Source organism: Phyllopteryx taeniolatus, chromosome 8 (genome assembly GCF_024500385.1).
Source record: "Phyllopteryx taeniolatus isolate TA_2022b chromosome 8, UOR_Ptae_1.2, whole genome shotgun sequence".
Classification (NCBI taxonomy): domain Eukaryota; kingdom Metazoa; phylum Chordata; class Actinopteri; order Syngnathiformes; family Syngnathidae; genus Phyllopteryx; species Phyllopteryx taeniolatus.
Window position 1 is genome coordinate 10655494 of NC_084509.1, and position 243793 is coordinate 10899286.

The 243793-nt window shown below is 41.5% G+C and overlaps 7 protein-coding genes and 1 long non-coding RNA gene across 27 annotated transcripts; 4 read left to right on the forward strand and 4 right to left on the reverse strand.

The window, feature by feature from the left end:
* Window positions 1–16609: 16609 nt before the first annotated feature.
* p2ry1 (purinergic receptor P2Y1) lies at window positions 16610–24651 on the reverse strand. The gene is made up of 2 exons (XM_061782862.1): window positions 24349–24651; window positions 16610–20767 (listed from the first exon to the last, which is right to left on the reverse strand). Exon 2 carries the CDS (start codon window positions 20738–20740, stop codon window positions 19682–19684), a length of 1059 nt encoding a protein of 352 aa, XP_061638846.1. The 5' UTR covers window positions 20741–20767; window positions 24349–24651; the 3' UTR covers window positions 16610–19681.
* A 21604-nt stretch (window positions 24652–46255) lies between these two features.
* LOC133482189 (muscleblind-like protein 1) lies at window positions 46256–156224 on the reverse strand. Of its 11 annotated transcripts, none has more exons than XM_061782018.1 (11): window positions 155926–156064; window positions 107860–108379; window positions 107596–107770; window positions 75228–75398; window positions 65675–65881; window positions 60624–60863; window positions 56305–56455; window positions 53779–53814; window positions 51540–51631; window positions 50676–50749; window positions 46256–48576 (listed from the first exon to the last, which is right to left on the reverse strand). In XM_061782018.1, the coding sequence occupies exons 2-10, from the start codon at window positions 107895–107897 to the stop codon at window positions 50693–50695; spliced, it is 1167 nt and encodes a 388-aa protein (XP_061638002.1). In that variant the 5' UTR covers window positions 107898–108379; window positions 155926–156064; the 3' UTR covers window positions 46256–48576; window positions 50676–50692. The 11 variants fall into 11 exon arrangements, with proteins under 11 accessions (XP_061638002.1, XP_061638004.1, XP_061638005.1 ...); XM_061782020.1 differs by lacking the exon at window positions 155926–156064 and adding an exon at window positions 144174–144314 and having other exon boundaries at window positions 108034–108379; XM_061782021.1 differs by lacking the exon at window positions 155926–156064 and adding an exon at window positions 144174–144314 and having other exon boundaries at window positions 107596–107823; window positions 108034–108379.
* Window positions 156225–162428: 6204 nt separating this feature from the next.
* Window positions 162429–172972, reverse strand: LOC133482741 (uncharacterized). Its single transcript, XR_009789917.1, has 3 exons — window positions 172878–172972; window positions 165624–165847; window positions 162429–163539 (listed from the first exon to the last, which is right to left on the reverse strand). It is a non-coding gene; the product is annotated as an uncharacterized LOC133482741 (long non-coding RNA).
* Window positions 172973–180906: 7934 nt separating this feature from the next.
* Window positions 180907–185616, forward strand: LOC133482269 (succinate receptor 1-like). The gene is made up of 2 exons (XM_061782233.1): window positions 180907–180993; window positions 184036–185616. Exons 1-2 carry the CDS (start codon window positions 180991–180993, stop codon window positions 184984–184986), a joined length of 954 nt encoding a protein of 317 aa, XP_061638217.1. The 5' UTR covers window positions 180907–180990; the 3' UTR covers window positions 184987–185616.
* Window positions 185617–189793: 4177 nt separating this feature from the next.
* On the reverse strand, window positions 189794–216570 carry aadac (arylacetamide deacetylase). 2 transcript variants are annotated; one of them, XM_061782038.1, is made up of 6 exons: window positions 216432–216570; window positions 199313–199962; window positions 197462–197690; window positions 193631–193700; window positions 192702–192873; window positions 189794–191441 (listed from the first exon to the last, which is right to left on the reverse strand). In XM_061782038.1, exons 2-6 carry the CDS (start codon window positions 199451–199453, stop codon window positions 190815–190817), a joined length of 1239 nt encoding a protein of 412 aa, XP_061638022.1. In that variant the 5' UTR covers window positions 199454–199962; window positions 216432–216570; the 3' UTR covers window positions 189794–190814. The 2 variants fall into 2 exon arrangements, with proteins under 2 accessions (XP_061638022.1, XP_061638023.1); XM_061782039.1 differs by lacking the exon at window positions 199313–199962 and having other exon boundaries at window positions 216432–216565.
* LOC133482197 (acidic proline-rich protein PRP33-like) lies at window positions 204286–207265 on the forward strand. Of its 3 annotated transcripts, none has more exons than XR_009789713.1 (2): window positions 204286–204427; window positions 206696–207265. XR_009789713.1 is itself a non-coding variant. In XM_061782040.1 (2 exons), the coding sequence occupies exons 1-2, from the start codon at window positions 205999–206001 to the stop codon at window positions 207023–207025; spliced, it is 348 nt and encodes a 115-aa protein (XP_061638024.1). In that variant the 5' UTR covers window positions 205593–205998; the 3' UTR covers window positions 207026–207265. The 3 variants fall into 3 exon arrangements, 1 of the variants encoding a protein (XP_061638024.1); XM_061782040.1 differs by lacking the exon at window positions 204286–204427 and adding an exon at window positions 205593–206016; XR_009789714.1 differs by lacking the exon at window positions 204286–204427 and adding an exon at window positions 206365–206525.
* On the forward strand, window positions 215526–227849 carry igsf10 (immunoglobulin superfamily, member 10). 5 transcript variants are annotated; one of them, XM_061782033.1, is made up of 10 exons: window positions 215526–215692; window positions 216342–216613; window positions 217780–217909; window positions 218043–218433; window positions 219300–220061; window positions 220188–221903; window positions 222014–223123; window positions 223377–224280; window positions 225122–225488; window positions 225576–227849. In XM_061782033.1, exons 2-10 carry the CDS (start codon window positions 216390–216392, stop codon window positions 227118–227120), a joined length of 7149 nt encoding a protein of 2382 aa, XP_061638017.1. In that variant the 5' UTR covers window positions 215526–215692; window positions 216342–216389; the 3' UTR covers window positions 227121–227849. The 5 variants fall into 5 exon arrangements, with proteins under 5 accessions (XP_061638017.1, XP_061638016.1, XP_061638018.1 ...); XM_061782032.1 differs by having other exon boundaries at window positions 216361–216613; XM_061782034.1 differs by lacking the exons at window positions 215526–215692; window positions 216342–216613 and adding an exon at window positions 216996–217088.
* An 8744-nt stretch (window positions 227850–236593) lies between these two features.
* p2ry12 (purinergic receptor P2Y12) lies at window positions 236594–242050 on the forward strand. Of its 3 annotated transcripts, none has more exons than XM_061783108.1 (4): window positions 236594–239154; window positions 239302–239553; window positions 240281–240530; window positions 240681–242050. In XM_061783108.1, exons 2-4 carry the CDS (start codon window positions 239314–239316, stop codon window positions 241127–241129), a joined length of 939 nt encoding a protein of 312 aa, XP_061639092.1. In that variant the 5' UTR covers window positions 236594–239154; window positions 239302–239313; the 3' UTR covers window positions 241130–242050. The 3 variants fall into 3 exon arrangements, with proteins under 3 accessions (XP_061639092.1, XP_061639091.1, XP_061639090.1); XM_061783107.1 differs by having other exon boundaries at window positions 236594–238933; window positions 239020–239154; window positions 240281–242050; XM_061783106.1 differs by having other exon boundaries at window positions 240281–242050.
* The last annotated feature ends 1743 nt before the right edge of the window (window positions 242051–243793 follow it).

Sequence of the window (243793 nt, forward strand, 5' to 3'; positions counted from 1 at the left end):
ACAGTAGCTTCTAGCTAACTAGCTAATACAGAACCAATTTTCCCCATTAGCATCTCGTGATGTGGCTTTGCAATTTTAAATCTGCAACCGTGGTCAGAATGTGAGTGTTACAAGGGATGCAAGATATTTTACCATGCCAATATTATTTAAAACCTTTCTCCGTCCACTCCAGGTATGGCTTCCTCCCAGATTCTAAAAACATGCCTAATGGTGAAAAGTATGAAGTTGGAATGCACTGACTGACCCTTGTGACCTTGTTGATAGAAGCGAGCTGGGATGCTAGAACTCCCCTCCAAAATGGTTTCAGTCTTTAGCAGTATCTTCGAGGCATGAGGAGGTTTATGTCCAGCAGGAGGCGGCAGATTGCCATTCAACCAGGCACATGCACTCAGATATTGGAATGTGTGTGATAATTCAGTGTAGGAGAGCACATTAGCTGGATAAGAAGAAGACACAGCATCATTCATTCGGTCCACAATAGCAGCTTTCAAACTGTATATGGAATGTGGCCCACATTAATAATGCATACAGTCCACTGCAGTGAGGGGGGTCATTGTTAAAGGGTGAAAAGTCACTGGAAACACTATTCCTTCATTTCTGAGGAAGTTCTGTCTTTCTGTCTGTCTCGCTCTCTCTCCCTCTCTCTCTCCCTCTCTCTGCTAGCATACTCAAAAGCCATGTTGCTACCGACTAAAGGACAGGTAGCTAGTTTGCAAGAATGGTCAAATGCTAACTAACTAACTAACTGCTAGAATGGTCAAATTCTAGCTTATAACCAAAGGCAAGGTAGCCAACCACATAACCAATTAATTAACCGTAAGACCCCCAACCATTGGAATACCAAACTAATTTCTTTGAATTAAAACAGCATGTGCATGAGGCGTCTGTTCATCATACTGGTTGAAAAATGTTAATCTAAAACAAATGAATTCCTGCAACCATCTGAAAGAAGATAACAAACAAATGCAGATTGATTAACAAAGAAAATACACAACACTATATCAAAAGCATGTCGGTATGTCATTTATAAGCTTCACGTCCGTGCTAAAGAGGAATCAAGAAGGCAAAAATAGACTTATTGGCTCTGCCAAATGAGTATCTTAACGTTGTTTGTGTTGGCGTGATTATTATTCAAAAGCTGACTTACCAAATAGAATAAAAGGACAGGTGAACTAACTAACTAACTAACTAACTGACTGACCTCTTGCAAGTTCAAAATGTAGCTACTAACTAAAGGCTAACTGAATCACTCACTATCTATCTGCTAGATGGCTAAATATCTGTTAAAAACTTAGCTTCTAACGAACCTACTTACTAACCAACTTGCTCACTTGCTTGCTTAGCTACACCATCTACATGTATTTGCTTACATGAACGGACAGATATATAGACAGACTGACTCACTGACTGACTGCCTTTAAATTAGAATAGCATGTTCTGAGGGATCTAAGAATGGGGGTACCACTCGACCAGGAATGCTGGGACAGGTGTGAAAAGTTAAACACACGACATTGACTACTCTGTTGTGTTGAAAGCAGTTATCGCTGTTACAGACAACCCACCAGACACTGACGCTGATGTCATCTAATTACTTGTTTACAGAATGCAGTGTCGCTGTTGTTGTAGTAGTTCAAACATTGGTGTTGATTTGACCTTGAAAGCAGCATCGGAGAAGGCGTAAGGTCACGGCTAGCAGCTTCCCCGCCCCCGCAGACCCGCGCTGGATCGATACCGTCTTGATTGGTGACTTGATGCGCAAGACGAGACAACAGGCTGGCAGGCTGAGAAAAATGTGCTTGGTCACCGTCGAGGAGCAGCAGCTAAGTTTAGCTGCGAATCCAGGACGACTGGATCAGCTTACTCACACCACAGCACTCAAGTAAAAGTCCACAGCGGACATACATAAACACATAAAAATTAGGAAATAACAGACAGTTAAAGTCACAGGGAAAATGTCCTGGGGTTGGGGCCATTGAATCCTCTAAAGTTCAAACCGCAATTGTCTGGAGAAATACGCCTCAAAAGTCCAACAAAACTTTTATCAGGTGTGATCTCAACCAGTTCGCCCCTGGTTTGCAATTAAATCCAACTTTAGTGGCCAAGGGTGAAATATGCATTCCCCACCAGTACTAAAAATCTTCACTATTTTTCCTATCCAATATGTCTTTTATATTTAATACAGAGTACTGAGTCAGTACTGAAATTAATCTGTATAATTGTGCAGAAGCCTAAAGTGCTTTTTTTTTTTATAAGTCCCCTGCCCTGTGGGCATAGCCGCATAGGCCAATATGTTGGGGCAGTTATGGTTGAATTCTGCCTAGCAATCCGTCGGATTACCATAAAAAAAGCTGTTCATCCATTTTCTTTACAGCGCTTGTCCTCATACGAGTTGCGGGTGAGCTGAGCCTATCCCAGTTAATTTCGGGTGAGAGGTGGGGTACACGCTGAACTGGTCGCCAGCCAATCACAGGGCACATAAAGACAGACAAAGAAGCATTCACACTAACATTCAGACCAAGGACAATTTAGAGTCTTCAATGAACCTTACCTAATAGGCTTGTTTTTTGCATGTGGAGGAAGCGTTTGCACCCTGAGGAAAGCCACACAAGCATGGGGAGAACATGCGAACTCCAAATGGGAAGGCCAATGCTGAGATTCAAACCGTAAACCTCCACGCTGTGACGTAGGTGTGCTAACCTTTAGGTCACGTTGGAGTTAATGGGACAAGGCGAGGATAATAGAAGGTAAACAAGCAGGCTGTAGTGGGAAACGAAAGGTGAAAAGGCAGACGGGTCGGTGGGAGGAGAAATGATGGTCAAGGTGGTGATATTGCTCGCATCATGGCAGGAGATGCACTCCACTGCTCAACAGCTTGTTCCTTTTCATGCATCATGGAATTAAGGGTGTTCTTAAGCAATGGAAATTTGCAAATACATTTTGTATAAAAATATCATCCATCCATCAAATATGAAATGTTCAGTTATCTGCCTATTTCTGAAAATGAATCTCTGAGCGAGCTGTTCTAAATTTGTAAATATTAATTTCCTTATTAACCGGTTCGGCTAAGTTGTCGATGTGGGGGTGGGGGGTATTTTTGTTGTGCAACGAGTCTGTTGCATGCGCCACATGCATGGATCCACCACATATATTGATACAATGTTATTCAAAGTTTACAGTGTTAGCAACATTAGCATTTGATTACTGGATTAAATGTTCGGCTAAATTGTCGATGTGGCGGCGGACGGTATTTTTGTTGTGCGACATGTCTGTTGGATGTGCCACATGCGTGGAACCGTTACATTAATTGACACAATTTAATTTGGCGGTTTGGTGATAGTCAGGATTCAGTGAGTCTGCGACCAGTGTGCCTAGGCATGAGTTGTAGCTCTCACAGTATATGAATGTGCGTTCTGTTACTGCTCATGGTAATAAAGCGACTGAAGTGCATCAGCGACTGCGTCATCCTTGACTACATACGAGAGCATTACAATACAATAATGTAGTGACAGTTTAATTTACAGAATGATGCAGTCAGGTTTAGTGATATTTTAAGTGAGTTACTTGAGTAGGCTGCGATTGGCTGGCAACCAGTTCAGGGTGTACCCCGCCTCCTGCCCGATGATAGCTGGGATAGGCTCCAGCACCCCCGCGACTCTAGTGAGGAGAAGCGGCTCAGAAAATGGATGGATAGATACTTGAGTAGGTTTTCAAATCAACAAAAACATGATGCCCCAATGAAATTATAATGTGGTTTCTCACATGGATAATTTTAATGTAACATACTAATTAATTTCAGTTTTTTGTTTTTTTTGTGTATTATTTTTTCGTCTAGTAACGTATTAACCTGCCTAATATACTATTCACAGTTGGTTACTCTCCGCTATAACGTGGCTCTAGCCAGACTTCCGTGAAAAGTGTGCTGTATCAACCAAGCACATATTCTGTTGTTGCGACTACATTTCACGATATCTTAGCGGTTAGCAAGGTTTCTCTGTCTTCTCCTGTTAATTATGCCTCGTCCTCCTTTCGTGATAACGATACTAGTCAACAGTTTAGTTTATTTTCTGCCATGGAGCCGATGATGAGTGACTTAGGGAAATGACTTTGCACCGTTTTTAGACACGCTAACTAGCCAGCAACAGTTAATAGATAGCTGGAGTGGTGCAAAACCACGTAGTGCGGCGCATTTCCTGATAGTACCCGATCATCAGGGAAAACGGAGAGATGGCTGACTGTTCGACATGGACACACCGTTTTTTTAACCACACATATGGTAACACATATAATTTGAGATACAAGGGCTTTGAGATATGAGCGTGCTCACAGAAAGAATTAATCCCGTATCTCAAAGCACCACTGCATAGATATAAAATAACAAAAATATGCAATATGTGCAAATATAAAAGCAATAGTTTTGAGTGCATCAAGTTGAAATGACTGTTGTATGCTGATGTGAATGGTAGTGCAACTATGAAAATATACTGTAAAAACAGTACTATTGTCACATGAATGAGTGCTGACTCCACAAGTGAAATACAACCAAATCTTTATGGGCACTTGCTTTATAGGGAAGAATATGGTTAAATTAGCCAGTGGTGGCTTGGTGCAAAGGCCATTCATTTGCAGCCTGGATACGGTAGGTGAACATCTCCTAATATGCATTTGTGTACAGATATTATTTTTGAATATGTACGAGAGAGAATGTTCCATTAAAATGAGTGCAAGCAGACAGGAAAATCTTCATTTTTCTGCTCCACTAATGTCTTCCATGGAACATTTCCAACTTAAACACACCAAAATAAACAGCAACGGTAGGAGATAAGAAAACAACAATGGAGAGTCAGCTTCTAAGCATGCGAGGTGTCATGAATAGATAGTTTGGATAGATAGTTTGGGTAGATCATTCAGCTAGCAGGTCACAGCGGGAGAGTGGAGGCAGTAACATTATAGAGACACACAGCACCGCATTTAACTGAACTTTAGACTCTGCAGAAGTGCATGATTTCAACCACATAATTCAGATTTGTGCTCAGCAAAATGTGTTTACATATTTTATTGTACTATAAGTGTACTATAGAATAATTCTTCATTTAGTGGCCAGAAGAGGTGGAAAGGGCACTAAAATACAGTATGTATCGTACCTACTTTGATGACAATAATTTATGGACAATAACAACATTTATCTAGAAAATTACTCAAACGTAAACCAACGTAACCAAATGCAAAAGTACCTAAGTATGCATTACCCACATTTTTCTCTTCATGCCTATATTATTTTGATATTTTGTTAATTTTTCGTTAATGCTACTATTTCTACTGTGTTCTGCAAAAGAAAAACAATTAGAAAATACAAAGATCGATTTTATTTGTGATATTATTTTATTCCTTGCATTTTTAATTTTAAATATTTATTTACTTGATTTTTCAACTCAGTGATGAATACAATGCTCCTGACTAGTCACGTTCACATGCAATATGGATACAGTATCTTCTTTTCTTCATATCTGCTTATACATTATGTAGATTATTTAATTTCTGTATAGTTTTTTGCTACTGACAACACTACTGATTATTCTTGCTGCTGTTTACATTGACTTCTGTGGACAAAATATCTACATTATATGACATTCACATCAGCATACAGTGTAGTGATCAGTCTTATTGTGTGGTGTTTTTCATATATACACTGATAATATATACACTACCACGCATATTTTTGGGGTGTGGGAGGAAACCGGAGTACCCAGAAAAAAAAAAAACATGCAGGCACGGGGAGAACATGCAAACTCCACACAAGTGAGGCTGGATTTGGACTGTGAGGCAGATGTTGTAACCAGTTGTCCACCTTGCCGCCACTCTATTTTTATTTTATTGTTGCCCTTTTCCTCTCTTTGTGCCAATCTGCTTCTTCCTTGACAACCGCGCCATGTTTTTCCGGTTCAATTAAAAAGTCGCCGACTGTAATTTCTTTCTTAGTGGTCCACTTAGGTTGCATTCCTTCGGTGGGCGTCGGGCTTAGCGTAATGGAATTTGCGTTTCTTGGTTCGCAATGCGACGGCAAGGTGGGCGACTGGTTAGAGCGTCTGCCTCACAATTCTGAGGACCGGGGTTCAATCCCCGGCCCCCCCTGTGTGGAGTTTGCATGTTCTCCCCGTGCTTGTGTGGGTTTTCTTCGGGCACTCCGGTTTTCTTCCACATCCCAAAAACCTGCAGGTTGATTGACAACTCTAAATTGCCCGTAGGTGTGACTGTGAGTGTGAATGGTTGTTTGTTTGTATGTGCCCTGCGATTGGCTGGCAACCAGTTCAGGGTGTACCCCACCTCCTGCCCGATGATAGCTGGGATAGGCTCCAGCACGCCCGCGACCCTAGTGAGAAGAAGCGGCTCAGAAAATGGATGGATGGATGCATGGTTCGCAATGGAGTTAAGCTGGGCTCAACAGTTAACTCATTGATATCCATGCAGGCACAAAAGTGTCTGTAAACTAAGGTAATGACAGTCACCCCTCGTTGTTTGTTTCTGTATTAAGTGGACAGCAATGAATTGAGATGCGGTGAGACATGACAATGATTTGATGGTTAACCGCACAGTATTTAAAAATGTATTGTTACCCTTCAAGCTAATGATACACCGGCTTGTAACAATAGAATCTAGTTCAGGATACCCTACTTTAGTGGTCTTTTATAATATTAGTGGACGAGCCAGGACACCTCTCATGTAAGTTCACATGCATTCATTGACCTGTTTAGCTTGCTGGGAAATGCAATGTCCATATGCGTGCTACAACCCCAATTCCAATGAAGTTGGGACGTTGTGTTAAACATAAATAAAAACAGAATACAATGATTTCCAAATCATGTTCAACCTATATTTAATTGAATACACTACAAATACAAGATATTTAATGTTCAAACTGATAAACTTTATTGTTTTTAGCAAATAATCATGAACTATGGCTGTAACACGTTCCAAAAAAGCTGGGACAGGTGGCAAAAAAGACTGAGAAAGTTGAGGAATGCTCATCAAACAACTGTTTGGAACATCCCACAGGTGAACAGGCTAATTGAGAACAGGTGGGTGCCATGATTGGGTATAAAAGGAGCTTCCCTGAATTGCTCAGTCATTCACAAGTAAAGATGGGGCGAGGTTCACCTCTTCGTGAACAAGTGCATGAGAAAATAGTCGAACAGTTTAAGGACAATGTTCCTCAACGTACAATTGCAAGGAATTTAGGGATTTCACCATCTACGGTCCATCTGGAGAAATCACTGCATGTAAGCGGCAAGGCGGAAAACCAACATTGAATGCCCGTGACCTTCGATCCCTCAGGCGGCACTACATCAAAAACCGACATCAATCTGTAAAGGATATCACCACATGGGCTCAGGAACACTTCAGAAAACCAATCTCAATAAATACAGTTCGGCGCTACATCCGTAAGTGCAACTTGAAACTCGACTATGCAAAGCAAAAGCCATTTATCAACAACACCCAGAAACGCCGCCGGCTTCTCTGGGCCCGAGCTCATCTAAGATGGACTGATGCAAAGTGGTAAAGTGTTCTGTGATCCGACGAGTCCACATTTCAAATTGTTTTTGGAAATTGTGGATGTCGTGTCCTCTGGGCCAAAGAGGAAAAGAACCATCCGGACTGTTATGGACGGAAAGTTCAAAAGCCAGCATCTGTGATGATATGGGGCTGTATTAGTGCCAATGGCATGGGCAACTTACACAACTGTGAAGGCACCATTAATGCTGAAAACTACATACAGGTTTTGGAGAAACATATGCTGCCATCCAAGCAACATCTTTTTCATGACGCCCCTGCTTATTTCAGCAAGACAATGCCAAACCACATTCTGCACGTGTTACAACAGCGTGGCTTCGTAGTAAAAGAGTGCGGGTACTAGACTGGCCTGTCTGCATTCCAGACCTGTCTCCCATTGAAAATGCGTGGCGCATTATGAAGCGTAAAATACGACAACGGAGATCCCGGACTGTTGAACAGCTGAAGCTGTACATCAAGCAAGAATGGGAAAGAATTCCACCTACAAAGCTTCAACAATTAGTGTCCTCAGTTCCCAAATGTTTATTGAATGTTGTTAAAAGAAAAGGTGATGTAACACAGTGGTAAACATGACCCTGTCCCAGCTTTTTTGGAACGTGTTGCACCCATAAAATTCTAAGTTAATGATTATTTGCTAAAAACAATAAAGTTGATCAGTTTGAACATTAAATATATTGTCTTTGTAGTGTATTCAATTAAATATAGGTCGAACATGATTTGCAAACGTTAACACGTCCCAACTTCATTGGAATTGCATTTACCATTTAATAACCATAGGATGATAATCAATGTTGTTTCGTACTGTTGCTTTAATGAATGAAAAAAGGTATTCCATCCATCCATGGGGGCTTACAAGAATCAGGTGACATACTCTATTGTTTGTGAGGCAATTACCAGATAATACAAGCTTGTGGTTGTTTGTCAGAGATGCAAGAAATGATTTAAACGGACCACATGGTTAACATCAGCAATGGCCTCCATCAGGAATGTTTTTAGCACGCTCTTTAAATATTCACCAAACACCCTGTGTGCTGTGGAGAGTAGGTTAACACACACATAAAGTTTTGATGAGCGCAATGAAAGTTAAATGAGATTATACACAGAAAGTGATTACGGTCGATGAATGGATGACTCATTAAAGAACACAGTGGAACAAAATAATCATGGTGCTTCAAGGACAAGTAGATGCTTAATGCACAGAAGTTTGTGTTTCTCCCTACACACACAGATCATGACCTCTAAGGCGGTCACTAAAAGTGGTGAAAACGAGTGAAGCAGTGAGGGTTAAAATATGAGCCCGAACTAAACTAAAATTATCAAGTTAACCAGTCTCATATTAATGCATTAAAAACAATAAGACAATGGTTCTCGAATGGTTTTTACACCAATTACCACCTAAAAAATACTTTGCTCTCCAAGTATCACCCTCATGACCAACATTAAAATACAATAGCATTGTTGGCCTTATTGTTGGGACAGAGGTTTTATTCTTAAAAAGTATATTAAATATTGTGCATGGTTTGAACATTAACATTGCACTGAAATGTAGGGGAAAAAACTGTACTTAAATAATGATTCAGGTAAAAATTAATCAACTAATAATTTTCAATGGTCAGTTGAAGCTCGCACTGTTGACAAACACAAATAGAGGAGCAACTGGTTGTGTTGAGTGTTTGTATAATGTGTCACAAGTCATTTGCTATAATTAACATAAGTGAGAAACTGCAATGTAGTTACCAGATAAAATAACAGTACTCCAACCACTACTCTTTCTTCCTCTTCTTTGTATTTTCTACTGATCTGGCACCGTGCTGCCTCTCACAGGGCAGTCTTGGTACTACGACATACGTCTCCTTTGACGGAGGAAACTCGCGATAGTCAACGGCCAAATGGTTCAGTTGTTTGCTTTGCTGTGTTAGTCATCTTGAGGACACCACACACTCCAAGAGCAATTTCTTTTCATTTATCATGAGGTCTCCCACATTAAAAAAATGTGTTAAGTTGCTAAAAAGCATTATGTGTGTTACCCGCCAGAGAGAATTTTTTTTGTATCCATCTCTTGTATTGGAATGTTGTTAGATTAGTACCGAATGTTGTATGAGTGCATCCAATTGCTCCAACCTTTGTGTATGCACAACACACAGTTGGCCACACAGCTTGTAGTGCACTCAAGCTTCTACCCGTACTGTAGTACACTCAATGGCACGCTGCACCATTGGTTTCAGTCTGCCGGTGTTCAACGCGGGTATTAAGAGATTTATCATCTCAGCAGCAGCACAGTCTGAAGAATGACAGCCTGACTACTCAGATAGAAACTATCAGCGGAGGGAAGACCATCAGGCGTCACACGCTCAATGCTCAAGAGGCAGTTGAGCTGCAGACACTACATAGTGCTTGGACTTTGAACAAAATATTCCTTTTTTGTCTTATGCACGCTTGTGGTCTCATAATAATTGTGTATGAATCAACAGAGTCCAGAGTGCGGAAATACCAAATGACATACGATTTGCACTGACAAGGAACTTCATTAAATCCACTATCGACACTGTCTATTGTTTTTAGGTGGTGCAGGTGTACCTAATGAAGTGTCCAGTGTGTGTAGATATTCTGGGATCATCCTATGTTCTCTCTCCCCTCTATCAGCTCTCGCTAAGCCAAGAGCATATTTGCTATCACTGTAGCTCTCGGCTTCTATAGTCACACCTAACTTATCGCATAGCCTCCCACCCAAACCCCCTTCTCCTCCCTCCTCCACAACGGTTTATTTAACCTCAGCTGATCTCAAAGGGACAAATCCTACCTTGCAACTCTTATCAGGCACGGGCGCCGGCCGGCACGTGGCTTCAACATCCCCTCAACCATCACGTGGGTCTGTTTGCCAAAGGCCGTCATCTGTTCACACGATCGTAAAAACATCCTTTAACGGAGACTCCAGGGGAACATTTAAGTTACATACTTTTTTTTTTGTTTTTTTGCATTATTTATGCAAATACGCAATGAATCCAAAAAGGAAATATGTCAATGCCACACCCTGCGATGGTGGGGATCCGGTTGATGTTGCTTAAGGCAGCACTCGGAAGCAAACAAGCCACACCCCCATAAAAAGAATTTTCGTCTAAAACCTGGAACTTCTTTGGTCCTTACAGACTGAGCAACTGGCAGCCTACCAGTGTGGCTAGAGACCGTTGTAATGTGTGGCCGTTGTAATGTCCGACAACGAGCTGACCTTTAAAGCTGATGCATAGCGGCGCCATTATGCGGCAGAACATCAGCAAGAAGTCAAGATGTACCGTGCACAATCCACTACCGTTGCTATACGGAAGAATGCGGTTAGGTCCGCTGCATAATGGCAATGTTAAAAATTTTATTTCGTTTGACGCTTGCTGCCAGGCAGAGTTCACAAGGCCATGCAGGACTGGGTTTCCCCCCTTTCATACTCAAACTGGTGTGTGTCTGTCAACATGATGGAAGTGTAAAGTCAAATGCGAGCTGTCAGCATATGGTCCCAAACACATTCAGTTCGCTGGGCTGACGCTGTGGAAAGAAGCGACACCAGCGGCCGTCTGGTGGAGTCCTGATAGAATCGCTCAGGGGGTGCTGTTCATGATCCTGGCACCCTTATTGTGGACAGTGTGACAATGTGGGTGTTCACACTGGATAACAATATAATGGATGGACTGCTTTTTCAAATACTTGTTGACAAATGTGTTTTATTTATTCATTTATTTTTTACTGGGATTACTTCTCTGTTTTGATATTTATTTTGTAACCCTCTCTAATGTTGCGCAAAACATTATAAACCTGCAAAATCATGTAAAAACTAAAAAAATAATTTAAAAAAATGCATGATGAACCTGCAACATGTTGCAACCTACTGCATTGTACTTTGCCACAGTGTGGCAGACTCCACTATACTGTATCAGTGTCTGATATGGTATTTTAATGCATCATATCACATTATACTGCACCACATCGCACCGGACCGCATATTAACCGAATTGTCTTATATGATATGGTATACCGCTTTTGCATCGTGCTGTACTGTATAGTACCCTACTGCAGCATTTTGGATATTACTGTAATTGCATTGACTCATACTATATCATATCAAATTTCATTATATCTTATCAAAACATTATTTGATTTTATTTATCCAAAAAACAAGGGAAAGCAAGGAAAAATTGTGTGTTAAATTGTGTCTTAAAGTGTTAAAAGTGAAGGAAGGGGTACCATTATTGACCCATTTTGAGAAAAACTGGTATGAACACACAACACTGTACATGACTCACCCAGTCTGAGTCATTGACTGTTTGGTTCATTGACTGTCAGTGAGGTGTGAGATATGCCCACCTGGCAAACCTCTTCTACAGTAAGTCCTTCCCAAAAAACTAATACTTAAAAAAATCCACAATTGTAATTCACAAGGGAACTCATTGTTAGCGTATTGTGTGGTGGAGTGCATAAATACCATCGTGAGGCAGTGGTACAATGCCGTTGTGACCGAGAGTTGTGGCTTCCACCACAGGAAATGTTTTGTGACGTTCCCACAGTTGCGTTTCCCCGCTATGGCTCTCCCACAAAAAGCATCTGTCGAGGCAAACGCTGCGGCCCTGTTGTCCCGGTTACAACAATAACAACAGGACCCCGCCGTGCGCATCCGCATGCAGTTTTATCACAAAACTGCCATGAACTTGTACTGACCAGTGGACTAAACCATACTAAAAAACAACTCCCAAAATGTTCCCATTGGAAATCATAGAAATCAGTTCCAGGCAAACTGTTGCCATATTTTAAGTAACTTTTTAACATTCCTTAACTGTCATACAAGTGTAAAAATACGTTAACCACTGTAAAAAGAGCAAAACAATATTAGCATAATCGTACCTATCAACCTTGTCTTTGATTACATAATAACAATAATGGGTTACTTTACATGAATAACGCCTGGTGTGTATGTTTTTGGAATACATGTCTCAAAAAAGCCAAAGTAAAAGCAAAAGACACACCTAGAGTTCATCAACTGAACTCTCATGAGATCAGATCTACTTTTTGTGCGACTTTAGAGGCATATTTTAGTAGAATTACGACTAGTACAACTTCAAGTTAACAAAAAGCAACACAGTAGCTGCAAATCGGAGAGTCTTTCGCTCTAAAACCAATCATCCATCCATTTTATTATCTTTTTATCCTGTTCAAAGTCATAGAGAGCTGGAGCCTTTCTCAGCTAGCTTTGGGCAAAAAGCAGAGTATACCCTGGTCAATAACAGGTTACATATTGTCGCTGTCGGGTGGAAACCCCTTATGTCCAAACATGGACAAGTTAATATTTTTTCCCAAATCAATACTTGTGGTCTGTCCCCACATTGTCTGCTATTATTACAAATGATTTACCAATTTAAAGTCATGAATATAGCTTGAGAACATATATTAAGTCTTTTAGACACTCTGCCTCTTCCTCACTCATGTCATTTCAAGAGTTAAAGTCTGGGTTTTTTTTTTTTTAGACAGTAATGAGTGAAAATAGCTTGGTTAGATATATTTGAGTAAGCATGTTTTGTTAAAAATAGATTGCTGTAATCGTTTGTGCAGAAGGAACTGGTTAGCCACAAAAGTCAGCTCATCGTTTTATCGATTTATTGCATCACTCTTGGCTCTGTGACCTTTCGAAAAATAGTTTGGAAACATTATGCAAGCACAGTCGTTTGCTTTTGAGAAGTATTAAAGGCTTTTTGTCTGGTTGGGGTGTCCGCGTGAGCGCCAACATTGATGTGGATGGCTGGCAGCGGTGACATGTCTGCACTATTTTAAGCAATGACGGCGCAATAATAATTGTTTTTTTTTTTGCACATTAAATTAGCGATTGAACATGATTTTGGGGTGCTGTTGTGCTGATGTTGGTGCAGAACACTATTAGATATAATACACAGTATAAGGTATAACACCAGGTTGAACAATGCGGTGTTTGGTAACTCAAGCAATATGGTGTTTTTTGATTTCCTGAAAAGTAGTGATTTTGGAGACGATATAGACAGAACCATTCACATGCACTGCAAAACCATTGTAACCAACCAGTCGTCACCTGTGCAGAAGCATCCATAGCTCCTTTAAGGATTGGTCTTTACACACAACTGTTTTCATTCAACTACTGTTCCTTGTCTAAGGATTTACAATTGAAGCTGTGCAATTAATATGCTAATAAAAGCACCACATTGTCACAAAGTCCCTCGTTTGTGGTTTTGCTGCAGACAGGTGGCTCCCCTGTGATGGATGTGTTTGGATTCCCCTCCGACCTAAACACAAACACATTGTGAGTGTCCTCACTGTACACCTCCTTAATAGTTGTCCTCAATGTCTTACTAAACTCTATTTTTCAAGAGTTTAATTCCACATTTGGTACCTTGCTATCATTAATCAAAGGACACACACAAGAGGAGACATAAATCTTGAAGATTTAAGGGCAGCTGTCGACGCTGAACTCTTGTTTTGACAAAAGAAGCAACAAAACAGCAAGGAAAAAGGTCTTCATCACCTTCAGGCGTCCAAGCAAGGAGGAGATCGAAAACGTTTTATTTACACGCTAAACAGCGAGATTGGTGCCCACAGTGATGTGTGGCCCCCGGGGTTTCTGGCCCACACTACCCCTCCCTCATTGCAACAGACACAAAAACGGTCTTAGGATAAGCTCCAAGAAGGAAGGGCTACTCTTTTATTCCTCCCCTCACTCCTTTGCGTCCTCCTGGCAATGTTGAAAGAAAAAGTCAACAACCCTGCAGAATGAGAAGGAAGAAGTGGAGGAGGAGGAGCAGGAGGAGGAAGAGGAGGCTTATTAAGAGCAGTTGACATACAGGAGATGATTTATTTAAAATATTGATAAAGACATTGTTTAAGTGGCACACAATCTAGCGGACAAAAAATTCAGGGACTCACAATTTAATCAATAGTTTAATCAATTAGGCCATATCCATAGTTCCCCCTAAATCTCAATTCTTCATCTTTCCAACTTGGTTTGATTTTCAACTACTGCGGAAAACTGCAAAAAAACAAAACAAAAAAACACCGCACTGAATGCATTAGTAAGCAACACAAAATGCTAACAGACACCAACAACAGTGGTATCCAGCATTTACTTCTTGGTATGGTGTAAAGGAGAAAAATGTAATCTGAGAGGAGACTGAGGTCAACAAGGTCTTGTGTTCATGGTATGCTAACATGTTGACAGCATCAGTTGGCCTTGGGACACGCAGTTACAAATAACTGCAATGGAACAGAATGAAATTATCCTGTATTCTTTTATTGATATGTAGTGAAGAGGAAACATTTTTTAAATGAGACGAGACTGAGGCAACAGTAAAAAGGACACAATACTGCGGTATCCAGGGTACGCTAACATCACCATATGTCTATTTTTATTTCTAGCCATATAAATTAATATGGAAAAAAAGCGTATTGAAAGGAAACTAAGGGCAGCAAGGAATCGGAGTGCTGCAGCCAACTTGAGACTGGGACTACGCTAACACGATGAACGCAACAGTTGGCCATGGGTTCCGTTAACAAACTGCAACAATGAAAGGGACTGAAGGCTTTTTGTATTTACTTCTTGGTATGGGGCAGAGGAGAAAAGTGTGATTGAAAAGGAGACTGTGGGCAACAAGAAATCCATGCATTGTAGCCAAGTTGACACTGTGGAGTACAATAAAACAATGTCCGTGGTATGCAAACATGTTGAACGCATCAGTCAGTAAAGAGACACGCTATGAAATAATCAAGAAGAACAGGGGTCTCCTGGATTATCTTCTTGGTGTGTAGTAAAGTGAAAAAAAATTATCCAAGAGGAGACTGAGGGCACAATGAAAACAAAGGGCTCCAGCCATATAGAGACTGTGGAGTACAATACAATGCAGACCATATGTTGATTTTTGCATTTCTAGCTGTGTATATTAAGATGAAAAAGCTATATAAAAAACACTGAACACATTGAAACACATTAAAGGCATCAGCCAGCGACGAGACACGCGAACATAGGAATGAAGAAGAATGGGGTTCTGGTGTATTTACTCAAAGAGGCTCGAAGCAGATATCCATGTTTTGTTTCTAAATACAATAAATATGTTTAAAGTGCTGAAAACATTTGCAAAGACTTATAACCATATAGTGCTGAATTGTTGAGATATAGCTTAAGGATCTTTTTCACCGTTTGAATTTTCCTGATTTTGTGGGCAGGGCTAAAACACAACACAACGATGGATTGACTTTTTAAAGACAGAGGCAGATGGCGAGCTGAACATCAACACCACCATCCGACTCTGCAGTGCGCATTTTACGACAGATAGTTTTGCAAACATTCACCAAGGACACCATGGCTTTGTGGGTAACTTGTTCCTAGTGAATGGGGCAGTGCCGACTGTCTAACTAGCTGGGCTTCCTCCTACCGTGCCACTGTCGTCAGGTGCCGTGTTCGGCTGTGACATTATGTCACTGACAACGAGGGTAAGTTGACTTGTGTGCTTATTTTTACGATTATAGTCCACAAGAATCATTCAGTTTTGAAGTTGAGCCTCCTAATGTGATTTTACATTGTATAAGCTATCACCCACTCAGTATGTTTGATTTCTTTTGGCGCATCCATTCGACACGCCCACAGCTCCTGGGAGCTGGGAGGTGGCCTTTATCATTCAGGTTTTGAAACCTGTTTTTATATACTTAGTGATTTTATTTATTTATTCAAATTTGGTAGGATTGTTAACATTACTCTTCTCTGTCGTGTGTCAAATTTACATGCCATTTTTGGACCTGTTTAGTGCCTCTTTAAATGTGGTAAAAGGAGAGAAAATATTATCTGAGAGGGGACTGAGGGCATCAAAGTGGAGAATGTGGAGTACAATATACATCACTCAGAACGAGGAGAAAATAATGGAGGAGAATGAGAGCCCTCAGTATTTACTTCTTGGTATGAGGTAAAGAAGAAAATGTTTACCCAAGAAGAAACTGAGGGCGGCAAGAAAAAGGAGTGCTGCAACCAAGTGGAGACTGTGGAGTACAATAATCCAGTGTCCCCATGTTTATTTTTGTCATTTATAGCTGTGTATATATACTAGGGGGGAAAAACAGACTGAGCAGCCAATTGGAGACTGTTGGGTACAAAATAGCAGTATCCATAGTACACTTACTGTCAGCAACAAGACAAACAACAACAGCAGAGGAGAACGAGAGTCTTGGGTATTAACTTTTTAAAGACACGTTTTTTTCCAAGAGCAGACTGAGGGCAACGTTCTAATACTGCAGTGTCCAGAGCTAAGACCCAGTTGTCCTTTCTAGCCAAGTATCCACAAACGTGTGGATGATAAATATGTTCAACAATGGGCGACCAGCAGTGTTTTACATCACCAAGGTACTAGAGCCAATGGAAAAGCGTCACGCAAAGTGAGCACCTTTTGAACTACAACCAAGATAGTGAGCTAACTTCCAACTTTTCCTGTAGGACTTGATGTCTTTATACCTGTCTCACTCTCCTGTGTACGTGCAGTGTCAGTGTATCTCCAAGTGGCTCACTTTTAAAACATGTTTATGCTCCACATAGTCAAGTTTTAGAAACAGGATTTGCTACTGGACTCCACACACACACACACACTAACAACATCCTGTACACTGCAAATAACATTCATTATGGTGTTGTATACACACAATACTGTTGATATTCTCTTCTTGTTTTGTTGTTGTAGCCTATGCAGGTTAACAAGATGGTGGCCACACAGCTGTTACAAGCTCGGAGCTGTCAAGCTGCCAAAGCACTCCACCGCAGGGAGGGGGAAGAGGAGGAGGAGGAGGAGGAGGAGGAGGAGGGAGACAATCCCCTCCCACCACCCCCACGTTCAGTGTAGTGCATTAGAAACTCCATGTCAGTGCGTGTATTCACTGGACAATTCATTAGGAACACAATCAAATGCAATCCAAAACAAGAGCTGCATCATGAACGCACTAATTTCTCTCTGTATAATGAAGTGCAGTTGCAGCTCTTGTATTGACAGTCATTAGGTGTACCTAATGTTGTGTCCAGTAAGTAGATAGTCATTCCAAGTCTATTACGCCCACCCTCTTCCCCCCAGCTGCTTAACAGCTATCGACAGAGTGTATGCTCGCTGACTGCAGAGGACAGGTTCCAATCTTTTTAATCTCTTCTTCTCCTCAGGAAATTGAAGAGCGAAACCTTTTAGTTCAGAGTGTAAGAGCATCGACTGTCTGAAGTCCTCACGGGGATGATGTCAAGGCCACAATATTAGGCACAACTGGACAATCTCATGAGATGTAGCATCCCACTGAGGCGCTCCACCTAGCCATCCATCCATTTTCTATACCGCTTATCCTGTTCTTTTTGCGACTTATTGCGGAAATGGTTCTGACTTCTCAGTACAACTTAAGCAATTATATGCACAGATGATGTATCAATACACTTATTATAGATGACACTTATTAATACCAGCATTACCTAGAAAACACCATTAGGTGACGCCATCTCTCATCAAACACCTTCCTGTTCCCTCCATTAGGTTTCAGGCTTGTGACTTGTTTTACTGCATTTCAGTTTCATGACAAGGGGTTCAGTTACTTTTACACTTGTATGTCAGTTGGGAAAATTAAAATGTGGTTTTAAAAATTGCCATTACAGAAAATACAAGTCTTCATAATTTCCAGGGTTTGACCTCACAAAAGATTACATTATTTCCTACGGTAAAAAAAATAAAAGAATTTTGAATTTAGAAGTGTGACATTGACTAGTCGCTAATCGGTTGTTTTTGACTTGAGGCGAAGGCAGAGGCACTTCCAGCAACAGATGAGTGCGCTGAATACAATTTCTTTGTCACCTTAAATCATTTAAATAGTTTTCTCTTTCTGAATGTGTAGCTTTGGTAATTGAGGAAAAACCTGGCTCAAGCAAGATTTTGAAAAACATTTCAGCCCACACTATCAAAGTGGAAGGACAGTGTGGAATTATTCCACTAAGAGGTCCGTGATTGCAAACTATTCAAATTCCCACCATGAAGAACCAGCTCATGTGATGGGCCCAGAACGAGGACAGGTTTCCCCATTTAGCCAAGTTGTGAAAATGTCCCTTGGCTGTCCCAGTGACAAACACACTGAGTGAGAGGATTTTCTATCTGGCTGGAAATACAGGGTACATCACGCAGCCCACATTCTTACATGTATGTTCTGCGGTGTATGAGCTGCCCATTGTCGGTGAACATCGACCATTGCAAATAATCATATTAATTACAGTACTGTTCTGAAAAAATATCAATGATTCATCAGTGACTAGATGACTGAAGTCACAGTTTAATCACATTAGTGTCAACTTGAAAAAAATCTGAAGTGGTGCTACCGTGCAACCCGTGAATCGTTGTCTATATGTGCCCTGTGATTGGTTAGCAACCAGGTCAGGTTGTACCTCGCCTCACGCCCAAAGACAGCTGGGATAGGCTCCAGCTGACCCTCCACCCAAATGACAACAAATGCCATAGAAAATGGATGCCTGGAATTTCTGTGTGAAATCCTCCTATAATCTTCTGAGATGATGTTAAATGGAGATATGTGCTGTGCTTAGCAAAGAAGACCACGATCCAATGTGTGCCCCCATGCCCTAAGTTAACAGCATTGTTACTTCCCAACAGTGACGTAGCGTTTAGCATGTCTGCCTCACAGGCAATGGGTTCTGAGTTTGAATCCTCCTACGTTGCAAAAACATACGTGGGGTTCATTGAAACTCTAAATTGTCTATATGTGACCTGCGATTGGCTGGTGACCAGTCCAGCGTGTGCCTCACCTCTCGCTCAAAGTCAGCTGTGATGGGCTCCAGACAAGCACTATAGAAAATGGATGGATGGATGTTAACCAGCATCACAGAACATTTCAACACTCAACATTATTATTTTATGAATTGGGTCTCATTCGATTTTGTAGGTGTACCTAATGTTGTGGCCGGTTCACTGTATGTCACGTAAGACAAGACGTGCACAACAACACAGCACGAGAGCGTATCCACGTTGACATTTTAGACAGATTTAAAATGGCCTCCGGGTCCGCACAGTGCTTCCATTATCCAACAGTGCAGATAACGGCGGCTTCACATCCGCCCCTCCCCGTTCTCCACGTACTCCGCCAGGCTGTTGAGCGCCGTCTCCTCACTCTTAGACTGCAGCGCGTTGTCCTTCCTAGACGGCTTCTTGGTGGCCCGCGACAGCTTCCTCCGGAACGTGTCTCCGGCCAGGAAGTAGAGGATGGGGTCCACGCAGCTGTTGAGGCTGGCCAGACCCCGGGTCACCTGGTAGGTGGCGTAGACGCGGTTGTTAAAGTCGCACATGGCGGGGCTCTGGAAGTACAGCCGGGCCCGCATGTTCAGGTTCTTCATGACGTGGAAAGGCAAGTAGGAGACAGCGAAGACGGCCAGTACTATGATAACCAGGTGGATGGATTTCTGCCGCAGCGGCGCGTTGTTCATGTCGTTGCAGATTAAAGCTTTGACGATCATGCCGTAGCAACAGAAGATAATGATGAACGGGATGCAGAAGCCAAAGACAGTTAAAGTCATGCTGTAGATAAAGTAACCGGGCAGCTCATCCTCCGTGGTGGTGTCGTAGCAGGTGGTGGTGTTGCGCTTGGAGCCCGTCCGCGAGTAGTAGAGGATAGGAGAGATGGCGAGGACCACCACGGCCCACACCAGCGCGCTCGTGATGACGGCGTTCTTCTTTTTGAGTCGGCCCAGGGACTTGAGCGGGTGCACCACGCCCGTGTAGCGGTGCACGCTGATGCAGGTGAGGAACAAGATGCTCCCGTACAGGTTGACATGGAAGATGAAGCGCTGTAGCCGGCACAGCACGTCGCCGAAGATCCAGTCGGTCTTGTTGAAGTAGTAGAAGATGAGGAAGGGCAGCGAGAATACGTAGCAGAAGTCGGCCAGCGCCAGGTTGAACATGTACACGGAGATGCTGCTCCACGGCCGCATGTGGCACACGAACATCCAGATGGCCAGGCTGTTGCCCACCAGGCCCGTGATAAACACCATAATGTAGACGATGGGCAGGTAGTAGAACTGGAAGCCCGTCTTGGTGAGTGAGCATCCTCGTGAGTGGTTGTGCAGCTCGCTCACGTTCAGCAGGGAACTCAGATTGAGGTCAGAGGTCATGGTGTCTGTCAGGGGCAGGGACTTGACCTTTGATTAGAGAAGATCAAACAAAGCATTAAAGACAGTGTAAAGTGAATTGAGAGATTTGTTTCTGATTACATTATACATGTTTGAAGATCATTGCTGAAAATGTGCAAACACTGAGAAATGCATAGTACTCAATTGTGGAGATATAGCGGTCTTTTTCACCATTTCAGTATTCCGGATTTTTGGTGCCGTGGCTAAAACAGTGCCCAGTGTCGCACTTTGGTGCTCCTTCCCCACTATAGAAGAACTTCAATGCCTTACTTCGCACCAGTGAATTGCAATCTGCACAATTGCAATATGCATTTAGCTAGCTAACTATGCCTATTCCCAGAAAATGCATCTTCCCTTTGGATGGTCCTCTGGCATGGCCACTTTAGAGCGCCTTGTTGTCAGCTGTGAGTGTGCACACGTCATGCAGAGAAAGGCGAATAACAAGAAGGAGGGATTTTTGTTTTAAAGTCTGACTTGACAGCCAGCTTGTTGACCGACCGGTGCTTCCGGCTGGCATGGACGCTTTAGAGTGCCTTGTTGTTGGCATTGAGTACACGCACCTCACAGAAAGAAGCCAGGAGAACAAAATAAAAAACAATTTCTAGTCTAGCATGACAGCCAGCGTGTGGACAGGGGTTTCATGCTAGCTACTTTAAAGTGCCTCGTTGTTGCATCATGGAAAAGCCCTGTGAAGACCTGGTGGGATATATTAAAGCCACTGGAGGCTTTCACTGGATTTATCTATTTTTGCAGCTCAAACATGTAGTTATGTGTAGGCATTAGAAAGATACTCAATGAAGTACTCGTAGCATCCGTTTTTCCAGGTTGTAGGAGTGGTATTTGATTGACAGCTGGGGGAGGGGGGCGTGGTTTCAGTCCATTCAGTGATTCAGTGGACACGCCCACAGTGTTTGTGAGTGGAGAGAATGGGACTTTAAGGAAACTGACATTTTATACACACATTGGACTACATTTCCTTAATGGGGGGTGAACTCAATTACTTGATTAATGTAGCGTACTATGTCGCTTATCCTGTTCCCGGTTGCAGGGAGCTGGAGTCTATCGCAGCTGACCGGGTAAAAAGTAGATGACATCCTGGACTGGTCGCCACTTAATCACAAGGCTTGTATAGAGACAGACAACCTTTCACACTCTCACAACCCTCACTGCCTGCACCAAAGTCAGGCCAGTAAATGGATTTTTATCCATCCATCCATCCATTTTCTGAGCCGCTTCTCCTCACTAGGGTCGCGGGCGTGCTGGAGCCTATCCCAGCTGTCATCGGGCAGGAGGCGGGGTACACCCTGAACTGGTTGCCAGCCAATCGCAGGGCACATAGAAACAAACAACCATTCGCACTCACAGTCATGCCTACGGGCAATTTAGAGTCTGGATTTTCATTGTTATTTAAATATCATTTCAAATGGGGCCCCATTTTGGTGAATTGGTAAGCGCGTCTGGTCTGCCTCACAGTTGAGAATCTCTTGGTTTGAATCATGGCTCAGACCCTCCTTTGCGAAGTTTGTATGTTCTCCCCGTGCTTGTGGGGGTTTTCTCTGGGTGATCCAGCGTCGTCTCACATTCCAAAAACATGCTTGTTTGCTTCATGTAAGACACTAAAATTGTCCATAGGACTGAAGGTGAACATACATTTTTTTTTTTGTCTATGTGTGCCCTGCAGTTGAGTGGTAACCACTCCAAGGTGTACTCCTCCTCTTGCCTATAGTCAGCTGGGATATGCACAAGCTGACCCAGGACACTAATGAAGACAAGTGCTATTGAGAATGGATGAATGGATTGATTTTAAATGGGATGGGGAAAGCTCTTTTGGAATGTTCTGAACTCCTGTTTTCATGCCAGTGTCCTATTGAGCAGATTAAATATGACGACCTCATATATCCGTGCCAGTTTGTGTGGATATAGCCAAACGTCCCACACAGTTTACTTCTTTATACTGCAACCTTGTGAGAGTGGATCAACACTACCTCTGCTGGTTGCAATCGTGTGCTGGACTCCATTTTGCCTCCATTGCTTCCAGACTCGATTAATTCACAATTGACCCATATTGATGCAATTCTTTCCTGACTCAATGAAATTTGGTATAGAATTTTTTGTTTTGTTTGTTTTTTGGGGGGAGGGTGGGGGGGTGTTATGAACTCCTTATGGGTTATGAACCCATGTCAGTTTCCTCGCAGATGTTGCCAAAACTTCTGCCATGTTGTGCTTCTTTAGATTGCAAAGTTTTTGAGACTGAATCAACAGCTCCTCTGCTGGTTGCATCCAAGTACTGCATTACATTTTTTGTCCTCAATCGATTCTACACAATTAGTCACAATCTTAATAATCAATTAATTGATGAATCTGTTCATCCCCTGCCAGAGGGGAAGGTGTAGCCCCAGCTCAGCTCGGTTTGCAGCCAGTTTTCCACTTCTCAATAATACCGTGGGGAACTGTAAAAACCACATTGAACGCGTCACTCAATCAAGGAGACATGCGACAAAACAAAAACAATGGAGGAGTACAATGGTCTCTTCTATTAATTGTCTGTCTCATTAAGGAGACACACTTTATCCGAAAAAGCAGACCGCTGCAGCAAAGTCAAAAATGCGATAGATATATAACACTGCAGCGCTAGAAGTCAACGGGGTAAAATCAATAGCATCACATTTATTCTTGTCATTTCTCAGTATATCCTCAATTGTTAATCTGAGGATCTTCTTAACCAATGAGTGAACAGCAGTGGTTTATGTTGTCAAAACAGCTTGCTTGCATCCCCAGCTGACTGCAAACAGTACCTAGTAAAACGAGTGTTGGGCCGGTTTGATACTGTACACCCCGGACTGATCACATATCACATTTACACCTGAATGTACTGTTTTTGTAAATCTTCCATTTAGATTATTCCTCACATACTAACAATTTATCGCGATAATCACTTAAGCCACTGTGTTTCCCCTAGATTAGTTTTTTTGGTGGGGTGGGGATGATGGGTGTTAAGAATTCCCATTTTCATGAATTTTTATTCCCCAAGATTCAATTGAACACACACACACGCACACGCACACACAACCCAATTACTTCTTCACTGACCCTCAGCTGTTAGTGCTGTGGAATCAAACCTGTGTCCTTACTTTATTCGAACCAGGAACCTTTTTGCTTATAGTGCAAACCACAAGATCACTATGTTGCTCAAACATATACACTGCACACACACACACACACACACACACACACACACACACACACACACATATATATATATATATATATAGGGTCATGAATTTCCTCTAGATTCAACTGAACACATCACATACATATATTGACACAGTGGGCAGTCTTCCAGCACAATCGCTGGTGTTCGTTCAAGGGCATTTCATTCCTTCTTGTTTGCAGTGCAAACCACTTGATCACGTTTATGCTTTTGCCTGTTACTGCACCATAAACACCATATATGCATTTGACACTATTGCATTGCAACAGTTAGCTGCACGCCTTTATTGCATTCGCATGCCTAAGTAGTTGCGCACAAACTTCACATTTTCAGAACACACGCACCCGATCAGACACACAGGCGCGCGTAGTGTACTCACCACTCAGCTCCACTTGTAGCCCACATTCCTATTCCCACTTGGGAGATGGTAAAAACACCAAGCTGAGTCAGGTGTCTCCGTTCGGTCCGCTTGGAAAAGTTGCGCACTTTCGACCTTACAAGCGCTGACGCACCGAGGCAGCGTGTGCGAGTATGTGCGCGCGTGTGAAAGTCAGTTACGTGTGTGGGCGCTTGTGCGTGGAAGTGCAAGGTGGCCAGCAGCAAGACGGCGTTGGTGGTGGAAGGACAGAGCAAAGAAAGAAACAGACAGCTGCAGACGTTGGCATGAATGAACTGCGCGGGGAGAGCGAGAGAGAGAGAGAGAGAGAGAGAGAGAGAGAAAGCAAAAACCACTCAGAAGCTTCCCTGACGCACCTCCTCCTCTGTTCCCGAACTCTAGACTGTGAAATCAGCCAGAGATTATTGAATGAGCCCTCATAATAATAATATCCCATATCTCACATGCCAATGCATCATTTTTAGGGCCCTACAGTGTGTGTTGCAGCCTTTTGGGGGGTTAGAAAAGAGACATTTGAAAAGCCTTATTAGCTGCAGGATATTGAATGTATTGTGGTTCATTGAGTCACAACATTGGGTACACTTGCATTTCAAATTGTGACTTTTTACAAAGGTAATAATGCTCACTGTCGATTGACACGTCCACTGAGCTAATTGTTTTGAGTTGTTGTCCATTTATGTTCAATATAATACATAGTAAAACAATTGATGTATATAGATTTTAATCTAAATTCATTTTTAAATGCATAATTCATTTAACTAAGCAGAGAAAAATTATTTTTTGAAATATTAATCATGATAACAATAATAATTTAGTAATATAACAATATATAACAGTACTCATGCATTTACAACATTTGTTTTAGTTTTTTAAATTTTGAAGACATTTACATTTAGAATTATTTGAAATGTAATACATTTGAATACATCCAATTAATTACATTTTTAATTAATTCAATTTAATTGATTTGTGTTTTTTACAATCAAATAAAAACATATTTAAAAGTAATATACAATAATTTTTTAATATTAATTAATTTATATTTAAACATAATCCATTGTAATTTAATTTGAATAACTTGAATTTGAAACACTGTTATGCAGCAAATAAAACATTTATTTAAATAGTCAGAGAAAATATAATGTAACAATGAAGATAATTATGAGCTCTGATTGAGAAAGTAATATATATTTGGAATTTTAAACTATTGTATAATAATCAAGGACTGAGTTAAAAAAAGCACAGGAAAGAATGACAATAATAATGCTAAATTTGGCTTTTTATATTGAATAAGACAACTAGTACTGCATCTAATTTACAATAGTTATTACAAATTAATTTTAGTAATCATAGAAAAAAAACGCTCAGTTATGATTGACATTGTCATTAAAAAGATATTTGTAGTTTGAGTCAATTTAAAGGGAAGAACTCTTTTAAATTAACCATTTCAATTACATCATTAACTGTTTATTTCTAAATAACATCTATTTTAAATGAGCACTTAAAACTGAGCATTATTATCCTTATAGTCAGTATTTTTTTTTAGATCTTCACGTGATTATTACCCAATGTTTTGTATGCACATGGTGATAGGGGTCATGGCTTTATAATTGCTCTCTTTGCCCAAAATAATCCTCTGCAGTCATTAAGGGCAGCGGACTATAAATAAGAGGAACAAGCTCATCATGACTGTCACTTGTGTGTCTCCTGCAGGACTAGACAGCACAATGTGAGGGAGAACAAATGACAGCAGGTGAGGGTGCGGGCCAAAAGGTAAAGTTAATAACATTGTGATGCCAAACATCTCAAAGGAGAGCCAAGACCGTAGCAATAATCTAATGCATCTTATTCATGAAACGCCTATCTAGAAACATGTAAAGATTACTTACAGCCCATCTAGGATGAAATCAGACGAGATACGAGGCTTTTGTCTCCATATTTGTCTTGAAGAAGATACAAAGTGTGAAGTCATATTGCTTTGTGGCTCATGCGCTGTTAAGATTGATTTAAATGTATTGAGTTGGCAAGGTGGTTAGCAGACCTCTCGTCTCTGCTGATGTGCATTCAAAGTCTCGCTACATTTGCAGAAAAGCCACTTGAAGCTTTCCGTATGAAAAAACAAGGGCACGCTCATCTCGTTAGGTGGCCTCTCTCAGTTTGATGCCGTCCTATCAGTCTCAATGATGTCGACTAAATTAAACTAAGCCATGTGTCGGTTTGAGCCATTTGGGTTATAGTTGCTCGTTAACGTCAATAGATTAAATTAAACAAACATTAAACTATATCATGTCTCATCGTTGGGAGATTCCATTACACGAAGGTCACCAAGGTTGTATAAACGTGGAATTTTGGGGGAAAATATGCGTTGCAATTTACACATCAACTTTTTCTTTGTCTCTTTGATGTAATACTATTAGGTAACACTGTGAGCGATAGTGGAAATCATGTCTGCCTCACTGTGGAGAGGTTCCAGGTACGAATCTTGGCTTTGGCCTATGGGTGGAGTTAGCAAATGTTCTCCCTATGCTTGCATGGGTTTTCTCCGGGTACGCCGATATCTGCTGTACTGTGCAATAAAAATCTCAATGATCGATTCATCAACTTCGACGCGACTTTCATCAAATTATAGTTGACTACAAATGATCTTTAGTTTTTCAATCCGTAGTTTTTAGTTGTCCAGGGTGTACCCACCATTTCGGCCAAAGTTGATGTGATAAGGACAAGCGCTATAGAAATTAGATGGATATTTAGAAGAAGAAAAAAAAAAGATTGAAAGGTGTTTAGTTGTCAATTTGTAGACCATACGACTGTGAATTTTGTATTTGGTGTATGTATTTGGTATTATTTTAAATTGAAGAGTGAATTGTAATAGATGCTATACATTATGAAATGTTCCTGAACTGGACCCCTTTAGGATCCTTGGTGTCACATGACTGTGCTAGGAAAAGGAATTGAATCACTGCTCTGTAGTCAATATAAAATATTTATTAGAACGAAAGGAAAAAGAGGAAGAAAATAAAAATACATCTAGTATTTATACTAAATAATACCAATGAGCATGTTCACCAGTACATTCAGCACCTTTGAAGAAGAAGGCACCGGTGTAGGCACAGTGACAAGTGCAAAGTTGCACATGTTCCATTTGCTGCGGGTTCTGACCTGTATTTCTTTACATGCCGCTCCGCTGGCTCCTCTGACACACCAATCAGCATCAGCAAGAACACTTTCCCGCTTGTGTCATTTTCATTAGGTGGGATCGAAAGCCACGGTCCGATGCTGCTGACCTTAGGCGGCTGGAGCATCCTCTTGTTTCATTGGGGAAATCAACATGAATGTGTTGGATTACTTCAATTTGTGGCAATGTTATTCATAGCTTGTGAATTGGTCTCCCCTCCCTTGCTTCCATTATGTATTTGTCTATTGGAATTTCCATGTACAGTCATTCCATAAATTCTTATTTGTTCATTTATTTCCTGCTTCAACAACCACCACACCACTGGCTGGATTTTATTGATCTCTTTCCCCTTTAAAATCCTATCTTCTTCCAGGTTGTCCTCGCATGCTCACATTTCCCACGAGAATCCACATTCCGGACGCTCGCTGAGCTCAGCTGGCTTGAATTTTGGCGTGTAAGCTTCACGCACTGTGGAAGCAGTCAGTTAAGGCCTGTTCTTCTCTGTGTGCTTTTGTTTTATTCATTTATGTTTTTGTTTTTGTTTTGCTACACTCTTGCATCACGTTCACAATGCCATTATTTTCTCACTTGTACTGTAGGTACAGTATTTCACATGAAATGGATAGAGAGTTTGATGGATGATCAATCCACAGGCTCAACCTGCAATGCATCAGCTATCATTTAGCCAGGCTCTTGGTTCAAAATCTATTGACAATTTAATTTTATTTTTAAGAAAAATGTGAATCGCAGAAAGGAGTAGACTAAAGATATATGGTGATAGCAGGGAAATAACTTATTTTATCTATGTTAAATGAATTTTCAGAAATTTCAATTATTTGAAATCATCGTTTTATAATGTTTTATTTTTTTAATGTTCTAATTTAATTTTATTTCATTAGTTTTATCTGTGTAAAGAAATACAATTACATACTACACTATTCCAATTATATTTTTTCATTATATATATATAGTGACTTTGAAAGTGCAAATTTTTAAATCATATTTTTGTAACGATTTATTGTTGTTTATTTTTGTGCTTTGAAACATGTCTCCTTGATAAAGTTGGTAAAAGTAATGTACAAAGTAACGTACAAAAACTGTTTAAAAATGTGTACATAAAAAAAATGTTTCGAAAAATAACTGGAACATGTATAGTACATTCTATGGTAAATACATTTTAATAGTATTGTCATTAAAAATTGTATGACAAAATGAATAATAACCGTAGTATAGTATGTACAAATACATGAAGTAATATAAGGTCATTCATCCATCCAACCATCCACTTTCTTCTGCTTATCCGAGGTCAGGTCGTGGGGGCAGTAGCTTTAGCAGGGAAGCCCAGACTTCCCTCTCCACAGCCACTTCATCCAGCTCTTCCGGGGGGGATCCCGAGGCGTTCCCAGGCCAGCTGGGAGACGTAGTCTCTCCAGCGCCTCCTGGGTCGTCCCTGGGGTCGTCCCGGAACACCTTACCAGGGAGGCTCCCAGCAGACATCCTAATCAGATGCCCGAGCCACCTCATCTGGCTCCTCTCAATTACAGTGGACAACTGGTTAGAGCATCTGCCTCACACTTCTGAGGACCGTGGTTCAATCCCCGGCCCCGCCTGTATGTAGTTTGCTTGTTCTCCCCGTGCCAGCGTGGGTTTTCTCCGGGCACTCCGGTTTCCTCCCTCATCCCAAAAACATGCATGGTAGGTTAATTGACAACTCTAAATTGCCCCTAGGTGTGAATGTCAGTGCGAGTGTTTGTTTGTTTGCATGTGCCCTGCGATTGGCTGGCAACCGGTTCTGGGTGTACACCGCATCCTGCCCGATGATGGGTTAGGCTCCAGCACGCCCGCGACCCTAGTGAGGAGAAGCGGCACAGAAAATGAATGGATGGATGGATAGTCAGTATTCAAGTATTGCCTGAAAAAAACTCTCACAACCTTTTTGGAGGAGCGACACCATTTTTTAATAGAAAAGCACATGCTTGGGACAAGGAATAAGTACTTAGCTGATGACATTTCCGTCAGACAAACAGTCAAACCCCACAGACCTTAAAAGAAAGGTCAGTTAAATTAGGTGCCCGGAACCACTCACACACAAAGGTCAGCTGCTCTTCGGGGCCTCAACTGGGATCAAGAGGCTAAACTTCACGACCACTTTTTTAACCTCGTTTTGAACCTCTCGCACAAATTTTAACCAAGCCACAAGATGTGATTATGCTAAGTGCGGCGGCAGACTCTTGCAGCAGTGCAATCGATGGACGTGTGAATGTCAGCGAGGTTTTGTTGAGGAGCCACGAGAAGGTCAATGTGTCCACCCAGTGCAAATGTCACTGTGATGGAGTTGTCACATCGGCGTGGCTTACGTACGCCGATGTGTTATTACAGGAGCATCATCTCATACAGTGTGAGCCGCTATTGACTGCAGCCTCATACATCTTTCATCCCATGGTGATATTTCATTATTCTGTGATTAAAAAAAAAAAAAAAATCCATTAATATGACTCAAATGTGTTGAAATGAAACACCAGCTTCTCCGCCTGTGAAACATGTTTCTTTTTCCACTTGTTTATTTTCCAGTGTAAATGCTCTTTCTCTCTAACCCTTTAAATCCCAATGGACATTTTTGTTGTCGTGTTCGTCAGACCACACAGTTTACTGTATGTTTATCGCAGCAGTAAACAGACAGTTATCACAGAGACTCACGAGAGGACCTGCATACTTGCTTGCAACATTTGCTCAGTAATTCCCAATGCAAAACAGAGAAGAGTCAAGAATATTAGCTTGAATGATGATAAATTAATATGAGCTGTCATCTAAAACAGTGGTTCTCAAACTTTTTTACAGCACCACTGCAAACAATATTCGGCACCCCACGTACTACCATCATGACAAGTATTAAAATGAAGTAACATAGTCTGTGTGTAGCCAAAGTTTTCATCAAAAATGAAGCAGAGGTTTTATTCCAAAAAAGTATACTGTACCTGCATTTATTATTGTAAGCCACTGTAACATTATCCACAGTTTGCATATTAACACTGCGCATAAACAGGGGGGCGGGGACTGTATTTGAATAAGGATACAGTTAAAATGTATTGCACATAAATGTGAAAGTTGAAACTACTCCGATTTCTGTCTCATGCAAATGCAGAGTTTGGCTTTTGTTACTATGACGAGTCAGGGTATTTAACAAGTGAAGGCTACCCAGTGTTGTCAACTTATGTTTAACGACTTTTGCGACTACTTTTCAATCAAAGTGACTAGCAACAAATCTAGTGACTTTTTGTGCTTTTATTGCAGATTCTGAGACACACTCCTGAGCAGGAAATGTTCACACCTCCACGTTCAAACTGCCCCTTGATCCCCATAAAGTGAGTGCTCATAGAATTTGATTGTATTTTCATTTGTGGAGGCAGCACTTCATGACCAAGCAGCCAAATAATAAGATTTTGTCAATTAGTGTGAATGTGACACATACCTTTCGCCCCAACATTGACGACATAGCTGAACATTCGAGTATATGTCGGTTATCCGAAGCTGGTAACACTGTTAGCTGATACTGCCGCTATGCTTACCTTGTTGTGTTTGACTTCCATGTAGATGTCAGACTCCGACCTTTGCTTGACAATAGCGAGATATCGGCCAACCTAGCTTGTGAGGACGCAATTTGACAAAATTCACAAGACACATTTTCAGACACAGGAAGCTAACTAAAGGTTTGCTTAAAGTAGTTGTTGAAATACACATACACCGGACTGGCCGGCATTCCAGAGCCCCAACTATTGATATACAGACAACAGTCAAGTTTTCATAATACGTTCCCGATAAGAACCCTCCCGCCTTTATTTTTTCCTGTTTGTTCTAATAGCAGAGCTTTTCATGTAAATTATTCATGCAATCATCTTCCGGTCCGCCTCTCCTCACGCGGGTGTGCTGGAGCCTATCCCAGCTACCTCCGGGCGAGAGGCGGGGTACACCCTGAACTGGTCGCCAGCCAATCGCAGATTATTATTATTCATATTCTAATTAACATTATTCTACTACTACCACTAGTATTAGCAGAAACAAGGAGAGGATAAAGTTTTGATGCTTTTGAACGCTCTGACTGTTGTTGTCTGTAAAGATGGGAATTATATGAGAAGTTTAGGCTCTTAAATTTCAGAAGGTTTAAATTGCAAAGACTGTTTGAAACTCTTGCTAAACAGGAAGCAAACACTTGCACTGATAAGTCTGCCAGGTTTTCTTCGCAGCTTTGTAAACACAAAGAGATTTTCAGAGATGTTCAACACTCTTTGTTGTTATACCATCTTTCAGCCTCATAAACCTCTTCTACTGTATGTATCTAGCTACAGTTTTTCAACACATTAGCATACAAAATAAGCTACAGTACCGCAGAAGTGACACTGGACTAGCTTTAATGTCCCCCCAAAGTAATTTTAGTGTTTTGTTTCTAAATACATTAAATATGTTTGAAGGTAAGTGCTGAAATCATGTGCAAAGACTGAGAACAATAAAGTACGGAATTGTTAAGATATAGCTTAAAACTCTTTTTCAGCATCTTAGCTGGCCGGATTTTTTGGGGGACGGAGCTAAAAACTAGCCCCATGACGAAAATAGGCTGGGGTGTATAATTTCTGGCATGAGTTCCCTACTTCACTATTTAAACACCAAGTGCCCTTACGCCATGCCTTGGCCATTCGGTGGAATGGTCACTTCCTCATTCTTAATAACTTGGCCCAGTTCTACCAGTATAGCGTGCATTGAGCTATCAAACTATGCAACTATACAACTCGAAAAAGTACATCTTAACTGAAGTGTCCTAAACGCTGCATAGCGAGGCAGCGGCGAATGATGAATGGATAGATCCTCGGGCTCGGCTATCGGTCGCCTCCTTATGTGGAGATCTTGGTGGAAGGCTGTAGCTATTTGCATCTGTGATCCATGACTGCAAGAACGAAATACAACTGCACACATGATCAGAAACTACATGCAGTTATTCAAAATACACACATTATGCTGCTTGATATATACTCCATCCAATGTAGGAAGGCCTACCTGCACCTGTGAAAGAGATAATGTGACCAAAATTCTATTAGCATTCTTAATGCTTCTCCTTAATGCATCCTTTTTGTAATGCACGAATAACGTCGTTGTTAAAAACACCGCAGGTCCATACGTTGGAATCACTGTAGAAAGCCAAGCAGTCTCCCATCGCTGTAATTGTTCCTGGTGCATATTTATGCCACGCTACAGATGGCCAGACGAAAGTCACTCGAGTGCCAATTAAGGGAGTGAACGCTCTAATGAAGCGTGGTTCTGGAGTAAATTTAATGAAGTGGGTTAATAGAGGAATTGCACTGAGACACATATAGTTATGGAGGCACTGAAGGCTTAACCAATAAAAAAATGAACAAAACATTACACTGTACAGTGACTAATGATGTCATTAGATATCTATTGCTGTAAAAGCTGGATTGAATGTGATTACGGTCAGTGCATCGCGACTGAAGCTGCAAGAGTAATAGAAAATGGTGAATTAATGGTAATACTGTTGCCAAACATTTGTATGAATGTGTAAAATCAAAGTGAGTCTTTGCATTGGTGCATGAACGGGCCGGTCAAACGGTGGCGACCCTTTCAAAGTGGATGTTTTCAAGCGTCAAATGTGGGAAAGTGTGTGGCCAAGCAGATGCAGAGGATTGCACGAGCCAGCCTAATGGAGCATTCTACTCCATCATTTGTTGGCCATAAGGATGTGTTTAGAGGAGACACTGAGTGCAAAAGTGGTGGGGAAAGAGTCGCTGAGCTAATGGCACGCATTAGGGCTTTTGTTGGTGCCTTTTGCTGAACATAGTGCTGACTCATGAGTGCAAACAGCAAGCAGGATGTACGGGATCCTTTCCCAGCAGAGCAACATTCATTTTAGACACAATTCATTTTAATACAATATATGCTACATTTCTTCCATAATATTCCGCTAGAAGTATTCATTTAGAAATGTTTGTTATTGTTGTTGGAGTTGTGTCGAAGGGCAAGGCATCAAACTGAAATCTGTTTCTAATACAAAGTCTATTTTGTTCCGCTCATGTAGCTAAATAAAGATATGCAATTTCTTAGGGTCTTTGTATATTGTACACATCTACACTGTAAAATGTGTTTGAATGCTGAATTGCTGTCGCAAAGCACAATTATAACAATCCTCATTACTGGGCATGAGAATTGATTGCTAAAAAAATTATTTATTATGTGGAATTGATTATTGGTAAGGGCAGTTTTGCTACAACAATGCAGAGCTCCACTGTGGCATGGAAACAGAAGTTCAGAACATTCCCAAGGATATTCTCCTAAAAATTGTTACTGTTTACATATTAAAAATATGTAAACAGTAACAATTTATGTAATTAAAAAGTACCATGCTGCTTCTCTTGGGTTGGAAGCAGCATAGTGATGACATCAGCTTAAATACTGAATACTGCGCTCCACAACAATGGAAAATTGTCATTCTTTGCAAGGAAATTGGATCACAATGCCACACCATGTACCTACTCGCAAACTCATGTACAGCTCGATGTGAACCAAATTTTCTGCAGTTTTGGTGGCCATAAGTTAAAAGATTGTATAATACATATTTATTGGTTTGTTTATTTGTTTATTCATTTGTTTATTGTCGGCATAACTACTGGTTTCTAATCAACGATAAAGCTAAAGCTAATGCTAAACGACATGCTTCTTAAGGCTGTCAGCATTAAACTGAAATTCTTTGAGGAGAGCCCTGGTAAACTCCAAATTTCCCATTTCCTCGCCAGTCTGGAAAGCAGCATTAGCATACAGTAAGTACTTTAAGGCACGATGTCATGACATCATTTCCATCTCATTGATTTTCAGTCTTATAATTGGGCTGAGAATAGTACTGTAATAGCGAATTCATAATAAATTAGCTTCATGTTTTGTTCACTGACATTTTTTTTTCTTTCATCCACTTTCCTCCACTGCAGCATTAGTGTTGTCTCTAAGCCGCAACACAAGTAATACCACTGTGTCAGTGTCAATCCAAATTTTGCATGAAGTCAGAATTGTTTTTATTTTGTTCATTAGCTTGTACCAAATGTGTTCTGTGAGTGTATTTCTGAGCTTTGGGTCCGCTTTGCACGGAACCAGTTGTGCAGTGGGGTTCATCGCTGGTGAGGCACTGACATTAGAGTGATGTATTTGCTGTTAAAATAGAAGCTCGAATGGCATTAAAAACTGATAAAATGGGATTTTTCTGACCTGATTTTTTCATCCGATCTTTAATCTCTGGCCTGTGGATATTCTCATTCATCCAGGTGATTTTATTCTCAGGGCATTTAATCGATCCCAAGTGGACTCTTCTTGTTGTCTTAGAAGACGTTCGCCCTCTCATCCAAGCAGGCTCAAGTTAATCTTTGGCATTTGTATTCCTTTATTAATTATAATTTTGATTGGTACTATAGTTTTAAAGCATTTCAAGGTCTGATATATCTTCCATGTTTGGAGCAAAATTTTAAAATGCATCGATTGCAGCTACTGCTTCATTTTCCTCACAACCGCGCCAACAACCACATTTGTTTGCTCTTCCTGAAGTCTGCACATGCGCAGTAAATAGATGGAGTAGTCCATTGAGAAGGAGGGGGGAATTCAAAGCATTTGAAAACAATGGAGATGTAAAGAGGCACTTGCCAATAGCCTCCTCTATCGTAGTATCGTAATTATACCAATAGATGCTGCTGTTGCTCTGTGCTATTTCTGCTTTTTAGTGAAGGATTGCGCAATCTAAGGTGAGGCTGGCTGCTTGATGCCACACTTTGCGTATTATCTACGTAGTTGAACAGGAAAAAAGAAAATTCAGCAAATTTTACTATGAAATTATTATTGGATTCACAGACCAGCGAACTAAAATTTAAAATAATGTTATTTAATCATTCTGTTTATTTCTTACTCCTAATGGTGCAGGAGAGACTCTGCCTCCTCTTCCTCCCCTGACCGCACATTGCTGCGTGATTGGACAACATTAACATGAGTGTCCCGTCCGTGAAAGGTAATCAAAATGGCTCTGATCCATTCCCACCTAATGGATGAAAAACATGCAGGAACAAAGGCACAGAAGAAGCTTTAAACTGTTTTTTTTTTGTGTCTAACTTTTCCCATCAGGGGATGAAGCCGTTGTAAAATGAGAGAAATTCCGGAGTGGAAACCTGAAGACGCGCATTCATTTATATGAGACATTTATCCACTATAAATGAATGAAGGGATTCAATTCACACGCCGACTATGTGACGATGTGTCTGAACATGCTAAGGAGCGCACAGCAGTGATACACGACCCTGCGAACAAGAGAAAATCTATAAAAAAAGAAATATGAAAGAGTGACAGGTGGAACTAGAAACTGCACGTTGCAACAGGTTTATTTTACTTGCTTACTCACAGTATTTCTCACACACACACACACAGGCACACGAAAGCTGGGCCATTTATAGTTTTGTATTTTTTCCACACAGGCGCAATGGTCAATTGAGATTATTGCGATTATTTCTCTTGATTTAAGATACAACTGTACTCTATTAAGTTTGGAGGTACAAGAATTCATTCTTTGAAGTACTGAACAATCCAGGATTATAATGGTACCACTCTTCTATTTAGTAGCCTGCTAACTAACAAACAAATACAATTTGTTCCATTGGTGTTAACAGTTCAGCTTTGTTGGAGGTCTGCACGCTACTGTTTGACATTGAGGTTATATATGGTAATTATAACATTGCTAACACTGTTGCCGTTTTGAGGGTTTTCCGATATGCAAAATCTAATCAGCCTATTTCCAGCCAAAATGGGTGTGAAAATGTAATAAGTAGACCCACAAAAAAGTCTCATGAACACATACTGGCCGGGTTCGTTTGACCCAGTCATTTTAAGGTTGTTTTGTCACAGTCTGCCAGGACAGAGAGCCAATTGTCAGTCAATCATGTTCGACTAGCCACAGTCAGCTACACTCCTCTATTTAAGGCTTTCTTGATGATACAATCATTGTCAGAGTGTCTGACAGGCATCCATGCAAGACATTACAGCGCTACACTCGGAATCCTGGCCGCTTTCTGTCTATGACCAGGACTTCTGCCAGGTCCAGTTTGTGTGAGTTTGCCTGTTTCTGCTCTCTGTGAATCGTGGATTAGGACAACAGTGAAATATGAACATTTCCTAACCTGCTATCTGTGGTTTACGGAACATTGCATCACTTTGGCCCAAGACAAATTCCCTTCAAAAAGCCTCACCCTCTCCAATGGAAAGTGAACTGCTCTGTATCCTGGCTTTGAATTGACCTGTGAACTCTGACCTCGTCTTTGGTCATTTACCCCTCAATTTACTTCAATTTTAAACTTGAGTAGATCCACAAGAAGTCTTAAAAACCCAGAAAAAATAAGCCGCCATTTTAGGGTAATTTTCAAAAACTTATTTCAAAAACAAAGTCCTTGAGATTTTGCCCGATTGCTACCAAATTTAAACCACGTGCAGTGGATATAACAAAAAATAATCTACACACCCCTGTTTAAATGCCAGGCTTTTGTGATATAAAAAAAATGAGACCAAGATAAATCATTTTAAAACTTCCCAACATTAATTTGACCTGTACCCTGTACAACACAATTAAGATAAAACATTGTTTCAAGAGGGGAACACAAAAATGAACAACTGAAAAAAATTTGGTTGCTCAAGTGGACACACCCTCTCATAACTGGGGATGTGGCTGTGTTCAGAATTAACCAATCACATTCAACTCGTTAAATAGGAGTCAACACACATCTGCCACCCTTTAAAGTGCCTCTAATTAATCCCAGTTGAGTCTCAAAGGTCAGCAAGTCAGTGCCGCAAGGTCAGACCTTGAAAAAATATTTGCGTGTGATTATCAAGCCGTAAGAATCTCATAGGCACCGCCCTACTGATGAAAATCAACAAAGTCTGCCATTTTGGTTCTAAAGAGGCCATTTTAGGGTCTTTTTGGTGGGCATTTCCACGGGTCCTTTAAGAACAGCCGTGTCCTAGATGTTTTGACCTATTGCGTCCTAATTTCAAGCACATCGACTAGACAGATGGGCGGCACTAGATTCCAATTAATTTTAGTTTTTATCGTAGCATGTTGGTGGCGCATGGCAGCGAAGTTTGAAACACACAAACATAAAACACGAAACACTTAATAAGGCAGCTCCACAAGGTCGGAGCTTGACAAAAGCTCTTGTGTGGGGCGGTCTGTCCTCTGATAACAATAGCAATAACCTTGTTTCTGGTGCTAGGATTTCCTTCAAACTATAACTCTTGAGCTCTCTGCAGGCTATGCAGCTTTAATTTTTGCACCTGAGACCAAGAGACAGGTGAAAGCCACAGTTGCACTTATAGGTAGTCAGACTTTGTCAGTGTTTAACCAGTTTCACCGAATTAAAAGTTGTTCAATTGTTCAATGTCAGTGTTGAACTAATCAACGCTACCGTTTAATCAAAGCTAGTCCCGGATGGATGCCTGTGAAAATTAAACATCCGACGTGTCGTATAGAGAACCTCTCAGATACCCACCCTGCACCACCACCCACCGTTACATGTCCGCTTATCAATTTGGTGCAGCGTGACAGGCCGGACTGAGATGGGTATAAAGGCTCAGGTGGGAGGAGGACTTGAAAGTGGGGGGACGCACACAGAGAGAAAAGACAGGGGCCTTTTGAGGGGAAAGCAAAGGTTGAATAACTAAAAGAGGAGCAGAAACAAGGATGAGAAGAAAGGCCGGCAGAGAGGAAGCAGTGACGCGTTACATCTGGCGAGAGAAAAGGGAGCGTCGAGAAGCAAACAATCTCCTCTTTCTTGTTGTTGGAACAGAGCAGACGAAGACAGCAGTGCACCATGGGAGCTCACAAGCACTCACAGATGAAGACGTCTTGCTGAATTGCAGCAGAAACAATACATGCGCGTTTAGCAGTTTGGGGAGCTTTTTACTCCACAAGAAATCCCTTTAGAAAAGTACACTGGGGAGTAAAATAAATGACAAAAGAGCTTTTGATGATAAACTGTACAGAGAATTTTCTCTACTGAGGTGGAGGAGGAACTAGTGCAATATTAAAAGAACATTAGGTTCATCAGCACTAAATCCCTCAAATCCAATACAAACTCAGTTGCACAAAATCTCCTTTTTGTAAAGCTAATAATGATTACTTTTGATTGACACTGTCTGAGAGGTATTTATCAATATGTACAGTGTTATGGCTGATTCATTCTTTTCACTTTCATCATTTTGCAAAAGAGCTATTAAAGGTTTTTAAACCCTAGCATTGTACACACTACATTATATTATTCTTATATTACCTAATTTATCCACATAAGATTATTACATTATTAACTGTACATTTTATTTAGTAACCTAATCTAAAACAAAACAAGTCAGCCTTGCATGAGCCATAGCGTTTAAGGAAGTGGAGAGAGAGTGTTGGGTTTCAACAAGTGTGAAACAACCATTAAGTGTTCTGTATGTTCAATGTCTGATCCTGTAAAATGAATTCAGATTTGTTTGTAAATAGGTTATATATGTTTGAAGACAGTTGCCGAAAACATGTACGAAGACTACAAACCATGTAGTAATCAATTGTAGATATATTGTGTTAAACTGTTTTTCACCATTTCAGTTTTGCTGATTTTTGAGGCGTGGCTTAAACGGCGCCACCTGATGCACTTGGGCCCTGGCTTTAGACAAGCCCCTGCAACTATATAAGGCCTTTGTTCGCTTTACTGAAAACGTTGGTTGAATTTGGAATTGGACGTTATGAGCAATGTAAGAAATAAATCGTCTGACCTTCTGTGCAAATACAAAAAAGATGACTCACCAACTTAAGGTCTGAAAGCTAATAATGAGTCATCAGAAAGTGAGTGATTCACCAGCTACTGTTTAGGTGATGCGTCGTACCGTACAATAATGAACAATTGTACGGAAGTAAAATAAATCCATGCGCTGCGTTAAGTACGTCTTAATTATTATTTTATAGTCATCTCACGAACCATGTTAACTTTTTGCTGGGTTTCTGTCCACACCCAGTAATGCATACTGAGTATTCATTAAGTTGCTGATTTTAATCCTCACAATTAAGCAAGCACCTACTGGGATGTTAATTTGAAACTAAAGAATCAAGACACTAACTTCCTAAAGCAAAATCTGTTTCCTCTTTCACAAAGATGAAATTTGGAGCATTGAGTCGTAATAGAAGATAGATGGACATGTCTATTGTGAGTTTACCAAAAGAAAGTATCACCACCCCATGCCCGAAAAGACACAAGAGATCTTCTTGTTTGGTGTGAAGTGGCCATTTTAGAGAATTAGAGAATTTTGGCCATTTTTCAAAAAGTGATTTGTCCTAGAGATTGTGTCTGTTTGCTACCAAATTTGGACCATATGTACAACTAGGGATGTAATGATATCACTTTTTACATACCATAAAGTGAGTAAAAGAAATACAAGATTGTTTCTTGAGAATACCATCCATCCATCCATTTTCTTCCACTTATCCGAGGTCGGGTCGCGGGGGCAGTAGCTTTAGCAGGGGCGCCCAGACTTCCCTCTCCCCAGCCACTTCATCCAGCTCTTCCGGGGCGTTCCAAGGCCAGCTGGGAGAAATAGACTCTCCAGCGTGTCCTGGGTCATCCCTGGGGTCTCCTCCTGGTGGGACGTGCCCGGAACACCTCACCAGGAAGGCGTCCGGGAGGCATCCAAATCAGATGCCCCAGCCACCTCATCTGGGTCCTCTCAATGTGGAGGAGCAGCGGCTTTACTCTGAGATCCTCCCGGATGACCGAGCTTCTCACCCTATGTCTAAGGGAGAGCCTGGACACCCTGCGGAGGAAACTCATTTCGGCTGCTTGTATCCGGGATCTTGTTCTTTCGGTCACGACCCACAGCTCGTGACCACAGGTGAGGGCCGGAACGTAGATCGACCGGTAAACTGAGAGCTTCCCCTTTCGGCTTAGCTCCTTCTTTACCACAAAGGACCGATACAAAGTCTGCATCACTGCAGACGCTGCACCTATCCGCTTGTCGATCTCGCGTTCCATTCTTCCCTCACTTGTGAACAAGACCCCAAGATACTTGAACTCCTCCACTTGAGGCAGGATCTCATCCCCAACCTGGAGAGGGTACGCTACCCTTTTCCGACTGAGGACCATGGTCTCAGATTTGGAGGTGCTGATTTTAATCCCAGCCGCTTCACACTCGGCTGCGAACTGCTCCAGTGATAGTTGGAGATCACGGCTTGATGAAGCCAACAGAATCACATCATCTGGAAAAAAAGTAGAGATGCAATACTGAGGCCACCAACCCGCACCCACTCTACGCCTCGGCTGCACCTAGAAATTCTGTCCATAAAAGTTATGAACAGAATTGGTGACAAAGGGCAGCCTTGGCGGAGTCCAGCCCTCACCGCAAACGAGTCCGACTATCTGCCGGCAATGCGGACCAAACTCTGACGCTGGCCGTACAGGGACCAAACAACCCATATCAGGATACAGGGATACAGATCCTCCATTCTGCTTGACCTAACAGCCGAACAGGACAAAAAAAAAAAAAAAAGGCGGGGGGGGGGGGGGTACCCCATACTCCCGAAGCACCCCCACAGGACTCCCTGAGGAACACGGTGGAACGCCTTCTCCAAGTCTACAAAACACATGTAGACTGGTTGGGCGAACTCCCATGCACCCTCGAGGACCCTGCCGAGGGTGTAGAGCTGGTCCACTGTTCCACTACTGAAAATACCACAAGCTATAATATAAAGCTGGGACAAGACAATTTAAGTGATACTTTTATCATACCATCCGCTTGCGTCTCTTTACTTTACATGCTGCAATGTGGCAGCTTCGTGACGGGAGCGCAGCGGTTTTTTCGACCGGAGCCAAGCTGTGAGGAGCTGGCAATGGGGTTTGATAAACTTGAAACTCGAGGCCTCCGTTGCCAACCGAGCGGAGTTCATCATCCATTTTGCAGAGCATAATTTGCAGTCAGCTAACACCAAAGTATTTATCTGCAATATCTTCAAACGGCTGACATGGTTCCTACTTCACCCGACCGAAGGTTATATGTGAGGTTTGTTAAGTAGTATCAGTGTGGTAGTATCAGAGCATTTTTTTCTGAGTCTGAGTATAAGTACAGATGTATAGGATCGTATCAGTATCAGCGCATCCCTATCTATAATTGGACACGCTGGAGAGATTATGTCTCCTGGCTGGCCTGGGAACACCTCGGGATCCCTCTGGAAGAGCTGAGTGAAGTGGCTGGGTAGAGGGAAGTCTGGGCTTCTCTGCTAAAGCGATTGCCCCCGCAACCCAACCTCGGATAAGTGGAAGAAAATGGATGGATGGATGGATGTTGGCATGGGCCAGTGATTTCTCTTAGTCTTCAGTTGACCCTCTATGGTTCTTTTTAACCTCATTGAGCATTCTGTACTGTGCTCTTACAGTTATCTTTTCAGGACAGCCACTCCTTGGAAGAGAAACAACAGTGCTGAACTTTTCTAGATTTATAGACAGTTTGTCTAACCGTGGACAGATGAACATCAAGACTTTTACAGATACTTTTATAACCTTTTCCAGTTTTATACAAGTCAACAAGTCTTAATTTGAGGTCTTCTGAGTGCTCTTTTGAGCACGGCATTGTACTCACCTGGCAATGCTCCTTGACAAGAAGCAATTCTAAATCGGTGTGTGTTTTCTACACGTCCAATCTTGTCTCATTGTTTGGACTCCAGGTTGGCTTACACCTGACAATGATTCGCTCTTGGAGAATCTGTCGCCTTTTTGGTCTCCCCCATAAGTCACTACAAAAACTACGGCTTCTCCAGAACTCTGCCGCCCGTATTATTGCAAGGACCCCCTCCACTCACCACATCACTCCAGCCCTGGAACAACTCCTCAGGCTCCCTGTACGTTTCCGCATCCGTTTCCGCATACAATACTGATCTGCACCTTCAAGGCCATCAATAACCTTGCCCCACCATATCTTGCTGACCTCCTTCACATTGACATACCCTCCCACTCTCTCAGATCTTTGTCCTCCATTCATCGCACTGTCCCTTCTGCTCTGTCCACCGTGGGGGACAGAGCCTTCAGCCGCCCCGCCCCGCCCCCCATCTTTGGAATGCACTGCCGACTGACCCCCGAAACACAGACTCTCTTCAAATCCAAACTCAAGACAAATGTATTCCGGACTGCCTATTCACTTTAATATTTCCCATCATTTGCCATTTTAATTGGTTTTATGTTGTTATTTGGCGGCACGGTAGCCGACTGGTTAGAGCGTCAGCCTCACAGTTCTGAGGACCCGGGTTCAATCCCCGGCCCCGCCTGTGTGGAGTTTGCATGTTCTCCCCGTGCCTGCGTGGGTTTTCTCCGGGCACTCCGGTTTCCTCCCACATCCCAAAAACATGCATTAATTGGAGACTCTAAATTGCCTGCAGGTGTGACTGTGAGTGCAAAGGGTTGTTTGTTTGTATGTGCCCTGCGATTGGCTGGCAACCAGTTCAGGGTGTACCCCGCCTCCTGCCCGATGACAGCTGGGATAGGCTCCAGCATGCCCGCGACCCTAGTGAGGAGAAGCGGCTCAGAAAATGGATGGATGGATGTTATTATTTGTATTGTATTGCTTGATTTCTTTTAACTATTTTTGTACGGTGACCTTGGGTGGCTTGAAAGGTGCCTGTAGATAAAATTAATTATTATTTATGATTATTATTGTAAAAATGGTCCGCCCTAGTTCATCGCTTATCTGTTAGCTCGTATTGTTTGCCTCCTCATTTTGCATGGAGGCTCTGTGGGATCTTTGACCCTTCCCTACATCCTCAAACTGCACCTCAACAATCCCACAAAGACAAGCTAACCAACCCACAATGGAGGCTGTAGCTCACAAGCATTATATATTTCCGGACTTCCTGCCAGTGTGTGAATGGCGTCCGTTCATTCGCTGGGGTACAGCTGCGCCCTCGCAGCCCTCATAATGTGACCCTTATTTTGTCAGTGCCGGATTTTAGGCACCCTCTGATTCCTTCTTCTTGTACTTTTTAAGCGTTCAAACGTTTAACTCGTGAACATTTGCTCACTTTATAAGGCTGGTAATTGTTTGGAGTGAATTATTGCCATAGGTTTACTTGTGTGAACTGCGTAGTTCGTTATTAGGGTAGGCCAAATAAATACTTTTGAAGGCTTTCCCATGCTCAAAACCATACCACAATTTGCAGGCGTGTTCATCGTGGTCGACGTGTATTTGGTTTAGAAGCTGCCCCTGCAATTATTTTTTTTGTTTGAAGTTCAGACCCTTAAGCCTATGTCATGCGACATGAAATGCAAAGTACGTCTACTATGAGTAGATTCACAAAAAAAAGTATTTGGAATCCATGTCTTTGGGCAAAGCATGGAAAACTGGCATGGAAGCACCCCCCTTTTTAGTTATGCAATGAAACCAAAGTTTTGTGTATTTGTTTCCCCGAGGGCGGCACGGTAACCGACTGGTTAGAGCGTCAGCCTCACAGTTCTGAGGTGCGGGGTTCAATCCCGGCCCCCGCCTGTGTGGAGTTTGCATGTTCTCCCCGTGCCTGCGTGGGTTTTCTCCGGGCACTCCGGTTTCCTCCCACATCCCAAAAACATGCATCAATTGGAGACTCTCAATTGCCCGTAGGCATGACTGTGAGTGCGAATGGTTGTTTGTTTGTATGTGCCCTGCGATTGGCTGGCAACCAGTTCAGGGTGTACCCCGCCTCCTGCCCGATGACAGCTGGGATAGGCTCCAGCACGCCCGCGACCCTAGTGAGGAGAAGCGGCTCAGAAAATGGATGGATGGATGTTTCCCCGAGATTTTGGTTAAATTCTTAATTGTTCATCTTCTCTTAGCCTAGTATTAGATGGTATTGGCTATTTCTATGATTAACAGTGTGTATTATAGTAGTTTTGGTTGGTAGTGGAGTTGCATTGCAGTGCATGACAGTTAGCTTTTTAGCGGTTTGCATACCTTATTCGGGTAAGGAGAAGGGTCAACATATTAGAAGGGGTTCTCAGTTTGATGCGTTGCACTTTTATAACCACAGTAATGCCTCAAACATGAACATTATCTTTCTAAAGGTAGACCTTTTGATACAGCTTTTGTATCGGATCATGTCCATCTCACAGCAGTAAGGCAGGCCACTTGTCTCTGTTTGTTTATTAGAGGGTTAGTGTTAAATTCTGGGTCAATAGCGCTTGACTCAAGAGATGAGAATTTTAAATGCCGCTGCTCTCTCTTCACTCTCTCATCTGCCTCTGCTGCAAATGCACACTTACTGTAATCAGACACTCACACCACAGAAAATTGGCCAATTGATGACTCAGCAAGTACCTCAGGATGGTGCATCTGAAATGAATAGTTGAATAAGTTAAATAGTGTGGAGGGCAATAAACAATCCATTAGACAGCACACAGCCAGTCAAGAGTCAAAGTGGTAATTTTAGGCATCATTTTACAAGGAATGAAAGCAGTCGTTAACCAAAACATTATTTTGTTTATATTTTCCCCTCTCGTATAAACAATTAGAAACAGCTTTCTGTATGAGGGAGTGTACTTCTACTCCACTGCAAAACTACAACTACAATAACAAAAAATAATACACATACATTAATACCGCTTTCATTTTTTATCATTTAATACAGTACAAACGAATTGGATGACATCCAATGTTGGGTATTTGTAGGGACTGGCTCATGTGCACTAAGCCTAACCTGACAAAGTGGCAGCTCCATCTTGTGGTTGGACGGTGCGTCACAGTCATTCCACTCGTGATGGATCCTTCGGACTGCTTTTGACACTGGAGGTCCAATCAGCGTCACCAACACATTATTCATTACATCACCCATAATTCTTGTACAAATAATTAAAGTCAATTATGCTGTTGCTTTGTATTTTTTATTACATTTTTTAAAATCCATAACAGCAAGAATCAAATATAGCAATACAGGCCCCCTGGGAAAACAAACAAATGTGTGAACTTCATCCCACCTCCAGTCATATTTAACATTTTATGGCTTTAGACTAGTTTTTCATCTCTTGACTGACACACAGAGACAGCGCACGGGCCGCAGTTAAACAAGCAGAAACAAACGGCAGCAGAGGACAGAATACATCATATTAGCACTACGAGCAGAGAAAATGAAACAAACAAACAAACAAAAAAAACCAAGAAACATGTTTTTCTTTTATCTAAGCATGCGCACTGGCAGGTGAGAGATAAGCCGGTCTGGTGACCAAACCCCCAAAATGCTTCTAGAGAAGCACAGCTTACATGAACAGAAGAGCATATTGAGAACGATTTGCTGCATTGTCTCTCCAAGTGGTGACAATACTGTATTCTCAGGATTTTTTTTTCCTTTTTTTTTAAATAAACCACTATTCTATATCTTATTTCATTACATATGGATAGCGTATGAATATTGTAAATACATATTTCTCTGTAACATGTGTTCTTTAGTCTTAGTACTGTGTTTTAAAAAAAATGTATTTATATGTTTAACATGCGTTTGTCTCCCAGTTAAAGAGACAGTACGTGTAATGTTGTTTGGGCCTCCACACACAGGCCTGACAGTGCGGGTGGTGGGATAGTGGACCCCCCCCCCGCCCCCCCCCCCCCCCCTCCTCCTCCGGACAGCTACCGGGCAAACTACAAGCTGCTGACAAATTTAAAAACAACAACAACAAAAAAGAGCGACATCAGCCGTTCCTGAAAGGGGGCGGGGTTAGAGAATGACAACTCAGCGCCTTTTGGATGCAAGCGATTTTTTTGTTCAGCCTTTTTTTGTGGTTATCCTAACAAAACGCTCTGTCATTATAGACATTTTTTTTTATTCAAAATAAGATCTCAATATACATGTTTTCTCTCTTTTTTGGACTATGTACAGAAGTGCAAAAAGTCAACCTTTTTCTGTTCGGGAGCTCCCCCCACCCACTATTTTGTTTGCAATTGGTGGAGTGAGCGCGGACTTCCTGTCATGGGACCCCGACTGAAAAAAAAAATGAAAAAAACCCCAGCTTCTTTTTCCAACATGGCCCAATTTCCAACTCGGTTAAAAATTCCCAAACAATAGATATTATTATTTGAAATGGATACAGTAGAAAATAACATCTAAAACATCCAAGAACAATAATTATTATTATATATATTTGTTTAAATTAGATGAGTAGTTACAAACCTTACAATCGTTAAAATGCTTAGCTGTTGTCGCCGACAACTCTGCCTCTCTGTTCTATTGGGACTGTTAAGTATTCATAGAAAATATCTTTGCTCAGAGAACACAAAGAGACTACAGGGGTGAATGCTAATATGCATATGGTTCATATGCATAACATAGAAAATACTAATGTTACCATCTAAAATCAAAATGTACATACACAGAATTCTAGATAAAGATGAGGGAACACACAAAGAGACACTCGAACATGCCTTACGCCTTAATAGAACTAAAGAGAATTAAAAAAGTGTATTGGCATGGCACGGATCAGGCTTCTGAATGGCATGTTGCATTGTGATGACCTGATGGTACATTCTAAGGCTTTAGATGAGGGATACAATCGTAACCTGTTTTTGTTTGTTTTGTTTTTTGTCACTGTCGATGCGCTATCTGTCCAGTCAATACTTACTAAGGAACTGCGACCTACGAGAGAGCTACACTGAATCCTTAAGGCGGGGTAGACACATCGAGTTTTAACAAACTTTTCAAATGTGAGAAACCTTACAAACGACCAGATACAAAATGTTCTTACTGCTCTTTTGGAGTACGGTGTAGTCAAGATGCCCAACACAGCACACCACACACATAATATCTCTACCGTCACGTTCCTCAAAGATATCGGTGGTACTACCGAGACTGACCTGTGAGAGGCAGCATGGTGTCACAGCGCATTCAGACTGTAGGGAAATTCAATGAAGAAAGAGGAGGAGTCGAAGAGGAAATAGAAAATCCCGGCGAGGCTAACTGGTTTATCTGGTAACTACATTCCCGTTTCAAACTCTCCTTGTCATTTTTGCTGTGGTGAATGACTTGTGAGACACGTGACACAAAACTCAACACAATCAGTGGCTCCTCTATTTAACATTTCCAATTGTCAGTCTAGACCATTTTCCAAGCAGGGAAAATCACTTTTAACACACCGCACACCATGGGATAATCATTTACGCCCAGTAACCTTTCAGAGACATCCGACAATTGGGCTTTTGCTGACTTTGATTGCAAGTGAGGGAAAAGACTCAAAGTCCATTGTCTGTATGTATGTACCTGCTTAAGTTGAACTACAAAAACAGCAACGCAAAAATACTTTGACTAAAAATCTGAAAAGTCGGACAAACAAATATTCTTCAACACGTCCGAGCTCAAGACCACACCTACATTGACGACCTGTCGGAAACCCAATAAACTTCAACAAATCACACGTCAGCCAGCGGTTTGGCAACTGAACACTAATTTTATGTCTTTGTTGACCTTGTCGCGAAAGATTTGAGGGTTTCGTTTCAGCAGTGATGGGTCGTGACGATGGAACAAAGACGAATCGTGAAACCTTAAAGGGAAAGCCGATTGCTTTGCGTGATTGCAGTACCATTGGCATATTAGCACAAATATGGCCTTTTTTGTTGGTTTACAGTAACATAAAAACCCTCGTCTGATTCTTCTTCGTCTCTTTCAACTGAAATATAAGGTGCACCTTTTGTGTAAACATATGAGAGACAACCAATGAGCAAACGTACAAAAGAGACCACGATTCCTCCTCCGCCTCGATGGACACAGCACTTCGTCTTATTCTCTTCACATTCAAAGTGTGCCCGGTGAATAAAGGTAAACGCGCCTTCCCTTCACAGAGAGGAGGAAGAAGACGCTCTTTAAGTGTATGCAGTGTGCGTGAAGTGACTGGAGCAAATTCCGCAAACTCTCTGTTGTTGACGTATGGATTCATCAGATTGTTGCTCGTTTGTCTGTTGAATCGCTGGTCTTTGCTCTCCAGTTCCACCTGGTAAGAAGTCAGAAACAAAATAAAGACAAGTTGTAAAAAAAAATATGGAATATAAGTGCTTTCTAGTTGTTTGTCCGAACATATTTGTTTAGGATGCAGAAAAAGGGTCACACTTTAATTTGGATCATGTTGAAATTTGGAAACTTGTAACAGTAGCTGAAAGCTCAAGATTGGTATCTTCAATAGTGCTGAAGTTATGACATTTTTTTCCTCAAAGGCTTGAAGAGGTTTTGGTATTGAAACTCATTTGTGGGGACTGCAGAGAAAAATAAAAATTGAAGTCACGTTAAGCCAGTCATCAGATTTCCCCTTCTTGTCCGTCTTTTCCTGTCTCGTTTTTTTCCATTTCCGGCATCCTGGTTTTCACGTTCAATTTTGATTTTTTGACTTTCAACTGAATGGCTGTTTTTTTGGCGAAATGTATTCTCAATGCTAAAACTTAAGGCCATGTAAAGTGAAAATGAATGTCATATAAAATTAACCCACAACGGAGAAGAGTGTGCTAACAACCCTGCCAAATTGAAATGATAAAAAAAAATTGCCAAGTACACACAGTAAAATAAGGCTTCAAAATCGTTAAAAAAATAAAGTTCTCGTCCGTCCCCACACTTAGGGTAAGTTCACACCAGATGCGAATTGAACTATTTTAATTGAATGTATTGAACTAATGTTATTACACAAAGTCAATGCAAATGCACGAATAGGCGCAAATTCGTGCCAGGCGACGCAAATCGGAAGAACATTCGAAAATTCGCTTCTTCGCCGATTCGCTAGAGTTTGAAAATATTAACTTGGGCCACAAATTCGTGCCAGGCGACGCAAATCGGAAGAACATTCGAAAATTCGCTTCTTCGCCGATTCGCTAGAGTTTGAAAATATTAACTTGGGCCACAAATTCGTGCCAGGCGACGCAAATCGGAAGAACATTCGAAAATTCGCTTCTTCGCCGATTCGCTAGAGTTTGAAAATATTAACTTGGGCCACAAATTCGTGCCAGGCGACGCAAATCGGAAGAACATTCGAAAATTCGCTTCTTCGCCGATTCGCTAGAGTTTGAAAATATTAACTTGGGCCACAAATTCGTGTGACGCTGCATCACGACAGCCAATCGGCATTGAGAATATACTGCATCACACACAACGTCCTGGAGTTGTTGAGAAGAACAATGGAGAATAAAATTATCATTGCTGTTTGTGGGCACCTGGAACTTTTTGATAACTCCTGCTACCAATTCAGTGTCTGAACAGAAAAAAGAGCACACCTGTAGAATGGTGAGGGAGGAAGTTGTACTTTACTGTGACCAAAGCTGGTAATAGCATTAGCCAAAATTTTAGCACAACCACCGTCCACCTGTGATACCAAAACAGTGATTGTCTGTCGTGATTGTCTGATTGACAGACGATGTTCAAAGAAATAAATTGTTCTGGTATCTACCAGGGGAAGCCCGTCAACTTCTCTGGTTGCGTGTGGCGCGAATGAAGCGAAGACGATGCCACAGTGGGAAATGTGCCGGAGTGCAGGTTAAGCTCAGACAGCGAGGCTTTTGAATGCCACTCGCATCAATTCACCTTGCAAATATATGCTCTCACCCCGACAAAATGGACAAGCTTCATCTCCTCACAAATACCAGTAAAGACTTTGCACGTTCTGTCGCCCTTTGGTTCAAAGAGACTTGGCTTTGTGACCACATCCCAGACGGCGGCGTACTGCTGCCCGACTTCCAACTACACCGCGCGGACCGCGTCACGGAGTTATCGGGGAAAACAAAAGGTGGCGGAATATGCTTCTATAGCAACGGAAAATGGAAAAGATTTTTTTGAATTCCTGATTTCGTGGGTTTTATGAGCTGGAAGCCCAAATTATGTAAAAAATAAACAAATAAATAATTGAAATTGTTTAAATTGTGGACCCTGAATCTATAATCTATGAAAGTTGAACTTTTTGATTGGACTTATGGAAATAAATAAACTTGTTTCTATCTATCTATCTATCTATCTATCTATCTATCTATCTATCTATCTATCTATTATCTGTCTGTCTGTCTGTCTGTCGTTTTGAATATGATAGGAGACAGTTTTGATGAGTTGAGTACATACTGTTGTGATTGAGGCTCCTACATCTGTGTCACGTATTTGTGACTAGTCAGATGCTCCGCAGATATTATTGGAATCTAAAAGAAAAGAATGAAAATAACACAAGAATCTTTTTGTAAAAACAGAGAAACAGATTTTGTAACGCTCACAAATTCAACGTGGAGCATACCAATGATCTGACCAATCATACTAGCTGACAAAGGTTTAACCTCATGCTTTCATTCACACTGGGGAACAAAAAAATCCGTTGAGTTAGATTTTTATGCTGATTAAAACTAAAATTGGCATGCTGATTCCAAAATTGCAGTCATTTTTTTTCTCCACAGCTTACCCTCCAGATAAGCAAAATTCCACTGATTAGCTGTAGTAAGACTTGATAGCTGATTACGATTGGACTCATCTACAACTTGTTTCTGCAATCACAATTGAGACAGTGCGGTGAGAGGTGTGTGCAGCTCCTAATAGGTCAGTACTATTAATACCTGCAAACAGAAAGCTAGCATAGTAGGAATTAAGAGGATTTGTGCTGGCTTTTCTCATAACCTTGTAACCATGGGCATAACGTTGTAAGTTCAATTTCATTTTATGCAGTTTTTTTAGTTTTCAAAGCTTGTAACTATTCAATCTTAGTGTTTTATTTACAAAGGTATATATTTCCTTTGTTCCACTTTGTTCTCACTTTGTTCAAAAACTTGACGTGATAGAGAAAGATTTAGATCAGTTTTGCATTCCGCACCCAAAAATGTGTTTAAAAAAGCTGTCAGACCTAACTTAACTAAAATTGTGTTCCCCAGTGATCAGGAGGCACACGCACACGTGGGAGACAGACAACCAGCGGAGGGTGCAAGAAAAAAGAGAGGAGCAAACCTGATTGGCTGAGGCGGTTGCAAAGGGAACACTTGTGGCAGATGTGTTGGCTGCGGACACATTGGCCGGAGTAGCACCGTGCATCATGGGTACTTGGGGTGGGAAAGATCACACAGACACACACACACACACACACACACAGGCGTTTGAACCACAGCTCATCAGCAGCATCTTTTGTATGCTGGCCTATAGCATGGCCCGTAAACATGAGCGATCGGGTGTTTTCCGCACAGTTATCATATTATTTATCATGGATGCTATTCAGTATAGGTCATACGCTCCCATATGCATGAGAAAAAAGCCAACGCATATTCTCACATCGACTTGAGTTTGTCATTTACGCGCCTTCGGATGCCAGATACACGCTCTGGTTGGAGCAACTCTAAAATGCGGGTGTTCCCTGTCAGTATACCAACACTGGCATAAACCTATTGACATGAAGGCTCAGCTTTCCAGCCAGACCAATCGCCCCCATGCCTGACTGGTGCTTATAAAAGTAACACACTAATTGATTTCCATATTCTAGAGCAGAGGTCCCCAACCACCGTGGCTGCACAGAGAGACTGAACCAAAATATTTTATTGAGTTCACCGAAGAGACACTGTGAGTCGACGATTACAGCGTTGTAGCTGTGATACTCATTGGCGGATTAGTGCTAGTAGACTTTTTTTTCACCGTTTGTTTACAATGCTCTTCTACAACTATGATGAGTGACTCCGCTTCGAACATCTTCCCTGCCGGCCGGCATTACAAGACAAGCCTTTAAGAGTTTTTTTTTTTTTATTTTATCAAAGAAAAAATGATTACCCCAAAATGGGACCGGCTCACTCAAGATAATCAAGCGCAGGGATGCTACTTATTACAACAGCTTCATTTATTGTAATGGCGAAATGGTGATTCGTTTAATCATTTGGCAGCCTCAGTTGTCAGTAAATCACGCCTCTTTGGTGTTTCTGTGTTTATTCCTAGTTTACCCACGGTGGATGGGTCAGAAGTCTGGACGCGAGTTACACGTAGATTCAAAGTGAAATTGAAAGGGCAGCATGCTTTGGATAAAACCATTTCAAGGATTTATTATTATTTATTTTTTTTAACCAATACGAATAATTGTAGTGGCCCATAATGAAAAAATTAAAAGATCACTATATTATTATTTCTTACATTTACAGTATGTCATTATTATTTATAACACGTTTTAAACAAATTTCCCCCCTAAAAATTTACACTGTGTGCAAAATAACAAAATGAAAAAAATCCTATTTTATCCAAAAAGAAAATTCTGAAATATAGCATTGACACATAATTACCACTTACTACTAAAATTATATTTTATTTGTGGTACTGAGGGTAGATGTTTAGAGAATTATTATTTTTTAATTCTAGCAGAAGTCTGACAACCCCCCATTTTTAAGTTCTTGCCCTATTATAAAATATTAAATATGTTAATATTTATAATATATATTACAAATGTATTTTATTCATAGATTTTTAAAGGTATTGAAATATTGTAAATATCTCAATCAATATTCTTTCCTTAAAAATAAATGTGCCCCATAGTTAAAGATTTGACTTTAAAATATGAATTCCCACAACAACTAAATTGATACAGAAGAAAAAGCTGAAATATAAGGTGTATTGAAGTGACACTCAATATATAACAAGAAGTAAAATTATACAGTATATATTATTCTACTTGATTGTTCGTCGGTTTATCAACAAAAATATTTTTTTCTTATTTAAACTATTTTTACAGTATTAAATATATATTATTTATTAAATGTATTTATTGAAAAAAAAACATTGCCTAAAAAAATGTATGAATTTAAAAAGAAAACTGAAAGATAGACATAAATTTTTGCTGTGATAGTAAAAATTTAAATTGAAAAAAGTTTTGATGTGGTTTAAATATTGATGTGGTTTAATGCAACATTTAGAAGGGAGCTTCAGAATAGTTTCTAAACACACTGTATATTAATTGTATAATATTCCAAGTAAGACAGTTAGTAAAGTAAAATCCCTCATGTTTATAGCCAGGCAGCATAATGAGTTGTTAGCGAGCTTGGAGCACATAAAAACTGCAACAAGCATTAGGTGACAGGCAAACCTGCAGCAGAGCACAACAAGTGATCCATAATACTATGATTAAAAGTAAATTATTGTGCGTGCCTTGTCTCACACGGTTTGTTGGTTTTACATGAAACGTACAACAGTAGAATCAATAAGGAAAGCTGGCACCTACCAACACTTGTTGCAGGCGTCATGCACAATATTGAGCCTGCCCATCATGCATTGCAACAGGAAGTGGAGTGGAAAGGGAGAGGAACAAAAAAAAAAATGAAGAAAGGTCATTTACAAAATCTGACATGATTGGCTTTCACCTGATGGACAGACACATCGCCACACAAAATGAACTTAGTAGAATTTAGTACAAAATCATACAAAACATATTACATACACTTCATGTACGTTCAAAACAGGCTTGCTTTTCTCATATGTTCTATTGTTTTTATCGGTTAACGTTGATTGAGTGGAAATGTCGACATGGAAGTGCGATGGTGATTGAAAAACAAAGGCTTGCACAATGTGGATGAAAAGTGTATGATTACGGCAACATCGAGGCTAGTTGAAGCAAGCACTCCCCATTTAGAAAATAATTGTTCACTTTCTGCCAAACTGCTGCTTGCTGTGAAGTTCGCTGCCACCATAGGTAGCGCTCGTAGCTCTTCTCTAGACAAAAAGATTGGCTGAGCGACAGCCCCTATCTCAAAAAGTCAAATAAGTCAGACCGAGGTACTGCTGCAATACTACATTTCCAAACATTTATTAACAAATAAACGATCCAACAAAAAAATTCATAGAATAGAATATTAACTGTATTTAGTGTTGTAATTATCCCTCCATCCATCCATTTTCCGAGCCGCTTCTCCTCACTAGGGTCGCGGGCGTGCTGGAGCCTATCCCAGCCTATCATCGGGCAGGAGGCGGTGGGGTACACCCTGGACTGGTTGCCAGCCAATCGCAGGGCACATACAAACAAACAACCATTCGCACTCACATTCACACCTACGGGCAATTTAGAGTCTCCAATTCATGCATGTTTTTGGGATGTGGGAGGAAACCGGAGTGCCCGGAGAAAACCCACACAGGCACGGGGAGAACATGCAAACTCCACACAGGGGGGGAACCCGGTCCTCAGAACTGTGAGGCTGACGCTCTAACCAGTCGTCCACCGTGCCACCTTGTTGTAATTATATTATATTCAATAATTATTGGCTTTTTTCCCAAAATAAGTTGCAAGTCTATTGTTTTTCTGGTTGTGCGGTTTTTATTTTGTCAACTGAAAGGTAAGGAATTCTTTAAGGGGAGGCCTTTACTTGTACAAAATGTTTTCACCACTCTTCATGTCTTTTTGGGCGCTGGCATTTTTTTTTAACTGTACCAGTTTGTAAAAAAAATTTAAATAATACTTTATTTGTTAAAACATTTTTTCACAAACAAATAATAGAATAATGAAACAATAATTATGCATTTTTTTTTATTTTTATTTGCTGGTCTCTCTCGACTGTTCTCATAGTGAAAATGCCATTGGGGGCATTTGCTCCAACGCAGAGAGTACCACAAATCTATTGTGCGTTTGGCATTTATGCGCTGTGATTGACTGGCGAACGGTCCAGGGTGTAGTCCGCCTTTTCAACTAAAGTCAGGTTCCAGTTTCTCATGACCCTGAACAGGATGAGTCGCACAGAGGATGGATGGAGGGGAAAGGCATTTATTAGTGGGATGCTTTTATTTGTACAAATTAATCTAAAACATCCATCCATCCATCCATTTTCTGAGCGGCTTCTAGGGTCGCGGGCGTGCTGGAGCCTATCCCAGCTGTCATCGGGCAGGAGGCAGGGTACACCCTGAACTGGTTGCCAGCCAATCGCAGGGCACATACAAACAAACAACCATTCGCACTCACAGTCACACCTACGGGAAAGTTAGAGTCTTCATTCACCCACCAGCCAGCACGGTGGACGACCGGTTAGCACATCTGTCTCACAGTTCTGAGGACCGGGTTTCAAATCCCGGTCTAGCGTGTGTGGAGTTTGCATGTTCTTCCCGAGCCTGCGTGGGTTTTCTCCTGGCACTCCGGTTTCCTCCCACATCCCCAAAACATGCATGGTAGGTTGATTGAAGACTCAAAAGTGTCCGTTGGTGTGAATGTGTGTGCGAATGGTTGTTTGTTTATATGTGCCCTGTGATTGGCTGGCAACCAGTTCAGGGTGTACCCCGCCTCTCGCCCGAAGACAGCTGGGATAGGCTCCAGCACGCCCGCGAAGCTTGTGAGGATAAAGCGGTACAGAAAATGGATGGATTTTGGTAAAATGACTCGTAAAGACTCGAAACTCAAAGTGTAGGACTTGCAGCTTTACTCCGGACTTACGTGTCTCGACTTGAGACTTGACTTGGGATTTGAGTGCAAAGACTTGAGACTTGTGACTTGCAAAGCAATGACTCGGTCCCACCTCTGCTTAAAATGTTGTAAATACCTTACTACTAACTTGATATTATTTGGTACCTTGCTCTTTGGGTGGTACAGAGCCTAAAGGTTGGCTCTACGCATACTGCAGTCTTTTCTTGAATTACTATGGTGTCTCATTATTCTCATAGCCAATGGTAATGTTTATGAATCCTTTTTCGATTAGTGGAAAGGCAGCCTTCCATATGATTTGGCAGGCAATGAGCATGCAGAGGGCAACGCTTGTGTGCCAGGACTCACCCGAAGGGATGAAGGCAGCCTGCTGCTGGAACTGCATGTTGGCCAGGGCCTGTTGGTACTGAAATACACCGGCGTTGAACATGGTGGCGGCACCGTTGGCTTTTTCAAGTGCGGGTCTCTTTGGTAAAGGGGGCAGGACGGGAGGGAGCCCCTGATGAGGGGAACGAGAGCGATCATAATGTATCACACATTCAGGGCAAAGAGGGGGAAAAACACAGTTAGAGGATGAAGTCAACACGACAGAAACATTGGCAACACTTCACACATATATAAGTATGTGAATGTTATGATGCATATAAAAGTGACAATTCTACTAGCTTAATGCATACATAGCAGGACTGCTAAATCGCATATGAGGAAAGCTGCGTTGAATCTCTATGATAAGAGAAGAAAAAATAATAGGGGTTACTGGGGGAGGCCTTTATTTGTACAGTTTGAAATTAAAAAAATTAACAACCATTACAATATTTCCAATATTTATTAGTACATTTTTTTACGCAAAAAATATGTAATTATAGTAATGCAGGTATATATTCCAATCCATGTAAATATTAAGTAATATAGCTATCTTCCCCTATGTACCCCCATTTCATCATTCGATTTTACAGATGCCTAGCCTATTCTGCGCTGCAGGTCACGTGTGTGGCGTCAATGACGGCCACCACCACACATGTTGTCAAAAGGTAATCACAGCTACCAGCCAATTTATTCAAGAGGTACGTGAGGCCTAGCGTCTATTAGCGCTGAGGCCACAATTCGAGGAGGAATGATAATTTCATCGGGGTCACTTCATCAGGCCAAGTAAATAAAGTAAACATCAAGGAGACAACAGCAACATGCCAGGCTAAGGGGTGAAAGGTCATAGGTAACCGGTGGATCGAGCGGCCGCTTTGGTGATTTGACAGCCGACTGAGTCTTAATTAGCAGGGAGTGAGCACATGATGGCAATGGGCCAATGGGGTTCAAGTGCATTAACATAAACCACCAAGCGGCGGGTGCGTCATAGGGAGGTGGGCAGCAGTGCATTGTGGGTCGGACAAAGTAAGACAAAACAAACAAACAAAAAAACAATCATTGTAATGCGGTTTACAACCAGACCAAGACCAGAAGATGCACATTGCTACTATGAGTAAAGACATTCGTAACATGAATTTTGTTTTCACAATAAATGTAATTGACTGAATGGTTGTTTTTAACATGCTTCTTAAATTTATTGTGGACTCTAAATTATTGATAGGTGTGAATGTGTGCGTGAATGCTTGTTTGTCTATATGTGCCCTGCGATTGACTGGCAACCAGTCCAGGGTATGAAGTTTGTTCTGCATACTGTATTGTATATGAGAACAGGCCAGTAAACCAGCATTGTTGAAATTCGTGAGAAAATAATCAGTATTTGGAAAAAAGCCGTAAATGGAAAAATAATTTTCTTTTTTATAAAACTGGGACATCTTTCTTTCTTTCTTTCTTTCTTTCTTTTTACTAAGCAGATGCTAATGTAAATTAGAGCTGCCAATGAATACATTTTTAACCAGATTAATCACACTTGAATTTTGATTAATTGCGATTAATCACAGGCACCAACTATACCACACATAGTACCACATTTTGCCTTCAGATAGTATTTCAAACTTTTTGTACTTCAATGAAAAGAGAGTTCAGTGCTGCACTATATGCAAATTACATTTGTTTTATCGAAAGTCCCATCGGCGTGACTTTTGAAGCAAAATCTTCCCCTGAAATCTTCCCAGTCGGTTCCTCCTCACTTCACACTGGTGTAAGCATGGACTTAATCACTTACCTATTTTATTTTTTATTTTTTTGCCTGTTCGGCTGTTAGGTCAAGGAGAAATGAAGATCTGTTTGTCTTTTATGCTGTGTCATAGTGGACGTTTTAAGCTGCCACTGTGGTTTCTTTGTATTCTGGTGGTTATTTATTGAGAATTACAGACGTTCAGTTGAACAGAACAAAGTTTTTAAAGGGGAGTGACATAAAAAACAAAGGAGAGAGAGTGAAAAGGTAACTAAATAATATAGGAAAAGAAGACAACAAAAGACAAAGCATTAGCTGTAAACAAGATGAGGAAAGTAAAGCATTATATAACTAGTAGAATGAAACATTGGATTCGAGTGTTGTATATGTCAGTAGTGCTACCCACTGTGAGGGACAGGAAAGTATAGGACAGGACTGGACAGGAGAGGGACAGGAGGGGAAGCATGCAGGACAGGGGTCGTGTACCCGGTTGTACAACTGAAGTGTGGTGGGAGTGGCAATGTAAATTGTAAAAATCTGTAGGACGAGAGTGTAAATGAGGGGATACCCAAGAAATTCACATAATTCTAAGTGATTTGTCGCAATGAGTGAGTGGCCCCACACCCAGCAAATAAGTCCCATAGGGGTGTGTGTCTGCAGACACATGCAAGTGAATTGACACCATCGCATATGCACAACAACCGTCAGTAGTCTCCCGTAATTGCTGTGCCTGCACCGTGAAGGCTGAGGACCCCGGCCCACCCAATCAAGAGGCAGGGTCGGGGCCAGGAGTCCACCCGAGAGTGGCCTGGTGAACGGGACACCACCCACGCCGAAGGACCCAGGGTGGTCCCCACAAGGCACCCCAAAACCGGCCACCCGGAGGTGGCTGCGGGGGCCCAACGCCACCCCCCAACAAACACCTATCCCCCCGCACCACCCCCACGCGCCCCGCCACTAACGCCAACCAGGAGAGCGAGATGCCCCCCACCAACCCACAAAGCCCACAATGTAGCCAGTCCCCACCCAGCCCGAAGGTGAGACAGTGTCCCTTGTTTGGTGGAAAGGAGGGCGGATAAGGGAGCGATAAGGGGGGCAACCAGGAGAGCAGCCACGGGGCATGAGAGGGGAGCCCCCACACCGAGCAGCCGTCCAGCCAGAGGGGCCCGGCCCCAGGAGCACCGCCATGAGCCTAGTGAGAACCCACCCCCTCCTCCCCTCGTTGCTATGACTGCCAGGTCCTCGGCTGGTTCCCTGAGTGGTGTGGTGCATTCAAATCTGGAGTGGCCCATGACAATAGGGGGCAGGGCTGCCAGGGACTGCTGCCCCACAGCCAACCCCCCACCAAAACCCCGCTGCCCTCCAGAGGTAGGTGTATTTAGTGCATTAAAAGAAAGGGGATGAGTGTGTGTGATGCATTAAAATCTTAGGGGGCAGATCACTTACCTAAACATAACCTGCACCGCATTTCAGATATCCATCCGCGGTTAAGGTAAAGGAGCGTGTGTGGTCAAAATAAATGCTGTGATTAATCTGAGTTAATACATGATAATTTTGTGATTCATCATGACTTGATGCTATAACTTTGACAGCCCTAATGTAAATACACATTGCTTAAACAATTTCCTGTTCCTCCTGTCAAGGTACCTGTAAAGGTAGTTTACGTTATTTTAGTTTTATAACAGTGGTAAATTCTATTTTTTCACTTGGCAGTTAAGAATGTTAAATTGTGACATAAAACTTGAAACTGAAGAGAGATAAAAGGTTGGAGTCTGGAAGGAATGATTCCCTTTACATAACTTCCTAGGGGGAATTAGAATGGAGTTGAATGAACTTATAAGTCAACCAGCATTAGATAAGAGATTGTTTTATCCATCCATCCATTTTCTGTACTGCTTTATCCTCACAAGGGTCGCGGGCGTGCTGTAACCTATCTCAGCTATCTTCGGGCAAGAGGCGGGGTACACCCTGAACTGGTCGCCAGCCAATCGCAGGGCACATATAAACAAACAACCATTTGCACACACATTCACACCTAAGGGCAATTTAGAGTTTTCAATCAACCTACCACGCATGTTTTTGAGATGTGGGAGGAAACCGGAGTACCCGGAAAAAACCCACGCAGGCACGCGGAGACTGCAAACTCCACACGGGCGGGGCCGGGATTTGAACCCCGGTCTACAGAACTGTGAGGCAGATGTGCTAACCAGTCGCTCACCGTGCCGCCTATAGATTGTTTTATATATATATATTTTAAATTACAAAATACAACTAAATGAATTGCGAATGCTTGACTTCTGTTTAATACTGCCTTTATGTGAACTGTAGGCATTTAAAAGGATAATTTCCATGTTCATGCTCAGACGATAAACTACGCTAATTTAAAAAGTTAAATGCCACGGTATACAATGTAATATTGATGCCGTCTGCAGTCGAGCCCTGATAAGATCTCATGGAGAGGTAAAGTGAAAGATAGATGAGTCTTCTAATTAGAAACTCACAAGTAGTGGCCAGTCTATCTGTTCTACGTGCCATGTATATATTTAAAGTCATCTGCGAGGATGCCTACCATGGCTGCGGCAGCCGCCGCCTGGTTGACTTGATGCTGGGCCGCTTTGATTTTGGCCTGTAGGTGAGTGGGTGGGTGGAAGTACTTGCACTTCTCCCGGGAGCAACGGCCCTTAATGTAGTCCATGCACACCGTCACCGTGTTGTCGTTGGTGTCGATCATGGTGCTGTCGGACGGGTGCGCGAAGCGGCAGTCGTTCTCGCCACGGGTGCAGTTGCCCCTCTGGTACTCCCGACATACCTGTAGCACAAATGTGTGGTATAATGTACTATTTAATATTAGTGGACACTCTAGTCTTATGCCCCAAAATATGCCCATTTCTTATGCCCATTGGGCAGCCGTGGCCCAATGGTTAAGATCATCGCCTGCCACCGTTGGGGACCTAGGTTCAAGATCTCGACTGGACCATCCGCCAACATCCCCCAGACTCACGGCTGTGGTGTCCTTGAGCAAGACACTGATAACCCAAAATGCTCCCCGGGCGCTTCAGCTGTCCCCTGCTCCAGTGTGTTCCACTAACATGTGTATGTGTTCACTGTGATGGGTTAAATGCAGAGAACAAATTTCATGTGCATGCATGCATGTTCATGACAAGAAAAGATGATTCTTCTTCTTCTTCTACTTTTTCTTCTTCTCCCTGCGCATGCGTGGGTTTTCTCCAGGTACTCCAGTTTCCTCCCACATTCCAAGAAACATGCATGGTAGGTTAATTGAAGACTAAATTAAGATTTAAGATTTAACTGCCCATAGGTGTGAATGTGAGTGCGAATGATTTTTTTGTCTGTATTTGCCCTGCGATTGGCTGGCAACCAGTTCAGGGTTGACCCCACACCTCGGCTGCAGTCAGGTGGGATAGGCTCAAGCATACCTGCGACTCGAGTAAGGATAAGCGGTGTAGAAAATCGATGGATGGAGGGATGGTTGGATGGATGGAAAACTATCTATAGCGTGATTAAGTCCTGGAGTTTTTTAGGGGTTCGCAGAAGACCATAAAAGACGCATGACGCATTTTGGCTAGCACATTTTCAGCAACCGCTTTCCCTCCGGAAAAAAGCTGTTGCCAAAACATGTCTTTTTAGTTTAAAATGGGTTACTTTACCCAGGATCCCTCACTGCATCATGACCGTGGTCTGTTTTAAGCTGGTGTAAATCCACGCTGGCTGTCCACGCATGCTTCTACTAAGCCAGCTCCTGATCCAAGATGTAGATTCTTTCACAAACACGACTGAAATTCGCTCATACGCACAACTGACATATCCGCTCGTGTGGACATGCTGCCTACAATGCTGCCAGGGGGAACATAGTGTGAAGGTTGCATAACGTAACATGTTTTTGGAATGTGAGAGGAAAAAACCCAGAGAAAACCCATGCAAGCACAACAAAAACTTCCTAAATCAGTCCAGGAAAAGCCACAGTTGAGATTTGAACCCCAAACTAGTGAGGCAGATGTACTAACCACTAGGTCACTGTGCTGCCCTATACTTACCTACTTTGAGAATGTAAAAAAAACAAAAAACACACACACACACTAAAAAGGCAAAGTCACAGCCGTCAGTAATCCACTGCTTCATTTACTTCATAATTTGATGAATTAATTAATCCGCTTCGCCTGTTCACAAGATGATGATCACTTCAGGCACACAGTGACAATCAATCTAATTGACGGGTGGAGGCATTACTCTGGATTGATAGGCAGAACAGAGCGTGAGCGACGCTCATTTTTACGGGCTCCTCAATCACGCCGCGTTGAACATTTATTCAAATCAGCCGCGTTGCTGTTCTTTAGAGAGACGACAGGGAGCAGCAAATGGTTGGGAAAGCGGGAGACTCGCTGCTCAGTGAGGCCCGTGGGAAATATGAACACTGAAGGAGAGGGGACCTGACTTTGACATATTAACCAACACACACACATATACACAAGGTTAGCACATGTATAAAATGTTTTTTTTCCATTTAGAATTACATTTTGACACTTTAAAGAGGCGTGCAATAACTTATCGTTTCTGCTTGAGCTCAGTTTGCTTCTGCTGAGTCTCAATCGCACTAAAACAGATTTAATATCATAACACCCTGTGTGTATATCTCCTAGCCTTTTTCCCCATTCCTTGTTTATCAGCCCTGCTGTCTGCATGCATAAAGCAATTTGTGCACAAACTATCTGTCGCCATGACGGCTAATCATCTACAAACACCAATCAGAGCGAGCAGTTGGGTTCAGGCCTCCACGTAGCTCTCTAAATATACACACATAATACACATTCATCCTCTCCCAACGCCACCATCGCCACAACTGGCCTTATTGAGAAAAAAAGAGGCCGTCTTGTTGTCAGGCAGATGTTGGTGAGGTGGGTGATGGAGGGAGGGAGGGAGGGAGGGAGAGGAAATGTGGGAGTAGATGATGAATTCAGAGTAAAGGACAGAGAGATCGAGATCAAGGAGACAAGAGCAAGAGAGAGAGTGGTAGACAGTGTATGGTGGTTAAAAAAAAAAGAGTAGTCGGAAAAGAGAGTGAGGCCAAATTGGAGCGATTTGATGTTCCCTGCAGCCGGCGTGGACCGGCATGTCTCCCTTAACGGTGCTTAATCATGCATTAGAGTGAGCTGTAACCCGCCCAGAGTGCTTAGGTGGGGAAGCAAATGAAGGGCCCGTTAATCATATTTCCATCCCCATGGTAACCGTCGTTCTCTCCCATTTGCATCAGGCGCGCTTGCAGGTAAAAAAGCAACATGTGAGTTTATGGGAGTTGCGAAACGCTGCACTATGGCAACACTTAAGGGGAGACACGCAGACCGAATAAGACTGAGTGTTCTGGAAAATATTTTCACAGAGCCGCTTGTCTTCTAAAATAGGAGATTTCTCCACGACTGAGGGAAATTGTGTGTAACATATCTCCCGACTCCAGTGCGTGATAATCCACATGATTCCAGCTCTGTTTATTTTGAATGGCACAGCAGCAACTCAAATATGTCTGGCTCCAAGGATATTTTTAGCAAAGTGAGTTTCTAATGAATTTGAGCTGCAAATGATGACCGAGGGGGCAAATCACCAGCACATTTGGGCTTTGTCCACATGTGCACGGTTATACATGAAAAACTATCAGAACTGTGAGGCTGACGCTCTAACCAGTCGGCCACCGTGCCGCCTCTTCTCATACCAATGATGTTAAAGTAACAGTTGATGCTATAATCCCTAACCAGACCGCCATTTTAGCCAATCAGAAACTGAAAGAAAGTCATGACTGGAAAAGGCACAGCAACAATGATGATGACTCAAATGAAAAGAGGAATATTTTGTGGAAAGAGGCTAAGTAGAGTTACTGCGAAAATGCATGAAACAAATATTCTCACAGCGGGGCCGCCTGCTGCGCCGATTTATGGCGGTCACAAAAATAGGGCCTAATTAATAAAAAAATGACTTGGCAATAATTATTATTTGATATTTTTTGTTGCAGTTGTTTACAAGAACTTATAATAACATCTGTTAAAATAATAATTTTGTAATTTCAATGATTATTAATCATTTATGTTTTGTATTATTAGATATATCTATTATTATTAACAAATAGACAATAATAAATAGTAACAAAATAAAGCAATTACTGTAAAGCGGACCCCCACTAATCTGCAGGGCATAGGGGCCAAGCCTGACAGAGAATAGCGAAAATCTGCAAATAGTTGATGCTCCTTGTAATTGCATGAAAAAAAAAGTCTTTTAAAAAAGCAAATAAGTGGGGTCTCTGGTCAAAATAAAATCTAAAGAGGTGAATATGTGGGGGTCCACTTATTATTTATTACTATTATTATTACTATTTATTATTATTATTATTGTTATTGTTATTATTATTATTATTATTATGCCCTGTGATTGGCTGGCAACCAGTCCAGGTTGTACCCACCTATCACCCAAAATCAACTAGAATAGGCTCATGGATAGATGGATTATTATTGTTATTATTAAGTTAGTAACAAAATAAACACCAATGTTTGTGTGCGTGATGCCAAACATTGTGACACAATACAAATAAAAATATAATTTAAAAAAAGATATTTCCAATGTAAAAATAAAAAGTCATCATTCATGCCAAAACTTCTGATGGGCATGGTCTGGGCCTCAAATGTTTTATAATCTGTTTGTCTGCGTTTGAATGAAAATGCTAACAATAGCGGAATGAGATAGTTTAAATGATCATTTGGATGAAAAGGCTGCAGGCTGCCGACTTGCTCTCGTCTCCAGTGTGACACTTGACTCTGCAATGAAATCTAATCCCTGCTCTGTCTTCTGCATCTGATAGCGTTGCTGAGCCTTCTCCCTTGATGACGGCAACAGGTCTCCAAATTGATTTTCCTTTTAGCCCCACCCCATCTGCTCCCACAATCTATTTTGTCCTGTCACTGATCCAATCCCCCTCGCTCTGCATGTCGTATGCCCGGCGACTTCCTCATCACCCCCTACCGCCATTAATTACCTGACCGCCTACTGTTACGTGTTAAATGTAACCATCCTAACTTTGTCGCCCACCTCCCGCCTGCGTGCCAACAATTAGCTCGTTATTCTGCTGGCGTTGTTTCCCGGGTGGGGCTGCATAATGGATGAGATTGAGCTACAGTCCAATTAATGATTAGATGCACACAGCTAGACGAGCGGTGCTCATCATGTGACTGATTGATTTCATGGAAGAAGGAAAGATTCTGTACAGGTTTGGCTGTGATTCTGGGAAACTTGGGCATGGCTAATGTGTGCACAGAGCTACTCTTATTTATGTTTCCTCCTCTTTGCTTAAGTCTGGGTAATGACCATATTATGGTAATGGTTGTAGTGTAGAGTACACAAACTGTGTACTAGATACATAATTAAAGTCTACACACAGATGCTGTTTGAGGGAAGGGTCTTTAATATTCAGACAAATCACACATTTCAAAGGCTAATCGCTTTGCAGGGCTGTGAAATAATATTCAATGGCTGCTGTATTTACTAGAGTTTTGCATAAAAACGGATGGATGTGATAGAATTATGATTCAAAATCTCCATAATACATGTCTTTGTGCGTCTCACCTCCAGTCTATCCGTCCTCATCAGTTTCTGAGCCACGGTGGCGACCGGGACGGGAACGCTGGCGCTGTTGGTGAGCAGTATCGGGCAGCTGGGCAGGATCTCGGCGGGCATCAGGCCAGGCGACACGGGGCCAAGGTACGGGTTGAACGCTGCGGCCGCGCCTCCATTGGCATTGGTCGCCATGCCGGGTGTGACTGAAAACATGGGCTAGAAGGAAAGAGTGGGTCAAAGGTAAAGATTTGATTTGTTTCGATCACCTCCGAAGTCTATATAATCAGGTTATAGCAATGAACACATAATAACTTTATCTTGAATGGGAAAATTATTGTGATAATACAATCGCTTTAATGGGGAATATATCTTGAGTGTGGCGGTACGGTGCCCGACTGGTTAGAGCGTCTGCCTCACAGTTCTGAGGACCGTGGTTCAAATCCCGGTCCCGCCTGTGTGGAGTTTGCATGTTCTCCCCGTGCCTGCGTTGGTTTTTTCCGGGCACTCCGGTTTCCTCCCACATGCCAAAAAAATGCATTAATTGGAGACTCTAAATTGCCCGTAGGTGTGACTGTGAGTGCGAATGGTTGTTTGTTTGTATGTGCCCTGCGATTGGCTGGCAACCAGTTCAGGGTGTACCCCGCCTCCTGCCCGATGACAGCTGGGATAGGCTCCAGCACGCCTGCGACCCAAGTGAGGAGAAGCGGCTCAGAAAATGGATGGATGGATGGATATCTTCAGTGTCAAAAGCTGATCACCACACCATACAATATCATACCTAAGATAATACTACATTCATATTACAGTATATCATACACCATACAATACCACATCATACCATACCATACAATAACATATCAAACCATACAAACCATATACAATATCATATTATATCATACAGTACCATACCAAATCAAGCGATATCATACCACCTATCATAGCCTGTTTCACAAAACCATACCATACAATACCATACCATACCCATACCCTTCCATTGCATTCCATACCCAATCATCATAAAATACCGTCCCTTATCATCATACAATACATGGTACCAGACTGCCCCTAAATGGTGGTATTTTGCCACTAAAATTTCAGCTATGGGGGTACAAATTTGCGTGCGAACAGTACATTTTCTGATGTTTTTTTTCATTATTATTAAATACTAATACTAAATACTACAGCTGATGGGTACCAGCTGGCCAAGCGGAATGTAGCTTTGATGGTCACTGAGGCAAAAACTCGGGCGTGGGAGGTGTTCGGTGAGGCCATGTAGAACGACTTTCTGGTCCACCGTCCGGCGTCTCAGGAGGCGGAAGCAGTGCACCATCAACACTGTGAGGAGAATACTTCGAAGACCTCCTCAATTCCACCGACACGCCTTCCGATGAGAAAGCAGAGTCAGTGGCCAGTGGACCAGCTCTTCACCCTCGCCAGGGTCCTCGAGGGTGCATGGGAGTTTGTCCAACCAGTCCACATGTGTTTTGTGGACTTGGAGAAGGCGTTCTACCGTGTCCCTCGTGGAGTCCTATGGGGGTGCTTGGGACTATGGGGTACCGAACCACCAGATACGGGCTGTTCAGTCCCTATATGACCGGTGTCAGAGTTTGGTACGCATTGCTGGCAATAAGTCGGACTCGTTTCCAGTGAGGGTTGGACTCCGCCAAGGCTGCCCTTTGTCACCGATTCTGTTCATAACCTTTTTGGACAGAATTTCTAGGCGCAGCCGAGGCATAGAGGGGGTCTGGTTTGGTGGCCTCAGTATTGTATCTTTGCTTTTTGCAGATGATGTGGTTCTGTTGGCTTCATCAGGCCGTGATCTCCAACTCTCACTGGAGCGGTTCACAGCCGAGTGTGAAGCGGCTGGGATGAGAATCAGCACCTCTAAATCTGAGACCATGGTCCTGAGTAGGAAAAGGGTGGAGTGCCCTCTCCAGGTTGGGGATGAGATCCTTCCCCAAGTGGAGGAGCTCAAATATCTTAGGGTCTTGTTCACAAGTGAGGGAAGAATGGAACGCAAGATCGACAGGTGCAGCGTCTGCAGTGATGCAGACTTTGTATCGGTCTGTTGTGCTGAATAAGGAGCTAAGCCGAAAGGCGAAGCTCTCTATTTACCAGTCGATCTACGTTCCTACCCTCACCTATGGTCACGAGCTGTGGGTCGTGACCGAAAGAACAAGATCCCGGATACAAGCGACCGAAATTAGTTTCCTCTGCAGGGTGTCCGGGCTCTCCCTTAGACATAGGTTGAGAAGCTCGGTCATCCGGGAAGAGCTCAGAGTAGAGCCGCTGCTCCTCCGCATTGAGAGGGGCCAGATGAGGTGGCTCGGGCATCTGTTTAGGATGCCTCCCAGACACCTCACCAGAGGTTCAGATAAGCGGAAGACAATGGATGGATGGACCTTTTGTTGCTGACAAACCTCTGCTACACACTTCAGCCTCGTTCCTGGTGATGATGTACAACTGAACTAGTTTGCCAGCTAACATTAACTCCAAAGGAAGAAGACAGGAATTGAACACCAAAGGAGAAGAAGGCAGGGCAGTGTGTGAGACTGGGGGGGAGCAAATGACCACTGCGATTGGCAAATGTGTGAAAAAAGTGGGCTCTTGGGATCATCATGCAAATCAACAGGTTTCACATCCAGTAACTCTTGTAAAGAGTGAACAATGGTGACAAGGACCATCGGTGCTTACTATCTACCAGTAAACCTAATGGGCTAAAGGCAAAAAAATCCTGATAATGAGTCTGACTCGTTTTCAGGATGAGTGGCTGTGTATTACCAGTAATACAGTGAAAATGAGAGAAAATGTGAATATTTACGATGCAAGTCGATTTACAGTGTGTGTTCTTAAATTTCCTGCTTGTGCTCCTTAAATTTTAAGTTAGGGATCACTGTGCTCCTAGTAAAACAAATGTTGGTTTGGAGCCCTGCATTAGCAAACCATACCTTATCATCATATACCAATATCATATATCACATCTAATCATGATTCCAATCGATACTGTATCACACCATATAGTCACCATACAAATACATATCAGAATCATACCATACAAGACCATCATTTTTCTATGGTTTTCAAATGCCATTAACAGTGTGTTTTGTCAGCAGGAGTAACACTGTGAAACACAGTGAGAAATGTGCTTGAATAGGAAAGCCATTGTTAGAGGCAGCCATAACACGCTGCAAGTTTTCCCTGCACGTTCTTGACCTGCACCTCAGTATAAGAGTTGCCCCTTGACATCCTGCCAACGGGACACAATGAGTTATAGAGCATCGGCAGCAACCAGGGTCTGGGCAGATACAAAAACCTCTTGCTGCTCTCATTAAATCAAGAGAAATGGCATGAAATCTGTAGTATTTCCAGCACTGCCTTCAGGAGCATCTGGAGAATTAAATCTTATCACAAGGTGCACTTGAAAAGCGGATTTGAGCCCCTCAAGGTGCTCTGATGTCAAGACATAGCTCAAGGTTTGGCCAGAGCAGACATGATGTCATTGAAATGAATCTCAGTCATGTGGCTTCATCAGTGCAATGATGTCATCTTCTAAATATTTTGAAAGCTCTGCTCACGGCCATTTTTGGTGTATCCTTTTACTGTGATGTTTTATGAAAATTTTGAACATGCTTTCATGCAGTTACGTGAGATACATTCACACCGCGTACCTTTTCACACCCCTTGACGTCACTGCATTGATGTTTGACTCAACAACTCACTCAATTTAAAATCAAAGATATTTATGTTAACATTCCATTTTACATGCAAACACTTCGAGGGGATCATCAAAGTGACGCTGCCATTAAAAAATTTTTTTTTTTACAAATGATGAAACATCAAAAGGATCTAAAGTCATACTGTACACCCAATTAAACAAATCATAACGATCGATTTAACCTGTAGTGTATGGACAATTAGTTTGAATACAATTAGGATTGATAACATGAGGCTGTTGAGAGCGAGGGAATAAGTCAGAGACTGAATTAGTGAACGAGTGACAATTGGCATCTGAGTAAATGAGAGAGTTAATTAATAAGCAATTGAGTGAGTCAAGTGAATATACTGTATGTGCCAGTGAGTTAGACAGTAAGTGAGTTTGTGAATAAACTAGTGAATAAGTGGATGATGGAGTGAAAATTCAGTGAGTGAGTGTGTGAGACTGTAAATAACTGAATGAACTAATGAGTGCTTGAGCCAGGGAGCAAGTAGGTAAATGAATAAGTTACTCTGTGAGTAAATGAGTGAGTTGGCAGTTCAGTAAATGAAATGATAAGGGAGCGAGTGAGCAAATGAATGAATCAGTGAGAGAGTGAGTGGGTAAACAGAGCAATTGAGTGAAAGAATGAGAAAATTAATGTGTCATTGAACAAGTGAGTGAATGAACTATTGTGTGAATGAGGGCATGACAGGGATTCCAGATTCCAGAATAAATTAGAGAGTTGCTGATTGAAATAGTGCGTGAGTGAATCTGTGAGTGAGCGGGTGAATGAATAGATGTGAGTGAGCGAATGAGCAAATACACAAGTCGAGTGAGTGACAGGGTAAGTAGACACCACAGTTAATGAGCGAATTTTCAAATTTCTCAATGAAGCGGTGAGGAAGTGAGTGAATTAGTTTGTGTCAGTGGGCAAGCAAATGAAAACACAAGTTAGCGAGTGAATAAATGAATCTGTGAGTGAGTGGGTGAGCAAATGAGTGAGTCATCGAGGGTGTAAGTGAACCAGTGAGTGAATGAGTAACAGGGTAAGTAGGTTTCACAGTAAATGAGTGTTACTGAATGAAGCAGTGAGTGAGAAGTAAAGTCAGTGAATAAGTGTGTTACTCAAAGAGTAAATATCTGAGCGAATCAGTGAGTGGCTGGGTGAGTCGGTGAATGAGTGAAAAGGTAAGTGAGAAAACGAGTGATAAAATGAACCAGAGAGTAACTGGGTGAATAGATGGGCGAGAGAAAGAGCAAATGACTGAGTCATCAAGTGAGTGAATGAATTAGTGAGTGACAAAGAAGATGCTAAAGCAAATGACTGAGTGAATGGACCAGTCAGCAAGTTAGTGAATGAATGAGTCAATAGATGAGGGAATGATTAATTTCTAAATAAAGCTAAGATGTGAGGAGTTCAGTAGAGCAGGAATTCTCAAACTTTCTGGGTCGAGGGACCCCTTATAGCGTGAATTTTTTCCAAGGACCCCCCCCATATTCCGAACGCAAATTAAACTATCACATGGACCCCTAAATTCTATAGGAATTAAAAGTGGTAATGTTACAATAACAAATGTGGTATGTCATAATCATACCATTTCCATCATATTTTGACTGCACTTCATCCTAGAACACCTCTGCGAGGATCCTGTTCGTGGACTTCAGCTCTGCGTTCAACACCATCATGCCCAAACTCTTCTCCTCCAAGCTTCTCCAGCTCAGCGTCTTGCCTGCCATCTGCCAGTGGATTTACAGCTTCCTGACGGGCAGGACACAGCACGTGAGGCTGGGGGACACCACCTCATCCACACGCATCATAAGCACCGGGGCGCCCTCTCTCCGCTGCTCTTCTCTCTCTACACGAACGACTGCACCTCAACACACCTGGCTGTCAAACTCCTGAAGTTTGCAGACGACACCACAGTGATCAAAGACGGTGACGATTCTACGTATCGACAGGAAGTGGAGCAGCCGGAGCTTTGGTGCAGCCGACACAACCTGGAGCTCAACATGCTCAAAACGGTAGAGATGACCATGGACTTCAGGAAGCATCCTTCGCCACAGCTGTCCCTCATGTTGTCCAACTGCCCTGTGTCAACTGTCAAGACCTTCAAGTTCCTGGGAATTACAGTCTCTCAGGACCTGAAGTGGAAGACCAACATCAACTCCATCCTCAAAAAGGCCCTGAAGAGGATGTACTTCCTGCGGCTTCTGAGGAAGCACAGTCTGCCACAGGAGCTGTTGAGGCAGTTCTACACAGCAGTCATCGAGTAAGTCCTGTGTTCATCCATCAGAGTCTGGTTTAGTGCTGCCACAAAAAACTCCGACTGCAACAGACAATCAAAACTGCAGAAAAAAATTGTCGGTACATCCCGACCCGCCCTTGAGGACTCGCATGCTGCCAGAACTATGACAAGAGCATGCAAAATCCTCTTGGACCTTCCAATTCCTGGTCAACACCACTCCTTCCCTCAGGTAGGCACTATCGATCAATGCAAACTAAAACCAGCAGACATTCCAACAGTTTCTTCCCTCTTACCATTAAATTGCTAGAGGCTAAGTGACTCTCCGTAGTGAAGTTTTTATGTCTCAAAAGTATTTATCGTCAAAATGGCTATCTATTGTCGTACTACAGCAGCTCCTAAAACTGGAGATAAATTCCTTGTGTGTTTTTGACATACTTGGCAAATAAAGAGGATTCCGATTCTGATTAGTTATCTTTTTATCTATTTTATAGCTTTTTTTTTTTTTTTAAATATCTCACATTATGTTTGTATCAATGGGAGGGCGAAGTAAGAATTTTATTGCACAGGGGAAACATGTTTCCCTACTACTTAACACTTTGAATCTTGAATCATATCCGAGCTTTTAACTGGTCCGAACCTAAGGTAGTTTGTTTTAATTGGTTTCCCATCCCCATATGTAGGTATGCACTTTTTTTAAATTATACAACACAATTTATCGCCAAATATTTTGCACACCCTCAAGCTATGGTTCAAAGATCCTCAGAATTCCCCAGACCACAGTTTGAGAACCCCTGCAGTAGAGGAAGACGCTGGGGAAGGGTAAGCCTTAAAAACCACAACAGACAAACTAAAAGCAGACAATTCCTTGAAAGAACAGTGTTGTCCCACCTTTTGTCCACAACAAAGGTGTGTTGGCTTGACTTTGTAGTGCTGCCTCTCTTCACTCTGCCATCCTATCGCCTCCACTTGAATCGCCTGTTGTCTTTCTCTCTCTAGCCATTTATCTCTCGTCGCCTCGCTCGCGTGTGCTCTGTCCTTCTCTGTCTACGCCATCCTCCCTTTTCTCTCACCGTGACACAAACAGAAAGCGAAGGCTCGGTGGCCCCACAGAGATCTATCGCCTCTTTAAACCCTTTCAGGGTTAGCTCTGTTCCGCACTAAAGGGGCTTTACACTCGATGCCAGTGATAAGCTATTGGATAAGTGTGCACGTTTGTTTATCTAAGTGTGTGCATGCCTGATTGCGTAAGTGTGTGCGTGTGTGTGTGTCAAAAGCAGCGCTTTTGAATTATGGTGAGCCTTAATTGAAGGCTCACCATAATAACATGTACAACAGCTTGCAGCAACAACACATAACAATAACATGTCTTAATAACATGTCTGTGACATGCGTTCATCAAAATACCCCAAGGATCCAGAATTATAACCAATTTTACACGCATTATTTCCTGTCTTGCTCAAATTAGCCCATGTTTTGGGGTCTGGCATTGTATCAAATGAGCTACTGTATTCCATGCCCTGTACTTTGTTGGCCTACGGCAAGTCTGCCCTTAGGTGCCTTGCAACAAGAGGGGCTTCTAGTTGCGGCAGTAGAGTCTAGTGTGTTTATATTTAAAAAAAAGGTAAGTGTCCGTAAAGACAATAAAAGCATTTTAACTCACAGAGGCAGCAGTTGATAGACTACGCTGTATATATGTGGCGCATGGACACATTAACAATCACCTCATGTCGACAACTTGACTGAGCAATCAAATAGTGTCGCTTATAAGAAGCTAACAGCTACGGCTATCTGTGCATCCAACAAAACTCAACACAGCTCTGCTTACCTTACCTTTTGGCTTTGGCATGATAAGGAAGGGTGTGGCGCCCGTGGGGGTTATGCGTGTTTCTACATGGGAGTGCTTATGCATTGGGGGGTTGAACAGAGTACTTTACTAGTTGACTAGTTGGTTTAGTTGACTAGTCTATACGTCAAATTCACCACTTGACAATGAAGGTTAGCGCTTGAGTCGATTAATGGCCAATCACTTGAGTTGACTAGTTGATGCAATGACTTGACCTCTTCACAATGAAGGTTAGAAATTGACTTGATTAATCGCCAATCACGACATGGCTGCCATTCGGAAAGCAACAGGTACTGGGGTCCGTGCAGCAAACAAGTAGTGGTGCCTCACGTGTGTGGAAATATTTTCTTAAAAAATGATACCGGTAGTCTGTCCTCAAATATAACAAATGCACAAGTGCTATGCAGGCCCATCTGAAAAGACAACTGCTAACGCTAGCTGAAGAACAGCCTAAATCCTCAATTAGCAAATTCACCAAACCTCCTCCTGTAACCAAGAAAAGACAGACAATATAATGTCACGTCTGCTTTGACGATAAAACAAGGACGAGGGGAGGTCGATCCACAACCTTTTTATTGTGGAAAAAAAATAACTGGCTGATGCTCAATCACAAATCATCCTCAGACGCCTTCACTGCCTCACACAGTCAGAACATAGAGAACTCAGCTATTTATCCACATCATGCAACTGCAGCTCAGTGCAATACATTATTGCAAAAGCATTCCCTTCTTAGATTTTTCGTTTTAATTATAGCATTGTGAGTACCAACCCTGCATTTGTGGTACATGAATTGGTGTTAGACTTCTACAATTTTCGACTTTCTGTGCGGGCCTGGAGGTGTCTGAATGTGATTGGATGAGTGAGTTGCGGGGGAGGGCGACTGGTCCGTGGACAGCGGGGACCATATGTCTGCAGTATGATGGGGAGCGTGAGCTTGTATTTGGAGGCTGAAGGCAAACAGTTGCACGCACAGCGAGTTGACAACTGAATAATTATCAATTAATGGATGTCAACTATCATCACGTGAGCTTTGACTACAAAAAATCTGAAGTCGTCAACCCCTACTCTGCATAATAATGTTTAAGACTGTGTGGTCCAGCCGTTACTTGAAAGCGGCTCTGGATCTTCACCCAGCCTATCTGATCATGTAATGGGGGGAGAAACTTGGTGCGGGGGTGATTATTATTTAAATTAACGCTCAAAGACACATTGTCAGAAATAGGCAGACAACAAAGATTTACTTTGTTGTTTAATTTGACACTTGATTGGTGGGCAGGCACTCCAGAGATCCAACTAATTCGTATACAACTATAATATATGTCCTCTTTTAATTTAAGAGTGCAAACAGTGTGACAGTTCTCCTGGTCTCTTTGGCTATTCATCACCTTGAAGTGATAAAAGCGAATTCGTGGGTGCAAGAATCGATTTGTGGGCGCGTCCATGGTGGGGTAAGGCTGTCTAATGCCAAATATTAAAGGGCAAGTGCTCCTGGCTTTTAATGAGGGCATTCAGTCCCAAAAGAGTCAGGACACCTGGATATGAAATTATTGCACTATAACAGATTTTACTATTCTGGAACAAGCTTTTGGAACATGTCTGTGGCTCCGAATCTCTGCTCTGGGTCATTCCAAAGGTGTTTGATAAAGGTTCTTTCCCACCAAATTTATCCAAGCATGCCTTATAAACTGAAAATGGCTACAATTGTCAAAAATGCATTCGTCTCAAGATTTGTGTCCATATAATAGCGGGTATGTAGATGTGTGCCTCCCCCCTCACCACGGGCTGCAGCTGGGTGCCAGGCATCATGGCGTTTGCGATCTGCATCTGCTGGGCCAGCATGGCCATGTTTTTCTGCTGGATGAGGTTGTTCCTTCCATTTATCTCCAGTTGCGTCTTCAGGTGGGGAGGGGGATGTAGATACTTGCAGTTCTCCCGGGAACAGCGGCCCTGTTGGCGAAAAGAATCGGTAGAAGGTGGATGAGAGACCTAATAGCGGGATTGACCTGACATCAGGGCATACAACAGAGTTTATTTTCAAGACACTTTTTTTAAAACCCTCTTTGTCACTTAAGCTCAGCACTTTGTATTTTTCTTCTAATCTTTTTAAGCCCTCATGATGAAAAGTAGCTCCCAAAGCAGAGCATTACCTTGTCTTGACTGTAACACAAAATACCAAAGCATTACAGTGGAATCTGTGGAGTCAAATCCCCTGAACATAGTACAATGCAGAATTAGTAAAAAATAAGACCTTATTCTTGAAAAATACAACTTTTATTCTTGAAAAAATAAAACTTTAATTCTTGAAAAATCCCGGCTACTTTTTGGGAAAAAATATCTATTTTATTCATAAAAATAAATAAATAAATACTGCATTTCAGAACAATATTACTTAAAAGTATTACTTAATTCTCATAAAATCCTCTGTTTCTTTAAAAAAAAAAATGTACATATAATTCATTCCTGTAAAATCATGTCCCCCCCCCCAAAAAAAAAAAAAATCTTTTTTTGGAGAATTTTTTTTGACTTACAGTAATCCTAGTAAAAATATAACTCAATTCTCAAAATTTTACTTTCTTTCTTAAATTTTTTTTAGAAATGAAAACTAATATAAATTTTTCCATCCATCTGTTCTGCATGCCGCTTATCCTTGTGAGGGTCGTGGGCGTGCTGGTGGCTGTCACAGCTGACTCTGGGCGAGAGGCGGGATACACCCTGAACTGGTCGCTAGCCAATCGCAGGGCACACATAGACAAACAACAATTCGCACTCACATTCACACCTACGGGCAATTTAGAGTAGCCAATTAACCTATCATGCATGTTTTTGGAATGTGGGAGGAAACCGGAGTACCCGGAGAAAACCCACGCAGGCACGGGGAGAACATGCAAACTCACACAGGTGAGGCCGGATTTGAACCCGGGTCCTCAGAACTGTTCCACCGTTCTGCCCATCTTCACACGTCTAATGTATTTAGAAACACATTTCTGAATTCACTATAGGGTCTTTAATCATCAAGTTTTAATAAAATAAAATGGTTGTGCCATTTTTTTTAAACACCTGGATAAATCTTGAAGAATCTTAAAATGTTCCTTGAAACTTATCTGCAAGGTGTTATGGTCGCAACAGTTGACAGTGACCCTGGAATACATTACATAAATACAATACATGGTTTCATTATTTCTAATGGTATTTTAGAAATACACATTGTCTTTAAGTGACAATGTGTGTTTCTTGCAACCCTTTCTCTGGGGGCAAAAATTAACTAAAAACTAAAGCTGAAATGCACCAACTGTTGTGAGAAATTGATTTTTTAATGAACAAAACATACAAAAAACACACAGTCCCCACTATCTCTCAGATGTTGCTGTTTCAATGGCAAACAAAACACCTGAGAGGAAGCATGAGTCCATGATAGATGCTTAACAAGGCTTGCTGAATCATCATCGATCCCCCTCCAATTGAGACGAGTGTCAATATTTGCCATCATCTCTCAGCATAAGAGGCTGACGCAGGATGTGTTACTGCTTGGCAGGAATAAACACACACACACACCTCATCCCGTCATCGTGCTCCTCTAGCGTTATAGAGACGGGAGCAATTTGTGACTGGCTTTTCCACGCTGAGGGTCATTACATCCACCCAACCGCCCTGAGGGGAGAGGCAGGGAGGTGGCGAATGCAATTTGCGCTCTCATAATGCCTGCTCAACTCCCCCAAAGAGATGTAATATCTTACTGCCGCCCTTCATTCCCTTTCCCGTTCACATTCATGCTGATATGCGTGGTGTTGAATGCAGACGAGAACGGCTGTGGTGTTGTGATCCAACATGTTCATGAATTCATCCGGCGCCTCATTACTCTTGTATAGAAGGGACGCACAGAGCAGAGTTCCAGCTCCCATAGGGAATTAAAGGTTGCCTGTCACGCTACTGCTTATCTCTCTCAGGTTATGTCCACCGCGCCTCAGTGTGACACCCGCGAGCGAACACATTGCCTCCCACTTGTCTTTTGTATTTCCTCGCTCCCAGCCCGACTAGTCTGCCTAGCGACACCGCGAGGAGACATTTTGCTCTGAAGAATGTCAAGAGTTCTCCCGGTGTCGTCATTAGCTCAGAGCGGCGTGGCGTTCCCAGCCGACCGACGTACGCGGGCCGCAGGCGCACACTGACAACGCCTGAAACGTATTTAACGGGTTATAACACCTCAACACAGATGGTATTCGTTAGCCCGTTTATGGCGTTTTGCATTGTTTAATAGAATTTAAGCTAAAATGATTTTGTCAAGGCAAACCTAAGTGGTTGTTTTAAATTCACAACATGAAATTGTCTTAGTTTTGTTTAGTTTGAAAGTAAATTTGAACTGGCGATGGCATTTAAACACTTTTGCTCGCAAGTCAAAGCAACAATCAGCAGAACACTGTCCTAGTTCTTGAAAAATTGTAAGTCAGGTCACTCGTGTCTTAAGGCACCATTGGTATTTCAAAATCCAAACTACAACTTGTAAGTGGAGTGCATTTTATCTACACCATCACGGTGCCCAAAGCGCTTCAGGGAGTCTCATATCCACCCATTCACGCACACTTTCACACACACAAATGGGCACTGCCAGGCCCACTGGGAGAAATTTAGGGTTGTTCAGGACAATTTGACAGCGGACAGTTGGACCTGGAATTCGAACCGCCGACGCTTTGGTCACTGGACGACCCGCTCTACCAACTGTTGAACAGCCGCCCCAAGTTGTCCCCCTCAAAGTAATCCCCCTGGAGTATATCATTCCCAGCCTTGTCTGCCAAATCTTCATGCACTCCTCTCAGGATTCTTTATGTCATCCACGTCTTCAACATGGGTTTCCTTGATCACCCCCATAAGCTTTTGAAAGAGACAAAAAAAAAAACATCTCCTTGGCCAGGAACTGTCGGATGCTCAGGGCATTGTTAGCAGGTGCGTTGTCACGGTGAAGCAGCCACGAGCTGTCCTGCGACAATTCTCGCCTCTTCTTGCGCTCTGAATGAAGCAAATCTCTTTGTAGACAAGCTGGTTGATTATCTGGCCCACACTGAAGGGGAAAACTAGTAGCTTGTAGTTTGGGTTTGAAATACAACCCCAATTCCAATGAACTTGGGACGTTGTGTTAAACACAAATAAAAACAGAATACAATGATTTATTTGCAAATCATGTTCATCCTATATTTAATTGAATACACGACAAAGATATTTAATATATTGAATAATATATACACTACAAAGACAAGATATTTAATGTTCAAACTGATAAACTTTATTGTTTTAGCAAATAATCATTAACTTAGAATTTTATGGCTGCAACACGTTCCAAAAAAGCTGGGACAGGTGGCAAAAAAGACTGAGAAAGTTGAGCAATGCTCATCAAACACCTGTTTGGAACATCCCACAGGTGAACAGGCTAATTGGGAACAGCTGGGTGCCATGATTGGGTGTAAAAGAAGCTTCCCTGAATTGCTCAGTCATTCACAAGCAAAGATGCCCCTAAACTTCTCGCCTTACTGCCTTTCCACCTGGTCTCCTGGACACACAATATATCAACCTTTCTCCTAATCATTATGTCCACCAATTCCTGAGATTTTCCTGTCATAGTCCCCACATTCAATTCTAGGCTCTGTGGCTTCTTCTCTTTCTGCCTAAGAACCCGCTTTCCACGTCTCTGTCTTCGACCCACAGTAGCTGAATTTCCACCGGCGCGCTGCAAGTTAACGGTGGGGGGGACGGGGGACGTTGTTAACCCGGGCCACCACCAATCCAATATGGAATTCTTTACATGAACGCTCATATTTGTTTGGCAAAGTTTTAAGCCGGATGTCCTTCCTGAAGCAACCCTCTGCATTTATCTGGGTTTGGGACCGGCCTACAGTTTGCAGTGGCTTGTGCCCACCATAGGGCTGCATTGAGAGCCATTACATGTTATACTATTGAGAGCCATTACATGTTATACTGTAAATATTGTACAACAATCCATTCATCCATTTTCTATATTGCTTATCCTCACGAAGGCTCACGGATGAGCTGGAGCCGAGCCCAGCTAACTTTGGGCGACAGGCGAGCTATACCATGAACTAGTCGTCAGCCAATATATTTTTTTTTATTATCGCGGTTGAAGTTTGTTGTGGTGTATAACTGTACTGCATTATGCAGAGAGCTGCTCAGTATGACGCAGTGCAGTTGTTCACTGCAAACTACAAAAACTGATGTCGTCTCTCAAAAGTGAGTATGACCGAAGGAAGTTTCGCAGATGACCAAATCTCCCTGAAGAGAGATAGCGCTGTCAAGACATTATCTGGGTGACGTATTCCCATGAGAGTCGAGGTGAAATCCATATTAGCATGGTTGTTAGTTCAGTGCATTTTATCAGTTACATTCGAAAAAGGCCAGTCACTCAGACGTGTCACAAGCAGTTTCACTTTTTTATCTGCTCCTGTTTCTGATTGCTGTGTTAACTGCTGCTTAAAAAGAGTGTCAGTGTCGGTCAATGGTTTTTGTGTTTGTTCTGCCCTCGGAGAGTCTACTTGGCTTCCACACTAATGTCTGGAATGCATATTGCCTCGGACTCCTACTCAGCACTGTCACCACCTCCTCCCTATCACATTTGCTTTGGTAGCCACCTAAATCCTAAAATGTGTCAACATTTCAAGGCCAATATGGGCAGGAGTTGTGTCCACAAATATATACAGTATTTAATAATGTTAACCAATCAGCTGGCTGTACGATCATAGCACCTAATAATCGTCTCATCATGTTGCTCTGATGTCATCACCTATGAAGCTCACAGCCATTGTGGACCCATATTTACATGGTAACAGGAGACCACTATGGTAATGTCGCAATCCAATTTAGTCTAGAGTAGCCGAAACAGAAAATGGCAAGTGCTTCTAAACCACAGTGAGGACGACACCACTGGACATACAAGTAGCGTGAGTACAGTTGTGCACAAACCCCTAGTTTTGATTTACAGCACATTACTTGCATTACCGCTGCTGCCTTATCACCATATCACATTGGGCTGGTTATGAACTTTGGTTTAATATAAATCCAATAATCTTTTGAATGGGATTTCAGTACCATCAAGAAGAGTCTCAAGAAAGTACTGTGGGGACTGCACAATAGGCAACTCCTCTTCTCTTACTGCTTTGTCACTGCTGATTTTTGTGTCTCTGGAATCCCCCATTGAAAGAATTCCACTCAGACTTGCAGGAGAGATGAGAAGAAAGAAGGTAGCCAGACAGACAGACAGATAGAAAGCAAGGGAAACACAGAGAGAGACAGATGCAGAAAGCTCCTCTCATTAATATTAATCAAAGGCGTCTGTGCATACATCCTCCAAGGGAGGACTTGTGCATTGCAGGCACTTCTGCACCCGCGCTCCCGCAATCACGCATTGATTCCTATTAATCTTTTCATCAACAATGACTCATTTCAACTAATGCGCAAGTAATCCAACAGTCTTTATCCTGTTTTTCTTTTGTGTTTTTGGTTTGTGAGCAGTGTGACAAAAGCTCAACCGGGCTGAGAGACAGCTCCCCCCCCCCCCCCCCTCCCAAAAATAATGCTTATTAATTCCCTCCCGAGGACACCTCCCCTTCCTCTGGCTCTCGACTTGGAGCATCAATCCGGGAGGTGCCGTCTGCCTGGGCAAGAGGGAGCCGTGATGAGAAAAGGCGAGAGAAAATTTTCCATTGCCTCAGAGACATCCCCCAAAAACATCCGCACAACAATCCACCCCTAAACTTATCTTCACATTGCAATCAGTCATGTCAACTGGCCCCCGAAGAGTTGGCGAGCAAACCCCATGGCCTAAAAATATCGATACATCCATCAATTTTCTATCGCGCTTGTCCTCATTAGGGTCACGGCCACGAACGGGTGATCTGGAGCCTAACCCAGCTGACTTTGGGCGAGAGGCGAGGTTCACCCTGGTCTAGTGCTCAGCCAATCGCACGGCATCTTTAGAAAAACAACCAACAATACAACCAATAAATACCATGATAAATAAATCCTTCACCTAGCTATCTCCAACCATCCATCCATTTTCCGTACCGATTCTCCTCACTAGGGTCGCGGACATGCTGGAGCCTATCCCAGCTATCTTCGGGCAAGAGGCGGGTACACCCTGAAATGGTCGTTAGCGAATCGCAGGGTACATATAAACAAACAAACATTCGCACTCACATCCACACCTACGGACAGTTTAGAGTATTCAGTCACCCTACCACGCATGTTTTTGGGATGTGGGAGGAAACCGGAGTGCCCGGAGAAAACCCTAGATATCGCCATTAAATTTAATTAAGCACTTCTTTCCATCAATTGGGGAAAATTATAATAGCCCAGTCATTTTAAATGTGTAAATCATTTCATACAGAAGTAACACTATGGGAAAACATAGCCACAACTACATTTAAAAAAAAAAAAATGTTTTTAAACGGCACAATTTTAGGAAAAAGGAAAGTCAGATACTTCATATTTTATTGAGAATTCATTTAAAAAGTAAAAGGTGTTTTACTTTGGTCTATTAGTGACAAATTGATTGAATTAAGTCCCTTAATGATACCTAATAGAATATAAATTCTGTATTCCCAAAGGTACCTCAATTGCACCATATTTTGTTTAGCTGGGAAATTCTGGAACTATAAAAGACTGACTCTTTCCATTTTAATGAGAATATATATTAAACAATTTGTGGCTACCGCTTTCATGAGGTTATTTCCGTGAACAGCAAAAATGTTTGAATGCTACAAAAAAAATAAAAGCTTTTCCTTTGGCCTCACTGGTGCAAAACTTTCTGGAAACTGATGAAACTTTTTTTAATGAAAGTTTTAATTGTGGAATTTGGGAAACATTAAAGGTCTGATACATTAAATTTTAATGAAAATAGCATCACTGTCCAACAACAACAACAACAACAAAAATGTCTCGCCTCCAAATCATGTGTGTGTGTGTGTGACTATGTTTGTGTTTCTTTTTCAGATATAGTGCCCAACATAAACGAGTACACCGATTTGTTAAAAGAACCTTAGAGTAATCTTTGCTTCCTTTCAAAATCTATATTTTCAATGGCATATAATAGAATAGTAAATTACATACAATAAAATAGTGCCACATATGTGACATAATGATTGGAAATTACATTTGTCAACGTGCATGCACAAAAATTTACTTTTCTGCATTGCCCAGGATAGAAATTTAACCGAAATTACATAAAGTGCGGATTTTAACCTAAATTGGTTAAGACGATTAAATCTCTGTCATAAACCAAATAACCATTTTGCAAACGATACGGCGGCACGGTGGCTGACTGGTTAGAGCGTCAGCCTCACAGTTCTGAGGACCCGGGTTCAATCCCCGGCCCCGCCTGTGTGGAGTTTGCATGTTCTCCCCGTGCCTGCGTGGGTTTTCTCCGGGTACTCCGGTTTCCTCCCACATCCCAAAAACATGCATGAATTGGAGACTCTAAATTGCCATGGATTCTATAAAAAAAAACCTAAAAAAAACTGTAGACTGTATCCTAGCCGTAACTGCGATGAAACTTTTTTTGCAAATTCTTTCAGTTAACCTTCATACTCAAGTTATTCATCCATCTTTCAGCCTTCGTCTTACTTTGAGACTCAACCTAATGCGTTCTCTATTCAGCATATATAAGGTTTAGCCTTAGTGAATTATATCTCATTCAGTGAGCCAAGGAAGGATCGGAAAAAGCATTACAACCACTTGAATGCAAGAGTGGTGGCCCGTCCTAGTACTTGAAATACATCAGGTGCTGGCAAGTGGAGCACCGCAATCAACAGTTCAAGAAAGGTATTGTGTTTCAACAATAGAGACAGATGAAACCTTGAGAAATTTAAGAAAAGTCAATAACAAACTCACTTCTGAGTGAACTGACATGATTGGAACGCTGAACAACGCTGGAAAATAAGAGTATGTTTACATGACAACAGTCTAGTAAAAATTGTTATTCATTTGTGTTTTATAAATTTCTAAGTCTCACATAACGTATACCTACAAAAACCACTACAAATGCAGCACTGTGACTTCTGGGCCAGTAGTTGGGTATTTTAAAACCGATCTGTCGGCATACGTTTCATTTTACAGTTTAACTTTGGTAATGTGACTTGCTGGAGAATCTTTATAATCAGAAAGATAGCACTGCGGTCTGTCGTTTTTCTTTTTGATTGTGACGTCCTCGGTTTTGACAGATTGGACCTTTTCAGAGTTTTGTGCTGAGTGTTGCAACGTTTGGGTTTTTAACTCAACTCTCAACTCAACTCAGTTTTATTCATAGAGCACGTTAAAAGCAAACCACAGCTGAAATAAACAAGCATAAAAGATAAGATACAGAAAAAAGATAAAGCCATATCCCCTCTGAGCTAGAAATATGGCAGCTTCAAAACAAATGGTAGAATCTTAAAATTAATTCTTAAGTGCACAGGAAGCCACTGGAGGGAGGCCAGAATAGGAGTTATGTTCTCCCTCTGTCTTTTAAACTAAAATTTAGGATTTTGTTTCAGGACATTTTAGCTGGTAAAAATATGAGCATACTGTATGCAATCCAGCAATTTGCAGAGAGTTGTGCAAATGGGCCCCCAAACAGAGAGGGTTCACTGGATCAAGGTAGACTTCTTTTAAACAGTGCACCTGCGCTTTTATTAGAGAAGTAAAAAGTAAAATTGTAGAGTGTTTAGAAGGGGACAAAGGAAAAAAATCAGTCCATCTTCGAAATAAAAAGAATGTTTTTAAGAAAAATGTAGCATTGACAACCAAATCCATCGACCGCTACAATATTGTATGCATGAAGACCACGCAAATGTTGTCAAATAAGTCGAGGATGAAATGGAATAAACATGGCTGTTGAGATGACATAGACTGTGCATGAAAGGGCCGGAATGTTCCATTGTGTTCGGCTTGTGAGGATGAGTCATGGCAAGGAAGGGGCCTAACCCTGCCTTGAACCTCCGTGGAAACACAATGAGAAAAGGTGTCATCCACTTGTCAACTGTGAAAATGGACAAGCAAGCTCAGAGTGACCAAACACACACAGACAGTGACACACATCCGCACACTATAGCCTACTAACGTCGCGTGTCAGTGTAGCAACTTGTGTCATTGCCTTGAGGTTAAAGTAGATAAGAGAGGATTAGCATTCATTACTGCAGAATGCGTTGATATCCGACACACACACACACACACACGCGCACACACATTACTGTACCACAATGCTCAGCGCTCAAGTACAAGGGCTGTAACAGTGATAGAGCCGGTAATCCTTTTGTAACAACCGCCATAGAGCTGCTAAATCCTCACACTGAAGCCTCAAAGTAGAAAGTAGAGGAAGTACTAATAATAAAAAAGCAGAAAATCATCTCATATTCAGAAATATATCAATGGAATTAGCTCACTATGCAATTTAATCGACACCAACTGGCCACAACATTAGGTACACTTTCACATTTTACAGGTGGACCTCAGTTTACGACAGAGAATAAATGGTAACACATCACAAGAAGGCACAGAGGAGTGTTTTATTATTTTAATGTATGAATAACGACAGTTTAAAAGGTTAAAATGTAATTTTACACATTGCCCTTACAATCAATAAAGATTTAATAAAAGCGCCAGTTTGACACTCGAACAAATTACTTTTTTTTTATTACGATTCCGTCCATTTCCTAAAGCGCTTGTCCTCATTCAGGTCGCAGGTGAGCTGGAGCGTATCCCAGCTGACTTTGGGTGAGAGAAGCAGAGTTCACCCCAGACTGGTCACCAGCCAATCACAGAGCACATAGACAAACAACTGTTCACAAACACATTCCCACCTATGGACTATTTGAAGTCTTCAATGAGCTGATCATGCATGTGTTTGGAATGTGGGCGAAAGATCGAGTAACCTACTTCTGCATTTGGCAAAACGGGTCTAAGCATTTCCTCCCGGTTTTGTGAATGGCGAAGTAGACTGTGACATTGCACCCGTAAGAACTTTAAACATCTACAGTGTCTTTTTGTCACCGCAGAGCCACCAAATATTACAACAGCCGATGTTTAAGCTTCGTTTACTTACTGTATGTCATATAGTAGTGTAATTAAATGATATACTGTACATGTACTTAACTTTTTTCCGACTACACCAGCCATAAAGAAAACAACATTTTAGCAAGTTTGGCTTCAAACAATCATGTAATCACACTGTAGTCCTGCCCGTTAGTGTAGCATACACAGGAAGTCAGCTAATCTGTTTTCGGTGTTTGGTCATGTGACGTTCCGCATATAGCGGATTCAATTTCCATTATTTCGTATGGGAAAAAGTGCTGATCGCGTGTAAGGTTTCACAGGCTGTTACTGTGGTTGTAGTTTGAGATGATGTAGAACTAAAGGGCATCATTGTGACACCTCTCTGTAGACAAATTCGACAACCGCCTCCGTGACAGAGCTCGTGACACGTGCTGCTCTGCTCTACCCACGGGGACTGCGCCTCCAACCACTCCGCCGCTCACTGAACCCCCTTCTGCCTCTTCTTCACCCCCTACTGGAGTAGAGGAGCCTATGCAACTAAGCAAGACACGGTTAGACCCCCTGGAACATCAGCGCAGCTTCACTCAGCGATTATGTATTTACTGTGGACAGTCAGGTCACTTCATAGCCAATTGCTCCCTCCGACCAAAATACTCGGCTCACCACGGCCAAACCAACACCTCCCCAAGCTCTACCTCCCGTATAACTGTTCCCGCATGTATTCTCAGTCCCGTTCGCAACACACCAGTCACAGCCCTCATCAACTCCGCCGCTGATGACAATTTTATTCATGATGGCTTGGCGTGTCAGGTCCAGCTTCCACTCAAGCCCCTCCCGTTCTCTAAGAAGGTTACGGCCGACTGATGGGCGACTCATCTCCCCTGTCACCCACCAAACTGCACCATACAACCTGCTTTTTTCTGTTAATCATCATGAAACCCTCCAGCTATTTGTGATTCTTTCCCTGGAAACTCACTTAGTCCTTGGCATACCTTGGCTCAAAAAGCACAACCCCGCCATAGATTGGACCCGCCTGTCTATCACCAGGTGGAGTCACTTCTGCCATTCCCACTGCCTTCTTACAGCCGTCCCGACCTCCACCATACCTCCGTCACCAGCTACTCCAACCAACCTCTCCCGGGTACCTGAAGAATATCAGGACCTCTCCCCTGTTTTCAGTAAGGACCTCGCCATCTCTATTCCCCCCCCATCGCCCCTATGACTGCGCCATTGACCTCTTGCCAGAAGCCCCTCTTCCTTCCAGCCGTCTCTTTAATCTTTCCCGTCCCAAAAAAGAGACGATGGAAAATGCGAGTCCCTTGCCTCCAGACTCATTCGGCCTTCTTCTTCGCCCCTGGGAGCTGGCTTCTTTTTCGTTGAAAAGAAAGATACCACTCTCCGCCCCTGCATTGACTTCCATGGTCTTAATGACATTACAGTAAATAATAAAGCCCCACTGCCCCTCATCGATCCCTCCTTCGAGCCCCTCTGTGACACCCAAGTATTCACAAAGTTTGACCTGCGCAATGCATATCATCTTTGCCGCATTAGAGCGGATGAATGGAAAACTGCCTTCAACACTCCTCTCGAACACTTCGAATACTTGGTCATGCCGTTTGGATTAACCAAGGCCCCTTCCATTTTCCAAACCTACATAAATGACGTCCGCTGAGACATGCTCAACCGGTTCGTCTTCATATATTTAGATGACATGCGCATCTTCTACGTCTGTCAAGTCCTTCAACGCCTACTCAAAAACCGTCTTTTTGTGAAACCTGAAAAGTGCAAATTCCACCTCTCCTCCATTCATTTCTTGGGATATAACCAGCCCCGGCAAAGATCCAAGCAATTTTCAACTTGCCCATTCCCTCCACCCGCAAAGAGCTACAACATTTCCTAGGGTTCGGCAATTTCTATCGCCGCTTCATCCGTGACTACAGCAAGGTTGACGTACCTCTCAACAGTCTCACCTCAACCAGCTCCCCATTGAACCCCTGCCGCATTGCAAACATTCAAACGCCTCAAAGAACTGTTCACCAGTGCCTCCATCCTACGACACCCCGACCGCTCCCTCTAGTTCGTGGTGGAGGTTGACGCTTCTGACACGGGGGCGAGAGCCGTCCTCTCCCAGCGGGACCCAGTTTCCCAAAAACTACATCCTTGTGTGACGTCGGGAACCGTGAGCTGCTAGCCATTGCTTGGGCCCTGGAGGAGTGGAGGCACTGGTTGAGGTCATGCAATGGCAAGCCTGATTCCCTCTCCCGTATGTTTGCACCCTCCTCCAGTCCAACTGTACCAGGATCCATCCTCCCTTCCTTGTGCTTCGTGGGAGCAGCCACTTGGAAGATCGAACAGCTGGTTAAAGGAGACTCACCCAGATCCCAAGACTGGACCTCCTAACCGACTGTGCATACCCGATCCCGCATGCTCTCATGTCCTTCAGTGGGCCCACAACTCCAAGCTCACCGGTCATCCCGGCATCACCCGCACCATCCATTTCATCCAGCAATCTAGTCAAAGACACCCGAGAGTTTGTCCTAGCCTGCTCCGTCTCTGCCCGAGGTAAGGCTTCACGTCAACCCCCAGCTGATCTGCTGCGTCCCTTACCCATTCCGAGCTGCCCTTGGTCCCACATCTCCCTGGACTTCATCACCGGCTTACCTCCATCTGAAGGTAACACTGTCATCCTCACCATTATTGACCGGTTCTCCAAGTGTGTTCAATATGTACCTCTTCCCAAATTGCCCTCTGTTGTGTCACGTCACCGCATAAACTGAAATAATATCAAACAAGTTTGACTTTGTTGTAAGGCCAAGTCTAGGAAAAGGCTGATCTAAAACAGTTGAGATGGATCGAGATGACGGGAGCGTGCTGGGACTCCTAAAATTTCCTTCTTTCCTAACAATGGTGCTAAAAATAAAATATTGATGGATAAAAAATTGTCAACATACTGTAAATATTTATTACTGTTAAAATTTTTTTTATCTTACTAGATCACTAAAATCCTGTAAAATACTGTACATTTCTCCAGTATGTTGCTGTAATCAGTAATCTTAAAAAATACAGTATTTTACTGGATATTAATATATAGTATTATGCTGGATTCATTTACAGTATTTTACAGGCTCATTGTTGCCACTAAAATACCGCAATTTTTACAGTAAGACGTTTTACAGTGTACCTGTATTTGATTTGTGGATGGTTGCTCATCTAGCTTGTGGCAATGGGAAGTGATGTCATACACGTCATTTATGGCTCTATAAACACTGCATACAACATAGATGTTATGGCTTTATGTTTTATGGTTAGTATTTCTGTTTTTATATTGCATCTTTTTTGTGACAGTGGCCTCTTGAAAAAGTAATTTCAACCCTCTGTATGTTTTACATATATTGAGGACTGACAATAAATACTACCATACCATACCATACATTGAAAAATGAAGCGTTAAAAAAACAACAAACCCACTCTAAAATGTGATTAAAACTGAATTTGAAAAACAAAAGTCAACACAAAATAAAAACTCTAATTAGAAATCCCAAACCATTTATAACCCTGACACACACACGTGCACACACACAGATTGACAGAGTGAGATGGTCTGCGCCTTCCGGCTGCACACTCATCCTCATCAATGCGCACTGATCAAAGATGGCTTGTACAACTTGAACAAAGGGCGAGGGCTGGGGGCCAGTCTAAGCAGGGTGATCACCTTCCTATAATGGATTTGTCTGTGATGTTGTCAGCGTGCAAAAAAAAAAAAAAAAAGGAGCAGGCAGCAAAAAAAATGCCTTTGTGTGTTAACACGGCGAGGCAGCAATGATGAGGGTCGTCACGGTAACACAACACAACCCAGCTGCTGTATCTGTCACGATGGCGGCACCCAACACCGCCGTAATCCCCTTAAAGCCTGTTGACGAATCACAGCGTCCAACCACGACATGAGCTCTAACAATAAAGGGATATTACACACATTCTTCAATTTCGCACACGCTCTCAACAGGCAAGTCACACCGGGTTATTACTTTCCCGCCGTCCATCTCCCGCTTTTTGCCCCTCTCCCGTCTGTCCATCACCGTTCGTGTTACACCATTAAATGTGTGTAGCCGTCCATCACTCCTTCACTTCCACTCTTTCCGCTCTGTCTATAATCTGTTCATTGACACCAGCCGCCCTCTGTCAGACTTCATGTCGTCATGATTCAATCACACGGGCAATCAGCAAATTGGCTTCACGAGGGCAACTACTGTACTTCTTCAACAAGAGGCCTCCGCTCTAATAGACGTGTCAGTAGACCACATCGCAATTATGGGCTGGGTGCATTGTATACTTGAACAAATAAATTTTTTTTTTTTTTTGCCTTGAGGAAAAAGGTGAGGCTACCTGGTAGCTGTAGCCACATTTTCCACTAAGGAGTACAGTTTGGTTTTGTTGTGTTTCCATGATGGATGTGCAGCTGATGGCTGATCAAAATCACAACAGTATGACATCACAGCAGCACTTCAAGTGAACTCTATGTAGGCCTCTCACGAGAATTATTTTTTTTTAAAGACAATATATTTTCCCAAAAACTATCACAAGAAACGATACTGTTGTTTTTTTAATGCCTCTGAAATCATGAAAAATAAGGCCCACCCTTAATATGTTTTATTATTTATTGTGGTGTTGTTATTATAATTTCCTCTCTTGCTCTGTCTGCGCATGCTTCGTCTCGACGTAAATGTGCGGTGACGTCATCGTTTACGCACAGAGTAAGTATGGGGGCTTCACCTGTCAATCAAAAATACTGTACGTTGACGTTCACTGTAGTTTACTGGCTGAATGTGTGCCATTGAGGTTATGCTTAATAAACACTTAACATTCCAATGTTTGTGTTAATTGGAGACCAACTCACACAACAAGTCTGAGTGAAGCGCTGATATTTTGAACGACATTGCCGCGGTCCTTCACTTGCTAGCTTGTTAGCTCGCGAGCTATTTTGTTAGCTCACGAATAAACAGTTAACTTTCTCTTAAGTGTCTCTACTGTGTGAATCTACGTGATGCACATGGAGCAAGGTTGTGGAGTATTGGATGGAGCAAACACCGGCAAGAGTGTACCAGTCTTCTGGCGTTTCATGAGCCAACTAGCGGCTAATGACACAGCCGTCCATCTCTATTGGCTCACTGTGTGAGCATGCCGGCTCACCACAGCAATGACCATTTTTCGAGTTTGGAAAAACTATTGTGTCCTTTTCATTTATCAATCGATCATTCGATATGGTAATTATCGTGACAGGCCTAACTGTATAACTGAAAAATGTTGAAACCCTCTCTTACTTTTACTTTTTTATATACAGACACAGAAAAAAAAAAAAAAAAAGAATCACAGGTTTATGCTTTACACAAAGCATTAAACTGGATTGAAAAAGGACCAACTCACTTAAAGGAGACACCATTAATCCATTTTCAATAATTTGCTTTACAAATGAAAGCAGTTCCCAGATGTCTCAGGCTGGATTTAAACCGCAGGTTAAAATTCCCAATTCTGATAAGATTTTTTGGGGGGTTGTCTATTTCCACGTTCATTTCAAGTGGCACATTCGATATGGCTGTGTTATCACTGACTGAAAACAAAAAACAACCCGCATGTGTAGATGCCAAAGTTGCACATAAATGACCCCATTAGCATTAACACTGGTCAGTCACAATGGAAGTAAACAATAACAAAATAAAAAATATAAATATTAAACATTAGATAGCATTTAATTGGCCTGGGCTGACTCTTTCCCCATTGACTTAAATGAATGTAACCTCCACATTACTCCATTGGCTTCAGTCGGTTATTATTTTACTTATTGGATGGACTCACCTAACGTTTCATATTTATATAATATTGAATGGTCTTAGATCTACAGAAGGTGTATCGGTTTTCTATCCACATTTGGAAGATGGGCGGCACGGTGGACGACTGGTTAGAGCGTCAGCCTCACAGTTTTGAGGACCCGGGTTCAATCCCCGGCCCCGCCTGTGTGGAGTTTGCATGTTCTCCCCGTGCCTGCGTGGGTTTTCTCCGGGTACTCCGGTTTCCTCCCACATCCCAAAAACATGCATGAATTGGAGACTCTAAATTGCCCGTAGGCATGACTGTGAGTGCGAATGGTTGTTTGTTCCTATGTGCCCTGCGATTGGCTGGCAACCAGTTCAGGGTGTACCCCGCCTCCTGCCCGATGACAGCTGGGATAGGCTCCAGCACGCCCGCGACCCTAGTGAGGAGAAGCGGCTCAGAAAATGGATGGATGGATTTGGAAGATGGATGATTCCGACCTGAAGATATCTAATTCCATGCGTTTAATTCAATTTACACAGCTATAATGCCGATTCTAATTGTGCTACTTGACAGCAAAAAAAAATCTGAATTGTGTCACTTGAACAACACATTGTAAATGCAGCCTTAATATGCTGTATCTGAAATGCTTTCATCAAAATAGTCCACGGATCAAAAATTAACGCACGGTTTTAACCCACTTTTTTTAGCGTAACTGAAAAGAGCTTGTTTTGAGGGGGCGATCCTGTTTCATGTAAATGAGCCACTGCTCACCGTGCCTCACTATACTGTAGGGCCAAATGCTTTTGTATGACTTTTGTTACCAGATGATGAGGGCTGGAGCTAGTGGGTTGCTAGTTGTCGAGCCTCGAGTCTACAAAAGCAAATGTGAACTGCAAAAGCACATGTAAGACCCAATAAAGACCATATCAGTTTTATTTTCACTCATGGAGGCAGCACTTCATCACCAAGCCGCCTACACATTACATGGACACATCACCCCATAATATAATGATAATAACTTCACACTTAATGGGTGGGCAGGCACTCCAGAGACCCAGCTATTTGTATATGAGCAAGTCAATTTCCCATCGTCCATCCATCCATCTTCTGTGTCGCTTGTTCGGCTGAGCTGGAACCTTTCCCAGCTGACTTGAGAGGCGGGGAACATCCCAGACTGGCTGCCAGCCAGTCGTGAGCACATACTGTGTAAACAAACAACTATTCACATTCACACCTATGGACAGTTTAGAGTCATCAATTAACCCAACATGGATGTTTTTAGAATGTGGGAGGACACACGGGTATCTGGAGAAAGCCCACGCGAGCACGGTAAGATTAGGGCCCGAGGGGAGATCAGACGACAGGACCTTTCCATTGTGAGAAAAATGTGCTATCCACTACTTCGCCGCATTGCCATATTCCGGGAACAAGATCAGTATATCAGTATACAACAAACACATCAGGATAGTCGAGCGAGTGCAAGCTTCAAAAGACGTATCAGTGTACAGCGGTTTAGACCTTATTAAAAGAGACCCACACTTGGGTACGGCTCATCTTACTTTCTTGGGGCATTGAATCAATCGCAACTCAACTGTTCTGATTGTCTTGGAAGACATTTCGCCTCTCATCCGAGCAGGCCTCATCAGTCCATCCACCAAGGCTAGATAGGACAGCTGTAGGCTTATCATACTGTTGTAACTTCGCAAAGGAAAACACTGTTCAGGCAGCCACATCCATCATATCTGATGGATAAAAAACTTATGGTGGGAACAATTAGTTTTTCCTCTCACTGTACTGCATTATTGATAGGAACCAAGAATGAAAGAACATATAGAAGCTGCTAATGTGGGGCACTTACACATTCCATTCTCGTTGTAACACCAAGTAACAGTTTTACAATGACGAAGCAATGGACAGGAGTTCTGGCCCCACCCAGATGCAGGCATTTGAAGAAAGAAAGGCCTCCTCTCAAAATAAATGTCTGGTACTCTGCAGTTAAGTACGTTAATGACCCAATTTGAGGAAAAACAGGTTTGCACTTTGGTGCTGATCCTAATCAAATTTTATTTTTTTGCCTTGCTCCAGTGTCATTGTGTCTTTTTTGGCTTTTGTTTCAATTTGTCATAGTAAATGCCAGAATAGCTCAACCTGAAGATGTAGGTCTACTTCTGACATATACTGCAATCTGAAGGATTTAATACATAATGAGGCTGTGGATCCAGGTACCAATGTTCACTTTTATATAAATAAATACATTTTCTCAACAAACATAATAAAATGAAAAATTCTGGTGTGTCTGAGTGAATGACAACACCATGTAAGCTTTAATGCAGTTGAGAGAAAGAGGTGAGACAATAAAAGGCGCCCTGAAAGCAGAAAAAAACAAAACAAAGAAAGCACTCCACTTTGGGTTAATACGGAGAGGATCAATACTGCACAGAGACAAAGTGCTGATAAACAGTGAAGTTTCTGTTAATTAGCACTAATAATCTCTTTTTTCCCCCTTACTGCTCACTTCCTTCCATTTAGTTTCCTTGTTTGGCCTTTCTTATTCATACGTTGATCCCAACCTGATGTTAGGCGAGACAACAAAGCAAAACGGAGGTATGCATGTTCTTTTCATAAGGGTAATAAATATCCCACTCCTGTGTTGTTTGTGGCTGATGGCTCCACAGATGAGATTTAATGAACCTCTCATCCAACTCTGATTATTTTCTAATTAAAATAGCATGAGTGATGGCGACACGAGCGCATTGAGGATTGCTGGTTTATAACAGCGTGTTAAATACAACAAGTGACAGGCACGCAAACACAAGTCTAATTCGTTTGAGCAATCGGCTAAGGTTGTTTGTCGGGAAAGAAAGATTGAGCAAACTTAAATAAACAAATATGCCAAGTGTACATTTTAACTGCAGCAACAGTGCCAGTCACATCCCCCAATCTTGTTGGATCATGGAACGCCGGAACGGTACGCTCTTGCTGGTATTGGCTCCGTCCAATACTCCACAGACTTGCTTCATGTGCAGCCCATAGATTCACACAGGAGAGACACATAAGGGAAAGTTAACTGTTTGTCGTGTTCGCTAGCCTGGCCATGAGCTAATGAGCTAGCCTGCAAGCTAACTAGATAGCCTACAAGCTAACGAGCTAGCAAGTTAACGGCGAAATCGTTTAAAATGTCAGTAGCTCTCCAAGTTGTTGTGTGTGTTAGTCCCCAATTAACACAAACACTAGAACGTTAACTGTTTATTAAGCATAAGGTAACATCAGTGGCACACGTTATTCAGCCACTAGTTGACTACAGCGAATATATATTATATATTTGATTGACAGGTGAAGGGCTCGTCTTCAGCGGATCAACCACACATGAGCCGGGTTTACATGGAGACTTATTTGTCATTCCGATTGAAGATCTCTAGTCAACTGATTACGTGTGACGTGATCTATTCCAAGCGTGCGTGCGTGTGTGTGTGTATGAAATAATCGAACGACACAACAAGTATGAAATGCCTCTGTGTGTAGCCTTCATCGACTATGAAAAAGCGTTTGACTCAGTCACCACCACTTCAATACCGCAGGCGCTAGTAAATCAAGGGATAGCACATTCTGCTGGACAGTAAATAAAATATCTCAACAGTACATTCATAACACTTCTGACCTAACTGAATTTACCAAGCCATTATCCAGCCGTCCATCCATCTATTTTCTGTACCGCTTATCCTCACTAGGGTCGCGGGCGTGCTGGAGCCTATCCCAGTTAGCTTCAGGCGAGAGGCGGGGTGCAACCTGAACTGGTCGCCAGCCAATTGCAGGGCACATATAAAGAAACAGCCATTCGCACTCGCATTCACACCTATGGGCAATTTAGAGTCTTCAGGAAATGTGTGCAGTTTAAAGTGACAAGTAGTGCGATAATCAATGTCGATCGTGCAAATGTTGCAGATGCTACTACTTGGGCATCAAGGGCAAAAGGACAGGTGCACCTAAAGCCCCTCCTCCCCGCTCGAAAAGCGCTTTATAAGTGGAATGCATTATTATTAATATTATTATTATTAGTTATCTGGCTACTTCCTCTTTCGAAGAGGCAGAAGAATAGAAGAGCAGTGCCAATATTATTCAGGGGTTGGACTGTTCCACTGGTTGCCAAATTGACTCAACTATCACCTTTGTCCAAATTCTTAACAACATGTAATGGCTTCTAGCCCCTCTAGAAAGTATGTTTTGTATTTTTTGATGTGACCTGTACTGTATGTGTTCTACTACTTACTGTGTTTATGCTGAACACCTAAGTAATCTTTTTCCAAGCTCGCTGTCTTGTCTTGCAGGTACTTATGCAGGATACGGGTGTGTATTTTCTGCGTTCCAATGTAGTATAAGAGTCATAACACTGCCTTTGTGTGAGGGGCCACAATCAGAATCTGAAGTTTAACACCTGGCCACACCCCTTTGTGTTGAAGGTAATTGTCGCTGTCCCAGACTGTAGCGCGTATGTTGCCATGCATCTATCTCAATATGCAAAGTCTGTGACACACTAATGTCCTCGTTCAGTAAATTAAAAATGACAAATAAATGGGTAGGTAGTGTAAAAGGGGCTCATCTCAAAATGAGTGCTGTAAAAATGTTGACCTAAATCTTTTTCTACAGTACACACTGTACTGTATATTTAACCTCCTCCATATCATTCAGCTACAGTAGCTCTAGGTGTTTTTAACAAGACTGTCACCGGCCAGACTGCTGTAACCATGACAACCAATACATACATAAATTTTTTTTATTGATTGATCGATTTATTTTTGTGGCTTAAACCACCCAAAAACACATACAGTATGTTGTGTATTAGATTTTGGACCAATTAATTGCTTGGCTGGACAAGAATATATGGTGCCAAGAATGACTTGTCATTTCCCTCCTGAGGTCTTGTTTGTTATTTGGCAGGAGTACACTCCGACAGTGGGATCAGTGTACACTTCTATCGATAAAGGTTTTCGGACACAGCTCTTTTTTCAATCAATGAATTCATTAGCGCTTGGACTAGACTTCTTAATCTTCATTTCAAGACATTTTGGACAATAATAGGCTTCCAACTTTGTTACAACACTTTGGAGAAGGGCCCTGTGATTGACTGGCCACCAGTCTAGAGTGTAGTCTGTCTTTTGTCCCAGTTCAAACAGTGCAATCCTAAACAGGATAAGCGGTATAAAAAATTTTATGATTCGATGAACTTTGGGGAAGGCCCTTTTTTGTTGCTCAAGCGGTTTACACATAACAACAAACAGGTCTAATTTGAGCATTTTCCCTTCGCCTTATGACAAAATTCAGCAAAGGCCTGATTATCGAATGTCTCTAAAAGATTATCCTGAGCCATTTTCCTGTGGTGTGGGGTGTGTTAAGAGTTATTTTCCCAACCGGAGTTCTTCAGAAAACATTTAGGGATGACAATCGTAAAATGTTAAACTTCTTCAATATACTGTAGAGTATATGATGGCCAATTTTTACATCTTAGGTCAACACTGAGTTCATGAAAGATGATAAGGAGAAGCGTTAGCAACTGCAATGTAGTTATTTGATAAGCTAAAGGTTAGCCTAGCGTGTATTTCTTTTTCTACTACTACTCTTTTTCCATTTTTGTATTTTTTGGCATTCGGAACACCCCTTGGCACAGTGCTTTTTGGGCTCGCTGACATTTCAAAACAAAGTTAAGATTTTAAAAATCAGTATCTGTGTACCCTACTTTAGATGACTTTGGTGTGGGAAAAGTCCATCAAACAGCTTCGGGATGAACTAGAACAGCAACTGCAAATTGGAAGTTGTTAGAGCTGCAAACATGGGCAATATTTTCTTGCATGTTCACCTACTGTATGCCAAGTGAACGTCAATGCATGTGTGAACCTGCAATAGTTTGTGTGTTTATGTGCTGTGGGACTGAAAGCAAACGATAACGCTCCCAAAGTGCACCACGGCAGGATTCCGCGGCATCAAAAAAGACCAGAGGGTCAGTGACATTTAAAGGGAACACAAGCCGACGTGAAGGCAAGCGTACAGACGTACAAAGCTGCTCCGCGACAAAAAAAGGAAGACGAGTTAGCAGACAGATGGGCGTCCTCCGGCATGTTCATGTTCTGTTAGTCGCTCTCCATCTGCCTCACTTCGTCCCCCCATTACGCCTTATTTGTCTGCAGTCTCATTTAAACGTTTGTTTAACTCCGCGTCACTCCCACAGAATTACAAAAAGTTAGACGGTGAGGTAAAGGACGTCGAGGATTTAGACTAACGAGAACTGATCGGATATTCTGTTCACAACTGCAGTAGTGGCGGCGGCGGGACATCACGACTCAGCGCTCAGACACGCTGATGTCACCGCTCCAACGCCTTGATACAACTCTTGAGTGATACATTTGAGTAGTAGTCACAATAAACATGTCCGCACGAAAAGGTGACCCAGGACAATCAGAATGTTCTTTCTGAATGCCCTTGTGTGTATTTTGGCTCTGATGTTGTTATGCCATGTCTCCATGCTGATGTGGCGTCTTTTAAGATGGATGTGTGCGCGTGCTGAGGCAGCGTATCCGCAGATGGACGGAAAGACGGTGGCCAAGCCTCTCTGAGGACATGGAGACATTTAGAGAACGTTCAAGGGAGGTTGGGAGGGGGCGCTCGGCCATGAATCGAGCGAGACAACGTTGATAGCGAATGTCTGCTCTCTGCTTGTTTCATAGCCGTGTGCTGATACAAGCCTCCTTTCATAATGTCTTGTGTGGGCTGAGGACTGAGGGATCAAATAGGATGAATCCTGTTCAGCTAGGCCCCGAATATAGGCCGAGAGTCGAAAAATGGATATGGACAGCACTAGACGTTGTTTTGACAATCACTCATACATACAGTAGATCATGCATTTAAACAGCAGTTATGTACCACAACTCATTGATACTTTCAAGCCAAGCTCAACCATCTTGAATGAGATAATAGCTGGGTTCCAATTCAAGGGCTGCATCAGTCCAAAATTGCATTTGGAGGCTAATGATGTCACCACATTACTTAAGATGTGCTAGTTCAAAGGTGCTTTCAAATATAAATTTGGTGGCACAAATGCAAGAATTGGGTTTCGAACATCAAATGCCAAATATGTTAAACATTGTGGGACCTTAAAGACCTTGTAAAGTGAGTTCAGAGATTTGTTCTTAAATACACTATACATGTCTCAAGATAATTGCTGAAAAAGTACAAAGACAAAGAACTATGTCGTACTAAATTGCTAACCGTTTAGCAAAGGCTGATTTTGTTGTCTCAAATTCTGTACATAGTTTATACCATACACTCAGTTCCAGTTCCATTTACCGGTACCTTGCAAATTCAATAGAGATTATAAGGAACCGTGGCATAACAAAAGTATAACTGAATAAAGGGACAACAATGCCATACAAAATGGTGGATTTACCAAGTCTACTGTGTAATTGCATGTATATCCAAAACCAATGACTATGGACGAACGACTTTGGTAAAAAGTCCATCTCGGTCTCATTAAAACATAATAGGGTTCTTCTCTCCTTGACACAAATAGGCCTTGAAAGGTTGTTAGCTGGTTAAAGTAGAAAAATGTGCAGTGCACCCATTTGACCTGAGCCACCTCGGCCATCCTGCAAAACCCAATAAGGTTCTTGGACTGACAAGGAAATACCCTTCGACACCAAATTACCCATTGCTTATACTTCATCATTCCCCGATGGTTGGCTACAGTACAAAAATACATATATAATAATAATAATATGCTGTTAAGTAATGTTGAGGATGCAGCTGAGTGACAAAAGATTAACAGAAGCAGATGAGATGAGAGGAACGGGCGAATGAAGAAGGGGAGTGGATTAAAGGACCTGGAGTACATCTCCCTTTCAAAGAGGTCTTATCGCATGTCCAGCGTCCTCTCAAGCTCTCTCTCTCACACACACACACATACACACAAGAGCGTGATTGAGAGTTTTGAATGTGTTGATGAAGGCTGCTATCCTCACAGTATTTCAAAGCATCCAAGTGTTACACAACATACTGCTAGGGTGAAGTCCCCCTACCACCACCACCCCACAACCCATGAACACCTGACGCCGATACTGTACATTGTTACTTGAAGTTGGAATGCTCTGCAAAAGTTGGATGGTTTGTGGAATTTGAAAATGTTAACAAATTTAGAGTTAAAACCATCATCATGTGACATCGGCAAATCATGTAAACTTCAGCCAGCAACAAAGGAATCTGCCTGTGTGGTTTACCTTTTATCTAGAAAGACAGTGGAAAGAGAAAAAGAAAATGCCCTGGACATTACCATAAAGTAATACTCACATTCTAAGGGTGCTATTTTCGTATATGTGCCCTGCGATTGGCAGGTGGCCATTCCAGGGTGTACCCCACCTCTCGCCCAAAGTAAGCTGGGATAGGTTCCAGCTCACCCGTGACCGTAATGATCATAAGAAGTGTACAGTATATGCTTATGCAAGGCAATTAATAATATTAAAATGTTACATAAAACATTGCCTGTAAAGTTAATAAAGGGTTTATGATAATAAAGTTTGGATTCTGGAACAAATTAGTCCAAACATAATTGGTTGTTTTTCTCTATACCTGCACTACGATTGACTGGCGACCAGTCCAGGGTGGAGTCTGCTTTTCTCCCAAAGTCAGGTGGCATATGCTGTAAATGGCTTATCTCCCTCGGGGAGACATCGCCGAGACTGCCAAGGTTGATCAGTTGCGATGATACAGGGACCTGGGAGACCAAAATATTGTTTGTGCTCTCACCAGAAAGATGTCTGGGAGACTTATCCAGACAATGTGAAAACCAATTCACCTGGAAGTCGCTGATATAAGCCTGTTTGTGTGTGGGAGCACGGACACCGGGACAGTCCTCCAATGAGGAAAACACTATAACGTCCATAAAATCCAAAATATTGGGGCGATCGTTCTGATATTTTCAGAAGTTGAAGTGGGCATACGTAGAGATGGCCACATGCATTTTGGTGACAATTAATTGCAGTTTTGTGACATTAAGCTACTTTAAGATTTGTCTCTATAGTGGGCCTATAGAAGCGTCGCCAAAAGGTCTCCGATCGTGCTCCTTGGCAACCTGGCTAGTCTCCAGGAGATTCCACGAGACGTCACAGAGACGTCTCTGCAACTAGCGAAGACTAGTTTCTAGGCCAGTGAGATAGGCGTCTAACTCACCCATGAACCCTGAACATTATAGGTTGTGTAGAAAATGAATGGACGGATTGTTCAACCAGCATCACTAGGCACGATCCCAATTTTTTTAAGATGATATTTTTTCAGAAAAACTATTACAATAAATAATGTTGTTTTTTAATGCCTTTGAAATCATGAAAAATAAGGCTCGTCCTTATTATTTTTTATTATTTATTTATTTTGTTTGCTTTGAAATCAGCATTGTTGTTGTTATTATTTTTGCTATTACTATAATTTCCTTTCTTGTTTCTCTCAAAATGTTTTTCTTTACTCTGAAATGGATCCGCCAGGGTCTGAAATAAAGAGCTGCAAAACTAGCCTGGTTTACGTGACGGCTTCTATTCCGATTATAACCGGGTTAGAAGCCCAAACAGGATGAAAATGCTTCATATAGACACCTCAAGAGGAATAAATAGGCCGAATCCAAATGGAATGTCATATGGTTTCATGGGGATGCAGTGGCGGTTTCTGATATGGGTGATATGGGCAGCCGCCCAGGGCCCGCCTAACCCCCCTTTGATGATCAGCCACAGGTACGCTACTGAGGGTTGGCGCACATGGCACATACACTTCGAAGATGTTTTATGAAACTAAACCAACACAAAATCTTCGCTCCCAAACCCACCAAGTCAAAGACCATAGAGGTTGGTGCACTTGACGGGCGTTGGATATGGCGCATTGACTTTCGACATAATTTCTTTTGGAGGCAAATCTCCGTCAGCCCTAAACCTCCCGAGTTGACAATCGGCAAAGGGGCGCAATTGATGGCCGTCGCACAGGGCGACATTTGGTCCAGGACCGCCATTGCAGGGGTGGAATATTCCTTTTGTATCCAGAATAGAGCCAGAAAAAGCTCTGTCTGTGCATGCTTCGTCTCGACATAAATACGCGGTGAGGTCCTCTTTTACGCACTGTGTAAATATGGCAGCTCCCGACAGAGCTCATATGCAACAGAGATCTTGTTTTTAACTACTTATAAGTTCTTTTTATGAAGCGTTTTTTTTAAATAAACGTATGAAACAATCACAAGTACTGTGCTGAATCGACAATGGACTTCCATCTTGATAAATGACCTGAGGTTCTTGATGAAGTGCGGCTGTTCTAATTAAATAGTGCACATGATAGTATGCACCCGATTGGAATAGATCACGTAACATGTAAACACTTGACCAGAGATCTTTAATTGAAATGATTTCAATCGGAATGAATAACAAAAGTCTCCATGTAAACCCGGCTACTGTGTGGTTGGTCCGCTGAAGGTGAGCCCTTCACCTGTCAATCAAGTATACGGTACGTTGACGTTTGCTGTCGTCAAGTACTGGCTGAATAACGTGTGCTGCTGAGGTTATGCTTAATATACAGTTAACCGTCCCGTGTTTGTTTTCATTGGGGACTAACACACACGACAACTTGGTGAGGCGCTGACGTTTTAAACAAATTCACCGTGGTGCAGCTAGCTGTTTAGCTCCTTAACTCGCTAGCTCGTTAGCTTGTGAGCTAGCTTGTTAGCTTGTGGCCGGGGTAAAGACTATAATAAACAGTTAACTTTCCCTTAAGTGTCTGTGTTGTGTCAATCTATGCGCTGCACATGGAGCAAGGTTGTGGAGTATTGGACGGAGCCAACAACAGCAAGAGTGTACCAGTACGCCGGCGTTCAATGAGCATACTAGCAGTTAATGACAAAGCCGTCCAAGTCTGTGTGATCCGCACACCGGCTCACCACAACAATGAAAATTTATCGAGTATGGAAAAACTACCCTGTCCATTTTATTTATCGAATGATAAGTCGATATAGTAATTATCGTGACGGGCCTAAGCATCACTCACTGTATTGTGTTCAAACCACTGTAGCTTTAAAATTTGTGGCTGGGTGCATAGATGCACATTTCTTTTTATCTGTGTTAGCAGACCTTCTTTGTAAGTTGAAGGACGTGCTCTAAAACTGTACATCTTTCTTGCAGCCCCCCCTCCACGCCTGGATGTGTGTTATGAGTCCATGTGCAGACAAAGCAGATATATCAAACTGTCAGGGAGGCACACTGTGGAATGCCCTGGCATGGAGAGCATGGTCTGTTTTCATGATCCAAGCAGGCCCCGGCAGCCTCCATTTGTCAAGTCCTGTCTTACCTGTACCTACCGAACCCTGCACAGGCATCCTAGCAACCGGGCAAGCCCCATTTATAATAATAATGATAGTAATACAGAGGCCAGCTGAAGCAGAAACAGGCTCAGCTTTAAGTCAAGGTAAGCTACGGTCGGCTTGACGGACTTCTAGCTCGGCTCTCCGGTTACGTGGTTTGCCAATCAGATAGGGGCCAAATTACACGCCGCTCACTGCTAAATAGAACATTGGAATTCCGATGCACTGCTCCCACTTGACCCACAGAGCATTGAAGCACTTGCGTGTACGCCGGGATAAAGCAATGATGTCACCGGGGATGCACCATCTCTTCACTTAACCCTTTACATTGTCTCGAACATTTTCAGTTGTAATGTCGAAGTGATTTAGATATTTACAATATGTTTATGTTTTGGATATGCTTTTGCTCCTTTAAAAGGTAAAAAACACGCGTTTGGGATGTGCCATGTGAATCTCCTCAGGAATGGACCTGCTTTCATACACACAGCTTTTGATCAAGATTAGAGCTTGTGGAGCCATTTTATGAGAGTTTTGGGTTTTGTGGCGAGTCATCAAAAGGTGATTGTGTCATAAGAAATAACACAATTTCAATGAGGTCTTCGCACCATAGAGGAGCAGGAGGCTATGCAACCTCCACACAGGAGTCAAGATTGGAACCCCAAATCTCAGAGCTGTGGGGCAAACATTCTAAACTCAGCTTTACACGATCAGGATTTTTGGGGCCGATCACCGAGTTAAAAAAAAACGATAACTGAGCCCATCCGAAGATGGAGCAATGTGTCTATTTAAATGACTTGTTCATTTACTGTATATGCTTGTGTACTGTATACTGAGTATCTTCAAAAGTATTCTCTAGTCAGGTCATGTATTCTAATCAGTCAGCTCAAACCAACATTACAACATGACAGAAATAATGGGTGCTAACTTACTGTAATTAAATTACTTTATCCATCCATCCATCCATTTTCTGAGCCGCTTCTCCTCACTAGGGTCGCGGGCGTGCTGGAGCCTATCCCAGCTATCATCGGGCAGGAGGCGGGGTACACCCTGAACTGGTTGCCAGCCAATCGCAGGGCACATAGAAACAAACAACCATTCGCACTCACAGTCATGCCTACGGGCAATATAGAGTCTCCAATTAATGCATGTTTTTGGGATGTGGGAGGAAACCGGAGTGCCCGGAGAAAACCCACGCAGGCACGGGGAGAACATGCAAACTCCACACAGGCGGGGCCGGAGATTGAACCCGGGTCCTCAGAACTGTGAGGCTGATGCTCTAACCAGTGATCAAGCTGATCAGATCGGTGTAAAGTCTATTCTAAACACTAGCATACTGTACTGCCCATCCCAATACAAATCACCCACAAATACTCATAATATATATTAACATTAAAATTAACCGTTAACAGTCATATTCTCTTTCATAAATTTAGTATGGCCCTCTGAGGTCTTCATTTAAACTACAATGGCTCCCAATTGGAATAAGGTCCTCCTGCCCCCTGCCTTACATTAAAGCACTTTTACACAACCTGTCCACCTCATACATTGAGTTTTCATATCTATCCCTCCTGCTATATTTTCCTTTCCCTCATCTTAGGCCGAGCGAGAAAGTGGAGCTGCACAGTGGGAGTGTGTTGTCTCAGTGCCAGGGCAAAAAATAGAGTCAATTGCGAAGCTTTCCGAGAACACCCCACTATGCTGTGTGACCTCAAAATGAAACACACACTCTTGCATATACAGTAGTCCTGAACATAAACGACACAGTGTGTGCTTCCCTCATTCTCCTCCTCCTCCTCCCACAGTCTCCCAGCTACTGTGACAGAAACCTCCAGCAAAGTCCCGCCCAGAGACCCCGCTGTTAAACTTGTCGGCCAAGGAAGGAATCTCTCAATCGCATTCACAGATGTTGAAGCGATGACTGCTTACATCTCCACTTGCATAGGAACACACAAGCAAGCACTCTATTTACTAATGGACTTATTTGCACTTACTGACCACAACATTAGGTAGTTTTTTTTATGTACTCACAGCATCGTATTTACACCGGGCCTTAAACGATTGAATTAAATAATATTCATCCATACATTTTCGATATCGCCTTTCCTGTTGCCGGTTGTGGGTGAGCTGGATTCGATCTACAGTAGTTGACTTTGGTCGGGAGGCAGGGTACACCTTGGATTGGTCGCTGGTCAATCGCAGTGGGCATATGGGCATATAGTCTTTCTAATCTGTGAAAAACGAGTTCAAGTTTTATTGTGACTTTCGTCTTCTGCTCTTTTTTAGTTTACTGTATGTAACGTGCAGTTCTATGCATGCATCACACCACACTGGCCCCAAGAGGCCAAGGCGCATACAGCAGGAACAGCAGATGCAGTCGTGGCTTTGTAAAAAAGACGCAAATGCTTTTCCCCCCTGAATGTCTGACATGAAATCTGACTTAAAAAGTGTTTCCTGTTATAGGTCAATTAGGATTACCAACATTATTTCTGTTTGCAGAATATTGAGAGAAGGATTTTTTCTTTTTTTCATCAAATATATATGATAGACAATACAGTCACCCCAGACGTGCCAATGTTTTTAGCCATGGCTGTAATTATTTTTATTTATTGTTTTTTTTTGTTTTTATTTATTTTGTTACTAATTAATTTTCTGGTTGTTCTATTAAGTTATATTTAAAGTTGAGTTTTGGTAGTAAATAAGTTTCGAAATCAGTGAATAATCGTGTTTATTAATCATGATTTCAATATCAATCAAAATAATGGTGATCATTACTTTTGCCACAATGGCCGAGCCCCAGTGTACAGTATATTATAGCAGTGCACAGAATGAACCCATGCATCAGTTACACACAAAATGACTGTGTTCAAAGGACAAAACCAATAAATCATGAATTACACTCAAAAATCAAAAACCTAACTCAATGAATATTTACTGTAAATCAGTGTCAATGGCAAATCAACTTTTGCTGTTGCCTTAAAGAGAGAAGTTCAGGAAGGCTTGGCTTCACGTTGGCAAGTGCCACTCTCATATCATTTTCGCAACAAAATCGTTTTTTTTTCTAGTTTTTGTCTACCATCCTCGAAAAGGAGTGCTCTCAAAGAAATGTGTTGTTACAAACAGTAAGAGTATATTTAAGGTTTTCTATGATTTGGTGATACCAAGAGTTGTTACAAGTCATGTGAATGGAATGGCAAAACACAGTGACCTCCGCTGAACCCCTGAGACTGACTCACCAAACCCCTGTCGGGTTCCATCAAACCCATCTTAAGCACCAGTGAGTCAGTCTTCAGTCAACCCAAGAAACATGTTTTGGGATGTTGGAACATGGGTGAAACACAGGCAACCACAGGGAGACCATGCAAACTCCACATTTCATTCAAACCTGGATCTCCTGACTGTGAGACAGATGTGCTAATTACAATTCAACCGTCCTGCCCCACTGTCTCCGTACAACACAAATTATCTCATTCCATTCAAGAATTTTTTACAACATTGGTAAGACTCCACAATTTAATTCATGGAAGGCACTATTAATGTGCCTTGTTTGGTGCTGCTACTTTGGTCAGCAGCAAAGTTGTTCTGTGCTCAGCAGTTTAACTTTTGTCCGTGTGTGTGGGTATGAGGTGGACCTTTGGGGGGGAGGCTCTTATTTCTTTCAAGTGGATGAAGCACACGGGGGTTAATTGAGACACAGCGGCTACACGCCTGTCTACAATGATAAAATACACATCCAACAAGGAGCTGAATAAAATGTCTAATGTTCTCAGAAACCAGAGCTGAACTTTGCAACCTGACATGCTAACATCACAATCGACAGCTAACAATCTTTAGATTCCATCTTCAGTCGTCTGCAGCCATAGATAATAACACTTAATCCTATTGTAGGAAGGAAACGTCATGTCCGTATCGGTGAGAGTTACACCGGAAATCATCATCATCGTCATTTAAACGTCGATAGCTATAGCATGGTACACACATACACATTTTTAAAATGTGAGAGACCCCACACCTGATGAGGAACAAATTGGTATTTGTGTTCTGACTGCTCTTATAGTGTGCGGTGTATTCAAGATGGCAACACAGCACACCATACACATCATGATATCGCCACCGAAAATCATGAGTCTCTTCGCTCAAACCAGATGTTTGTCATAGTACCAAGACTGACCTGTGAGAAGCAGCATAATGCCACAGGGCATCCAAAGAAGAGTGAAGACTATTGAAGAAATACAATATGGTCAAATGATAGCTTATTTGGTAGCTTCCACATTCTTCTTGGAATTTTTATTGTGGGGAATGACATGGAAGACACATTACACAAACACCAAACAAAACCAGTTGCTCCTGTGTTTGTTAAGGCAACAGCTCAAGCTTCAACGAAATTCCTAATTGGCTATTGCTACGTTTTAGGTCACAATCACGGAGTCTTGTGTGTGCGGCTTGGCCGAAGACACAAGAACTTGTGATTGTAATCATTGAACAGGTTTAACAGTTACAATTGTCGGCCCCACCCATTTTCCAAGCAGATCTGGGAGGGAAAAAAAATATCATTCTTAGCACACGTCCCCACTGGATAATTGCTAAGATTATGTTTTCAAAACATCTGATGCTGATTTTGATCAGACTTTGTGAATGTCCGTCTTTGTATTTATAAAGGCAAAGTTGTGGCTACAGCTCTTGTGTTGGATTACTTTAGATTGTGGGTATTGATTTGTCAAGTAGCCAACACATCACTTCCTCCTTAGACAAACCCCGAAAGTCCCAAAGTATCACAGCGTTATAAATGACCAAAGCGTCGGTGTGACTATGATTCTAACACTATTAATACAACCACAGACAATTGTTGTCTCTATTGGGAGCTGTAAAAAAATAAAACAAAACAAAAAACAGCAAAGAGGGCAGTGATGAATGGCGTAGTGATGAGTTGTTTGTCACACTCACCTTGAGTGAGTCAAAACAGGCGATGACTCGGCCGTTTTCCACTTGGCAGCTCTTGGCGGGGTGGGCGAACTTGCACTCGTTGTCCGGCCGTGAGCACGTCCCTCTTTGGAACTCCCGACACACCTCCAAAGTCAGCCACTTTGTGTCCCGGATCGGTGTCACGTTCACCGCCATTCTGGAGCAGGAGCCACAGCAGTAGCAGAAGCAGACGAGGGCGGCTGATGAAGACTAATGTATATCCAGCAAATGCAATTATGAGCGCACCTGTGTGTTGCTAATGAGGATATATAAGTCAATGACATGGGAGAAGGTGGGCTCGAAAGGTCTTTGTCGGGATTTGAGCCAAGGGAGGCCTCTAGAGGCTCTGCCACCTGTAGCCCATCCTCAGGGCCCGCTTGCCTCAAATAGGAAGCCTTTAGCGGTCAGCTCACTCCTCACCTCAACTGTCAGACGAGAGGATGGTAAAGCATTATTGATCGCGTCGGCCCATGATGGGAAGAAGCAGGACTCTGGGGAAAGGAGGAGGAGTAGAAGGGTGTGGTGGAGAAGACAACGAGAGCGACAAGCTCCTTCCCGCTCACAGCAGCTGATTGGATCTGTTCATTCTCAACATCAGGCTTTATCTGTACAGGAGGGAGGCAGGCTGGGAGGGAGGGAGGGGCCCAACTTTAGCGAATCAGTAGCGCAGTGAATGGCGTCGGCGGCCCTGCGAGGCAACGCTGACGACTGTGGCAGGGTTCAGCTGAGTCCAAGAGCCACAAGCGGAAGAGTAAGAAGGCACTCTCTGTGGAGAAGGGAGGAATAGTGTCAGTAGAAGCTACAATCATAGGCCACACTCATTCACACCCATTTATAGTCAGTCACTCCAAACCATTTTATTTTGTCATGTGCCATACACATTCTCAAAGGCACAGACAGGGGGAATTTGATTTTAAGTCTAAACTTGCAGTAGACAATCACTAACCTTCCCTAATGCAGTACTAAAGTCATCCATCCATCCATCCATCCATGCATTTTCCATACCGCTTATCCTCACTAGGGTCGCAGGCGCGCTGGAGCCTATTCCAGGTGACTTTTGGCAAGAGGCGGGGTACACCCTGAACTGGTCGCCATCCAATCACAGTACTAAAGTCATAATTAAAGTAAATATCTGTATGAAAATGAAAAACCCTTCCAGGAGATACATATGAAACAACCTAATAAATAACCTTCTGTCTTCCTTCTGTCTTCCTCAAAACCTTGCATGTCGGTACTGTTGTAAATCAAGAGTCCCCTGTAATATGGAAAATTGACCTATTCCTTTCTCTGGGTTGCATGCCCACCCATCAAGTAAGAAATTACAAAAAGTATTTTTGGGGTAAGCTTCCTATGTCAGACAATGTGTCTTACAGCAAGCCGTTCAGATAAGGTCTTGAAGCAATCCATTGAGAACCACTATCGTCTCAAAGTCAAAGCCAAGCTGATTAAGTTTCTGGTAAGGAGCACATAAAAACACGATATCACGTTAGATAGTAGTAATCACTAACGTAGCCACCACCGCCAGAAAAAAACAATATGAACTTAACTGTACGAACACAAACCGCAAAGTGTTTAAGTTCCTAAACTTCAATTGAAACATACAGGGGGTGCTCGGTTTATGACAGTCACGACATAGAAGGAGGCACGGTGGACGACTGGTTAGAGCGTCAGCCTCACAGTTCTGAGGAGCGGGGTTCAATCCCCGGCCCCGCCTGTGTGGAGTTTGCATGTTCTCCCCGTGCCTGCGTGGGTTTTCTCCGGGCACTCCGGTTTCTTCCCACATCCCAAAAACATGCATGGTAGGTTGATTGAAGACTCTAAATTGCCCGTAGGTGTGAATGTGAGTGCAAATGGTTGTTTGTTTGTATGTGCCCTGCGATTGGCTGGCAACCAGTTCAGGGTTTACCCCGCCTCCTGCCCGATGTTAGCTGGGATAGGCTCCAGCACACCCGCGACCCTAGTGAGGAGAAGCGGCTCAGAAAAAGGATGAGGATGGACATAGAAGGACCTCCTGGATTCAGTGGTTATGATATTAATGCAAAGCTGTACTCGCATAGGCACACCCCGCAGTAGAGGTAGGCCGGGTGAGCAGTGGCTCATTTGCTTGAGAGAGGACACCCCCACCCCCTGAAAAGAAACAAAAAAGCTCATTTGAACAGGGGTGTTTCGAGAGGGCAAAGCAAAGTCAATTGTTCTTTAATTCTGGATCCTTGGGGTATTTTTATCAAAGCACATTCTATCAAGACATTTCCCAACCGTTTTAGTTTGTGGATTTAAAAAAAAAAAAAATAATGTCTCATTTAAATTTTCCCAAAAATACACTTTACAAGCACATTCCACTAAGCTCGAACTAAGTTACAATGTATGGGAGGAAACTCAATTCAGGACATTTGTTTCTGCTACCATTGGTGGCGCTAGAGTCGCCCTTTAGTCTCTTCCAGACTTCTGGGAAGTAGATGGATGTAGGAACATCCAAGTTCTGACCTCAAAATGTTCCTGTAATAATAAACAAAAAACAGGGCGGACAACCTCCATAAGCGTGTCCTTTCACATTAGAGATGCATCATGGCCGATTATACTGAAAACTAGTAGACATGCTGGCAACAAATGTAATCTTTTTTTTTTCAATTAAATTACTTCATGCAGAATGGATATGACAACATATCTACAAAGCAATTTCCATGCAGAACAGGTCGTGCTAAATTTGGTGTAACTAATGAATCAAGTTTATCTTTTAATTGATGCCAGCATTGTTGTTAGACACTGCTGGAGCATGGTTCCAATGCACTTTTGCGAGTCGGAGGTCAGAAATTTCTGGAAGGCAGTGTAAATATTGGACTTTTTTCTAATTGATTACATCATAAAAACCCAACCAAAAAATTAGGCAGACAGCAGAAATTTGATAGATTACTCTGTTATTTCAAAATTGACTCGGATTGCTTTTGAAGAAAAGTATTGTATCTTAAAAGTCCAATTTAAGGTGGACTAATCAGATGATTTGATTTTCTCAGATGCCATCCAAATGGCGTCTGAGAAAAATGGCTGCCATGCTTATGCTGTACCAGCTACAGTAAAGCGTATCAATGATTCAAATGTGAAAAGGCCAAGTTGAGGTTGAAATACAGAAAGACAAAGGGAACTGGGAATGAGAGTATGTCTGGATGGATGCATGAAAAAATATGTATTGTGCAGCCTCTTCTCAGGAAAAAAAATGCAAGATTACATACTAATAGTCAAGGCTTAGAATATGAATACAAATTTAGCATTTTCATGGCAATATATAGATAGTTTTCCTGTGACGTCACACACCTCAAGACATGCCCACGACCACCATGTTGGAGGTCGACACATTGTTTTGTTCTGATGCTTATTGATTGTTTGAATACATAAATTTGTCCAAAATGGTGAATTACTGTGCTATTTGGCTGTAACAATACATGTAAAAGGGAGTAAGTCTCCTTCCACCATTTACCGGCGCTAATTTTGAATCAGGGTATTAAGACTGACATTTGTCAGGGAAGAGACGGAGGTTGTGGTTTTCAGGATTGTAGCTTTCACGTATCAGCAGAGCTGTTTTCACGCCGGCCAGATGCCCATGTTTGTTCTGAACACTTCATTAAAGGCAAGTTTTACCACTTTGCAACGTTAAAAAACACGTTACATACTTTACATACAGTACATACCTCTATTTTCAAAATTTATATTTTAGTTCAGTTCTCTTAAGTAACAGATTTCTTACGTTCGGTCGATTGTTGCCGCGGTATTATATTAAAAGTACATACACATCAGAAATGTAGGATTCTTTGATGACTAGGATGGCAGCTGATGCCTACGATGCTAACCACTATCTAGCCTTGAGGCTAAGTAAGGGAAAGTCAATGCCGTTTTATCCAAATTAAGCCAGGCTGTAGACGATTCCGAGTCATTGGGTGAAACAGTATCCGTTTTATTTCTGCTTTTTTTTGCACACCGTTAGGGGTGAGAGATTCTATAGGGATCTTTTATGATGGCCACTCTGTCACTGTATCGTGTCTTTGCTATTCCATCCAAAGCTTCTTTATACCTTGTCAACTTTTAGCCCTCATCTGGGCACATACAGAAAGAAAACGAACAAACCAAGACAAGTCAGTATACTAGTCTTTCCGTTTCTAGCCTACTGTAGCTTGTCCTCCCGATCTTGTCCATCCAACATGGCGGGCAAACAAATATCGGTCACGTGATTGAAAACTACCTAAAGAATTGAAGGTTATTTGGGCAAAATTGTCATCACTGAGGGGCTTTGTGTAACGTGCTCATCCTGATTCGTATGATATGCTATGAAATTGCATTGTTCATGTCATTTTAAATGACGCCTCAGTCATTTGTATGATCCCTTGAATCCCCCCTGAATCCATCCATCCTTCCATTTTCTAGTTTTCCTCATTAGGATCGCAGGTGAGATGGAGCCTATGCCATCTGCCCCGGAGGGGTTGGAGGTGTGGGTTGGGCGGGGGAGCACACCCTGGACTAGTTGCCAGCCAATCACAACATCAATTACGGATAAACAAGCACTCACACGCTCATTCACACCTATTGGCAATTCAAAGTCTTCACTGAACCTAACATGCATGTTGTTCAAACGTGGGAGGAAGCTGGAGTACCTGGAGAAAACCCACACAAGCCAAGGCTGGAATGTCGGAGCAGAGATTCAAACCCAGAACGTTACAACTGTGATGCAGACATGCGAACCGAAAAAAACCCACTTCTGAATTATGCCCCAAAAAAGGTTTAACTCTGTCAACTGACTTTTTTTGTCCCCTGAGCTGTCAAATTTCTACATCTCCTAATGAGATCGATGTAATATCAATGTTGGCAGTCAGCCACTGAGAGGTCGACGTGAGCCTTCTCATCACAGGGAGATAGAATAGTGTGAAGTGATGATATTCTCTTCCCCGTCCTCATTAGATCGACCCTTACAAAACACATTTTGACCGCCTCGCTCGCACAAAAAAATAGTCTTTGCACAGTAAGCACCCTCATGCCCACAGCCCACATCTTGTTACATCACTTTTTCATCCCCCGCTCACTACAGCAGATGTGCTTGTGAATACGCTATTGTTAGGTGTGCTGTATTTAATTGTCCCATTTTTTGACTATTTAGACCTCCATAGAGTGACTCTCTAACATGGACTTAGTATGGAAGTGTGAATTTAATTTAAAAAAATAAAAAAATAAAAACAAAGTTTTAGTTTTGTCATACGAGTGTCCAGAAAAGGCCCCTCTGACAGCTACTTTTCTTTGACTCAGTTTTGTATCCCCTTTGTCCATATATGGCAAAAAACCATCTGGAACTCAGGAATGGTTGAATGATTTTAATTTATATTTCACATTTACTGAGGCACCATAGAGCCAAAATTACATCCCAAACATGAGAAAGTTGGTTTGGTAAAATATGGCACCTTTAAAGCAAGCCCTCTCCCCCTCTCTCAATTTGATAATGCTAGCTATGACTTCAGAACAGAATAATGACATTTGGATTTATGTATTTTGTATTCTCATAATTTGTTTGGTGCTGTTGGAAAAATAGAATTTTAAGGGAATCATGACAATGAGCTACAATGTGGAATGGTAGGAAAACAGTATAGTTCAGCATGTTTCCTCGCTGGCAGCTGTGGAAGTCAGTGTTTTCCCACTAGTATGGAACGCATCACACTAACATTGTTTTAGGCCGAGAAATTACAATAAAATTTGAGAAAGAAAATCTACCTTAAAAGTCACATAAGAAGTTTGAGGTCAAGACATTTAATATTATTTTGGGAATTTTGTCTGATACTCTTAAAAAAAAAGACCCAGATGAAAAAGTGTTATTATCTATGGCTGATAGTAAGCTAGCCACTGACTGGCTAGCTGCGTTCACTTTTCATCAAAGGTATTGGTCGTTTTTACTTCAACAGCTGTTGTAATGTGTCTATGGTATGTTTATGCACATATACACTGGTTAATTTCTTTTTAGACTTGTTAAAAATGTTCAAATGGTCTGTACAGTTTTATACTCAAACAGATTCATTCCATCCATCCATCCATTTTCTATAGTGCTTGTCCTCATTGGGGTTGCATCCCAGCTAACATTGATAAGCGATAAGCGGCGTACACCCTAGACTGGTTGCCAGCCGATCGTGGCAGATTAACTCGAGTCACATTTTTTCCGTATGGGGGACAAACAAATGTTTTGGCAACCACTCAAGACACCAACTTAGGCTACTAACAAAATTCAGTGACTCTATAACAACAATTGTGTCACTTTCTAGGGAATGTGAACCAAGGATAGCCATGAAATAAATGCTGTAAAAAATAATAAATAAAGAAATAGAAAGAGCAATAATAATGTCGTTGTATCTGGATTGGGCCAGTCACCTTTGTGGTATTCTACTTTTCAGGCCAAAGATGATATTTTTGAGCTGTGTGTGTGTGTGTGTTTTGTGTGTGTGTGTGTGCGCGCATGCATGTATGAGGTTACAGTAACCCACTACATCTGGCAGGAACTGTAGTAAGGAGGGAGCGCTGCAAAGACAGCTGCCATTACCAGATTATTAAATATAGAGAAGCACAATGAGTCCTGCGCATGTCTATTCTCACTGATTTACACGACCATCGCTACAACTCTGCTCTTCTCAATGTACAGTACCTCAGGGGCCAGATGATTGAAGGAGTCATTATCTTTGCGCAGAAATAAAAGAACCAAGTGAAATACGCCTCCAGGCTATAAAGATGGCATTCAGTGATGAACATGTTACATGAACGAGTGTTTTTTAAATGTTTATTTGTGTAGTTTAGGCTGATGCAGGCGTGTATACCTCACTGATGGGTGTATCTGGATGATGTCAGGCTGGCATTGATGGGGTATGCATGACAGCAGGAACAGAGGAGCCAAATCGAAGTACAGTAATCCACATTCGCAAATGCACATCTCGTTAGCCTAATAATTGCTTACGTCATTTTTAACTTATTGTCACAATATCAATTAAAAAACAACATCAATTTGCTTGCAAAAATGTTTTTTTCTTGATGTCTGTGTAGATTCTTAGTCATCCAAGTCATGGTAATCTGCAAAGGTTGAATCGAGGCAACTGGACTTTTACTGTTTGTTGAGTTTGTTGTATTTTTTTCGTTTTCAGAAAATGTTCAAAAATACATATACAAAATCCACCCATCCATCCATTCTCTTATCCTCACTAGGGTGTGCTGTAGCTGATCCCAGCTGACTGGGCGAGAGGCGGGGTACACCCTCAACTGGTCGCCAGCCTGGACACCACCTTCTCCTGTTCTTCTCTTAACCACCACTGTCAAATGATAAATGTGCACTGCTCAAACGCTACAAAAAGTTGCACAAAATGAAGCAATGAGTGCAGAACAATGGGACTGGCGTTCCACTATCGGGGCTGAATGTCAATGAAGGACAACGGACTCTCTCTTATCCAGATTGCTCCCCCGGTAACACTCTCAACACTTTACTTTTAATGAGCCACTGTTGCAAAGGCCTAGTGATGCTGATGGTGTTGTACAAACATCTAAAGGTAATAACGATAATGCTCAGTTTTGATTGACATTTTGAGAGAGGTATTTTCGTGGAATGGGATTGAAGCATAGTGCAATACCACAGTTCGGCAGAGCTTCAAAGCACATTTTGCTTCTTTCCTTGCATTTGTGTGACATTTTATTTGGATGGATATTAAGGAGACACGGTAAGGTCCATCCATCCATTTTCTACACCGCTTACCCTCAGTAGGGTCGCGGGTACGCTGTGGCCTATCCCAGCTAACTGTGGGCAGGAAGCAGGGTACCCTCTGAACTGGTTGCCAGCCAATCGCAGGGTACATATAAACAAACAAGCATTCGCACTCACATTCATACCTATGGACAATTTAGGGTCTTCAATTAACCTACCATGGATGTTTTTGGGATGTGGGAGGAAATCGGAGTACCCAGAGAAAACCCATGCAGGTCTTTTCTGAAAATTAAAACCAGCTCCCACATGTCTTATTGATGTGATTCCGTCAAAGTACACCAAGGGTCAAGAATTCCGAAGAATTGTAAATGTCTTAGCTTAGTGGAATGACAGTGTAACGTTCTTATAAAATAGTGAATGTCTTTTTTGGGCTTTGGGGCAACTTTAAATTAAAATCTTTCCACAAATTAAAAGACTTCCGAGGCCTCTTAAAAATGTGCTTCGGTCAAAATACTGCAAGGAAAACACGCTTAACTTACTGTATTTTTCTTCACCCTCTTAATTGTCCTGTTGAAATCAGGTCATTTATGGCGGGGTTGTCCCGTTTCCAGCTTATGAGCCACCGCTCACCCAACCGTCCTCTACAGTGGGGTGTGCCCCTACAAACAAGTTATTTTTCCGTCATCCATCATCCACTATCCATATTGTATCCCAGCTGACTTTGGATGAGAGATGGGACCCTGCACAGGTCGCGAGTCACTTGCAGGGTATGTGGAGACAAATAACCAATCACCCTCACATTCACATCTATAGAAAATCTGAGCCTTCAATTTACTTAACATGCATGCATGTTTGCGGAATGTGGGAGGAAGTCAGGTTACCTGTACCAACCCCGTGGAATCACACGGAGAACATGCAAACTCCACACAGGCGTGATTAGAACCGAGAAACTCGACTGTGAGGCCAATGTACTAACCGTTACCATGCTGCCAATTATTTCCCATGGGAGAAATTATATTTCCAAAACAAACAAAAAAGAACGGACGCTTCATTGTAATGTAAAGTATGCCTCATAATAAAATGTGTTTAGTCACCTTATTTAGAGACATCAAAGTGGCAGGGTATTACAAACAGCAATCAGTGTGGTGCTGTGCAGTTATTTTTCAATACCACTCAGCAGTGGGACATATGAAAGAGTACAGAGAGTCATTGTGGCTTAACACCAAACTTTTGAACAAAGTCTTCCAAGCCTTGTTTTTTATTGCACAAAAGAAAACAGTCCACTTTAGCTATTGACCTGATGTTTCTGCATGGGGATAAAACCGAATTCCATCCCCCTGCATTAACGTCCAATGACCACGTGAATAGAAGGCGAGCGTGAAGCGTCCAAATTGCAATGAGACAAAGAGGTGATCCCGCCAAGGCCGCCGCTCAACTCCAGTCAACAGACGTGACAAAACGGGCCACGGCTATGGTCCGTTGCATGAATAAATGAGACTGTGACAGAACAAAGCTAAAACTGTGAGGAACGGCATCGAGGAGGAAATATTTAAATAAATAAGGGCGTCATCAATAAGCATCTCAGCGCGTGTGAATAATGCATGCGGCCATTTCCCATAGCCAGAGGCAACAGATATGATTATACCATTAGATCAACTCCAGACTATATTGACGAAGGGTTAGTGGAAGTAATGCACCCCACCCACCCAACACCCTTTGACCCCACATTCACAGCTAGGGATCGGAAATATTGTGTCTACACATTGGGGGTGGACCTAATTATCGTTGTACATTGCATCAGAATGTCTCACGGTATAGTATCATTCAGAGGTGGGACACAATATCAGTATCATGATATATCACATCCTAATCTCTCACGATACAATGTTGATGAGGGGTTGGACAAACTATCGACGTCACAAAGTATAGATGTCACAATGTATCGATATCACAATGTATAGTATCGACTACATTACATTATCAATTAGGGGTGGGACAACATCAATATTGTGATATATTGCATCATAAACTCACGAAATACTATCAACTAGGAGTGGGACTAAATATCTCTCACAATGTATCATATTTCACAAGTTACATTTCAAATAGGTACGGGAAAACATATCGTCATTGTGACATATTGTTTCATAAGTTCTCGTTGTACAATATTAATTAGGGGTGGGACAAAACATCGAAAGATATATATTGCGTCATAATCAGTCATGTTACCCTATCAGCGAGAGGTGAGAGAAAATATTGATAGTATGATGTATCACATCAATAATTGGTTATGGTACAGTATCGTTTCACAAACATCAGATGTCGATAAACTTGACATATCAGCGTTTCAATGAATTTTGAGTTTTCCTTCTTCACTTACACAGATATCATGATGTTTCCCCACAACATCATTTGTGGCATTATCGCAGTATCTTGATATTACCATCAAAATTATCAATACAATAGTACTGACACACTTGCATCAATTACTGATGTGCTCACTGTCCAAATGTGTGAAGTTCCGGACTTTATGATAATTTTAACTTCAATAAAGGGATTTTATTTTGCCTATTGTACAAAAACAATTCACTCTACGTTTTATTTTTGATTTACAAATGATGTATCATAGATGTAGTCCTCGAAATATATTATCACGTAATCGCTGTATCATTGCCTATGATACAAGTAAAGATAGTGACCCTCAAAACCACCCACCGATGTCTTAAAAATAGGGAAGAATAACCCTAAGTAACCAATACCAGTATCGGTATTGTTGCGACCCTGGTATCGGTATTGGTGCATCCCCAGTGCTGATACTGTGCATCTGTACTCGTACTGGGGGGGGGGGGGGAATGCTGTGATGCTCCTAGGGCTGTCACGATCTAATCTTCTTAGAATCGATTCTCCTATTGATTATTGATCAAAATATCAAATAATAATCGCCCCCTCCCACTATTAGAATTTTTTTCTACTAACATGCATTTTACTCTCATTTATGAAGGATGGACTTCAAACCTTAAAGTTGGTACTGAGTGTATGGTATAAATTTGGTGTACAGAATTTGAGACAGAAAAATGGTAAATGCTGAACGGTTAGCAATCACGATTAGCATTAGCGCACTAGGGATTACCATTTTAGGTTAAAAAAAAAATGCTAACTACCATTCAGCTCACTCAGCTACAGTGTCTTTTTGGCAAAGTTCATCATTGTCCCAACACTGCATCCATCTACAATAAATGTCCGTGTGAAACATGGGTTCCAGTGGCACAAACATGGTTCCGGGCGGAGCTGTTTTTTTTGTTTGTTTCAGGCGGAGCATTGTGGCAGAAATTTTGTGTCGACCATTTTTGGAAGTCGACTTAGCGGAATTTTTCGATTTTGTATTTTTTTTCCCCCAGCCCTAGATGCTACAACACCGATACCACTTTATCAGCCTTCCGGGCAGGTGGAAAAGGAGCTATGTCACCATGTGAAGACAATTTAAGATAAACACAGATGACATATCTAACTGCAAATTATGCTCTGTAAAATGGATGATGATCTTTGGTCAACAGAGGCAGACGGTTGTTGTTCTCGAGCCCTGTCGCCCGCTCCAAAAACACTGCTTGGCTACGGATGGGCTAACCTCCCTCCTGTCATGACCTACGGAAATGTGGTATTTCTTATTTTAGGCTAAACGTACCCGTCCTCTGTAATAATATCTTAAAAACAAGTTCTAATACCTTAAGATTTTTAAGGAAAAAATGCTTGAAGCAATTGAAATGCTCTTGTGCAGAAATGACCTGGTAAGAAGAAATAATATAGCTAACAAGAAACAAAACATTATTTTGCCTTGATTTTAGATATTCAATCTTGGTTAGATTTTTGTTTTTGCAGTAAAGAAGACTTTTCCTTCCTTCAATTGTAGATGGTTTTCTTTCAATATATAAATCTCTTTTATCATTGGCAAAATATTGTGATAATATCATATCATGAGTTACACTGACTGTGAGTGTCACAGCTATCAACAACCGCAATAATGTAGATCCTTGTTTATAGAAAGCCATCGGATCCGGCGCTAATATAGTTGCTATAACGGTGCTGCACATTTGGCTCCACGGGATTATTTGGAGGCTTGCGGCAATAAGCCTCGATATAGACAAGGGTGATTACTTTTGATTCATGATAATAAACTTTCGCTTCGTGATGATGATTAAAAACCAAGTGAAGGGGAAATAAAGTGCGCTATTTACGTGGTGTTGGCCAAGGGCAACAAAAAGAGGCCTTTGCGGCATTTTTTTGTATTATTTTCAAAAGCAATATTCTCTCTGGATGTGCAGATGTGAAGAGAAAAAGAATGATGAGTTGAACAGAATGGACAGGAGGGAAAAGAAAGTAAATAGAAAACAAAACAAGGCAATTGCGTCAACTTGACAAAAAAACAAATCTGTTAAGTACGAAAATTCAGTGCAACATCAGCTAAGCAAAGCAGAAAAACAGCACGGTCATTCGGTAACATAAGCAGTTAAAGGGCTGCTGACTGACTGACGCTGCAAAAAGCAGACGTCGGACGCGTCGTATTACAAACGGCGACGCTATGGATGTTGGACCGGAGCTGACCTTTACACTGATAGGAGGACCAGAGGAAAGGCAGGGAGGCGGGCGAGAAAGGAGCGCAGCAGTGGTGTCAGGGGAGGGGAGGAGGCCAAAGGAGGAGTGATGAAGGGCTAAAAGGGGTTATTACTACAAGTTGGTGAAAGAGGTTATAAACAAGAAGGTGAGAGGTGTGTGGCACAAATAGTGGGAGTCCAAGGTACCATTTAGGCCACACAAACATGACATTTTTATGCAAGACACAAGGGTGTGTTCTTGGCGATGCGCCAGGTGGAGTGACAATTTGGTTTCAGAAAGTTGGTCGGGGGTAGTGCCAATGGCTGCCAGTCGGGGACCTGGCAGTCATAGTAACAGGGGGGGGAGGTGGATCTCACTTACTTGCACTGCGATGCTCCTGGGGCCAGGCCCAACCGGGCTGGATGAATGCTCTGTGTTTGAGCTGATCTCTCATGGACCGCTGCTGCTCCTGGGATCCCCCCCCCCCCCCCTTATCGTTCCCTTTACGGGTGCCCCTATCTGCCCTCCTTTCCAACAAACCCTCGGGCTGGGTGGTGACTGGCTGCATGGCAGGCCCTGTGGGTTGGGGGGGGGGGGCTTCTGGCTCTCCTGGCGGTGGCGGGTTGTGTGTAGCGGTGGGTGGGTTGGGGGCGTTTGCTGTGGGGGTGGCATTGGGTCCCTGGCGGACCACCCTGGGCCCGTGTCCCGGGCTGCTCTCGGGTGTACCCCTGGGCCTGATCCCGCCCCTCGATTGATTGGGTGGGGTCCTCAACCCCGCGGTGCGGCCAAAGCAATTACAGGACACTTCTGTCAATTTTTGTGCATGTAAAACGGTATCAATTCACTTGCATGTATCCGCAGGCACACACCCCTAGGACTCTTTCACTGCGTTTGGGGTCACGCACTTACTGCGACAAATAACACATGAATATGCAAATCGCTTGTGTATCCCCTCACTTATACTCTCGTCCTGTAGACTTTTATAATTTACATAAATAATAATCCCACCACACTTCAGTTGTACAGCCGGGTTCACGACCCTTGTCCTGCATGCTTCTTCTCCTGTCCTTGTCCTGTTCTAGCTTGTCCTGTCCTTCCCTCACAGGGTGTAGCACGACAGCCCCATGCAACACTCATATTTAATGTTTCATTGTTGTAGATAATGTAATGATTTACTTCTCTCATCCTGTTTACAATTAGTGCTTTGTCTTTTGTCTTTGTTTTTCTCGCCCTTCTTAAACTTAAACTTTGTTCTGCTCGACTGATCAAGTCTGATTCTCAATAAACCTCAATTATAATACTAAGAAACCACAGCGGAAGCTTAAAAACTCCACTGTGACACAGTAAAACTGTTCCGGCATAAAAGGGATACAGATTTTCCATTCTGCTTGACCTAAGAGCCGAACAGGACAAAAAAAAAGTAAGTCGGTCTTAACTTACGCCTGCTCAGACCACGTTTAAGTCCTGGCGGTCAATGTATGGGGCGATCATTGCCAATAGCCTCCCGAATACAGTATCCACAGTCTCTCCTTTAGTTCTTTGTCATAGAGCTATAGCAGCCAGGGCAATCAGATTCTTCTTTGATAATTGCAAAATGTTGCGCTTTGGTTCAATAACAAACAGTCCAGTACAGCATACCATGCCTCAAAACATTGTTTCCCCATTAACAACACCAGGGGTTGCCTTTTATCTGTTGCAGCAAGTTGATTATGTGTGCGAGGGTTAATCGATAAGTGTGTGGGTGGGTGTGAGTTGCCGACTGTATTTTTTTCACAACCGTCCAGTTCAGTCGCATTTGGCCCCGTTGCTCGGTGTGGGCGTCAGCACTAAGAATTTACCATTGTAAATATTTCACTGGTTTAACAATTGTCTGCCGTGACTGTTTTCTGAGCAGACTGAGGAAGAAAAAAATAATCACTCAATATACCCCACACCGCAGGTTAATTGTTTTGGATAATCTTTTAGAGATATCCGATAATTGGGCTTTGCTGACTTTGATCAGACGTAGGGGGTAAAAAAAAATGCTCAAATTTGGACCGTTTATTGGTATGTGTTCACCCTGCCAAAAGACATCTTTTTATGGCATTTCTTTTTGCTTTTCACTGCCATTCCAATGTGATACATTTTGGTTTATTTAAAGGTTAATGCAACAGTATGTTGAAGCTAATGTCCATCCATCCATCCATTTTCTGAGCCGCTTCTCCTCACTAGGGTCGCGGGCGTTCTGGAGCCTATCCCAGCTATCATCGGGCAGGAGGCGGGGTACACCCCGAACTGGTTGCCAGCCAATCGCAGGGCACATACAAACAAACAACCATTCGCACTCACATGCACACCTACGGGCAATTTAGAGTCTCCAATTCATGCATGTTTTTGGGATGTGGGAAGAAACCGGAGTGGCCGGAGAAAACCCACGCAGGCAGAACATGCAAACTCCACACAGGGGATTGAACCAGGGTCCTCAGAACTGTGAGGGTGACGCTCTAACCAGTCGTCCACCGTGCCGACTGAAGCTAATGTATTTAACTAAAATCATATTAATTACAGCCAAAATTAATTATTGTTATCCATTAATATTAAAATTTACAGTTTTACAAAAACCTTTTTTTTGTCCACATTAAAGCACCTCATGATCCTGGAGGGTCTCATCTGTCTTCTTTTATGACAGGAAGTCTTACCTAAAGTGAATTATCTCCTTTGTTCAAGGTGCAAGAACAGAAATGTTTCCTTGAGGTGTAAGGCATACAAAAGGTAAGGGAATCCCTTGCATAGCTAAACAACCAATGAATGCATGTTTTATATAACGTTGCATTTGTTTCAGAAGTCGCCATCAAAAAGACTCATAATACAATCAGGAGCAGCGTGGTGGTGTTGCTAACCCTAACCCTTTTTGGCGTCAACAACTTTGGATAATGAACATTATGTTTACAGCAGATGAATGACAATTAAGGCAATTTGTTTTCTGAACGTAGTGTGAGTGGTTATTAGTCCATTAAATTATCCATTAAACTTTGAACTATACAGACGAACACAGACATGAGGCTTGCGGCTGGATGGTAAGCACTCGTTCGTCATTGGAAGCCATTAGCGCAGACAGAGTTTGTAAGTTTACTTAAAAACAATCGTCCAAATATTTGCGACGCTCTGCGTATTTTGGTCTTTGTCCACACAGTAATTGCATTGTAGGGCCCCATAAACAGACTTGTATGTAAGAACAATTTTGCATTTCAGATTTCACAGTCAAGTCACTTGCCTAACTTTGGTGCAGGCAGCGGGGGTTCAGTTCCCACTCAGTGACGGTGTAAATGTGGGTGCGAATGGTTGTCCGCGTCTATATGTGCCCTGCGACTGACTGGCGCCCAGTTCACGGTGTAGTCTGCCTTTTGCCTGAAGTCAGCTGGGAGAGGATCCAGCACCCCGCGACCAGGATAAGCGGTGTTGAAAATATATGGATGGATTTTGCAGTCTGTTTTTCTGTAGTGTTTGTTCAAGTAGTTCAGGTGTTATTAGTCCAATACAGAATGTGAATCAGTTTTTGGTAATTCTTCCCCTTATTATTATGCATTTTCTGGAAATGTCTTTGTTCAGGAGAAGTATGGTGGAACAGTGGTTAGCAGGTCTGCATCATAGTTCTGAGGTTTGAATCATGTGTGGAATTAACATTTCTCCCCGTGCTTGCGTGGGTTTGCTTCCTTCCACATTTCCAAAACATGCATGTTATGTTCACTGAAGATTCTAAATTGTCCATTGCTGTGAATGAGAGCATGAATGCTTGTTCGTCTACAGTATATGTGAACGTGTCCAGTGGTTGATTGGCGACCAGTTTAGTGTGTACCCTGCCTCTCGCCTTAACTCATCTCAATTTTATTTAGAGCACTTTAAAGACAACGGCAGCTGAAACTAAGGTCTGTGCATAAATAAAAACCTCCAGGAGCAGCTGAACAGCTGAGTGGCAGGAGTGTAGGGATGGACCAGCTCAAACAAGACAGACAGGGCGAGACCATTTCTAGATTTGAAAACAGACATTAGGATCTTAAAATGAACTCTAAAGTGCACACGCAGATAGTAGAAGTAGGCCAGAATAGGTGTTATGTGCTCCATATCCAGTTAAGAGGTGAGGGGCAGCATTTTGAACCAACTGGAGAGTTTTGAACTGAGTTTGAACTAGGATGTTTACCCTAATGAGGACAAGCACTCTAGAAAATGGATGGATGGACTGATTGAATGACAGCTAGGGATTATAGCACGACTTCTAGCTGAGGCTTGCACTCAACCAACACCATGCACAAATTGATACGGCAGTACACTAGAAGGACTAATGAATGGATACCACCAAACTGACAACACAACCACAAAAACAACAAAAAATGTACATATTAGAGTATGTCGGCTCTCTGATAGCACCTTCACATTACGAATATGTCTTTTGCATCGCCACCTGTTCTCATTTTTTCATTTCTTGTCATGCAGATGTCTCTTTTCTTCCCACAAATCTGCTCACCCTTCTGCTTGGCTGCACCCTAAGCATTATGTCTCGACTTTTAATCGTCACCACCCAGAACAACATCCCCCTCCTTCCCAAGCCAGGTTCCTTCGCACAACACCCCTGGCGCCGCAGCTGCACGGAAATGTGCTGCAAGGTCATCGACGGCGCTGCAACAAGAGAAAGGGCATCGGAGGCAAGGACAAAGTAGCTAATGGTGTCAGGTCCTCTGTGGTATCAATGCACTCGGCTCGATATGATGTAACAGCTATTAGAACTTCATTACAGCTACAGCGATAGCAATCATTTTGTAGATGAGAAACAAGAGTAACCAAAGAGCATCTATCTATCTATCTATCAGCAGTTTTATCTTCTATAGTTGGATTCTTATTTTCAAAATACAGTGGTGCCTTGAGATACAAGTTCAATCCATTCTGCAGAGCTGCCAACCTATAGAAATTCACTTTCACTCTAGATTTCAGTGAATTTCCTTTTTTTTTTTTTATTTTGTCAAGAACATTACCACGGAACAGTTATTACAGTAAATTATGTATCCATCCATCAATTTTTTGTACCACTAGGGTCGCGGGCGTGCTGGACACTAACCCAGCTATCTTCGGGCGAGAGGTGGGGTACACCGTGAACTAGTCGCCACCCAATCGCAGGGCACATATAAACAAACAACCAGTCACCCTCACATTCACACACCTACGGGAAATTTAGAGTGTTCAATTAACCTACCACGCATGTTTTTGGGATGTGGGAGGAAACCAGAGTGCCCGGAGAAAACCCATATTATGTAATAGGATAAAAATAATTCTGCATACTGTTCAATTGCACAACACAATCATTACTTTGTAATTGTAATCGTTAATAAGTTATAGCTCCAATCTTTGTTATTTTGTTTTTATTTGGGATTTCCCAAACCAATTTTTTCACCTCCAGTCTGATGCCGATATTTTAGCCTTGGGTTTTGGCCAATATCGATATCAGTCTGATCCGATTTCAGCAATAATCATACATAATTTACTATTTTGTGGCATGGAATGTCAGAAAACGCTTGAACAAGTGATATTACTCAAACAGACAACAATAATAACAATAAATGATTAACCAGTGGGTTTCATAAAGTAACTGCTGTGCACGTCTTGACCTCTGAAGGGCAGTGTGGTAACACGCAATGAGCTACACACTTGCAGTAACAAGGAACGTAGAAGAAGTCACGAGTATTGTTTTCAGCTGCATGGCCTTGCAGAATGGTGGATCTGTATGCCTTTGTGCTGGAACAGTTTTGCTGTGCAACAGGGGAGTTTGAAATACTCCCTCTGCTTAATTTATTAAAAAAAAAATATTAATCTGATGTTTATTGAAAATGCACTTGGGCAGAAAAGGGTTTTAGGGGACAGACAGAGGGACAGAGTGGACAAGGGGACTAGGGGTGAGAACCACAGTAGAACAATAGTGAGACAGTCTAGATATATAAACACAAGGAACCTTACAACAGTTATTTGTAGATTGGGGGGGGGGGGGGGGGGGGGGTCCAACATTTGGACAAGCCAGTTAAATACTGGTAGAATATAGTCTGGTCTGATGAGAGCAAAATTGAACTGTTTAAATGCCATAATGCACACCACGTTTGGAGGAGAAATGGCACTGCACATCACATGTGGGACTAATTAAGGTCATTTTATTTTATATTAAAAATCTTTCTTATTAATAATAATATACTTTTAACCTGACCCTGTTCTCAGATGACGTCTCCAGTGACGTATTAATTCATTCCCGGTACAAAAGGCGTCTTGTGGGGCCGTGAAATATTTTACATTTGAATTACAAGTATTAATTGGTTTATTTTGTTGTTCAAACTTGGTTACTCTCTGCTATAACGCAGTTCCAACCAGACCTGTCTGACAAGTGTACTGTATCACTCAACCACTTATTTTGGTGTTTTGGGACTTCATGACATGATAGCTCAGCAATTAGCATCATGCTTTTCCATCTTTTACTACCCACTTCTCGCCCTCCCTTCATGATAAGAAGCATTTGTCAGAAGTGTAGCTTATTTCCTACCATGGAGGCGATGATGAGTGACTTATAATGCGTTGACACCAAACACAAAAAAGAACTTTCGCCTCCGTGGCAGTGATGCCCCTTTTTTTTAAACACTATAGTGTTTATTTCACAGAATTCATTTGTGAAATTTTCGTCACAGCGACCAGACACAGTGCCGTACTGGTCGGTAATGTCAGACGCTGGATTTTTTTTTAACCCCCAATATCTGGAACAATTAGCGTTACAGCCGTAACAACTCAACGTTCAGTGGTTAGTAACAAAATACACCATTCTGTAACATTTGACAGCTCTGATGCTGTGACCATGTTTGTAACTCAAATCATCGATCCCCACTGAAATCAATGGAAATGCCATTAATCCGTTCCAGCCTCCACAAAAAAAATTATGTGTTTTTGCATTGAAAATATAGCTGTTTATGATGTTGTACTGATGTTGTAAACAAACATACAGTAATTATATAATTGAATTGAATGTAAGGAATTAAACAGTTTTTGCTACATTTTTGAAAAATCTTCAATGGCCATTATGGCCACTGGGGGCAGTATAATACCAACATACGGATATACATGGAGCCTGTCAAAACTCTTCAGTAAGCCACAATAATATTTGTCATCCTTCACACAGGATAACAAATACAATTTTGTGAGTATTGTTATTTTATCTGTCTACATGTGATGCTCTACCGTTTGTGTTCAAATATCCGTTGTGTAAAGGGTTATAACACAGCAACACCAATACTATTCACTAGCCCGTTTATGGCATTTTGCATTGTTTGTTAGCATGATGCTAAACACATTTATGCAAATGAGAATCTGTTCTCAATTGCCATATTTGGATAAATAAAGGTTAAATGAAATAAACATATCTAATGCTAAGCAATGTGGTTGTTTAAATACACAACGGACTGTATACTTATCTTTGTTTTATGTTGACTGTAGTTTGATAGTAAACTTCAACTGGGAGTGTCAATAAATAACTTCAAGCCTCTTTTTCTAATCATTTTCACTATTTGTCAAACTGCTGCTTGTTGTGTAGCAATTGAGTTGAGTTCACTGCCACCATACAGTGCTCGTACCTAAAATTTTTGCTCCCAAGTCAAAGCAAAAAAATCAGTTGAACTATAGCTTGTCACTCGTTGGGTCACGTGTCTCTCACGACACCACTCTATAACATTTTTGAAAACGTTTTTACTGCACATTTTACATATGTTCCCCTCCAAAATTATTGGAACGTTGAGGGCAATTCCTTTATTTTGCTGTACATTGAAGGATTTTATATTAATTTAAAAGATGAATATTAGACAATAGGTCAACATTTCAGTTTTTATTTCTAGGTTCAGTATGTATACATTTTCCACCCGTAAACAGCTCTCTGGTTTTCATGTTAGTTACACCACAAGCTCGTATAAAGTCTTCCCATGCAAAAATCCCAAACCAAGCGTTGACATTTTATTGTTTGAATAATTAATGTAGTAGGACACACAAGGCAACAGTCATTCACGGGCCAAAAAATGGGTGAGTTCAAACAAAATGTGCTATCTTCTAAGTTGATAATTACTGTAGCTTCAGATGTAAATACATAGAAATAAAATGTGAAATGTTGATCTTTTGTCAAAGGTGAATGTTTTCATGAAATTGGCCTCACTGTTTCACTACAAGTTCAGGTGCCACTGAAGTTCATGGAACATAATATAGTCCTTCAGTGTTCATACAATTTGTAGCAACATTTTTGCAAAACAACAATAACAAAACAAAAAAACATTGCTTCCAACTTTAACAACTCTTGTGCTCAATTCTGTAGATTTTAACTTAAAAAATCTCCGCCCTGCTTGCTCCGCATTCAGGCCCATGTTTTGAATTGTCAATAATGGCTTCAGGCCAAATATTTAGCCCAAACGTTGTGTTGACCACTGATTGCTTGTTTCCACGGAAAAGATCAATTAACAGTTCAGCGTCCTTCAACGGAGGTATGACTACGCTTTCAGCATTTCTGAGAGCTTATCGCCCTTCCAGCTGTCCCCCCATTTTATTTTTTTATACACATGTCGTTACTAACATTGTATATGACCTACTGTGCATTTTCCATCTGCGTAGCCATGCAGTTTTGTAAACAGCTGTATCAATGGGGGTTAACAATACTGAAAAACTGAAATGTCAAACCACAAAAACAATTCAAATAAATAAAAAAATCAGCCTGCTCCCATGGTGAGCAGTTCACACACTTTAATACAAGTGACATCATTAATAACGTAGAAATACTTTCATTAGGAATATATTAAATCAGACAACAGAAAATTATAATGTTTGCTGCATACATTTCCCACTTCACTAAGAGCAGCAAATAAGAGATTGCTCCTGGAGTCAATAAGTCGACTGCATTTTTAAAAGAACAATAAAGGAAAAATGCTTGAGGTTAAAAAAAGAAAAGAAAAAAAAGAAAGTGGTTGACATCCCTGCAACATTAATGAGCTCCTACACCTCGCCAAGGGGACGACCGTATTAATGAATTAATGAGGCCGGCTGCGAGAATCCATGTCAAGCAACAGCTCGGCCACGCCCCTGCGAGCTTTTGATTCGACTCGCCCGTGTTGCCTTTGAGCGCTCATCATTCTCACGTCGGATGAAGTCATTTCCACTCATCGCCCCATCAGGACAATCTTGGACTTGATTTCAATTCAGCACACGCATGCACACGCACACACAAGTGCAGACTGCTAAGCATGAGGCAGCAGATCTGCCTCGTCAAGAGAGGACACAAGTACAGAGAGGAATGGAAGGTCATTCGGAGCATTGATATTCAAGACTCAGGTGCATGAGTAATATGTGTGCATATTATTAACATTGGCTCTCTCTCTTTTTAGATAGCAAAGACTCACTCCTTCACTTGAAAGAACAAACAGAGTGCATGTGTGTATGTTTTTTTCCAGTCAAGCATCACTGTCCAGTGGCATTAACATTGCAAAAAAATATGACTGCAAGTAGGCTACATAACAGGAAAACTACTCACAAGCTTCCCCGACCACTTGTTGCTAGGCAGAATTTGTGATTGTACCCCATAGGCCAATGGAAGAAAAAATTGCCATGTGCCAGCCTCACCCACTAAGCTGTTCGAATGAGTGCCAGCAGCGCCAGGAAGTCAGAGACACACATACAGCGGAAATGTATCCGCCAAAAGAGTACTTGGAAAAAAAATCCCTGATGTGTATTGAAGTTAAAATAAAGCGAAAGAAGAACATGAAGAAGAAACCAGGGCCATCTGTTGTTAGGATGTGGAAGACATTTCTCCCCCAAAAAACACTATAATCACTTGAACCAAGGTGAATCCCGGCTCTGTATTGAATATGAAATACATAACAGAAAGAAAGGAAAACGGGGCCATCTGTTGTTTGAATATCAGGGAGTGCACATACCAGTAAAAAGTTTAGATTTTTGTCTGACCACTTGTTGCTAGGCAGAATTTGTGATTGTGCCCAAAACCAAATAAAAAATGTCATGGGCCAGCCATGCCTGCTAATCTGCAGCAGGAGTCAGACAAACAGTCACTGAAGCCGTTAATCCCCAAAAGGTATTGTACTCACTCTGCATTGAATATCTAATACATATCAGAAAGAATTGAAAGCAGGGCCATCTGTTGATGGGAGGTGGGTTGGAATGTCAGGTAGGCCACACAGCAGCAAATCCTTCGGATTTACGGCAGCCAGCTTGTTACTAGGCCATGTCCAATTGGCTGTGTGAAAGAACAGAAAGCCAGGAAGACACAGAAGGATTTTTCTCCCAAAACAGAGCCATAATCCAGGGGCACAGATGGGATTTTGGAACATAATACATATACATACATATACAGAGATCATTTTACACTTGAGAATTTGTGAAACCCAGGTTGCACATGTCTGGAAACGATGAGTACCAGCCCTGGAACAATGAGTCCCTGCAATTTATCATCACGGAGTACATATACAGTAAGCTTCCGCTATATGATGGTTGTTGCTTCGCGGTCCCGCTATGTTGCAGATTTTTATTTGTACATTTGTACAGTATTTTTGTGTTATCATCGCTCTTGCTCTCTCTCAATATATTGCTTCAGCCTGCCATGGTCTCAGTTTTTTTAGGATGATATATTTTCCCAAAGGCTCTCACGATAAACAATAGTATCATTGATGTTTTTTTATGCCACTGATATAATGATATTATAGTGAAAGAACATTGAACATTGCCATTGTAATGTAGAACTATAAATAAAATATATTCGATGAATAAACAACATAAATAAATCAGTCAGGCACTCTTCACAAAAACTGCACTTAAAGAAATTTTTTTTTTATGTGGGGAACATACATACACACACACACACACACACACACACACATCCCTACATATACACACACATACTTTACATATACACGTACACACACACACACACACACATATATATATATATATATATATATATACATATGTATATATGTATATATGTATATATATAACAAGTACAGTATATAAATATATAAATATTTACTTTGCAAGTCGATTTACAGTGTGCGGTCCTAAACGTTCTGCTTGCGCCCCTAAAATTTTAAGTTAGTAAAAAAAGTTAGTCTGGAGCTCTGTGTTCCGCATTCAGAATCAGAATCATCTCTAAATGGCCAAGTATGTTAAAAATCACAAGCAAATTGTCTCCAGTACCTGGAGGCACTCTTAGTACTCCTACCAAAAAAAAGATCATAATAATTATAAAAAAGCCACTATAATATGAAACACTAACAAACAACAACAGACAGGAACCAGGGTCTCGTATTTACTGCATATTCAGGAGGAGTGGCTGCAGCAAAGTGGAGACTGTGGGGCAAAGTGGAGACCCAAGAATCATACGGTAACATCCATGGCCGAGGCACAGCCATTGCTGACGCTAGCGTGCATGTTTATTGTTGTCATTTCTAGCCTCGCAGTCTCGAAAAGTTGCAATGTTGCGTCGATGACGAGTCTGATCAACAGGGGCAAATAGCTCTCTGATTGACAGGTGATCATTTCTGACTCTACCCCGCCTCTTGCCACCAGCTGGATAGACCCGAGCTTCCCCCATTACTCTGAACAGCAAAAGCGGTAAAAGAAAATAGATGGATGGATGTAAGTTTTGCTGCGCACATTGTCCAGAAAAGCATACATTTCATGCCTTTTACTACCTGCATGTGGTAACGCTAGTGCGGCGTAATGCTGCAGAAGCAGTAGCAGTGAGGGTGTCACTGAGTTCATGTACATAAACCAAGCCACTGCCAGACTGGTCAGCTCCTCGCAGAAATAGCATTGGAGAAGGGTATACATCTCTGTGTAAAGCGTGCAGGAGAAAGAGAGAAGGATAGGAAGAAGAGAGCGGTGATGAGAGCAAGCGTCCGAGACAAAGACATAAAGGGTATAAAAAGTGCAGGAGATGCAGTCATAATAGGTGGCAGCTTGGTCAAGGGAAAAAGTCAGAAAAAGCTTCCTTGGGTGATTTTACAGGCTTCTTCACCCACAGAGCCTCTATCATTATAAAGAGACATACAGTACACTGTGTCTTTTTTTCCTCCATTGAGCAGACGTATAGTGTTGAAATTCAGACAGACATGCAGTGAGACAGGTATGTGAGACACATGCAAGGGTACAGGTAGGATTTGCTGTAGGGAGACGGGGTGAGGATGAACTGCAGATGAGATGCAGGAAGGTAAAGACTTGAGGAACAACAACATCAGCTTACAAAATAAATAAATAAAAATGAGATACAAGGAAATCGTCCAAAAGGAGCATTGTAATTGTTCACATAGCAGACTTTCTTGGGGTCAAATCAGCTCCAGGATCACCTGAACTGGATAAGCACTATAGATGGCAAGTTACACACCACAACCACCGAAAGGCAGAATTTTATCATACTTCAGAGCAAAATCCATCCATCAATTGTCTGTAGCATTTTTCCTCATTACGCTCATGGGAGAGCTGGAGCCTATCCCAGCTGACTTTGGGCGAGAGGCAGGATAAACCCTGGACCGGTCGCCAGCAAATGGCAGGGCACGCGTAGACAAACAAGCAGTACCATCTGGACAATTTAGAGTCTTTAAATGAACCTAACATGCATGTTTCGGAGACTTGAGAAAACCAACACAAACTCCACACAGCAGGGCCTGAGCTGAGATTCAAATCCAGAATCTCTCAAATGTGAGGCAGACATGCTAACCACTACCGTACATTATACGATTTATTGTTGCCATTACACATTAATTTCGAGGAATTATTATTATTATTAAGTCTAGTCATCTATGGGTGCAACATGACTGGTTTTCCCTAGGTGTATTCCCGCACAATTTAGTAGGATTTAATACAAAAAGCTATTCATTGAAAAAAATAGAAAGCGAAAATATTACCAGGATTGGTTTGAATACATTTGTTTTATGACTTTTAACCCTCTAATGCTACAGTTTTCCAAGTGAGACGTAGCTTAACAAAAACAATGAAGAATTTAATTTATGTTAGTTATTTTAATTGAGCCCCACTTTTAGAGTGGATTATTGCACAGTTTTTCAATTATAGATACTTGTATTTATCTGTATGCATCAAAAAGGAAGCTAATTCCAGTACCGTATTTCACGACCATAAGGCGCACTTAAAAGCCTTAAATTTTCTCCAAAATGGACGGTGCGCCTTATAATGCGGCGCGCCTTATGTGTGCACAAAATTCTAAAATCTGTAAATGTTGTTGTGTGACTTTAATGAGCGCTGCGCTTGACTGACTGGGAGCATTTCCTGCCGACACGCTGCTTACATAGAGGAAGGCGGACGTGACTGAGGACAGCATGCGGACATAAAGGAGGAAGGGTGCGCGTGACAGAGGCCGCTAAAGACACGCCCCCAGTATGTATATAGTTCCGGTATGTGCATCGGTTTGGCTAAGGATCCCCGAAAATGGCACCTACGAAGAGACGCGCTTATGAAGCACTGTTTAAACTGCAAGGTATTAGTTACGCGGAGGAACATGGGAATCGAGCAGCCGCGAGAGAATTCAAGATCAACGAATCCGTGGTTCGCAAGTGGAGCAAGCAGGAGAACGAGCTTCGCCAAGTCAAGAAGACGAAGCTGAGTTTTCGTGGAAACAAGGTGAGGTGGCCCGAGTTGGAAGACCAACTTGAGCAATGGATTAATGTGCAAAGAACAGCCGGGAGAAGCGTCTCTACAGTCACCATTCGACTGAGGGCAATAACGCTTGCAGAAGAAATGAAAATCAAACATTTTCAAAGAGGTCTGTCTCGGTGCTTTCGTTTTATGAAACGTCGCCATCTATCCATCTGGGCAAGGACTACCGTGGCGCAGCAACTTCCGGCGGATTACAAGGAAAAACTGGCCATCTTCCGCTCCTACTGCAGGAAAAAGATTGCCAACAAACACCTCCAGCCCAATCACGTCACCAAAAATGGACGAAGTGCCGCTCACTTTCGACATCCCAATGAACCACACTGGAGAGAAGAAGGGGACCACCACGGTAGCGATACGCACAACGGGGCACGAGAAGTCGGCTTTTACTGTTGTGCTTGGTTGCCATGCTAATGGACAGAAACTGCCACCTACGGTGATTTTTAAGAGAAAGACGCTGCCTAAAGAAAAGTTTCCAGCCGAAGTCATCGTAAAGGCCAATCAAAAGGGCTGGATGGACGAGGAGAAAATGAGAGAGTGGCTGAGTGAGGTGTACGTAAAGAGACTGGATGCTTTTTTCCACGCGTCCCTGTTGATCTGTGACTCCATGCGCGCCCATCTCACAGTCGCTGTGAAAAACCAAGTGCAACTAAGACTGGGAGGCAACGCCGGGCGAGTTACGCCACCATATGTGGATGCTTGGGCTAAGGTATCTGCTATGACTGCTTTCGCGAAAGCCGGCATCATTGCTGAACAGCCCCCCGCCAACGAGACTGCCTCTGACAATGACGAGAGGGAACCTGCCGTGTTTGTTGGAGAACTTGCCCAGCTGTTCATTTCGGATACAGAAGATGAGGACTTTGTTGGATTTGTGGATGAGGATTGATCAAAAAATAACGTGAGTAGATTGTTAAATACTTCAATAAAGTACCACCGAACTCAGTTTTGCTCCCGCTGCCTTTTTAAAAACATTGTTTTAGCGTGCATGCATGCTACCGTATGTTTTAAGCTAGTGTATGTTTTACCATGCTTGGGCCCAATAATACGGTGCGTCTTATGTATGTGTTAAATACAGAAATAGACCCCGTAACTGAGACTGCGCCTTTTAATACGGTCTGCCCTATGGTCGTGAAAATACGGTAACCCCTAACACATGCCAGCTTTCTAGTCATTTCCGTTGATCACTTTTTGTACAAAATCCGACTAAAGTGAAAATAAAAGGAGACAAAAGAACCAATGGAGCAGCATCATGAAGCTGATTACCAAACACCATGTGATCTGTGAATTTTGATGTCGTGACCAATACAGGAAATGCCAAGCAGGGTAGAGGTTACCCAAAAGTGCAACATTTCCAATGTGTGACTAAGGACAAAAATACTTCCAATCAAAACAACCCTGATGACATAAACCCATTTCCAAAAATGGCCATTTAGTGAAGAAACAGCTGTCTCTGCTTCAAACCCTCAAAATGCCTTGTCATAGTTGTTGGCATTTGATACCCACATGCAAGAAAGCATCATAAATCTCACAGAAATGCATGCTCACTCTCCTCAATGAGAAGTCTCTGCTTACCATGCGAGTGGCGAATGGAAGACAACCAACCAAGATCAGTTTTATGACTCAGGACACTGTAACAAACCTGAACTCCAACACTGGTGTATCATAAAATATACAATATAAAATGTTTTTCAACATGATCCAATCAGGGTTTCAGAGCGACGACAAATGGACAAACGGGCTTGCCATTGCTAAATTAGGATGTCATGTTTTATACAGGAACAAAGTTTTTTGGGGTTTTTTTTCCTCGCAAAGCCTCATTTGCAACCCAAAACCTAATGAAAAAGTTATATATACACATGTTAAAAAAGTTAGATCACGCAATGAAACCTGGTACACACGTAACTGATTTTTAACATCTTAAAGGTGAAGTTTGCAGTTTTAAAAAAAATTTAACAGTTTTCGTCATGTTTAAACTTTCAGTATGACCTGACAGTAGAATATAATCAATATAATCTTTTAAAAAATTATCCCTCTGGCCCCATGGTAAGCCTCTAATTTTTTATTTTAATTATTATTTTAAAACTTGTCCCCCCGTGACAGGAACAGTCTATCAGAGACTGTAGAGACAGAAGGCATGATCGAATAGCGTTTCAATCATTTTTTTGTGTGTGCAGACACACGCAGGCACATGCTGCAGCCTCACTGTCACTATACCCAGCAGCCTCATGCAGACTTTTTTATTTGGCCAGATTATCAGAATCAGAATCATCTTTATTTGGCAAGTATGTCCAAAAAACACACAAGGAATTTGTCTCCGGTAGTTGGAGCCGCTCTAGTACGACAACAGACAGTCAATTTACAGAACACTTTGGAGACAGAAAGACATTGACAAAAAAAAAACAGTCACTGAGCAGTAAAGGGTTGCTAGTTATCTAGTAATGCCGGTACTTTTTTTTTTTTTTTTTTTGACAATTGTGCAAAAAGATGCAGAGTCCTCTAGCACTTAGAGCAGTTCGAATGACTAATATTGCAATAGTCCGGTGCAATGATCATTGTGCAAAGGGCGCCGAGACGGTTTAAAGTGACGAGTAGTGCGATAATCTGGGACAATGTTGGTTGTGCAAATGTTACAGATACTTTTCAATCAGTGTGCAAATGGAGCAGATGCTACTCTGGCATGAGTGGCCAGTATATGCAAATAGTGCAGCATGGCGAGACAACTACAGTGAGTGCACGAGTAATACATAATTGGTCCCTCAGAAATGTGACAACGAACTCAAGTCAAAAAATTGCCAGCATGTTGTAATGGAATTGTAGGTCATTTACCTTGGGTCAGCAACAAAAGTTAAAAAGAAGTAATCGGAAAGCTCTCAAGACAAAACAAGGGTAAACATGTTCAAATTAGTGAGGGGCGTGGCTTTTGTCAGAGGCGCGAGGGGAGGAGGGAGGAGAGAAGTGAGGCTACATTCAAATCTTGCTCGCAGTTTGAAAACTGCAAACTCGCCTTTAACCGATTTTCAAATTGCAAACATTGAGAAATCAAAAACATCAAGTCAAGTGCGTGATTCCTGCTCTTATATTATGTGTTGTATCCGAGTATATCTCCGCTGATAATTGTGAGTCTACTCCCCCAAAACAAAAGTCTGTCAATATACCAAGACTGATCTGTGAGAAGCCGCATGATTCCACAGGGCATACTGATCAGGTTCAATATTTACGATTATCGGTCCGGACCGTTTTCAGAGTGGTATGGGGAGGGGAAAAAAATAAATCATTCTCAATGCACCCCTTGCCACAGGATAGTCGCTCAAAATAATCTGTCAGAGACATCTGATAATCGGGCCTTTGCTGACTTGGATTGGAGTGGAGAAATCGATCGCTTATCAGTATGTGTGTATCCCACTGAAGGAAATGACAAACACACACACAATCAGGATTCGTTGCCGTAGCGTGGGTTCAAAGTGCCCAGCAATGTACGCCACCAAAAAACCCATACCGTTTTAAGGCATCCACAGACCTATGGTATACTGTATATAATGTTTGTAAAGAATATGCGCCAGGAAGGCAGAAAAGTGAATAACTACCTGAACTAAAACAATGATAAAAACTTCTTGTGTATTGGGTTGGGCCGCCAGAAGCACCCCAAAAGGTTTTTCTCTTATCCATCCACCCATCCATCCATTTTCTGTAGCGCTTATCCTCACGAGGGTCGTGGGCGTGCTGGAGCCTATCCCAGCTATCTTCGGGTGGGAGGCGGGGTACACCCTGAACTGATCGCCAGCCAATTGTAGGGCTTTTTTCTCTTAAATGTCCTTAAAAAGGAAGAAAAAAAAAACACTAAATCCAGCAGAACCTGTGAGTGAGGAGGATAAATCGAGTGGCTGTCATAATTAGTTGTCGATCACATTTTCTCACAGGTAAGTATAAAATGTTTGGTTAGGTTGTCGTTGAGCCATTTAGTAAAACATAATGGCTAGCCTGCTAGCTAACGTCAACTGTACAGCACACCACATTTTTTTATTCAACTGACCTGTTGAACGCAGAATCTTCTTTTCGACTGACACGTCACAAAATCAAACTACAGTAGTGGAGAAGATGGCTAAAATCTTCATTCTAGGCATTTATCTAGTTTTCTCAAATATGTGTGATGTCATCATGTAATGGTCAACTGCAACTACAAATTTCAGTTTTTTGTATTTGTTAAGGCGGCACGGTGGCCGACTGGTTAGAGCGTCAGCCTCACAGTTCTGAGGACCCGGGTTCAATCCCCGGCCCCGCCTGTGTGGAGTTTGCATGTTCTCCCCGTGCCTGCGTGGGTTTTCTCCGGGCACTCCGGTTTCCTCCCACATCCCAAAAACATGCATGAATTGGAGACTCTAAATTGCCCGTAGGCATGACTGTGAGTGCGAATGGTTGTTTGTTCCTATGTGCCCTGTGATTGGCTGGCAACCAGTTCAGGGTGTACCCCGCCTCCTGCCCGATGACAGCTGGGATAGGCTCCAGCACGCCCGCGACCCTAGTGAGGAGAAGCGGCTCAGAAAATGGATGGATGGATGTATTTGTTAATTCATGATCCCACTACTTCCGCTTTAGAAATGTTGTGCCAGGCCAAAAACTGGTGCCCGCTGGACGTTATTTCCCAACTGAATGACTTCTCAGTATTAACTATAAAATGGATGTTGAAAAGAAAACAAAGGCCGCTGTGCAGCTCTTGTATTAGCTCTCATTAGACCGTGCAGGTGTATTTCTCTCTCCTTGATTGCTTTATAACTACGGCAGCCCTAGTAGATGTGTCACTGTGACATAAACACGTTTGCTTGTTGTTGTTGTTTTTTTTAAACGTTTCTACGAGTGATGCGGTCATTTTTCTCATCTCGGCGAGAGCGGCATGAGGCCAAACAGGCTGTAATCCGTCCACTTCTCCCGTCTATGACTAATGGCTCACGTTGACACCGTAATCAGCGGAAATCACAGGGGGCAAACTCCAAAGGGGCTAGCTGTATTTACCAAAGATTACATCTTCAGCGAGTGTGTGTTAGGGGTGCGACAGCTTTACGGACTGCTGAGAAAATAGCAATCACACGCCATTGACTGACTCGCCTGTGATATTGCCACTCGCCAAACGCTCTCAAAGGACTCTCCCCAGCCATTTTTTTGTATCTAAATGCCAGTGGTATGCTCTGTGTTGTAGTCCTGTCACCTTCCTCTGCCTTCACCTTGATCACAGCTAGCAGTTTTTGCTCTTGTTTTGGATGCATGCTGACTTTTTACTCTTTGTTCAAACACATTTGCATTCAACAGAGGACCTTTCAGCACCAGAGTGAGGGGGAGGGAGAAAAAAGACGACAGATTTATTGTCATTTTTTTTCTTATAATTCCACAGATTCCAATCCGGGTGTTCTCCCCACATGGGCACGTCACCGTTTAGTCGTAGATCTGAGATGCTGTTCTTCCCTCGGATGACCTTGTCGATCTGTCTGCTCTGATCTGCAGTGACGCCTTTTTTTCCGAGCAAACATTCAAAGAGGAACACAGACGAGCCACGTTCGAGATGAAGGGCAAGGAAGTGGAGGTGGTGAGATCAGAGGGAGGACGTTTGCCGGCGGTGAAGTATTAGCACTCATCGTGACAATCGGGTGAGGGAGCTCGGGCCACAAAATTGGGAAAGTTGATGAAAGTTTAAGCCCGCTGGCCAGCAATATTATGGCAACTGCACAATCTAATGTGATACAAACCTTGCGTATATAAAGCAAAGGGAGGACTACATGGAACTTTTTTCATCACAATACCCTTCTATTTTCTTGACAGATGATCCTGTTCAATGTTGCAGGGAGCTGGACTCTAAAGCTAACTTTAGGCAAAAGACGGACTACACCCTGGACTGGTCGCTAGTAATGATTCACATCACACCATCACTGAGAGGGAACTGAACCCTCACTTTCTGCATGGAATTCAGGCAAGTGAACCACTACACCATCAGTAACTTCATTCCACACTCCATTTTATAGCTAATACAGAGCAATGATTCAGTTGTTAATGATTCATATACTGCTGTTTTATGTATTTCTTTTCACAAACCCTTTTTTTCCCCATTGGCCCAAGGGCCACAAATGATGACTGTGCATGAAAATAAGTCTGCCTAGCAACAAGTGGCCGAGCAAAAATGTGTTTCAGGTCATGTATGTAACTGTTTTTTGGTTTTTTTAAATAATTAATTACACTAAAGCCAGGCAACATAATACAAAAAGCCATGCACTGAAAATAATAGAAAGTGGAATTATTAAAGGTGCCAAGGTATGATTATTATGTTCGCACTGTTAATGACATTTTTTTTCCTTTTCTCTCTAACGGGAGGCTCGTTGTCAACCTCATAGTCCTCATAGTTGAGAGGTGTGTGGAGTTTGTATGTTCTCCCCGCACTCGTGTGGATTTTTGCCAGGTACTCGGGCTTCCGCCTTCATTGCATGTTCACTGCATGTTAGGTTAATTGAAAACTCAAACTTGTCCATAGGTGTCAATAGTTATTTTTTGTCCATTTGTCCTGTGATTGGCTGATGACCAGTCCAGCGTGTACCCCAACTCTTGCCCAAAGTTAGCTGGGAGAGACTCCAGCTCACCCATCACTCTGAAAGTGATAAGTGCTATAGAAAACGCATGGTTTGATGGATACACTAGAGGTGTCCAAAATCTGGCCTGGCAGCCAATTGCTGTCCATAGATTTTTTTTTTTCTTTTGGCCTGACACATTTTCCCCCAAAATAAAATCAAACACAGCCAGAATCATAACATTAAGGCTGTCAGCATTGCACTTCCTACTTTTCAAAGCCTGGGTCTGAATGTGGAGATGAGTGTCTGCTGCTTCCACTCACCACTTCTTTCTTATCAACAGGAAAACAGTGCGACTGGCCAACAAATTTACTTTACTTGCGGCAGCACTGCGGTCAAGTGGTTAGCACCCCTCCCTCACAGTTCAGAGTTTCGGTGTTCAAATCTCAGTTTAGGTCCTCCTGTGTGGAGTTTGCATGTTGCCCCTGTGCTTGTGTGGGTTTTCGACAGGTACTCCGCCTTCTTCCCACATTCCAAAAGCATGCATGTTAAATTGATGTTTGTCTATATTTTACCTAAAATTGCCTGGTGACCAGTTCAGGGTGTACCCCACCTCTCGCACAAAGTCAGCCGGGATAGGCTCCAGCTTACACACAACCCTAATGAGGATAAGTACTATAGAAAATCGATGGAATGACACCAGAATATTTTTCCTTAAAATGTTGAACTGCTTATCATACCCTGGCCTACAATTAATTAGTTTTAACTTGTTTGATTACCTACTGGTGAAGAATATGTACAGTTGTACTCATAAATGTATACACCCTGGCAGAATTTGTAAGATTTGCATCATTCATTAAAGAAAACATTATTGATCAGGCAAAACACGTTTTTTTTTTTTTTTTTTTTTTTAATGGGATTCATATTAAACTATACGGCATTTCAGAATAGCACAATCATAAAAAAAAATAATAATCTAATATTTCACAAATTAGTATGTAAACTTAAGACTTCAGCACAACTGGGAACTGTGATCTTTTGGAGAAACTTTTGGAAATTAAGGTCTGGAGTAATTTATTTACAGCCAAAGGGTCACTGCACAGAGGGTTAGTACTTTCTAGAGGTTCATGACAATTCTGCTTTTTCAAACAACATAATGATTACTTTCGATTGACATAAACGTCAGAATTTAAATGACACGTAATGGGTAAGAAAATAGAAAAAGTACGACACACTGCATTTCTACACCACAGCAAACTCCACTGGTGCCTCATTTTCTCTTCAAATGATGGTGTCTTATTGTGTCATGAAAGGAACGTTTACAGCTCATCCATAAACTGAAAGTGATGTAGCATTGGTAGGGATCAAGTAAGGTTGTGTATAAAAGAGCCTACATTGAACCTGTTGAAAGACGACTACACCCCCATGAGCCAGTTTGCTCTATATATTTCTATCCAGTAAATAGCTCATTATAATCTTTCTAAATGCAGCACAATGCCGATGTTATAACAGAAAAGAAGTGTGAAAATATGAAGTGAGTCCAAAGCACACATTCAAGGCCACGATCCGTTTTCTTTAGTGAATGTTGTTTTCCCGACAAACACAAAAAGGTTTGGGTGGCACTCTCCTCCACTGTGCCGCCTCTGCATCAAAGCATCGCCTTCAATGAACCTTTGCTGGGAGCCGCCTACATGAACAACTAAACTAGTGGATACACTTGACTAGCGTACAAAACACTGATAACATAAATAAAGCGTTCTCAAATCAAACAATTTGGATTAGAACCAAATGCAAAATTCAACAATGATTGGTTGTGTGCCTTTATGTGTTTTTTTTTTTATGTTTTCCTGAGCATGGCTGTAATAATACAGATTATGTATGTCAGGAAATGTCTGTGTGGTGTGTGTGTGTTTTATTTATTTATTTATTTTTGGTCACTCATCCACAAATATGAGTGCATAGCATTAACAGTAGGAGTCACACCATGGTGCTATCCAACTGGAAAGGTGTGAGAAATTGTCTGCCAGAACAGAAGATGTGTATCAGTGTGTGTGTGTGTGTGTGTGTGCGCGCGCGCCAACCTCTCCGTATAAGGGGCCGTTAGGGACATTATTCAGGATTAGCTCTCACATTTACTATTCAGATGCATTAACACACACACAAACTACTGAAAGGCTCTCATAAGGACTACTCAAACACTCTCATATGCACGAGTCTTGCTCTCATTAACACCACTCAAATGCTCTCATTGACGACTCAAATGCTCTCATTGACACCAGTCAAATGCTCTCATTGACACCAGTCAAATGCTCTCATTTCCACTAGTCAAATGCTTTCATTTACACTACTCAAATGCTCTCATTGGCACTACTCAAATGCTCTCATTTACACTAGTCAAATGCTCTCATTTACACTACTCAAATGCTCTCATATGCACGCGTCTTGCTCTCATCAATACTACTCAAATGGCTCTCATACGCACGCGTCTTGCGCTCATCAATACTACTCAAATGCTCTCGCACACACGCGTCTTGCTCTCATCAACACTCCTCAAATGCGTTCACGTCAATCACATTCTCGCAAACATCACTGGCATTGACGAGTTCATGTCAATCATGCTCACACGTGAATAGTGTAAATCTTTTATTAGGTAGTTCAATTCAAAAAGTGAAATTATAGAGATGAACTGCACACTCTCAGAGTGAAGTATTTCATATTTAAAATGTATTATTTTGATGATTGTAGCACATAGCAAATAAAAACAAATTCCCCTTATTGAGAAACTAAAATATAATGTCAAACAAAATAGTCAATTAATTCAAGAAATAAAGTGATTTTTTAATGTAGAAATTAGGTTGGAATTTGCCCTCTGAAAAGTACTTAACTAAATGTTTAATCACTCTATGAGTACTGAAGAAAAGCTTTTCAACTATATTCAAATTTATTGAGATGTACCTATATTTAAAAAAGTCAATAAAATAAAAATAAAATATTTGACTCTGACTGTGTGTAGTCTGGAGTGCATATCTATGACACGAGCTTCACAACGACAATTAAATTCCTTCATTCCCTTTGGACACCTCATTAGGTACACCGGCGCAGGGGAGCTTAAACGCGACTATCCGGCCATCCTGCCTGCAGCGAACTGTATACGTTTCAGAATCTAACACAGTGGTGTTGAAACTCTGCCTTGAGCCCAGGAGTAAACACACGTCCACTGCTCTTTAGCCCGAGAGGCACATTTATTCGGCAGCATCCGCGACCGAATAATGGCGTCTCGCTCTTGATAGACGAGCCAGCCTAGCCTTACGTCATACACGACACGGCTTCTGATTGACCGACCATTACGTCATATCCTACAGCACTGAATTGACATGAACTCGTGAATGCCAGTGATGTGTGCGAGAATGTGATTGACGTGCTAGCGTGAACGCATTTGAGTAGTGTTGATCAGAGCAAGACGCGTGCATATGAGAGCATTTGAGTAGTGTCAATGAGAGCAAGACTCGTGCGTATGAGAGTGTTTGAGTAGTCCTTATGAGAGCCTTTCAGTAGTTTGTGTGTGTGTGAAAGCATTTGAATAATAGTAAGTGTGAGAGCTAATCCGGAATAATGTCCCTAACGGCCCCTCATATCTCCGTGCAACATTTAACACTGATGCTCGCCCATTTGTTTGTCCGCTCAGCTCTTTTCCACATTAAAAGTGTCCCGCCTCACACTACTGCACATTAGCAGAGAAGCACGGTGACCATCTGCATGTTATGTATAATTATATGAGCGCGAGAGCACACGTACACGCACACACAGACACACACAAATATATGCAGTGATCCGTCCCACTGATCATCCAGATGGTTGGTCAAATATTCCAAAAGTGATACGGCAGAAGAGAGCACGACCAAGTAATCAGAGACAACTCGTGCTCGTGTTTAAACGCACACACTCTCTCTCTCTCGCTCTCGGACACACACGCGCACACGCACACACACACACAGAGTAAACAGACTTACTGTGCGCAAGGACTCATCTGACTGCTGCTGAGAGGGGAATGGAAAGTGAACACCTCATGCCTGCTCGGCGGCACTCCCCTCTCCTCCGTCATTGCCCCCTCCTCCTTTCCCTCCCCCTCCCTCCCTCCCTCCCTCCCTCGTCCTTCACTCCCTCTTCCGCCTTCCCTCTTGGCGGAGGCTCGCCACATTCAGCGCCACGCACCCAGTCTCCATCTAAGGCAGCGCGGCTAAACGTGTCACACACAATTTATCCGCAGCAGTAATCTCACGGCCGGGGTTGCATGTGGGAAGGGGGGGGGGGGTGGTATTGGATGTGTGGGGGCGGGGGCGACGGGCTCTTGGACAAACTTCTACTTTCAACAATCCCACAATTTCTCATATTGCGAAAATGCTAGCGAGGAAGGAGATTCAAGTGGTCTCCGCTGTTCCAGCTCCTCCCTCTTACCATCTGCAGGCACCAACTCTCATACAGATGCAGTTACTTTACACAGCACCACCTGCACCCGCACACCTTCCTTTTCTCCGTGCATTTACACGAGCGGAGTAAGGACAAAAAAAGACAAAAAGAAAAAGAAAACCGGCATGGTAAACACAACCAAGGTCGAACACAACAGGTGATGGGACCCGGGTTGACTTTGGAATCAATGGTTTCCCATAGGAAATACTGCAAAGAGAAATAATCGATTCCAGGGTCAAAATGTCACCATCATAAAACCTTTAGCAAATTGAGTTTTAACATTATTAAAACACTCTTACATGCGTAAAAATAAGGCAATCAATGTTCATTAAGTTATGAGTTTTTGTGTTTCATAGCAAAACATCCAACTTTTCCACTAACTTCCGCACACATCCTCCCACGGAAACCCACATTGTTTGCAATTTTGTGTCTCGTATAATATTGTTGACCGTCCTCTGAATTCTTTAGAAGGAGTTTGTTCAGGTACAACCCCTGGAAATGGCCAAAAGTTATATACAATAAACATCAATTGATCAATTGGACAACATGTTCAAACTCTATGTGGAGCGCTGCTAAATGGTTTTGCGGAGGTCACATGTGGTACCCCGGAAATATGTACATTTTCTAGATGCATTGCTATAAAATAAACAATTAAAAAACACCAACAAAGTGAAGAATTTTTCTTCACTTTGTTGGTGTTTTTGCCACCAGGAGGCAGTGGATTTCAAATGTACCACAGTAAACTAACGCTTGAGGGATAATTAGCTTGCGGTAGGATAGAGGCTGTTCATCAGCGATGTTCTTGGGAGACTTTCCAATTGGCTTGACGGCTGTCATTACCATTTGGCAACCGTCGAGAACAAGAAAGACTTGAGAGGCGCTGGCCTGCGTTCAAGTATTCAAATTGCACGTTTTCATATTCAAACAGAGCAAGTCGTGCATGACAAATACAAGAGCTGTACCAAATCTTTGACCTTTATGAAGTTAACAATGGTCGTGCGCAAATGGCTGCATCCTTCTGAGAGCTTTTTCGAATATTATGCCTCTCTCATTTAACTAAGTTAACTGAAATATAGGGTGTCCCCAAATATTGACATCATTTCATAATCTTATACCATAGCCAAGTTTAAAGGAGACTTATGGTTTTTTTTCATATCATAAACCCATTCCGAGGAGTCTTAACATTTTCTTTTACGTTTTCAAAAAAAAAAATACCCCAAAAATGTGGAATTATTGTACATTTTAGACACCCTATTTCCTTTCTTGCTAAAATCAAGCCGCAATAGGGGTTGGTCCCCCAATTGGTTTTAAAATCAATGTTTGAATATTTTGTAATTCTAATACATACATCTATTCATTTTCAACATGGGGAAGCACAGTGGGGATGAGTGGTTAGCACATCTGCCTCACAGTTCTAAGTTCGAATCTCGGCTACGGCTTTCCTGTGAGTTTTCATGTTCTCCTGTGCTTGCCAGGGTTTTCTGCGGGTAGTCCAGCTTCCTCCCCTATCTGCCCTCCTTCCCACCAAACGGGGGACACCGTCTCGCACTCTGGCTTTGAGGGGACTGACTACATTCGCGGGCCCTGCGGGTTTTTTGGGGGGTGTCTTGCTCTCCTGGAGTTGGGTGGGAGGGCATGGCGAGGCGGGGCATTGTGTGTGTGTGGGTCGGGGAGGGGGGGAATGGGCGTCGGTTTTGGGGTGCCTCGGTGGGGCCGAGGGACCACCCTGGGTCTCTCGCCCTGGGTGGTGTCCCGTCCACCGGGCCGCTCTCGGGTGGACTCCTGGGCCCGACCCCGCCTCTCGGGTGGGTGGGGTGTTGTCCTCAGTCCCCACGGTGCAGGCGTAGCAATTACAGGACACTTCTGGTGGCCATTGTGCATGCGAAATGGTGTCAATTCACTTGCATCTGTCTGCAGACACACATTATTCGCTTGGTGTGGGGCCACTCACTCATTGCGATAAATAACTCTTAACTATACGAAATTCCTGAATGTCCCCCCACTTGCACACTTGTTCCTATAGATGTTTAAAATTGACATTGCCACTCCCACCAAACTTCAGCTGCACAGTCGGGTCCACTAGCTCTGTCCTGCATGCTTGCCCTCCTGTCCTTGTCCTATCTTGTCCTGTCCTTCCTTCACATGTTGTAGCACTACTGCCCCATACAACGCATATCTAATGTGTCACGGTACTAGGCATATAATGGTTTACTTTCCGTATCTTTCTTACAGCTAATGTCCTGTCCTGGTTGTATTCTCTTCCTATATTAGTTATCTTTCCACTGTCTCTACTTTGTGTTTTTTCCATCACTTCCCTTTAAAACTTTGTTTCTGTCCAACTGAAATTTTCAATAAATATTCATCAGAAACCGAAGAACCACTGTGGCAGGTTAAAAATTCCACTGTGGCACTGTAAAACTGTTCTGGCATAAAAGGGACACAGATCCCCCTTTCTGCTTGACCTAACAGCCAAACAGGACAAAAAAGAAATGTTTGAAAGCAAACTTCTAAAAGATTAAATGCATTTGTATTGTACTTCAAAGTTAAATACAACTTAACTGTATTCAACAAATGTACTGCACTGGATTAAAAAAAGTAAGCCATTGTAAAATTATGAACTGCTCGAGCATTTAATTCTATCGCACACCGCACTTTGTGAATCACTGGCCTCAGAGATGTACTGTAGTTACCCATTCATATTTCAAATGACATCAATTTTTTTGGAGCCCCTGTATTAGAATCGCCTCTCAGTGCAATGGAGTAATAAATGCATTGCCACAGAGACCGTGTGGTGCAGTCTCTCTCCTCCACAGAATCCGTCCAAGAGTCCCAAGTGTTGCCATGACGCCCAACTCCATCAACATTACATCGGGTGCGCGCATGTGACTTTGTCAGGTGGATTTTACAAAGTGACTCACACTCACTGACTTGTGACTGCAACAAATCATGTGTTCAGAATTTATCACTATATTGGCTTGTGTATGTGTGATTGAGCAGGAGCCTCATCTCCAGAGCGCATATGAGGGATCCGAACATCGCATGCATAAATATTTATCAACATTTCCTAAGAGTCCAGGAGAAGCACCGCAGTCATCGGCAATGCGAAATGACAATAAGTCACCCCCCCCCCCCCCCCCCCCCCACCCCGCCCCTCGTGTGACTCACAAAAAGGCCCTGCACTGCCTTCAAGGCATTGCGGAGAAATCACAAGATTATGATTGTTTACAGATGGACTCTAAAAATACAAAGCATGATGTCACTCTGAATGGAAAAAAACACTTTTCGGCAAAGGGAAGGTTTGTTTTTACTTCTGTCCAGCAGACACACGGTTTAAAAAATTATGGAAAAAATCTGGTAGCTGAGTTCCCAGAATTTTTCCATTCAAAACTACCGTTTAAAAAAAAAATAATCCATACATTTTACAGAAAAAAATATGACAGCTTGGTTGCCAGAATTTTTCTGTAAAAAAATACAATAAAATGTAAACATTTACAGAATATGCGGTACATTTTACAACATAAAACTACAGTTTGAAGTGGTAAATTAGTGGTAATAGCTGTTTTCAGCTAAATTAACATGAGCTTGCTGTCAATTAAACCAATTAATAGAGTAGGATTTTCATATATTTGTCACTTATTGTACACTAAATTCCATTAAATTTTATTTAAAAATACCAGCAAAAAAACATTGATTAATTGTTAAAGCCCCAAAATATGGCTGTCATTTTGGCAGAAAAATTCAACAATTTTTTCTGAAAAGTTGTCTATAATAACATTGCCTTTTGCAGTATTTCACATATTGAACTGTTAGATGTTCTCATTACGAGAAATGTAGAAAATGTAAATTAAAAAATCAAATAAAAGACAAAAGATAATCAAAACTAGATACCAAAAGAGTGACTACAATGAAAAATAAAAAACAACTCCAAAATAACATTTAAATAATTTATTAGAAGTGATTTGACCAGATTTGAAAGTGGAAAAACAAGTTACACAAGGTTGCATAGTTCTTTAAGATATAGCACTGAATTTGTTCTTTTCAAAATTAAATAACATGGATTATGTGTATTTATCTCCTTTTAATATGAGCATTTAAAAAAATTATTAAAACAGATCTGATCAAACTTGGTAGTGAAAAACTATTAAAGCAGTTACACAAAGTTGCGTTGCATAGCGCTTTAAGATACAGTACTCATTTCATGTTCTTTTGAAAATGTAATAACATGGATTTCTGGTATTTATCTCCTATTAACTTGAATCTTTCTGTAAGCTCTGAACTTTAATTATTTTTATTTTTAACAATTCAATAAATGGAAAATGAAAGATCACGAATACCACAGCAGAAAGTCTAGCTATTCAGCAATCATGTCTCTTGTGATCGGAAAGTTCCTGCATCAAGGTGAGGACTCTCTGATTGTGTATATCAATCCAAGAAGAAAAAAAAGCAATAAGACCTTGTGAAGATCCTGACTGAAGCTGGTAAGAGTGTGTCACTATCCACAGTGAAACTATTACTGTACTGATATGCAGTACTCTGCAGGCCACTCTGTCATTACTCCAAAAGAAACCCCCAAAAGCCAGAATACAATTTTCACATGTAAACAGGGACATAGAGAGACATGTCCTGTGGTTTGATGAAACTAAAATTGGACTGTTTGGCCATAATGAGCATCGTTATGTTTGGAGAAAAAAAAGTGGATGTTTGCAAGCCTGAGAATACTATCCCAACTTTGAAATATGGGGGTGGTAGCCTCAGATTGTGGGGTTGTTTTGCTTCAGAAGTACACTTCATAAATAGATGGCATCATGCGGAAAGAAAATAATGTGTAAATACTGAAGCAACATCTGAGGACATCAGCCAGGAAGTTAAAGCGTGGGTGTCTTCCAAATGGGCCATGACCTGAAGCATACTGCCAAACTGTTAACAAAGTCAATGTTTTGGAGTGGTTCTGATCTCAACCCTATTGAAAATTTATGGACAGACCTGAAATGGCATGTGCGAGCTAATTGGCTAAACTTGGCTCAGTTACACCAGTTCTGTTCAGTTTAAAGGCAATAGTACCAAATGCTAATGAAATGCATGTAAACTTACAACAAAGAAGAAATTAATGAAGAAAAAAAATCATTTAGATTATCCTAACAATTAGTAAATATAAATAATTTTGGTAATCCTAATTGAACCAAAACGTGAAAAGTTCAGTCTAATTTCATGTCTGACAGTGAGAAAAAAAGTCTATGTGACTTTTCATATAGTTTATGTAAACATCTGATTTTAAATTGTATATTTAAGCTATTTGTGTACAACAGTGTAGTCAATATGGATTTATACAGCATTTTCTGTTTTGAAATGTAAAACAACTAACATTCAGTTGAGTAGATGTTAAGTAGAATAGTCAAGTTACTGTAGATGTAGAGTGCAATGGATTGAAGTAAAAAGAGTACAATAGACTAAAGTGAATGTAAAGTAGATGCAGAGTAAATTTGTTTGTTTAGTATTTATGACTACCCGACCCCCAAAAAATGTTATTTTAACAACATTGTATTGTTTGTTTTCTTTTTGTATTACAGTTTTTTCTACTGTTATATGTAAATTTTACAGAGAAATGTGGTTATTTTAACATATCTTTACTTTAAAATGTACATTTGGGAATGGTTGAGTAATTTACAAAATATTATTGTAAATTCTACACGTTTTCAGTGTTTGACACCCCTGTGCTATGCTATGTTCAAGAAAAGTTTGTGTTTTTGAACAATATTTGTTTAAAATAAAAGACATAAAAGACGTAATGGCATTATCAAGTATCAGTACTTACTATCAACGGGTACCGATAAGTATTTGTACTCGTTTTGAATTGTGATGAAAAATGCACGTTTACTTTAAAGCCATAAAGAAAAGCTCACTTTATATGTTCATCATGATGAGCTGGGGTCTGTAAAGGTAAATATGTCATTAACATGCTGGTGTAAAAAAACGAACAAGAGCTGAATTTTTTTTTTAAATAAAATCACTCTGAAGTAAATGTACTTCCCACTAATGATGAGGTCCTTCTGGTTTAAAAGGCACACACTGATGAGAAAATACGACATGTTGAAACGTTTTGGACTAATTGCTGCAATTGCAGATAATTTAGTGAGAACATGGTTTTTTTTTTTTTTTTTTTTGCATGCTGCTATGCAGAGTGTGTGAGTAGGTGAAAACGCATGCTTGCTGTAACATTTCTGTGATCCCTTTAAAAGGAGATGAGCATGGATTCCAAGAAGAAAAAGGACAAGGGAGGGGAAATAACATACAGAACGAGAGAGTGGGGATTTAATAGTAACATCTGGATCCATCTATCATCTTTGATGCTAAGCGAGGCTAAAAGCTGTACTGACAGCAAGAGAAGCTTTTTTTTTTTTTGTCCTTTACAAGTATGGAAACTTCCAGCAAGGTGATCTGTTTTCAGTGATCTCTTCTCGCTTGTTATGGATTTCAATGTCACTTTGTCAACGTTTTTCATCATGCTGAATATTCATGACTTTTGCTAATCGTTGCTGCCCTGGCACATTTATGTCTAACCGAAGGAAATGAGTAAGCTAAAATTAAATTGCTAAATAGCAAAATACAACCAGCCAAATATAGAAAAACTAATGTTTCCGTATAGTATATTGTAGTTACTGATGACACTTATGAATTGTGTATTTTCATCATGAATTATATGTATTTTATTGTAGTATATTTAAGAGTTTTCTATTTTTTTATTTGGTAACTTAATAATTTAACTTACCTATCTATAGCCTTCTAAATGTATATATAAAACAGGAATGATTTTGATAATTTTTTAAAACAGTTTTTACAATGACACTAATTATGGACACAACCAGTTCAGGGTGTACCCCGCCTCCTGCCCGATGATAGCTGGGATAGGCTCCAGCACGCCCGCGACCCGAGTGAGGATAAGCGGCTCAGAAAATGGATGGATGGATGGATATTTATGGTAAATTATCCATTGTTTTAGTACATTACAATATTTTTAAATCCGTTATTTTTTAATGTATCATCCATTTTATCAGTCAATTTTCCAGTAAAAAATACATACAATATTAACTAATTATTATTTGATTATAAATCAACTACAATTTTAGTAAGTACCAGCAAAACAAAGTACCCAAAAAAAAAAACATTTTAAAAAGTACATTACAAGACTCTTACTTGGGTAACTGTTGGACAAATAATCATTATCCATCCATCCATCCATTTTCTGAGCCGCTTCTCCTCACTCAGGTCGCGGGCGTGCTGGAGCCTATCCCAGCTGTCCTCGGGCAGGAGGCGGGGTACACCCTGAAATGGTTGCCAGCCAATCGCAGGGCACATAGGAATAAACAACCATTCGCACTCACAGTCATGCCTACGGGCAATTTAGAGTCTCCAATTCATGCATGTTTTTGGGATGTGGGAGGAAACCGGAGTACCCGGAGAAAACCCACGCAGGCACGGGGAGAACATCCAAACTCCACACAGGCGGGGCCGGGGATTGAACCCGGGTCCTCAGAACTATGAGGCTGACGCTCTAACCAGTCGGCCACCGTGCCATCATTATATCCAAGATATTTATAATAATGACAAAATAGTTTATTATGCTATTCTTTTGTTACCTTTATTTGTAATTTTTAAATGTATTATAATCACTACCTTCACTGATTGGTCAGGTGAAATGGTATGATTCTAATAAATCAGTTACATTATTTTATATTTATGTTTTATGATGAATTATAAATCATTTTAGTACATAAGACTTTTACTCCCTTATTTAAAAAAAAAACACGTAACATTACATTGTACTAACATAATAACAGTATAATTACCTTAATAATAATAACCTTTTTCATCATTATCATGAGCATTCTTCACAGATTGGCCTGGAAAGGTCACATGGTTCTCCTGCATCTAATAAGAAATGCAGCATCCATTTGAGACAAAGTTACCAAATATGGTTTCTTACTGGTTAAAAAGGTCATTTAACAATATGATTATCATTGTGGGTGATGTCTGCAATAGTGTAAAACTGCAGTACAGTTTATAATACTGTATTTTGCCACATTTCAAAAGGGTGACTTATGGAAATAACATTTTGACACACTTCTATTCATTGTCTGTTAGCTGATTTGAGTCGCAAGGGAACTATTTGTAAATTAATCAAGAGTCGAGGCTGAACTATAGTGGCTTCTGTCTGCTGGATGTGAGGTCATGATGAAATTAACCTTTATAAAAAATAAAAAATAAAACAGGGGGGTGGGGGCTGGTAGTCTCTTGCTTTGGCGTTTTGACAGGTGGATTTGCAGCAGGAGAGAAGCGGCGCTTTGAACTAAATGGAGCAAACTGAAAAGTGATAAAGACTTAACATCTGATCTGGATGGTATTTTCATATTTTATTGCTGTGCCACACGTGTACACACATAATGCTGTGAAGTTAGCCCAATAAAATCTAACAACTGCGCCAAGGCTCGGACGTGCGATAAAGGCCAATTTAAGTAAAATGAGTCGCGATGTAGCCGGTGTTCTTCGGGGATCACAGTGTAACCAGCATTGGCTACGGATTCATTTAGCTTCTATTTGGAAGCTATTTTTTCACTCTAGCCCTATTTGGACTGTGTGGAATGTCTGCAGATGAAACTGAAACATGATTTCTCTGTGGAACCACATGATCCAGAAACAAAATCTCCCATTTGAGTCCCTTAATATAGTTATTACATTTCAAGAGCCATTGAAGCCCTGCAGCCAGCCTCTGTCTCCTATGCGAGGCCGTGCGCGCATCGCTGGCCTTTGCACCACAAAATGAACTTTAAAGACAACGGCGCCACATAGATGTGGACAAGAGCGGACTATACAAATCTTTGGATACCCATCAATGATTGTCCACATTAGCGCAGAACTGGATAGACACCCTAAATGTGACCTATTAGACATAAGATAGGGTTTATTTTATTGCGTGACAATTCCTGTTTAAAGATTCCGATGAATCAAACAGGATTTACTGTGCGGTGTTAAAAATGAATACATACAGTATTGTAATTTAAGTTCCAGTTCGATCAAGTGCTGGTTGAAATTGCACATTTTGCAACATTTCAAACTGAACATGGAACGTATTATTACTTACGAGCTTACACTCCCCTTCAAAAGTATTGGGAGAGTGAGGACAATTTTTTTTTGCGGTACTGTACACTGAAAAAAATTGGTATTTGGTATCAAAATATTAATATGGGCCATGAATTCAAAATTTCAGCTTTATTTCCCATTTTATTACACCTGGATTGCATAAACAACTCATTTAAAAAAAATAGGTTTTTGCTGCGCAAATGCATTTGAACATTAGTTTGGGGAGTTACGAGTCTCCTATTTAGCAGGTAAAATGCATGCTCAGTGTGTCAACATTGTCCACAACAAGTAATTTGATAAAACAAGTCATTTTGATCATGTATATTCTATTTTCATAATCATATTGAACATTTTGCACGTGTCCTTGAAATTGCTCTCCATCCTGTCATTATGGGTAACTGCCCCTTTAAAAACCCATCTGACGTTTTTATAGTAATATTATGACCAGCGTTTTGTCTTTCTTTAACAGAGACAGAAACAGTAGTTAGTAAATATTTAGACTTATGTCTTGTCATTTTCATATTGTATGTAGTTGGATGTTATCAAGTTTAACATGTCCACTTTTCCAAAGTCAAACATCAATTGATAAAAAGAAATTGAAAACAGTATTTGTTAAACAGTACACAAACAGCTTGCTAACTGAATCATTATGCTGAATTGGTACACCATGTATTTATTAAATGCTAACAACAGCCAACAAATGTCCACAATGTCAGCAAGTTTACCTCTTTTGCGGTTTGCATGTAATGTACATTGTCTGCTTGCAGTAAATATATTATTATTATTATACATAACAAAATTTCTAACAAAATAACATCTACTTAATACAAGAAATATGAAGTTCAATGGAAAATCTCAACTATATTTTGTTTATTATTTAACCACGTAAAAGACCTGTTGTGGCAGAACATCTCTTTTACAATGGTGACCTGGCCAAGAAGGCAGCAAGTTAGACATCAAGTCCAAGTCACTCACATATGAAATGTGAAATGTGAAATATAAACTGAAATGTTGATTTCTTGTCTCTCATATTCGTCCTTTCAATTCAAGTCAAAATATTTTCATTCTTCAACAACAACAACAACAAGAAAAAAATAATCAGGAAATGACATCAGTGTTCCAATGTTTTTAGAGGGGAGTGTACAGTAGAGTACAGTGCAACTTGTAAAGTCAAATGTTTTACCAGTTGTACACTTCAAAGTTAAACAATAAACCCCAAAAGTCACATTTCGTTGTAAATTCCAAAAGTGCTCTTTTTGGGTTTTTGGGGGGAGGGGTTTTGGTCTGATGCCCAGCCTAACAGATTACTGTGTACCTTGGAAAAAAGTTAGCTTCCTCCCATACAAGCAGTAAGCTCACTTCACTATGTATTTTTTATTTTATTATTTTTTTTTTTTTATTAACCAGCTGGTAGCTTAATTTCACACTTGTACAACCATAATGAATTTTGCCTATTGACTTATATGCATGTATATGATGGCAGGAAACACAATCCATTATCGCTCTTACCCTCATAAGGGTCACCAATCATAGGGCACATCTAGACAGACACTTTCACGCACACGTTCATACCTATAGATGATAAAGTCTTCAAAGAACCTAACACACATTTTGGAATGTTGGCGAAAACCCACACAAGCACAGGGGGAAAATGCCCACAGGAAGCCCGGAACCGAGATTTGTATCCAGAATCTCAGAACTGTGAGGCAGATGTGCTAACCAGTCGACCACTCTTATGCCCATTGACTCCAAACTGATTAATTCAAGTTCCCCGAGTTCAAATGGGGGGAAAAATTATTCTGAGATTTACCACTGTATGTTAAGTCTTTAGTTTGATAGATTTCTAGTTGTATTCTTTTTTTTCTTTTTTCAACTAATGGAACCCAGGGACTTCAGCAACATTTTCCTGAGAGCTAGACATTTTCTACCACTCGAATGCCAATACGCAAAACAGTGTAATGCGGTACATTCAAAAAAGCTGTGATTAAACAAAGAGTGAGGAGGAGGAACGACCTTACAAACAGAAACTAAGATGGTTAAAAAAAACATTCTGAAGCAGCAACACAAGTTGGGCTCATCCGAAGAGAATGAGCCGATAGCACTGTGGTGCCGATAGAACAAGAGGCGGAAACAGACGGGATGGTTTATTTGGGGTCTTACCTGCTGGCTTGTCGCAGTCACGTGTGTGTGAGAGCCAGAGTACGCAATCCCCCCTGCGAGAGGAACTGATGAATGTGCGGGACAGCGACGTGCGCTGCGTGATCGCGTCGCTCTCTCTCGCTCTCTCAGCTGATACGAGGGGGGATTTCCTCGCCTCCTGTTTGGAGAGAGGAGGCTGTACTCGCACACTCTGCATACACTTACACACAATATAGGAGAAGAAGAGGAAGAAGCCTCACGATGATGACCATCGCAGCTACGGTTGCTGTGGCAACAGCCTAAAACCTGTACTCCTCCCCACTTTGTCCCACCCTCTACTTTGTTTACATAGTGAAAATAGAGGATGAAAACAAAAATAACACCGCTTTGTTTGCAGACTGAAATACCCTCGCAGTTGGTGATCACCAACTGTTGCTTCTGCCTCCTGCGATAAACACAGGGCTGCGTGTAGTGTGAGGGACACGAGTAGATACAATGTGTGTGTGTGTGGGTGTGTGTTCGTGGAAGGAGGCTACAGTTCCTGTTGATAGTCGCTTCCCCCCCTTTGCTCACGCCACTGGGGCCTGCTGCACTTTGATAAGACACGCTGCAGGCTGACATCAGAAACTGGACACTGATCAAATGAGGGGCTCGTGAACACACACAGCAGCTAGACACAGGCGCACATATATAAGATATATAAAGACAGGCTGGTCCCTTAATGGAATTACTGTCATAATTATCCACCCTCGAGTTTGATTTAAATCAGAAGATGAATAAAAAAAAAAAAACAGAGACAGAAGGAATGAAATTGAAAACAAGTAGAGCCTTCCTCGCCACCGTCTCCCATGGAGACAGAGTGGGTGGAAGGCCGCCGCTGTCCTTCAGGTCCTCTAAATCTTACAGCATAATCATCGCACTCTCAACCTCCCCCACCTTCCTGGTCCGCTTAGTTTCTCGACATGGACACTTCTTGTTTTATGCTCATAGCTGTCATGTTGCCTACAAATCCACAGTAACCCTGCAAGAAGACCCTCCATGACGAAGTGGCTTGGCATAGTATTTTGTACAAACCCCAATACCATTGACGTTAGGATGTTGTGTAAAACACCAATAAAAACAGAATACAATGATTTGCAATTCCTTTTCAACCTATATTCAATTGAATACACACAAGACATTTAATGTTAAATCCATTTAATGTTAAATCTGATAAACTATTGTTATGTATTGTTTTTTTTGCAAATATTCATTCATTGAATTGAATTTTGAATTTGATGACCGCAACACGTTCCAAAAAAGCTTGAACAGGGGCATGCTTACCACTATGTTACATCACCTTTTCTTTTAACACTCAATAAGCATTTGGGAACTGAGGACACTAATTGTTGAAGCTTTGTGGGTGGAATTCTTTCCCACTCTTGCTTGATGTACAACTGCCATATTTTACACTTCATATTGCGCCACACAATTTCAATGGGAGACAGGTCTCGACTGCTGCCAGGCCAGAATAGTACTGGCATTCTTTTACTTCGAAGCCACGCTGCTGTAACACGTGCAGAATGTGTCTTGGCATTGTCTTGCTGAAAAAAGAAGGGACATTCCTGAAAAAGATATTGCTTGGATGGCAGCATATGTTCCTCCAAAACCTGTATCTACCTTTGAGCATTAATGGTGCCTTCACAGACGTGCAAGTTACCCATGCCATGGGCACTAACACACCAACATACCATCACAGATGATGGCTTTTGAAGCTTGCACTGATAACAATCAGGATGGTCCTTTTCCTCTCGGGCCCGCAGGACATGACGTTCATTTTATTATTAATCAGTTTATTTGAAAGGGGAGAATGCAATTTCATAAAACACATGAAGTACACATGGTTAAAAAAGCCAGAATTAGCCAGAAGAGTAGTTTTCATCTGTAGTCCCCTGATAGTTCATGATTTTCAAAACCAATCTTTAATGTGCACTCGTTAGACCACAGCATACTTTCTCACTTTCTGTCAGTCCATCTCAGGTGAGCTCGGGCCCAGAGAAGCTGGCGCCGTTTCTGGGTGTTGTTGATATATGGCTTTTGCTTTGCATGGTCGACTTTTAAATTGCATTTCTAGATGTAGCGACAAACTGCTAACTGACAATCGTTTTCTGAAGTGTTACTTAGCCCACATGGTAATATCTTTTACACAATGATACGTTTTGTTTTAATGCAGTGCGGCCTGAAGCATCAAAGGCCATTCAATGTTTGTTTTCGGCCTTGCCGCTTACGTGCAGACATTTCTCCAGATTCTCTGAATCTTTTGATTATATTATGGACCGTAGATGATGAAATCCCTAAATTTCTTGCAACTGTGCATTGACGAACATTGTTCTTCAACTGTTGGACTATTTGCTGACGCAGTTGCTCACATAGTGGTGAACCTCACCCCATCCTTGCTTGTGAACGACTGAGCCTTTCAGGGATACTCCTTTTACGCCCAATCATGACACTCACCTGTTTCCAATTAACCTGTTCACTTGTGAATTGTTCCAAACAGGTCTTTTTTGAGCATGGAGTTTTTGTTGCCCCTATCCCGGATTTTTGGGAATCTGCTGCAGACATCAAATTCAAAATAAGTGTATATTTGCAAAAAATAAATAAATAAAACAAAGAAAATAAAATATATGATTAAGTGTTTTCATCTGAATATAAGTTGAAAAACATTTGGAAATCATTGTATTCTGTTTTTACTTACATTTTACACAATTCATTGGAATTGAGGTTTGTAGATCAGTGATTCCCAACCACTGTGCCATGAGAGATCATCATTTCACTAAATTGGTCTGAAAATTATTATTTCCTATCTTTGTCCATTGATTTATGCCAGCGACATATAGAGACAGACAGAACAATTACCTAATTTACTGCCGTGGATGTTTATATTTGTCAACTGGAATCAAACCGTTTACTGCACCCGACGTATTTATTTGTCATGTATGTTTTTCAATGGGTAGGCGGTAGGGCTGAACGATTAATCAAATTCAAACCAACATCGTGATGAGTAGAATACAATTTTCAAATCGCAAAGGCTGCAATTTGGGGGACAAAAAAATGTCCGCAACCACACCAAAAGAACAAGCTTCTCGTGTGACCATCTCACTTTCGCCTCTCACCCACACAGACACTCTTGCAGACGTATAATTCCCCCTCCCCCACCCCCGTCTCCTCATCCAATCACATCCCCCCTGACAGCTCATCCAATCACAAACACTTTCACGCCTATACGCGCTCTTCACACAGCTGAGGGGAACAAAAAGCACTCCAACAAAACTATAACAACTAAACGAAAGTCTGTGCTACCTCATTGACTTCTGTAAACATGCTACCACGCAGTTGTGCGCACACGCGTGACGTCACGGATGCATTCCGTCCACAGTACAAGTCGCATTTGTTTTTGAAATGTGAATGACTACATAAAAAGATTGGATTGAACAAATCCGAATTGGCCATCATGCCCTGCAGTGTGAACGTAGCCTATGACAACAGCATGGCAAAAATAATAATAAAAAAATAAAATCAGTGTCATCACCGACATGTTTGATAGTATAGTGTTTCTGCATATGACTTAAGCATGTATGATGTTACTGACTGGAGATTGTTGGTAAACATTTATTTATTTATATATTCACGAGAATGACGCCCTTGTAATCCATATAAAAAAATCACCGCTGCAGCACGCAGTCACAGTGCAGTGCAGTCAAACGCAAGTAAAATGAAGCCTCAGTAAATTTCAACAACAGTGAATGAATTGTCCATGTTTGATGAGCAGGATGATTTGTCAGCCCTCTAAGACTTAATAGCGGCAACAGCGGGTGTCCACTGGCTCAATGTTTCGCAACTCTTAATTTGAAAGACACTGACACTCACCATCACTGAAATACACACATAAAACAAACATACACTCACACTGCTCATTTGAATGATTAATTGCCCTTAAGCTCAATGGTCATTGATTAAGCTCATGCATAATAATAGTGGTGGAACTGCTGCTGAGGTATTAATTACTGCACTCATAGTGTTTTGACCTGTGTTGCTGGTTTTAATCATATTTTCCAAGTAGATGTGTGATTATGCAATATTCTGTCATTTAGGGTAATTATGGTACAGGGGAGGGAAAAGGTTTGTCGGAGGGAAGGAAAATGCTAAAGAAATGCAATTGCTGCTGTTGTGAGTGAGGTATTCGTATTCAGGTATCATACGAACTGTTGGAGTTCATCCATCCATCCATCCATTTTCTGAGCCGCTTCTCCTCACGAGGGTCGCGGGCGTGCTGGAGCCTATCCCAGCTATCATCGGGCAGGAGGTGGGGCACACCCTGAACTGGTTGCCAGCCAATCGCAGAGCACATACAAACAAACAACCATTCGCACTCACATTCACACCTACGGGCAATTTAGAGTCTCCAATTCATGCATGTTTTTTGGATGTGGGAGGAAACCGGAGTGGCCGGAGAAAACCCACGCAGGCACGGGGAGAACATGCAAACTCCACACAGGCGGGACCGGCGATTGAACCCCCTCCTCAGAACCTGTTGGAGTTCACATCGTCAAATATTTTAAAATGAGGCTTGAAAATGGAGAAAAATAAAGTCATGGTCTCTGCTCTTGAAGGCTGTGCTGAAACCACGCCCCGCTCAACTCTCGATCAAATATCACAACTACGACCTGAAACGAGCATGCTACTTCGTCTAGCATCTTTCTTATGCCTACACATCCACATGTTTTTGAGCTGCGAAAATACAGTATATCCGCTTAAATCCTGTGTTACAAGTACAAGAATGTGTGGGAGCTCATCCAAGGGCAACACATTTATAAAAAAATTTGCATGGGGGGGAGGGCGGGGGGGGGGGGTTCTGTTAACATCTTATCTACTGTGTTGGTGATGACCACTCTGCTTTGGTGGTTTTTCATTTAAATCTCTAATGTCAATACAGTACATGGCTAACTTCACATTGTCTATGCCAGGACTCGGCAACCTTAAGTACTCAAAGATCCATTATGGCCCGTCTCCCAGAATAAAAAACACAAAACTCTTTCGTCATCTAAAGGGACGATAACACTGCATAGGTCGTTTTTTGTTTTTTTTACCTGTATTTATAAATAAGTGTAGCAGGGGCGTGCAGGGAAGGCGGCTTTAGGTGCCCGGGAACCTGCCCTTTTGCCCTCGATGCTCAATTGGTGGCCCTTTGTCAATTTTTTTTAACGTGTGCGTGAGTGCGTGTAAGCCCGTCTGGGGCCTTTCATCAATAAAATCTCATGTAACCGTGTTGAAAAAATGTTTTAAGTTATAATTTATTAAGGAGTTAATTAAAGTTCTATGCAATTGAATACAGAGTGTAAGTGAGAGGGGAGGGGCTGTGGCCAGTCTCGCCGCGTGCCCGCGTGTTAGCTGCTCGTCCATGTAAGAGATTCACATTTATCAGACATGAAAGTTACACAAGAGAGCAAGAAACAAGAAAACAAGGCACCACTGAATATTCCCCCTGCAATCCCTCACTTATACACACAAACACAATTTTAGAGCCATTAAAACTATTAAAATCCTTTTTAGCATGCTTAACATATGGCTGGCTCACACATGAAACAATCAAACCGATCAAATGTTGGATGAAAAAACAATGTAAGTTGACTAACGCTTTTATGTTAATGTAGACAATGTATGACAAATTAATAGGTCATGTTAACATTAGGAGGGGTAATGTGGATTGAGTCGGTGATTGTGAAAAGTCGACCGGCAAGGAGATGTCTGTGTAACTCGGTTGTCCACTCCACTCCAGTTCTTACAAATCAAAAGTTAGCATTTTGATCCATGTCATAATGAAGGGCTGATATTGTTACCTACATTAAATTAGCTCGCTTGCTAGCTAATTAAATGTAATAAACCATTAAAAAAAATCTTCATCTTGTGTCATCATTGGACAGTTAATTATCTGGGTAGCTGTGATTTTACTTCATCGTATTTCAACTCCATCGAAGTTGTGCAATTTTCATTCATGCATTTTCCTTTTTGTAAATTCAGTTGAGGTGAATGTCTTGTTGAGATATTTTATTTACTGTCTCGCAGAAGGTGCTTAAGTAATGTTTCTAATGTTACACTGTAAAAAATAAAATCGATATAATTACAAAGTAATTGAGGGCAGAGTAGCAATGCTATGCCGTGGATGGAGAATGTGAGGTGGGCCACCTTCTAAAATCAATTTCTCAATTATGTTTCATTGAAAACAAAAACAGTTGTATAGAATAAATCCACTAACATCTACAGAGCTCCAGGCATGACATGGGAATATTATTTTGGCCACAATACACCTGTGACATGCACACAAAATGTAATATATGTCCACAAAATAGGTGTAGTATGTGCACAAAATATTAATTGGTGGGTTCGTTATCATTCCGATTAACAACTAAGCAAATGGTGTGCACCTTTGCTAGAAACTGCAATTCCTGGTGTCCGTAAGGCAAGTGTCTTTTCTTATTGTGCTTTCATGAATCGCCTGCAATGATATGCTAAGGCTTTTCAAACTCTTATAAAAGGCTCACTGTAAAAGGCAAATCTTATGTAATATAATAAACTGTATTGCCTATCAGCTACAGTCACATAAAGCTTTTATCTAAATGGACTAATTCTCGTCCGATCTTACATTTCACACAGAAAGAAAAAGATAGTCTGCGTAAGAAGCAATAAGACTAATCAGCCAGTACATGTACTAGGCAAGGGAAGTTAAATATTCATAAGGAGCATCTCAAGGCTCAAAGCAGCAAGCTGAAAGATGTGTACATCAGGAAAAACGATGCAGGGGGGATAATGAACAGCACTTTCCACAAAAACAACAGGTGCTCAGACAAAGAGACACAGACGGGCTGAGGATAACAGAGCAGAAAAGACTGATTGTATGAATTGTTTTGTCGTTGAGAGAAAAAGTGATTGATGCTCTGTTTGAAAGTAATTGGCCTTCCTCCCAGTTTGTGCAGAAAAAAACCCTGCAATTTTATTTGCTTTGGATGGTAATTAGTAGCAAATTGTATTATATTTAATACAGTGCACTGATTCCAATGCAAACAAAAAGTGGTCTCATATTTAGGTGGCAGTTCCTTTAGCGTGGCTTTTCATTAGCTTATGGGACAACCCAAAAACTCTGTCTAGCAACTAGTGGCGCGTGTCCAGAAAAAAAAAAAAAGAAAAAAGAAAAAAAATCAACTTGGATGATCTGCATCTGCTGGATCGATAACATTGTTTTAAGAAGAATTATCAAGGATTTGTGTTGTGTGTGCGATTTATAACACTGCCATTGGAAGTCAAATTAAGATAAATCAGTTATAGCCTTTACAGCTCCCACTTCCAAAGCTTTCAGTGCCTATGAATACAGTATGTACTACTGTGTTATTTGCGTAATGCGAGATTTATAACTGACAATGTGCTGACTCTGGTTGCCTTTAGCGACAGCGGGATCCTCTCCAGTCAGCTCTAACTTTCCTGGATCTATACTCTTCTCCTTCTTCTTGTTTCACGCAGACATGTGAGCCCCTTGGAATATGGTAACATTTTCCATCCTTGTGGTTTACAATAAATCCTCGCCGCCTCAGCTTTGCAGTTCGGCTGTACGAGAAAAAAAAAAAAATGACGACAAATGAATACCGGCAATAGTGAAATTTTGCAACTTAATGACTTATTTTAATTGAGGATGATTCTCATTTTCTTGCTCGGTTGATTCCAAGCATTGTGCAAATCGCGCAGTGTGTTCATATAAGTAAAATTAATTGAACTCAACAGGGAACAATTAAGTCGCCTTCGTGGGTTTTCTTCAACGTTTGCTTGTGCTTGGAAGCAGCACAATGTATTGTCTGACATGAATGGTCCTTGTTATCTTCTTCTGTCTCTCGTACAAGCAACCGTGACATTTTTGCTCTTTTAGCTAAAAATAAATCTGCTTCCAGGAGCTGCTGGCCATCTTAATTAACTCCAATCCCATGTGTACTGTAACAGCTAAATGGAATTTCAAAAACAGCTCACACAACACTGTATTACAGCTGTTGACTTCATGCGGGTGCACTAGTTGACATGTACAGTATGTATACCCCCTTTTAATCCTTTGCATTTCTTCTGTCAAATACTTTGGAAACATGCAAATCTGTCTGAGTTTCCTTTTTTTTTTTTTACACCCGTTTTGAGATGGAAATCCCGAGCTGCAGTACTAATAGCATTACCGAAGCAGATCCAATTCCTTTATATGGAACTCCCACTGAGAGGAGCTTGGCGTCACACTCTTACTGTCATCACTACATTTCCCATGATGCTTCACATCTATGTTTACACTAAACAAATTATATGTAAATGAGTTCTCAAACCAGTTTAAAATTCACTGCAAAGCCTTGGTGAATTTTTGAAACACTACAATGGTTTCTGTCACCAAAACATAGAAGTTTCTTGTGATCATCTTAACATCACATGTAAGCCCTTTTAAAGGGAGTTATATGTATTCCTTTCTGAATTTAAACCAGTTCCGAGTCTGTATGTGACATGCTTTTTGCCCAAATACCCCAAGGATTAAGAATGTCACTTTTCACCCTATTTTTGAAGAACGCCCTGTAATCACTCTGTTTATGGGGGGTCCTGTCTCATGCAAATGAGCCACGATAGACCCTTCCACGCTCTCCCGAGGGCACAATGCTGAATGCGACTTACATTACCATGACGATCAGGGGCGGAGTTAGGTGGTTGCCACGTGACAAGCGGCTACTATTTATGGAAGCGACACCCGCAAGTGTGAGGTAAAATAGTGAGCCTCCACAAAGATGAAGTTAAAGCATAAATCGTTTTGTATTTTCACTCGTGGAGGCAGCACTTCATCACCAAGCTGCCGGACTACACTTATCAATTAGTGTGTGAATCCGTGCGTGTGGCACATGCAGTGGACACATCGCAAAACACAAATGTCAACAAGTCAATCACTTTTACAGTTAAAATAGCTGATGGTTGAGCTAACATTTTTTTAATTCCCCCAAAAAATATCATCTTGCTGTATTTTTACATTTCTGAAACTGCTGCGCCTCCGCTTTAGTTCTCTTGGAGACACACATCACACTTTGAACACCACTGATGTAAAACAATAACAATAATAATCAATAAAAAACCTCTAAAGTTATGTTGAATGATGCAAGCTGACTAAAATGAGAGTTATTTTCTTTACTGAAGAACTCATTTTAGGCTACAATCTTTCGAGAAATTCAGATGTAAAGCTTTTTCTGTTACCACTGGATGGAAATTACATCCAAATGTTAATATGCATAATTCATAAAGGTCTGTAATGTTTCCGGTAGTGAAGTTAATGCTACACTCAATGGGCACAATGTTGCACGTTCTAATGCGATCACATACAGGAACTGTATGCTGCTTTTAATCAGATAATAATGCTCAGTTGTTAATGATGATGATGATGCAGTGGAGTTAAACAATTGTAACTACAACCACAATAGCAAAAAGTTTATTGAATTAATACCGCTCTGACAGTGTCAGTCAAAATTCTGCATTATTATACTTTTATTTTGGATCTCATAAGATTGCACACATGTATCTGAGGGGTCCGGGATGTATTATGCCACTTCTGTATCAGTTTCCAGTGAATGATATTGCGAGAAGAAAATCTGGATTTACTACATGTAGTAGTCCTCAAAGCCACATACCCTTCCAAGGCTTCCAAGCAGAACCGAGCCAGGCCTCAACGGACTTCCTTCCAGGCTCAGTTAGCCAGCCTGCCAACTGCTCGACGTCTTCGATTTCTCAGCTCTGACACGTTGCTCAGTGTGAGTCACGGCTTTGAAGAACTGCTTCAGCTTCTACCATTCAGAGTCAATATTGTGGTTTTTTTTCTCTTCTGTTTACGTCTGACGGAGCGGACGAGAGAAAGCTAGTGGAATAACGAGAAGAAGAAAAAAACAGCACAGAGGCAGTTGTCAGACAGAGCCTAATGATTATTGATGAATGATGACTGTCAGATATAAGTCAATTCTTTGCTCTGCTAGTTTTGCTTCTTAGTGTAATGATTTTGCTCCAGACTGCAGACTCCAGACTGCTTTTGGTAATATGGCGCTTCTCTCTTTTCCTCGTCATCCGTGGGCAGAATGCTGAACTTGGCCTGCGCTGCACCCGGAATGACATCACCCAGACGTTTAATTTAAGCATGCTTACACCTCGTGTGAGCCTCTATTTGTGCTAGTGTAAACACAGGAAGACAAGTGCACCCTCTTACCTGTGTGCAATGTTTACACAGAAGGCAGGGGCTTCTGCGCAATAGAACAGAATAAGAATGGGACTTTCTTCTGGGGGGGAGGCTGATGAGGGTTGTTTTGTCAAGGCTATCAGGGATGTGAGGGGCGAGGTATAGTGTGTGCACACAGGGAAGAGCAAGATGCCTCACTCCGGCTCAGGGATACTGTAAAGCTCTTTGTAGAGGCAGCAGGTCATTGAAAAAGCTTGGCGGGTTTGTGTACTGCCAGCAGCGAAGGAAGCTTAGGGGTGCGACTAAAAGTAAAGAGATCCACATGAAGTGAAACCACATGTGAGAAGTTTTACACTCCTTGTGAGTGTAGTCGTCAAAGCTTCCCTCTAGGATTGGATCAAAGTCTTCCTGTACCCTCTCTGCCACGTTTATTTCTACTTAAGACAAGATCAGCAGCACAAACATACACCTTAGGTACACTTGCGCAATCTACTGAGATCCAATACAACATCCTTCCACGAATGTTCAATAGCTCTTGTCTTTGGATGAGCTGGAGCCTAATCCCAGCCGACTTTGGCTGAGAGATGTACTACAGTCCAGAGGTGTCAAACTAATTTTAGTTCAGGGGCCACCTTCGCCTTAATTTGATCTCAAGTGGGCCGGACCAGGATATTCGTGGCCTAATAAGTTATAAATAATGACAATTCCAAATGTTTCTCAATGTTTTGGTGCATATAATTACAAGTACATTTCGATTATATTCATATTGATTGATTATTATCTTGTTAGAAATCACATGAACAATCTGACATTTCTTTGCCACCACCTCTGACATTATGACCTCAATTTCAGCTCTTATGAAATTTCTATTTTTAAGTTTTGGGGCCATATCTGGCAACTTCTAACCTCACTGATCTCGTGTCAAACTGATGTGTTTTTATGGGGAAATAGGGGGGTGGTTTATGCAGGTTGCTGATGACTGGCACATACCCGTCAAGTAGAATAATTTCTGATTCACTAACATATGCACGGTGGTGAGAAGAAAATATGCCAGTGTGCATGTGTCATGAATCTGATGGTGATTTTGCAAATACACTGAACTTGAGCACAGAGTAGGAATATACAGTATCCACACATGTATTCGTGAAAAAAAAGCACAAATGACCCGAACATTAGTCGACTAATCGGGTCAAACCCTAATCCTTACAAGGTTCGTGGCTGAGCTGGAGCCTATCCCGGTTGAATTTGTGCAAGAGGCAGGGCGGACCTTAGACTGGTTGCTAGTCAATCACATGGCACAAAGACAAACAACCATTGACACTTACATTCACAACCATGCCCAATTTAGAGTCTCTTGCATGCTTTTTGTAATGTGGGAGGAAGTCGCAATACCTTGAGAAAACCCAAGCAGAAGAGGCAGGAGAACATGCAAACTTAACAAAGGATGGCCTGAGCAGAGATTCGAAAGCAGACGTGCTTACAACTACTCCCACGTGCTGCCCCAAGACACCATATGCATGAGGAATGTAGCCTTTACAAAGAGAGTGGCGGGAATTTGAGGGCATCACAGCAGCACTATTCAAACAATATATACGATGCTTGACAAATGTATTAGACCATCTGCTTCTCTGAGAAGTCAGAAATTAATCAGGAATAACCCTTAACCACTAAAGCTAACTTTTTTGTTCAGGGATACAACTAAATCAAATTTAATCTGACATCTTAATCATGAAATAATAACATCAGTATTTTTCAGTTGAAAATTCATGCAGACCAATTCATTTGGACTTTAATTGATATATTTTTTTTGTTGAAGAGCTCTACATACTTGTTAATCATTAATCATTTTAAAAAAACATTAAAAAATGATTTTGGTGATTACCAAATTTATAGCAACTCCAAAACAAACCTTACATTGGGTTACATTTAAGCACCATATACATTACTTTATGCACCTGCTACCAGAGGAAAAAGAAAAAAAAGGAGGAGATTTTTCCAAAGGCAGTCTCCAGAAAGTGTGAGTGCAAATAGGAGGAATTATCATTCATTGATGCATCCATCTTCCGTACCGCTTTTCCACACTTGGCCCGCGGGCGAGCTGGGGCCTATCCCAGATGACTTTTGCCGAGAGGTGGGGTACACCCTGAACTGCACATCGGCCAATTGCAGGGCACATATAGACAAACAACCATACGCACTCACATTCATACTTACGGGCAATCTAGAGTCCACAATTAATTAAAACCCACGGAGGCGCAGGGAGAACATGCACACTCCACACAGGCGAGGCCGGATTTGAATCCGTGTCCTCAGAAATGTGAGGCAGATGTGCTAACCAGTCGGGCACCATGCCGCATAGATTATATTGATACGATTTTATTAATATAAACAGAGTATGCTATATCAGTTTTGTTGATGTCTGGTTCTTCAGATAGTGTACGAATCAGCTCTCTGTATGTTATTAAATATTGTTAAATTATTAATAGCCCTCTCACTAAACATTGATGCCTTTGGAATAGACTCTTTCGATGTGGAGTTGTAAACTCACTGTTTCCTCCCTTTTGATAGAGCTCTCGTTTGTTGTAACTTTATTTATTGGAGTAAGTTGCACAAAAATGGTACTGTAACACAAATAAACATGGTATCATCATCATTGGAATCATTCTTAGCATGCCGGCATTTTCCCTCCATCCACTCATTTTCTGTGCCGCTTATCCTCACTCGGGTTGCGGGCGTGCTGGAGCCTATCCCAGCTAACCTCAGGCGAGAGGCGGGTTACACCCTAAACTGGTCGCCAGCCAATCACAGGGCACATACAGTATAAACAAACAACCATTCGCACTGACATTCACACACCTATGGGCAATTTAGAGTCTTCAATTAACTTTATTTTTGGGATGTGGGAGGAAACCGGAGTGCCCGGAGAAAACACGCAGGCACGGGGAGAACCTGCAAACTCCATACAGGCGGGGCCGGGATTTGAACCCCGATCCTCGGAACTGTGAGGCAGATGTGCTAACCACTAGTCCACTGTGCCATCTGCCAGCATTGTAATCTACATAATTTGCTAAAAAGCCCCACCTGAAGTGCACATAAAAGTCAACCACATTGTTTTGATTACATTATTATTACCTGAGAGCATGACTATCTTAAAAATAACACACACAATAGATTCCACAAATGCCATGATGGCACAATAGGCATCAGTGAAGCCGCAGTGCTTCATCTCCTGGAGACCATTAATGTCTACGCAAGCATTTATGGAAATCCATCCCGTGGAGATAAATATACAACCAAACATTGCCATGTGCAGTCACACAGCTATAGCATTTCTGGAATACCAATAAAAGGTCACGCCTGAAGTTACAAATGCAAATAAGAGGAACCGCGGCAAAGAAAATGATGAAAACCTACTGCGAGTTTATTCTAAATGCATCTCCTATATGTGCGAAAATCTAATTTAGGTCCACCCTGCCTTGACCACTGAGCCCCCATTCACAAAATGTAAGTCAAGGACGGGGAGCCAGCCGGTCAACAAATGAGCCTCATCAAATCCAATCTATGGAGGTGAAATGGGAGCCACGTTGAGACAAGCAAAGTGCGGTGATGTCACAGAGCGGGACCTCCGACCCTGTGGAGAGAGGAAATGAAAGAGGCGAGGAGGTGTACTGCCAGTAATAGGGGAACAGTAGGAGTGCAATTGTGTCATTTGGGTTAATTATTCGGTGCCAAGGTAGCAATATGTATCTTTTTCAGTGAACAAAAAAAGGTACAGGTATCATAGGGACAAGATATTGTACCTCAAAAGATACAAAGAAGTCTTTTTTCCTGAGTGGAACCAGATGATAGGATGTTTTTTTTTTTCTTGCAGCAGAGCTAAAAGTCCAGAGAAGGTGAAGCAAAAGGCCAATGATGTGTTAGTGAATCAACACAGGCAAAAGTACACATCTTCTTCCCAATTCGAGAAAACGTTTAGAGAGACATCAAAATCTGAGCTCCCCGAGCGTCCCTTCTTTTGTTACAAGCCGGCAGACAGAGGCACATTCCTGCGGGAGAGTTATTTAGGAGAACAGTCGAGCGCTTCAACAATGGCTGGCAAAAAGAGATTTTGTCCTCCTCTGCCAACACACACACACAGACGGATGTAAAAGACCACACCATTCGTCTGTCTGCACCGCCAACGCTGACAAACTCTTACAGAAGGCGAGCACTAGCTTACACATTAGTTACAATTTAATGATAGCAGTGCAAAGAAATTCTCCTTTACAAAGATAATCATGCACACCAAGTTGAGGGGATGCCAACTTCACCAGCCCAAATACCATTTACACCAAATCTGTGTTGTGAGTATATAAAAGGTGTGCTCACATTTATTCAGTAACATTTAATGAAAAGTGTCCAGAAACTTGACTCTCATAGTGTTTTAATTGCAGCATGTTTAGGCAGGATACTAATGCTTCATAAACTGCAAAAAACAAAAAACAAACAGCGCATTGAACGTAAGTGGAGCCTGTGGATTATGATACTGGAGTGTCCAGAGTTTGTTATTTCAAAATCAATCAAATGTTACAACAGTGATGACAGATTTGCTCAACCAGAGGATTACATCACCTGTATGGTATGGTATTGTATGGAACCCCGGATTCCCAGGTACTAGAAATAGCAGTTGCAGGCTCTTGGCTGCACTACTTCTCGTAAGTGTAAATTGGATTTTTTTTTCTTTGCCTAAATAGCCTCTACAGGACAGGCAAAGCCAGAGGTGGCAGGGAGAACCTTTGTGTAAACATTTTTGAAATGTCAAGAACAAAAAAATTGTGACATAACTGTATCATCTATTCAGCAATGCAATAATGACACTTCTGACTGATTGAAAGGCTGACTTGGAACCCGACACAAGAAGGAGTCATGCGATATCACTTATGACAAAAGTCCTTTCAACTCGACAATCCCTTGCGTCAGGGTCAATAACCGCACTGTGAAAATTGGTGCCGGCCTCTCTCAGAGCAGTTTTCGGGGTGTCTTCAAGTTTTAAACGCAATGTTACGCAGGATGGGCACATGCATTCAATTCACATGCACTCAGGGATGAGTTACTGTAAATGAAACAAAACATGGCTTTTATGCAGTTGCTGGGCTTCCTCAAAATTATTGGCGGGATAGATTTGTTTTCTGTAACACAGTTATGTTTGTTTTCCACTAACACTTCCGATTCAATTAGTTGAAACTTCATTTTGGGCTTGCAGTGCTCTCCCAAATGTTCCATGGTGGAAACCATTAGAGCTACCTAAAGCATAAAACCCTTTATACCTGTTCCTAACTGCGCTTGCTATCTGCTTGAGTGAGTGGACAGGCAATTTAGCACATGCTATTTGGGATCTTAGCAAAATATTGCAGTATTAGTAGAGCATACGGAACACGTCCACCAACACTGTGTGCAATCTGCCAGAATTAACACGCAATTTAGCACCCTCTCGTTGAGAGTTTGGTAAATCAGCCCCTATGTGCTGCCATGTCAATATAACCTGCCCAGGGCATTCAGAATCAGTAGTGCTGTCACATGTAACTTAAACTATATCGGCAATGGGTTGGTTCCTTTAACCAAGCAGATTTCAAATTAGCCTCACAGGGTCAGCTTGCTGGCCCACAAAAGCGTCAGCATTTTCCTCTCCTGATTGTTTGGACAAATCTGCACACTCAATATACTTTATTTAATAATCATCTCTGGTGAGTATAATGTATTCTATTTAACTTTTTGTTTGTTTTGTTCTTTTATTAGATAAATATTGATTCTGATGTTACAATTACTGTTATATTGCAATTTGGTAAAGAATAGATAGTTTCTATAGTTGTGACGTGATAGTGGTGGCATTAAGAGTTGGATAAAATCGCTGTTGAAGGCCCAGGTACCAAATGCGTGGCTTGCAACAGATAATTGGTACCAGCTTTTGCTAATGAAAAAATGCCAAATAGCTATTTGTCAACTCATGCATCCAAGACTGTATAAATCATAACCAATTTGAAGCAAATGTTACATCAAACCAATTCCACATGATCATGAAATTCCTCCCAGCCCAAATAAAACTGACAAATTCATCATTGGCGAAAGGGACAGAGGAAACCTTGCCTCTCCTAGCGTTCATGTCATAAATACTTGAGCAAACAATCTAATGAGCGTGAATAATCGACAGTTGCGGCATTCAGACTTTCAACGGAGGCAATTGTCAGAGCTGCAAATGGAAGTTTCCCTGTCGTTATGCTGCTCTTCTGTCAGCTGATGCTGCTGCCAACTAAGGCAGTTCCAAAAAAACTGAACTTTGCTGTTAAGTGAAAAGTACATTTTTGGATGCTTTCACTACTGTAGCTTGCTTTATCCTGTCCGAATCAGCAATAGCCATATCAACAATAAACAATGTCTATGTCCTCAATTGTTTTGGTTTGTGTTCACACAGTAAAAATTCCAAGCATTCCAAATTGCATCAGCAAAAAGTACTTGACGCTCTCTTCTCTTATTGGTCACACAGATGTAAAAAGAAAGAAGGTTTGCTCTGCTGACTAGCGAGAGACAAGCAAACATCCATTATCTAGACAGAGCATTCATTTTTATGCTAAACGTTTCTTTAACATCACAACATTAGCGATAGCGTCAATAGCTAACAAGATACACCAATATGTTGGTAAAATGCACCCACCACGCTAAAAAAGTCATTATGATGACGTACCTAGATGCTGTATGAAGACAGATTAGACTGTGAACTATGTTAGTAGTTAGCACTCGCATAGACAGGGCTAATGTGCTTGAGTCATGCTTTCAAAATACATTTGCTGTTGGCTATTTGCTGGTATTTGTCATGGTTTGCTATCTTGCTCAGATCCTTTTTAATGATATCAACAAATGCCAGTTTTGCGCCAGCTTTTGTTTATTTGTGATGCTTTAGTCACTGATGGTGTCGTGTTTCACTAAAGCATCACAAAGAAACACAAATTGGCACAAAAGTGGCATTTGTTGATTACTTTAATAATTACCTATACAAGCAAACACAACCCACGCCAGCAAATAGCCAAGTGCATTTTGAAAGCATATCGTCTGTGCAGGTGCTAACTAGCCGCTAGCTGTTGTCACACACAGGCTGCGCCCTCCTGATTGGCTCAAACATGGAGGGCTTGACGGCAAGTTTACTTACTGCCGGCTCCTTTGTATATAAATCCTCATCCTGCTGGTATTCCAAATTGTAGCTCCACATTCAGAGTAAGTGCTCAATTAAACCAATTTTTTTACAAAACATATTAACAATCCACATGTGAATTTTAACCTCCTGTCATAAAATCCTTGGAGTCTGACCTTTAAATAAAGCTGTACCTTCATAAATGTTTTAAAACAAGCAAATCTTAAAGATTAAATGCATTGTACTAAAAAAGGTAAATAAAACTGTACTTAAGCTGTGATTCTTTCGCATACAACTAGAGGAGCCCACGTACCCACTTTGAGTATCATTGCTCTATATAAAGGCTGTAGTGAGATCAGATGGCTTTCACATTGCATGTGAACCGCGCCAGAGTGCGTTTGGACCGGTACCCAGACCACCTTTAGCTGTAAGTCTTGGACCAGTTGATCTGGTCCGCACCAGAGTTTGTCTGCTGTGTTAACACCTGTCCAAATGAACTACAGCGCTATTAAAACTAATTAAAGGGTTTTCGGGTGAAGCCATCCTCACAAAGTACAAGGCGCTTCACTGCTCTCAGTGCTATGATGTCATCAAGTCGAGACACTGAACAAGAGGCTCGTTATTTTCGAGTGCAGTTCTTTAAAACGTGCTCATGAAAAAGCCTCTATATGGACTGCATTTGTGTATGTGCGTATGTGTGTTTTGGGGGAAACGGCTGTACAGAGAACGTGAAAGTGCCACCTGCTGAAATGAATGGCGAGTGTGAGAAGAACACACCAGGCAAATGACACCCAGATGTCTGTGTTTGGAACGCCTCCGTATCACGCAGCTGCCAGTTTTATTGCGTAAAAAAAAGCAAAAACAAAAAACAAGCTCGAAAGCTTTGTGAAAATCAGAGTGGACTTTCAAGCTACTGTTTTTTTGGGGGGGAATTAAATCAGACAGCTGCTTTTTGCATTAAGAATACATTAAATGTGGGATAAGCCGACGTTACCTTGAATAACACTGTAGGCGCAAAACAAAGCATTAAAATTAAGCTGTGACATCTTTTTCTAATAGTTTATCGTACATACGAAGACACTAGTCAGGTTTTGATCCAATTAAGTCGCAGTCAGATGTGAATCACAGCGGTAAAAGCTTTTAACTGTGTCACCTTCCAGAAGTGGGACAGTGAAGGCCAATGGGAGAGTCCTCCTTTCAAAATGGGCCAGCATGTGACACTCATGCCTCACATGGTTAACTCGACTCCATTTCCATTAAATAAACTAACATTGTTACACTTGTAGCGTTTTAATTTATTTTCTCAGCAGAAGAAATTATTTTGTTCTCGCTGTCAGGTGTTGAACAAATAGTCCATTGCATAAGGAGGAATCTTTTATAGATTACATTTGAGTTCTGATTTTCTCACACATGCACAATCACGAGTAATGAGATCATTTTGATGTAGTAACTGACACAGCTCCACCCTTGACAAATCAGTTAATCACAAGTTTTCTTTTTCTTTTTTTTGTAAATAGATACAACTGTACTCTTCATTGTATCTTCCAATTTGAAGCCCATTTTTTTCCAATGAAGCTTCATCGTTTATTATTATTTTCTCACTCTTAATTAAACAATCTGTTCCTAATAAAGTTCAATTCGGTACAGTAGTTCATAGTAGCACACTTGTAGAGTGTTGGCCAATTATTGGAGTATTAGGTCACTGCTGCCCTCTGTCGAATTTCTTTGGTATCACACATCTCTAGAGTTGCATGTACAGACATTATTATGCTATGAGGTGTGTCTAATATTTTGGTTACTTATTTAGATATATGAGAGGGGGGCTTATAACTAGCAAACTATAACCATAGCATTTAACATATTGTTAAATGAATACTTCTCTGATATTTTCTATTAAAAAACAAAACAATTAGTATTATCATGTAAGTTAGATTTTATCTCATTAGATCATGACCTAAGGGTTACAGGTTTGAGATCCCCTGTACATGAAAATATGGAATTGGGACCTCTTGTTGTTGTTTTAAAGGAGATGACAGTTTTCTTGCCCAAAACTGAAAAGAGCCCCCCCCCCCCAAAAAAAAACCAAAAACAAATAAATAAATAAATAAACTTATAGTTGCTGTACTTAAGTAGATTTCTGTTCTTTACACTTTGAGTATTTATTTGTTTCTTTTTTCTTTTCCCTGTATTTGTAAACCATAGCTGTACTTCTTCTCCTTTGTCAAAATAAGCTTGTTGTTTTTCTTCAATATGTACAGATGACGACACAACGTAAAAAGACATACAGTAGGTAAAGTCAATCGGTTGGGATTTTGATGGATTACTTTTCCTTAAATTGTGGAGTTTTACACAAGTATCTCTGTACCTCTACGTAAGCACCAAGTATGAGTAGTTTTGCTATTTCTGAAAATATTAACTTACTGTACTAAAGCAGATTTTTTTTTTTTTTCAAGAGTCTGTACTTTACTTTAGAGTATTTACTTTTTGGGCAACGTTTTACATTTACTCTCGACTGAACACAAATCTCTGTACATTCCACCTCTTGTGAAAACTATACCAATGGAGTACGTATTTAGTGTTTCTTCTGGCTTCTGACCTCACAACCAAGGCCTTTGTTGTGTAATCTCACCATCCCATCAACACAAGCAGTCAGAGGTTGTCACTCACTTCAGTGGATCTGAAATCCACCTAAAAAAGAACAGATAGAGACACTATTAGTGGAAACAACATCGGATGGAAAATGTGCTTTTTTTAAAAATAGATACATGAAGAAATAAGACACTGGAAGTGTTGAAAGCCTTGGACATGCACAGTCAACAGGGTTTACGTGTATTGGTTAGTTTGCCACAGTTCTGAGTTTATGAGTTCGAATCTCAGCTTCGGTCTTCCTGTGTGGAGTTTACATGCTCTTCCCCTGCTTGCGTGGCTTTTCCCCAGGTACTCTGGCTTCCTGCCCACATTCCAAAAACATGCATGCTAAATTGTCCATAACCTAGGTGTGAATGTGGGCGTAAATGTTGCCTGTGATTGGCTGGCGACCAGTCCATAGTTTACCCAGTCAATTGGGAAAGGCTCCAGCTCACATGTGACCGTAATGAGAACAAGCACTGCAGAAAATGGATGAATGGATGGATGCACTTAAAGTATGTATTATTCCCCAAGTGACTGACCCTCTCTTGCACTATAAAATGGCGTCTATGCTTCCCCACCTCCAGAGGGCACTCGCATGCTCTTGAAAATGGGTGACTGAAAGGACTATCCAATGGGAAAGCAAATATTCTACGTGATTAACTATGTAATATGATCATGTACGTCAGGTATATATATCTATTTACCAGTACCACATATAGCCACAACAGTATGACCACTTGCACAATATAATATGTATCAAATAATTTCAGGGTGGTTCTTATTTGTAGGGAGAATTTGAAAAATGAATATTTCAATGAGCGAAGGCCTGGATATGGTGCGAAACCATGAGAAAACACCACCTGTGAAGTTTCAGAACGATCGGACATATTTAAGAGGTGCCTCAAAGCCAATTTGGCGCAGTAGTATAAAAAATTAACGAGCGTACATTTGTTTGGAAATTTTTGAAAGTTGGGTTCCAAAGACTCGTTAGGGTGTAAAACGTCGAGAAAAAACTTTTGTGTGGACAATTGTATTTCAGTTACCATATTTTATTATTCACTAATTTTGTTCTCCCTCAGTTTCAAGTGTTATTTGTGTCGTGGCAAGTATTCGAGTGACAAGCATGGCGACCGCGAAAGCAACAAGGAAGCCGACGGAGGTCTGGCTCATCGGCCACCGAACCCCCAGCCGATGATGGGGAAGCAGCTGCCCTCCTTGAAGGAAGTGCTGAGCCGGTTCTTCCACTTCCACAATCAAGAAAAGAAGACGGTTAAGGCGGCGGTGAACCTGGTGGTGGAGGAGGTGTTCTTGTTCTGGGAGAAGGCAAAGATTGCCACAAAGGAAAAACACCACGCAGCTAAAAAGGTGACAAATGAGTACGATCTGTGGCGTGCGCTGGGAAAACACAAGAGCCGCAAGTCCCCGACGGAGACAAAAAAGCGTGAAGAATTCGTGACCCGCCTCGACCACCTCTTCGACGTCGCCATGAAGGATGTCGAGTTGACTCTCAACATGGAAGATCGGAGGTTCCTCGCCATGCAGCGCGACAAGGACGCCCGCCAGGGGGTCATGATGGGCATCGACGGCAAGTTGGCGGCGCTTGAAAGGCGTCGTATGAAACGATCCAGGAAGCGCACCGCCGCCCCGGAAGAGGGCACAGTCGAACTGGCGAGTTCTTCCTCAAGCAGTGCCACGGAAACAGCTGATGAAGACGACGGCAATGATGATGGCGCCGGGCCCTCTTTTGCTTCCTCCCCCCCAAAGCGCAGCAGAGCTCGAGCCTCGGTGGTGACCCCACAGATTGCAGCTGCGCTTCCCCGACATCTGCAAGTCAACGTTAACTGGGCAACAATGAGGGGGGTTTAGGCTCCCGCGAGACCCCCCAGCGAGGGGCTAATACAAGCAGGTCAGCGTGGGTGACCCAGGAGTGCCTTTTGTACATAACTTTTACCGATTTTAGGAGGATTTTTTCTCTCTCAATGTTTTACACCCCTAACGAGTCTTTTGAACCCAACTTTTATCTGCATTTTTCAAAAACATTTAACAAAAGTAAACTTTTCATCTTTTTTTTTTTTTAGACTACTGCGCCAAATTGGCTTTGGGGCACCTCTTAAATATGTCCAATCGATGTGAAACTTCACAGGAGGTGTTTTCTCATGGTTTCACACCATATCCAGGCCTTCGCTGATGAAAAATCAAAAGTTCGGAAATAAGGACCACCCTAGAAATATTCTGCCTTTAAGTTTGGATTGGTACTGTCTGAACTGTAACATTATGTTTAGTATAAAGGTTGCAGTTTGCAGTGGTGCACAACTGTACTGTATCATAATGAAGTCTGTTTCTTATATTTTGGTTACCTCAACTAGTTACATGAGAGATCAGCTCTGCAGTAGTGGGAAGAAGTTATGAAGTACAACAACATAAAGTTAGTTTACATAATTACATTTTTCAGGTATCTGAGTTTCTGTACTTGAGGATTTTTCTGACAAAAGTTTTACTTTTACTGCCTGTTCTTTTCTGAGTCTTTACTTTTTTTACTTTTACTTGAGGAGTTAAATCAGTACTTGTATGTTTTTTGTTTTTTTTTACGTATCAGTACTTCCACTTAAAGGGGAAGTTTGTAGAGTTGCTGCTAGCAAGATTTGAATTTAGCCTTATTTCACTAATCCCCCCACCCTAATTAACTGATCAAAGCCCCCCACTGATGTAACGTGATGTCTGTAACGTGCACTGTAAACAAACCAATGTAAGCCACAGCTGCTACGCTGTAGCATGACATATTCGCAATGGAGTGTTACCATATCACTAAATGTTATTGATTTGAACCTTTATTTTTGGAAATGTACAATCAATTTAAAAAAAAATAGGTGATAAACTTAGCTGTCAAACAGAAATGTTGCTATTTCCACACCACTTCTGAATCCTCTCAGCTGCCTGAGTTCCTTCCACCTCTGAAAGGCAACTGTTATATTCACCTTGTTTTGTCTCGAGATCTGTCCAATTTCTTCTTCTGTTGCCTCTCCTTCCGTTTGCTCATCGTATGCCCAGTTGTTGGCAAATGAGGGATGAGAATTGTTTTATTTTCCAGAGGTCGATATTCTGCCATAGTTTCAGAAAACTTCCTGAAGATCAGGGAAACAGGTCAGCGCAAGGCTGCAGGGATGCACCCATGAGTCCACAGCAAATGAATGACACCTCGTCTGTCCCGCCCTCTGTCTCTGACGTTTAGTTTCCACCCATCGGGCGTGGTAATTTCTTAAAAATCAAATTTTAGGTCGTACTGACAGTTTTAACATAAACCTCAATTCCAATGAATCTGGAATGTTGTGTAAAACGTAAATAAAAAAAAATAATACAATGATTTGCAAATTCTTCTAAAAATATATTCAATTGAATACCCTACAAAGACAAGCTATTTAATGTTCAAACTGATACTCTTGTTTTTTGTTTTGTTTTGCAAATATTCACTCATTTTGAATTTGATGCCTACAAAGTTTTCCAAAAAAAGCTGAGATGGGCATGTTTACCACTGTGTTACATCACCTTTCCTTTTAACAACACTCAAAAAGCATTTGGGAACTGAGGACACTAAATGTTGAAGCTTTGTAGGTGTAGGTCTTTTTCATTCTTGTTAGATGTACACTTTAGTTGCTCAACAGTCCAGGGTCTCCGTTGTCGTATTTTGCACTTCGTAATGCGCCACACATTTTCACTGAAAGACAGGTCTGGACTACTGGCAGGCCAGTATAGTACGCACACTTTTTTACTCGAAGCCACACTGTTGTAAAATGTGCAGAATGTGGCTTGGCATTGTCTTACTGAAATCCCTGAAAAAGGCGTTGCTTGGATGGCAGCATACGTTGTGTTATGTGTTATGCTATGTGTTGTTGTTTGACATTAAATATCTTGTCTTGCATGCATGGTAGGTTATTGAAAGACTCTAAATTGCTCATAGGAGTGAATGTGAGTTTGAATGGTTGTTGTTTATATGTGATCTGTGATTGGCTGGCGACCAGTTCAGGTTGTACCCCGCCTCTCGCCCAAAGATAGCTGGGATAGGCTCCAGCATGCCCGCAACCGTAGTGAAGCGGCACAGAAAATGAATGAATGAATGAATGAATATATTTGTAAAAGGAGAATGTTTGATACACCCCTCTGATTTTATATCATTATATGACGCAAGTAATCATGAAGCTGTGGCTGGTAGGTGTACATCTAAAAAACATACAGTACAAGCAAAGGATAATGTAGGCAGGGTGGACCAACCAATTGTGACATTTCAATATGAAGCACAGACAACTCGGCCATTCTTGTTTTGCTCTGCAAGAGCGCGGTGACGTTGAGGGAATTTTTCAGCTATCTCACAAATATTTGTTCTGTGTTATCTGGCGTGAAGCTATTCAATATTGCTAAATAAAATGGACTTCTGCTGCGAACCACACTGGTGACCTTCAACTGGAAGGCTTCCTACACTAGTAAAGCGCAGGAATGCTGCAAGATTACATTTTGAGCTCATTGTAATATAACCAAATAACCTACGCAGGCTGGGTCTCCGAAGGACGTGCAGGTTGTGTTATACCTAGATTAGTCTCTGCTCTCTTTTTGCTAAAAAGAAAAAAAAGAAGCTCACCCAGGCTGGGTGTCACATGTCTCTCAGCAGTGAATCATGTGCTCTCAAAAGGCAGACCAACATTGTCGGCATTGTTGCAAAAATATGCAGTGGACTGCATGGCCGAATAAACCTCACGGGTTGTGCAATCGTGCAAAAGCACTTGACACCAGCCCTTTCAAATTTAAGTAAACACCTTGATATTATTCTCTGGATCCACACTAAACACAGGTTTTGTTCTTGGTGCTTGCAAATATGACACCGTTTCTGTGTTGTGGTTGCTGTTTTTTTCAACAGTGTCATATAAATGTCAGCCGTACCAACAACATTCTATATTTACTGTTTCCACTTTGCAGTTAGAGGGTTGCACACTGCACTTCTTTGGGCACAACCTATTCAAGCTTTAAGCAACTCAAACTGGACTACGGAATGGTGAGTCCACTCTAAACACACTCAATGAGAATTGTAGCAACTAATATGTTTTACAACAGGACAGTTTCTTTCTGTATTTTAAAGGAGAAATATATATTATACGGCACGGTGGACGACTTGTTAGAGCGTCAGCCTCACAGTTCTGAGGACCCGGGTTCAATCCCCGGCCCAGTCAGTGTGGAGTTTGCATGTTCTTCCCGTGCCTGCGTGGGTTTTCTCCGGGCACTCCGGTTTCCTCCCACATCCCAAAAACATGCATTAATTGGAGATTCTAAATTGCCCGTAGGAATGACTGTGAGTGCGAATGGTTGTTTGTTTCTATGTGCTCTGCGATTGGCTGGAAACCAGTTCAGGGTGTACCCCGCCTCCTGCCCGATGACAGCTGAGATAGGCTCCAGCACGCCCGCGACCCTAGTGAGGAGAAGCGGCTCAGAAAATGGATGGATGGATGGATGGAAATACATATTATGGAAAACTAGCTTTGATTGTTCATATGCAAACAAGTTGGGTCTCTGGACTGTCTACCTGCACATTTAGTGTGAAATTACACAACCACAAGTACATTTGTACTTGAGATCGTGCCCCAAGTAGAGGAGTTCATGTATCTCAGGGTCTTGTTCACAGGAGAGGGAAGAATGGAACGGGAGATCGACAGGTGGATAGATGGCGCATCTGCAGTGATGCAGACTTTGTATTGGTCCGTTGTGGTGAAGAAGGAGCTAAGCCGAAAGGCGAAGCTCTAAATTTACAAGTCGATCTACGTTCCTACCCTGCGCTGTGGGTCGTGATTGAAAGAACAAGATCCATCCATCCATCCATCCATTTTCTGAGCCGCTTCTCCTCACTAGGGTCGCGGGCATGCTGGAGCCTATCCCAGCTGTCATCGGGCAGGAGGCGGGGTACACCCTGAACTGGTTGCCAGCCAATCGCAGGGCACATACAAACAAACAACCATTCACACTCACAGTCATGCCTACGGGCAATTTAGAGTCTCCAATTCATGCATGTTTTTGGGGATGTGGGAGGAAACCGGAGTGCCCGGAGAAAACCCACGCAGGCACGGGGAGAACATGCAAACTCCACACAGGCGGGGCCGGGGATTGAACCCGAGTCCTCAGAACTGTGAGGCTGACGCTCTAACCAGTCGGCCACCGTGCCGCCCCTTCCCATCCATCCATCCATTTTCTGAGCCACTTCTCCTCACTAGGGTCGCGGGCGTGCTGGAGCCTATCCCAGCTATCATCGGGCAGGAGGCGGGGTACACGCTGAACTTCTGATCACCGGCACATAAACATATGAGTGGGGCCATTGGTTTATGATGGAGTTCTGATCCTACGGCGGCGACGTAACCCAAATTGATACGCAAGTCGGAACGCGTGGTTGTCTTTCACCAGCCTACGCTAACGCAGGTTCTAATTACAGTAAATATCTGTATGGCCATGTAGGCCATGGATACAAAACAATCAAAAGAAAACCAGTGAGTATGATAGTAATTGAGCGTGGCGTCTTGCGCAACAACACCACATATTCCTACACTGTTGCACAAAATCTTCATTGCACGCCATTCGTAAGCTGGAAACTTAGCATGTTGGAACCATTGTAAACCAAGGACCCCCTGTAAATAACATCACGCGGGAGAAGTCACTACCCCAGTTATAGAACAACATCACACCCAGACAACCCTGTATGAACCATACCTGTGTTCCAACATACAAAAGAAACCAACATTCAGACTAGCTACAATACCTGCATAAAGTACCTCGATGTCAATAATGAAACGATACCACGGCAAAACACTAAAACATCAGTCAAAGCAGTGGAAGTAGTTAACCAAATTTGAACTTCAAATTCTAAGTATTTTTATTAATTTCAAATAATATTGGCCAGTGGAGATATTAAATGTGTATACTGTATATAATTTATTTTAAAGCCATTAGTGTAGTACAGTGTAGTGGTTGTTTGCTTGTATGTGCCCTGCGATTGGCTGGCAACCAGTTCAGGGTGTACCCCGCCTCCTGCCCGATGACAGCTGGGATAGGCTCCAGCACGCCCGCGACCCAAGTGAGGAGAAGCGGCTCGGATAAATGGATGGATGGATTAATACATACACATATTGTAGTACATATGTACTGTACAAACACATTTATACATTACATATACATTCCGATATGCACACATTATTTTCAGACGTATCTTCATTAAATGTAATAGTGAGTTCATGCAGCTCTGGAGCTGTGGGCTCCGTTTGTGTTAAAGAAGCAGTTGTTTTCAAGTTTATCAACACCGAACATCAAATTTCCATTTGCTCGTCAATGGCATTTCGCATTAGGTTAGCATTAAGCTAGCAGACTTTTGTTCAACGCAATTATGAGGTTTGGTTGAACATTTTGGTGCCTAAATATGTTGTTCAATGTTTAAATCTTTGTTTTAGGTGTCAGATTAATACAGTAAACTTCATTTTGGAGTTGTAATGTATTGTGGATTAGACTTGTCTTCCATAGCGGTTTCAGGTGGTGTCCTTCTGGGCGAACCATACTGTTACAGTATTATGTGTGACCCCGGACACTGACTTAAGTACGCTACGGTCCACAATCGTCCAGCTTTCATTCATTCAACATACAAATACTGAAGTGCACATATTTTACAAACAGTTTGTGAACAGCTTGAAGCAAGCACACTAAACCTATAATTTTCCAAACTGCGCAGAAGTAGCGGTACTAAAAATAAGTGGTACCAGTACTGTTTCGTTTTTGAAGGTGAGGTAAGGCCGTACTTTACTAGTACGGTATACCTTGCAACTCTCAAAGTGACATACTGTAAAGTTCATAAGTAATCCTTTCGTCACATCCTGTTGTATATGACTCACAAACCAGTTTGGGAGTTTCCTCCTACTGTCTGTCTAATTTCATTTCAAACATATGACTGTAGCGGTTTACTTTCTGCATATTTTTCTTTCTTTGAAGTGAGCGGTGATAAGTGTGCTGTCTTGATCTTTGGGGTATTTTCACCACAGCTTCATTTTGCCATGTCTCTACTTTCCAGGTGTTGAATTGTACAGAGATAGATGGCATACTGGCAAAGTTCTACCTGTCACCATCTTATGGACTCGAGTTCTGCATCGGTTTCCCTGGGAACCTTATGGTCGTACTTGGCTACCTATTTTGTCTACCCAAATGGCAGAGCTGCAATGTTTATCTTTTCAACCTGGCAATCTCTGACCTCATCTTCCTCTGCACGCTGCCACGCCTCTCCTACCTCTATGCCAACCACCAGAGGGAGACCAGCTACTATGCTTGCATCATCAACCGCTACGTGCTGCATGTCAATCTCTACTCATCCATTTTGTTTATGGTCTGGCTGAGCATGGATCGCTATTTGCTCGTGCGGCATCCGGCGCGGAACCACTTCCTGCTGAAGCCGCGGGCGGCGCTGGTGGTGACCGGGTTGAGCTGGCTTGGTGTCAATGTGGAAGTGATCCCCATGATAGCGCTGATGCTCCAGGACTTGCGGAGTGGAAACTGGAGTCGCTGCAATGACTTTGCCAGCCTCCAGGGTGATGTCAGTGCTTTGGGCTACAGCATGGGGCTCACCTTAACAGGCTACATTCTACCTCTGCTCGGACTCTGTGGTTTCTCCCACCGGATTGCACAGCTACTGCAGACACAAGAAATGGCTTTTCATCGCAGCACAACACAGTACAAGCGAGCTCTCAGGGTGATGGCTTCGGCATCTGCCATGTTTCTGGTTCTGTACACCCCATACCACGTGATGAGAAATGTCAGGATTGCATCCCGGCAGGCTTGGGCAGGGGCGCAGTTGTGTACAAGGATGTACATCGAGGGCCTCTACATCTTGACTCGACCGTTGGCCTTCTTGCACAGCGTTATCAACCCAGTCTTTTACTTCCTCATGGGGGACAAGTTCAGAAAGTTCCTACTCGCAAAGTGTAGAAAGCTAGCCAGAAAAACAACCCAGCCGAGAGAACCGGTGTGAACAACTGAACACAATGCACATAGCACGTATTCTATTTGCTAATTTACTGTGCACTTGACCTACATACGCCTCTAAAAAGTGGCACCAAACAGTTGAAACTGCTACACTGCATGATGTCAGCCAAGACATGAGCATATCACACGAGACCTAAGCAAATCTAAGCAACTAAGGGTTAATTATTTATTTTTGTCGGTTTTTACATTTTCCAAAACATTGCAGAAGATGGCATGACGTCATTGCACAAGACCTCAGCGTTCCTCATGTGAGCTCCATTCAGCAGTGATTCATAACTAGAACTGCCTGAGTGTTCAGCTTTTTGTGTGTGCAAAAATGCCAAAAGAAGGCACATCCTCACAAATGGCTGTTAAGAATGTAAACAAAGAAAAATATGCACAAGTTATGGAAAATAAGCAGACGCACATTCAAAGCCATACGACACCACTATCACATATGTGCAGGTGGAGGGTTTAGCTGTTTTTACATGTAAACAGTGATTGACTTCATTATGACCTTTCCGATAATGTTCAGACTTTTTGTGAAATATTGCTTTAAATGTGTCGTTAATAAAGGTAATAAGATGGTGACCGTTTTATTCTGTAATAGATCAGTTCAATTTTCCTTATTTTCTAATGGAAAAAAACTCGAACAAAAGTGGAGAGTTTTGGTGAATCATGGAAAATCCACTTGTAATTTAGGCCTATGGCAATATGGCAGGTGTTTCCTAACCTTAATTTAGCCTAGCCACATATATGCCATGAGAAAAATATCAAAGCACGCCATGAAACAAAAATTTCACAAAAGCATATATTCTGAAATAATGACGATCTCGGCTCAATTTACTCACTCGTGAAATGGTAGTCTCTTTATTTCAATACAAAGCTGATATACTGGCAGGAAGCCATGACTTATTCTGTTGTACAACGTGTATGAATGGAAACAGGACAGTGGTTAAAAACCACAGCACTGGAAGTTCAGCACCACTGCACACTACAAACACAATAGCAATGCTCTAAAGGTGGCTCTCAAACTTTTTATTTCAAGTACCACCTAAAAAAAATATTAAGCGCACCTAATAACACTATCATCACAAACATGAAAATGGTCTAGGTGTTCATCAAAACAACTTAAATGCTTAAAAAAATGTTTTTTTTTTTTTTTTTAAATCAAACTTGAACTTGAACGTTAACAACAATCGAACTCTACTTAGGTAGTGATTCTTTCGAATACCACTACAGGGTGCCCACAAACCACTAGTGTAGCCCACTAAGAATCACTGCTCTAAGGGTTTTGGTACAATTTGACAAGATCATTGAGTTTCTATATTCACATTTACTATAAATTTGTACTAGAATGGTTGTTTGTCAGTATGTGCCTTGTGATTGGCTAGCGACCAGTTGAGGGTGTACCCTGCCTTTTGCCTAAAGTCAGCTGGCATAGAATAGGCTTCAGCTCACCCGCAACCTGGTGAGGGTATGCGTACAGAAAATGGATGAATGCACAGTAGACAACCATGTCCAAGACGAACTCTGCCCGTTTCTTACATAATGCATCTTAAAGACAGACTCAACTACACCAGAGTTGGAAAATGTATGTTTTATATACACCAAATATTACTTCTATTAGTTTTATACAACCTTCACATGCTTTATTGTTCCATGTTGTGACTGCTGGCTGTTTTTCAATAAAGTATGACCCAATAAGAAGTGGGTAAAAGAGCGTGAAGGGCAGGCAGGAAAGCTAATAAGTGTGACCAGCACTAATGCAAGGCAGTTGTTGGAAGAAAGTCCGGGAGGTCATGGCTATGGTGAATCAAAAATTGAGTAAAATCACAAACAGAAAGCAGTATCAGTCCAAACACAACACAAAAATGCTCTGAAGGAGTGAAACTATCCAAGCATGTCAACGTTTCCATCAATCATGTTGGAGCTAGAACAACATTGTCAGAAGAAAATACTGCAAGCTTCTTTCCCCCCCCCCCCCCCCCCCCCTGGATCCTCCAGCAGCCATATAATTCTGAGGCAGAACTTGTGGGTTTGTTAATTGTTTTACATTTTCGGGGTCCCATGGAGGATCAAAATTTAGTTTCGAAGTTTCCGACAATAACCTTAAAATAACAGTTTCCCATTTACACTATCTTAATATTATCAGCCTTATACTTTGAATGCTGACTTCAATGTATTCCATGCTTTGGTAAACGATGTCCAAAGTAGAAAGAGTGTGTTAAACAGAGTCAGGGTATTAAAAAACAAAAAAACAAAACAAAGCAAAAAACTGTACTGTACATACAAATGGCTCTACTGTCCTAACAACATGTTCTCATACTGAAGTCACATGACTGTTACCGAAGTGCTAAGCAAGTGGACAAACTTAAGACCTTAGATGTTTTTCAATTATTGATGTTTGTTTCCTACCTTGTTAAATCATTGACAATTGTGAGAAATCGTCATCATGATCAGTGGCTTCACATTGATGGATATCAAAGGGTAGTTTGAGCAAATTTGTTATATCTGAATATATGTGTATCAAACTGGTAGCCCTTTGCATTAAGTACCCAAAATATGGCTATTTTAAAATTGTTGGTGCCCCCTGCTCTTAACCAAAACTAATCGAATTATCATTGAGCCATCATTGATTTGTCTCTTCAGAAACGAGGAAAAACAAAGGATAAAACACTGGCTTTGTTCCTATTGTGTTTCTATTTAAGTTTCATTATTATCAACAGCAGATGGACACTATAGCAACAGAGCAAGTAAGATGATGCTAAAAGTGATGAAGTTCTTCATCTTCATATTTAGACAAACTGCAAAATATTTCTTTCCCCCCCTAGAGCAAATTTGCAAAAGTCCAGCATACGCTTTATCTTAATCTTTATCTTAATTGTTGTTCCTTATTCTCAGTCGTAATGATGTGACAGTAACAGGGGCTTAGTTTTTATTTGACGGATTAAAAATATAAAAACATGAAAACTGAATTCATCTTGACAGTTTGGCTACCGTGTTTAAGACGATCGTATTTGTTGGCAAACGTCTGCCTAATCTGAAAAGGAATATAGAGGTACGTACATCGTTTTTTGAGGCATGTGTACTCATAATACTGCGTGCAAACAGAGAAATGTGTTCTGCACATTCCATTCTTTATGCCAGCGTAATCCATTTAACCACCACTATATGTTTCCCCCCCAAGGAGTCGAGGGTCCTAATCCATTTCACGTTACTGTTATTATCCCTTTGTAGTGGTAAAGGAATTCAGAAGCGGATCTCCAAAGGGGGATTCAATAGCACATGCAAGCACAACATACAGTAAAGAATAAACGAGATTAGTGTAGCATACTAAAAGCCCAGTTTACATTTACAAAAACAGGACTTATTTGAATCATCCTATAAGATGAATGGTTCATCAGCACTTACACATTATCCGTATTATGGTGTAATTTTCCATCCCCTTGGTAAGAAAACGGTGAAGGCGTACTGAGTGGAACATTGAGCAACAATGTGCAGACAAGAGTATCCTTGCAGATGGATTGTTCACTCACTGAAGTCTTTGAAGCAATAAATGAGCTGTTTGGGGAAAGGACACCCAGTTCCCACACATTGTTTTTACATCCAGGAACCGGCAAAGACTTAAATGTTGGATTGCCAGTAATATGTGGGATCTTAATTAGTCGTGCCACATCAAAAGCGGAAAATGTAATCGTCACATAGTTCAAATATTTTAACAGGAGAATGGTTTCTAACCTTGGGGAAAAAACATTTAGAAATGAGTTGGGTACTCATGGGAACCTTGTAGGAATGAAGATACAGTCCATCTAGTGACAGGAACATTATTTTGCTTGTCTTCCATTTGGGTACATGTCACAAGTTGAATTCAATTTATTATTATAAAACGCTAAACAGAAGCATACAAGGGGAAAATCAGTCAAATTGGCAACAAAGAATGTATTGGTGCTGCGTTATTGAGCGAAACAAATTCTTGTATTCTTTAATGAAGCTGGCTATTATTTCTTTCAGACAACCACAAATAAGCTCAAATGAAACCTTAAATGGTCAAACATAATACAGGCAACCTCTAATTTTGGGAAATTCCAGACCAGCAGCAACATTTTACCACCCGCCATCCCCATACCAAAATGCAAGGAAGTTACAAAATATCCTGTAAATTCATTCATTCATCTTCCGTTCCACTTATCCTCACTAAGGTCGCGGTCGTGCTGGAGACTATCTCAGCTATCTCCGGGCGAGAGGCGGGGTACACCCAGAACTGGTCGCCAGACAATCGCAGGGCACATATGAACAAACAACCATTTATGCTGTAAATACGATGACAAATTGACCATTAATGAGCTAGAGGATAACAATATCGCAGCTGAACTGAACTTACTGTAGTTGCATGATGTCCACCATGCGAGTTTTGTGCGACTCTTAAAGTATGCTTATCCCCAACTGTACCATCTTTGGGGCTTTCAAATTCTGAGGTTTTACTGTATGCTGCATTGCCAATGCTGGGCTCTCAGCTGTTTCTTATCCAAGCCTCAGGTCACCTTATGAACAGCAAAGAAAGAAAAAAAGATGAGTTAAGCCAACACATTCAGTTTGTGCAGGAAAGTCACTGGCACCCACAGGCAAAGTGGACACAAATGAAACGTGGAGATATTTTGAGGGTTGCAAACCACCAATCATTTTGGGCCTAGGGAAAATATAAATGCAACTCAGATGGATCCTGTAAAACATGACTGTGGAGTAAACGACAACACTAATATGATAGCAAAACTCTGGTCTTTCCTGCAAAAAAAAATAAAAAAATCAATGTGAAGACACAAAAATAATTTAATAATAAAAAAAAAAAAAAAAAAAAAAAAAAGGCACGTTTAGGAATGAAAACCCAAACTTTTCAAACAATAGTTTATATATTTGGTATTCCTGGTTACAAAACAAGGAGTATTCTATTCATGGAAAAATAGCACTGATTTATTCAATAGAAAAACAATAGCTTTTCATTTTAAGCATATGTGGTAATCAACTTCAGATTTTAATTGCATTTCATTTGGGCAACTATTTTATTAGGTTTCACAAAAAAATTCCACAAAAACTTTACAAGGTGCATGTATTAATGCTAATTCTAATGGGACATACTCCTAATAAATGAACCAATCAGGCCCTGGGGTAGACACCTTTGGGAATCTGTTGAAGTTTACATGGGACCATGACTCTCTGAAGAATCCCAAGTCCTCACATGTTCCATCCCGTGTACAAAGTAAAGTCCATAAACGCATTCTGAGTTGGGTATAGAATAATCCTATCAACCAAATTTACAATAAATTAGAACAGAGATTGTGAGCCAGCTGGTTCAGTGTCAGTGGTGTATGAGCTCACTGGTGTTCTTCTGGATGAATGGACAAATTCCTATTCCTCCCAGAAGAGTGGAAGCTGTTACAGATGCAAAAGTGCAATTCCACTCTCACTTCCTGGATGCAAAAATGGCCCTGTGTCCAAACACAATTGGCCATACAGAGATACTAATGCAACGGACATTCTAATCAGGTCAAAGTTCCTGTGGGTGGTGGAGAAACCAAAGCAGCATCTCGTGAAAATTAGTCAGCTGCAACACACAAAATGCGCTACAAAATGTCAACTCAGATACTTTTCAGTCCTCTTTCCAGAGCAATGTTTTGTTCATGAAAAAAAATACTATATGTATTTATAATATTACAATGTCAAAAAAGTGACAAATACACTGGAGATATTTCCTAATATACTGTATTTACAAAGACAAAATTCAAATTGAGAATTTGGAGTCAGCAACACTTAAATAAATGTTTGTCGAGTGTTCTTTTACAAGTTTTCCTTGAGCCATTTCACGTAGTTGCTCATCATGCGGTGTGTAATGAGGAAGTCCATCGGCCACACTGTGAACATCAGCGCTCCGTGAAATCCCGAGTCGTAGTGTTCATGCGTCACTTCCACGCCGGCGGCACGAAGACGCGTGACGTACATGATCCCGTCATCTCGGAGGACGTCGTACTCGCATGTCAGGATGTAGGCTTTTGGTAGAGAGCGCAAGGCTGCGTCCGGAACCAGCAGAGGGGAGGCCCTAGGGTCAGCTAAAGATTGAGATGGTCCACTGGTTCCAAACGCTTGCCCTGCCTCCCCCTGCCCCACGGCAGGAGCACTGTAATTGTATTTTCTGTGATACGTCTTAGGGAGGAAGGCGCTCCAGTTGACGAACTTCAGCAGGCTGGAAGACTCGGGGTTGTTGTGGGCGTTGGCCATCATGGCTCGGAAAAAGGCCTTGTCGCTGGTGAAGTACTCACTCCAAAATCGTACCATGAGGGTGCGCGGCAAAATGGGCATGTCTTGATTCTGTTGATAAGATGGCGTGTTCAGGTCCAATGCCTGGAGCACAGGGTAGATGAGGGCTTGGGCTTTCAACTGAACCTTTGGTGCTGGCTCCTTCAGTAACTAAAGATTTTGGGGAGAAGAAGAAAAAAAAGGTTGAAAGCTGATATCTTATTGAAATCATGAACATCACCTCAGCCCCTATTTACAGTAAAGTGTCTTCACATAGCCAGTGATTAAAAGCCAACATGATACATGAACCCCAGAGCCAAAACCAACATGCTTGTCACTATGCCATTCACACACGGTCACACATGGCCTCCAGAAGCATTTTAGAGAGCTAGAAAGTTTACTTTAGAGGTAGCAGAACGTGAATGATCACAGCTACTCAAATATAAAAGTTAACAAACCATAACAAGTATACAAAGGTGGTGCATACACGAGAATATAGTAGTAATACCTACTAAACGTTAGTCTACCTGCACATGAAGAAATGCTAGGTTTTGCTTTGGTTCAACATAGTGGTGCCTTGAGATACGAGTGACTTGACTTATGGGTTTTTCGAGATGCGAGCCGTCGTTTGGACGATTTTTTTGCCTTGACTTGCAAGCGTAGACTTAAGATATGAGAGCTGTATGGTGGCAGTGAACTCAACTCACTTCACAAGCAACATGTTGGCAAATAGCGAGCAATTCTTAAAAAAAAAGAGGCTTCAAGCTGTTTATTGACCACCAGTTGAGGTTTACTATCAAACAAAACAAAACAAAGACAATTGTACCTTGTGTATTTAAAACAACGACATAGCTTAGCATTTTAATTTGCTAGCTCAATGCTAACGCTAAATAGCATTTATGCTGCAGTGTTATAATCCTTTAGGCAATGGATTGAACACAAATGGCAAACGTAGATAGACTGTATAACAGTACTCAGTCATATATTCTTTATTCTTTGAAGAATGACTAATAGTGCTGTACTGATGAGCTCAGAGGAGACACCTCAATGAATAGCATATGTCTGTCTGTGTTATACTGCCACCAGGTGGACAATTGATGCGGTTAAAAAAAGATTGAATTCTTTACAATTCTATTTATATTATTACCGAATGTTTTTATAAAGTACTGTATCATTGAGTTTTGTTTGTTTTTGGGAGGGGTGAATGCTGGAACGAATTAATGTAATTTCCATTCTTTTCAATGGGAAAAAAATTATACAAGATAAACGGGTAAGAAAAACACAGAACTCATAAGAGTTAAACTCCTAATTTAAAGCACCACTGCACTGTTTGGTTGTTACCCGATAAGCTACTGCAGTGCACGCTTAGTTATCTCCCACACCATCATTTGACCTTCATTATGTGACCCAAGAAGTAAAGATTTCATGCACCTGTTGGGAGACAGCGGCTGCCAGGTTCCCCCCAGCACTGTCTCCAGACACTGCAATGCGTCCTGGATCCACAGAATACTGGGCGAGCACCCCTATCTGGAGAAAGTGTTTGACCACACGATATACATCCTCATATGGAACTGGGAAGTGGTGAGCAGGGGCAAGACGGTACCTGTAAGGACAGAAATGTATACAAACAGGTGGAATGTTCCAGAAATTAACTTCAACAATTGTTTCTATCACAGACAAGTGTCCTGCCTTTCTATTTACTTATCCATTAGCGACTGTGGCTCTCCTTGCCCACATGCGAGGGCATTATGGCACTTTTAATTGACACATTAAAAGGTTGCTGGCAGCACAAGAGGAAAACAAAATAAAAATTCAACCAAATGATAGCTCGTATCTTGAAAAACTTTTCAAGGTGCCATATTTTACTAAACCAACTTTTTCTAGTATTTGGAATATTATATTGGCTCTATGGTGCCTCAATAAACATGAAATATGACTTAAAATCATCCATGCATTCCTGAGTTACAGACATTTTTCTACTGAGAGGCCTAAAATCAGGACATTTGAATTTCTGCAGCTTATCTATGTCACTATCAAAGATCTCCGCCTCCCTCTCCACCCCCAGCAATGTCAACATAACAAAAACGTGTGCTCTTATAAGTAGTGAGGGTTGGCAATCAATCAGAGGAAAGGGGGCGGTCTTAGCCAGATATGGACAAAGCGGATACAAAACTGGGTCAAACAGAAGTAACTGTCAGAAGGGCCTTTTCTGGACAATTATATGGCAAAACCAATGTGTGTGTTTTTTTTAAATGAAATTGATACTTTAATACTAAGTCTGTGTTAGAGAGTCCCTCTGTGAAGGTTTAAATAGCCAAAACATTGGAACTTTAAATTGGATACGAGTGTACTATACTTACTCTACTGAGAGAATTACTGCATTCAGCTCAGTGGCTACTTTTCTGGCAAGGAGATCATAAGGACCCATGCCTGTAAAGAAAGACAGAACACAGATTTCAGAGGGCTACATAATAAACCACCAGTTTAAATGACATTCTCTCATCCCTACTTGCTGCAAAGAGATGGCCCTGTTATGTAGAGCTCCTCCAAGTAGAACCTCTAAGGTCAAATACAATCCATTCCAACATTCCAGTCAATGTCAGATTCGTTCAGAATTGTTTTCCCCATGGGAAATAATGGAAGTAGATCTGTTTTTACTGACATTTATCCACAATACTTGGGATAGAGGATGATCATTAATCGAGTCATGGATTCTTTATTCACTTAAAAACGTAGTGTATTTCTTGGCTGCAACCAGCAGAGAAGCAGCCAAGCAGAGAAATAGGAGTCTTAAGAGTTTTTCCAAACCCGTTAACTAGGGCTGGGCGATTATGGAAAAAGTAATGACCGAGATTATTTTGACCAATATTGAAATCAAGATTAATAAACACAATTATTCATTGATTTTGACACTTGGTATTTATTTAACTACCAAAACTCAACTTTAAATATAACTTAATGGAACAACCAGAAAATAAATTAAGAAGTAAAATAATAATATATTAAAGCTGGGATTGGCTCCAGCACACCCACGACCCTAGTGAGGACAAGCGGTACAGAGAATGAATGAATGAATAAAAAATAGAAATAAAAAACAAATAAAATAAATACGGCCATGGCTAAAAACATTGGCACACCTGGGGTCACTGTATTGTCTATTATATATGTACCGCTTATCTTCACTAGGGTCGCGGGCGTGCTGGAGCCTATCCCAGCTAGCTCTGGGCGAGAGGCGGGGTACACCCTGAACTGGTCGCCAGCCAATCACAGGGCATATATAAACAAACAACCATTTGCACTCACATTCACACCTACAGACAATTTAGAGTCTTCAATTAACCTACCATGCATGTTTTTGGGGTGTGGGAGAAAACCGAAGTACCCGGAGAAAACCGACGCAGGCACAGGGAAAACATGCAAACTCTACACAGGAGAGGCCGGATTTGATCCCGGGTCCTCAGCACTGTGAGGCAGATGTGCTAATCAGTCGCCCACCATGCATCCTCAATTATATATATTTCTTTGAAAAAAATAAAAATAAAAATAATCCTCTCAATATCCTAGCATTTAGCAAACAGATGATGATATTGGTAATCCTAATTAAACTAAAACAGCAACATTTTAGTCTGATTTTATGTCAGAAAGTCAGGGGGGGAAAAAAGTGTCTTTAAAAAAAAAAAAAAAAAAAAAAAGGCTGTATTCCTGTTCCTGCTCTACGCACCTTGGCCTCTAGTGGGCAGTGGGGCGCGGTAGATGCATGGAGGTGCATATTCCAGTAAGATAAAAAAAAGAAAGAGTAGAAGAAAGTTACGATAAAACTTTCTTAAACTCGTTTTTTACAGATTAGGAGGAATATGTGCCCATGTGTATTGTTATATTGTCTGTCTCTATGTGTTATTAGAACATTTGTGTGTAAATGTTTGTTATTTGAAGGTAAATACCCCTGTGATCTAATGCTAATATTATCTAGCCTGTCGACAAGGTTTTCCATTGACTGATAGCATAAGCTGGCGATTTCTAAAAGCATGTGTCTTGCATTTAAAACTACAATTCACAATTTAAACTTTTTTTTTTTTTTTTTTATTAAAAAAATGGTTATTGTCACCCAAGCCACTACTAGAGGAGATACAATGCTGATTAAGCCTGTCGGCTCCTCTAACACCTTGCTGTATTTTTCAGTATTTTATTTTCTATATGTAGTGTCGACCGTATACATTCCCACGCCAGCCCAGTTGGTGGCGCACCGCAAATGTCGTAGCAGAGATGACAGCACAGAAATGAGGCATTTTGCCCAGCAATGGGCAGAGCATGGTTGGAAAACACTCACTAAAAACATTTTATTTATTTTTTTGCATTTCTGTAGCATAACATAGTCATAAAATAATTGCTGTGTAAACAAAAACAATAATAAAAATTACAGCAAAGGAACAACATTTATCTCTTTTCAAGGAGCCATTGCCTGCCAGCAGCTGTGTGGGCCATCACATGTGCAACCCAAGACTCCTCTCGTTCTTACTGATCTGTTTTTAATGCTTTTGTTGATCTCATTTCTTTTAATGTGCTTAAATTAACGCGCTAGTGTGGTTTGTGAGAACTTTAGCGACTTGATTATAACTTTCAGCGTCTCCACCTAACATGACGTGGAGAGGTTACCACTGCAGTGACGCGACTTCTTTAAGCTCCCTACGGACATCGATCGCCGGTGACATATAGTTGAGGTCAGGAGACGCGACACGAAAAGCATGCTCGAGACAAAGAAGAGCAGGATGACAGGCGAAAAACATCTTAAAATCCTGCTGTCAAGTAGGAAGCGACCCGCCCCGCACCACATTGAACCAATGGAAATGTGGACACACGTTTTGATGCTGCACATATAGCATGTTTTACTTTATCACATTTTTAAAACCATAAAACGCTCGATTAATAGTTGGAAGAAGCGGTTTGCTCCAGAATCAGGACACGAGAGCGATACAATATTTTAAGAGATGCTCGTTGATTTGAAAGGCACAAACGTACATACATATACCATCCACGTACATTTTGGCCACAAGCTTCACTTTTTTATCTGCAGGTACATTATAGAAATAGTTAAGTATTGTTGTAAAACACAATAATAGATTTACTTTATAAATAACATTATTTGAATGGTTAGGGGGGGAACCCTTAAATGTATGAATGTGTCTCTTCATTAACAAAAGGTACTGTAACACTGCAATGGTTAGAGTATGTATATGCATGCTGTGCTGGATATTGAACTCTTGACAGTTTCTCTCCACCCTTTATCTACCTCGTGGGTTTCAGCAGCTCTATTACACTATTATACAGATTTTTTTTCAACCTTATTTAGCACTTACAATTTACAATACAATAACGCAAGGCGCTGAAAAAAATAAATAAAACATATGCAGTGGCGAGAGGGAGCCGGGGACAGTCGGACTCAGCAGCCTACGACATATCGAAGCGATGGAGCGCATTTTTTGCAATGGTGAATTGCAGCACTATGTGGCGCCAAAGATCACAGCTTATAGCTTTAAAAATATTAAATACGAGTAATTTTCTGTTGTGCATTTAGTTTTACACTAAACTCCAACCGGGGTGTCAATAAACAGCTTAAAGCACATTCAGGGAAGGCAGAAGAACATGCATCACATGCTTGCTAGAAGCAACACAGGGTGCATTTACAACACAGGAACTTGCATACACAACCCGCAGCACTGCACATTAATCCTTTTTCTTTGATTAAAACGTTTTTATGATCGTTAGAAGCCAAAATTGAAATCACGCTAAATTTTGATTAATCGCCGAGCCCAACTGTTAACACATTTAAAACAAATTACAATTGCTAATTTCACCTACAGGGATAGATTAAATAAATGCATTCAAAGGCCCATCCCTTGATAGCATGTAAAGTGTCTTAGATTAGGACAAACAGATTGCAAGAACAGCACGACGTGTCAAACTGAACGGTGTGGCTTCGGAATTCCGTATTAGCAAAACTGGGCACCCCTTTGAGGAACCCACCGCTCCAACAGACGGCGTGTTATTTCCACAGCAACAGAAGCATTGTGTTTGACAGCTTTGTAATTTTCCGTGACTCAATGTCAACATATCGCTCTAAACTAGGGACACCAAGGGATTTAGAGTAAAACATGCCATTCTCGATTTAATTTAGTGCGTGCTGATCGACTTACGAGAGCTCCCCAGACACCATCCTCCGCCGTGCAGGTATATGATGGCCCTCCTGAGTTCTGTGTTGCCACTTTGATGCTTTGGTTGGTAAAGCACCACCTCAACCCCATCGAGTTTCTCCACCGTCACGTTGATATGCTCGTCAGAAACGGGAGCAATGTTTTCAATCAAAGTTATGACATACATCACTCCCATGTAGTCCTTCAGACCAACCAATTCACTCAAATCCGCCTGCAAGGGAAAATGAAGCCAGGGTAAATTTGTTACAGAATTAACAGACATACTATCATTTGTCACCAATCCTAAAGTTGGGCACCCCAACAGCAATACAAATCAAAAACATGGCAGACAAAACCAGAACCAAACATTTGAGCTAGTTCTGAGTTTGAGCAGATTACTTTCATATGGCTGGTTGATGATAATTGCAAAATAGGCTGCAAACAACATAAACATGAAATATGGTCCCCATTCTATTCAATTACCTTTCTGCTTTCTTAATGAAATCATTTTTCAAAAAACTAGACTTAAGTAATTTTCCCCCAACAAAGCACAGAGTATCCGTTTCTATTGCCTGTGTTTGTAAAAAGAGAATCCTTGTAAACACAATGACGCAAAGACTACAAGCTACAGGGCTAAAATCATTACAGAGGGAGAGACTGCATGTTCCTGCAGTCGTGTTTTGACAAGTAACAGCAATTCTAAAGACTATGCCTCATATGCAACTGATTTTGAAAAGGAAATAATTAGGCTGGTATGAGACTGATCAGGTAGTACGCTACTATAACCTAAACTGTGACGACAAACTTGTTAGCTCCAAGCCCCTGTAAAAACATCTTTGTTTTAAACATTGTTGGCCAATTGATGAAATTGAAAATAAAAAAAAAGCACTTGACACATTATGAGATCTGCCTCACTACTTATCAAAATCAATGGCATCTAATTTAGATAGAAAACAATAGCGAACATAAGGATGGTGTGGTGTATCGTCTTACTATTGTATATATATTATTCAAAAGAATTATATTTCTCTTGGAACTTTGTGGAGGGATTGTGTAAGCATTCACATTTAAATTCTAAATTCACATTTAGAATTTAACATTGTGGGGATGTTAATAAATACCTATATAGCAGACAAATCAGCAAGATATTGCAATAACCTCTTTATACCAGTTGTTAAGCCCCAAAATGTCACTGTCAGAAACAACCCATTCATCATCTTGTAAGAAATACATTGGGAATGTGAATTCGAAAGCAGTCATATTAATAACCTCGGCAGGGATAAGAAACAGTATACCACACGCAGTTCCTAAATAGGATCTATTATTAGAAGGTGTGAGCAGGACTATACTACACGTGGATTAGCATTTGACATAATCTGGTGCAACCCTTGTGTATAACCACATCAGCAAAATACAATGCAATGAGACGCCTAAAAGAACTGAAAAAAAAAATGGAGAATCTTTAATAAACATTGAAATTATTTTATCCGTTTTGTACAAGAACTGAAATGAAGCATGAATACTTGACACACGAATACAGGATGTGCAAAAATAGGCATTTAATTTGTATTGTAAAAGCTATTGTTTTCTTCTTCACAAGTCCCAATTGAAAGAATGTACAAAATGGAGATATCAGTACAATCTATTAAGTACTCAAACTGCTTGCCTCTAGCATTGACACATTACTGTCGTCTATCTTACCCTTAAACACATAAACATTAAATTGGAACAAGAACCGAGAATAACTCTTACAACTGTACCACCCACTGTATGCAGTGCGTACCATTTTATCATAATTACAGTCCAGACAGAAAGATGCTAGAAAGAGTAGAACCAACTTGCTTGCTCGCTTACCAGGTGGCTGAGACTTCTGAAGAAAGTGTTGGTCAGCATGAGTTTCCATCGCTCCTCTATATCCTCGGGAATGGGCTCATAAACATAATATGCGCTCAAGGAGCAGAGAGCCACGAATAAAATGATGCTTCCCAGCCTCATCGTGGAGCGAGCGTGCGTGTGGAGGGTCGACGCCACTTCGAGATTGTTTACCCACTCCACTGCAACGTGCGACTCAACTGGCGAAAAAAAAGATTTCTCTCTCTCTCTCGCTCACTCTCTCCCTCGTTCCTTTTCAGCTGCACGTGTTTAGTGTCATTTAATGGTTTTCGGCGTGCGTTCCTAAGAGCGTCGACTGTGTGCGCATGTCTCTTCGCCGCTGTTTGAGCGGTCAAGTGGCGGCTGAGTGGTGGTGGCCGCCGCCGCCGCCGCCGCCGAGCCCCCCTCCCTCGGCCAATGAACAAACGAATCAACAAAAACAGCAGCAAGCGAAGTCAGGAACCGTCCCACCTTGGCCTGGCGAATTCTTCAGGTGCATCCGAATCAGATGCAGTTTTCACGGGGGCGAGGGGGGGGGGGGGGGTGAAGGATCCACAGAATTTGTGCAGAGGTGCAACTGAGGCGAAAGTGTTCAAATTAGGGTCCCACCAGATCCTGCAGATGGCACTGAGCTGGAAAAAAAAGAAAAAACAAACAAAACCAAAAAACATGTTGCCTCGTAATTAATTGTAGCGATAAGTAAACAAATAGTATGATATATATATTTTTTTTATCATTTTTTTTTTAGTATTTCCTCATATAGTTGGCACCGTGTCCACTGGGCAGAGGGGTGTTTGTTACTTCAACTACTGGCACAGTTGAAGGGGAAGGCCTTTATTTGTGCAAATGCATTACTATTATTATTATTATTGTTGTTGTTGTTTTGCAGGGTTTAGGGACCAAGCCCCAACAATAATAAATGTAAATTTGCGAATAATGAGCATCCCTCCTAAAAATAGCTAGAATCGCCTTTATTAATGGGAGCGCTCACTGAAAAGGAGCGACATTATTGTTCGAATGTGCAGAAAATTGATTGGCCGAAACGTTTACTGCTTCCATATAATATTGGCTGAGAAACCTAGTTTTGTGGCTTTTTAGCTCAGTAATCAAGTTTGTACCAGCTGATGTCAAGCAAAGATATGCCGCAAAGCTTCTGTACAACCATCTGTGGCAACCAGGATTTGCCTGAAATAAGCAGTTACGGACAAATGGGTCCCAAATGCATTCACAAAGCCTCCACCTGAGGCAATGTATTTATATGAACTTTCAATACAGACCTATACACAAAAGATTTAATGAAAACGTACAAGTCTCTTGGTGCATACAAGTGTTATCATTCAGTTGTTGATTGGAACATGTTCAGATAGTGAAACGTCTCGATACGTGATGTGTATTTGCGGGTTTGGTTAAAGCTTTAAGATCATATCTCATTCATAATTTGTATAGGATAGTAGGCCTACTATAAAAGGTGTATCACCAAAATGCGCGCATCAAGTATTTAAGTTATTAGCTAGTGTGAGATTCTTTCGATCATTTTTTGTGCCTAATATGAAAAAGATAAAGATGAAGTAGGAACAATATATCTCAAAACAAAATACATGAGGGTGAGAAGCTCGGTCATCCAGGAGGGCCTCAAAGTAGAGTCGCTGCTCCTCCACATTGAGAGGAGCCAGGTGAGGTGGCTCGGGCATCCGGTTACGCCTCACTGGTGAGGTGTTCTAGGCATTCTAGATTATAATATCATGAAATGTACTTTGTCTTGAAGATCACATCACTTAAGACAGATATTGCCTGGGTTGCCATTTACAGATGACAGCCCTCAATCAGAATATTTGTGTGGTATCTGGTAATCAGTAATAGGTTCAACCACTTCTAAGCTTCAGCCTTTAAATAGGTGTCACTCCGCTATACTCTTCAGTTCACCAATTCGTCATTTTTCTACTTTCAACTATTGGATTCTTCAAAAACTCGGACTAGCTGTGAATTTTGGACACATAAGATGATTTTGACGTAGCTAAAATCACAAGCCACTATGTTGAATGCAATACAAAAGTAGTATTATGCAGTTCTACACCACTACAAACAATAATAAACACTATTAGATTATGACAAACAGCGTCGATCAAAATTGAGCACAATATCAGAATTACTGGGCAGCACAGTAATTGACTGGTTAGCTGCCTCACAGTTCTGAGGACCCGGCTTCAAATCCAGCCTTTCCTGTGTAGAGTATGCATGTTCTCCTCGTGCCTGCATGGGTTTTCTCCAGGTACTCCGGTTTCCTCCTAGATCCCCAAAAACCTGCGTGGTAGGTTAATTGAAGACTCTAAATTGCCCGTAGGTGTGAAAATTAGTGCGAATGCTTGTTTGTTTATATGTGCCCTGCGATTCGCTGGTGACCAGCAGTTCAGGGTGTACCCCGCCTCTCGCCCAGAGTCCACTGGGATAGGGTACAGCACACCCACGACCCTAGTGAGGATAAGCGGTATGGAAGATCAGAATTACTGGTCCAGCTTCTGCATTGTTTGTGCTGTATACCTAATGTTGTGGCTAGTGAGTGTACATTTGGAAAGCAAGCAGTGCTAAGAGTAGTGTATTCGGGAACAAATAACTGATATTGCACATTTAGGAAGCGTGAGCAAACCACTGAGTACTAAGGAGAGTGAGAAGGGGGAGCAATAAAACAAAGTTTACATTTGGTGATGATTTGGTCATATTAAATACTTTTATGGGTTTACAAGGGAATGTTTAGTACATACTTTTCAGAAACCGTGTCATCAGATGCCATAAGTGGACTGACTGAACAATCAGAACTTTCTTCCCACAACTGTCAATTTGTTTAACCCCTCAAACTCTAGGTCCTTAGAGATGGCAGAGAAACTAATGCAACGCACAGTCAATTCACAGCAAGAGGGAGTCTTGTTTGCATATTTTACAGTCGAGTTGAACCTCCAAAGTCAAACAACCCGTTTTGTGATACTAGTTGGCCTCCGGTTTGTTCGACTTTCATAATGAAATTTCCCATTGAGATTATTAGATTAGATTACTGCACCCTTATTAGTTTTACAATGGGGAACTTTGCATCGTTTCAGCAACAATAGAGTTGATACAGGAAATAAAATAAATAGGAATAATAAAAAAATAATATACGGAATGTACAATGAGTGTCAAAGTTTCAGGACTGGCGTCACAAAATGTTTATTTCAAAGCCAAACGGCGAGTGTTTCCACTTAATGTAGGCCAGGCTATCAACCACCATGTCTACAATGATATCCTGTGGCGGTCATCTAGTGTACCCGTTTTGAAGACGTGGACGACAACAAGATGGCTGTGACGACAGAGCTACGGAGGATCCCAGAAGAAGCTTTTCAGGAGTGCATGAAGGCATGGCAGACAAGGCTGGTAAAGTGCATTAGACCCCAGGGGGATTGCTTGAAAGGATAAAATTTGGGATTTGAAAAACAGTCATCCGTCACTGTATCACAGTTCCCTTTTTGTGGGTTCAGTTCATCACAGATTGCTTTTTATTTTTGTTTACTGTACTTGTATTTTGCGGAGCTTATTTTTCCACATGGCCCATTACTGCACTCACATAGTAATATGTGTGTGTCTGGAGGAAAGAGGGGTAAAAGAATGTCCAAAGTTTAGGATTATTTCATTCTTAATACAAGAAGAAATATTTATTCCTGGGAAGCACAAGTGGCCTAAGTTACAAAACTGCACCTTTATGATAAGGTGAACATTGTTAACTAATTTAATATAGCCTACCAACTGCTAGTTAGAAGAAATTGTAATCCATAACATGTGGTTAGGATATAGGTAACAGAATAGCGTAAACACAATCACATTCTTTTAGCCGACCTGCCAATATCCTGAACTGGGCCGTCATACTACACACAATGGCTAACGCTTTAACCGGTTAATAGCCGACCAACGAACAACTCACTTCCACGATACTCAACAGACCGGGCCAGCACATATTCAAGTTCTTAGAGAACACTGTGTAGAATGTGAAGATGGCGACCCCAAGTGGACAAAAATAGCTGCACCTCACATGCATATGTTGGTATTTATGCACATGAAGCTTAAAACATATATAATCTAATAAATATTTGGTTGCTAGTTTACAGATTTCGTGTATTGCAGGGTTAGTCTGGAACATACCCCCATGGAAATGATTGCATTACTGATTACTGTATAACTTTTATGATACCAGTCATTGAACTTTTATGACACACCTCATATTTCGAATAATCTGTTCCAGAGTCCAAATTTTCTACATTAAACATTAACTGTACAGGCTATGTTAAAAGCAAGATTTTAAGTAACAACAAGACACTCTTTAAACACTTTATCTGAATGACAGGGGCAATATAACCTCAATAACTGCCAGACTAGCATAAATTCAACTATTAATGCAATGTAAACTGTTAACATTACACAGAAACACTCCTTTTTGATCACAAGTGACAAGCATACAGCAGAGCTAGCTACCTAGCAGCCAGCCTGAGACGCCAACATAACAGTTGACATCTTGACTCAGTGCAGCAACACCAGTCACAGGAGATCCAAATCGTTCTTTTCAGTAAAAGTTGGTCATTACCAGCTGAAAGCGATACCTAGCCAATAGAAATGGGGAACAGAAATAGGAAGTAGACACCGGCTCAGTCGTACACCTAACTCCAGGCGATTATCTCCAATTGGCATGGCATGAAATAATCGTTACACCAGACAATAGTACTTGGACACCCCTGCAGTCTTTCTGTTTGAAATAACACTTATTTTCACATAAAAACGAGGCTTTTCTTCAGATGTTAAGAGGAACTTCAGCTTCCAACCTGATCATTACTGTGGTAAGTGGTGGAATAGTTAATGACTTCTCTGAATACAAAAATATACTTCAGACACTCAGGGACTCTCCCCCCTCCCCCTCAACCACTATCCTTCACTACACACTTCTGTTGCGACCATCTCATTTGGTTGATAAATCTTTCACCAAGGCCTTCACTCTTGTATAAGTGAAGGCAAAGCGTGTCAGGTAGTGTGATTGTGGCTGTCATCATCTGTGTTGAGCTGTGACACCCTGCCAGGCATGAGGTAAAGAATGTTCTTGCATTAATTAAAGTGCACGCTTTTGCCTGTAGCCCATTATTTACTCGTATTTGTTTAGCAATCTTCAGCTGAACCCTCACTGGAGGCATATGTAACTTCTCTAGAATTAGGAAACCCACTGGAGAACACCCTTCAGCAGCAAACACATTTCAAACTTTTAAATATGCAGAACTCCTGCAGAGGCATCGCATGAGACACGTGAAGGAACAGCTGGGGGTACTCTCTTCCAAGTTGAATAATGCTTAGAACATTCTCTGATGTGATAAATAAGAAACAGTTGGTTACATTTGAAAACTTGGGCTTCCGCGAAACATTTAAATAGTTTCTTCATGATATTTGGAAACAAAAAGCAAAATGCTTTTATGTAAAATTATGATATTGTTTGCCAACACTTCTGATACTTTGCCCTTGACACCAAGTATTCATTAGATTGTAAATTTGATGCATTTGCAGGGACTACTGTATTAAACGACTGTTTAACCATTTTTCCCCCTTCGGTAGTTGTCAGTCACTTGTCGACCACAAAAATTTAATAAAAGACATTGAGTTAATGAAAAAAATAAGAGCCATGCATGACTTCTCTTGACTACACCCCCCCAAAAAAAATTGTAATACAGTTAAAACTTGTAGTATCCTAAAACGGTTTAATGAATGAAGCATGTTTACATCTAATGTACAGGAACACAAGCAAATCACACTTTTTTTACGGTTAAGTACTGACAAATATAAACTGGCAACTTAGTGTCTTTAGTGGTTCACCAAGCAGACTTGTCAAAATTACTGACATTTCAAATAGCGTCACTTCCCCTAAAATCTCAACTTAGACTAAATAATTGTGAGAAGAGCAGTATGGGCAGAATAGGTCATGTACATTAGTAATCAATTGTTTTATCCTAAATTTATTTGTTATGGAACATTTTAGAGGCCTCATTCCATGTTTTTTAGAAAATTCCACAAATTTGGCAGCCATTTATCATGTTGCAACTTGAATCCAATCCGTTCCCAGGCACTGGTCGACCACAGATTTCTTTATATATTTTTTTCCCATGGGAAAAAAATGGAAGCTGAAATAATTTGGGAATTGGCGTCATCTTAAAAGTCTCATCTTTTGGCTATTAGACCTCCATCGAGTGACTAACATGGACTTGGTGTGTGTCAATTTCATTTAATTAAAAAATTTAAATAAAATTAAATTTAAAAAATTATAATTAAAAACACCTTGGTTTTGTCATACTAGTGTCCAGAAAAAGCCCTTCTGCCAGATACTTCTGTTTGACCCAGTTTTGTATTCACTTTGTCCATATTTGGCCAAGACCACCTCCTGGCCTCTGATTGGTTGCCTCCGTGTAGAAGGCCCATTTGTGAGAGCACACGTTTGTTATGTTGACAGCGCTGGCTTGGGAGAGGAGAGGTAGGCACTAGTGACATAGACCTGATTTCAGGCCTCTCTGCAGAAAAACACTCGCAAAGAAGCTGCTGTCAGCCACAGCTGTGACCCAGACACTCATACGAAGGCCTCACACACAGCCTCAGCACGCCCCACCTCTTCAAGGCACATGCATGCACTTCAACTGGTACAATTTATGTTTGCAATTAGTTTTTTTTTTGTTTTTGTTTTTTCCAATGAGTTTAAAGAGAGTTTTACAATGTTTGTGTTTTTATAAATTTAAATGCAATAAAGCATATTCGGTTGTAAAAAATGCAAATTTTCATCTATTGTGGGTGGGTCTGGAACATTTGCCCCCCCAATTATATTTTTATTTTTTAAACCTGTCCTGTTCAGCTGCGTGGCCTTGTAGAATGGTGGATCTGTCTGCCTTTGTGCTGGAACAGTTTTGTTGTGCAACAAGGGGACTTTGAAATACTCCCTCTGCTTATTTTTTTTTTTTTAATTATTGTGTTTATGGCGGCACGGTGGGCGACTGGTTAGAGCGTCTGCCTCACAGTTCTGAGGACTTTTTTTTGGGGGGGGGGGGGGGGCACCCGGTAAGGACATGCAACAACTAACCAGCAGAACAAGATGAGAAACGACAGAAAAGGACAGGATGTGGTAAAATGAGCAAGGCAGTGCTACTTTCGAGTGGTGCGGTGGGATTCTTTTTTACGATCTAAACACTTATAAGAACCTGTGATCTGATATGTTAGTATAACCTAACCTTATTAGTGATCCCATCAAAACTAATTAAAGTCTACAGTGTTTCTATCGAACTTATTAGTGAATGAACACCATATCACATGCATGTTGGTCAACAGGTGTACAGAGTTGCTGAGCCGGCACATCGAGGAAGGATGAGGCTGCGAGGCCGAGTCAGCAGGCCCGTCCAGCAGGGGACCCAACCAGGGGGACGCCACCGACCACCCAGAACCCAGGGAGGTCCCGAGCCCGACCGAATCGCCCGACCAGTCCAAAGGGGAGGGGAACAGGCAGCGGAACACCGCCCCCCACCACCACGCCCAACCCCCCTACCTAGCGAGCCCATCGCTGCCATCGCCCCCATCACCCCCGGAGAGCATGGCGGCCCCAGCCACCAACGCAGGCATCAGCAGACACCCAAAAAAATAAAAAATAAGCGCCCGTCGTGAGTAAGGACGGGCGAGGGCGCCAAGAGAGGGGAGGGGAAGGCGGGGCCAAAAAAGGGGTGGGGGGCGGTTCACAGTTCACGTTTAGCTTCACTCACTACTTAACTTACCAAACATACTTGACATTTAGTTTGCATTGACTTGTATTGCATCCTTTCCTTACCACCGAATAAATAGTTAAGTTTTAAAGACGATTTGTTACATCTTTCAGTTAATTAGAAAAGGATAATTGTCTCCAACAGAATCACGGATCTCACGTACCTACAATATCAGTCTTGATGGTGTAGAAGACGCTCGCGAATTGTCTAATAATGCAGTGGTGGGGGCAGCCGGTGAGGACATGATCATGGGACTGCTCATAAGAACCAGCAGTGGATTTGCGCTGTATCCGTATTTGCCAGTGCAACACTTGTGTGATCAGGAATGTTGCTGTCTTTCACTCCAATTCCATTCGAACTGCGCTATCTGTAAACAATGATTCCATGAAGAATCGGGTTACACTTACACAGGACAAAGTCATTGCTGTTGTGCAATATATGTAATAGAAATATGTGGGTATGCTGTGATAGAATCAATCAAACTAGTGGTTTCCCTTACTAATGGGATCGTTTTCATTCAAAATATTCTTCATATTTAACAACAAATATGTATATGGTAGTGATTCATGAAGAAAAGAAAAAGAAAAAACATTTACAAAAACAGACAATCAAAATGAGTCGGGTGACTGAGCTGTGATACAGCGAACTGATAAAATGTCAGGTTGAGGGAGATCATTAGGTGATAAAATGTCACAGAAGTGAGAGTAATTCTTCATACTACTAGTACCACTACACTACTAATGCTACCGGTACAAATAATAATGATACAATTAACAAAGATTTCTATTCGTTCACACAAAAAGTCTCTAAACAAAACGTCAAAAATAAACTCGATATTAAAGCAAAACCTATTCTTTATGTTGCAATAAATTCCTATATTGTCGAGTGCCCAGCAGATGGGGCCATGACCTCATTCTGCGACGACCCAACTGCGCATCTCCATGTAATACGCATACGGTATTGTTCTGAGGTCCCAAAATTAAAATACACGTTATAAATATAATTTTTAAAAAGTTTCATATTTTCATTCACTGAAGCTTGAGAGAGGGTGTTCCACCAAGTATGACAACATTAGTAAGCATACAACAAACGTATCTAGTCACATGTGGTGCATGATTGACCGTTTTGGTATACTAGATGTGAAGGAGACACATGAAACAAATTTCCTTCCAGTCTGCTCTAGCATACAGTATTAGAGATGCAATGCTCATTCAAGGCTTTTGCAGTTTGACACTATAGGGCTTTGAGGACCCCTCTACAATTGACTGGCCAAAGATTTTTTTCCCCCTTTACATTAACAAAGATCTCAAACAACCCTCACATTCAAAGGAACAATGTCATTGGCACTAATTTCAAGATTGCTCCTAAGAAAAAGTGGGCAGAGATTCATATACAGTCATAAGAAAAATGAGAACAGCCTACAAAAATGTCCCCCCCCTTTTTTTTTTAAACATATGGGTATCTAATATACATTTTTGAAACACTGAGACTTGCCCTATTCAAACCTCAGACATTCAGTTTGGTGTACTCCTGACTGTTGATGTGGGAGATTAAAATACCTGTCTGGGGAATTCAGAAAGAAGACTTGCAGTTTGAGTCTGGTAAGGGATTCAAAAAGATGCATGCATGTTAGTCAACTAGTGTAGTTGCTGAGCCGGCACATCGGGGAAGGGCGGGCCCCTCCACCCTTAAGGGGGGACCAAGCCAGCAAGCCCATCCCACGGGGGACCCAACGGGGGTGACGCAACCCACTCCCCAGGACCCAGGGCAGTTCCCTAGCCCAACCAAAGCGCCCCGACCAGTCCCAAAGGGAGGGGCGCTTCTGTAGCTGGCTGTAGAGAATGTTCACGAGGCATGATGAGATGGAACAACTTCAAGAAGAAGCTGAAACAGTCATCCTTCAGTAGCCTCACAAACCCTCCAGTTTCTCTCACTGTGGTAGGATCAAACTCTCCTGAGTCCCTGATTATTTATGCAGTAGAGCAGGTCTACTTTGCTCTCTGCTCAAAAACAGTGTTCACAGCTCGGCAGTGGGAGTTCCACCTCACTGTGCTTGCTATTGGGAGTCTGGGGACCACCATGCTATCAAGCACGGCGTTTATCTTTGAATATCTAAAAAAATGCAGCAAATCCAGCCGGGTCTGACAAGTAATTACACACCTCTGGGATATGTGAAGTCACCTGCTGCATGATGAGGTTTAGTTGGTGAGCGTGGCAATGGTTATAATGAGTGTTCCCATATAGATCCTGAACCTTCTTTTGCACACAACCTGTGGTTCCTCTCATGACACTTGTACCATCATATGCTTGGGAAATGAGCTTGCTCTTGCGGTCAGCCTGAAGCCAAGGAGTTCATTCTGTACAGTCTTCGATGTTCCTTAAACACAGTGACTGCTCCCCTCGGCAATATCTCTTGCATTGGACTAGGAGCCAATGCGCATGTCAAACATAACGACAGTTTACCGAAAAACATCTGAGAGTCCCTAGACCGGACATTTCGTCATAGAATGACACAGCAGCAATAAACTAATGCTTTTTGCTCTTCATTTACTGTATACAATTTATCCTGCTCAACTAAAACTATATACTGTATCTAGTTATTTCCAATATTTGTATTACAATATTTTATTTTAATTAACTTTTTTTCTTATTCAAAGTAGTAACTCAGCTGATCGGTAGGGCGGCACCTCGAGCACCCTTACTGACCACCCGCCACTGGATCTTAATCCCATTGAGATGCTGCGGAGTTACTTGAAATGGGCTGTGCATGGAAACATGTCAAACACACAGGTTAAATAATTCTGCATTGGATCTGATGCAAACCTTCCTCAGACCAATGTCAGAGATTGGTAGAGGGTTAGAAGAAGAAGAAGAAGAAGAAGAAACATCTCAATGAAGATTTTCCAGCCAAAGGGGGTAAAACTAGATCCTTTACTTTTGTTTGAAACTGAAATGATGGATGTTATTTTAGTTGTTTCTGTGATTAGATACATTTTATTTCCAGAGAAAAATATAAAGGATACACATGTATATGAGAACCTTTCCTCATTAATAACTGAATATTTAAATGGGAGGGTCCTAATTTTTCACATAATTTAAGTGATCTGACAAATGGAGTGTGGCTCTAATAGCACTGCCACTACCCTAATAAATTAACTCACGTGTACAAGATGGTGCTTTTATGTACTGTAGGTGTTGATGACTGATGACAAGCTGACAGGATTATAATGTCATTACCTACTGTAACACCAGTGGGACCTTTATATAATCTATATGAACTACACAGGTTTCATTGGTACTGTAGGCCCCCCAAGGAACACTCAGCATGAATTTATTATGGCAGAGATGTAGAAAGAACAGCTTTATGCTCAAGGTGCAGGATCCCCAAGGCCATCAGAAACGCTCTATGTTGTCAATGTGTTCAAAGTGAAGTTAGCCTCCAGCAGTACAGTAATCTCTGGAATGACTATGAGTTATTGTTGCACAGCATGGCAGGAAGTTCTGAGCACAGTACGAAGTTTGGACCTTTTGCACATGCATCCCAAAACCCAGTAAAATCAGACTGGTAATATATAACAGGATAGCAAAATGTGATGTGAAAGGGGCCAAGATAAATCAAGCGCATATGATTCATCTGTGAGGGTAGCCTTGCGCAAGACATTTGAAAATTGATATTTTAAAGCTACCGGTACATACAAGCAAGATGAATGCTAGTATGGTAGGTGTTTTAACACAGCATCAGCTATGTAAAAGATGTTGATTGCTAGTGCCTGTGGTAACTCAGCCTCTGCCATCATTCACATAAGTGATAAACCAAGCAATAAAACTGTATTAGAGGCATTAAAAAAATATTTATGCATACAACAGCGAATTAGCCAATGCACCCCCCAAACACAAATGAATAGGTCTCATTGCTTAGGCCCAATGCAACAGCATCTATGAGTTAAGGGGTTTTGACAGAAGTCTCATTCCCCTCGAAAATAAAAAAAATAAAATAAAAAAAGTGTAGACAATTCTTTGTCCTACTCCAGTCATGAAAACTACTTGAAATTGATCAGAAAATTGAAATAGTTCGAAGAAGTTCGATCAAATTGATAAATAGGAGATTAGCTCCAAGAGTTACACTGCCCTCTTTGCATTCCATGTTTTTGCAGTCTATCAGGAGCCCATGCCGTGGTTTACAGGAAGAGGTATAAAGGCTACATTTGGTAGGCAACACTAATGACTAATTTTCTTCATCGGAAAAAAACTGGAACAAGGGTGAACAATTCAACTCTGAATTGACAAAATTCAGGCCCATGCAGAGGAGTCTGCGTTCTATTGAGTGCAACATTGGTTCACAGTGTTTCTGGCATGATGAGAGGTATTGCGGACCATCCATCAAACAGTCGACAACCATCTGGTTTTTAGTGTGCAGTGCTAAAGAGTACAATAGACAATAGTCCAAATATCTCAGACCACTAGACTACATTTAGCACCGGCCTGCAGATTCCACATAAAGTGATTGAACATGACACTAAGAAAATGCAGCTTAACTTGTTTCATGTCATGAGCCTCTGTGAGCCTTTTACCATCACCATGATTTTCACGCTCACTGATGCACCATACGACAGTCAGCGACATGCTTGTAAATCAGCAGGATGGGGTCAATGCCAAATGGATACTTGGGATTTTAGTGCGCCAATAACATTTCAGAATGAAAATAATGCCAAATTTCAGTTTCTAACTGTGTCCCAGCAGAAATCCCTCTGCTGATCATTAAGTTTGCTGTCCTGGAATTTACATGACAGAGGCAGCCATTCTTAAGGCTTAAAAATTCATATTGATAAAAGATGAGCTTGTTAAATGGCTAAATACACAAAACAGAATGCTGAATTAATGACAGGCAACAAAGTATTAATTCATTCTGCCATGTCATTCTTTTCAGGTAGCTACAAAACCCTGTATCCACAAAATCTTTTTACAACCTCCTTCTCTTTAAATGGCTTTGAGCTGGGTTTGGGCAGAAAATGTAGAAAACTGAAATCAGCTACTGTAAGACAGACTACATGCAAAACAAGGGAAATTGGTGATTAGGACAGATTCCAACAAATGTGGAAAAAGGCCAAGGATGTTGAGGGGGCGTCTCATGTAAGTTGATATGTTCCGGAACCACACTATTATTGTTATACGTCTCCCACAGTGGCGGACCCTCAATAAGAGTCTATGTACCAAGCAGTGAAACCAATGTCTCACCTGTCACAACGTTCTGCAGTATGTGATCCAGTCCAAGAGCATGTCTCCAGAAGTCAGTGGTGCATTATGAGGAAAAAGACTAATATTTTGGTTAACTTCTTGCAAAGTAGCACAATACTACACTAGTGCAGTGACCATTGAGTAAATGTCTCTTTATTTACCTGAGAGTCTACCAGCTTGCTGTGACTTTTTGCAGAGTCATCCCTTTGGCCTTTAAACCGAGTGTACATGAGGCGAAGTGAGCAATTATTTTCCTGAAATGGGTCAGAATAAGCAAGCATGGAAAATAACTAGTTGGACCACATTTTAAATATTGTTCCTCAAAGAGCAATACAGCTGGTCATCATTCAATTTACAATCCAAGCTTAAGGGGAATGAGTGTCCTTTGCTAAAGACGAAGCTGAACCACAATCAAAAATGTGATCAGAATTACAAACAAACAGTCAGGCCTCATAGCATTCCCCAACCAACAAAACACAGAGACACAAAATATTGCAAATCTTTACGATTCCCTATTCATCACCTCTCCTTAGCCTTCTAAGCTTCTTATTGCTACCTAACAATAGAATAGAATAGAATTAATTCATGCTTGTATCACGACTGACTATAAGTGATGAGAACGAAAGGGATGAGAGTTTTTGCACTAGGAGGTGAGGGCTCTGGTAAAACTAGGGAGAAGACATTTGCAATTCATTGGTTCCTGTAATGTCTTCAACCAAAAAGGAAGAGTACTGCAAGGTGCTGAGAAGAGACTGTTGTCAAAATTGTGTGTCATCCAGATGTTCGGGTAAACAACAGCGAAGACAAAAACAAATGAGCCTTCTAATCTTCCCAGTGATCTGAAGCAACAGAAAGTTCTCCATTATCCCATCATTCTATGCACATGAATCATTCATCCACACGTTTATGAGAAGGCTATCTGATCTCCTTGCTTATTCCTTTGTGGTTCCAGCCAGACTGAAAGTTCATACTGTGCATAAATAGACCTCTTATGTCCCTTTCAACCAAAGAAAAGAGCCTCTGGTTCAGACTGCAAGTGACTACATTGAGCTGTGTTAGCAGATCTGTTCAAACTTGATCTCACTTTGCTTATTTGTTGATATTAAACGGTGAGGATGTGTTTAGGCACAATTCGGAGAATGTATTACTGGGAGGCATGCACATTATTGTTTAAAGATGAGGGCCTGCTGGGTTCTGTTTTATGGATTGAGTTTACAATTGAGTCACTCAGATATGCCGAGGTCGCAAGCCACAAATAAAGAGCATGTTGAACATGTATTCAAGTTTCCTTGACCCAATAGACCCATTTCTGATAATGGAACAGATGACACATAAAATGCATACAGACACTAATCTTGAGAGACCAGCATTTAATCATTATTTTAAGATGAGAATAAGGTTGTGTTTGGTGCATACTCACCGTGGTATTGTGTGCAACCAAGAACAATACTTTTGTACAAAATTCCACTAATTGTTAGCAAAGACTGTCTTGACCAGACAAAGACTCTTAAACAGGTTAAGGTCTGTTCTGTGGTAAGTAATGCATGAGTAAAATTTAATGCTCCCCGAATCATCGCCCTTTCAATATATATATATATATATATATATATATATATATAATGAATTCTGGAATTGTGATCTCAGAATATGCCCCTGCCACCAGAGAAGGAAAACTCCATTCTCGTATATAAACCTGCTTATATATTCCACTAGCAAGTCCAAAAACTACAACATTGCCCCTAGATGCTTATACGCTTATTTATATGCTTATCTATTGATGAATTGATTTTGCAGACACATTCAACAACCAATTGCATAGCCAAGCAGTTCTTTTCCACACCTCAATTCGGTCAATGATTTGACTCTTCTGAAACAAAATAAGTAAACTGCAAATGAGTTTTTCCAAAGTTAAATGAATAAATATATAACGCACCATATGTTTGGCTTTCTGTTTGAAAAGAACAAAAAACAAAGGATTAAAAGCCACAGTGTGACAGCAGCAAAGGAAGCCGAAATGAATTCCAGAGAATCGATGTCTAACATATTGCTGCCAATGAAAAACAACAACACGACCCTCGCACACCACGCTGCAACCGAAAAACTGCGACCCCTGATGTTCTTATAGGGAAACGTTTTGAGATGTCACATATTTTATTCAACCACAAACAAGATTGTGTGATTGTTAAGGAAAAGGCTGATTGCCCAGGCCACAGACTATACAAAAACTAACAAATTATCATCAATTTCTCTTAATAAAATCATCAATATATTAAAAATCTATTCCATAATTCACAACTCCCCAAACAAATACATCCAAAATCAAAATTTCATCTCCCCATCCCAAAACCTCCCTACCCACATCCAACACCCACTCCACTCCAAACATACATTCCCATCCCCAACCTACTTCCTCCAAATCTAATCTTAAAACACCCCCCACCCAACCCCCCCCCTTATAAATACAATCTAATACCCCCCATCCTCAACCCAAAAACCAACCTCCCCCCTCTAATCTATTAATACACATTCCCCCAATACTCCCCCCCACCCCATATCATTAACCAAAACACCAAAATCACTATAACCCTCCACCCTCACTCAAATTCTACAAACCACACCCCCACAACCCCCCTTCCCCCCCCCTCAATTTCTCCTCCCACCCCAACACCAAATTTTCTCCTAAACTCCCTCACATACCCCATTATCCCCCCATATACCCATCAACCCCCAAAATATCTAAAAATTAAAATCATCTACCCCCCCCCACCCACTCCCACACCCCCCCCCCAAACAAACTAACACATACCTCACCTAAAACCTCCTTAATAAATTTAATCCATCATATCCCACACCCCCCCCCCCCCTCCTCCCCAACAACCCTTCCTCCACATTACACCTCAAATCAACCCCTAAAAAAACCCCATTATAACAACATTCAATACCAAAACCATTCAACCCATAACACCCCCCCCCAACCATAAAATATACATATTCATATTCATCTACTTATCATCACACACAAAATTCCCCCCCCCCCCCCATTTACTATCCCAACATCTTATTTCAATAAACCAGCTGTCCCATCTTAATACCAACTTTACTCCATAATACCATTCTTCCCTTCCCTCTCCCCAAAGAGGAGGGGAGGAAAGGGGGCGTGGGGGAGAAAAGGCCAAAAGGAGCTTTCAGCTTAAGGCGCACCTTAGACATGCTGTCCAAATACAGCAGACCCATCTGGGGATTCTATTTGGAGGCTTACTGGGACTGAGAGTGGACCACTTTCTTCTACTGGACCTCGAATTTGGTTTAAACTGTGGAAACTGTGTTATATTTACAGGTGAGAGTGAGATCACATTCTTGTCCGTAGTGCCATCGTATTACTGTTTTAATTTACAAGAGCATGACTATGATTAGTAACGATTATATTTCTGAGCATATTACAGTCTCCATAGCAATAATAATCACAGTAATCATGACAGAACACAGAAAGTGTTCGAAGAGGGAATGAAAACATTATTGCAATATTGTGCTTTTATCACATATCATCATCATGTTACCATCATATTATCATCATCACATCACCAACCTTCATGTACATTTCTTCACTTTAAGTCTTGCAGTAGCCCTCAACGTGATTCAACCCCTAAAGCAAATTATACTTGCCGAGGTTACAAACATCTTTCAAATGAAGCAACAAAATAATTTTAACGGCTTGATATAAATGTACATTTATTAAAAGCGCCCAATATTAGTTGAGATTTTTGCCACATTGTGCAAATAAAATTAATTTATAAAAAGGATGAATAACTGTATGCAACTGAAGCTCTTTGATTGCATTTGGTTTTAGTTTTCAATTTTAGATTCATATCATGCCTGTTTCATTCAAGTGTAGCTACTTGAAGTAGCTTTTACATACTCTTACAACATCAGGTTTTGCTGCTGTTTGGGAAGAATTAGTCATCTTCGTTATCCTGAAACGCGTACAGTGTGCTTTTCTGTCTCTAGGTGGGTTGTAATTTACGATCCAGTGCCAAATGCGTTTTCCGTGCACAATGACCGCCTACAGAGGGTTTTACCTGTGGAGGTGTCTGCTGTCCCTGGGGGCTCCGTTGCTGCTGTTGGCCGCTGTGTCGCCGGTTAGGGGCAACTGTCCCACGGCGTGCGTGTGCTCCGTGCCCGCGGAAGTGCACTGCACCTTTCGATACCTGAACGCGGTGCCTGCCCAGATCCAGCCAGCTGTGGAAAGAATTAACCTCGGGTGAGCTCCCATTTTTCCTCTGCAACGTTTAGCAGACTGAATGGGGGGCGGAGGGTTGTTATATCCACTAAACGCTTTGAAACACGGAATTTTATTATTGTGGGATTTATGCCAGTCAATTGGTTGACATAAACAAAGCACCTGTCACTACCTGGAAGGTCAATGTCATTTGGCAGAGCGTGACAATTTGCTGACGTCATAGGAAACTAGCTTTGAAAACGTTGAGCTTAAAATGGCCTTTGCAACTGGTGGGTTGCCCTTTAATTAACTGTACTTGGCAAACCTTGCCTATGCCTTATCATTGTCTTTTTTGAGGAAGAGGGAGGAGGCACTCACCTGTGCCTTCGCTGTTCATTAGCTAATGAGCTACCTGGAGCTTCTTTTTCTTTGTGGAAAACAACCATGTTGTGTATGCATTTCATAAGATAGCGAGCTAAACTTAGGGGTAAAAACCACATATAGGTGTATAAACAATGTAGGTGTACAATTTGAACTTATTAATTTCATTTAAAAAGACGGTGAACCCACGTTTCCGCCCTCAATAGATAGTTTTTTATCAAGTGATTGTTTTTTGTCCACGATGTTGGAGGTCCAGATCAGGAGGATTAGCTAGCCTTGAATCAGAAAGACCAGTCGACCGAATCATGTTTGCTTTTGTGTGTGTGTGTTTATTTTTTCCTGTATTACCATAATCAGTTAATATCAGTTATGTTGTAAATTTGCCACTGTTTTACCAGATGTGCTGAGATGAGGGCTAAAAAGTGGACACAGTATAGACAAACTTTGGATGCAGTGGCAAAGACGCAATATGATGACAAAGTGGCTCTCATAAACAACTATGATCCACAAGTGAACCACAATATAGTGGGGTAACACTGTACTATGTACCAACAAGGTTTTTTTTTTTTTTTTTTCCAGATATATAATAAGAGCCACACAGGTGTTACTCATCACTTTATTAACTCATTCACTGCCAGGCCTCCATGTTAACATGGATATTTGTATTCAACAGCTGTCATTTGCATTGATTAAAGGTTTTAGTTTGGTGGTACAGTACCTTTAATAGTGTAAAATGAAAATCCTGATGTCATAAGGAATATGTTTATTGTGTTTAACCGATGAAGGATTTTTTATTTTTTTTTTAAACATACTTTTTCTGTTTGCAGCTACAACAGTATAACTGTCCTGCGAGAGAATGCTCTTTTGTTGCTGCAGAAATTAGAAATACTGATGCTGCACAGCAATCTAATCCACAGTATTGAGGACGGAGCATTTCAGGATCTACGATCATTACAGGTAAATATCCTCACAATACAGTAATTAACCAAAAAGAGAATAGGCCTTGACCAGAATTGATTCTCCAAAAAAGGTTTTTGTAGCTGTGTCTTTATGTATGAATCATCTTAGATTTTTCATTCTGTTCTCCAAGGTCCTCAAGATGTCTTATAATAAAGTCAAGGAACTCAACAGGCAAACATTCAAAGGCCTGGAAAGTTTGCAGCGACTCTACATGGACCACAACTACATTGATTTCATCAGCCCAGATGCTTTCTACGGTCTGACCAATCTACAGTTGGTCCATCTGGAGGGCAACCACCTGCAACAGCTCCACCCAGACACCTTCATCACCCTAAGACACAGCCAGGTGTTTAAGGTGTCCTCGTTGAGGACCATCCATCTGTCCCACAACATCCTCACAAGCCTGCCTGAGGAAGTTTTCTCTGGATGCAGCCACCTGGAAAACCTCTTCCTCCATGGCAACCGATGGGCATGTGATTGTCGTATGAACTGGCTTCCATTATGGCTGCAGAAGCACACAGGTGAGTAAAATAGTTGGCTTGATGCATTTGTTCTGGTTACAGTGGAATACTAAAGTACACTACTCACAAAAAGTTAGTGATATTCAGCTTTTGGGTGAAATATCAGAACGAACCTAACGTGCTGTAACTTTCACTGTTGCACTTAAATGCTCGTTCGACTGTTCAATGCTTCAGTACAAGGAGCTGAATGGCAAAATTTACAACAGGTGTTTGATTCAGGAATTGACTGGTCTAATTAGAATTCATATTTAAACAGTCCCATAATGCTGTTAAGACGAAGACGACACAGCAATTGATCAGGAGTACCTCACCATTGCAAGGCTTCAAACAGGATGTTCTCAGAGGGAAGTAGCTAATAATCTTAGAATGTCAGCGTGTCATCGTCAGGGTGCAACAGAGAGACTGGAAGAAGCATAGAAATAGATGTGCTTTGTTTTTGTTTTTTGGTCAGTTCATGGATTAAACACCTGCCATTCAACTCCTTCTTAGAGAACAAAAAAAGTAGTGCAAAAAGTATCAATACATTGATCGTGCATTCAAAGAGAAAAAAGAGAAAGTACACCTCACCTGTAAAGGTGTGCATTTTAGATTGACCCTGAAATTTCATCCGAAAGCCAAATATTCCTAACACAATTTCTTTTGCTGAATTCCAGACTTGTTTACTCAACATTTACCCTAATAGCAGCAATGAGAAGAGTAAGCACACAAGATGGGGAAGCCAAAAACTGTCTTAGAATTCATGACTTGGCTTACATAAAAGCAAATAATAAATTGCACCTTTTTATGTGAATGATGACTTTTTATGTCTTTACATGCCCATGTGTAAAATATTTAGGAGCCTAACAATTGTTTTTGGGTGTTTCCAGAGGTGCTAAAATGTAAACGGGACAGGAGATATCCTCGAGGCCAGCTGTGTCCCGTTTGTGAAAATCCAACCCTTTACAAGAGGAGACCCCTCTCCCTTCTTCCTAGTGATGCCTTCACTTGTACCAAACCCTTGATTCAGCCCCATCTAAAGCAGAAAAACATCAGCTTGGATGAAGGAGATTTCACTCCAGTTTCCCCAAGGGACTTTATTGCCCCACTAGGCTCCATACAAATGAACCTGACAGATCAATTTCACAATGATGCCAGCCTGTCGTGTACAGTCCAGAGGCCATCTAATTTTGAGAACCTCTCACTTACCATGGAGGAGGAAGGGGGTCACAATATCACTGCACTTACTACTGCCATAACGACATATTTGGTATGTAACATTGACAATGAACACATCCAACATTTGTGGCAAATATTGGCAGCCTACAGCGAGTCTCCCATGAGACTTGAGAGAGGCTTGTTGTTGACTACAAGTCCCGAAATGGTATACAAATATAGTCAGAAGAAAATGGGTGAGGATGAACTACACACGAACATTGATGCTGAAATCAAAGCCCTTCCTGCATGGCTGATGCAAGGTGAGGTTAGTTTGCAGCTAGACCGCATTACAACTACTTTTTCTACTCTCCATATCAAGTACCAGTCTGTCGTCAACCTATGGGTGGAAAACACCATACCTAAGAAAGACCACTATTCCTGGACGATGATAAAGAAAAACAATGAAACCAAGACTGAGCATACAATAATAACGGGTGGGTGTTGGCTTACCATAATAATAGGTGTGTGTTGGCTTGCTTTTGCTTAAAAACCTCTGCAACATTGTATTACAAGACACGAGTTTTTTAAACTAAGTAAAATGCTTACATTTTTCATTACAGGTGGGGTGGTTCAGTTGAGCTGTCAAGTCAGAGGGGAGCCAAAGCCTGTGTTGGAGTGGATTTTACCTGATGGAATTAAGGTGCGAGCCCCTTATGTCAGTGAGGACAATAGGATCATAATCACTGCTGAAGGAAAGCTCACCCTTCGGGGTGCAGACACCTCGGACACGGGCCTCTATCACTGCATTGCCACCAACTACTTGGATGCCGACATTCTGGTTTTTAGAGTGACAGTTATGTCTCCTGATGTGGAGGAGGCAGATGTCAATGGTGTCCATATATCAAAGAAACTGGGGGAACATCTTCTTTTTGATTGTAGCAGCTCAGGATGTCCTAAGGCCTCAGTGCAGTGGATACTCCCAGACCACACTATATTAGACAGGTCTCAAGGAAAAAGGAAGGTGTATGAGAATGGCACCTTACTGATTGAGGGCCTCACTGTGAGGGATCGAGGATTCTTTAGATGTTTGGCTGCTAATCACTTGGGAGTTGACCTCCTGGTTTCTCAGGTGACAGCAAACGTAAGCTCTGAAGTGCTGACAGACTTTGATAATGACGGATCAGGCATGGAGATAGAGAGCCAGGTGGACCGAACTTTAGCTGACAACACAATCACCGTCAGTGACATCCCTTTTTACAAATCATCTGTCAGAGCTACGAAGAAAGCAATAACTATCGTTTCAGATCGACGTGACCCTAAACTGAGGTCACAGGGCAAAAGTACTTCAGGAAGTCGAATAGGACAGAGGAGGTATTCAGTCAGTAACAGACGAGCATTTGGCAATAGGGTCTTTGATAAAACAATTGGGAAAGTTGATCCAAAGAAATTTGCTGAATTTATGAAGAAGGCCCAAGATGGAGCAAGGGCAAACACTAATAACAGAAACGCGGAAAAAGAGTCAAAGACTGCTTTGTCAAACCATAATGAAATTGGCTCTGGTGAGGTACATGATGACGATCTAATATTGCTTGCTATGGTTTCTACACATAACCCTCAAGAAGGGAGCGTAAATGGGATGGAAAACACAGAGTCTGAAATAGCAATCTCAAAAAACAGCCATGGTGTCACATTCAGTCAAGAAAGAGAAAAACTAACAACAGATTATATGCCAATCCAGAAATCCATATTTACATGCGGTCCAGAGAAGACTGAAAGAGAGGGCGTCACACCGTATGACATGATTTCGCTCAAGACAGATGTCTTTAGTTTTGATGAAACTACAAAGCTTCATTCCCTCGAAAGATTTACCAAACCTGAACTTGTTACAGATTCTTCAGAAGAAACTCAGCTCCATTTCTCCAGAGAGCATCCTTCAGAACCAGAGACGTCCACAGAGGCGTTCTCCTTTAACACTGATCCTAATTTTACACCAATGAGGGACAGCACAGACCTCGTGGAGCTTTTAGTCCACTCGGATCCAGAAAGCCAATCCACCATCACAGCTGTCACCACCACACGGAGACGTGAAGATCAAATCACCTTCCATACCACCCAAACAATTAAATCCCCACCTTTAGGCTCCACCATTATTTCCAAGCAGCAGATCCATATCATCCCACACAAGAAGAGGAGAGGGGGACGCAGAAGAGTGTTCCATGGTCGCCGAAGAATCATTAAACCCAACAGTATTACTGACATACAATCTATTATCAATAAACGTATACAGTCATCTGAGCAGAATTCTACAGTACCATACAGAATTGAAGTGACAACAGGTAAGCTTTTATTTTATTTTATTTTTTTACAATACTACTTCAGTGTTTTTTTCTTTTTTTTTAACACTGAGCCAACAATTGATCTATTGTTGTTGTTGTTTTAACCATAGATATGGAACTATCCACACCCACTATGCAATTTGGGGCAAGAGACAAAGTTGGAAACAAAATGATACGGGGAAGGCAAAGAAAGCCAATCACCACTGAAACATTAACTACTCCTCAGACTTCAACTGATGACTATGGAGATTTGTTCTCAGCAGATTTCGAGCTATCAAATCTGAAGCCCACTGCTCAGCCTTTAACTACAATGAGGCCAACATACTACTCAAAGTCCTTGACCACTGCTGATACACCACCAGAATCACAAACTCTTTCCTCCCCGCCTACAGTCAAATCACCTCCGGGGGAAAATCCTGTGAAAGAATTTGACTATGCATCTGGTGGACTTCCAGATGATTTTCCTACAACCAGGCCAAAATCTGGTGAAAAGAGAGGGCGCCAAGGACGAAGAAGGAGGCCATCAAAGGGACACAGACCCTCAAAAAAACTTAAAACTATTAAATTGTATCCAATTAGCACAACTGAGACTTTTGCCAACAAGAAACCAACCATGGAAACCACAGTCCAGACAACTTTATTGCCCCAAAAGAGTGCTTCCAAATCTCCAATGTATACACCATCAAGGGAAATTAACAGAGTCACAGGCACATCAGAGCAGCAGACATATACTTACAAGAAAGTCGACTGGGGTATTTCCTATACTACCAGAACCCCATTTATCCTCTCAAACACAATGCCTACATCAGAGAGACCTTACACAACTGCTCAAAACAGAGTCTACAATAATTTAAGACCCCCAACACAGAGGTACAATGGTCAAACAGCAGCTCCAAGGAGACCTCGACCTACAGCACAAAGTGGCACCAAAGAGAGCAGAGAGAAATACACTTCTTTTGGGACAATGACCATATATACAACAGAACAAGACTACATCTACACATACAACAGAAACAATGTGAAAAATATCCTCGTCACAACCAGTTCCAATGTTGCTAGCACTCAACCAACTACTATGCTCATGACCAGAAAACCCAAAATACTTGGTGGCAATGCAGCCAGCTTTACAGTTTTGACCAACTCTGATGCCTTACTACCATGTGAGGCTGTTGGAGACCCTCTGCCAGTGATATCCTGGAAACGCTTGTCTTCAAGCACAGGTACCAAAAGGCATATATTGTATGGTGTTAGGTTAATAATTGAATGATTGTCAATGCGGCATTTCTATCATCTTTGCATTATCATAAATGAGAAGTTAAAAGATGATTGCAAACTGTTGAAGTTGATAAAGCAACCTCAAGTAAAGAAACTGGTAACTTATCGAAAAATTTGCAAGTAGCAGCAATTGTCACTTGTTAATGGCTAATCATTTTTTAAGAGAAGTTTTTTTTTGTTATTCTCTCTCCGATCCAGGAAACACAGTTACCATCAAGGGGAGAATGGGCAAGTTCGAGTTTTTGAGCAACGGCACATTGTCGATTCAAAATGCAAATATTAAGGACCGTGGCCAGTACATCTGTGTTGCTGAGAATGACCATGGGTCAGATAAACTTATTGTCACCCTCTCTGTGGTAACTTACCCCTCACGTATACTTGAACCAAAAATGAGAGAGATAAAGTCTCATGCAGGAAATACTGTGGAGATTAAATGTAAGGCAGATGGTCGGCCCACACCTACGATATCCTGGATTCTGGCGAACAGGACCCAAGTAAGAGGGCAAAACACACCAAATGGAAGAGTATCAGTGAATCCAGGTGGGACTCTGGTCATTAGACAGGTGTCTGGTTTTGACAGAGGTCATTACAAATGTGTTGCTAGTAACCCAGCTGGAGCTGATACTGCTACAGTCCGCCTGCTTGTGGTTGCTGCTCCACCAGGTATCTTTGAGGAGAAACGGCAGCAGGTGAAAGCTGTTTCAAAACAAAACATTTGGCTGCCCTGCACAGGTCAAGGTAGCCCTCAACCTAGGATTCATTGGGTGCTGCACGACGGTTTGGTGGTCAATTCACAAAGATTTGGTTGGGACACGAGGATATCTGTTTATGATAATGGAACTCTCCAAATCAAGGATGTGACTCCAACTGACAATGGCAAATATGAATGTATTGCAACCAGTTCTACAGGCTCAGAGCGAAGGGTGGTGACTCTGACCATCGAAAGACAAGAATCTGTACCTAAAATAGTGGCGACCTCCCACCATGTAACTGAGTTGTATTTCGGAGATCAGCTCAAACTAAATTGCTCAGCAACTGGAGATCCTGAACCCAGGATTATGTGGAGGTTACCATCTAAAGCAGTGATAGACCAATGGCATAGGTAAGATTCCATCACCAATCACAATAATGTACAGAATAATATTACTGCAAAATCAAGGTAATTGTTTGAACTGGATTTATTCTCAATCGTGTATATTCTCTGCTTTCTGATGCTTTTTATTTGCTTACCCTGCTCACCTCTCTGAGCAAACCCACACCTTTCACTAATGTGAACACACACATTCATAAATTAGCCGATCTTAGCCCTGGCTGCTACATTGCTAGCAAGAGTTTTGCAAAACACTGAAATGTAACTGGTTTGATGTTGTATTTTTTGGAATGATGAATCAATTCAAAACCAAAATAAACTTACATGTCAAGCAGAAATGTGGATAATTCAATGTCGGTTCTAAAGTGCTTGTCGAGGATGTTATTCTCACTCCCCAGATATTTTAATGAGAGGCTACTGACGTTTTCTTCTTTTAGTGGTGCATATTCCAAGCCCTTGTTTACCGTTACGCTTTTCCCTTGTTTCCTCTCAAGAGCTGTCCAGTTCCTTTGTTGCTAGCCTGAAGTAAAGACTGTAATCCGGCCACGAAAACAAGGCTACGCGAGGCTACAGCGTGTCCCCGCGAGGGTCCGGTGTGTGCCTGCGTGTGCATGGCATTGATTGACAAAAGCCCTCTGTCATGCTTTCTGCCTCTACAGTCTCTAATTGGCTATTCTTGTCGCATCGTGTCAAGTTTTAAAATAATAATCAAAATTAAATTAGAGGCATAAAATGGGTCCAGAGAGGAATAATTTTTCAAAACATCATTTTAATAATATTCAATTGTCAGGTCATACAGAATAACTAATAACTGTTCTTCCTTCCTCTTTCTAATTTTACTGTATTTCCTTAGGATGGGTAGGAGATTCCAGGTTCTGGAAAATGGCACACTAATCATCAATTCTGTGATTGATAAAGATGCAGGAGACTATCGCTGCATGGCAAAAAGCATAACTGGTGATGATGTTCAACTCATGAACGTCAAGGTGTCAATGAAGCCAGCTAAGATAGAGCACAAGCCCCATGGCAAGAAGAAAGTTCTCTATGGTAATGACTTGAAGGTTGATTGTAAAGCCTCGGGGGCTCCAAAGCCAGAGATCTCCTGGGGCCTTCCAGATGGCACTGTCGTTAACAGTGCTTTGCAGGCTGATTCCTTTAGCGGAGGAAGGAGAATACGACGCTACACTCTGTTTGACAATGGAACACTCTATGTTAATCAAGTGAGTGAATTTCACTATGTCGTCAATCTCCATGATTTATTTAAAAATGTGTCCTAATATCATATACCTATGAATGTTTTTGTCCAGGTTGGTATGTCAGAGGAAGGAGACTACACTTGTATTGCTGAAAATCAAGTCGGAAAAGATGAAATGCACGTACATATTACTGTCGTGACTGCCGCTCCCATGATACGTCAAGACAGTGAGACTTATGCCAGATTGAAACCAGGAGAAAACATCCGCTTTGACTGTGAAGGAGTTGGTGAACCCAAACCTAGGATCTTGTGGATATTGCCCACTAATGACGTCATAGCAGCATCTAATGAACGTTACTTGTTGCACGTAAATGGCTCTCTGGACATCAGGGGTGCAAAGACAATCGATGGTGGAGAGTATGTTTGTATGGCTCGCAACCCAGGTGGTGAAAACAGAAGAATCTACAAACTTGAAATTAGTGGGAACCCACCTGTGATAAATGGCAATCATCAGAATAGGACTGTATTAAAAGATTTCTCTACTAAATATTCAAGGAAACTCATAGACTGTAACGCTGAAGGCAATCCAACTCCAACTATCACCTGGATAATGCCAGAAAACATATTTTTAAGGGCACCATACTTTGGTGGTAGGATTAATGTCCATCATAATGGGACTTTAGAAATTCGTAATGTACGTCCTACTGATACGGGAGAGTTTATTTGCATGGCAACAAATGATGGAGGAGAGTCTGTATTAGTGGTACAACTCGAGGTGACCAATATGCTACGAAGGCCCATTTTTAAAAACCCTTTCAATGAAAGGATTGTCTCTCCTCTGGGGAAAACCAACGTTCTGAACTGCTCTGCTGATGGACACCCAAAGCCAGATATCAACTGGATTCTACCTAATGGAACACGGTTTATTGCTGGGCATAACTTCCACAGACATGCAGACAATGATGGGACTTTAGTCATCTATAACTCTCGCATTGAGGATGCTGGGAAATACCGCTGTGGTGCCAAGAACATCATGGGCTACATCGAGAAGCTCATCATTCTGGATGTAGGGCAAAAGCCTTACATTCTTACAAGGCCGAGGGACATTATACGCAGTATGTTCGGGGATCCCCTCTTCATTCACTGTCTATCAGATGGAAGTCCAATACCCAGAATCTATTGGACCCTCCCTGGGGGCCACACTCTCACCCGGCCTCAAGTCCTGGGGCGCTACAATTTGCTAGAGAATGGTACTCTAATTGTTCAGGACACCACTCTCCGTGACCGAGGGAACTATGTATGCAGAGCTCGAAATGATGTGGGAGAGGCTGTGCTGACAGTCCCTGTTGTTATCATTGCCTATCCGCCACGCATCACTACAATGCCACCTCCTACCCTGAGTTTAATGGCAGGGACACCTGTTAAGCTCAACTGCGCTGCAATTGGTGTACCTAAGCCAGAAATCACCTGGGAGCTTCCAGATCATTCCATTCTGTCAATGGCACAACAAAGGAAGCAGTTGGGAAGCGAACTGCTTCACCCTCAAGGCACGCTTATTGTCCAGAGGCTCTCGGCCATCAACTCTGGCACGTACAAATGTGTGGCTAAGAATTATCTGGGTACAGACCTGAAGGCTGTATATGTGCATGTACTGTAAAAACCAAGGCAGAAGGAAAGCAGGAGGACTTTAACGGACCTTTGGATCTGCAGGGCAAAGGACCCTCCTATGAGTGAATTTAAGAGGATTACATCTACATTATTACTGGGAAAATGGCTGACATTAATTTAAAATGAGATAGAACATTAAGAGACAGAAGAAATCAAATTGAACTGAAAAACACACCTGGGGGGGACAAATATTTTTTATTATAACTTGGAACTTAACTTCTGGAGAATCATAGCTGGTACTCATTCATGTGTGAGGGGGATTATCTAGGAGCAGAATGTGTTCATCATACATTCTTACCCAAAGTGATTCTGATGATTGTCTAATGCTGGATATAATTAGAGCACATACAGTCTTGTCAGCAGCTTGTCTTTTAGAGGCAAATTTAGAAAATAGGTGACTAAATATGTTGTACAAATCTTGCAAAAACAAGCCACATTATTTTTTGTTTTATGAAAATATAGTTAAAAGATTGTTTTACACTGGACCCATAAGGTTTTTGCTACACTACACAATTCCATAATTGTCTTTTGAAGCAGGCGCATTTATTTCTTTTCATTGCATGGTTAAACATTTTTTACTTGTGATTGATTGTGTTGTACACGAGACTTTACAGTAATGTTATACATTATGCTTATCTGTAATAATACAGTATACAGTATCTTTGTGTAATACCTAGTACCTACTAATGTGTGGGAGAAAAATAAACCTTTAACATTACATTATTTGGAATTTTGCCTTTTACTGTATTTTGAAGTGGAAATCACAGTTTATTATATTTGTGAACGGCGGCAGGTGACTGACTGGTTTGCACATCCGCCTCACAGTTCTGAGGGTTAAAATCCGGCCTTCCTGTGTTGCATTTGCATGTTCTCCCCGCGCCTGCACGTTTTTTTCCCCCCCAGTTTCCTCTCACATTGCAAAAACATGCATGCTAGGTTTATTGGAAACTTGAAACTGTTTTTAGGCGTGAATGTGAGTGCGAATAGTTGTTTGTTTATATGTGCCCTGTGATTGGCTGGCGGCCAGTTCAAGGTGCATTGCACCTCTCGCCCAATGTCAGCTGGGGTAGGCGCCAGCACACTCTCACTGGCCTAGTGAGGATAAGTGGTTCAGAGACTGGATATATATTTGTGAACTAAATCACTCCTGATGGACTGATTTAAATTTTTGGTATTTTGGATCTATGAAAACACGAGTGAGGATGATCGGTACAGTCTGCGATTGGGTGGCAACCAGTTCAGGGTGTACCCCGCCTCTTACCCAGGGTCCGCTGGGATAGACTCCAGCATCCCGAGTGAGGATCAGCGGTAAGGAAAATGGATGAAATGGATAATTATAAGTATGGAGGGAAAAATAATTGGAGATAAAAAGGCTAAGCTAGTTTAATTTGGATTGTTCTCTATAATAGGATACCTCTAACCCTCATTTGATTGTTTCTCATGAACGTAATTGCTTTAAGACCTACTGAAACCAATTTCACTTTAAATTACTCCACTTGTGGCTTTAACGAATCACATTTTAACAAAGGCAAATCAATTTACCTCTTTCACCTCATGTTCTTTTGCATGGTGAGGTTATGTTTGGTACACTAAACAGTGTGGAGGAGGGGTGGGGGGATATAAGTGAAGAACTGCAGTGAATATTGAGTGGTTTCCATAAGTGTTGGAATGTAGACCACTTGCGAAATGCTTTCATCTGGCAGAGCAATTTATAAGATTCACATCATCATGTCACGTCCCCGAAACAGCTCATCATTCACACCATATACCCTTATGTGGATAGTGAAGTTTATTTGTTCAGGTTTTGCAATTTTCTCCTAGGACATTAATAATGACTTAAAATGTGTGTTTTCCCATTTTAATCCTTCCACTTCGGTGTTTAAAGGGAAATTTTATTTATTTGAAATATGGTTAATATGTGGCTACTGACAGGAAGTGTGTGTTTTGTCTGGCGGTGGGACCCCAGCTGCTAAAATGAGACACTGGATAGAAAGTTACACCAGCTTCCAGTCGAATAAGCACGCAGTGTTTTTGGTTGGAATGAGGTGAGTGTGGGTGGGAGGAGGGGGGTTCCTTGGCCACCTAGAAGAAGGTGGAAAAACATACTCGAATGACTTGTTGCTCATATTGTCATTAGCGAATGTTTCACTGTCTCCTGGAAGTGAGAAAAAGGTGGGACGACAAGGCGCATTGATAGTCACAGCAAACAAGGAAAAGGTGTGACATATTTAGCTTATGGTCTGGAATTCCTTGCTTAAAGTGTTTTTTCTTTCTAGAGGCCAGAACATGGAAATTCCAAGACAGGACTTTTCCATTCTTTAATTTTGATGCTAAACTTTGCAACAAATTCCCCAAGAAGCCGCCAAGGATCGGTTGCCTCATGTTACTGCTGGCCAAGCGCATAAGTGGAAAATCCTTTTCAAAACATTTGATACACGCAGTACAGTTTTGCTGATGCACTGACAAACATACAGTAGAGAGTGTGTCCTCCTCAGTGTCCTCGCCGGCGATATAATTTCACACCACAGTTGTACAATCCTCACTTTGCCCTTTTAGCCACAAATAAGATATTTGCACGTCATCTTCAGGGAAGCTGTGTCATGCCGTGGTCATCGCAAACATCAAAAGCCATTTATTCGTCAGGCCTATTTCTCTTTTATAACCTTTCATATAGCCTTCATGCTCTCACTTAGGGACACAGTTTTTAACTCAAAACATACTGTATAGAAACTGACTTTTTGCCATTTGTTTACACAACAATGAGCCTCAAATGTCTGTGTAGCAGTGAAATTGTCTTTTAAAAAAAAAGGGGGGGGGGACATGCGTGTTAAGTGATCAATCTGGTCATTTGTTATTCGGGGTTAATCAAAATATGGATATCACAATTTATCGTATTGTATTGTTAAATTACAGTATCGATACCCAAGCGACAAAAATTGTATTTACTCTCAGTGTACTCCGTATCTAGACAACCAATAAAAGCCTGTTTTATAACCCATTTGTCACATTGTACAACATACTGCCGTAACTGTGGTACTAAATGTCCCAAAACTACATGTTTTAGCACTGAGCTGCGAAACAGTTTGCCTAGTCGTTTTTAGACAAAGCTCACCGAAGCGGGACGTTGCCGTTTGTGCGGGTTCACAGCTGATACGGGTTGCCCCATTAACAGTGTAACACAGTGGCATGCAGAGGTCTGGTAATGCCCGGCACCAACTCCTCCCCCCAACCCCCTAAAGGCCTAGTACAGTGAACCTAATCTAAAAATATTGCTGTTGTGCCATCACGTGGCATCTTGGTGCCAAGCAACAATGTTGAACTGAGGGGAGGAGCTTAATTTATTCAGACCATAGCCCTGTCTAATAGAGAAAAGTGCTTTTCTGCCATTTTGTGACATCTATAGCCAATTGCAAAACTTAATGTGTGGCATCAATTAGTGTCAAATTTATGCTATTCGCAGCAGAGTTCTGTACCCTTCCCCCACCAATATCGGGGTACACTGGACTGAGAAATATAACACTGAAATTACTTTTTACCTTAGCTGTAAGAATTTTTTTTAATGATTATTAAAGCCATATTGGTGAGTCATTCCTCTGACAATGAAGGCTGTTTCGAAAATGACCCCAATTCCAATGAAGTTGGGACGTTGTGTTAAATATAAATAAAAGCAGAATACAATGATTTGCAAATCATGTTCAACCTATATTTAATTGAATACACTACAAAGACAAGATATTTAATGTCCAAACTGATAAACTTTATTGTTTTTAGCAAATAATAATTAACTTAGAATTTTATGGCTGCAACACATTCCAAAAAAGCTGGGACAGGTGGCAAAAAAGACTGAGAAAACACCTGCAAAGATGGGGTGAGAAATAGTTGAACAGTTTAAGGACAATGTTCCTCTACGTACAATTGCAAGGAATTGTCATCATCTACGGTCCATAATATCATCAAAAGGTTCAGAGAATCTGAAGAAATCACTGCATGTAAGCGGCAAGGCCGAAAACCAACATTGAGTGCCCGTGACCTTCGATCCCTCAGGCGGCACTGCATCAAAACCGACATCAATGTGTAAAGGATATTACCACATGGGCTCAGGAACACTTCAGAAAACCAATGTCAGTAAATACAGTTTGGCGCTACATCTGTAAGTGCAACTTGAAACCGTGCTATGCAAAGCAAAAGCCATTTATCAACAACACCCAGAAACGCCCGAGCTCATCTAAGATTGACTGATGCAAAGTGGAAAAGTGTTCTGTGGTCCGACGAGTCCACATTTCAAATACTTTTTGGAAATTGTGGACGTCTGCGATTGGCTGGCGACCAGTTCAAGGTGTACCCCGCCTCTCGACCGTAGATAGCTGGGATAGGCTCCAGCCTGCCCGTGACCCTAGTGAGCATAAGCGGTACGGCAAATGGACGGATGGATAAATTGTGGATGTCTTGTCCTCCGGTCCAAAGAGGAAAAGAACCATCCGGACTGTTATGGACGCAAAGTTCAAAAGCCAGCATCTGTGATGGTATGGGGCTGTGTTAGTGCCAATGGCATGGGTAACTTACACATCTGTGAAGGCACCATTAATGCGAAAGATACATATAGGTTTTGGAGAAACATATGCTGCCATCCAAGCAACGTCTTTTTCATGGACGCCCCTGCTTATTTGGGCAAGACAAAGCCAAACCACATTCTGCACGTGTTACAACAGCGTGGCTTTGTAGTAAAAGAGTGCGGGTACTAGACTGGCCTGCCTGCAGTCCAGACCTGTCTCCCATTGAAAATGTGTGGCGCATTATGAAGCGTAAAATACGACAACGGAGACCCCGGACTGTTGAACAGCTGAAGCAAGAATGGGAAAGAATTCCACCTACAAAGCTTCAACAATTAATGTCCTCAGTTCCCAAACGTTTATTGAATGTTGTTAAAAGAAAAGGTGATGTAACACAGTGGTAAACATGACCCTGTCCCAGCTTTTTTGGAATGTATTGCAGCCATAAAATTCTAAGGTAATGATTATTTGCTAAAAACAATAAAGTTTATCAATTTGAACATTAAATATCTTGTCTTTGTAGTGTATTCAATTAAATATTGGTTGAACATGATTTGCAAATCATTGTATTCTGTTTTTATTTATGTTTAACACAACATCCCAACTTCATTGGAAATGGGGTTTTATATATATATATATATATATATATATATATATATACTGTATATTCAGTCATTCATCTTCCATTCCGCTTATCCTCACTAGGGTCGCAGGCATGCTGGAGCCTATCCCAGCTATTTATATATATATATATATATATATATATATATATATATATATAGGGTGTTTTGGGGTGCTTATTATTGTAGCTTTAGTTTGCAATGTGTCGAACTGCAATACTAAGATGTACTGAGAGCTGTTTCTAATATTTTGTTTACCATATTTAGCTGTTCATTAAGGAATGCTTTATAGATTTTAGTTGGCCAGTATTCTTTGTCTGGCCTCAGGACAGTGGAAGTACTTTCGTGGGGGTTTTCCATTCTGATTGGCTGCAGATGTGGTATTTGTGACCCTCAGAAAATAACGTGGTGAACCGGCAGCGTCTACTACTGTAAACATTATGTTCCTCAGTGCATACACATGAACATCATAAGACATCAAAGCATATCCAGATTATGGCCTACCAAAAGGTTCAAGCTTTTAAACTGACCAGCTCACCTAATTAAGGATGTTGAAGTTCTCTTTTACAACAGAAGTTGATGTTTAGGTATAATAGGCTCAGAGCTACATAAGATGACATTATTATATCTGGAGCACCTGCTGCATTGCATCTGCCTTAACAGTACTAAGGACATAACTCAGTGACATTACAGGAAAAACAGACTCCGTGAATAGCTCTGTCTTAATGCGGTGCCCCTGAAGTAATGCAAACAAACAGTGGCATCTTTTATATAACCAGTATTTGTAGACAAGGCGGTGGCAAAAGTTCACAGTTTGTACTAAGGTAGAACTATAGTTACCTGTGCAGGAAAAAAAAGACTTAAAAGAATAAGTACTTTTCAAGTCCTATAATTAAATACCCTGTTAAGAGAATCCAGATATTTTGTTTCTCAATACATTAATGTTTAGAAAGCTCCACTACAACCCAGGAGGATATATTCCATATATAGTACATTCCAGCCACCAGAGGCTTTAAGATGGATATATTTTTGTGGTTCAAATATGTAGGGATGTGTAGACATAAGAAAGATACAAGATGAAGTAGCATATATTTTTCAGAGGCATGGTTTCACGCATTCAGAGGACAAGCCCACAGTGTTTGAGAGCTGTGGCAACAGATTTATTTCTCTTTATTTTGAAGCCTCATTTTATATACTTGGTGATCATTCAAATTTTGCAGGGTTGTTAACAACATTCTTCTCTAGGGTGTGTCAAACTTAGTCTATTTTCACTTTACAGGGACTTTAAGTAAAAATAAAGTACAGACTCAAATGTACTTAAGTACAAAAGTAATTAAATTTTTACTGTCAGTTATATATAATACCAGTACCTGTTTTGTAGAAAATAGAAAAAAGGTACTGACATGTAAAAAAAAAAATATTGGCTAAAGTTTGCTTCAAGCTCAATTCTGCTAAATTAGCTATTGATAACTAAATATACTTTGTTGTGATTTTTTTTTAGATAGACACATAATTTTGAACCCAGGAGGTCATTGTTTCTATGCTGGCACAAGACAACGCAACTCGGGATATCGTGCTTCTCTGAATCTGTTGCGTCATCGTTGTTGATGCAATTGGGTTCATTCATGTCGCTGCGGTTGCGGTTCTTGTTTTTTCCGCCTTATAAGTCCTCAACATCTCAATCAATCAGTCTATCGAGCAATAAAAATTGAGCTCTGTGTTTATCTCTCTTTTGTACATCGTGCCATCCATTGAGGTTGAAAAAGGTAACAAGCCTGTTTTGACAAAATAATGAGAAAAAAATTTAAGATTCCTGTTTTCATATTGACAGAGTAAAAGTAAAAAGTACTGATGCCTGAAAACCTACTCAATTACAGTACAAAAGTATTTTTAGTTCATTACATCCGACCACTGATTATGGGAATAATATATTGTAGCTTCTGTACTGGATCTCATTCGATTGTGCAGGTGTACCTATTGATGTGACCGTTGAGTGTGAACGACTCAGTATGCGTAAGTTAACATCTGATGTCTGCTGAGCACACAGAGACACGGTGTCAAGTATGTGAGCTATCCCTGCCAGGCCAGCCTCTCAAAGGGAGCTGTTGTCCTTTTTGTCTGCTCACAAGCCGCATTTCCACATCCTGCTATCGCAGGCACACGGGCAGAGGGATGATCGGACAAAGAGTCAAAGAGCAATGACATTCCTCGCCGCTGCCAGGCACACACAAAGAGTGTTTTTACTGTATGTGAGGGGAAAAAAGGGTGCAGTTGACTACATACCAGGAAAATTACAGTATTCTGTAGTTATGATGTGGATTGCACACCTGACACTTATTATTTTTGAGAAATGATAAAACAATTCTTTTCTTAGCCCCTTGTTGCTGGGCAGAATTCATAAAGCTCAGTTAGAACCGCACAACAGGCTTCTATCCGTTTTGTTAAGCATTTTGTAAGTATTAAAGGTGCTATGTTGACTGGCGACCAGTCCACATTATAACCTGCCTTTTATGTCAGCGAGGAAATGTATTGAATCATGTATTGAACGTATTGTATTGTACAATTGAATCACTGCTCTGTATTAAATATAAATTGCATATGAGAAATAGTTGACTTGGCAACAAATACATTCTCACTCGATACCTCATTCAACTGCCGACCAGTTGACAACAAATTGTATCTGCTACGCCAGTTGTGAAAAACATTTAGATGGATTAACAATTGAATCACTGATCTGTAGTAAACAACAACTTGACAAACAGCTGAGACACTCAATATGTTGTTCACAATTGCTCTGTAATAGCCTTCTTTGTGAGCTTGGAAAAGTATGGTTGGATGGACCATTAACTAAGTGCTCTGTATTAAATATAAAATGCATGTGGCAAATGTTCAATTTGGTAATAGTAATCCATTCCCACTCAATACTCCATTCACAATTACCTTCTGATTGACTGGTGAGCAGTCCACAGTGTAATCTGCCTTTGAGAAAATATATTGCTGGATAGGCAATTGAGTCAATGCTCTGTATTAAATATGAAATACACATAACAAGTAGTTGACTTGGTGAGTATCACTGCCTTCAACTATTCAATTCAAATAAAGTAAAGTGACTTGTAGGGGCAAATGGCTTGTCCAGGAAATGTTGTTCTGCATGACTGGACTTTCAATTTGGAAAAGGGTTATGCAATGATGGCCGACTGGTTAGAGCGTCTGCCTCACAGTTCTGAGGACCGGGGTTCAATCCCCAGCCCAGCCTGTGTGGAGTTTGCATGTTCTCCCCGTGCTTGCGTGGGTTTTCTCCGGGCACTCCGGTTTACTCCCACATCCCAAAAACATGCGTGGTAGGTTAATTGACAACTCTAAATTGCCTGTAGGTGGGAATGTGAGTGCGAATGGTTGTTTGTTTGTATGTGCCCTGCGATTGGCTGGCAACCAGTTCAGGGTGTACCCTGCCTCCTGCCCGATGATAGCTGGGATGGGCTCCAGCACGCCCGCGAGGAGAAGCGGATCAGAAAATGGATGGATGGATGGATGGATGGGTTATGCAATGATTGTTAAAGAATAATCAGCTAGAAAGATTTCCAGGTACATTTTGGTGGTAGTAATGAAGGCTGAACTGAAAAACATAAAGTCAGTAGAAAACATAACTTCTTCAAGGGACGTAATAATACGTTGCATAAATTGCACTATCACCCTGTTTCCTCCACACGAGTAGGTTGCGTATTGATGCAAAATTCAGACTCGAGCCATGAGTCATCATCAAGGCTAAAACAAAGCAGTTGCTATGTTGTCGGGATGGAACCAGCGACATCATCACTGGTAGCCAGGAAGGCCCAGGAGCCAAATGGATCCAGACAGTCAACCTTAGAATCTTGATCACATGGGGCTCATGAGAACAGAAGCCAGTCATTGTTTAGAACCCACAATTAAGAATAAAACATCTTTGTTATAGGACTTTATCATCTTACAGTGGTCTAGACACATGACATTTCAAGGTTACGAACTAGTTTGCACAGCGGCATACCAATACGTTATCAGGCGGCACAAGAGGTCACGCTCAGTTACCGCCTTACTTACTGTTTTTCATTGGATTGTTTATGTATGGCCAAGAAGTGTTTTTCGTACTGAAATTAAGAACATTCAATCTTACAAATGGCACGCGAGGAACTATTTTGCGCCACCACATAAAATCACCTCACCACAGTTACCACCGTACATATAGATATAAATCCACTGTGCTGCCTAGAAGTGTTTTTTCATACAAATATTATCTGTAATTTTGACTTTACAACTACTACTAGATTACGGCACGTTCCAAGTTACGTAGAAATTCGGGTTGTCACCACTGTAGGAATTGAATTCTGTTGTAAACTGAGGATAGCCTGTAATATCTACATTCTTGCCATCATTTGGCATACAGCCTTGATGACAAATGACAGTTCATGGGGTCTCCCCCAAAAAATTAGTTTAGTACTGTGCATTATGTCTATAATCAATTTTCCCTTCAGTTTTAAGGGAGCAGCTTTGGGATAGCCTTTTTTGATGAGATGAATTAGCTTCAAAAAATAATAATACAAAAATAAAGTTGTTCTGTTTTTTTGTTTTTGAGGTTCAGAGAGGGCAGGGATAAGTCAACCACACTCACATGCAAAAAAATAAAACTTGTCTGCCCCAAGACAGGAAATGCTTGTTGTATTTCTCTTTAATAGAATATTTTAACCAGTCTGGGCATAAACCATATATAAACAAGAAGACAAAAAATATCTATGGGATAGCCATGTGGAAGACAGACCCCGGCAACAGTCCTTCATGGCAGGCCAGCAGCAGCAGCTCAAAGTAACCTTACACTGTCCAAACAAAGTGCAGCCTACACATTTCAACTGGGCTTACATTTATGACCTGACAAGGCCATGCAAGGAACCAAAAGACTGTCGCAAACAAACACGGACCACCTCCTGTCCGCGTAAAGGTTATGTCGACCTCTCACAATGACAAGATGATCGACTGCCGACTGTTTTTTCTAACGGGTGAGAGGTCGCAGTCTGTCGGTCCACAGCTGCTGCAGCACCAGGACTTGTATTTGTTTGACCACAGTCCTCTTGCCGCCACTTTTATGCAATTTCTTCCCGAGTGTTGTTACCCTAGGTGAAAAAGATTAGACATCCCTCTTTCAGCTTGCTGTTTGCAGCGGTTGTTTATCTAGAGAGGCAACAATAGACTTGTGGTTTGACAAGTGCCAGTGGTGACTCAGCGGTCAGAGAGTAATGTGGGAGGTTGAGAAAAATGTTGCGGTGAGGAAAAAGCATTATATGTGTGCAGACGGGAGTTGACTTCGGGGGCCTCTAAATGGATATTCAGGCAAATTTGGAAATGGATGGATGTTTGGTTGCTGTAAGACACGCTTTTGCAATATACTCTAGCTATTTCGCACAAAAATATATTCTTACTGCTTTGAGAAAGACTTTCAAAGTACTAATACAATTTTACTTTCCAAAAAGGGGAACTGCTGAGACAAACAAAAATGTATATTTATAATGTATAATCTGTAATTTCAGAGAGACAAGTATAAATGCTACTACCAGATTTGGGGAACACGAGTCACATGACTTGACTCGACTGACTTGGGACTTGCTTGTCGCTATCTGTCCTTGCAGTCTATACACACGGCATTTCGGACCTTCAGAAATTATAGAATGCTTAATAACCTTTCGCATAACACAACTGCTAGGTCGTTACAATACAAACGGTTTTAAAGAAAAGCAATATTATAGTGCTGAATTTTTTATTCGTTTACTGACATTTTGCCTTAGCAACAATGTCTCTTAGCCTTCACGCACAAAAGTACACAAGTTCAACTTTGAATGCATGTACAGTACCTACAGTGTGTGCATACTGTAGGTGTGCGTGCATGAGTTACGGATGTTACGGATGTGAATGATGCTGACTGTTTTAGTTCAGGTCCAGACAGGGGAAGTTTCAGCATTGCTGCCGGTTGGTACATAACCAGGAAAAATAAATAAATAAATAAAAACACATGATCATGTGATGCAAAATGGAAAGCAACCCACACGAGAGCTTGTTTTCAGTTCCTTAGAAAAATGGTACAATTTTGAGCAAAGAATGTGTTCAAAGGGCAGCACATTCCAAAAAACATGGAGGTTCATTGAAGATTCTAAATTGTCCATAGCGGTCAATGTGAGTGTGGTTGTTTGTCCATGTGATAAGCTTCCGATCGGTCTAGGGTTTACCCGTCTCTCCCAAAATCAGCAGGGATTGGCTCCAACCCTAATGAGGACAAAACGCTATAGAAAATAGACGGATGTGTTCTGCATATAGGCCTACTGTACATGTCGGCATATACAGTACCATGGGGTTTTGATGATTTTCATTAACGTACAGTACTATTGCTGATCCAGGCGATTGCGGGGAGAGTGGTGCCAGTCAATCAGCGGACACATACAGACAAAAAACTATTTCCACTTTCATTCACGCCTATATATATGTTTTTGGAATGAAGGAGAAAGCTGGAGTACCAGGAGAAAAGCAGTGGGGAAACGCAGATGCGCACATTCATGATGACCATTCACCATGCAGTCATTAAAAGAGACAGACAAATGATTAAAGAAAGCAATGTAACACTAACTGTTTCTTCCTGTTGGACTTGCCTTCTGGTGACATTTGATTAGGCTTTTGAATGGTCTCCATTTTCACATGACAGGAAAGAGAAAGCAGAAGGAAAAGCAAAAGTGCAGTCAGACTGTCAATGTGCCATTAGACTGGAGGTATACAAACTGGGCATAAGCAGTCAAACGGGAGTACGTTCGGAGAGATCTTCACGGGACAAAACCAGCAGGTCAGTGAATAACCTCAACTATAGTCTCAGTACCCTAGTGGTTCTCAAACATTTTTGGGCTATGGACCCCAGTTTCAGAGCCACCATGAGAAAATATAAGAAAAATATTAGTCTGTTAGAAATGTTTCTGTTGATTGTATTTTTCAGACAACTCTCCTCATGGACACAAATGCGACTCTCTTCCGAGGCAACCGCAGCAACCTCACCTGCTCCCGAGACAATGTCGTGAAGACAGTTGTTTTCCCCATCCTCTACTCCATCCTGTTCCTGGCGGGGCTGTCACTCAATGGTCTGGCAATGTGGGTGTTCTTACGCATCCCCTCGCGTTCCCACTTCGTCATCTACCTCAAAAATGTCGTGGTCGCCGACGTCGTCATGACCCTTACGTTCCCTTTCAAGGTGAGGTTGAAGGTGATTGTTAGATCAGATTTTCGAGTTATTTTTTGAATTTTTCATGCAGCTGTTGTATTGGTTGAATGTCATAAGATGATGCAGCTTTCCCTAATGAAGTGCCTGATGTGTATAAATTGCATATAGTAAATTTTAAAAGAGACTATACTCATTTATAGATGTGTTTCTTCCCATCTAGATGCAGTACATTAGGTTGTTGTCGTAAATGTGTTTTTGATGAGATGGAATGTACAGTATAGACTAGGGCAAGAGGAAGGGTAGTAAATGGCAATCTGACATTTCACATGGGGACATAGTCATCCAAAAGATTCATGGAGCACTTTAAAGCATCGAGTCAGAAACATTTTTCACTTTCAACGTCCAGATGAGATCGAATACAAGAGCTGTGTCACAAATGATGCCTTTACAAAGTTAATAATGTTCAGTTTTGATTGATGCTGTTCAAGTGGTATTCATTTAGATTTTCCATCAATCAATTTTCGATAGCTCTTGTTCTTGTTGGGGTTTCGGGTGAGCTTGAGCCTATTCCAACTGACTTTGAGTGAGAGGCGGGGTACACATAGTTCTGGTTGCCAGCCAACAACTGGGATAGACTCCAACTCACACGCGACCATAATGAGAAGAAATGCCACACTAAATGGATGGACAATCCGCATGAGATTGTGCGGGCGTCCCCAATGGAGAAGCTGAATATTTCTTGGATGTGCTGCCGCAGGTGTTATCAGACTCCAACATGGCCTCCACTGGACTGCGAATATTCGTATGCCGGGTCTCCTCGGTGCTCTTCTACCTCACCATGTACATCAGCATCCTCTTCTTCGGCCTCATCAGCATCGACCGCTGCAGGAAGACCCTGGCACCATTCAAGGGTACCAACGCCACCAGGCTCGCCCGCAGGAAGTTCCTCTCCACCGTCGTGTGGGTCGTCCTACTGGTTCTCTGCCTTCCCAACGTGATCCTGACCGGTAAGACGCCGCAGTCGCCGTACTTCAAGTGCAGCAATCTAAAGGACAGCGCTGGACTGTACTGGCACGAGGTGGTCAACCACGTGTGTCAAGTCATTTTCTGGGGGAACCTCTTGATTGTGATCGTGTGCTACACTCTAATCACCAAAGAGCTGTACAAGTCCTACTCGCGTACCAAGGCTCGTGGCCCCGAGGGGTGCAGGGCTTCGGCCAAGCCGAAGCAGCATGCTAAAAGGAAGATGAACACCAATGTCTTCCTGGTCCTGGCAGTGTTTTTCGTTTGCTTTGTGCCGTTCCACTTCGCCCGTGTGCCGTACACCATGAGCCAGACGCGGGGCCTCCTCTTCGACTGTCGACTCAAGCTCTTCTTCTTCCAGCTCAAAGAGAGCACTCTCTTCCTGTCATCCCTCAACTCCCTCCTGGACCCACTCATTTACTTCTTCCTCTGCAAGTCCTTCAGGACCACCCTTTTCAAGACCCTCAGGCTTCCCCCTGGCACCTGCAGCTGGCTGCTGGAAAGGGGCTCAGACACCGATTCTAGCAGCACCACCCTCAGAGACTCCTCTCTGTGTGCCAGCGGTGGACCGTCACGGCGGTAAGGCCTTCTCTGCAGAAGCACTGACCTACAACCTAAATTCTGATATTTGTTCCATCAAATTGTATTAATTTATTCCCAGCAGTCTATTCTCTTCATTTTATAGTACTTCTCTTGGCTGCACTGCTTCCAATATATGTATGTGGATGTTGGAGGTTTTTTTTTGGTCTAATCAGATTTCAGCCTCTCTGTGCTGCCATGCCAGTCTAATCTGCCTAGCCAAATCAAGTCATTTTTTTATGAAGCCCTTAATCACAAAATAATCTCAAAGGGCTTCACAGGCCCACAGTTTACAAAAATCAACATCCCTCATCTAGACCTAAGGGTCTACTCAGACAAAACTCATTAAGGTTAAAAATGTGATATTGGCAGTATTAAGAGGTGAATTAAGTCAGGTAAGTCCCTATTGAAGGCCCAGGTGCCAAATATATAGCCTGCAACTGGACATCAACCTGGACAGTATAGACAAGCAACCATTCACACTTATATTCACACCAATGGACAATTTAGAGTCTTCACTGAACCTAACAAGCATATTTCTGGAATGTGGGAGGAGGTTGGAGTACCTAATGAAACCACAAAAGAGAACTGTGAAATGTGCAAACAACTCATCCACTGTCCTTGCCCTTAGTGAAATGATATTTTAATTATGCACATCGGTACTACACACACACATACAAACACACTCATACATTGTAAGCATTGACATAAGCTTAAAACCAATGATATTGCATTGAATAAAGGGTTCTACTGTTGCACTATGTTGACTGATCAGCATTAAATGTGATTTGTATTTTTTGTACTTCACAGCCTGTTTCTTGTACTAATTGTTGTTGTCTTTGTATCTCTGTTATTTTAATTGATGTTGTAGCTTTTGATTGATCTTGGTGTAAAACGTGCTCAATAAATTTGATTGATGAATTAATTGATTTGTATTTCTGAGGCTGAAAACATATTGACCAGCCTTGCACTTTATTGTCATTATAAATGTACTGCACACTGTATATTTTAAAGTTAGCATACTATGTAGATGAAGCAGTACAGCAGCAATAGAAGCGTGACATTTCCTTGAAATACATTAGAACATATTTGAGGCCACCTAGTGGATAAACACAATCACACTTTTTCTTTTAAATGTTACCGTTAATTTTACATCACTTCCAATTTCCAAGGGGGATATTTTAATAACATTGAATGAATCTTGGTTTTAAAAGGCATCCAACCCATTCATCTTGTGATTCAATGTGATTACTTATGCTTTTATTCTTTATATTGTGTTGTTAAACACTGGGTTTGTAAAAGCTGCCCTCCGGTGGCTAAGAAATGGATTACATAGCAGAGCCTTCACATTGTCACAATCATTTCATGAATAGAGGTAGAGGTAGAATGTTTTTTTTTTAATTATCACATGTAGCGATATATGAACATGTTTTCTTTAATTAATTGCAAAAACATAACTAACATTAATAAACTAAAGTATTTATTCTTTTCCTAGCCAAAATACGTAATATTAAATAGAGTAAAATCTGCACATATTTATTTCCCAGTGATTGCTTTTAAGTTTCAAAATAAGAAGCAAACATGGGTCACTACCATTTGTGGGTTCCCATTACTGTTTGAAGATTTGTCTGGTTGAAGAGGCTTGACTTGGTATAATCACATCACACTGTTTGCATTGCGGAGATAGCGAAACTCTGGTGATTTATTCTGGTTTTGAATGTTATTACTACAATGTCGTGGTATTTTGCAAATGCAGACTATAACAATAATAGTAAACATATTGTTAAAAGTGAGCATAATGATCTTTGTAAAGGCAGAATTGTTTCATGCTCTTGTACTTGATCTAATTAGACCGTGTCGGTGTACCAAATAAGTTGAATTGAACGTAAATGGTATTGATATAAGTCTATATTCAGTTCAATTTAAAAAATAAATAAATCATTGTGAGTGCATTGCGTGCTTCTTTTTTGGGGAGAGGCACAAATTGGACATAAAACCGAATTATAAAATTTCTGCTCTGGCAGCAGAAATCTTATGATGCTATTGTAAAAGCTTATTGCACTGTGAAGTTTTCATTTGTCTTTTTATTTTATTTTTTTGCAATCAGATTGATAATAGGATGGGGGGAGAGAAAAATGCACGCTCTTTTATTTGACTTCTGTTGTTCCTCCCACCAGCTCTCTAACTTTTAACTGCATAAACAAGACAAGTTTTCAAGGTTAAACAGCACAGAGGAATGCACTAGGAGGGATTAAAACTCGAATGAATAATAGAATAACTAGAAAAATAAAAGATCCAATTACCTTGTAGCTGCTACAACAATGACAGCAATTGTGTAAGTGTGCGTCTGTCATCACGCAGAAAGCATTCAAATACCATCTGGACCTGGCAATGTCAGGCTTGATCCTGGCCTACCTCTTGATCTTCACATTTCCTTTTGCGACTGCTTCTTAACAGCATGGTGGCTTGGAATGCGCAACGCTAACATCTATCATCTACAGTATAACTGTATGTGACAATGTCAAATACTGGAGCATGTAAACATCAACCTACAGACAACAGTAAACCATACAATGGCAAGCTAGCAGCCAATGTTTGCAAACTTTCAGTACCTTCAAAATCACAGAGGTACGATGAGACCCTTTTCAAGGTTACTGTGAGGAGTGAT

Bases quoted from the DNA above. Each gene is read 5' to 3' on its own strand.
- p2ry1 (XM_061782862.1), bottom strand. From the start codon at position 20,740: ATGACCTCTGACCTCAATCTGAGTTCCCTGCTGAACGTGAGCGAGCTG.
- LOC133482189 (XM_061782018.1), bottom strand. From the start codon at position 107,897: ATGTCATTGACTTATATATCCTCATTAGCAACACACAG. The intron at 60,864-65,674 runs GTGAGACGCACA...TTTGTGCTACAG, and splicing joins TGAGGACGGATAGACTGGAG to GTATGTCGGGAGTACCAGAG. The intron at 56,456-60,623 runs GTAGGCATCCTC...TCCCCTCATCAG, and splicing joins CGGCGGCTGCCGCAGCCATG to GGGCTCCCTCCCGTCCTGCC.
- aadac (XM_061782038.1), bottom strand. From the start codon at position 199,453: ATGAGGCTGGGAAGCATCATTTTATTCGTGGCTCTCTGCTCCTTGAGC. The intron at 197,691-199,312 runs GTAAGCGAGCAA...TTTCCCTTGCAG, and splicing joins TCAGAAGTCTCAGCCACCTG to GCGGATTTGAGTGAATTGGT. The intron at 192,874-193,630 runs GTAAGTATAGTA...CTGTCCTTACAG, and splicing joins GCAGTAATTCTCTCAGTAGA to GTACCGTCTTGCCCCTGCTC.
- igsf10 (XM_061782033.1), top strand. From the start codon at position 216,390: ATGCGTTTTCCGTGCACAATGACCGCCTACAGAGGGTTTTACCTGTGG. The intron at 218,434-219,299 runs GTGAGTAAAATA...GGGTGTTTCCAG, and splicing joins ATGGCTGCAGAAGCACACAG to AGGTGCTAAAATGTAAACGG. The intron at 221,904-222,013 runs GTAAGCTTTTAT...TTTTAACCATAG, and splicing joins CAGAATTGAAGTGACAACAG to ATATGGAACTATCCACACCC.
- p2ry12 (XM_061783106.1), top strand. From the start codon at position 239,314: ATGGACACAAATGCGACTCTCTTCCGAGGCAACCGCAGCAACCTCACC. The intron at 239,554-240,280 runs GTGAGGTTGAAG...GTGCTGCCGCAG, and splicing joins CCCTTACGTTCCCTTTCAAG to GTGTTATCAGACTCCAACAT.